The sequence below is a fragment of the Crassostrea angulata genome, chromosome 4 (genome assembly GCF_025612915.1).
Source record: "Crassostrea angulata isolate pt1a10 chromosome 4, ASM2561291v2, whole genome shotgun sequence".
Taxonomy (NCBI): Eukaryota; Metazoa; Mollusca; class Bivalvia; order Ostreida; family Ostreidae; genus Magallana; species Magallana angulata.
The window spans coordinates 41,766,313-42,054,670 of NC_069114.1; the positions used below are offsets into that span (position 1 = coordinate 41,766,313).

General features: G+C 32.9%; 20 protein-coding genes, 1 long non-coding RNA gene and 1 pseudogene across 35 annotated transcripts in view; 9 read left to right on the forward strand and 13 right to left on the reverse strand.

Moving 5' to 3' along the window:
- Window positions 1-1,749: 1,749 nt before the first annotated feature.
- Window positions 1,750-7,934, reverse strand: LOC128179422 (solute carrier family 23 member 1-like). Its single transcript, XM_052846832.1, has 11 exons — window positions 7,549-7,934; window positions 6,185-6,342; window positions 5,829-5,941; window positions 5,500-5,576; window positions 5,020-5,201; window positions 4,312-4,432; window positions 4,063-4,219; window positions 3,322-3,575; window positions 2,748-3,024; window positions 2,459-2,554; window positions 1,750-2,030 (listed from the first exon to the last, which is right to left on the reverse strand). Exons 1-11 carry the CDS (start codon window positions 7,888-7,890, stop codon window positions 1,831-1,833), a joined length of 1,977 nt encoding a protein of 658 aa, XP_052702792.1. The 5' UTR covers window positions 7,891-7,934; the 3' UTR covers window positions 1,750-1,830.
- Window positions 7,935-20,586: 12,652 nt separating this feature from the next.
- LOC128182534 (solute carrier family 23 member 1-like) lies at window positions 20,587-26,992 on the reverse strand. The gene is made up of 11 exons (XM_052851212.1): window positions 26,568-26,992; window positions 25,969-26,126; window positions 25,607-25,719; window positions 25,344-25,420; window positions 24,882-25,063; window positions 24,163-24,283; window positions 23,914-24,070; window positions 23,182-23,435; window positions 22,602-22,878; window positions 22,323-22,418; window positions 20,587-21,870 (listed from the first exon to the last, which is right to left on the reverse strand). Exons 1-11 carry the CDS (start codon window positions 26,922-26,924, stop codon window positions 21,671-21,673), a joined length of 1,992 nt encoding a protein of 663 aa, XP_052707172.1. The 5' UTR covers window positions 26,925-26,992; the 3' UTR covers window positions 20,587-21,670.
- A 12,491-nt stretch (window positions 26,993-39,483) lies between these two features.
- On the reverse strand, window positions 39,484-40,559 carry LOC128181176 (uncharacterized). Its single transcript, XM_052849478.1, has 2 exons — window positions 40,399-40,559; window positions 39,484-40,082 (listed from the first exon to the last, which is right to left on the reverse strand). The coding sequence occupies exons 1-2, from the start codon at window positions 40,534-40,536 to the stop codon at window positions 39,750-39,752; spliced, it is 471 nt and encodes a 156-aa protein (XP_052705438.1). The 5' UTR covers window positions 40,537-40,559; the 3' UTR covers window positions 39,484-39,749.
- A 2,973-nt stretch (window positions 40,560-43,532) lies between these two features.
- Window positions 43,533-57,427, reverse strand: LOC128181175 (uncharacterized). 3 transcript variants are annotated; one of them, XM_052849477.1, is made up of 4 exons: window positions 57,313-57,427; window positions 55,306-55,685; window positions 44,807-44,980; window positions 43,533-44,488 (listed from the first exon to the last, which is right to left on the reverse strand). In XM_052849477.1, the coding sequence occupies exons 2-4, from the start codon at window positions 55,630-55,632 to the stop codon at window positions 44,153-44,155; spliced, it is 837 nt and encodes a 278-aa protein (XP_052705437.1). In that variant the 5' UTR covers window positions 55,633-55,685; window positions 57,313-57,427; the 3' UTR covers window positions 43,533-44,152. The 3 variants fall into 3 exon arrangements, with proteins under 3 accessions (XP_052705437.1, XP_052705436.1, XP_052705435.1); XM_052849476.1 differs by lacking the exon at window positions 57,313-57,427 and adding an exon at window positions 56,526-56,696; XM_052849475.1 differs by lacking the exon at window positions 57,313-57,427 and adding an exon at window positions 55,820-56,034.
- Window positions 57,428-60,732: 3,305 nt separating this feature from the next.
- On the reverse strand, window positions 60,733-79,973 carry LOC128181477 (rho-related BTB domain-containing protein 1-like). Of its 2 annotated transcripts, none has more exons than XM_052849883.1 (9): window positions 79,888-79,973; window positions 75,401-75,664; window positions 74,975-75,078; window positions 74,350-74,541; window positions 73,186-74,108; window positions 72,953-73,071; window positions 72,549-72,788; window positions 67,337-67,485; window positions 60,733-65,970 (listed from the first exon to the last, which is right to left on the reverse strand). In XM_052849883.1, the coding sequence occupies exons 2-9, from the start codon at window positions 75,590-75,592 to the stop codon at window positions 65,799-65,801; spliced, it is 2,091 nt and encodes a 696-aa protein (XP_052705843.1). In that variant the 5' UTR covers window positions 75,593-75,664; window positions 79,888-79,973; the 3' UTR covers window positions 60,733-65,798. The 2 variants fall into 2 exon arrangements, with proteins under 2 accessions (XP_052705843.1, XP_052705844.1); XM_052849884.1 differs by lacking the exon at window positions 79,888-79,973 and adding an exon at window positions 79,590-79,693.
- On the forward strand, window positions 67,503-72,112 carry LOC128181479 (uncharacterized). The gene is made up of 2 exons (XM_052849893.1): window positions 67,503-69,603; window positions 70,149-72,112. The coding sequence occupies exon 2, from the start codon at window positions 70,216-70,218 to the stop codon at window positions 71,881-71,883; it is 1,668 nt and encodes a 555-aa protein (XP_052705853.1). The 5' UTR covers window positions 67,503-69,603; window positions 70,149-70,215; the 3' UTR covers window positions 71,884-72,112.
- On the forward strand, window positions 79,972-93,875 carry LOC128181478 (drebrin-like protein B). 7 transcript variants are annotated; one of them, XM_052849885.1, is made up of 15 exons: window positions 79,972-80,120; window positions 80,774-80,829; window positions 81,396-81,508; window positions 81,759-81,833; window positions 82,176-82,349; window positions 82,822-82,899; window positions 83,379-83,465; window positions 85,850-85,969; window positions 86,440-86,454; window positions 87,613-87,693; window positions 87,956-88,065; window positions 88,235-88,620; window positions 89,342-89,356; window positions 90,652-90,837; window positions 92,458-93,875. In XM_052849885.1, the coding sequence occupies exons 1-15, from the start codon at window positions 80,038-80,040 to the stop codon at window positions 92,598-92,600; spliced, it is 1,722 nt and encodes a 573-aa protein (XP_052705845.1). In that variant the 5' UTR covers window positions 79,972-80,037; the 3' UTR covers window positions 92,601-93,875. The 7 variants fall into 7 exon arrangements, with proteins under 7 accessions (XP_052705845.1, XP_052705847.1, XP_052705846.1 ...); XM_052849887.1 differs by lacking the exon at window positions 89,342-89,356; XM_052849886.1 differs by lacking the exon at window positions 86,440-86,454.
- A 2,011-nt stretch (window positions 93,876-95,886) lies between these two features.
- Window positions 95,887-103,677, reverse strand: LOC128181480 (RING finger protein 24-like). Its single transcript, XM_052849894.1, has 6 exons — window positions 103,579-103,677; window positions 101,494-101,617; window positions 100,993-101,032; window positions 100,145-100,180; window positions 98,257-98,336; window positions 95,887-97,824 (listed from the first exon to the last, which is right to left on the reverse strand). The coding sequence occupies exons 2-6, from the start codon at window positions 101,592-101,594 to the stop codon at window positions 97,680-97,682; spliced, it is 402 nt and encodes a 133-aa protein (XP_052705854.1). The 5' UTR covers window positions 101,595-101,617; window positions 103,579-103,677; the 3' UTR covers window positions 95,887-97,679.
- A 215-nt stretch (window positions 103,678-103,892) lies between these two features.
- Window positions 103,893-113,305, forward strand: LOC128179798 (uracil-DNA glycosylase 2-like). Its single transcript, XM_052847405.1, has 8 exons — window positions 103,893-104,042; window positions 108,966-109,247; window positions 109,506-109,601; window positions 109,870-109,924; window positions 110,098-110,140; window positions 110,579-110,667; window positions 111,141-111,319; window positions 111,899-113,305. Exons 1-8 carry the CDS (start codon window positions 103,929-103,931, stop codon window positions 112,049-112,051), a joined length of 1,011 nt encoding a protein of 336 aa, XP_052703365.1. The 5' UTR covers window positions 103,893-103,928; the 3' UTR covers window positions 112,052-113,305.
- Window positions 113,306-113,376: 71 nt separating this feature from the next.
- Window positions 113,377-123,407, reverse strand: LOC128179801 (uncharacterized). The gene is made up of 8 exons (XM_052847410.1): window positions 122,866-123,407; window positions 121,456-121,710; window positions 120,595-121,101; window positions 120,293-120,502; window positions 119,421-119,667; window positions 117,134-117,271; window positions 115,746-115,856; window positions 113,377-115,618 (listed from the first exon to the last, which is right to left on the reverse strand). Exons 1-8 carry the CDS (start codon window positions 123,329-123,331, stop codon window positions 113,698-113,700), a joined length of 3,855 nt encoding a protein of 1,284 aa, XP_052703370.1. The 5' UTR covers window positions 123,332-123,407; the 3' UTR covers window positions 113,377-113,697.
- Window positions 123,408-123,415: 8 nt separating this feature from the next.
- LOC128179800 (uncharacterized) lies at window positions 123,416-155,298 on the forward strand. 2 transcript variants are annotated; one of them, XM_052847409.1, is made up of 2 exons: window positions 123,416-123,704; window positions 155,158-155,298. In XM_052847409.1, exons 1-2 carry the CDS (start codon window positions 123,486-123,488, stop codon window positions 155,266-155,268), a joined length of 330 nt encoding a protein of 109 aa, XP_052703369.1. In that variant the 5' UTR covers window positions 123,416-123,485; the 3' UTR covers window positions 155,269-155,298. The 2 variants fall into 2 exon arrangements, with proteins under 2 accessions (XP_052703369.1, XP_052703368.1); XM_052847408.1 differs by lacking the exon at window positions 155,158-155,298 and adding an exon at window positions 124,786-125,016.
- Window positions 125,646-127,854, forward strand: LOC128179799 (uncharacterized). The gene is made up of 2 exons (XM_052847406.1): window positions 125,646-126,157; window positions 127,178-127,854. The coding sequence occupies exons 1-2, from the start codon at window positions 125,768-125,770 to the stop codon at window positions 127,562-127,564; spliced, it is 777 nt and encodes a 258-aa protein (XP_052703366.1). The 5' UTR covers window positions 125,646-125,767; the 3' UTR covers window positions 127,565-127,854.
- On the reverse strand, window positions 136,161-143,420 carry LOC128179797 (protein hunchback-like). Its single transcript, XM_052847404.1, has 3 exons — window positions 143,324-143,420; window positions 141,866-142,472; window positions 136,161-141,634 (listed from the first exon to the last, which is right to left on the reverse strand). Exons 2-3 carry the CDS (start codon window positions 142,467-142,469, stop codon window positions 140,379-140,381), a joined length of 1,860 nt encoding a protein of 619 aa, XP_052703364.1. The 5' UTR covers window positions 142,470-142,472; window positions 143,324-143,420; the 3' UTR covers window positions 136,161-140,378.
- An 18,805-nt stretch (window positions 155,299-174,103) lies between the features above and the next one.
- On the forward strand, window positions 174,104-177,724 carry LOC128181253 (cytochrome P450 26A1-like). Its single transcript, XM_052849587.1, has 4 exons — window positions 174,104-174,289; window positions 174,452-174,946; window positions 175,653-176,087; window positions 176,295-177,724. Exons 1-4 carry the CDS (start codon window positions 174,140-174,142, stop codon window positions 176,619-176,621), a joined length of 1,407 nt encoding a protein of 468 aa, XP_052705547.1. The 5' UTR covers window positions 174,104-174,139; the 3' UTR covers window positions 176,622-177,724.
- A 17,042-nt stretch (window positions 177,725-194,766) lies between these two features.
- LOC128179283 (monocarboxylate transporter 14-like) lies at window positions 194,767-202,036 on the reverse strand. 3 transcript variants are annotated; one of them, XM_052846670.1, is made up of 7 exons: window positions 201,494-202,036; window positions 200,582-200,657; window positions 199,842-200,034; window positions 199,333-199,476; window positions 198,744-198,887; window positions 197,502-198,599; window positions 194,767-197,173 (listed from the first exon to the last, which is right to left on the reverse strand). In XM_052846670.1, the coding sequence occupies exons 3-7, from the start codon at window positions 199,972-199,974 to the stop codon at window positions 197,007-197,009; spliced, it is 1,686 nt and encodes a 561-aa protein (XP_052702630.1). In that variant the 5' UTR covers window positions 199,975-200,034; window positions 200,582-200,657; window positions 201,494-202,036; the 3' UTR covers window positions 194,767-197,006. The 3 variants fall into 3 exon arrangements, with proteins under 3 accessions (XP_052702630.1, XP_052702632.1, XP_052702631.1); XM_052846672.1 differs by having other exon boundaries at window positions 200,428-200,657; XM_052846671.1 differs by lacking the exon at window positions 200,582-200,657.
- Window positions 202,037-206,439: 4,403 nt separating this feature from the next.
- Window positions 206,440-210,206, reverse strand: LOC128180796 (uncharacterized). The gene is made up of 2 exons (XR_008243254.1): window positions 209,056-210,206; window positions 206,440-208,559 (listed from the first exon to the last, which is right to left on the reverse strand). It is a non-coding gene; the product is annotated as an uncharacterized LOC128180796 (long non-coding RNA).
- A 577-nt stretch (window positions 210,207-210,783) lies between these two features.
- Window positions 210,784-224,854, reverse strand: LOC128180795 (monocarboxylate transporter 12-like; annotated as a pseudogene).
- Window positions 224,855-228,913: 4,059 nt separating this feature from the next.
- Window positions 228,914-231,981, forward strand: LOC128180847 (ER membrane protein complex subunit 5-like). The gene is made up of 4 exons (XM_052849005.1): window positions 228,914-229,038; window positions 229,875-229,927; window positions 230,674-230,777; window positions 231,082-231,981. Exons 1-4 carry the CDS (start codon window positions 228,966-228,968, stop codon window positions 231,182-231,184), a joined length of 333 nt encoding a protein of 110 aa, XP_052704965.1. The 5' UTR covers window positions 228,914-228,965; the 3' UTR covers window positions 231,185-231,981.
- A 5,398-nt stretch (window positions 231,982-237,379) lies between these two features.
- LOC128180396 (transcription factor Dp-1-like) lies at window positions 237,380-254,489 on the forward strand. 2 transcript variants are annotated; one of them, XM_052848483.1, is made up of 12 exons: window positions 237,380-237,784; window positions 238,592-238,719; window positions 244,702-244,765; window positions 245,766-245,851; window positions 246,157-246,290; window positions 246,632-246,797; window positions 250,498-250,641; window positions 250,909-250,977; window positions 251,263-251,411; window positions 251,565-251,731; window positions 252,068-252,143; window positions 252,459-254,489. In XM_052848483.1, exons 1-12 carry the CDS (start codon window positions 237,739-237,741, stop codon window positions 252,658-252,660), a joined length of 1,431 nt encoding a protein of 476 aa, XP_052704443.1. In that variant the 5' UTR covers window positions 237,380-237,738; the 3' UTR covers window positions 252,661-254,489. The 2 variants fall into 2 exon arrangements, with proteins under 2 accessions (XP_052704443.1, XP_052704444.1); XM_052848484.1 differs by lacking the exons at window positions 237,380-237,784; window positions 238,592-238,719 and adding an exon at window positions 242,790-243,336.
- Window positions 254,490-260,003: 5,514 nt separating this feature from the next.
- Window positions 260,004-260,788, reverse strand: LOC128181748 (histone H2A-like). The gene has a single exon (XM_052850264.1). The coding sequence runs from the start codon at window positions 260,710-260,712 to the stop codon at window positions 260,311-260,313; it is 402 nt and encodes a 133-aa protein (XP_052706224.1). The 5' UTR covers window positions 260,713-260,788; the 3' UTR covers window positions 260,004-260,310.
- A 2,688-nt stretch (window positions 260,789-263,476) lies between these two features.
- On the reverse strand, window positions 263,477-266,561 carry LOC128180937 (RING-box protein 2-like). Of its 2 annotated transcripts, none has more exons than XM_052849142.1 (4): window positions 266,510-266,561; window positions 266,187-266,340; window positions 264,459-264,506; window positions 263,477-263,870 (listed from the first exon to the last, which is right to left on the reverse strand). In XM_052849142.1, exons 2-4 carry the CDS (start codon window positions 266,338-266,340, stop codon window positions 263,752-263,754), a joined length of 321 nt encoding a protein of 106 aa, XP_052705102.1. In that variant the 5' UTR covers window positions 266,510-266,561; the 3' UTR covers window positions 263,477-263,751. The 2 variants fall into 2 exon arrangements, with proteins under 2 accessions (XP_052705102.1, XP_052705103.1); XM_052849143.1 differs by having other exon boundaries at window positions 266,494-266,521.
- A 1,286-nt stretch (window positions 266,562-267,847) lies between these two features.
- LOC128180652 (tyrosine-protein kinase HTK16-like) overlaps window positions 267,848-288,358 on the forward strand; it is a 20,948-nt gene continuing 437 nt past the window's right edge. Inside the window, exons 1-19 of the mRNA XM_052848789.1 lie at window positions 267,848-268,167; window positions 274,987-275,166; window positions 275,531-275,674; window positions 277,078-277,149; window positions 277,526-277,641; window positions 279,351-279,491; window positions 280,044-280,149; window positions 280,518-280,585; window positions 280,938-281,075; window positions 281,217-281,346; window positions 281,484-281,564; window positions 282,061-282,158; window positions 282,455-282,557; window positions 282,970-283,052; window positions 283,337-283,480; window positions 283,736-283,924; window positions 284,520-284,611; window positions 284,857-284,983; window positions 286,157-288,358. The exon at window positions 286,157-288,358 is cut by the window's right edge and continues 437 nt beyond it. Coding sequence (XP_052704749.1) covers window positions 267,957-268,167; window positions 274,987-275,166; window positions 275,531-275,674; window positions 277,078-277,149; window positions 277,526-277,641; window positions 279,351-279,491; window positions 280,044-280,149; window positions 280,518-280,585; window positions 280,938-281,075; window positions 281,217-281,346; window positions 281,484-281,564; window positions 282,061-282,158; window positions 282,455-282,557; window positions 282,970-283,052; window positions 283,337-283,480; window positions 283,736-283,924; window positions 284,520-284,611; window positions 284,857-284,983; window positions 286,157-286,357 — 2,424 coding nt within the window. The 5' untranslated portion in view covers window positions 267,848-267,956 and the 3' untranslated portion in view covers window positions 286,358-288,358. The remainder of the gene's footprint in view (window positions 268,168-274,986; window positions 275,167-275,530; window positions 275,675-277,077; window positions 277,150-277,525; window positions 277,642-279,350; window positions 279,492-280,043; window positions 280,150-280,517; window positions 280,586-280,937; window positions 281,076-281,216; window positions 281,347-281,483; window positions 281,565-282,060; window positions 282,159-282,454; window positions 282,558-282,969; window positions 283,053-283,336; window positions 283,481-283,735; window positions 283,925-284,519; window positions 284,612-284,856; window positions 284,984-286,156) is intronic.

Genomic DNA, 288,358 nt, shown 5'->3' on the forward strand with positions numbered 1-288,358 from the left:
CAATTTATCTTCAAGTTGGCTATTTTCCCCCGAAACTTCTATGGAAAAAATCCGTAAAAGAAGCAGTAACGAACTCTCATATTGACTCAAGACGCCATTGGATGTTTTCTGACCCCGATTTTTACCTTTTCAGTAAGATAAACGCAGGAAGACCACCCTCTGCTATATGGAAAATCCCATCCAATGTTTTCGAAATAGAACTCTGTAAATTATTGTTAAATTATGGACACTTCCTGAAATTTCACCGGAAATTTGTCTTATGTGCAGCAACCATTTTACCAACGTCTTTGAGCTCATCTCCACCGTTTGTCCAGGGACGTCTGCATGTTGAGAGGCTTGGTGGGATACAGTTATCGATAACTTCGACATCTCTCTTAGTTCTGAACTCAGTGGTCTCTGTACACGTGACCTCTACCTCTTTTTGCTCGGGTCGAGACTTATCTCCAACATTACAGCTAACTTTGATTTACGCAGCTTGCACATCCTCAACTTCCGCTTCTTGAGGGACACTGCAGCATGGTACAACTGATACCTGTGTTCTATTCAAAACACGACGTAAAATACCTGTACAATAGTCAAGATACTTTTCTACACTGTGCACATTGTTATAGCTGTAGGTTACATCAGGTCATACTCAAATGAAATGGACATCCCCATGTATTTATGTTTCTGTTTCTGTTTTCTTTGTCACTTTTTTTTTCTTCGATGCCAAGTGGCAATAGGGTAATATAGTTTTTCTTGTGTGTGTGTGGGGGGGGGGGGGTGTAATGATGTTTGTATATTGTTTGTAAAATTTCATGCCACAATCTCCTAAGGGAGGAAATAAAGAAAGAATGAATTTCACAAATGACAACTAAAATTATTTTAATTATATGATTGTATAATTGCATTATTAATATTACAATGGTGTTGTGGTTCTGTATAAACTACGTTTTGGTAGAGGGTGATCTATCTGAAACTATTTTAACAGTAAGTAAAGTATCCCAACATTTCTAATGGCGTTGATAATTTTAGTATTAAATAAATTATTTCTCAAAGAATACTTTTTCCTAATTCCTATAGCAGATGTTCTAAAGTTGTATTTGGTTTAATTTACGGGGTATAACAAAGGTTATTTATATCAGATTCTTCCAATTCATTTAGTATGAGCACAAACAATTTAAACGATGTAAGGGACCATGGAATGTTGAGAAATTCAAACAGCATTATGTTAAGTTTTTGCGGGTTAAAGTGAAAATATCATTTACCTGCATAAAGATAACTGATATGTTTATCGTTTATAAGGGTAGCAACTTGTTTTAAAAGTGAATCAGATGCAAACGATTGCTAATGAGGCAAACATTAAAGATTTGAATTTTGAACTTCACTTTTTGCGTACAGATAAACCGGACAGTTTCAGGATGAAGGATATTGCATATTAATATTAATGGTGACTAGTTTCATCCATGCAATGATATATCAGGAAAACGTATTTCATTTGAGGTTGATAAAACAAAACAGTAGGTTTTAAAATAAGTAGAATTGTGTTCGGGAACGGGAGAAAAATTATTCAATTATGATTCTACTGGTAACATACATATTCAGCTGTCCTATATATAATATATTACCTCTTTGGACGGGGGAAGGGGTTGCAAGGGTAACTCCAGTTTTATTTTTATTGATACAAAAATAAATATTCAAAGATTTTTTTCTAATTTTTGATGCATATACATCTCTTGTGTCAATTTTGATGTGCAAATGACGGATTCGTACAAGAAGGTTTCTGTTTAATTCTTCATATTGTCATATATTAAATTAAATCGTATTTATTTTGAATGAATTGACATTGACCTAGTTAGCTTTCTTAGTTTGATTTAGGTTGTAAGTGGGTAGAAATGGAATGTATGACGAAATTCGGTATCTCTTTAGGATCCTGGTCAGACATGGGATGTCATACACCTCCCGCCCCTCCTCCAAATTCTCGTCTTGATCCGCCCCTTCTTCATCGTTCTCTCCCTGCCATATTAACATACCACGTTCCTTCAGAGTTCCTATCAAAACGCGATACAGAACTTTAGTACCCAAATTCAACAACAGAAGTGTTACTTATTTTTTTCGTTTCAATTTCCAGTAAATCAAATTTTTCCACAAGGGACGTTTAAAAATTATCTAAGGCTGTGACATGTAAAGTTTTTTAAATGATATCAATGTTTTTTAAAACAGTTTTGAATTTGTCTTAAAAATCATAGTTTTGCTACATGTAACTTAGTTCATGATAAATTTTACTCAGAAAAACTTGACCCCCTTTAACTTTAAGATCAATAATCAAGTTAACAAGTAATGTTTCTTTTTTATAAATGGCATTCCACCTAAATTTCTCTTTTACCTAATTAAACATCATGTTCATTAAAAAACGGGAAGGAAAATCTATACAATTTAAGCAAGAGCTTAACATCATAAAAAAGGAATGTTCACAAACCTGGCACAGTATTGTCCAAAATAAGGGCAATAAGAAAACCAGAAAAATTCGGATTTCTTGTCAACATCTTCAAAAAGTTGTCAGCATGATCACTCCCTAATGGGGAAAAAATCAAAATATTTTCATTTTTTAAAACAAAAAAAAGATGCAATCAAATTATTATCAACTTCACAATATATCCGTCCGATTTGTTATGCAATGGTTTGGCACTGACCAATTTACAGATAGTATCATAAAAAAACCCAACAGTAGCTGTAACACTAAAATCAAAACAAATATAAGAACATACCTGTCTGGATGACGTCATCACCATTTAATTTTGACCAATAAGGAATGATAAGACCCCATAGAATTGATAAGCCTATGATTGCAAGGTTTCTGGTAGAGTTCATGTCAATGTACTGCAGGTTTCCAAACACAAGTCCAAGGAATATACCGAAACCAATGACCTGCAGTCCTCCGACCACTGGGTAGGGGATGGTTATGAGGACACTGGTGAATTTACCAAATACAGCAAGTACCATTAGCATGATACCGAGCAGCTGGAAAATGATTCTGCTTGCCACCTAAAAACAAAAGTAAATCCCACGTTCAATCTAATTGGGATTTTTTTCTTTCAAGAGATCCGGATCTTTTTTCTTGTACATTTGAGATTTGTATTTTGAGACAAAGCTTCAACATAATTGTGCAAGATTTCACATTTTCCTCAACAAATGGTTGTAGAGTGAACACCAATGATCCCCTAGCCTTTCGGGTTAAGGCTAACCAGCGAAAGCAACGTACATGGGTACCCCACAAACAATGATGATTTCACAGTACCCTTGATATTTCATGTAAATAATATTTGCAATGAATAATCGAACCTTTGTTAGACCGATGACTCCAATGTTTCCAGCATATGTCGTTGTCCCGTGAGCTGCGCCCCAGAAACCCGCCATCATGCTCATGAACCCCTCTACTAGAATCCCCCTGTTCATTGCATGGACCGGGGGCGAGGGAACACGCACCACTCTAGCAACGGCGTAATAGTCCGCGATAGAATCCAGTATAGAACCAATGGTGGCTGTCAGAAAGGCCGAAAAAACGCCGACATCAAAGCCAGGGGTCCCGTACATGCCTAGAATACAATGCATGTATGTATAAGAGATAACAGTGGTATCGGACACATGTTGATATTAATGTGGATAGAAGTATATTATTATCATGGAATAAAAATACTTTCACCGGTTTAGAATTTTTTATTGTATAATATTTGGCAATTATATGAATTTGTCGCAACACTTTCTCTTTTTATTATGAAATGTATTTGAAGATATATAAGATAGAAGGTTTGGTTTACACATGAATACTAGTAACTTAAACTAGTTATTGTTTAAGGGCAAATATTTTACAAGGTGCTAATAGTTACATTGTATGACTTTTTGTTTAATATGCAACATAGATTATGCTTATAAAGTGTAAGAAACATATTATCTTATTTTTCTCTAACCGAGATTTACTAATAAATCAATCTGTTAAATCATGAGAGAAGAAGTAAAAAATAACAAATTTGGCTGATTATTCACTTTGGAATAAAAAATGCAAAGAACATCGAGAAATCCTACCAGGGTAAGGGAAAATAAACCAGGGTGTTTTGTGGATAACATCATTTCTGGTGTCAGTCCGGGCAAAAAACTCCGGACTGTTCGGATCGTCACTGAACACGCCCATATTTGTCAAAATAACACACGTTGTCCATCCAACAGTTGCGGCAATTAACATCTAAAGATGAAGGATACTGACGGTTACGTATACCTTACCAAGAAATACTTCATTTCAAATATTTCAGAATCTAGATTTATACAATACGTAACCGAAAAGACTTGATGGAGTGGAAATCGAATAATGTGAAATTTTTTCTTAGGCGTCCAAAGAGGTATTGGCATATTCCATCGGTCCATGTACAGAGATAAGATGAGAACGATGCCTGCAGTGCTATTGTAAAAAAATATACGGTGAAGTCTTTAAAAATCTTAAGTTTCTTTTACACAATTACGGAAAACCATTTTTAAATCAAGGCAAACAATGCGTTTGAATACAAAAATAAGGAATCGTTTTTTGATTTTCTATTAGAATAACAAAACGGTTGGGATAAAATCTGAAAGGGCTTCCTAGAAAATTTGGACGTTCCGACCGTAATGATCTACTCATAAACGTCAACGAGGGATTCCTTGTTAATTTTTTTCCGTTTTTTTTTTTATTTTAGAGTATTGTATGTGCAGTTAAATTTATTGATATCAATTATTCTAATTATGCAAAATACTAATAATTATTAGCCTTTCTTAGAGCCTACGTTATTTCTAAAAAAACGTGCATTTTTTAAAAATTCACACTGAATTACTACGCGTCATCGAGCAACCAATGATGCTGCTGAACACACCCATTTAAGACTTTCTGCCAAATATTTATTTTATCGAATTACAGAAACAAAATTTTATTTGAAGTTCTATCACAGACAAAGGCACTGGAAAATTTAAAACTAAGAAAATAACTATTACACAGAATGCTTTTTAGAACCTTACAAAAGGGAAACACCCCAATGGGTACTGCAGAACTTGTACGTGATGGTATAAACGTTGATTCCGATCAGAAGAATTGTGGGAATGACCGTGATAGGGCCAATGAATCTCAGCAAAAACCCCACGGTTCCTGTTAAACCAACAAACATGTGTAGGAAACCCGCCAGAATTAACGCACCAGACATCTGTTAAAAAGGAAAAGGTGTTTACGCTAATAGTTCAGTTAATAAAAGTATCTTGTTTTTTACACACAAAAATATTTAATAATATCAATAATGACGTCATTCAAGTATGGGCCAACTTAATAAAAATTAACGCTGGGTTTTGTAATTGTTTGTTCCTATTATCATTTGTCTAGGGACCCATTTATGGGAAAATTTAGGGCAAAAGAAATTAAAAGAATGTTTGTTGCAAATAACCAAATAAGTACTTTTCAATACAAATGCAATGTACATAATGTAAAATACTCTATATAAAATACACCTGCAAAAATCTGGGAATGATGACTTCTTGGAAGTACAGATCCTTTATCACCACCTCACTGACTTCAGAAACGTTACCTTAATTGAAAAGCACTTGCCCTTTGATATATAAACTGTCAAGCTTTAATGATACATGTATTGAAATCATTCTCACAACACTAAACTGTCAAAGAAAGGTAATTAAAAAGAAAAAAAAAGAAAGTTAAACGGATAGAACGGTAGAACGATAGAACGATAGAACGATAGATAGATAGAACGATAGATAGATAGATAGATAGATAGATAGATAGATAGATAGATAGATAGATAGATAGATAGATAGATAGATACCGATTGTTTGATTATAATACGTATGGATGTCTGGGCATGCATATTGTGGCACATCAAGAAGAACCACAAGGGGGAGCACATAGGATGAAACAGGGCCCTGATAGACGGGCAATCTGAATATTGATATGAAAATATTAATATTAATTTAGTATTAATTAATTTTTAATGAATTATTTCAATAAGACTTTGAAAATGTATTCATCGTATTGAAACATTGATTTATCTATTTAAAAATGGTTTATTTAATTTCATTTAGTGCTCAAATTTTTGTTTGAAACTTTGATATTCTCTCAATAAAAGACTATAAATTAACACATTATAAATCGCATAATTTATCAATTGTTCATCAATCGTACCTGAATCCCACTGTATTCTGCAGAAAGGTGCACATTCCAGACATGAGGAGACTCATTGACATGATAAGTGACTTAAATTCCCCGTGGTTTCTGGCGCACATAACTTCAGAAACCAGCATGGTGGATTTTATACTCGATTTCAGGCAAAGAAGGCATTGCTGCAATAAGTTTGAGTTCCAAGAAAAAATACACACTTCTATTTAAAAAGCTGTTATACAGAATAGTTTACCCAGTTGTATGCATTTGCAGTCCATGATACATGAAAAGTTTCATCCAGAATCATAATTTTCACTTTAGATGTTAGTGACAGATGAGTACGACAATAAATGATAAGCATATTTTTGTAGTTAACAATTAAGATGTCGTCTTTTATTGTATTAGATCCTGGTGTTATTTTGAAAATTATTTCAGGTACAATAAACATTATATCATAAATCTAACTGATTTAGAATAGAAACAAATTCAACTTAGTAAAACATATAACTTTTGTTTTCAGAACACAAAGAAAATGGGGGAATAAGATGGCGCAAATGCCCATTCGGTTTAGTGGTGAAATACAATTTTGAATTCATTTTTCCCAATTAAATCTATTCAAATATATTATAATACAGGTTTGCAAAAGCACAATTTCTAACTATATTCAGTTTTTAATATATTTAACAAAAGATGAGAGAAAAAATATTGCCAGAAATTTTTGCGGTATCGAACCCATAACAAAAAAAAAACCCTTAGATATTAAATGTTAGCTTATGTCGGGTACTCTAACCACTGAGCCATTTCAGACATAACAAAGTAGGCTGTTTAAATATTATGTGTGACTTTGACCACGTGTTTGCGGACTTGTATTATTTTTTTCAAAACGTTCAATTGTTTGGATACAAAATGATATTTTTATGTGTAGTGGGTCATCTCTCCACGTTTTTGTTGATTGAAATCGGTTTGTTTTCCTATAGACCTTATTTAGACTATGAGAAAAATATGGAGCAAAGACCCACTTTATGATAGAAAATGTCTTGAAGTTCTAAAACATGACAGTATTTGCAGGTTTTAAAATGTATACGCCTGTTTATGTCAACATATTCCAAGTATTGAACATGTTTATAGTTTAAAAATCAATGATATGTTAAATGTATATTGTTTTAAATGAGTTTTTAAAAATATATCAGATTTATTGATATTTTAATTTTTCAGTAGCTTGTCCGACCGTGTATGGGCATTTCACACGCCTTATCCACCCTTCTCTAAATTTTAAGAATATATAAGGAGGTAGTTCATTTTGGCATTGTTGGAGATTTTTATAGTCCTCATTTTGAATTATACATGCAATTAATTGTTTAAAAATCCTCAAAAGAAAAATGTGTTACCTGAAAACAAAAGAAAAATAAAAGATGAACAGGAGGGCTTTCGCTGACTTTATAAATCAGTCCCTGGCGCTCGACTTTCAAAGTCGGTGCATCCGTTCCTTCGTTTAACATAGGATCTTTTTCTGAATCGTCCATGGCAAGAATACTGCCATTTTTTACAGTCTCTTCCTTTACGTTGATGACCGTTGCATTGTTTTCGTATTTACAGTTGAATCCATCGACATAGGGTGGAGGAGGAGTCGGGGGCTGGGAGTCCGAGGAATTCCTATCACTGTTTGTATCCATATCTTTTTGGTCGACGAGGTTCTCATCGAAACTATTAGATTTGTTACTTGCATCCATTGCTGATATTAGCTCGGTAAAAGTTGATCAACTCAAACCTTCTGATCCAGGATGACAGTTGTATTTTTATTCAATGAATAAAGAATGAATTTAGAAGTCATGACTTTCAATAAATGTTGTTTTTTTCAGCCGTAAATATTCGTGACTTCCAATACTGAGGTAGATTTTATCATTACATTTTGTAAAGATCAGCTTTAAAAGGGTGACAATGAAACTATGTTTATTTGTCCACGTACTGAAAAACAAAATACATGTGCAAACGTAATAACAAGAAAAGAATCATGACGCAAGCGTCAAAAATATCAGGCCGCAAAACCTTAAGATCTGTTTGAACACTGATGAGGAATATCTTTTTAAACTTTGCGAAATATATTTTTTTTTGTTATTTTTTTGTCAATGCTTATTTTTGTTAAATTACTACATGTATATATTATTTCTAAATAAAAAATATGGCAAGAATTGAGGTGTCTTTCGCACGTCCAATCGGTTTCAAATCTTTGACCATATTCTCTTATGCATTTGTCCATGGGTTGAGGTGATTGATATTTATATTTTGAGACCACTGGCATTTTACAATCAGCTGGAAGCTGGCCTAGCCTCTGAAAAAAATTATTCTTTATGTATAACATCAGGAATGAAATAAATTACTTTTTAAGAAAAAAAATTAAATAATAAACAGACGGATACATGATTTTCTATTGAATCATAACCCGAAACAAACTCCGTTCAATTTCACTAGTTCCTCAGGTCACCTTGTTTACTTTAGAACTATCTGCGTAGTCCAGTTATAGAAGAGACAAACTATCTTAAAACCCGTATCAAGACAGACCGTGCTCTTGAATAGTTCGTAATTAAACTAAGATCAGTATCACAAGTAGCTTTCCTGTCTAAATGTTTAATGAAAACATTATCAATGACTAGCTTCTACGCGACTAATACTCTTCAAATATGTCTACTAGATATGTAAAAATTATTTCAAGAGTTTTTTCATAAGCCTTCAAGTAATTTTTATAGCGCATTTATTTAAAAAGAAATAATATTGTAAAAATTTTTGGATGTTTCTTTATATAGCCGGTGTAACGACGAAAAGTGACCGAGGGTCATTTTTCTACGTTGAAAAATGACCCACTCAGTTGTAGAATACTTGGATTACATCTTAGAAATTATGGTCTTATGGTGATGGTGGTGATGGTGGAGGGGGGGGGGGGGAATTACATTGCCTGCTCGATACTAAGATTTTTTTTATCGTATAACCTTGTACAAATAACCTTGATAACCTTCATAAGAGTGAGTTCGCTTTTCTGATCACTTGTCATTTCTTATCATCATTGTTTCAGTCTTTTTTTTATTTTTCAAATAAGAAAAGAAAAGAAATTTATTTCTTTTTACTAAAGTACATCGTTCAGCCATGACTGGATAGGAACGATATCAATCTGAATTTTAAAAATAATCGTACAAATTGTAAAAAGGAACTGATACCATTAAATTTTCTGGAGAAGAGAAACTTATTCATCATGGTCTCTATCACAATGAGAAATTAATTATTAACCATCGGTCTGAAATAGGCACATGATCATCTCATCAAATGCGTGAATTCAGAAATTTCATCCCGGGGTATTTATGGGAAGGGGGTCGAGGCCTATAGTAGGTAAATTTAATAAGTTACCTTAATAAGTGTGAATTCATAATCCCTTAGATCGGCGATCGATTACATGCGTCATCCCATTTGGATATTTTTTTCTCAATCAATTCTTTATTATTATGTTACAATTTTAAAAAAATAAACGCTTGATTTTAAAACCATGTAAACATAAGTAATCCCAAAACTTCGAATTAGAATAGAACACAAGAAACAGAATACTTAACAAACGATTTTGCATGAATTTGAAATAGATATCTGTTTTAATTAAATTGACATTAAGAATGTACTTGCAAACATCGGTATATAACAGCTAGTACAAATTGCAAAGAAACAATGACACTAAAAAGGACTTTGGCATTGACTTTGACTCCATTTGAGTATATTTACATTCTACTATGTTTTTCCATTAAATTCTGTGATGTTTAAATGCCTCTAAATGCAACACCTATTCACTGCGTATGAATTTAAAAGTAATTTACATAAGTAGTTCTCAAACAGTGATTTCTATGTTATCGGTGGAAAAAATATATTTTATAAATGTTGTCAAAACACCATGTTTTACAGCTAGTCAACAAAAAAGATGATTTTATCATTAAAAAAAAATTTGAAGAGTTATTTTTCATGGATTATATTTTCATGCTCGTCGATCGCATCTCAACAGTCTATTAGATAACCAGTTTAAACCGGTTTAATAAAATAGCTGCTCTTGCTGTTACTGATTTACTAGTACTCCCTCCGTTATATGCAATTTATATCGATTGAATTAAGTAAATGATTGATTTCATCAGTAAGGGAATGTAATTATAAGCATTAAATGATTTATTTTTGACGTCGTCGTGTCAATAACTGCCGTCAGGTGAGCAGACAAACTGAATAACGGCAGTTATTGACCCGACGACGTCAAAAATAAATCATTCAATGCTATAATAACTCTGGTATGTAAAAACGACATTTGAATCTAGTAAATAATACAGGCATTTAAACTTCACTTGGATTTACCATATAAGTTTCCGAGACAATCATACTCATTTTTAGCAGTTTCTAAAAGTAGAAACTACAGCTGCTTTGTGTTACTTTTCTCGAAAAAACTTAACTGAGTGTCAATAAAGTATAACATCTATTAAGATATATTTGTTGATAAGTAAAAAAACGTGGTATAGGAACTGCTGTAAGGACCAGATTTCATACACACAGATTTATTACCTGTTATCCCTAATCATTTCCTACTAGTAATTGTAAAGGCTGGAAAGGTTTGTACAACTTAATATTAGACAAAAAGAGAGAAACATGTACATCTATATCAAAATGGAGAGAAAAGGGTCATAATAACGCACTAGAAACCTGGAACAAAATTTTTGAACTCCATTTTAAATCTACACAAGAATCTAAATTACATTGATTACAGTTCCAAATTCTTCATAGTATTTAAAAAAAAACAACAACAACAACAACAAAAAACAGAGTCACCTGTGTGAACATTCTGTAAAAGAGATGAAGAGAGTATTTAACAATTATTTTAATCATGAATGTACTGTAGTATCAGATTCATGGACTGATGTTGGAGAATAGATTTTGAGACAGTTTGATTTATTAATAACATTGGATAAACAATAATTATTAGTTCTTTATAGAAAATATAAAAATAGAGAAATTGAAAAAAAAAATTAACTTGGTAATTCTTTTTGTGAAGCAATATATTTTTTTCTTGTGAATACAAAAGTAACGCTAATCCAAATATTAATGAATTTAAAAACTGTTATAATATAAAGGTTTTTGACCGAAAAATATATGCAGGGTAATGAAAAATTGTAGATATAAGGAATATGAAATCTATAGCAAAAATGAGCTTTAGTGCTGAAATATACATATGTATAAGGATAAATGGCGCGAAGAGAGAACCGTATCTAACTATTCAAGGACGGAGGTGTCCAGATAGACGACGACCTCAACAGTAAGCCTAATTAAACAAGAGATGTTTTTGAAACACTTATGCCCCCTCCCTTGGAAACACTCCACAAAGAAAATGATCAGAAACTGCAAATAATTGGAATTTCTCTTATTCAAAGGGGCACAACTCTGTCGAAAATTGCTGAAACATACCCAAAATCAAACTTGACCTAGATATCATTATAATCGATGTGTACATACCAAAGAACAAGTGCACTTAAGATATAGATAATGGGCCCTTTTTCAGTGCAGTTTTTATGTAGAAAATATCAACAAATTGCTTTTTCTCGTAATATGGATACCTCTGATTTATATGCACGCTTAAATGCACCAAAATTAGCATAGGGTTTAAAATATTGAGGATTTTTAAATGCCTATAAATAATCTAAATCCGGAAAAATCGAACCGATCCTACTTGAATTGTGTCTATTCAAATCAGAGGGAGTGTTGATCAACACTGTTGGTGGATCGATTGGCGCGTTTGCTGAATTATACTTTATGCATTATTTTAGTCTGAAAAAAAAATCGAATAAAGCTTTGCTTATATATTACCATAGCGGTCAAACAAACACTCCTGACTATACAAAGTTGAAGGAAAGCGATTTAAAATGTGTCAATGTTTTACAGTGAGCATATTTGACAAACGTCTACCTGGATAGAACCTACGTGATTGTTTGAAAAAATTCATTCCATGCATGGGTTCAAACATGGGTCACACAGGTAATAGCTTTCGCTTGCTATAGGAAAAACCTTGAAATTTTCATACGTTTTTCATTTTTTAGGTACCGGCCTTATTTTGTTCAAACTTCTTATTTTCACAGGCGTTTTCTAAATGTATAATGCGTATTTTGTCTTTTCCAAAAGTTTGTACTCGGTGAGGCTGACAGTAAACAAAGGCTTTGAAATGAATACCCGTCCTCGATTTACTATACAAAATCACGATTGTCGACTGACCCCTACTATGTTGTAAAGCTTCGTGCTTTTAATATACAATAAATTCAGAGCTAAATCTTGTCAATTCTTATGGAATAGATATCAATAGGTGATGTTAGGGAAAAAAATATGCTTAATTCGAATCTTCATTTTTTCACTTTTTACCGAGGCCCATAAGTGCACTCGTCCTTTCATTTCAATATGTGCAACCCCTGTGAAGAAAATAAACGGAAACTGCAAATAACTGGAATTTTTCTAAGTCCAAGGGTTATAACTCTGTCAAAAATTGCTCTATCATACCCAATATCAAACTTGACCTAGATATTATTTAGATACACCTGTATACCAAATTTCATATCAATATATGCATCCTCTGCGAAGAAAATGAGCAGAAACATATTTAAGTTCTTTCTTTTAAAAATTCTTTCCAAATTTAGTATGATACATCTTTAGGTTAAGAAGAACATAAATTGAAAATTAACAATGTATAGTTCATGATTCTTGCCTCACAGTGGCCATACCGGTGTAATGAAGAATAATGACCCCCGTAGAATAATGACCGTGGGTCATTTTTCGACTTAGAATTATGACCCCCTGGTCATTATTCTACGCAGAAAAATGACCCGAGTCGTTATTCTACGTAGAAAATGACCCTTTTACCTGAAGAATAAGTGTCATTTTCATAAAAATGAGCACACTCCACATGAAGAAAAGTGACCCCTGTAGAATTATGACCCCTTTGTAGATTAAAGTTTTTCAGTATTTCTTTTTATTATTTGTGAAATAGCCATTACCTGTTGTAATTTTTACTGCTGCAGTTAACAGAAAGTAACAGAAATTATAATTTATATTCAAATAAACTTAAAGTGAAAGAAGGGGTATATATATCTTAGAAAATAAAAATCCTTCCGTTATAACAAAATATTGACGTATTGCATCGGGGTATGGTTGTCATCTTCAAGGGGATGGTCACGAGTTTAGTCAAAAATTATTTTTCCGATTCTAATGTTCACAATGCTTCAGTAAGACATTTTAAATAGACAACCAAAATTTGAGTGTCATTCGTTGAGTTATAAGCAAGTTACAGAGCTTGCAATTCTTTGCTATGTAAACAAAGCTTTTGTTTACATTTATAATGTTGAAAAGAAAATTCCAATTTTAGACCTAATGAATGTGTTAAACGTAAGGAACTGTTTATTTATGCTTAAAATGAATAAGAAGATAGACAAATCAGCTTGAAAATGATTTTTTACTGGTATATTGAACCTATGTAAACAACAACAGGACACGAGCCTTGCTTAGATGACAAAGAATTGTGAGCCCTGTATCTTCCTTATAACTTTACACTGACCCTCAAATTTCATTTGATCAGTAGAAATGCTTTCCTAAAGCATTATAAATAATGAAATCAGAAAAATAGAATTTAACCAAAATCGTGACCATGCCCCTTTAACAATTACATTTACATATATCTATGGTGTTCCGATAGGGCCACTTCGACCTAAGGGCGAAGATGCGAAGTTGCAAAGGCGATAGTGCGAAGGCGAAGAAGCAAAAGTGCGAAGATGCGACGACGTAGCGCTAAGATATGATGCCTAAAGTGCAAAGGTGCGAAGGCGAAGGAGCGATACTACTATCACTCCTCCTCAACTTCGCACTCTGGCCTTCGGATCTTCGCACTTTCGCCTTTTTTGATTGCATTCAGCAAGTCTCGGTCGATTACATAGAATTTAATGCAAGCACCGTACTCGCCAAGGTTTTCGGTTTAATCCATCGGTACGCATGCGCTAGGCCATCGCGCTTACTATGAATGTTTATAAATATTTTAATGTGTACATGTGACATATATGTTTACCACTGCTGGTTATGCATAATCATTATCTGCTCCACACAAAATTTAATGTCCGCCATAATGCGTACATATGCACTTCCAGACTCCTGTCACTTACCAGCTGTCTGTTTGTCGTGGACCAAACACAGTAACATTCTCATTTCATTATGCGACACTCCTTGCTCATGCATGGATCTAGAGGGGGAAAGAGGGTCCGCCCCCCCCCCCCCCCCCCGGGAAATTCAATATTAATAATTCACGCAGTAAAAGGGGAAAGAGGGTCCGGGCCTATCCTTGATAATTTAATTTAATTAATTTTATAAAAATAAAATTTCCAAAATATGCCTCGGAACTCTTTAAACGATAGAGAGCTCCGCAATTATAAAACATAGGTAATCACAGATTACAAAGCTTACCGAGACGAGGCATCACCTTTCTGAGGCATTACCTGTATGAAACCACCTTTATCATATTATATGAAAACCATCCTTTATGATCTTCGATATTCATGGATTCTGTTTTGACACAATATCGTATATCATCTGTTAAAAAATTGTATGAGAATCATGTTTTCATATGTTAATCAATACAATAATATAAAATGAAAATTGCATCCTATCATACTTACAATATATATCATATAATACCATAAAATACCATAAAAAATTGTAAGATATGATATTGTAAACAATGATATGACATTGAATTGTGTTATACATCATTGTATTTCATCAAATAATACAATATCATTAAACATAATACAATATAGTATTATATGAAACAATATAACATTGCAATAAAACATCATAACATTGAAACATATGATATTATATTGTATAATATAGTATGATATTGTATTGTATGATACTGTTTCATATTCTATACATAATATGATATTGTATTATATGATTCAATATAATTTGATAAAACATTGTATCATATCAAATGATACAATATCATGGGATAAAGTAAAATATTATATAATACAATTATATTATACATATTGTATCATATGATACAATTAAATTTCTATTACAACATCATAAAATACAATTTTATGTGATATATGTGACATGATAAGATACATGTACCATATAAACCATTATCATATTTTACAATATCGTATGATATGATATTTTAAAATATTACAATATCATATATAAAATTTCATGTGATATAAATCTATATTACAGAAACCAATATTATAATATACAATGCTGTATGTTACATTATCATAGAATATACAATATTATATCATGGGTGCAATGTCATATAATGAAATATCATATGTTATAGTATAATAATTAATTTAATAATACAATATAATATTATACAATATTATATCATAATATACAATACTTTTCCTAAAAATATCATGATACAATATCATTTCATAAAATATAAAAAAAAACCTGATACAATTTTATATCGTATCATATAACGTGTTACAATATAACATATGGTATTATATTGTATTCTATTCAAATTGTTTCATATCATACAATACTATATCATAGGAATCATATTATATCATTTAACAACAACCACATCTATCTATCAAGTAGGTTTGAGTGAGGTAGGAGATTTCTTTAGCATCCTTGATAATGGAGATCAGGCTCTGCATCTGAAGTAAGTTCTGCGTTTCATTTATAATAAAGTTAAATCAACTATGCAAACTACCATCTATAAAACATGTGACCTGTTCCAAAAAACTAAACCTCATCAAGCATCATAAACCTATGGCTCAGATTTAGCATTCAAGCCTGTCAGGTGCATCAGTATCATAAGACGCACCATTAATGCAAGTTTGGTTATGTTAGGACCAGTAATAGCAAAGATATCATCATAAGAGGGCACCAGCAATTAAAACCTTTACCTCCTCCACCATCCCCAACCTATGGCTCTGATTCAGCATCCATGCCTGTCAGGTGCATCTGTATCATAAGACACACCATCCATTCAGGTTAGGTGAAGTTAGGACCTGCAATAACTAAGATATATTTTTTTGCATCCTTGATAATATAATATAATATATAGGTAATAACTAAGATATCATTATCAGAGGGAACCTGTTTCAAAAACTTTAACCAGCGCTTAAAACCTTAACCTCCTCCAGGTGCATCAGTATCATAAGACGCACCATCCATACAAGTTTAATGAAGTTAGGACCAGTAGTAACTAAGAAATAATCATCAGAGGGCACCTGGAACAAAAGCTTTAACCAGCTCTTAAAACCTTAACCTTCTCCAGCATCGAAAACCTATAGGTAAGATTAAGCACTCAAGCTGTCTGGTGCATCAGTATCATAAGACACACCATCCATGCAAGTTTGGTGAAGTACGGACCAGCAGTTACTTAGATATTGCTATCAAATGGCACCTGCAACAAAAACTTTAACCTGCTCCAAAAACCTTAACCTCCTCCAGCATCAAAAAGGAACCAGATTCAGTAGGTTCAGATGCATCATCCATGCAAGTTTGGTGAAGATAGGACAAGTAATAGCTGAGATACGGGACCTGCAACAAAAACTTTAACCAGCTCCGGACGCCGACGCCGGGGTGTATAGCATAAGCTCCCCTTGACTTCGTCTCGGTGAGCTAACAAGGCAAAAGCGCGAAGATTCGAAGGCGAGAGTGCGAAATTGCAAAGGCGAAGAGGCGATAGTAGTATCACTTCTTCGCCTTCGCAACTAAGCACTTTCGTCTTAGCATCTTCGCGCCTCGCCGTCGCATCTTCTATATTCTTCATATTGTTCATTAATTATACTTGCATTGAGGATTTCCACTATTACAAACTGCTGGGTATGCAAGTGCATCACACAGAATTAATGATGAAACCAAAATTATGAAAAGTTTACTCCACTGTTAGGCATTATTACCAAGCTGAAGTAAGCATGTACTGATAACAGCCATTACGCCAGTGGAGGTTAAAGGCCAATAAGGAAAATCGTCAAAGTACTGAGAGTACTTGTACAGAAAATATATTTTACTTTATCGTCGGCATACTTAATTAGTAAGTTTAGTTAATATCAAGATGTTTAATGCATCAATAGTTTGTATGAGCATTGGTAACTTTGGATACAATAAAGATCGTGTGATCAAAATCAAGGGGGATATAAACCCCTAACACGGGCCCTTACCCCTTATGAACGCTTTAAGAAACAATCTTTTCTTATTATACTTATTATAATCAATCATTGTTTATTATCTATTAAGATTTGATATAGTCAGGTATTCTTCACACATTTGCTCTAAAAGAATAAAGTCTATTCATGATCACAAATACAACATAACAACAAATGTTTAGAATATTTCATGTATTACGTAGAAGAAAACAAATCTGGCGCAAAATGATTTTTTAAAAATCACTTTCCCCAGGAAATGTAAATAAGAAGGATTCATATTCCTTCGTCACATGCCCCCTTAGTCTTTTTCCATTAAGATATATACATGTATCATTCTACGATTGACAATTCATTCAACAATGAATATTGCTTATATTATTACAACAATTATTCTTTCATGATTATTGTTCGTTAATTATGACACAATATCCTCATTGTGTATGAATTTTTCTTTATTTGCGTCATTTCCCGCCGTATGTCGACGAGAGAAGTGACTTAACAGTTAACAATCAATTTGTGGCAATGTAAAAGTGTTTTGTGTGTGCTTGCCACGGATATGAAAAACTATATACAGCGATTTATTTACAAGTTCGGTGTTTATAACATCAAAATCAGAGTTGTAAAACGATTGTAAAAAATACTATATTGTCGTCGGGTGGCTTTGTGGCCTAAAAATAATAATTGACAATAATATTTTCAACTTTTCCATAGACTTCAAATAAAAGGTACAAAAAGGGACCTGAAATGAGATGTTTCGGACACGTAGCACAGTTTTTGAATCCTAGTCCGCGTGTGTGTGTGTGGGGGGGGGGGGGTGGTTTGTAAAATTTTACTCTTAATTCTCATTAATACTCTTACTCTTACTCCCGAAAAAGTGGGGGGGGGGGGGGCAAATGTCTATTTGCTTTTCCAATATTATACCCCATTTAAAATACTGACACCTTTCTCTTCTGGAAAACAAATGAACACTTACATCCTACTTAGCAAATATTATGAAACAATATCTTTCAGTCCAAGCTTCCTGAGACTGCTCTTGTAGAAATTATATATTTAGTATATATGGGAAGATTTTCAAACCATAACAATAAAGAAGTAAGTCTTGAGTGCATTGTTTACCATAATAACCAATAGATTTCTTATTGAAAAATATTTACTTTTAAAAAATTGTAATTTCACTCAGTATGAAAAACACTTGAAACAGATTTGTGATCTACTCTGACTGATGAAATTTTCAATGAAAAATCGACTTTGATAAATTTATGTATGTCAATAGATTGACAATTTTACTTTTCTAAGTGCTCCAATACAATGTTTCTGTACATAATACTATCAGTCTTTCTTTCTGAACTTTCTCCCCTATAACTTTCACTAATTGTATATTTATATGCATATATATTGCTATATATATATACTGTGGTTTCATCAATATTCGTTGAATACCAATTTTCGTGGATTTCGTTGTTTAGTTGATCCACGAAATTAAATGTTCATTGAAGTGCAATTTTTATTAACTTTTTGTATTGATAGGGTCACTGGCCACGAATTTACGTATCCTTGAAACTGTGATTTTCACTTTATCCACGAAAATTGATGCCCTTGAATATTAATGAAACCACAGTATAAGACACTAGCTAATGAGAATTTTTTTTTGAAACTGTAATTTCACTTGCTATTATACCAATGACATGTTTATATGCAATTGTGAATTGAAAATGTCAAAATAAAAAAATAAAAAAAAAAAAATAAAGAAGTAAGTCAATGTCCTCCCAGGGCTTCCAAAAGAAAGTACCAAAAGTACTACTTACAAATAATTTGATCTTAAATCTAATATTCATTTAAGAAAAAATTAGTTTCAAGTGTATGGTATGAATCACTTTGCTAAAGAGGAACTTTTCAGTAAAAAGAATTATTGATAAATGTGGGTGGTTAACATATAACAGTTTGAATGTTAAAAATCAAATTGTCAGTTTTGCAGATTTTTTAAAGTGTTACAGGGTAAAGTATAAAATTTACAGTTAAGTACGAATTATACAGATTAAAGTGTCTCTGTGGCCGTTATATGACCCTGTTGGTTGTCATTTACAACTTACATTAAAGAGGTAATCATTACGTCGATGCCTTAAAACATTCGTAATGATAAAACCCAAACGTTTGTGTAGTCTAAAATCAATTATTACAAAATTGATTTTTTGCTATGTCAAAAGACAATATTTAACAATATTTAAAGGTTAGAATTTTTCCATCACGAGGGAAATGTGGGGTTGTTTTATCCTGCACTCTGGATTTTTCTGATGAGTATGGAGGTCACAAGTTTAGCTGACACTTCTTGTTGTGACCCTGATAATATACACCTGTAGGTATTCCCTCTGAAGTCCTGAAAAAAGTCCAGTAAACCCTACCTCTGAATAAAGTGAAAAACTGAGAGATTTATAGTGCACTTGAGAGACAAAATCGATGAAACATTTTGTATTGTGCCAATAAATATGGATTAAAATGCATTGGAAAAATAAATATTTAGGATTATGAACAACTTTAAGCAATAAACTGGTATTTTTGGAATGAAATATTTTTTGTCGCTGGTCGATTTCTTTTTGTCAAATTGAAAGAGAGCTAAAGTTTGATTGTTTGTATGTAGCATCATTAGCGTTCATCCTTATTTTGGATGGAAACGTTGGAAGATAAGGTATTGAATTTGTTATTTTAACTCAATTGTTTATTTTCTAGAACTCAGATGTGCAAAGTCTGGTAGACCCGTCGTGAGAATGAAAATGTATTTGGTGTATTCAGTCATCTACAAGTACGTGACACAAAATATATCTATGTAGGTAATGCAGACTACTTTTTATGAAAAGTTGAAAAAATGGGAGAATAACCTACATGGACTTATGTTTTTTTAAGTTTAAGAGACACACAACAAAATCGCAATAGGTGAAACAGAAAAATAAATTTTAATAGAAGTTACGGTAAATTACTTATAACTACATGTTGGACGAATAATGAAAAGAGCAAAAGAATGAAGATAAAAGAGGTTAATTGTAAATTAATGGATTTATTTTTTATCTTCTTTTTTTTTTGGGGGGGGGGGGGGGTGGGTAAAAAATTAAATCGAGGTACTCTAAGTTTACTGTATTTATATATATGTTTTGTTTTATTGTCTTGCTTCTATAGCTTAAGTCATATTAAGTAATAGTGTCTTAACATCAGCACAACGCTACAATATAAAGTGGCATTTCTTTATTTTACCATTCATTTTCATAATTTTAGTGTACATGTAAGTTAAATCAAATAAACAAGGAGATACCTTTCATTTCACAAATGACAACTAAAATTATTTTTAATTACATGATTTTATAATTGCATAATTACAATGATGTTGTGTTTCTGTATAAACCACGTTTTGATATAGCGTGATACTTCTGCGGTTCTTATAAAGATTGAACATCTTCAACTATTTTAACAGTGAGTAAAAGTACCCCAACATTTCTAATGGTGTTGATAATAATCTACATGGTATGACAAGGAATATAAATCGATGTTTATATCAGACTCTTTCAGTTCTATTTTATGAACACAAACAATTTAAACGATGCAAGGGACCGTCATATTGTAAATTTTGAATTTACTGGGTGGGTGTAAATACAAAATTTACAACATGACAGGACCATGGAATGTTGAGATATGTTAAGTTTTTGCGGGTTATAGTGAAAATATCATTTACATGCATAAAGATAACTGACATGTGTATCGTTTATAAGGATAGCAACTAGTTTTAAAAGTGAATCAGATGCAAACGATTGCTAATGAGGAGAACATAAAAGATCTGTTGTCCTTATTTTGAATTTTGAACTTTACTTTTCGCGAACAGTTTCAGGATGAAGGATATTGAATGTTAATATTAATGGTGACTAGTTTCATCCATGCAATGATATATCAGAAAAAGTGATTTCATTTGAGGTTGATAAAACAAAACAGTAGGTTTTAAAATAAGTAGAATTGTGTTCGGGAACGGGAGAAAAAAATATTCAATTATGATTCTACTGGTAACATACATATTCTGCTGTCCTTTATATATATAACATATATTACCTCATTGGACGGGGTAAGGGGTTGCATGGGTAATTTCAGTTTTATTCTTATTGACACAAAAATAAATATTCAAAAAATTGATGCATTTAAATATACATCTCTTGTGTCAGTTTGGATGTGCAAATGACAATTTCGTAAGTGAAAGTTTCTGTTTATTTCTTTATATTTTCATATAATAAATTAAATAGTATTCATTTTTGAATGAATTGACATTGACCTAGTTAGCTTTCTTGGTTTGATTTGGGTTGTAAGTGGGTAAAAATGGAATGTATGACGAAATTCGGTATTTCTTCAGGATTCTGGTCAGACATGGGATGTCATAAACCTCCCGCCCCTCCTCCAAATTTTCGTCTTGATCCGCCCCATCTTCATCGTTCCCTCCCTGCCATATCAACATACCACGTTCCTTCAGAGTCCCTATCAAAACGCGATACAGAATTTTAATACCAAAATTAAACAATAGAAGAGTTGCAGATTATTTCGTTTTAGTTTCCAGTTAATCATATTTTACCAGAAAGGTTAAAACATTATTTCAGGCAATGACATGTAAAGTTTATAAAAATGATTTCAACGTCATATCGACGATTGTAAATATGTCATAAAAATAATAGTTTTGCTACATTTGTACTTCTAGAAGTTGAATGCGTTTATCAAGTACTTCATAATAAATTTTCCTCAGAAAAACTTGACCATCTTTTACTTTTAGATCAATAATCAAGTTAACAAGTAATGTCTCTTTTTTATATGGTATTCCCCCTGAATTTCCTTCGCACTAAATTAAACATCATGTTCATTAAAAATAGGGAAGGAAACTCTTTACAATTCAAGCAAGAGCTTAACATCATAAAAAAAAAAGAATGTTCACAAACCTGGCACAGTATTGTCCAAAATAAGGGCAATAAGAAAACCAGAAAAATTCGGATTTCTTGTCAACATCTTCAAAAAGTTGTCAGCATGATCACTCCCTAATGGGGAAAACATCAAAACATTTTCGTATTTTAAACAAAACAAACAAAATCAAATTATTATCAACTTCACAAATATATCAGTCCTATTATTTATGCAATGGTTTGGCGCTGACCAATTTACAGATAGTATCATAAAAAAACAATAGTAACACTAAAATCAAAACAAATATAAGAACTTACCTGTATGGATGACGTCATCGCCATTTAATTTTGACCAGTAAGGAATGATAAGACCCCATAAAATTGATAAGCCTATGATTGCAAGGTTTCTGGTAGAGTTCATGTCAATGTACTGCAGGTTTCCAAACACAAGTCCAAGGAATATACCGAAACCAATGACCTGCAGTCCTCCGACCACTGGGTAGGGGATGGTTATGAGGACACTGGTGAATTTACCAAAAACAGCAAGTACCATTAGCATGATACCAAGCATCTGGAAAATGATTCTGCTTGCCACCTAAAAACAAAGGTAAATCCCCTGTTCAATCTAATTGGGATTTTTTCTTTCAAGAGATCCAGATCTTTTTTCTTGTACATTTGAGATTTGTATTTTGAGACAAAGCTACAACATAAATGTGCACGATTTCACATTTTCCTCAACAAATGGTTGTAGAGTGGACACGAATTATCCCCTAGCCTTTCAGGATAAGGGTTACCAAAGAAAGCAAAGTACATGGGTCCCCACGAACAATGATGATTCCACAGTACCCTTGATATTTCATGTAAATATTATTTGCAATGAATAAATAATAAATCGAACCTTTGTTAGACCGATGACTCCAATGTTTCCAGCATATGTCGTTGTCCCGTGAGCTGCGCCCCAGAAACCCGCCATCATGCTCATGAACCCCTCTACTAGAATCCCCCTGTTCATTGCATGGACCGGGGGCGAGGGAACACGCACCACTCTAGCAACGGCGTAATAGTCCGCGATAGAATCCAGTATAGAACCAATGGTGGCTGTCAGAAAGGCCGAGAAAACGCCGACATCAAAGCCAGGGGTCCCGTACATGCCTAGAATACAGTATGTATGGAAGATAAAGGTAGTATGGGACACATGTCGATATTAATGTGGATAAAAGTATATTATTATCATCTAATCAAAATATTTTCACCGGTTTAGAATTTTTTAATGTATAATATTTGGCAAATATGTGAATTTGCCGCTACACTATCTCTTTTTATTATGAAAAGTGTTTGAAGATATAAGATAGATGATTTGGTTAACATATGAATACTAGCAACTTAAACTACTTATCGTTTAAGGGCAAATGTTTGTTTATATCTGTTACATAAGATGCTTATAGTTACATTGTATGACTTTTTGTTTTATATGCAACATAGATTTTGCTTATAGAGTGCGAGAAACATGTAATCTTATTTTTCACTAAACGAGATTTACTAACAAACCAATTTGTTAAATCATGAGAGAAGAAGTTTGGCCGGTTATTAACTTACGAATAAAAATGCAAAGAACATCGATAAATCTAACCAGGGTAAGGAAATATAAACCAGGGTGTTTTGTGGATAACATCATTTCTGGTGTCAGTCCGGGCAAAAAACTCCGGACTGTTCGGATCGTCACTGAACACGCCCATATTTGTCAAAATTACACACGTTGTCCATCCAACAGTTGCGGCAATTAACATCTAAAGATAAAGGATACTGACGGTTACGTACACCTTACCAAGAAATACTTCAGTTCGAATATTTCAGAATCTAGATTTATACAATACGTAACCGAGAAGACTTGATGTAGTGGAAATCGAATGATGTGAATTTTTTTCTTAGGCGTCCAAAGAGGTATTGGCATATTCCATCGGTCCATGTACAGAGATAAGATGAGAACGATGCCTGCAGTGCTATTGTAAAAAAATATACGGTTAAGTCTTTAAAATTCTTAAGTTTCTTTTACACAATAACGGAAAACCATTTTAAAATCAAGGCAAGCAATGCGTTTGAATACAGAAATAAGGAGTCGTTTTTTTTTTTATTTTTATGAGAATATCAGGTTGGGATAAAATCTGAAAGGGCTTCCTAGCAAATTTGGACGTTCCGACCGTAATGATCTTATCATAAACGTCAACGAGGGATTCCTTGTTAATTTTTTTTTTTCTTTTTTTTTTTTTTTTTTTTTTTAAAGTATTGTATTTGCAGTTAAATTATTGATATCAATTATTTTAATTATGAAAAATACTAATAATTATTTGCCTTTCTAAGAGCCTACGTTATTTAAAATGACATGTGCATTTTTTTTAAAATCCACACTGTATTACTACGCGTCATCGAGCAACCAATGATGCTGCTGAACACACCCATTTAAGACTTTGTGCCAAATATTTATTTTATCGAATTACAGAAACAAAATTTTATTTGAAGTTCTATCACAGACAAAGGCACTGGAAAATTTATATCTATTACGAAGATAACTATTACAGAGAATGCTTTTTAGAACCTTACAAAAGGGAAACACCCCAATGGGTACTGCAGAACTTGTACGTGATGGTATAAACGTTGATTCCGATCAGAAGAATTGTGGGAATGACTGTGATAGGGCCAATGAATCTCAGCAAAAACCCCACGGTTCCTGTTAAACCAACAAACATGTGTAGGAAACCCGCCAGAATTAACGCACCAGACATCTGTTAAAAAGGAAAAGGTGTTTACGCAAATAGTTCAGTTAATAAAAGTATCTTCAAGTTGTTTTTTACACAAACAAATATTAAATAATATCAATAATGACGTCATTCAAGTATAGCCCAACTTAATGAAAATTAACGCTGGGTTTTGTAATTGTTTGTTCCTATTATCATTGGTCTAGGGCAAAAGAAATTAAAAGAATGTTTGTTGCAAATAACCAAATAAGTACTTTTCAATACAAATGCAATGTACATAATGTAAAATACTCTATATAAAATACACCTGCAAAAATCTGGGAATGATGACTTCTTGGAAGTACAGATCCTTTATCACCACCTCACTGACTTCAGAAACGTTACCTTAAATGAAAAGCACTTGCCTTTTGATATATAAACTGTCAAGCTTTTAATGATATTGAAATCATTCTCGCAACACTAAACTGTCAAAGAAAGGTAATTAAAAAAAGAAAAAAGAAAGAAAGTTAAACGGATAGAACGATAGATAGATAGATAGATAGATAGATAGATAGATAGATAGATAGATACCGATTGTTTGATTATAATACGTATGGATGTCTGGGCATGCGTATTGTGGCACATCAAGCAGAACCACAAGGGGGAGCACATAGGATGCAATAGGGCCCTGATAGACGGGCAATCTGAATTTTGATATGAAAATATCAATATTAATTTATTAGTACATGTAATTAATATTTAATGAATTATTTCAATAAGACATGGAAAATGTATTCATCGTATTGAAACATTGATGTATCTAGTTAAAAATGGTTTATGTAATTTCATTAAGTGCTCAAATCTTTATATAAAACTTTGGTATTCTCTCAATAAAAAACTATAAATTTACACATTATTAATCGCATAATTTATCAATTGTTCATCAGTCGTACCTGAATCCCACGGTATTCTGCAGAAAGGTGCACATTCCAGACATGAGGAGACTCATTGACATGATAAGTGACTTAAATTCCCCGTGGTTTCTGGCGCACATAACTTCAGAAACCAGCATGGTGGATTTTATACTCGATTTCAGGCATAGAAGGCATTGCTACAATAAGTTTGAGCTCAAAAAGAAAACTTACACACTTCTATCAAAAAGCTGTTATACAGAATAGTTTACCCAGTTGTATGCATTTAAAGTCCAAGATACATGTAGGTTTTCCTCCAGAATCATAAATTTTAGTGCAGATGTTAGTGACGGATGAGTACGACAGAAATTGATTAGCAATTAACAATTAAGTTTTCGTCTTTTATTGTATTAGAGCCTGGTGTTATTTTGAAAATTATTTCAGGTACAATAAATATTTTATCATAAATCTAACTGATTTAGAAAACAAACAACATTCAACTTAGTAAAACATATAACACAAAATTTAAGAATATATACGAAGGCAGTACATTTTGGCATTGTTGGACATTTTTAAAGTCCTAATTTTGAATTATGCATGCAATTTATTGTTTAAAAATCTTCAAAAGTGAAATGTGTTACCTGAAAACAAAAGAAAAGTAAAAGATGAACAGGGGGGCTTTCGCTGACTTTATATATCAGTCCCTGGCGTTCGACTTTTAAAGTCGGTGCATCCGTTTCTTCGTTTAACATAGGATCTTTTTCTGAATTGTCCATGGCAAGGATACTGTCCGTGGATGCACTGCCATTTTTTACAGTCTCTTCCTTTACGTTGATGACCGTTGCATTGTTTTCGTATTTGCAATTGAATCCATCGACATAGGGTGGAGGAGGAGTCGGGGGCTGGGAGTCCGAAGAATTCCTATTACTTTTTGTATCCATATCTTTTTGGTCGACGAGGTTCTCAGTGAAACTATTAGATTTGTTACTTGCATCCATTGGTGATATTTGCTCGGTAAAAGTTGATCAACTAAAACCTTGTCATCCAGGTTGACAGTTTTACTTTTATTCAAATGAATTCAGAAGTCATGACTTTAAATAAATGTCTTTTTTTCGGCCATAGATATTCGTGACTTTCAATAGTGAGGTAAAATTTATTTTTACATTTTGAAAAGGTCAGCTTTAAAAGGGTGACAATGAAACTATATATGTTTAGAACTGAGGAGTCTTTCGCACGTCCAATCTGTTTAAAATCTTTGACCATGTTCTCTAATGCATTTGTCCATTGGTTGAGGTGATTTGTATTTATATTTTGAGACCACTGGCATTTTACAATCAGCTGGAAGCTGGCCTAGCCTCTGAAAATCAGGAATAAAATAAATTACTTTTTAAGAAAAAAAAATTAAATAATAAACAGACGGATACATGATTTTCTATTGAATCATAGCCCGAAACAAACTCCGTTCAATTTCACTAGTTCCTCGGGTCACGTTGTTTACTTTACAACTATCTGTGTAGTCTATTTATAGAAGAGATAAACTATAGAAAACTCCAGCTTATTTTTCTTGAATTGTTATATTATATTGTAATTTTCATAATTAAAAAAATATTCTAAAAACTAATATGTTCATATTTTATGAAGACAATCGTTATCTGTTTATCCCGCAGAAATGCAAGTGCACGCTTATCCCGCAGAAACGCATGTACAATCTTAAAACCCGTATCAAGACAGACAGCGCTCTTGAACCGTTTGTAATTAAACTGAGATCAGTATCACAAGTAGATTTCCTGTCTAAATGTTTGATGAAAACATTACCGATGACTAGCTTCTACACGATAAATACGCTGCAAATATGGCTACTTATTATGTAAAAATTATTTCACCAGGCTGAAGCTAGCAGCCACTAACAGCAGTCACTAAGCCCGTAGAAGCTAGCAGCCAATAAGGAAATTCATCAAAGTACTTAGAGTACTCGAACAGAAAATAATATTTTACTTAATTATCGACATTATAATTAATATCAAAATGATTAATGCTCAATAATTTGTACGAGCATTGACGACTTCCGAGGCAGTAAAGCTCGCCTGGATAAGAGTTATAAACGCGTCTTTGTTGGAAAGAAATGAAATACGTCTATACGGGTCATAAGTTATGCAAATAATGTTATCCTAAGTGTAGTCTTATTGATACAAATAGGAAAACTATAAGCATCGTATAAAGTGATATGCAAACGTATTATGATATAAAAGACATGATAAATTAAAGTAAATTAAAAAGCATAAAACGATACAAGTACAACAAGCATTCTGAGAGTATTGCATAAGCAATACACGTCCCCTACCGGTCTGTATTATTCTATGAAAGCTTCGAAGCATACATCTATTTCAAAACTATTATAAACGAGATGCTATGCTTTAATCAGAGATAAAAGAACAGAGGAAATTCAACTACATTGTTGATATGGAAATGAAATAAAAAATGGGTAAAATGCTCTTTATTTTATCTCCTGTAATTTCGCCAAATCCATTTAGTATTTACTGGTAGAAATTTGTGAAAACAATGCACTGCTATGCAGAATATTATTTCTTGCTGTCGTCTGTACCCCGAATAAACAGACCAACCCAATTACGAACCCGATTGTAATAATACAAAAAAACCTGTCGATTAAATTTACAACACAATGCTTGACACTATTTTACAGAACTTATTTGATTGTTAGAAACAATAAAAGGAATGGTACAAGTAGTGCACGATATTATTACTGACTACAGGCTTGGGGTAATGCTTAATGTAAGGTAATGCATTGCAATGCATTACATGTTTTCAAAGTAATGCTAGTAATGTGTAATGCCACAAAATTAGCCTTACAACACAATTTTATAACACTTTAAGGGTGTTGTTATTAAGGGTTAACAATTTACTCTTTTGCACTTCAATAAAGAATGTGTCAACAATACACTATGCCCCCAGGATTATATAAGTATCAAAACAATCTATTGTTATAAGAAGTGCTAGACACCCCAATCCCCTTCCCTTCACTATGTCCCAATAGAGTAGAGGACAGACATGCATCTTTAAAAGCGAAAGAATGCACTGTCCATCCATGATGAAAATTAAAACCACTTCCAATATTATAACCCATTTAAAAATAATTTCTCTCTCTCTCTCTCTCTCTCTCTCTCTCTCTCTCTCTCTCTCTCTCTCTCTGTATTTTATATTAATTATATTAGTTTGGACTGATAGAAAATACAAGATTCATGTATTTTTTCAATTATAGCACTTAATATATCCTAATATAAAGATTGCCAAACAATCTTTCAGTCCCAGCTTCCAATGCTCCTGTAAAAGGTTTATTTAGTATAGCTGGGAAAATTTTCAAACTAACAGGAAGCAGTTAAAAGATTAACCCTTTGAAACTTTGATCATAAAGTGCAAAAGCAATCATTTTTCTTAAAGTGTCCTCAGTATAAAGAAATCCGATTAAAATATATTAAGAAATATAACTGGCAAAAACCCTCTGTTTATGAATTAATACAATTAAGTATCCAAAATAATAAAGATTTGTGTAATCTGGGGACATTTATATTTAGCTTTTAATAACCACAACATTATTCCATAAATTGTTTACTGTTTTGCATGTAATTCTGTGTCTGTATTTCATACTTGACACTGTTTTATGCCAAATGTCTATAAATATCTATTTACTTATGTAATATGTTGTTCATAATGCCACAAGATGATTATATATTGAGCAAATAAAGAATGACTTATATAGTCATTGAATTTGAACCTGATACTAAACATGAACCTATAGATATGTTAAAGAGTTTTTTATATTTGAAACATTTGTAAAAACTCCTTACTAGCTTATTTTTTTAAAAAAAAAAGTAATGGTAATGGTAATGCATTACTCTACTCATGTAATGGTAATGTTATGCATTACTTCAAAAAAATCAAGTAATGGTAATGGTAATTTAATGCCCAAATTCATGAAGTAATGGTAATGTAATGCATTACTTTACAATGTAATTCGCCCCAAGCCTGACTGACTACATACTTTCCTCGTTTATTCAATACACGCCGAACCCGATAACGAACCCGAACATTAAAAAATTGAAAACGCATAAAGAAAATAAGTGTGGAAAACTGAAGTGGGACAGACAGACAGACAGACGGACTGACGGACGCAGAGGAAAGCTTTAGTCCCCTCCGGTGAAACCGGTAGGGGACTAATAAAAAACCCCAGCCAATCCAGTGTGGCAAGATAATTCGTTTACATCGAAGCTGAACATGTGCGTGTTTAATAATTTATCCTATCCTCTTGCCTTTTCACTCCCCCCAGAAACAACATCAATCGAAAATAAAAAAGACATCGTATTATTACGTATATGAGACAATAGAACACCCAGCATTGTGATTTTATTCTCATAGAAAATAATCATATGTCGCAGTCAAAAACAGCAAAAATCATCACGTGAAATTGGAATTATTTTGTCTCAGCCATGTTTTGACGTGAACCTTCGAAAATAGAGCAATGACAATGAAAAGGGACGGTTTAGCTCATCCGAACTTTGTCATATTTTAGCATTTCACAATGATATAGGAGTGAAAGGCGGGCCATTATCTCTTTTATCTTTGAAGTGTGCATCAAACGGATATCTGGGCAGTGTAGGGGACCTATGGGACAATTATGTACCAGTCCCAAATTTGGGCCGTAGGGGTACCACCAAGTGGCTCCCAGGGGTTCTGGCTCATTTCAGGGGTTTATATCTCACTTGAGATTGACCACAAGAACTTGGAAACACTAGGATTAGGTAGAGGACCTCAGGAGGTATTCATAATAAGCGTAAGAGGGCACCTATGACCCCTACAAGGGTTCAGTTAGCTCACCCGAACTTTGTCATATTTTAGCATTTCACAATAATATAGGGGCGAAAGGCGGGCCATTATCTCTTTTATCTTTGAAGTGTGCATCAAACGGATATCAGGGCAGTGTAGGGGACCTATGGGGCTATTATGTACCGGTCTCAAATCTGGGCTGTAGGGGTACCACCAAAATGCAAAGTTCGGGTTAGCTAAATAATCTCGTGTAATTTTTCTGCAAGGTTCATGTCAAAACATGGCTGACACAAAATAATCCAAATTCATCTTTGGATTTCTTACGTTTTGGTTTTCGATTGAGGGTAATTTTTTTATGAGAATAAAATCACAATGTACGAAGTCTGACCGTCCCATTTTTGTAATAATACGAGGATTTTTATGATTTTCGATCATGTTATTTTTGAGAGAAGTAAACAGACTTCGGGATCAATTTTTATGCATAAGAATAGACAAATACCAATATTCAATGAATTCATTAGACACAAACGCATTAATACTTTTTCCAGGTGAGCTTTACTGCCTCCGAGGTTGTCCATGCTCAGAGAAATTATTCATGCATTAAATCTTCTTGATATCAATTAAAATATGCAGATAATAAAGAAAATATAATTTTCTGTCCGAGTATTCGCAGTACTTTGATGAATTTCCTTATTGGCTGCTAGCTTCTACGGGCTTAGTGGCTGCTGTTAGTGGCTGCTAGCCTCAGCCTTGTTAAATAAAATTTGGAAGTTCCTTTCTATGGCCGGAAAAAAGATAAAAATTTCATAGTTTAAATTATCAATGCTATAATATTTAGTATTTTTATTGTTAAATCGTACACAAGATTTACTTAAACATAAATACTTCGGATGTTCAATCTATACTACTATATTAAGATAATAGACTCGAATTTTTGGTCTTTAATACCGAGAAATTGGAAGAATACTGTCTTTTCTTTTATATGTTTTAAACATTATTGGTACTTGATTTGTTTTTATTTGTTTACCAATTTGTTTTTTTTTTCTCAGTTAAGCTTTGCTAATTAATAAATAACGAAAATTCCTCGAAAAATCCCGGAAATCACATTTTACAATCTTGCGCTTGCGCAATACATTCACGCTAACGGGATCTTTGGTTTATGTTTCCACACACACACACAATATTACATCTGCATGAATAAACTCAGAAATGATAATTCAAATACGGGTAAATTTTCACTGGACTTTTGCTATATATTCTGTTCATATATATATATATGAATGATTTCTTATGAGAGAAAGTATAAATTAATAACAAATATACGTTTCAACTAAGTACTTACAATGTACTTTTGTCTTCGTGATGACAAAAAATATTTGATTGCATGCAAAAAAGTTACATTTAATTTGTTAGGATAGTGAAGATAGAATATGATTTATCGTAAACATAAATAATGTCCAACGGACCCAGTTTTACAAAGAAAATACGTGTACGTTGGTGAAAAGGTGTTGAATTCTTTCATTTTATGGATTAAAATTTTTAGTTTAAAGGTATTTGCAGTCTCAGAAGGGTTTGTTGTGATGAATTTGAATGTTATTTTCAAGGCGACTTCATTAACTTTCTCCAAAATCGTTCCGGGGCGATTCCGCAATTTTCTGCTACATTACGGGTATAAGGAGGCATTCTAACTGTGGTGAGGGCCTTTCCCAAGACACAGATTTTTCAAACTAAGGAAAGTGTAGTGAAATTAATAGCATTATTGTAGACTTATAGCTTTGTTATGTAAATGTCAATAATAAGGTGAAAAAAAATTATTTAGCTAAATTGTAGCTGTAGAATAAGACCATAAAACCCTGAACAAAGTATTCAAAGATGCTGTATTCACACTGTATGCGTCTTGTCTTGCCCTATCATTTAAATGGTGAATATATATATTATAGCAAACGTCTTCTAATGTCATGAATGCCCTCGCTGGCATTTTACCAAAGACCAACGCATATCTTTTTAGGAACTAATTCATTAAAGTTGGCAGGCGATATCCGCAGTGGTCAAAAAGTGAAGACAACAAGTTGCTGTCCTTTAAAAAGGACTGCAATACGTGGACCATATGCATGTGTTTCCAACGAAAACGTGAAAGTCTTAAGATTATCTGAGATTCCTCCGACTCTATCCCCCTACTTTTAACCACTAAATTTGTATGTTGTATTATAATGAGATGGAAAGTCAGGTCTATACATACATATATATATATATATATATATATATATATATATATATATATATATATATATATATATATATATATATATATATATATATATATATATATATATATATATATATGTGTGTGTGTGTGTGTGTGTGTGTGTGTGTATAGACCTGACTTTTCATCTCAGAGTTTAGGTTCATACCCCTAAAATAATTATGATCTTTATTAATGAAGACTGCATGTATAGTATCAGGCATTCGGCGAATTCTACTATTTGCGCAAACATTACGCTTTGCACTACTTTGTTAACTATGCAGTGACAGCTTTGTGTAAATTAATTTCATAATTTGATGTAATTTTCTTGAGATTTTAACTTTTATACAGTGACAGAATTATTCAGTCATCTATCATATACAGTCACATAATAATTCAATCATACTTAAATGCTTAAAAGTTCTTAATCGGGAAGTTTTCGGAAAACAACAAAACATTGCCAATTATGCTATTTGACGCCTGTTGTTGTTTCGGCATACCATTAACTTATTTCATAACACTGACAGTTCATATCACATGCCGATCATTTCTTTAAAAGAAATTCTTTGTTTCTGTACTGCTTACCGACAATTTTACAATTACAGCGCCTTTGAACTTATGTTTGCATATAGCATAGAATCCTGATCCCGATCCATGTGCTAGCCTGGTGGTTCCCAGAGCAACCCGTTACGCACAGGAACCAGACTAGCTCATGCGCAGGCTGAATTCTCCCCATAGCATCCGGTTTAACCTCGCTGATATATTTTCTGCGTGGACCTCGGGGTCCACACAATGAAGAGAGAGAGAGAGAGAGAGAGAGAGAGAGAGAGAGAGAGAGAGAGAGAGAGAGGAGGGTGCGATTTCTCTTGATACCGCTATCACCGGGGAAATTAAGGTGTTTCTATATATCCGGCGACAATAAGACTCAAATGCTCTAGATGGTAAAAAGCACTTTATTTGAACTTTTAGGTCGGTATGGGTGATTTCTGGGAATCCAAAAACTACACCCGGACAATCCGAAACCTAATTCCTCTCTCCGACAATGGTGTATAACACAATATAAATAAGAATTGAAAACAATAGAAATAAGCACTTAAGCACGAGTGACATATGTCATAGAGTAAAACTTCAATATGAGTGAGTCAATTAAATCAAAGGTGAGGTGTAAGAGTTAATAAAATAATTAAGCAATTATAAATGAAGTGAATTATTGTCTTGTACAAAGAGAAAGGTATATTTATGAATAGATAACAGTTACTCAAATTTCACTCCATGATAATTCCCTCGCGCTTCGAAAAATGAGACGTCCTCGTCTAGAAGATCACCGGAATGATTTGTAGGGAATGTGCGGTCTGTATCTCAGCGTCGTTTGTTTAGGTCTTGGCCGGAATATGCAAAATGTGTTCTACATTGCGGAGGTCCACAACTGCAACACGGCATTCTGGGCTGAACCATATTTAAAACGAACCTTTGTCGTCGGTCACCACACCAGGAAAATTTTCCTAGGATTCGAATGCAATAAATCGGTCGCTTAAAAGAACATATTAGCATAATGGCATAGAAATCCACACACGAAACACACAGAACGAGAACAAGTGTTCACAGGATGACGTCATCCCGCTCTTGTTACATGCTGGATGGAATCCAGGCGTATAGTATGTCCGTGAAAGTCCTGGATGTCCAAAACTCGAAAAGCAGCGACGTTGGTATATGGTCGTAAAAGGTGGTCGAATCTTCTGCTCTTGGGTTGTATTATCGTCGTTTGTTGATGCTCTTGGAAACTCGCTCGGTTGCTGGTACGCAGGATCTAACTGCTACAAAGTATATGTAGCAGTCCTGGGTAAAATACCCTTTGGATATCTCCACCAAACTATCACCGGGGAAATTAAGGTGTTTCTATATATCCGGCGACAATAAGACTCAAATGCTCTAGATGGTAAAAAGCACTTTATTTGAACTTTAGGTCGGTATGGGTGATTTCTGGGAATCCAAAAACTACACCCGGACAATCCGAAACCTAATTCCTCTCTCCCGACAATGGTGTATAACACAATATAAATAAGAATTGAAAACAATAGAAATTAGCACTTAAGCACGAGTGACATATGTCATAGAGTAAAACTTCAATATGAGTGAGTCAATTAAATCAAAGGTGAGGGTAAGAGTTAATAAAATAATTAAGCAATTATAACTGAAGTGAATTATTGTCTTGTACAAAGGGAAAGGCATATTTATGAATAGATAACAGTTACTCAAATTTCACTCCATGATACCGCTTTGAACACCATCAAGCGTTAAATCAGTGCAGGACTGTTGGTTTTACACCTGTGATCATTTTGTTTTACATCGGTGTCTGTTGATTTTCAAAAGAGGCTTTTAATTTTGTTTTAAGCTGTTTGTTTCGTATTTTAGCATGTTTATATAAATAAGTTGTTTTGCAATAACGTCTTTTTTTAACCCTTTCCGTCGCCCATACAAATGTTCATAATTCATAGACTATGACTCTTTATTCACTAATATTTACAATTTCGACTGTCTTTGTCTGTGATAACAATGCGAATCAATTTTAAAGCCTATAGCCCAATAACTTCATCAAAATGAGCGTGTCCTATAGCATAACCGAAAAACGGTATTGGCTGAGCCGCGTAGTAATACTCAGCATGTGCTACATCAAAAATAGTTTTAAATTTTTTTTTAAGTGTACAAATTGGAAATAATATAAATATAAGTAATAAGGAATCATTCTTTGAATATTATGAGGTGATAATTTCGGTCGGAGTGTTGTCAAATCTACCATTCGGGCTTTATTGGATTTGACCACGCCCCGACCGAAGTTATCATATCATAATACTCAAAGAATGATTCCTTATTCCTTAACTAACTAAATTCAAATCATTTTCAATTCTAATATGCACTGTACTAAGATTAAGGTCTATCTTTTTAAACAATTCTGAATAAAAAAGTATTTATTTGATTTTTGGACATAGATATTTACTGGTATTTATAAATGAATTTCAATTTACCAATTTCAGTTTAATCTGCTAAAAAAATGCGTATATAATGCTAAGCATATTTTCAGGTATTGATGAGTATCATTTTCCTGGTTAGGAATGGCCGAATGTAAGTGAGAGTTCAACCTTAGATACAAAGCTCACTCCTCCATATCTAGAGCAGGAGCCACAACTGCAGTATTTCAGCGAGAATGTCGCAAAGAAATAATACACCCCTGCGAATGTTATTGTCATTTAAATTTTAGACCACGTGCTTTTATTTGACCCTTTCTGTTTCGCACTAAAAATCGTGCCTCGTGTTTATAAACTTTAAACTTTATTTTCATTAATTGGTGGATAAATGTGTTTTAGAAATAAACGAGACAATACAAGAAATAGGTTTTTTTCTGCTGTTGCGACAATTAACATGCGTAGTAGAGATCCCCTCTAAGAATAAATTTTCGATCCGCACCTGACCTAGTAATAACATCAATAGGGAAACAGACTATACTATTTTATGCAGAATGTTCCTTGAAAACGGCTCGACACAGTTTTTATGCAAAACATTCACCCATTAATTCTTTAAAAACATGGTATTGCACACCACAAGCATCAAACATGGCTATGATTTTATTAAGCAACCCAATGTTTATATTATCAATTAACCAATCTACACGTGGTTGAACACGAACGATAACTCTGTTCTGAATATCATCGTTTAATTTAAAAAACCGCTAGATAGTGAAATAAGACATACATCTTAAAAGATGTTGATGTTTCAACATAAATCAAAGTAGAATATGATATGAAAATCGACCAGTACTTACGTATTTTGAGAATATTATCCGAACACTTATACTTCCGCTCGAAATTTCACAGGAACTGAACAAATCTCAGTGAAGTCTCGTGAACTTTCATTCGAGCACCTCTGGATTTATTACATACTTAACAACGATAAAGAAAACATTCCGAACACATTCGCAGGGTGAATAGTATCAGGTGAGTTTTCTCAAGCGTATAAGACCTATATTCGTTGCCCTTTAAATATATGGATGTTTTATTCTAAATCATTTGTGGAGTTTGAAAGTGAGATTCTAAATCATTTGTGGAGTTTGAAGGTGAGATAATGGTTAGGAGTTATCAGAACATTACATATGATAATTTTTCTTATTCAACTTAAGGAAGTTATGCATTCATTTGATAAGAAAAGACAGCATGTTAATTTTAGCAAACCCAAAAACATGTTAGAATTTTACTGGTGGGTGTAACGTTGCACCCCTTCTAAATTTGAAGATTGCTTTTATTTCGACTTGGTGCAAATGAATTGCTATTCAGGTCACAAGATCATACATCCGACTGAACTGGGCGATATCTTTCTGTCTAATGACTTATAGAGCGTAGTAACTTATATTTTGCTGACAACAAAGCTGTACTGCGAGTTATTACATGTAGTAAGTATATGCAGATATGTTCGGTTTTCATATTGTATCTATAATTTTCGTATATAAGTACTGAAAAGTCAGACAGTTGTGGGCCTGCAGTTACCATAAGCACAACCAATATTAGTCAATTAAGGTTTTATTTACCTGAATACTGATACATTTGTTCGTTTATTTTACCAGATATATTGTGTATGTGTTACGTAACTAAGGACTATAAGGTCCAGAGAGGTTTGTAATCTTATGTTACTCAATGATTTATAACAATTTGGTAAGAAAACCCACAAAAATGCACTCATCACAAATCAGTACCAAAAGTCATATTAAGAAATATGAATCATCCCTGAAAAATTACTTTTTGAAGCCTTCATTTATTAAAATGTTTACCCAAAGTAAAAAAACATAACATTCATTATGCAAAACTTAAATGTGTAAGTCAATTAATGACACAATGCATACTGACAAACGAATAATACAGTGTAGTTTCACAGTTAGTTTGCTAGCAAGGAGAACAAGTATTCCTTTTCAAGGAATGATCGGCAATAATGCTAGAAGCAATCAACATGATCAGTTTGATGTAAAAAAATTAAAATAGTACTGTATTTTTACAAAATATAGAATATTTTGAATCTGTACACCATAATTTCATCATTATAAACCGTCAACAAATTCAATTCTGAAATAAATTTGGGGAAATTCGTTTGTAAACTCCTTGTCTAGTTTTTATTTTTAACGTAATTATTAAATGTTAATTGACTTCTTCTTCCTCAGAATACTGAGTAGGGCTCTTCAAAGAGCATTAACACGTATACAAAGAAAGAGTTGTATTAAAATAATTTAATGCGACTGAAAAACACTGAATGCCATCATAACTTGCTATTGAGGTCACATTATAACGTAACCTTGTTTATAAATCAAGCCGTCTTCCTAGCTACTATTATGCATGCAACATCTTCTTATGATTGAGGTCAGTTCATCGAAGTCAACTGCATTACTGAATGAATCTTTCTATCGAAATTCTTACGCGTGAGACAAAATGTGCATTCTTGAACTAACAGGTCGAACTGTATTTTATGTATGTTTACATCTTTTAAGGTAAATGAATTGAAATAAAACTGAATAAAATGTTATATAAATACTAAACCAAACTTCAAGTTTTTATAAGAACTACTTAATATGCAAGCGGAATGTGTGCGCACGTGGAAGCATTTGCCGGAAGCCTCATATGGGCACAACAGTGATCGGCCGGAGCCGATCACAAAAACTTTCACATTACATCTCAATTACGTACAGCAATGATGTGCCGAAAATGGGAATCTGGTCGTTGTTTCATATTAAAATCAGAAAAAAGATATATAGGTATATAAATTCGTGAACTCAGATAACGCAAGCCAAGAAAGGCTTTTATTTCATATATCAATAAAATATAAACAATGTTGAACCGATGTCATGATTTAAATATGGACAAATGCTAACCAAGACGTTTAATATACAATATTTGTCGTTGGAAAACGTAGTAGATTTTAAGAAAAGTATGATTCTTTATTCTTACTCTTAATTCAACTTTCAATCAAATGAAAACTATTATCTCTACATGTATATTATATAATTATATTCAAAAGACTACGATTTACTATTGAAATATTAATTGTATGTACATTGTATTCTTCACTCTTAATACAATTTATACACTATATTTTTATACAACACATACGTGTACATCTATTAACATAATAGATTTTTTTTCGAAGCAAAATTGGTACAAACGGGGAAGATATTGTATGAAATACAATATGCATTGAAATGTTCATATCAGATATGACATATTTACATCTTAGCTAGCCATGGTTCCTGGTCTGCACCGCTCCTCACGATTCGTTTTATGTATGTTTGCATCTTTTAAGGTAAATGAATTGAAATAAAACTGAGTAAAATGTTATATAAATACTAAAACAAACCTCAAGTTTTTATAAGAACTACTTAATATGCAAGCGGAATGTGTGCGCACGTGGAAGCATTTGCCGGAAGCCTCATATGGGCACAACAGTATTCAAAACACACGTGTACATCTATTAACATAATAGATTTTTTTCGGAGCAAAATTGGTACAAACGGGGAAGACATTGTATGAAATAGGATGCATTGAAATGTTCCTATCAGATATGACATATTTACATCTTAGCTAGCCAGGGTTTCTGATCCACACCGCTCCTCACGATTCGTTCGTGAGGAGCGGTTCGGATCAGAAAACCTTGGCTAGCGAAGATGGACAAAGTTATTGTAATTAAAATTATTTGAGACAAAAGGTGATCTCTAGACTTGTTTTTCTTTGGTGAACACCATATCGTTTCTGTGTAACGGGTGGTTCACAAATTGGTGATTGGCGTGGTAGCCATGGTTCATTAAAAATTTCATCACGTTCATATCACTGTCTGACCCCTCAACGAATTCAACGGTGATCACATGTATCGAATAGTTTGAGTGAATGGCCTGCAGAATGTCCATTTCCTGACCCTTCGCATCCAAACTCAGCAGATCGACGGTCTTTTTACCCATAGCTTCTAATATGGATTCCATCCATAAGCAGGGGGTGATCATGTGACCTTCTATCTCGTCGACAAAGGCTTTACTGGCACTTGAATTGCTCTAAACAAATTTTTTAAAAATAAATATTTGTAATAGTCATACGTTCAAGCATATTTATTAGCGTCGTGATGGGTAGATTTCTTTATCATTAACTCAGACGTTTTTGTTGAATTTCAATAAAGAGAAAATTGAACAAAAATGTATTACATAATCCCCAAGGATGCCTTATACACCAGCTTAGAAGTCAAATTTTCTCTCCTATCGATTTCTTACATTAGAATTTCAATGAAGGATCGTAGATGAAGAAATTAAAATGTCTGAAATGCTTGCGTATTGTCAAAGCTTTAAGGTATACGAGGCGATCCAGAGCCCTTACCCTGATGCATGCTCTGAGAGTCGAAGCTTTCCTGTGTCTGTGACGTAATTGTCTGTAATGACCAGGGTGGGGCTCTATCAGAAGCCCGTCCCAGCCTATTCCTCTCAAAGAAAAGGGACACCGACCCGGTCTCACCATCGGACGCACCAATTTCGATAAAGAAACCATTTTTTTTAAATTGAGAAAGCATCTGTTAACTTGGAGTACTAGTACTAGTGGACACCATGATCCCCTAGCCTTTCAGATGTTTTCAGATTTTCAAATCTTTAGTTTAGGTCTTCAGTTGTGCAGTACTAAGTGATCAAAAAATACTTTGGTAAGTTTTTTAGTATTAAAAAAGTCAATTATGTGTACATTTTGAGCTACATTTCGAACGATGCTGCTTTGATTAATAGTGATCGCTTGAAAACTTGAAAGGGTACCAAAACGACGACATCGATCGAGAAAATACTTAAAAGATTTGAAACTTCGAGGAAAGTAATTTCTACTCCAGGTTGGTGATTCAAGACGAGATTCTAAGCAATCAGTTTAAACACTGATTAGCCGTCTCAAAGGAGTCTAAGAATGCTTCTTTTTGGCAAAGTGTTGGCGTCTGTTCATTGGATACTAGTACTAAGATAGTGTAAGAAAATTCCTTGCGCATCGAGTGGGGGAAATGTCAATAGATAATAGTTAAAGCGTGGTGAAAAGCGGGAGGCGGGCGAGGTCTAGCTCCTAAATAACACGCCAGCTCATTTTGCTCAGGGCAGTCAAATGTGACTTTGAATCCCTCTTTCATCTACTGGTACTTTATATCACTGTAAATCTTTTATATTTGTAAGAGCTTTCAAAAAAAAAGGAGAAAGGTTCAAGGGAGGCATATTCCTTTTTTTTTTTTATCTTATTTAATTCTTCCTCTTTCCTAAAATGTCCAACTGAAAAGATGCTTATTTGGAAATCACTAAAGCAGTCTTATACATTCGTGATGGATATATTTCTAAGTTTTGGGGGTCATAAACGTTAGATGAGCTCACTTTTGATCTGTCTCACTTTTAGAAATGGAATATATAGTGGAAAAGTGAGACTGAGATCAAAAGTGAGCTCGTCTTACTTTTATGCCCCGTGGCCAGAGTCCCAATACAACGTCTGCTGTGACGAGATGCCAATACATGAAAGTCCTTCAAGGGACTTGGACACGATTTGAGATCAAAAATTTTATTTTTATTTTTTATGTATAAAATGGTTTATTGGTGTATTTTAAATGATTGACCAAAATATTAAATGTTAAAGTCAAGTTACAAGCGAGATGCAGAGGTAAGAATTGATAGTTATGTTAACAAAGCCCGAGTCATATTGTTGTTTACAAAAAATGTAATGAAGAGTATTACCATTTCAAAAAACAATTTAAACTAATTCAATATTTTCTTAAATACTATTATCAACAAAAGAAAGCTACAAAAAATGTAATGAAGAGTATTACCATTTCAAAAAACAATTTAAACTAATTCAATATTTTCTTAAATACTATTATCAACAAAAGAAAGCTACAAAAAATGTAATGAAGAGTATTACCATTTCAAAAAACAATTTAAACTAATTCAATATTTTCTTAAATACTATTATCAACAAAAGAAAGTTATATTTGATTGAAATTTACAATGTAAAGAAATATAAACTCTGTATCTTGCTTATAACTATTTGATATTTGAGTTTCAAATTTTGACAGAGCATCATGAATTTCTATATTTATCAGTATAAACATAGAAAATGGAAAAATAAGATTTTAAAATTTAAAGTCATATCGTGTTCAAGTCCCTTTAAATAAATGAAAAATGTCATGGGAGACCATAGTAGAATACACGTTATGTAAAATGTGTTTTATTTTTATTCTCTGGATGAACTAGGATTTGAACGATCCTTGCTGTGAAAGTCTATGCTGTATTGTTTGCTTCAGTCAACCTCAAATTTCTTTATTTCGTGTGTATACATGTACTTTTCACGGAGGTTTCTTATTTTACTAAAAACTGTCATTTCGTTTAAGACTTTCCTGTAGTATAGCTATAAAATTTCTAAACATGGCATCATGCACACTATTTGTATGCGAAATGTCCATATCATTTTATTGTAATGTGTGGTATATCGTTTTCATAGCTTCGATGTGTGTAAATGATATTATATTATCTCCTTCACTTGCGTTCTAACATTTACTTTCGTTAGTGACATGCCGTATGGGGTTAATAATTTAACTATACTATATTCCTATATACTATACTGTAAGGATAAGAACTTGTAAGTTGTTCGAACTTGTTTCTAATCTTTTTTGTATGTGTTGAATGCAATAAAATATGGTCAATTCAATTCAAAATTTAACAATCATAAAATCTTCTACATCCGGGTTTGTAAAGTTGTAGTCACCTTTCTGTGGTTTCTCTACCATTTGTTTGATCTTCGAAAGCAGACGTTTATCCCTTGGCAGGAGATTTCGAAAGTCAACAGAAGTCTCGTCACTGACGTCACCAAACAGTCGTCTGCCATCCCTCACGGAAACGTCAGATGCAAAGAATGTAAGTGAGCTCGAGAGTTCAACCTTAGATGCAAAGCTCACTCCTCCATGTCTAGAACAGGAGCCACAGCTGCAGTATTTCAGCAAGAAAAACGCAATGAAATAGTATCAGGAGAATTTTCCCAAGCGTATAAGACCTATATTTGTTGCCCTTTAAATACAAGGATGTTTTATTCTATTCTAAATCATTTGTTGAGTTTGAAGGTGGATAATGGTTAGGAGTTATTCAGAACATTACATATGATAATTTTTCTTATTCAACTTAAGGAAGTTATGCATTTATTTGATAAGAAAAGACAGCATGTTAATTTTAGCAAACCCAAAAACATGTGTTAGAATTTTACTGGTGGGTGTAATGTTGCAGCCCTTCTAAATTTAAAGATTGCTTTTATTTCGACTTGGTGCAAATGAATTGCTATTCAGGTCACAAGATCATTCAAAACTTTCACATTTCATCTCAATTACGTTCAACAAGGATGTGCCGAAAATGGGAATCTGGTCGTTGTTTCATATTAAAATCAGAAAAAAGGTATATAGGTCCCAAATGACTACTAGTATTTATATGGCGAAAATAAATTCGTGAAATCAGATAACGCAAGCCAAGAAAGACTTTATTTCATATATCAATAAAATATAAACAATGCTGAACCGATGTCATGATTTAAATATTGACAAATGCTAACCAAGACGTTTAATATACAATATTTGTCGTTGGAAAACGTAGTAGATTTTAAGAAAATTATGATTCTTTATTCTTAACCTTCATTCAACTTTCAATCAAATGAAAACTATTATTTGTACATGTATATTATATAATTATATTCAAAAGACTACGATTTACTATTGATATATTAAATGTATGTACATTTTATTTTTCACTCTTAATACAATTTATACACTATATTTTTATACAACACATACGTGAACATCTATTAACATAATAGATTTTTTTCGAAGCAAAATTGGTACAAACGGGGAAGATATTGTATGAAATACAATATGCATTGAAATGTTCATATCAGATATGACATATTAACATCTTAGCTAGCCATAGTTCCTGATCTGCACCGCTTCTCACGAATCCGTTCCTCACGAATCCACTTCTCACGAATCCGTTCGTGAGGAGCGGTTCGGATCAGAAAACCTTGGCTAGCGAAGATGGACATAGTTATTGTAATTAAATGTATTTTGAGACAAAAAAGGAGGAGATCTCTAGACTTGTTTTTCTTTGGTGAACACCATATCGTTTCTGTGTAACGGGTGGTTCACAAATTGATGATTGGCGTGGTAGCCATGGTTCATTAAAAATTTCATCACGTTCATATCACTGTCTGATCCCTCGACGAATTCAACGGTGATCACATTTATCGAATAGTTCGATAAAGGAATGGCCTGCAGAATGTCCATTTCCTGATCCTTGGCATCCAAACTCAGCAGATCAACGGTCTTTTTACCCAAGGCTTCCAATATAGACTCCATCCATAAGCAGGGGGTGATCACGTGACCTTCTATCTCGTCGACAAAGGCTTTACTGGCACTTGAATTGCTCTAAACAAATTTTTCAAAAATAAATATTTGTAATAGTCATATGTTCAAGCATATTTATTAGCGTCGTTATGGGTAGATTTCTTTATCATTAACTCAGATGTTTTGTTGAATTTCAATAAAGAGAAAATTGAACAAAAATGTATTACATAATCCCCAAGGATGAGTTATACACCAGCTGAGAAGTTAAATTTTCTCTCCTATCGATTCTTACATTAGAATTAATTTCAATGAAGGATCTTAGATGAAGAAATTAAAATGTCTGAAATGTTTGCGTATTGTGAAAGCTTTAAGGTATACGAGGCGATCCAGAGCCATTACCCTGATGCATGCTCTAAGAGTCGAAGCTTTCCTGTGTCTGTGACGTAACTGTCTGTAATGACCAGGGTGGGGCTCTATCAGAAGCCCGTCCCAGCCCCTATTCCTCTCAAAGAAGAGGGACACCGACCCGGTCTCTCCATCGGACGCACCAATTTCGATAAAGAAGCCATTTTTCTAAAATTAAGAAAGCATCTGTTAACTTGGAGTACTAGTACTAGTGGACACCATGATCCCCTAGCCTTTCAGATTTTATCAGATTTTAGCTGCGCAATACTACTTGTTTTGTACTTGCAAACGCAATGTGCGTAAAATGACATAAAACCCAATCTTTGGACAACAATTTTGGTCAGTGTTTGGTATTTAAAAAGTCAGTTCAAGATATGATTATATTTTGATCTACATTTCGAACGATGCTGCTTTGATTAACAGTGATCGCTTGAAAACTTGAAAGGGTTCCAAAACGATGATATCGATCGAGAAGATACTAAAAGGATTTGAAACTTCGAGGAAACTAATTTCTACTCCAGGTTGGTGATTCAAGACGAGATTCTACGCAATCAGTGAAAACACTGATTAGCCGCCTCAAAGGTTCCTTTTGGCAAAGTGTTGGCGTCTGTTCATTGGATACTAAGATAGTGTAAGAAAATTCCTTGCGGATCGAGTGGAGAAAAATGTCAATGGATAATAGTTAAAGCAAGGAGGAAAGCGGGTAGCGGGCGAGGTCTTGCTCTTAAATAACACGCTAGCTTATTTTGCTCAGGGCAGACAAATGTGACTTTGAATCCCTCTTTCATCTACCGGTGCTTTATACCCCTGTAACTTTCTCATATTTGTAAAAGCTTTCAGAAAAAGGAGAAAGGTTCAAGGGAGGCATATTCCTTTCTTCTTTATCTTATTCAATTCATCCTCTTTCCTAAAATGACCATCTGAAAAGATGCTTATTTGGAATCACTGAGTGAGTCTTATACATTCGTGATGGATATATTTCTAAATGTTGGAGGGCATCAACGTTAGGTGAGCTCACTTTTGATCTGTCTCACTTTTACAAATGGAACATACAGTGGAAAAGTGAGGCTGAGATCAAAAGTGAGCTCGTCTAATTTTTATGGCCCCGTGGTCAGTCCCAATACAACGTCTTCTGACAAGATGCCAATACATGACAGTCTTTAAATAAATGAAAAATGTCATGGGAGACCATAGAAGAATACACGTTATGTAAAAATTTGTCTTCTTTTTCCTATTCTCTCTGGATGAACCAAACTTTGAACGATCCTTGTTCTATAGGGGTATTGTTTTCTTCAGTCAACCTCAATTTTTTTAATTTCGTGTCTATACCTTACACGGAGGTTTCTTATTTCACTAAAAATTGTCATTTCGTTTAAGACTTTCTTGTAATATAGCTTTCAAATTTCTAAACATGGCATCATGCACACTATACATGTATTTGTATCCGAAATGTTCATATCATTTTACTGTGACGGGTGGTATATCGTTTTCATAGCTTCAATGTGTGCAAATGATATTATACTTCCTCCTTCACTTGCGTCCTAACATCGACTTTCGTTAGTGACATATGGGGTTGATAATTTAACTATACTATATTCCTATATATTGTAAAGAGAAGAATTTGTTAGTTGTTCGAACTTGTTTCTAATCTTTTTTGTATATGTTGAATGCAATAAAATATATTCAATTCAATTCAAAATTTAACTAGATGCTGTCATTAGACAGTAATACCCGCACCATGTGTTTGCCCCTAAATAACACTGTTTTGTACCAGTTTAATTAAAAATGAAGGCTACATGCAAACTCCGGTAATACATTTAAAAATTATAATTTTCATAACTGAAGAATGAGATCCCTGCCCATATGATAATACACATCGCGACATAAGCAGCACTTTATGTGCAATTTGGGGTAGAACTGTTTGCAGTGAATTTTCAGTTAATCAATAATCTTAACATTTTATGTCATAGGAAGTATAATGGTCTATATAATTATTACAAACAAAATTAAAAATTAAATTATGCCCCCTCCCCGTGGCGGTTGCCGGTTTTAGATTTGCTTCTGTGTGCCTATATGAACATCATCGTGTGCACAGATTTAGAGAAGGGGTGGGAGTGAGGGGTCCAGACCCCCCCCCCCCCCCTCCCCATGAAAATTCGTAAATTACCAAAAATACACCTTGGACCCCAATGCTCTTACAGACATGTAAACGGCGCTCTAACCCATTGCGCTTCAATGTTAGGTAACATTATTTGGGCGGTAAATATTTAATCAATATTCAACATACTTTATTGTTTATCTCAATAGGAAGTATACATGTACATCACAATATGCAGGTGTCCTGCACCACCTTAAAGCTGTTATTTACCTAATAAAATAGTGCAAGTGGATTTGAAGAATAGGTCATAAAAATACATGCATGTTACAAATGACTGATCTTTGTCTGAAGTTACGTACACAACACAGGTTTGCATGTCTCATTAGCGGGTACTAGTTTTACCCAGCTCTTCGATTAACATACATGGGTGTTGCTAAAACGCGGAACGGAAAACGGAACGGAAGGAAAACGGAAAATCTTATCTAATGTTATTTACCTCATAGATTTGTTAAGTATGCTAAAACGATATACTTTATGTACCTTTTTAATTTTTTTTGAAAGATTAGCAATATTAGATTACTAGTATTTATTCAAGAATATCTATTTCCTCAAAATTAACAGTACATGCATTGACCACTATATTCTGTCCCAAAATATCCTCGATTCACTTTTTGCTGTATATTTATATATACCTCAGGGTTCAAGCGATTCTCTTTTAGAAGCATTAAACATTCTCATTATTCTTTCTTTAAAACGTCCTCTCTAGCTTATCAGCTGGTATAAATACACGGCTAAAAATAAAGAAGTCTACGGGGTTTTGCATTTTAACAGACCAGGATGATAGTGTTGAAAAATTGTGCAAGGTCTTCTGAGTGACTTCCAAATGGAGAAAAGATGTCAACATTTTCCATTATAAATCGTCCAAATGTGCTGCATGAATATTTTTGGATCGACAGACTATAGTCCCAATATATAATCGGAAAATCAAACCAGGCAACATCTAGAGCTCTCTATTCGGATCATATGTATATAGCTGCTGGAATAAATCAAAGGCCGGAACGGCCACATAGGCGTCGAGCTGACATTTTCTTTTATATAGAACATATATGATATCAATAATCTGAATTTCTCCAGGGCCAGTTCTCTACTAATAGTCGTATATCAAATAATACTAGAATAAAAAAAAAATTAATTATGTTTTGTGCTGCTTTAAAAACAAAAATCAGTATATTTCCTTATAAAATAGGTAGTGATGCGCTTATAATACAATAACACATGGATACAAAAAACGAAGAAATAACAAAGTTCAAAAAAAAATATTTTCTTCCTGCTTTAAACAGTCTTTAAACAATTTTCGCAGGTTCATAATTTTTTGAATAATTAACAGTGTGTCCCCATTTATAATGATAAAACATACTTTTATTTATATCAATTCCCGTTTGAAACAAGATTACCTATGGTATGATTGTTTACAAACAAATCCACAACACGTGCTATCTAAAATGCTCGACACAATCAACTGCATTATCGTGTTTTCTTATTGCAACAAAATCACTAGATACGTTTATCGCTTACATTCATTTTGGAGACCGTGCCCGACAAAAAATAAATTTACATATCAAATTTTATTTCTATCGGGCACGGTCTCTAATTAAAATGTAAGCGATAAACTCAATTACTATTTAGTAAATGTTTACACCTTATTGTATTCATCCTCCATTTCTCGAATAAGCAAATTTATACTTATGCAATCATTTATCAATAACCAGGGAGGCAAAGATGGGTTTTTTGTACACAATTTAGTTGAATAAATGGAATAAAAATCTCGTTATACGTTTAATACTTAAAGGAACGTATTTCTTATGCGCATTTAAAAGGCGGTGCAGAGCATGAATATTTGGACGACTGCCAATCCAGACGATCGCTAGAAGGCTGCCGAGCATTAGCTCGACGCCTTAACAACTGCATGCTTTGTAATGCAAACATAAACAAAATTGCATTGCTAAAAATACTAGTTTCACAAATTACTAGTTTCACAAATTACCGGGTATTTTAATGTTTACTGTATTTTAATTTTTTAATGTAGTCAGTCCTACAGTTTTTTTCTTCCATCTCAATGATACTGTATCGTCTGTATGATAAAAGATCGTCTAGAACACCGAAAATTCAATTTTGATGTAAGTATATACATGTACATCATATTTGAAAATAATATAAAAATACTCAAAACACGCATAAAACGCTTTCACTAACTGCGTACGTTACGCTAATATGCCAGCAATACCATATAAGAGAAATAAGTAAAAAGTTATAGCTAATTTGCTCGTTTAATCATGTTAATGTTTCACAATTCGTATACATTTGATTTTTCCGTTTCGTACTCAACTAAAGCCGAATGAATACAATGCTATAATTGATAGACATTCATATGAATATTAATAAGATAGCAACATGTTGATAATCATTCATTAGATATAAATAAGAGATACAAAGTAAATCGTTTCTGGCCAGTCTATACCCTTTTTAAGCGATAAACGTGATGATATTTTCCATTCCGTTCCGTTTTCCGTACCGCGTTTTAGCAACACCCATACATACATGTCTGTGTTTTCCGTATGCAGAAAAGGATTACGGTAGTTAAGATCAGCTAAAGGAATTCATTATTGTGTTTTAATTGGATTATCATTATGATGTTGACCAATTTAGGTAAGCATAATACATGTAGTAGCAGTAGCACAATATAATAAGATGCCAGCATGGGATTCCTGCCAGCATACATACACATGTATATAAGTTCTACTTTCACTTTCTAAATGTAATCTCCCTTTGACAGCATACTGTATCATCATCTTTTAATATTTAAATAAGCTTATCATCGTTACCTATCCTATCGCATTTGTAAAGTTTCTGTCATTTTAGTTGCAAAAGTTATTTTTTTCATTTGTCAGACTGCATGCACTGTTGAGTTGACCCCATATTGACCCTGTATAAACAATTTCTTATTAAATTTGTGTATTACATATGTAAGTAAGTGTAGACACTTATATTTTTTATATGAGTAATAATAGGAAGGAAGGAGTATTTCTTTCTTAATGTATTATAATGCATCAAATACAATGTAGGTCATGACCTTATGGGACTGTTCTGACCCCACGAAACAGGAAAATACAAAATATCTTCTAAATGCAGGTATCACAACACTATTTTTTCGAAGGTTCACGTCAAAACATGGCTGAGTGAAAATAATTCCCGAATTCCCCTTCGTTTTTAGGAGTTTTCCGCCAGCGACAGGGACTGTACTTTTTTATGAGATAAAAAACAACATGTAAAATGCCTGATTTTCCTACCTATGTAAAAATACGAGGTCACTTGAGTTTTTGATGCCAGTTGTTTAGGCAGGGGGGTGAAAGGGCTCGGACATGATTTTCAAGCACATGTGTAACTTTGATGTAAACAAACTCTCGTGCCTTTGTGGATGGCTGTGTGTTTTTTGCTACTAAATTGGTTAGGAACAATTGTTTTAAAAGTTGTAAAGAGGAATTTTCCCACAAGTTTGTTTTAAACTTGCTACCCGTATCTAAAGTTGCGTAATTTTGGTAAGAATATATAGTAAAAATTAATAGTGTTGTGCAACCTGAAGGAAAATGTTTATGATGTGTTTTAAGTCATAAAGTGGAGTTTTTTGGCGTTCTATCGATGTGTGTAGATTAGAAATCACCAACAATGAGCCTTTGTGGCCGGCACCTCTCTTATTTTGCTGTCAATGGCGCATACAAAATTAGCCCAGATTTCCTCTGAAATTTCGTAGAACATCAAACAGCGACCCGATTATAGTGTATCGGACCGTCCAAACTGCCCCAAAAATATACAGCAGCTTATCCAGAAAGTTGGTTTTATCGTCGTAAACCAAAAAAGCTTCTATGTAATACGAATTTTGTGTAAAATGAGTTATTTAGACGCTTGTATGGTATACAGAATCTATAAAATTATGCCCCTAAAACGCCAATATTAAAGTGAAATATGAAGTTAGCTATGATTCAGCACCCGCATTAGTTTTATTAGAACCTGTCAATGCTAATTTAGATGAAAATGCACGCCAATTCTTTAAAATTGAATAATATAACGGCAGTTTTTCAACCCCTCCCCCAAAAGGCAGGGTTCCCTAAACTTGTACATGTATATATTCTCGGGTCGTCATGATTTAAACAAGTTTGCATTGTCTTGTGAATAGACATGCGTATTTGCACAAATTAGAACCAAGAAAATCATTCAAAATTAACACGCCGTGAAATTACATACAGTATAACTTTTAACATATTTTCATAAATCAGAGGCCACCGCGAGCACCATGGTTTTAATAATCGCTCATAACTTTTTGATATAGCTACAGAATTCAGTAAAACCTTCCACATGTGTTCCACAATAAATGTTTTTGTGTTTTCAGATTTTATTTTTGCGAGTGTAAAATAATAGATTACTTGCAGGTATCACAACACTATTTTTTCGAAGGTTCACGTCAAAACATGGCTGAGTGAAAATAATTCCCGAATTCCCCTTCGTTTTTAGGAGTTTTCCGCCAGCAACAGGGACTGTACTTTTTTATGAGATAAAAAACAACATGTAAAATGCCTGATTTTCCTACCTATGTAAAAATACGAGGTCACTTGAGTTTTTGATGCCAGTTGTTTAGGCAGGGGGGTGAAAGGGCTCGGACATGATTTTCAAGCACATGTGTAACTTTGATGTAAACAAACTCTCGTGCCTTTGTGGATGGCTGTGTGTTTTTTGCTACTAAATTGGTTAGGAACAATTGTTTTAAAAGTTGTAAAGAGGAATTTTCCCACAAGTTTGTTTTAAACTTGCTACCCGTATCTAAAGTTGCGTAATTTTGGTAAGAATATATAGTAAAAATTAATAGTGTTGTGCAACCTGAAGTCATTATGATGCATCAACTGGTGTAAAGTACATTAATGACCCCCAGGTGTTGTCTTTAACCCCCCCCCCCCCATCCCCCCCGCCTTTATGAAATAGGAAATGATATAATACACTGTATATTTTGTTAACTTCTGAGATCTGAGATCCTCATCCCAAAACCGTTTAATTTATTTTTGCTCTTTGTGTCATTGCGCGTAAAATTGTATTGTAAGATAATGCCCCCTTGGAGACACCCTGACATTTTAGAACTAGAAATAATAATGTATTTTATCTTATTCATATGTTATACAGTAGTGTTTGATCCATGTGGGTAATTCCTAGCCTAATGATGTCACTGCTTTGTTTAGGAGACTTTACAATTGCCCCAAATAGGTGAATACACATGGCAGTGATGCATATAACATTTTGTTTATAAATCTTAAAAATTGAATTAAGCAATTTCCAAAATGTTAATGTGAATCACGAGAGAAAAAGCAATCAAGAAATGATTTAAAATTTGCTACTGTACACATGTAAGAATGTATTAAGAAGACTGAATCTTTATAAGCAGGTGAGATTGGGGGGGGGGGATGAAAGTGGAGTATAAACATTTATAATTTGAATCATTTATTGTTATTAATTAATTTTAACTTGTCAATGAATACTACTTATTGATCCCAAGGTAGAAATATGACCTCTGATCGTATCTCAATAGATCATTTGTCAATTATGCAAGGTGTAATGTAATTTTTTTTAAGAATAACATTTTTTACCAGTTTATAAAAGTTTTTAGACACCCAAATTATATTTTGATTTTAATAGATTATTCGACAAGGAAGGGGGGGGGGGGGAGAGAGAGAACAGTTTATATTTGAGTTTGTTTGGGAGTGGGGGTTCCAATTCATATATTTGACAATATTTTAATGTAATTTAGAATAAGACTAAGCCATACTACAGTCATGAACATGAATAGTATAGAACAAAACACAAACTAATACATGTACATGTATATATACATAGGAAGTATTACAAAACAGATGATTGATCTATATCTTGGTTCTTAAATTGAATCATATATCATGTACATATCATATTATTGTTTCTTTGTTCAAGGCATTTAAGATGGTATGTAGGTCATGATCCCAAGTGCTCTTCCTGAAATTATCAAATATCATAAAAACCATTGAGATCCCCACCTTAATCCAAAGATATTATTCCTCCTTAGGTCATGCAGGCGCATCAGATCATTATGGCATGTAAGTCATGACCCTAAGGGGTCATCCTGACCCCCTTAGAATCAGAAATTGTCAATTATCTTTAAATTATTGATGTTTCATGATCCTATCTCTATTTAATCTTTATTAATTATTAAGTCTCCTGAATGAAGTTTGGAGACTTATTGTTTTTGTATGGTTCTTAATACATGTATATATTCTTCATCTTCTTTTTCTTCTTTCCCACTCTGAACTTGTTTCTCAGAGATGGCTGAACATAATTGTACAAAACTCAAGGATATGATAGGCCTGCAAATCTAGTTGTGCACCCTGGTTTGATTTTTCTCATTTTGGGTTAGACAACCACTTTTCGGGGCAGGGGGGGGGGGGGGGGGAGGGGGGTGTCAAAAGGGTGTGGGGTCTAACATTGAACCTTGTAGGAAGAATCATAGACTCTATTGTAAATGGTAACTTAAAAACGGACAAAGATAATAATATAGGGTTTTCATAATCATATATTGGCTGTTACTGGCAATATATAGGGTTTATTAGATCTGACCCCTGGGGTCATCCCCACCCCCCAGGAATTTGAAATTACCATATATCTCAGAAACTGTTATAATCATGACCCCTAAACCATATATATTCATGTTTCTGATGTCAAGGGGCATCAAATGTTATGTAGGTCATGGGCCCTGTGGGTGGTCCTGACGTCCTCAAACAGCAAGTCCCTTAATATCTTCAAAACAGTTGAGATCCCCACCCTTAAACCATATATATTCTTGTTCCTTGTGTCAAGGGGCATCAAACGGTATGTAGGTCATGGGCCCCGGGGGTGGTCATGACCCCCATTGAACAGGAAGTGCACGAATATCTCGAAAACAGTTGAGATGCCCACCCCTTAACCATATATATTCTTGATCCTTAAAGGGCATCAAAAGGTATGTACCGGTAGGTAATGGGCCTCAGGGTTAAATTTAATTTTTCAAAACCGTAATGCACATCTATGGAACAGTTCCTTTCATATCCCAAGATATGATGTGTCTATCCATTAAATCATAAAAGGAGTTCTAGGATCTATGTTTTTTTTTAAGTGATAAACGTCAATTTTCTGCTACATTTTGACTCCCTGGATGAAATTTAAATTTTGAAAACCTTACTGCACATCTATAGAACAGTCCCTATCATATCCCAAGATATGATTGTCTATCCATTAAATCATAAGAGGAGCTCTTGGATCAATGTTTGTTTTTTTAGTGATAAAAGTCAATTTTCTGCTACTATTTGACTCCCAGGATGAAATTTAAATTTTTAAAACCTTATTGCACGTCTCTAGGACAGCCCCAATTATATCCCAAGAGATGACGTAGCTACTCCAAAAGTTGTAAGAGGAGTTCTGGGAACCATATTTTTTTGGCCAAAAAACGTCATTTTTTGTTGCCCACTGATCCCCTTAATTAAAAAAAAAATTCTGGAACCTGATCATGCCTCAATATGACACCCCCAATCATATTCTAGAAGATCATTTGGCTACTGCTTAAAAAAAATGACGTTTTTTAAACCAGTTTTTTTGTAAAAAAACGTCATTTTTTAGCCATTAAATGAACCCCAGGACAAAATTGAAAATTCCGAAACCTTATTGCGCATCTATAGGATACCCTAAAACATATTCCAAAAGATGATTTGTCTACTTTTGAAAATGTAGGAGGAGTTCGAGGAAGAAGGTTTTTTGTGAAAAAACGTCATTTTTTACCAATTATTTGACCCCCAGGACTAACAGAGAATTTTTGAAACCTTTTTACAAAACAACATGATACCCCAAATCAAACTCCAAGAGTTCAGTTTGCTGGTTTATAAGATGTAAGAGCAGTTTGAGAAAGTAAAACGTGACAGACGGACGGACGGACGGACGGACGGACGGACAGACGGACAGACGGACGGACGGACGGAACAGGGTAACAACAATATACCCGAACTTTCTTTAGAAAGTGCGGGTATAACAATCATCTTAGATTTTACTAAATTAACTTTTCTGACGTATTATTCTAGAAAATCACTTGCATTTCATTTCTTTTGTTGTTGTTGATTTTTTTCCCAACAGTATAAATATATAATATTATAGCTAAAATTCACGTACATCTTTATGTACTATAGAATAGTATGGTCATGACCACTGCATAAGCTTTAAAAAGATTTTGAAAAGTACATGTACATGCATTTTATGTTTGATTAAATCGCGTAAAAAATTGTCTCTAACACATGCATACCTTTTGCTTGAGAAGAATATCTATTATGCTGCTCTGACCTCTCGAAAAATCTTCTATATCTGGGTTTGTAAGGTTGTAGTCACCTTTCTCTGGTTTCTCTATCATTTGTTTGACCTTCGAAAGCAGACGTTTATCCATTGGCAGGAGATTCCGAAAGTCAACAGAAGTCTCGTCACTGACGTCACCAAACAGTCGTCTGCCGTCCCTCACTGAAACGTCAGATGCAAAGTTCTCTTTGCTTGAGGATTTGAAGTGAAACGCAAAGATAACAAAAAGTCCCACAAAAACGAAGTAACGGAGAAATCGTTGACTCCTGCACCTCATCATGGTCACATCACGTCGAGCCAACGCCCCATTCAGAACAGGTGAGGCCGGTAAACCTGTAAAAGAGGAACTGATTTGTATCAAAGGAAGGTATTAGAGAGATTTAAATTAACAAAAATTTGTCATAACACGCGTACAATGACCATGTGTTATTCATTCTTCTCTGTTCCTGTTATGCAATTTAAAATACCTTATGAATGACAACGGTATATCTAAATAACTCGAAGTAGCGATTACTGGATCAGTGTGAAAGAGGACGGATTTTCCTCCAGCTGGGTCAGCTTTACTCCAGCGATCGAGTGTGTATTGAATGGACAGTGCCTATTGAAATACTGGTTCTCTTTCGTGGACAAACAAAAAAGTGAAGTACACAAAGATATGGAACACGAGAGGGAACAGAATGAAAAGAAATCTAAACTACCCACAAATCAATGTTGATTAAGTATGTCAAGCATATAGATTGATGTTTTGGTTGGCAATTCTTGATTATAATTTCCTTTTGAGTGAACGTGTATAATAATAGACATCACAGTAAACAAAATTGGTTTGCGATAATTTTGTACAGGGCCAAAGGTTTTTTTTCGAAGGATTCTTGTGTTTATAAACTCTAAGTAGAATAGGTTTGGTACTCCACGCGTAGACAAAGTAAACAGGTTAAAGCGGGTCAAACAGACAAGACTTGAAGGGTAGATACACCCCGCGTGCATCAATGCCCGTGTACTTTAAATTTCTGAAATAAGTGGTTACCTGAATGGGAGCTTACAATTCCTTTTAATAAAATAAAAAATACTCTTGTAAGATTACAAATAAAAAAATTCTCTCTCTCCTCTCTCTCTCTCTCTCTCTCTCTCTCTCTCTCTCTTATTTTATACGAGTTCATAAATGCAAAACCTTACCTTCCGAGGCTTAGAAGATATCTTGTTGTACCTGACTTATGAGTGTGCTTATTTTGATCTTTGGTGTTAATTAAAGTATTATGTAAATGATGCATTCGTCGCAAGTCAGCTAGAAAGAGTGTCCTTTTCCATTAAGTATAAATTTGAATTCATACTCGTAGGTGGGAAATCACTTCCTCGATTTGATTTATATATTAAAAAGTTTTAGGCGTCGTCAAAATATGCAGGTAATATTCAAAATTTATCGAATGAAAGGAAAGTTTTATGAATAAAGAATTCGAAATTCAATGTTACCATCAAAGTTTTCCGATTGGTTGAAGATGATAAGGAGTTCGTCCAACTATTTTTACATCACAAAGCAAGTTTTAGCTTCAAATAAGAATTTGTGAATTTTTAGAAATACTCTCACATTCATTTTAAAAGTGCTATCATCGAAAAGATGGCTGCGCCTGGCAAACAAGATATGTACATTTCTGTTATTTGAACCCAGAGTACAAACAAAGGAACTCCCCGTCCAAATCAGTTATTAATCTAAAAACCTGTTAGGGCACTTATGGCACATCTGTTTTTACACGGATAATATACAAATTACTCTTTATGTATTATTTAACTTTGGATAAGTTTCTATATGTTTCATGTAAAAAAAAAATTCAGGCACATAAAATTAATATACATAAATCAAAACGTACATATCTCTGTGATGCTTTTTTTTCTTTAAAGCAGCGTATGAAACCGGTTCTGATTCAAAGCATTGTATACATATACTTTAAATTAGCGTATATCTTACCTTAAAATAAAACACCCTTGAATTCAATTTTCTACATTGGGGCTCAATTTGGAAATGTTTACTCATAAACGATCTATAAATATGCAATTGTAAATAATGCATGAAATGTTCACTGGAATTGACACTTGACAGGTATGTGCATGCTGATCAATGAACTATAACTATAACCCCGCGGCCAATGATTTGTCAAACGGGCAACCATCCACTTAGTCAAGATTTGAACTCCGTTATACTCGATGAATATAAAGTAAATAACACTGAAGACCCTGACAGAGACAGAATAGAGATCTAATCTCTATCTCCCATCAAAAATAAGGTTAATCCGAATCAAAAGCTTTAACCAGGTAGTTCAACAGACGTCGATTTTTTCCCTGCCTCATTACAGCCAATAGGAATGCATAATTTTAACGTACACAGTCCCTAATGTGATTGTGCTCCTATTTTCTTGCATTAATTCATACAGTATAGTTGAATATTTAGACTGAGTCATTTGTTGTACGTGTAATACGCCTTCCATTATCCTCCATTCATAAATATTCCTCATTAAAATGTTACAAATAAGTGGAAAGACAAGATATTTAAAAAAATCTTCATAATGTTACGGAATATCCTTTTCTTAAACGATCAAAATATAGAATGATAAATTTTTCTTTTACTTTAGTGGAGAAGTGACTCATTTTCCTCTTGTATACGTCAAGTTTAAGTTCGTACATCCGACTAATATTCATTACTTTTAGATAGAAAAGTGACAATGCTAGACGCAACCCCAACATATATGAGAGAGAGAGAGAGAGAGAGAGAGAGAGAGAGAGAGAGAGAGAGAGAGAGAGAGAGAGAGAGAGAGAGAGAGAGAGAGAGTTTATTATTGTAACTAGGTGGGGATTTAATTCAGTTTTTCAATGGTCAGACTCTTCACAAAATCCGCAGGTGACATGAAATCTGCTCCTAATTAAACGCACCAATTCAAGACTCCCCCTTCACCGTAAGATTTAAAGTACACGAACAGCGGCGTTCGGATGTACCCGCCCATCAAGGACCCGTCTCCGTGACCCAGTTTTACCTGCATTTCGTTTGCTTTTATGGCGAATACCGATATATAGACGCCCACATGCATAGCCATTGAATATATAATATATATATATACTTAACATAGTGGCGTCTAATACCACAGGCACCTGAATTTTTATCAATCAGTCGCTTAATAAGTCATATATAAAAAAAATTCTACCCCTACTATATATAAATATGTATTTATATATAGTAGGGGTAGAATTTTTTTATATATGACTTATTAAGCGACTGATTGATAAAAATTCAGGTGCCTGTGCTAATACATTCGCGAATTGGCCCGGTAAGAAAAAGAATGGGGGGGGGGGGGGGAGGGGGGCTTAATCTACTTGTGTTTTCGATGTCTTTTTAAAGATGCAGTTTGATCTGAATAAGGTACTAGAATTATACTTTCCTATTTGTCATTGTGAATCGTTTGGACTCATTTGAAAAGATGTAATTGTTCAAATGAAAAGAAGCCGCACAGAAAAATACTCCTGTAAAAATATTAAATCAGATTTTATTTTTATTTGTTCTGAAATTGAAATGAATTTTTCCATAAAAAAAGCTATCATCCTATCCAATTTCTAAGATCCAATTTACCTTCCTTGCTATAAAATTGAAACAAGAGGCCCATGGGCCACATCGCTCACCTCAGGAACAAAAGGTATGATAAAATCATCTTAATTGAGTCATAATACAAACTATCTGGTGAGTACAATAATACATGTAGAACCTGTATAAGTAAAACTCTGTTTTTCCCCCTAAATATCCTTATGTTTATTATCATTAGTCCCTTTTCTAACAGGATGACTCGATAGTCATATCACATGTTGAGCATTGCAGTTCTCAAAAAGATCCTAAACAATTGTTTATATATAGGATATAAACCTATATCAAACTCTAAACCCCGTGTGAGGTCCAAGAATCGTGATGGGGCCAAAGTCTAAGCAATCTTAAAGAATCACCTGGCTGATTAGTTTCTGAAAAGAAGATTTTTAAAGATTTACTCTTTATTTTCCTATGTAAAAATTCGACCCCCACATTGGCCCCACCCTTCCCCCGGGGTCATGATTATCACAACTTTGAATCTACAGAACATGAGGATGCTTACACACAAGTTTCCAATTTCCGGCTGATCAGTTTCAGAGAACAATATTTTCACAAATTTACTCTATATATTCCTATGTAATATGTTGCCCCCCCCCCCCGCTATTGTGGCCCCACCCAACCCCCGGGGGTCATAATTTTGAATCTTCACTACCTGAGGATGCATCCACACAAGTTTCAACTTTTCTGGCTGATTAGTCTCTGAGAAGACGATTTTTAAAGATATACTCTATATATTCCAATGTAATTTTGACTTCCCCCTTATGGCCCCACCCTACCCCCGGGGGTCATGATTATCACAACTTTGAATGTACACTACTTGAGGATGCTTTCACACAGGTTTCAGTTTTCCTGGCTGATTAGTTTCTGAGGAAAAGATTTTTTAAGATTTACTCTATATATTCCTATGTAAAATCTTGACCCCCCCCCCCCCCCCACCATTGTGGCCCCATCCTACCTCCGGGGTTCATGAATTTCACAGCTTTGAATATTCACTACCTGAGGATGCTTTCACTAAAGTTTCAGCTTTTCTGGCTGATTAGTTTCTAAGAAAAAGATTTTTAAAGATTTACTCAATATATTCCTATGTAAAATCTTGACCCCCCCCCCCCCCCCTTGTGGCCCCACCCTACCCCCAGGGGTCATGATTTTCACATCTTTGAATGTACACTACTTGAGGATGCTTTCACACAAGTTTCAGCTTTCCTGGCCAAATGGTTCTTGAGAGGAAGATTTTTGAATACCTGTATTTCTATAAAATGATTAATAATTCCTAATTATCTCCCCTTTGAAACGGGTGTTGTCCCTTATTTTCACAACTTTGAATCCCCTTTGCCTAAGGCTGCTTTGGTTAAAATTGGTCCAGTAGTTTTTGAGGAGAGGTTGAAAATGTGAAAAGTTTACTGACAGATGGACAGAGAAAATGTGATCAGAAAAGCTCATTTGAGCTTTCAGCTCAGGTGAGCTAAAACGCCAACAATCTATGGCATGTACAACATTTACCTAGCTGAGCACAACAATCTTTTGGACAACAGTTCTTATGCACACACACACACATATATATATTCATTTACATACGTAATAAACCGACATTTATTCGTGTGCGAGAAATTTTCACAAGGTTCGCGAGAGCCTCAATGTCGTGAATATTTCTCATCGAGACCGGTATTTGCCATTAAAAATCGCAAACCAGTTTATCTAAGTTAAACCGCAAAACAAACTTGTCATGAATAAAGTTGGTTCAAATAAAAACAAAGATAAACATTAAAATAATAGTTTGTTTATTATAATTTATACACGTCAGTACAATACCATAACTTCCATAAGCGGTGATATATAGGACACAATAATACAGTAAATGTTGTTTATTCTACATCATATCACCAAGACTCACTAAATATAGTAACAATATAAATGTGTATCGCCAAACTAATTGTTATCCATTGTACACAGGCCTTGCCGCCTTAGAATTTTCTCTCATAATCAAAAAAAATATGTAATAAAAAACTTTACTTATTAAAAATTGGATGATATTTTATGTGTAATATAAATTCACAAGCTTAATCTTCTGTCATTCAAAATTCACAGTACATGTATAAGTGTGTGTAAAAATTAATATTTCAAAGACAATATAACAACTGTACTATTGTACTAATGTTGATCGTTGATCACTCAAGGAATCTCATTTTAGGAGAGGGTTTATATAGGCTTTGCCTGTTGCCTAATCCATTTGATTACTCAATAAAATATTTTTAAATTAGGAATCTCATTGCTATTTTTGATTTACCATATTTGGCCTTCGTTTGTGCTTATATATCACATGTGAAACTTTCCTAATCTAGAAGGAATATAAACTCTACTTATCTAATAAGATAATATATAAAAGAATCCTTATGTATAATAACACAACTATTTTGCTTATAGGCAAAAATATATTAAAAAGTATAGGTGTATATATACAGTTGAATTTCAATATCTCGAACACTGATATATCAAATACAATGAATATGTCAAAGAGATTTGCAAGTCACAACCACTTATTATTTAAGTATTTGACCCTTGATATATCAAAAACTTGGATATCTTGAAGTCTTTAAACAGTCCCATCTAGTTCGAGATAACGAAGTTTGACTGTAAATGGGTACTCTTTCATATATTAAAAACTAACTAACAATGTTGCATTGAACTTCACCAAACGCTCTTTCATAACTAAGTCTTCATAACTAAGACTTGTTACCATGGTTTACTAACATTAATTTTATTTTTTTTTAATTGTTACACCTAAAAAGTATTATTTACAAATTCTTCTTAATTTAAATACAAAATATATCCAAAAATTTACCAAACCTAGTAGTAGAGAATAAAAATTAATGCATTTTGATATCTTAATTTAAAATGTGTAAATGTGAATTGAGGAAGTTTAATTCTATGAAAATTAGTTAGTTTAACAATGTAACTATAAACAAAGTTATTTCTAAAATCAGCATGGAATGGATGGACATGGCATCTAATCATTTCATGAAATTTAATTAATTATATTGCTGTAAGAAAATAGATTACACTGCAAAACTGAGGACAATATAAATATAACCAACAAAACGGAACGATTATATAAACACAAAAATATTAATTATAATAAAAAAAATCACCCATAGAGTACATGTACTATAAACAGAACAAAAAAGAAAAGGAAAAAACACAACAGGGCATACCCTAGTATTTCAAGATCAACAATAAACATTGTATGTAAGTCATAACAAAGAATGTTAATTAAATACACAGTCATCTTACTAGCTCTCCAAACCAGCTACTTGAGATGTACATAGCTTTCAAAACAAGATTTACCCACAGCTTTTAATTAATATAAGTACAAAATCAAACAGAAAGGAAAGGTAATGAAAATAGCATGTTAGCCTATTATTAAAGAATGCTTCTTCATTATTTTTGGAAAATTTGTCTCGTAAATATTAAGAAACAAATGCACAAATCTACATTGTAAACTTCATTGGTGGAATGGTGGTAATTTTGATGTAAATGTAACTTTTTATTATTCATTTTGGAAACTACCAACCATGCAAACATTTCTATATTTATGTTTATTACATAATACTTAATATGAACTGAAATCATCGACAACTATGTACTATTTTTCTTTATAATTATATATATATACGACAAGTTAAGAAATCAAAAGCAAATCTATGACTCATAACAGAGAAAATAAAAACAACATTCATCAAATTGTAAATGAACACATGCTGCATAAATGTGTACAACAAAAGTTTGCGTGTGAATTTGCATTTATTTCTAAATGCTTGCACACCTGATGCACTGTCACAGTCTATCGATAAACCTTACAACCTCCAGTTGTGATCATAATTCAACACATGCAACTGCTCTGATTCAAAGTAAAAATTTCAATGCAGGTATATGTGGTGAAAAAAATATTTCAGAGGATTTGGTGTTAAAATCTGTATTAAATTCTCTTGTATCTTTTACCATTATGTTCCAATATACATTACAGAATGTGCCTGGAAAAAACCAAATTCTAAACACCTACTTTATCAAAAAACAATGTTATTTCTTAATTGATTTAATTAATTTAATTAAATCTACCTACAATTGCATTTTAAAATAATGCTTTTGGCAACAATGGGATGAAAAAACATCAAGGAAAGCAACACTTGAAAAAAAGATACTGTTATAAAAAACAGTCTCAGGCAACCATGCAACTACCAGCCCTTAGTAAATAATTGTGCTTAAAATATAAGCTACTATTTCATTGTACACATGATGTACAAGCAATACAAATTATCAAAAGCAAAAGAAGAATTAAGAAAAACATGTAAAGTAAATATATATATCAAGTAAGATAGCACTGTGTTTCCATCAGGAATAAAACAAGAAGGTGTGAGGAGCACTATGTTTTCATCAGCAAAAAGTCGCTTAAAAAAGTGTAATAAAAATGCTTGAGGAAGATATTCCTTTTTTGAAGGAAATTATAAAGCACTTTATTATTTGTAAATTAAATGAAGCACTATTTATATGTGTGTGAGCAATAATAGAAGTATATCTTCATTATAAAAGCCTTGAATTAAATTTATCATAGTGTAAGTTTAATATTTATATGAGTCACCTTAGAAAAAAGTATGCCTTGTTAAAAAAGAACCTTTGGTTGTTTTACTATTTGCAGCGTGACATTACTGTGGAATCATTAAATTTCGTGGGGGCCAATTTTCGTGGATTGCTTCAATTTTACAGGTTCATTTGGGCGTAATTTCGTGTATTCTCGGATACTTACAAAAGAAAACATGACTTCATAGTCCTGATTTATTTATTCGTGGAGGATGTTAGTTCGTGGATGAGCGGTGCCCACAAATTCCACGAAAACTGAGCCACCGCGAAATCTAATGATTCCACAGTATTAAGACACTGTCATGGCAATACTTAAAAGAAGTCCTAGCTCAGAGTAATAAGATACATTGTAAAACATTTCTTTTTCCTTCTCTGTTAATGTTTATCAAACATATATGCAGGTTCACACAGAAAAAAACCCACAAAACAATTAGAACTACAGTAAAACACGCTTATAACAAAGTCCCAGGGACGGCCAATTTAACTTCGTTATAAGCGTAGTTCGTTATATCCGTCAAGTTTACAACATGAAATAGAGACTTGGGGAATGAAATTCACTTCGCTGTAAGCGTTAATTCATTATAAGCGTGTTTGCTATAACCGTGTTTTACTGTATTACCGAGTAAAATATATATTAAGTTTTTTAAAGTTGAGAATCAATTTCAAATCAATCATGGTTTTAGAAAATTGGTTTCACTTCTGCAGACTGCTAAAAAAAAGGAAATTACAGAATCTTAAAATAAAAACATGACAAATGTTTCTGAAAGACTTGCTCAAACACGAAGAAAATAGGTATTAAAGATGTCTTAGTAAAGAGGAAAAGAGAAGTGAGAAATGAAGACACATATTATGAAGAATCCTGAATGTTTAGAAAAGAGTGGTATGTCTCAAGACCCGCTGTCTCTTTCACTGGTTCCTCACAAACAACTAATGGTCAGACATCTTACTGTGTGATACACGCAGTGCTTATAATTCCAACAATCACAATAATATGACTACATGTATTTCTACTACCGGTGCAAATAACAATTACCCTTAGAATATTAAATTACAAGATCACATACTTATTGGAAAGGATAAATAATAACATGTATTATATGTATATATATATATATAAAGCCATAACATTGTTACATGGATCATTGAAATGCTGTTGATATTTTAGAAAAAATTTGGCAAGAATCTGCTAAACTTTTCTGTTGCGTTAAAAGATTCTGACAAATATTTCAGAATTATACAATGGATGCATGCATCCTATGAAAAATGTTTCTTTATACTTTAAACACAAGAACTATCACAGAAAAAAAGGAAAGACCCATAATATCAATGGTAAATTTTAAAAAAAAATCAGACACTTCCTATGGACCATATTCTGAAATTATCATACCTGTTCTATAAACAGGTATTTTTCTAAAACTTCGAAGGAACAATTTTTACTCTGACAATATTTAAAGTGCACAGTCACATTGTTATTGTGATGGGTGTCTGTTAATTTGAAAATTTTCACAGCATTAAGCACTTGCAAAATATATAAATAGACTTAAACATGAGATTATACTAAAATGTCCCATACAGTTGTAGTGTGGGTGCATGTGTATCATGTCTATGCATAAATGGTATCAAACACATATCCATTACTTTCAACTAGTACCGGTAACGTTTCCATTAGGTATCACAGTTGTCAAACAGATTTTGATCATGAATAAAAATAAAATATCTTAATTATATAAACTATGCTCTACAATAATGTGATGTCTGGGATATTTGAATGGCAGGTTACATTTAGTGTTTCTAGTTTTACTATTATCAAATTTAAGTATTGGTTAATTCTATTTTTAATGTCCATTATTTGTTACCTATTCGTTATTCAAAATAATTAATCAAGAATATTGTCTCATGCAATCTTGCCTAAAAAATAAAAGTGAGACATCAAAAATAAGAAGAATTATTGCCTGTATAAGAACTATAGGGTTCTACATACAACACCGGCAGTATATAATCAGGCCGATTATTTCTCAAATTAAGCAAGAAATAAATAACAGACTTCACAATAAAAAGCATGTTACATATTACAATCGTACAGACACAGAATACTGCAAGAATTGACTGAAATTTCCCATACAATGACTGACTGACTAGCTCTGTTGCTGACCAAGATCCCACTTTGATTGACATGCTCCTCACTGACAATTCCCCTAGTCTGCATCATCCTCGTTTTCCATGTTGATCATTCGACTGCGCCGACCAAAACACAGACAGCTTGACTTGCAGCGCTGCCAACGGGAGAACTGGTGCCTCTGCTGGATCATCTGTTTGGGGGTCATGTCTCTCAGGGCCATGGTGTAGTACTCTTTCTCTTGGGTGTACCTGGAAAAGACTTATATTTGTTATAGTGATCCTCCCCAGTACTCAGGATAGTTTATCCAGAGTTTTGAGATATACAAGAAAAGTCCTTCTTTATGGTAAACCCTAAATTTGGCAGCCCCCAATTCAGATTGTGACATTGAAAGTTTACCATAATCCCATACCATTGTAAATTACATGAATCGTTTGAATGAATTGTTTGCAAGCTACTTGCTTGCCAGTTTTTGTTGTTGTCTATAGCTAGTACACACAGAGAGAGAGAGAGAGAGAGAGAGAGAGAGAGAGCGCTTACATCAATACCACACAAGGTTAAATTTCCTGTTTATAATAGTATTTATTTAGCTTTTTTTTTTATTACTGATGTCATCGAAATTCTCTATATTTTTTTTAAAAAACTAATTCAGTGTGTACTCCTAAAGTGTCATTCACTTATAATTCACTTTATAGAAAATTGTGTATGAAGTGTCACTTTAGACTAAAGCTAGCTTCAATCTGTACAAATTTCCTCATTCTTTCAGATATTTGGTGTATGTTCTCATATGAAGCAACTACATGTAGTGCACATGACTGCCAATATTGCACACACTTTAGACTTAAGTTAATATCTATAGATTCAGAGATATATAAAGAAAACTTCTTGTATTATTGCACTTAAACATATATAAATTTCCTGAAAGACTATTTTGGTAAACCCATTGAATCTTTGTTTAATAATATACCATTTTCAAAATTGTAAAGACAGTTAGGAAATACATTTGTATCACACAACTTGTAAACAAATATGTAGTATTACATGAAGCCTGATCCAACTTTAAGCTGTACGGTAAATCACGGTTACAGCTAGGGAACACACAAAAAATATCATGCTTATAGTGAAGACAGTTTCATTTCTTTAATCTTAAAACATAATATAACCTAAATTGATATAATGATTTACATGTTTATAATGCTTATACACACCCTTATAAAAATTCATGCTTACAACAAAGTCAGTTTCACTATTTTTACAATCTGATTAAATCTTTGATCAGCTCTGACAACTTTTTGTCACCACACAGAGCTGAGTTTAATCAGATTGACCACATAGATATATAACAAATCAAAATACTGTATACAGGGAAGTTACTCACCCCCATTTTATTTTAGCCCCTTTTACCCTCATTGTCAGTGGGCAAATTTTTAAATTACTATGTTAAATATATTTAAAAAAGTATCATATTTTAACACAACTGGGTTTGGGTGAATTCAAGATGGGCGAAACCATTTGCAAGTGTAGAAGGGCAATAAAAATGGGGGGTGAAATAACCCTGTATATAGTAGTGCTTTGTTATGACAGTGTTTTACTGTATGTAGAGTTTAGGGGACTCACCAGTCTGGGGGCCACTTGTTCTGGGCAATGTGTCTCTGGTTGTCGGGTTGCAGCTTGTACAGGAGGCTGAAGTACTTCCTGTGGACCATGGTGTAGTTCACGCACACGTAATCCAGACACCACCCGGCCAGCTCTACCGCATTGTGGAACTGTGGACAATGACACGTAACTCATTAATATGATAAATTCACATTCAAATTTGTTTATGTGCCTGTATGTTAAACACAAAAAGTGTTTTACACTGACATTTAGATGTAATGAACAAATGACTTTACTCCGAGATTTCTCTAAATGTAACAGGGACACCTGTTTTCATATTATGACATGCGCACGGTACAAATCAAAATATAAAATCTAGAGTAACAGTCAGGGAAATCTCAGATCAAAAGAATAAATTGACATCAACAACATATTCAAACTTGCATTAAAAAAAAATATGTTGGCAATTTGATTCTTGCATGTATACATAACGACTATGTCTATTCTCACACAGTCTAATTTTCGACCAATTACAAGTAAGCACCCTTTCAAAACATACATGTAGTTAAAGATTACAGAGCTCACCAAGACAAGACATTAACCTTTTACATGATACCACCATTATGATTTTATTTGAAAATCGTAGTTCAATATGATTATTCCATTATAAATTGTACTGTATAGTATGATACAATATTGTATTAATGTGTCCGATTTTCAATATCATTTTTTATCATATGATATGATATTGTATCATGTAGTAAATTAAAATTTTACAATAAAATATTTTGAAATGAAAAGTCACCTGACTTTTTAAAAAGTCAATCTACTTATCGCAAAACAAACATTTAAGCATCAAGAACTTGCTTGCACAAATGATACATCATACATTTAATAACTGCTTATCAAAGTCCTTTAATGATCAATTGCTCACAAAACTTAACATCTATATTAATGTTCAAAATATTGATTAAGAACCTGTCTATAAGCTTTGTACAGGTCTTATTCCATGCAGGCTTATATAAAACACTTTTCTTCAATGATTTTGGAGTGCTCTTAATTGATAAGTAAAATGATTGCATTAAGTCAAACCAACAAAATATGCACCACTTTAAAACATTCATTAGGCCACTTTTACATTCAGCTTTTACAAAATCTATTTGATCATTGAAAGTCCTTAAAAATAGATGTACTTTTATTGAGCTTATCTCATGGAATATCTGGAAATGACATTTATCATGTTTAAATAACATGTACCAAAACATGTATATCTAAAAAAGAGATGCTAAAATATAGAACTTTTATGCCTATTAAATAAATCCAGTTATGTCATTCGATCTGACAACATACCGCACTATACATGATGAATTATAAATATTGTTGAATATTTCAAATGAAAAATCGTGGTGTTTTATGTTTTACTATTGTTTTTTTTTAAATTAAGTAATGATTAAACATGCTATAAACTATATTGTAAGGTAAAATTTCCTTGGACTTTAGGAAGATTTTCATTCTAATACAACTGCAAAATTGTAGGCACAATTACATGGTTTGAAATCATAATTTTCATATGTATAAACTGGTACTATGAATCATTTTAATTAAAGCATTGGAGTAGTCTGGATTGATGTCAATACATGTATTGCATTAAGACTTTATATGAATGCCATATCAAATGAGGAAATTTTATTTAGAGAATGAGCGCCCTGGTACATACTGAATCTAATTTTTGAAAAAACTCTAATCAATATTATTTGAGGAGAATTTATTGTAAAATTATGTGAATCTATAAAACCATCAAAATAATATTTGATAACATTTTTTATGAAAAAGCAACACAAAAAAATTGATGTAATTCAGTGAGCTTACACCCCGTAAATTTACTAATACTATACTTTTTGAACCTTACACGCCTACTGCTAAAGCTTAGAGTGGTGAGCAAAGGTCTAAATGTGTAATACTTCCCCATAAACAGTACATGTATATACAGTAACATGTACATAGCTTTACTTTTTTCAATTTTTTAACATTTCTTTAAAAACACATTTCATAAATGAACATGAAAAATTTTCAAATCTTCCAACAAACTAACAATCCTCCACTGATATGGCTTATTTTGTATAGATCAATTTATTTTTCAATTATGCCTCTTCCTTTTTAAGAGTATAGACAAATAAGTCTATATACTGAGCAATAAGGAAGTGGACCCTAATTTCAGGAATTTATCATCAGGTTCAGAGAGTGAGCAAAATGTGTCAATCTTCATCACGACAAAGATAGCTACACAGGTAACAAACATTTTAATCTTTTTTTTTCCTAATGTATACTGCATATAATGTTTATATTATGGAAACCAATTTCATTACATATGTAGCTATTAATTTATTTTACCATTCTCTAGTGTAAAAGTGGTAAGGGATGAAAAACTAATTTGTAACATGTTTTGCAATGCATGTTTACCTGTGATGGATCACAAAAAAAAATATTTGTGATAAAGTGGTTCTCCAGCCAACAGATCAAAATAAATTTCTCATGCATGGATAAAAGCAGCAAATAGTGTCGACTATTTCATACCTAATATTAAATCAAATATCTGTGTATCTTTGCAATACATCTTTTAAATTGTCCTTTTTTGGACTTTTTCAGAGATCAGTAGATTTTACATATTCTTTGTCATGTATTCAACTGAAAATAAAATGATAATTGTTTCCTTCCTTATATTAATCTATTATACTTTAGGGTAGAATAAGATCACTGATCAGCCAAAAGATGAAGTTTAATACAATGGCTAAAAAAAAGTTATACAATTTATCACTTTGCTTTCTCTTTGTAGAATTCTTCAGTGCAGTTTTAACCAAATAAAACAGTGGCTAGAAATGTTGCTGTGACAAAGTAATATAATGGCACTCATTGCAGAAAAAATTGACTGTGGAAAGTGTGCGAAGCCGGCTGAATGTGTGTGCAAGACCTGCGGAGAAAACTTCTGTGAAAAATGTAAACGACAACATTTGAAATCCAAATCCACCAAGAATCACCAGTTGTCTCCCCTAGCTTTCTCTGATAGGGATGAATGTGTACTGCACACAACACACACGTATGACATGTGTTGTAAAGACTGTGATGTCCCAGTGTGTGTTAAGTGTGTTACCGAAAACCATGTGGGGCATGTGTTTGTGGAAAAAGAGATGTTGTATCAACAGAAAAAGGACACGGTTCTCTCCATTATCTCTACCCTGAAGAATAAACTAGTTCCCAAGTGTAAGGATACACATAACCAGGTCCTCGAAAACATTACCAACTGTAAGCAGGTCATGGCCAACATAAGGGGCCGAATTAGAGACACTGCTCAAGAAATTAAGTCACTAGTAGATGCAGTGCTTGAAAAGAACATGGCCACACTTGAGAGAATGGAGATTTCCTTGTTGCAGAAACTTTTGTCAGAGGAGAGTACAATTAGTGACCAGTTGACATTATTGACGGATAAGTTGGATGATTTAGAGTATAGATATCAGAACTGTACTCCTGCTCAACTGATGCTCACAGCCGATACCAAACTGCCACTAAAAGAGGAAAATATTCCATATCCCAAACAGCTGACTTTGCCCGAATATCACAGCAAATCTATACCTGAGGACAAGATTTCTCGACTCTTTGGAGAAATCATTGAATCCCCCGATGCAATGGAAGTCCCTATTACTCCTGTGCATGATCTTGGAAACCTTTACAATAACATGACATTCCCTGTCCAAAAAGTCATTGGTTTTGCGCCCTCTGACATCCAATACGGGCGTCACATCAGCTGCATGAGGAACAGTTGTGCATGGGTTAGTGACCGTCTGAGTAACATGACTTTGGTGAACATTCAAGGGACAACTCTGGACACTTTCTCCATCAAAAGTAAAGGGGATGGGTACCACTGTGCCACAATGACCAATAATCTACTCTACATTGACAAAGCCATGAAAAGGATCAGCAAACTCCTTCCAAAAGAGAAGAAAGTAGAGAGCCTTTTCTCTATTCCTAAAACCTGGGCCGCAATAAGCATTCATTCCTCTTGGATCAATGAAGACATTTTGATAGGCATGCACAACAAACAGGAGGCCAAAATAGTTCGCTTTGAAAGCACTGGAAAAGAACTAGAAACTATTCAGAGAAACAGCAAGACTGGGGAAGACCTGTACTGCTACCCCCACTACATCACAGAAGGACCAACAGGGGATGTCTGTGCATCCGACTTTGAAAAATTCTCCGTCATAACTGTCAACAGGAAAGGGGAATACAAATTCACCTATAAAGGGCCCAAGAAGGCACAGTTTTTTCCACATGGAATTTGCACTGACAAAGTAGGAAATATCCTGGTTTGTGACAATCAGTGCAAGTACAGAATCCACATGTTGGATCCCGATGGAGTTTTTCTACGCTTCCTCTTGTCTAAGGATGATGGCATCCTAGAACCACTTGGATTATGCATCGATGATTGTAATAATCTCTGGCTTGGTCAAAGAGGAAAAGAGTTTGTGTCAGTCTTCAAGTATAACACCCATGTCAATGAAAATTTGTACATGTAATTGATAATGAAACTGTCACATCCTTACCAAATAATACCCATATCAGGACATGCATAACTAGTCAAAATTATGTTGAACTTATAACATGCCAAAGGGAAATTTGTCACTGGTACATGTATTTACATGTATTTCCTTTTCCCTGATTACTTTGATTTTCAAAGTATGTCTGTTTACCATCATGTTGATTTTTTGTTTATCTATACTCTCAATAAATGATTTACAAAAGAAGTATTGTTATTTAACATACAATGCATTTATTTCTTTAAGTGTAAAGGATAATTAGGATCTTATGCATGTCATTTCAATGAATGTTGAGTTTTTCAACAATAATATTTAAGACTGAAGAATATTTATGTACCAATTTTACATGAACAATTTCTAAATCAAAACAAAAACCTACCCCTCTTGCAAATGAACAATCAAGCATCGAAAACCTTTAGAACAATTTCCTATGAAAACATTTATGTAAATAAAATTAACATAAAATATTCATGTGATTTCTCACCCAAAATACATGGAAAGCACACACTGAATGTGTAAATTTTCACAGATACATGAAAAAAAATATTAATCTTTTTAAATCTTTGGAAATATCGCAAATTTATTAAATTAAAAAAACCCACTTAACCAGAACTAAGCCAAGATAATTTAAACCCAATATTCACCTGAGCTGGTTCGATAAGTTTTAAAGTCTCCTCTACAATTTTGTCTCCGTTTGCTTCTGCCTGCAAAAGTTCCGAGACAATCTCATATTCCAGAGCTTTGATCATGTGCTTCAGGCACAGCCTATCAGCAGCCTCAAAAAGTCCCACAATGTCCGACCCGTCCAGCGAGGGTAACCGCCCTAAGTACAAATAGGTCATCAACACTCTAAAAGTCTGCACATCCATCCCTGGGAATGGTATCTACAAATGATAGATTTATAAACTGGAATTGAGTTTGTGATTATGGCAAATGGTGAAGTATCAACTTTCAATTCACATACAAAATGTATAAATTGCCCAAAAGTAGGACACCAAGTATAAATTGAATGCTAAGGGAAGAGAATTCAACATATCTGGAAACATACAATTTCAGCAGAAGACTCCATGAAATTGGCACTAAACATGGCAAACATCATTTCACATCTAGCCATTAGAATTGGTTTATGAAGGGCAATAACTCCATCTTCCAACTGGAATTCAATGTCTACAAGAAAATATCTTGAAAGAATCAGAGTCAATTTGTAATCAAGATGTATTTTATGGCTCTCTTTAAAGAAAATGAATGGTTGAAAAACTGATTATCCAGACTAAAACATACCAGTGAATCTTCCAGACTCCAGCCCAATGGATTGCAACTTATTTCTGCGTGATGTGTAGAAATTGGATTCTAGTGGGTGATTTAGGTAAGATTCCCCTGTCTGAAGATTGGAAACCATTAGGATCAATGTTGGAAGCATCAGAATTTCAGCCGCTCTGCGTAACTCTGCGAGACAGTCACATGACCCAGGAACTTGTCCCGAGTACCAAAACCGGAGAACATACTGAAAGGCAAGTGGATTCAGTTCAGAATCCATGGTGATCACAGTCTTTTTTTCTTCTACCAAACTGAGTGGATCCATCCACAATTTTTCTTCCACTTTAACAAACCCAGGAACATTCAGCAGACGACAATTTCCATTGGTCATTGCTTCGGTACCATGGAGACAGATATCTGGCAGAGGAGGAGCTCCACCTATAAGGTTTTCTTTGTCCTCTTTCCCACCATTTTTCTCAGATTTTCTGCCGCTATCCGACCCACTGCTACCTTGTCTTGATAAAGACTTTCTACCATTGGCTTTTGGGGAATGAACAAAAATACCCTCAAAAACACTTTCAGCAATGATCAAACAGATTTTATGAGCTCTAAAATGTGTTCCTTGTACATCGAAAATAACGTCCCCATCCTCCTGTAGAAGTTTAGACAAGTCTTCATGAGGCGCCGTCCCTGGGTCTTTTATGATTGGCAGCTCAGGTTTGGGGATATCCATAGGGGCCTGAATTAAAGGATACTGTACACGTCGTAGTTGAGGATTCCAAAATTTCAATGCCCGCCGTTCGATTAATGTGGCCCTAATCACATTAAAGAACAACTCCTCAATACCATATTTAGTCAGCACACTTGTTTCATAGTATGGAGCTCCTATGCTAGCTGCCATATCCCTTCCACTCATTGGCGGCAAAATGTCTTCATCACTGACAGCTCTGAAAAAAGGATTGTTTATTGTAAAGCATAATATCTATTGAGTGTAAATTCATTTAAAAATCTATACATATGAGGAAATTATACTATCAAAAAGACTTACACAAATTTTAAAAATGCCATATTTCAAACACATTTCAACATGACTATCAAAGTTACCTCCCTTTTCACACTATTTTGTGTGTGTGTGTGAGAGAAAGAGAGACAGACAGAGAAACAGAGAGAGATAACACTTGAGTTTACTTGTAAAGCAATCCTTTGTTCATTTTCTTGTACTTTTCATTCTTATACAGGTAGCGTAGGTCTGCATGAGTCCCCACCAGTACGATGGGTGTGGCAGGGCACCGACTCTTGATCTCCGGGAGCCAGAACCTCTCCACGTTCTTCAGAGAGCTTGGTTTGACCACACTGAAGCACAGCAGAATCACGTCCGACCTGCAACCCAAAAACCATTATCTGATTAAATTTAATATTTAACTATTATCTTTAGTAACATTTTGTGTATTCTTAAGAATAATCAAATTTTGGGATCAAATGATGGCACTCTCGGGGATCAGTGAATGACTTTATATTGTATACGGTAAGTTAACATTAAAAGGGGTAAAAATCAATTTTTTTAACAATATAGCTAATTACAGAAATGGAAGATAAACAGTACAATTTTTTCATAGACTTTGGAGAGGACATGTTGGTGTGTATTCATATCAAATTATCTGTAAAACATTTTTATTTCCCGTTCCTGGTGGAAATAAAATCCTAAATTGTATTCAGTCATAAATGATCACATTTACAGATCAACTCTTACTAGAAGATGAAATATTTATTGGACATCGAGTTATTTCCTTGTATGTACTGTACACAGCCTTACCCTCTATATGCAAACTTCCTGTTCTTGTCATGGTAACCAAAAGTATCCCATAGTTTCAGGGAACATCGAACTCCATCTACATTACACCATGACCTGTCCATCACCTAAATACACAAATCGTTCCAATATTTGAAATCTGAATAACTTATGTGTATTCAATCTATTGAAGATCAATTATAAAGCAAGAATAATGCCATAAAAAATTTAACACACAAAAAAACTTTCAATGAAATGACAATAAACTGGAATCTTTTAATACATAGGATAATAAGCTGTATTAAATGTCTCTATTGAAATAGGAATAATCTTAAATACATGTATATATATATGTTAGTATAATGTTACTTCAAAGTCATTTCAAGTTGCAATGTCCCTTTAAAATTGTAAAAATCTAAAACATATAGACTTTATCAAAATCTTTGTTACCTCTTGATCGTTTCTGTAGTGATCAATGGCCCACACCGAGGATGCAGGGGTCTTGACGAGGCGTTCCAGGGTGTAATTTGTCCCACAGGCCCAGGCACAGGTCAGGCAGGTCTTCCCCACCCCCGCATCCCCCACCACCACACACTTGATGTATTCATACTGACTCCCCTCCTCCAGAGACCGGTTCACCATGGCCGACCAATTTAAGACACTGACCTCTTGTTGTAATGGTTCCAATGAGGTCCAAAGATGCTCAGCATGGCCCTGAGAATACAGCGGAGAAAAATATAAATGCATGTACATCTTGTAGTCAACAGAACAGTTTTACTGCTGATTGCTGAATAAAATTTTACAATATTTTTTAAACAATGGTAGCATCTGTTGCATAGCCAGGTTATTTTTAATTTTAAAAACCTGGTACTGCATTTGTAAGAAACAAAGAGTACTTCATCTGTTGGCAACGGTTTTCATCGATTATCATATTTTGCCAAAATGAATGCACTTGTGTATAAAACGGTCCCCGCCCCCTCAAAACACAGTGCACTTTCCCTGTCCTCATCAAATAAATGGATTGATTCATTACCAAGATGTTGGTGCTTTTTATGTGTGTAATATCTTACTTTCTATCATTAATCTTCTTAGTCTTATTTAGATTGATTCAAAATCAAAGGGTTGTAACATATCTATCACAATATACATATAATAGCTGTACTTATAAACTCAACATCAGCATGATTACATAATTACCTGTGATGATCAGTTCAAGGGTGAGAGTTAATTACTTTCACATAAGCATATAGAGTTGTTTTATAGCTAGGGTAACTATTTGTGTGTGTCAAAAAGTTAAATATGCAATATCATATGAACTGTCACTTACACATTATTATTATAATTATCAAGTCTTGTATCTGGAAAACAACGTTTCTGGGACAAACCCTATAAATCTTTTTTGAGATTCAACAAATAAATTTCCATAAGTAAATAAACCATATAATTTTAAACTATCAAAAACATTTTGATTGACATAATTAGATTCCAGGAATAATGTCCAGATCACTTGAATGCAAATACTATGTCATTATATGAATAATTCAGAAGAAAATAACAAATACATTAAGAATTCCAAGTAACCCCATGCACATTAAATCAGCCCCTAAGCATTCACGGCCTGTTTGTTTTTGAAAGCATTGTGGCAAGCACATCTATATATACTGATCCGTGAGCTAATGAATAAATCAATCCAATAAGATATACAGGAGCTACATGTGTGATTCTCCAAACCAGTAATTGATTGTACATTGGGAGCCATTGAGGGGGCAGTCAATGATATTAGCAGCTAGTTCAAGCTAGCTTAAGGTCCTAGTCTTTATCAAGCCTCTCTCCTCAATGTAATTACTCTTCATTGATTCCAAATAAAAAAGAGATATGAAATACAAATTATCTGTTGAAGAGAAATAACCGCTTGATATATGGGGGCTATTAATGGAAATACATAATGGCTTTAGGTAACAACTGTATGAAATCAACATTCACAGGTCAACGTCAATTTCTCTTATTATTATAAACAGCCATACCTAAAAATGCCATCAATATACTCAAGCATAGGCACATATCCTCTGGGTGACTTACCATCGTAATTATACTGAATAAAGCTCTGTCGTAATATATTCAAGTGTAAATTATGAAAACATGACTCCCTTAAGACAAAGAAATGTGCAAAAGGCACTCCTATAGAGTAAAAAAATTACCTTGCTTTAATAGCTACGAAAAAGGAATTTCTTCCCAGGAGTTAAAAATTCCAAAGTTGTGTTGTGTGTAAACAGAACTGCATGTTTTAACCTAGGGTCATACAACAATGTGTATGCATCTCTTAAATTATAACTGCATGAACATGCTACTCATAATTAAGAATTAGCAAGAGAAAAAAAACATAAATAGTACTATTCAATCTATTTATTATTAAACCTTTTTTAAATTTCGACTACCTTTTCAATCTCTTTAGTGAACAGATAAAATGCAGTTAATTAAGTAATAAACTGATGATAACCCATTATTCTAGATATATATATTTACATTTATATTATAAACTAATCATGCCACTCATACTGGACGAGAGAAAAAAATAATGTACTAACCATATATTCAATATGCATACATCTTAACCTTTAAAAAAATATAAATTAATATAATTGACAAGCCATTTTAAAAATGATGATGATTAGTGATAAAGTGCATTTATGTACCGTAATAAAGCATCAGATTTTAAATCCTATCTCACCTACATGTATTACCAGATAATACTCATAAATCTAACTATGCAAGGTTAAAATGAATGTCTGGTTTAAATCAAAGATTTTATCTTATTCCTTATACATGTATTTCTAAGCTACTAAAATATCCATGTTGTTTGGTTGACTTTAAAATCTCAAGATCCGATTTAAAAAGCCACACTTTACGCACTGAGTTCTCGTGTAAGGTCAATAAGTATACGGCAGTTTAAATTCCAAACATGTGCATGTAATGACCAGTGGACATGCCTTTACATACTTTTAATCATAGTACTGGAATGCTCAAAATGACAAGTAAAAATTAAACAACAATTCTTTCCGCAGTCAACGTTCTAAATCTAATCTTTTAAAAAACAAACATGAATATTTCACTTCCAGAAGTCTTATTCTAATTACATTTATCACCATAATATTTGTCAAAGATCAAGGCCTTTTGGGCAAGTTGCTAATAGATTTTCCATAAACAGTTGATTTATAATCCTAAATGATCTTTCTGCTTCAGGGAATATCAGCTTAATTTAACTTGATATCTTTTTTAAATGCAATAGATTATGTACAGTACCTTATATACATATGATATCCTAGACAGAATATTTTTAAAACTCTATGCAGCTCTTGTAGAGTACATTTTGAGTTGCATGTTTCTGTCTTTTTTTTTTAGCTACTGAAGACTATGGTAAATCAATGACCTTCACAATGTGTTCTTATCTGACCTTAAGTGCCTTGATAGGACGAAACAAACAAAGGCTTTAACCTTCAAAGTTCAGACACTGTTCTCCCAAGGTTTCCTTGCTTTATTATTATCTTTCATTTAATACTCTGTCTATAGAAAGCTTTTTGACTGACACTCTCTGACAGATCTGAATTGAGCACCTGTTGGTCAGAGTGGGGTCAATATACAGTCAATGAAAGAGGATAATCATAAACCAAAAATGCTCAATATATTATTTAAAATGTTCTCTCTCTCTCTCTCTCTCGCTCTCACACACACACATATCAGTAACATACATTACATTTCCCTGGGTGAGTACCCAAAATTAAAACTGATGGCCCATTTTAAGTGAGGACCTTAATAAGGAATTACCAACTGACTTTTAAAGGACATTGATGTATTCACTTCATATCAGCCCATTACACAGCATTACTTCATTGTTTTGTGAAGCATGTTTAAATAACCATAGGGCTCCCATGCTTAGGACAACTACCTGCTCAGTGCTGTTAACCATTATGACAACAAGCCCTATTCAATCTTTCTATGACATGGTGGGGTTATTCATTCATTCTTTCCATCTCCAAAACTTACCTGTTTTTACAAGTAAAAACAAGTTATATATAGCTGATATTTAGATGGGGGAGGGAATATTATCTTATTAAATATGTACACTTAAGGGTGTTTTTCAAACATTTGATTTTCTTTTTACATAATCTACCTCAGGTTCTCTAACATTTGTACAAAGAGTAAAAAGATCATTGAAAAAAAACAAACAAACAATGGTATCATGTACGTACATGTACATGTAATTAATAAATCTCAAATTAAAAACACATTAAGCTTAAGTAAAGTAATTTTGCAAACTCTCAGAATAAAAATTGTATGAAGTATATAAGCTCATCATTATTTCTACATTCTAATATACATTTAATAGAGAACTTCACAATATCAATTTCTGAGGACATTTTCTTTTTTATTGCATAACTGTTAGAGGAATCATTTTGTAATTGAAATTCAATAATAATCACAAGTCAAGCCATGTGAAATATGAAATCCAGTGAATGTCATTTAACTAGTAATAAAACTACGGCAAAAGAATTGTTAATTGGTTGATGCTGAATAAATTTCACGACAGCTGCAACAGAAAACCAAGTGGGACTCATAAAAGAAAAAAGAAAATTATACTGACAAAATCGCCGAAGGCTTTGTTAATATAAGTATTTCAAATATGCCATTCAAACAGAATCATCGCAACATTTAGCTCGCTTAGTTTCTGACGAATGACAGGCATGAGTACATAATATTTACGCGCGCTTGCGGGCACATTACTGGCTGACATGACATGATTTTTTTTTTTTGATTGAAAACTGTGTCGCAAAATGATGTCATTCCATGTATTCATTTCTAAAGAAAAGATCAAATACAGAAAACAATAATAAAATGAAATATTATGAAAGTATCAATCAAAACTAAAACAAAATCAGTACCTGTCAGATAATTTTTGAAGAATGTCTGCTTCTTGGAAGTTCTTTGTTGACGTTCTGGACAACTTCCTTCCGTCGTAAACAAAATGAGTCATGTGATCATGTGCACAGAAAACAGTGACGTAGTTCTCAAGCACATGCGGAAAAAGGAGGATGGCGATAGATATCCGAAAGAATAAAGACGCCCTTTTAAAGGCATACAACGATGTTGTGGACGATAATTCATCAACGGATTGGTAATTTATTTTAACTGTTCATTGCAAAAATAACTAGCATGTTGGAAAAAGTGAATATATGTTTGAATAAGCCATTAGTCATACTTTGACCAAGCTTCCGCTTTTGTTTGATTTGTTGACACTGACTGTCAGGTGTGTCCAAAGCTCAAATCACAGCGGAATAATGAAGTTTAATTTCAAAGTCATTTAGCTATCACTCAAATGGCATAAATAATGTTGTAGTATACTTAACACGATTTCATTTTTTTTTGTTTCAAGCTGGAAATGTTAAAAGGGGGGGGGGTGGAATTATGTTTCTCTTCAAATAAAGAGGAAGGAAATGAAATTGTCATTCACTAATTTTTGAATACTATATGTAATCAAGATGCTAACACGTTAGCATTGAAATCATGTCAAGATTCTTTTTAAGACTTCTCATCTTTTTTTTTAAACTTTATTTGATTTTGCAGTTGCATGAGTTTTCCCCCTTTTATCTTTTTCATGAGAGAGAGAGAGAGAGAGAGAGAGAGAGAGAGAGAGAGAGAGAGAGAGAGAGAGAGAGAGATATTTCTAAGCTCTGATTTGATTTTGAAAGTCTCTTGATACAGGAATGCATAGTTCAACATTAAACTTGAGATGCTAGGTGATTAATTCTGTAATGTCTTCTTTTTTAGGATGGTCATGGGATATGAAGGTCAGACTCCAGTTCTTAAGCTGGTTGGAAGTGGCGGTAAACATTTTTCTTTCATATCAAAAGGATTTTCATGTACCTTAAAAGTGGTTATTTAGTATTTACACATGGGGGGAATTTACACTAGTTAATGTAGTAAGCTTAAAAACCACATTAACATATCCTCGCGGATATGGTAAAAATAACGAAAACTTTAGAGTGGTAAATCATGCATCAGCGCATTTAACATCAACATGTATTGTTTGACTACAGAAAACATGTGCTTAACCACCAGCATAAATAACCACTTTTACAGTTTATAGTTATATTATACATATATTCTTGTGGTTAAATTCTACTTAAAGTCTATTGAATTTGAGTGACTTCCATGGTAATTTTGGTGTTTTCTCTAAGAAATTTTTATGCAATTTGTTTCAAGTAAAACAAATATTCTTTTTGATATGAGTATAAGTCATTTCAAAAAAGGAAAATATACATGTTCATGATTTATTATTCGATCATGAAATGGAGAAAGCAAAGTCAAAAATTGATATACAAGTCTAGCTAGTTTTATTATTTTGTTTGATACATGTTAAGATTGAATCATTACATGTATTGTGTTACAGAGGGTGGAATTGAGGAGATGGCAGAGGACCTGAACAGTTCCAAGATTCAATATGCATACTGCCGAGTACTGGACTCCAACACTAATCTTCCAAAATATGTGCTGATAAATTGGGTAAGAAGGCAACTAACCCTGGCAGCTCAATGTTGATCATTTATCTGTACTGAGATTTACTCTCTATTATTGTTTGAGTATTTTTCAATGACTGTTTAACCAAACATTAATTGCAATAACATAAACATAAGATAGTAAATGGATATAAGAAACTGCATGTAAGTTCATCATCAGAATATCTCTCTTTTTATTAGTTTGCATGAGTAACATTTTAGAAGCAGATTTTGATTATTTTTTTTGCATTATATAGCAAGGAGAGGCGGCCCCAGAATCCATGAAGTTTAAATGTACAAGTCATCTCCGTGATGTGGCTGCATTTGTGAGAGTAAGTGTTTCTATTTGTCATTTTCTTACCAACTGAATTATTGTGCTCTTTTTGCATCTTTCCAACTATGAACAGAACATTACGGTAGATTCCTAATTAAACGTGAGGAATTAATATCCGCGTAAAATCGCGAGAAGCACATTCAAGAATTTTAAAATCTTGCTTTTATTTTTCGGACATATGTAAACTACCGGTACATGAAACTATGATTAAAAAAAATCTGCATTTGCGATTTTATGTTCTCGCGATTTGATGGAAAACGATTGAATCGCGAAATTAAGCACTTGCATAAAATATGGAATGTACAGTATGTGTTTTACGCAATATTTACTTGACTTTTAGGGTGTGCATGTGACAGTAAATGCTCGCACAGAGGATGATGTAGACCCTGATGACATCGCACAGAAAGTGGCAAAAGCTTCAGGGGCAAACTACAGCATACACCAGGAGAAACCCAAAGCTCCACCCCCCAAACCAACAAAGAATGCCAAAAAGGAGGATTCACCTGGGCCTGTGGTAAATTCACTGATTTCCTTAAACACTGCATATCTTGTCCTGGCCCAAATGTCCCAAGTACTATGTTTACACAATTATAGTTCCTTGCAAGCTTACAAACTGGCTATACCTTATTTTTCCTTGTTCATTGTCTCTAAACCTCTCCAAATATAAAATGAGTTTTCCTCCAAAAATGATCCTTACTTTTTAAGAACAGTTTTAAAGTGTTTTTATGGTAGTTTGAGTACCAAGATAAGGTTGATAAATGCTGTCTCAGTTTAAGACAATGTGTCCATGATATGTGTGATACATTAGAATTGATGTACAAGATTATAACATTTGTTATAGATTCCGTTTATGTTAAGGATTTGAATTGATATTCAGGATCATAACATATTTAATGGGGTTTTGTTTATGATACATGTGTTATGGTTTATGATATGTGTTATGTATTTGAGTTGTTATACAGGATCATCATGACATTTTGTTTTAGGGCTCGGTTTATCAGAGAACAATTGCAGCCAAGGACATCAACAATAGAGAGCGAGACAAATTCTGGGCCCAAACTGAGGTAGCATTCAATGATTCTTACTGTCCAGTTGTAGGGATATGTGAATAGCAAATGCTTCCTGTTGGCAGTTCCATGGAGTCGTATTGTTAACCATGATACAATCTGCCAATTTATCTATCTATTGTTCAACTCATCAGTTTTCTATGACCTTTTTAGACCATGCTTTATTAAATAGCTAGAAACCATGCGAAGATTTGATAATAAGCTGACTACTAAACACCTTGAAAATAAACATTCATTTGGTTAGGGTTTTCTAATGAAACCATTATGTAAACATTTCAGGTTCTGGTTTTGTGAACATGAAAGGGAATCAGTATTTAGAAAGTCATTCCTATTGCTGGATGGTTTTTCTGTTTGTCAATAATATATCTGTTGATAGATATTAAAACTATTAACAAATTAGATAGCAACAAGGAAGTTTAATTAGAAATGCATTGAAACTAAAGTGCTTTGCATGTGATTATTGCCTGCATTACTAGAAAGAGGAACAAAGGCGAATTGAGGAAGAAAGACAGAGGCGAATGAAAGAACAACAGGAACTGGACAGAGAGAGGCGGGAACGAGAGGTATCCATAGCAACAGCATGTTTGTGTATCAGGGTGATGTGGTGTACTTGTAGTTAGAGTGTTGTGTGATGTGTATCTTTATAGATTTAAAGATTGTACTTGGAAAACATTTTGGAAAAAAACATAATTATTTGAAATCTTTAAGGATACACCAATCTGTAGACAACGCAGCACAGTTAAGGCTGTCAATAAACTCCGTTCAGACAAAAAGTACGGGAAATGTGCATTATGACATCACAGTATATTACAAACATCGAAAGTACTTATTAATCTATTTATTAGTAAAATTAACTTATACTAATCTTTTAATTAAAAACAACAAATGCTATTACTTACAATTTTGATGTCCATTATATCGTACACACTGAAAAATAAGCGAGATGTCGTTCTCGCTGTACTACAAAATATGACGTCATATGTTTCAAAATGACGCATTAAGTTAAATCATTGAAGGCTATCGTGCAATTTTATAGCGAAGAAAAATAAATGTCATACATTAACGGAAAAGTATAAATGAATATTTTGTTTAAAATTATTATCAGTAGAATGCTACCTATATAGTCTTATTTTCATTTTGTTAAAAGTATGCATCGTATAAAGAAGCCACCTCGGTTTTGTATAAAATATCGTATATCTAAAATCTGAGTACCTAAATAAATCACTTAATTGCAAAGGCATACACTTACCTGATCCCGACAAACTTTTACTTATGAATTTGAAATATGCTATGTAACTTAAAAACTTCTACGATCCTTGTAAAATCTTACAAATTAATTATTTTTTAATGAAATTAACCCTGTGACCTTCAAAATTATTCAACATATGCATTATAAATTACGGTTTCTACTAACAAATATTCTTATCTTAAAAAGTTCGCACCGTTTTTCAAAATCTACGATATAACATCAAGTTATTTCATAATTCAGTTGTGAATTTTGACATGATTATGCCCTTGCAATATTGAATTTTTTAAATGACCTCAAAACCACAAATACATCTGCTTGTACCATGCGACTGCCATATCACGTGACCACTATGAACATAAAATATTGTACTGTTATATATATATTTTAGAAATATATTGCATTTGAGTGACTGTTATTGTTTTTAAAAAGGACATGCCAGTTTAACTAAAGTATACGTGTTTTCATCACAAAAATTTGCCCATATTTTTATTGACCGCCTTAACTGTACTGCGAAGATGTTATTGTAAATTTATTTGGCGCAGATTGATATTTGGATGTATGCTTTCATATTATTAGCATGTTACATATGAATTTTTTTTTTTTTCAATATTCAAGAGAACACAAAAGAACTTGATAATAACTATATAACTTTGTACCACTTTCTACATGTAGATGTTAAATCGGACAGTTTTTCTTTTAACATTGTAGCACATTAGAATAAGCATTTTTCATACTAATTCCAATTTACATTCAGTTGATTATTTTACTCTGTGTGTTATTTTCATATAGTATGCAGATGCTTCTATTGTTGAATACTAAAAATATTCATATAGCTATTCATATGTTTGCATTAATAGAATATATCCAGTGAAATCACAGGAATGTTATCCATGGAATGAAATATAACATGGCATTCTTGCAGTGTGGCTTGACATGAACCAAATTCTTTATATTATGTTTCTTAACCCAGTTCCAAGGATTTGTAGTACATTTTTTTTTATGTTCACTTTCAGCATCACTTTCTCTCCTTGTTTCATGTTTAAAGCTCATTCAGTACATGTGTACTAATTTTTAGGTCCATTCTAAGACTTGCATGACACGACACAGATGCTGGTGGTATGGATTATCTATTGAAATGATCGAAGAATACACATCTTGTGACCATTTGAAAAATGTCTTGTTTTTAACCATCTCAGGTTTCCAATTAAACATTTGATTTAAGTAACAACTTCCACCCAGTTTGTATCTACCAAGACCTTTTGATACCCTTCAAAAACCATCCCATCTCTTTCCTTCATTTTTGCATTCAAAATGGTCCAAAGTGATTTATACACAAAAAGCATGCACCATTGGAATATTCCATCAACTTCATATTTGCTTCTTGAATGATGCTTGATATACCTTGTATATATACACATGTATTTACTTGTACTTTAGAGCTAGAACTGCATGTATTTATACATGTATTACCTTTTATTCTGTAATTAGTTTTAGTACTGAAATTCAAACCATTTTACATGATAGATACAGGAAAATAAAATCTGTTATAAAATTGAAATACATATACCTTCTATTGAAAAATGTTATATTGATGTTTCAGACGACCACATTTCTGTACTGACTATAATTGTACACATTTCATAATATAATATACAAGTATGAATTGAGGCACTTACTAATGAAAAATTAATATTACAGACTAAAGAAGCTCAGGAGAGAGAAAAATTTATGAATGAAAAGTTGAAAGCAGCTCGAGAACAGAAAGTCCGAGAGAGGAGAGCGAGTGAAATAGAAAGAGAAGAACAGAAGAAAAGATGGGTAGGCGTTTATTCATAGTCTGGAGTTATCTTTCATTAATCTGCATATTCCTTGATGTTGTAAGTAATATGTGTGCTGTGAATTCAGTCTTATCTCTGTTGGGAGTGGAATTAATCTATTTGTCTACAATTTTATTTCATTTTGATCTTTTTTTAGTAGCCTTTGTTTTGATCTAACAAATCATTATTTATAGAAACTATGTGTTTAAACTTTTTGCTGCCAATTGAACCTCAAGATTTTCATTCAGTTACAATATGCTTAGCCATTAATTTGAAAAAATAAGGTGATTTTAGATAACAGCAAGAACCATTTTTTAAAAAGTAAACTAATTTAAGCGTTATTTCATGCACTTGTACTTGTATGTTAGAAAAAATATTAATTGCATAAAAAGTTGTAGCTGAATCAGTGATATTTATAGAAGATTTTTTTTCATTCATTTATTTATAAGAATGAAATTTATACTGTAATAGAATGAAGAAAGCAGTGTAAGTACCCATGCCAAGTTTTATGTTTCTTTATTTTACACATCTGTCACATCCATGCTCTACTGCATCCTACACAGACTGCATGATCAAAGATAATGGATGCTTGTAATCTGCAGCCATGAATTAACCATTTTTGGCGGGGGGAGGGGGGTAAATATTTTATATTCTTAGAGTAAGGGAAATGAAATGCATTGTTTTATTGCTGAAGTACATTATGTAATTCAAATTTCAGTTGCAGGTAAAAAAAAAATTATGAAAGGAGAAATCTATGATTGATTTGAAATATGTTTAATCCACCAGCTCTTTCTATCCTTTATTATAATAATCCTTCAAGTTCTTCTTAACAGCATTATTGATCATTGAAAGTCAAAAGCACTTTTTCATTATAATTATATGTAATCATCATGATGTTTCAAAATTTTGCAAAAAATACATGTACCGGTATGAAATTTAAAGCTATATGCTATGAATGACCATATGCATGTGAATTAAGAGAGATTCTGTGGCACTGGGAAATAAACATGCATGAGTTTTTAAAAGAGCAACATGTACTCAAGATAAAATGGTGTTCAGTAGCATCAAGCACGACATGACAGAGAAATGTCTGCCAAAGAAATGATGTCGAAGCAACAATAATGCTATACATGTATCTACATATTGCACTATTGTCCCCTGTAATTGTTTACTTTCCTGGACCATCCACTGGACTATGACATATTACAACTTGTCCATGTATTTATCTATTGCACCCAGATGAAATCTACGACTACAAATCTTTCTTACCAGTATTGAAAACAACAATTATTTTGCCATCAACACAATGTCTTTGTATGTACATATACACTATATAAAGGCCAAATTGCAGCAATTGTTAAATGCACAGGAAACATTTAAGTATAATTTTAAATAAAAAAAGTTTTTCTTCAAGTACATATGAAACATAAGCATAGCATGAAAATCATAAAAGGAAATCACAAAATATTAGATTTTGAGAAATTTTACCAGAATTTCAATTTACAAAAAATCAGAATCTGAAGACAATATTAATAACTATTGTGTAAAACTGTTGTAATGTAGAGTTTAATTGTAAGGATTTTTCCATGTAGAAAGAATTGAAATCATAAATCTAAAATTATATATTATCCCCTGTTTCTGCAGGAACAAGAACAACAGGAGGCGTTTAAGGAGGAGGAAGAAAGAGGTCGCCGCAGTGAAGCGATCAGGAAGGAGAGAGCAGCGGTAAGGTCACACCTCAAAGGGTCACACCTCAAAAGTCACCATGCCCTCAAAGGGTCACCCCTCAGAAGGTTGCATCACAACTCACTGATTCAGAGTGTAGATTTGATTCAGAGTGTAGATAATATTTTCATATTTTAATCATTAGCTATTAAAAGGAAGATCCATCAAGTGTTTACTGTTTATGAAACAACAACAGCTTCAGTCTTATCACATAAGTACACGTAACTTAGTTGTTTCTTATCTGCCAATTATGTTTTGACAGGAAGCTGTCCGTCTGGCCAGCAGTTCTACAGCCAATGCCAGGGCTCTGTTCAAGAGACGAGAATCGGAGGCTGATGATCAACCGGTGTCTAGAGCTCCTCCTCCCCCTAAGTAAGGCAAAATGTGATAAGTAGCAGAATACTTGTATTTAAAGCAAAAATAATCTCTCTTTCTAACTGAAAGGCATTTTACTGTCAGAAATAATAGTTTTGTGAGACATTATATTTTGTTTATCTACTAAATCAAAATAAATCAGAAATTGTTATATTAAATTGTACAGAAAAATCCAGCATGGCTTCCTTAATCAGCAACAACAGGAGGAGCCAGTAGAAAGAAAGGAACCAATCCAAATCCCCCGCGGAAATCCACCCAAACCAGAACGCAGTTTTGCAGAACCGGAGCCCTCGGGACCAGTCTTCTCAACCCCTCCAAGACCACCTTCCCCTCCACGGAGAGAGCCATCCCCTCCCCCTAGGGAACCATCTCCACCCCCTAGAGAACCATCCCCTCCCCCTAGAGAGCCTTCCCCTCCTCGACAGTTGCCTAGGGTTCCGCCCAGTGAACCGGAACCTCAACTTCCACGGGCCAGGAATCTGTTATCTGAGGGACTTCCCCCTCGCCAGGATTCAGACGAAGAGAATAACAATGATGAAGAATGGGGAGAAGGTAAAATTTACTTGATTTTTGTATTCTTATTCAAGTTCATCATCTTTATGTTCACAAAAGTAAAATGTTGTTCAAAGGTCGTGTGATCAATAACTGTTTCCAAAGTGTTAATTTTCCTAAGCTAAACATGTTTTCTTTACTTCATATTTTATATGTAATTGAGGGCCTGTGAACCTTAAGAATGTATGTACAATTGAACTTCAGTATCTTATACAATGATATCTTGAATACAATGGATATAGGTCGAAGTGATTTGTAAGTCGTAACCACCTCATGTTTTTTAAGCACTTTACCCTAAATATCTCGAATACTCAGATATCTCAAAGTTTTTAAACAGTCCCATTTAGTTCGAGATAATTAAGTTTGAATGCAGTTCATAGATGCTGGTGATTATAATAAAACTTGAAGCCATTATTGCCCTTATGTAATAAATCAGAATACAAATTATTACATTTAATTTACAGTGCAATAACATTATCCAATTACAAGCAATTAGACTCTGGGAAGTTTTTATTAGATATTTTTAGGGATTCATTGAACTGAATTATGGGAGTTTTGTACATTACTGAACTGTCCAAGTTTAAACTACTGGCACCTAAATGGCAAACATTTAGCCTAAACTTTCATTAAATTATCTTGTATTCATTGGTCATTCTTGTTTAAATAAAAGTATTTGAATTAAGGTTTAATTTAATGTATGTATAATTAATTTTTCTGTTAGAAACCTATGCAAATTGTAAGTTACATACATTAAGACAATATCTGATGTTTAAAATTGCATGCAGACTGTTCGTACAATTCTTTTATTTATTAAAGATGGATTTACATTTTTAACTATATGTATTGTCTGAATTCTGCAGAATATAAAGAAAATATAAATTTAAGTACTTTCTTCTGCTCAAATGACTAGTACATGTACATTCTCTATTTAACTCTTGCCTTGACGATTACAATTGATATGCATGTAGGTTGCTTTGCATGTAATAAATATGTATTATTACACCCCGAGCAACAAAGTTGAGATGTATATAATTTTGACCTGTCTATCAGTGAGTCTGTCAGTTGGTCAGTCAGTCCATCAGTCCTTTTTTTTTCGTAAGTGCAACTCCTCTTCAACTATTGCAAGGAATTTTGTTGGTATTTAAGACACAATGTATAGATGTGAATATGATCAGGAAATTCCAATTCCTGAACTCTTCCAGGAATTTTAGCCCTTTAGGACTTAAAACTTTGGTCCTTTATTGAATATATAGTATTGAACAGTTTGTAGCACAGCTTCTCTTTAACCACTGCAAGGATTTTGTGTAAACTTTGTAGGTATATAGGACACACTGGTTATAGATCGAGGTGTATAATACGAGAAAAAAGGAATTCTATCATTTTTCTGGAAATTCTGGCTTGTTACTGTGCATATTTGCAGGATTTTTTTTATCCGCGATCATGATGTTTTGCGAGTTATGCTCTTTATCAAATTATTATTTGTATTTAATGTGTACCATGCCATTCAATATGAGAAGTGTTTCCAAGTAATGAGGGAGTGTGGGGTATGTGAGCTTGCTCACTTTTTCTGCCATGATTGTGCATGTGTATCTACTAAAACATGTATTGTAATTCTTACTCCAGGACTTATAAAAAAAAATGCTTTTAACTATTATTTGATCATTTATGTCATTGTACATTCATTTTCTACTAAAAAGGATAAAATATCTACAGAAATGGTAAAGACTCAATGCAGTGTTTAATAAATGTACCAATCACTGAGAGCATAGATTGAATGGTATCGCGACTATGACAAATTTACATTTTTCATAAGATTTAACTTTTTACACATTGTTGTACCCGAGTATCTACAACACCAGGTTTAACTGTTATTTTAAAAAAATCAAATTCTTTTGTATCAGATGCAGTTTAAAGGTTGAATTCTTCACATGTATTTTTTGTGTCAGTTGACACACCATAAAGTTTATTAAGCCTTGATGTTTTCACGTAATTAATAAATGATTAATAAATGATGTATTTCTGTTGTGTTAGATGATAACGCTGAAACATATATCCCGGCAGTCCAGTCCCATCACCCCCCAGAGGAGGAACAGCACACCCAGGAGATGCAGAACGGCCACGAAGAGTACGACCAGCAACAGACCCAGGACTTGAGTGGCTACGGAATCCTCCCTGAGCATGGACTGTGTGCCAGAGCCGTCTACGATTATCAAGCTTGTAAGTATGGGGTTACGATTATCAAGCTACTGTGGTTTCATCAATATTCGCTCAATACCAATTTTTGGTGGATTTCGTTGTTAAGTTGATCCACGAAATTAAATGTTCATTGAAGTTCAATTTCAACTCACACTTTGTATTGATAGGATCATTGGCCACGAAATTACGTGTCCTTGAACTGTGGTTTTCAGAAAATCCACGAAAATTGATACCCACGAAAATTAATGAAACCACAGTATATGTAGTATGTATTGAGCTGCAATTGTCAACTGATGCTAGTAGTTTATCTTGTACTAACCTATAAGTGTGTGAAAAAATTGCTTTAAGGTGGGAATATTTGTCAGTATTATAATTCAATATGTGCTATTCCAACGACAACCTTGCTCAGTTGTATTGACTGAATAAAAGTAACTTATTATTAATAAAGAAAGCTATATGTTGGACATGTTTTTAAAGATACACGTACCTACTCATATTACTTGATTTTCATTTTATATTTATATCTATTATAAATTATTCAATAATGTTTTTTTTAATTATAATTAAACCTACTTGAGAGTATTTATTTGTTGAATACATGTATCAATTTAAATTACATGTAAGATATAGGTGACTGTACAATTTTTACTGGATAGAGAAACTGGGCGCACAAGATAGTGAGTTTGCAGGAACCATCGACACGAACCAATTGGGGTTTAAATGTCTATATCCTCAAAATGCTATGTACAGGTTTGAACAAAAATTGATTACTCAAACTATATTGTGTTGAGAGAGTTTAAGTACAAGTCTATTCTGGCTATTGAATAAAACTCACAAGCTTTCTGAAAAGGGAAATGAGGGGTAAACCGATAAAACTTTATATTGGAAATTTTAATACACATGCATATATATTTTAATTGAATTATACTGTATATCATAATAAACTAGTAATAAGAACAGAAAATAGTGTTCATATGGCAGAAATCAATAACAACTAATCAAAATATACCGGTATCCTAGTATAATTCAACATAATGTTATATCAACATACATTTTAAAAAAAAGTTTTTAAAAAAGTTAATTTGAGTCTCGAGCAGGATTTGAACCCAAAACACTGCGTGAATGTCTTCAAAATCCAGACCGAAACCAGTGAGCCATGCGAGACTTTGAAAATTGCGGTATTAAGTAGTGTTGGAGACAATATTGTCATATCTTTGGACTTTGTTTTATTATCTTCCAAAAATATTTTGAAAAGGTATATAATTAGTCATCTCTCCATCTTTTTTTAAAAAGCGACGTTGTTAATGTTGAATTAAGTCATCTTTACAAGTTTAAAATTTGTGGAGAGAAGACCCAGAGACATCAGAATCATTTAAAAACAGCTGTAGATAAGTACGATTTTGCATCAATTCCACCGTGTTGCTATATTTAGGCCCATATTATGACAAAACCTTTTGCATTTCAAACATTTTTCTGCCCATTCTACGTCCAACAGAAACCAAATAACGGTTATTATTCGAAAAATGTCCAAAATTAATCAATGAAATTTTCACTCTTCTTGTGCGCCCAGATTCCTGCCGAATCCACATCTTAAGCGCCCACTTTCTTAGGATAAAGATTTCTTCAATTTTGTTTTTACAGCTGATGAATCAGAAATTTCCTTTGATCCGGATCAAATCATTACAAACATTGAGCAAATCGACGAGGGATGGTGGACAGGGATGGGACCAGATGGAAATCACGGAATGTTTCCCGCTAATTATGTGGAATTAATTAATGGCTGATTGATTAGCTAGTTGCACAAATTATCACAGATTCTAGCAACAAATTTATATTAATCCAACGGAATAAGAAGCTTAGAGAAGAAAAAATGTGTACCATATTCTGATTTGTATGAAGATATTTTTTTTTTATTAAATTTTGCAAATTGTATTTTTATGGGAAAATTACTAATATATGGAGTACATGTACATATGTATAATCTGAGCTTGCAACATTGGTTTGTACCCAACAGAACTACAATGACTTAATCAGCAAGTACCCATGCTTATTGAATTATCAAAGTTTACTGGTAAATTGCCTCCGATCATATCCGGTAAAAATCTTTTTTGTGAAAGCATTTTTATTTGGTTAATAATGATCGAGCTAGGGTAAAAAAAACAAGCAGAAAATTTGCATTTATAATTACATGTACTATGTCGTATTTTTTAGATTAACTTTGCATCTGTATGAGAATTTAAGTACATGTATTGTTCGAAGCTAGTCCTCCATGTCTCTATAGAAAATCCAGGACTACTGAAGAAGGTCCACATATTTAAACATTAGAAATACCAAGTTATTGTATAAATAATTGTGATATGTTTTGTATGATTCTTGTTTATACTTGAAAACGTTTGTTTGTAACACGATGCATTTCGTCAAGTGCTTTGATTTGTTCAAAATAATTTTGAAGATTATATTTACTTTTGAGTGTCTATTTTTACAAGCATATTCTGTATAAGTGATGGAAAATATTGGTGCATTCTAGCTGAAATATCTTAATTCTTTTTGCTCTCATTCCCTCCCTAAATGATGATAGTATAAATTTGATTTCAAAGATTAAATTTCAGACATTTGCATTTACATATCATATAGTGAATAACTGGTACTTACTATGGAATATCCAGGAATTTCTTTTATTATGTGACAGTATTATTGTGTTAGTGATGCATCAAGTGAATACATTTTTTTATTCTAAAAAATCCGGATATATTTTATATTACTAGTATTTGAATAGTATAAATATGTTTCACCTTAGCCAAGATAGCACTAAGCCTCTGTCATCCTTATACATATATTAAGGAATGCTATTCATCTATATTAACCAGTATTTTAGTACATGTACTGGTACCAACATATCTAATTTTTGCTTAGGAAATATGGGAGAAATTGAGAAACGTACTATGCAACTGTATGACTGTAATCTAGTTTTGTTTCTGGGGTAATCTTGCGGACGCGGACTGGATGTCTGGCTTGTATATCTGATAATGATATTGATAATAAATTATAAAAACATGCAATGTCTTGTGTCTTTGTTTAAAATCTTTACAGTCAGTCTGAAAAAGTCCAGTTACAATTTAAGGCTCTGTGAATCAGTTTATCTCTGGTAAATTGCAAAATAAAATGTTGCAAATAAAAGTTAGTTTAGAGTATGTGTCCATTGAATTTGAGAAGTGTTGTGAAGTACTGCCATACTGTCATATTCGCGGTCAATTTTCAGAAGACAATGAAGTGTTATAACATATTAAATGCTTTCTCTACCTCCAAAGTAACCTTTGTCAGACTAGAGGGAAATACTTTTTAACTATCTAGGTCCTTAGCTTGATGATGACAAATTTCAATTCAACTTTAATGCATTCAAATGAACAATTCTTTGAGTATTATGGGGTGGTAATTTTGGTTGGGGTGTGATCAAATCCACCCATAGACTTAATGATAGATTTGATCTTGCCCCAAGTGAAATTATCATTTCATAATATTCAAAGAATTATTCCTTATTACTTAGGGTATTTTCATGTAATTTTTTAAAATTGTATGATTAAATATTTGAAAATATTAAATAAGCAAATCCCGCTTGCACCCCAATTATACTTCATTTAAATTTCTTGGACTCATGTTTAGCACAAAATCAATACGTAGTATGTGATACAACAGGCAAAGACACTGAAAAATGTAAATATAACAGTTTATTTTTCATGACTGCAACAAGTAAACAAGGGTTTCATTTTCACAGACCTATAGAGAGTACAAATTATAAAAAGTGCCAATACAATAAAGTTTACTTCTGTAAATCCTAACCAAGTAAATATGTTTTCAGGTGCATGCATAGATTCAACACAATTAATTTTAGGACATTTCCTGGGTACTAATCCTTCTCAACATATTTTGATTTCCAACAAAATACAAATATAATGAAAAAAAAAAACAATCTTTGGTTGACAAAAATGAAATACAAGTGATTTCACTAGTTCTCTATAATAAAAAAAAATATACCCATTTTTTTATTCTAGTACATGCATCTAAATTGAAGCAATATATATAAATACACAGTTATAGTTATATATATTGTTCAATGAAAATTATACATTAATCATAAAATAGAAATATATACTGATATTTATATGGGTGCACATATATATCAATAACATGGGTGTTTTTGATTACCATTTTAAATGTGCATATATATATGACAGTATATGAAGACTTAATAAATATGTGATAAACACTTACAATATAGTTAGATCATTATTTTATAAAATCTAATTTTAATTTCTACTTTAAATCCTTAAGAATTAAGTAACATAGACCCATCAAACTTAATGAAAAACCTGCAGTGAATCTTAGTTTGATTTAAAAATAAAAACTTGTAAAAATACAACCATCACTGAAGCAATGCCCTTAAAATGAAATTCAACATTCACACAGCTGTTAAATTCATTCCAACCTTGAAAAAAGTGTTCTAGTCTTGAGAAATTAATTTTGTAATAATCACTGTCAGACTTCTATCTGCATGATCTTTAATAAGAAATAATTTTGAAGTGGTTAACAAAATTAAGCTTTAATTTACATCCATCAAGAATTAAAAATGTAATGCATTTCTTAAGATTTGTTCAGACTTGGTGATATGGAACATGAATGAACATGAGGAAAACTGAACTAGATAATATCAGCCAAGTGGTTTAAGGTACTTCACTACCCCGAGACTTATACTTTTTAAGACACTACGTCACAAGATGGCGATTTAAATGTTTTGTTAAACTGTTTGTATCAATCGATTCAGATGTGTATCGTCATAGCTCAGTGGTTAAAGTATCAGGCTTGTGAACCGCAGGTCATGAGTTCGAATCCACCTGGGGCTTTTGTTTATGTTTACTGAATGAAATTTTTTAAAACATCATTTTTTATCTAAAATTGCACATTTTTTCGCCTAATTGACATAGATACTTCTAATCCATCATGCTTTCTATCATAATCAAGTAATTTTCTGCTGATTTGAGAAACTATTTCACGGTGTAGTGAGGCACCTTAAAATTGACGTGAGTAGATAAATTATAATATTAGATTAAATAAATGAAAACACTTTTTCAAAATATATGAATCCATTGTACATGTAAAATACATTTATATTGTATCATAACTTTATATATGTGAACAATTAAAAGAAAAAAGTCCATGTACGGTACCTGGTACTCATAGTGAATTGTCAAACAGCAAACCATGGTTAATAGTTATTATACATACCGGTAAACACATTATACATGTACATTTATGGCAGAAGATTAAAATACATTACATTACACGTATGCCCTATATTTAATGCTTCGACAAACAACTCCAGTTTTACAGGAATGTAGCCTTACAGCACCACACACATCAAAACCAAAACACCTGTCTAGTACTTGTTCCTAATTAAACACGAGAAATTAATATCCTCCTTAAATCGCGAGAATCACATCTCGCTGATCTTTTTCAAACTTGCTTTTATTTTTCTGACTGTTTTAACAATATAAATTTTAACTAAGATACAAATTCTGCAGCAATTTTATGTTCTTGCAATTTAATGCAAAACAGTGGAATTGTGGAATTCAGTACTCACATTTAAATGGGATCAAAAGTACCTGTACATATACTTCTGGTACAGGGCTTTAAACAAAAAATATCTTAAAAGACTCTTTTCAACAATAAGCACCTAGCTAGCACTTACAGGTATTAACAACAATTACTGGTATTGGCTCTGAGCTCAACAACTCTTCTTGTCAAGAGCTTAGTCTAATTTTCGGGCCCACATATGCATGTAATAATCAGTTATTGTATTGCTAATTCATATAAAGATCATTACAATAAACACACGATAGGACTATCACCCGCATCATATAAAAACACAAAATACAAACCCAAGTACACTTAAACAATCAAATGTAAACAAAGAAAACAAATACATCTTAAATTGCAGAACATGTGATTACACAGTAGATATATCATGTTACGTACATGTATATTGAATATATGGCAACATTAATTGAAATGGCTAAAACAGAGAAAGATTGGTAGAAATAGCACTGCAAAGCACTTCATAACAATGTATAAATATACTATGACAATACACTTGTGTAAGAGCACCTTCTTCAAAGAATATTGCAGTACTGCAAAATTATTGTTGCAGGAAAGGATTCTATAGCTTTGTTTGTATGTGAAATCGTAAGTCAAAGCTACAAAACCATGCATTTATCTGATAATCAAGACATGCATATGAAACTGCATGTGCATACTTTAATGCATATTTATACTGTTTGCCTGTACATATTTTGATTTTAAGACATGGTTTATGAATTATCAGATGCATTGCATGATAAAAAGCATTAATGAACTCCAAAATTGACATTTCACATGTTCATTTTCATCGACTATCACTGAAATAACTTTTTAGAAGATTTCAACAAAGGCAAAGAATCAAGTAGTCTCAGGTGATACATAGAAACATATTACGGTGCTTTTCACTAGCTATAGTGAAGTTTAAAACTACACTATTCAATTACATGGGGTTTTCCCTCTTAAGATTTTGATTAATCAGCAAGTATGAACTTGTTGCAGATTTTTAAAAAAATGTCTTTGTACTGTTTGAAGAATGCTCACATATAAAACAATCCAATTCTATTTCAACCAGGAAAAAAAACCTGAACAAAGATGGAAGCACGCTATAATTGCATTATAATCAAAATGAAAAATCCACTCTATAAAAACAAATAAAAGTGCATGAAACTATGAAAATAAAAGAGTTATAAACACATGTACCAATACAGGAAATAGAGGTACATGTATTCTTATCACACATGGTTGACTTGGGTAGGCAGATTCCTTGTGGGTATGGGCATTGACACTAGCCCGGTCCTCTCACTGACACAGCCAGACTGCACCGGTGCCTTACACATTGGACACATGTTCTTATGACGTAGCCATTCTAAAAGACATCTGTAATACAAGATGCGAATCTTGGTAAATAAAACATTAAAGATGGTGTGATGGAAAAATTTACATGTACATTTATATATCACTATGGCAATCTACATTTAATATGATTTTAGCTATATATCTATATCTAAAAAAAAAAAAAAAAACAATTAATTTATTGCATCTGCTTTTTCCAACATGGCAGAAGCAATACATGAATAAAGTAATTATTTTTATACAATAAAGTTGTCAAAGAATTCTACCCCCCTCCCCCCCAAAAAAAAAAAAACAAAAAAAAACAACAACTTTTATGCCTTCATTCTCATCAAATTTATAATGAATGTTTTTAAATATATTTTTCAAAAATATGAAAGAAGAAAAATGGTTCACGCATGTGTTTGGGTGGATGTATATAATTTGGAAAATGCATGATCCCAGCATGTCTAAACTTACTTCATGTGGAAGCAGTGTGTACAATGGCATATAGCTATGTATTCCTTCAGTTCAAAGTCTTCTAGACAGACAGGACAGGTCTGTAAGAGATCAAGCAAGTTAATGCTATTACATGTATTACCATTACAAAAAAATACATACTTCTCTAATTAATCTCAATCTGTAACATCCTGCAGTCCCAATATAATTAGCTGAAGGGTCTGATTAAGCTTAAAATTGTTCATGATTGAAGTATAATATCCCAGTTGTTCATAGTTCCTAAATTTTAGATGTCTTAGGTTACCTACTGGCTATTACATAACTGTATATATTAATAAACACTTCTACACCTGATGTACTGATTTATCTATACAACTAAACATCACGATATCATGTGATTATGTAATCAGTCTGGGCTTAAAACAAGAGGCCCATGGGCCATATCACTCACCTTGGAGACACCCTAAAGTAGCTCTTCATCAAATTAAAATCATCATATATTACCAGTATTTAAGGTATCCATTGTACATAGACATGTAGGTATATAAAAATTCAAGCTTGGTAACTCTGTGATTTCATGTTTTCAAAGTACAACATGGGTCAGGACATATTTTTTTGTCCTCATTTGAAGAGATAGCTCTTGACTAGAACTTGAAAAAGTCATTTAAATTAATGATTAACTGGAGACTTTCCCAAATCCTATAATGACTTTGCACCCTTCAAATGAATCTTATATTAAGTTATGTATCACAATTGAAACTTAAATAAACAGTTTATCCGGATGTTTCCATAGTAATTAAACAAATCACAGAGTTGTTACAGTAGTTCTTCACTAAACTTTGCACTCCTCATTGGGCATTGAGCTAGAGTTAATGGTTTGAACTTCAATCCTACATTATCTCATGATGCTTAAAATAAAAGCACCACAAATTGTTTTTAAAAGATTTTAATTTTTGAGAAAAAGATATTTAAAGACTTTCCCTTATTTTCCAGTGTTGAACTGTTAACCCCTCATTGAGACCTCTATTGAACTGGAGGCCATGAGCATGTTTGAATCTACAGGTTGCTAGCAAAATGAATTCAAAACATTAAGAATCTTAAACATGTCATTAATATTTCTCCTATAAGTGCCTTTTTAAAATTATCCTCCCCTCATGGAATCCTTGAATTAATCCAGGCCATGGGGTCATAGCTTGAACAAAGTGCATTTCTATACATGTATCACAAACCATACCTTTTTAAATCTTCAGAGGAAGATTTCCTAATTTTTTTTAAATGTTTGAAATTTGAATCTACACTAAAGGAATGATTTTCAATGGCTATCGAATTTATATGAATATAAAATGGGTTGAGGCAGTTTACACTTTATCAAGAGCGAAGCAGTCTATAATAAAGCGTAACTGTTCCAACCAATTTTTTATAATTATAAATTGGGTAGCTTATAATTGAATTCATACCTTTTAACTTTTATTTTTTGGTATTAATTGTAAATTAAAATGGTCATTTGACCTTTAAAATGACATTGAATTATACTGAATTCAAATGTAGAATTGAAGAGAAGAAATCCCCCCCCCCCCAAAAAAAAACCCACCTAATTTCCAGTTTTCCATAATCATACCACACATTTCATTTCCCCTTAACTGAACAAATCTCTTACCAAAGGATACTTTGTACTTTTTGTAATTTGATTGCAATTTTTCTAATGGTTCCAGAGGAGAGGATAAAATATTAAAAGTTGACAGCTCTGAACATGACAATAACAAGGATAACATACAACAGACTTTTTCAATCAGTTAAAGCTCAGGTGAGCTAATAAGAATTGATTTCTCATGAATAAATTTTGCATTTCTGAGAAAGTTATAATTTATATGTAATAAGCAAAAAAACTAAAACAATCAGTCAAACTCACCTCATTTGCTGCCTTTTTTCTACACACAAATTTCACCTGCACAAAATAATTTGTTTTACGTATTTTACTATAGTACATGTATCTGTGATAACAGTTAAGATAATAATTGGTTGTACAATATATCGTTCACTGTAAAAAATATCAAACTCTGCTTTGACAAATTGCCAAAAATATGAGACTTGCGTAATGTGTTATGTCATGCCACATTTATACAATTTATAAGACCGCATTCAGCTGACTCTCTAGTTCCAATGCACAGTTGATTGGCCAATCAAATGCACACAAGACCTTGGAGCTTGATTAACATTCACACAGAAGTTTTCCAACCTGTATTTGGCACGCAACATTGCAGTCACATATTGTAAAACTAATGCATACAGAATTGCATCTGCTTTAAAGTTTTTGCACTTTAGTACAATTACAGCTATCTCAAAAAGACTTTTTTGAGTTAAAAAAAACTTACAAATTTTAAAAATCATGTACCGTTATTGATTACTATTAATATCTTAAAATTTATCAAAATCAACTTCATTCATAATTGATGTTCATTAATGTTACTCCATTTTTGGGCCCACATAGCTGATAATTAAGAGCTTTTATATTTAACTTCAGATAATATTAAAGTTCTCACATTGTCAATTTTTATAAGTTTAAACTTCAATTATATTGTTATATTTTTCAAAAATCAACCATTACAATGAGACACATTATATCCTGTACTTTTTTCATAGAAGAATAAAATAGACTATGATATTTTTTCTTATGAATTTTGTAAATTTTGACATCCTTATCTCCATTAATATGAGACAGAACTTTTTTCCAATAATTTGAAACATTTGGATAGTTACCCTCCTGTATCCTCTCTCTCTCTTTGCTTTCCATTTCAATCTATAAAACAGAAAATTGATTTGTAAGGGGGAAAAAAATTAAATCCACCAGCTAGTTCAAACAAGAGGCCCAAGGACTTTAACAGTCGCCTGAGTTGTTACGAGTACAAATCCATAGAATGGCAGTTATATAATGATTAAGAATAAATAGGGGATAACATAATACAGTGAGTTTTCAGGGGAAAAATAGCTATGGATTTAGTAATCTGAAAGGTTTTTAAAATAAACAGATTCTGGGCATTGGAGGGGGAGAATTATGTCCATAATGTGCATATTTCACCTAAATACTTCACCAGAAAGAATTTTCAAGGGTCTCATTTAAAAGACACACAGTCACACAGATATTTCCTTCTCCTGTCAAGCATTTGGCAAAAAGAAAAATCATGTTATAACAACCATGGTATGTTGGGGCAAGGGTGCAACTTGGTTTCAGAAACAAAAACTAGGGTTTCTTTCACTTACCTCCACATGTAGCAACAGAAAATAAGACTAAGGATAAGAGACAGGGCCCCAATACCAAGCAATGGCAAGGAGATATTGGCTGGGAGGTTGTCCACCATCATGTGTCACAAGTCACATGGTCACTCTGTCAACAAACAGGTTAATCAACAATTAATCAATCCTTAAAATGGAAAAAAATCAAAAAGGCCTATGGGCCACTTTGTTCACCAGGGTAGCACATTCTCAAATTAATTTCATACTTCCTTTTTTTCACAATATTAAATGATTTATTAATACAACTCTTAATCTATATTGATATTCTATAAAAATTGAATTTACGGCATTTCTATGAAAAAAGGTTTTGAATGTTTTTCAATAGACCCTACTGAAAATAAATTTGGAACACTAGTATTGATCAGCTTGGTTAATGTACCATAAAACTGGAATCTGATTGGTATCAGGATGGTTGCATAATGTACTGGATGTGTCACTGTATGTAGCAATGAGCTGTTTATTTACATTTTCTGATTTTACCTATACCAGGTATTTTCCAATTGTAAAATTTTTACCTCTCTTGATCGAAGTCTAATTACTGGGACTGTTACAAGGGTCAAGCTTTTAAAAAATTAAATCTTCACTATATCACTATTTAGAAGCCTCCTTTCATATATTGGTACCTTCGGAGTCATCATTCTATAGAAATAGATTTTCAAGACACTCACCCTATTATCAGAAAGTTCCCGTTCAAAAGAGCATGCCCCTTCATAAGAACAAACCTGATTCCCCTTAACTTAAGCTACCTTGTGCCAAGATTGAAATTGGATCATTATTCCAGTCCAGAAGTTGAAAATGAGGGGTAAAAATACCATAGATAACAATGACTAAAGACCCTAGACAAGGACTCTGTGCCACACATCTCCCAGTCACAGTCACCCGAGATGACCTGCATTGCTTTATTCATTAAGGGTGCAACGATAAACCATGAGACGGTATATCACAGTAAAAATATGCTACGGTTCAATGTCACGATACTGTAGGCTATACCGCGGTTCGGTATTTCGATCCGGAAAAATTTTATCCGTCCGATTTGGTTTGAAAATTATATTTTTAAAATGGCTTCCGGTGTTGAAATACGTGCTTCGCATTATTTAATTTTGCCCCCTGCTACAGTGCATCCCATTAATCTTTGATATGGTAAAATTTTGGGTTAACGAATTTGGTTAACAAGGTTCCCATTTTCAGTGTTTCTCCATGTAAGCACTATTTTGCAGACGTTATCCTACAATCAAATGACATGCGTATTGCACCTCATATAAAACGGCATTATATATTGTTGCTTATATAATCTGGAATTATTTTATAGTGCTGTCACAACAGCCGGATTTTGTGCCTATAGGGTAGTTTATTTTGTGATCATTTTTTACTTTCTTTCAGTCTTTCAGCATTGTTGCACCACCCTGGTCTTAGTTAGTAACTGCGACAAAACGACACATTGTATTTAGCATCGAATCTTTTTGACTTCTCTATATCTATGTTTCAAGAATGTGACAAATGGCTAAAGGAGTACAAACCTATAAAAAATAACTTACTCAAGCTCTGAAAAGACATCGAAGGAAATAGTATTTAAACAACTTTGATTAATTTTACAACTAACACATTGGCAGATAATCAATTCTTGTCAAATACAAATTCTCCTCATATTACATCAAAAAATCACAATTTATCACCATAAACTATAAGGTGGCGAGAATTGGTTCTTGGCAAGAATTGGTCTCATGCCATAATTAAGTAATCAAGTGGACAGCTGATCTCATGGATCGACCTCTGTTGCATAAGAGTTTAAAGGGTGATGAAGATTCGGGGTACACCAAAGTATTTCCTGCTTGTAGCTTACACAAGATTCGACATTTTGATTGTAAATTGCTACTGTCGTTATAAATAGAACAATACCATTTCCCCCTGTCACAATCTGTAATTTGTTCTACGCATATTCCTTCTCTCAATAGTCAGCTGATTTCACAATTGTCATAAGACGAATTTGTTTGATTGCACGCATGCATTTACATTGTATGTGATCTAATTAAAGACCCAACAATATATTCTTACCAATTTGGATCTAAAAACACAAAGCTCCAACATCATATTCCATCCACGTCTGCCCCAGCTTCTTCTGAGTTCAGAAGTAACAAAAACTAGGTCAGGAAATCGTTGTCGTAAAAGCAGCGATCCTGTTGTAAATTCAGAAATTCTGAAGCACATTTATTCCTTCTTGATTAATACATAATATCTTTCTCTGTAAAAACACACTTATTATTAAAAATTAATGCTGGATACTTCACACACAAAAATCACAACGACATTGATGTTGACATAGACCAATGTTCGATAATTGACCTAATTCATTCACAAATAACGCGGGAAAAAGATACTGTATCCTGATATTGGCGAAAAAGTTTATGTTTAGTTTCAGACTAGCCATCGGATGTAGAAATATGAGTGGACAAGCTAAAATATCCTCATTTTTCACACAATCAACCAACAAGCGAGTGATCAGTAATGGAGATACTGTGGTAATCAGTTTATTTATTTCCAAAAACAAATGCAAAAAGTATACAATGCCTATATATGGGTTTGGTAACGGGTGGTTTCGCTCCGATCACTTGTTCGCGCTGAGAGGTTTCGCGCCGAGTGGTTTCGCCCCTTTTCAATATATTATATAAATATTATTAACGATCAAGGATTACCTGTATTTATCGATCTAAGCAAACCCCAAATAATTGCTAACGTTGTGTTTTATGGAAACTTATCGTGATTTCACTTAATCGAGCTGTCTTAATTAATGCCTTTTATATACATTTGTGTAGTGAAGGCATTTTTAGCCAATTTTCCTTGAGCCATTATACATGTATATCCGTGATTTCACTTAGTTATGTAAAATTTTAACATTACTTACATTGCTTTCTTAATGCTTTTATGAACATTTGTCATGTCATTGTCATGGGAGTGAAATCATTTTTTGCCAATTTTCCGTGATTTCACTTAATGTTAACATTTACGAGTGTATATACATAATTTAGATAATCATAGTTTTAACATACTGAGTAGGCACAAGAACAAACCAAATGTTATATTGTAGTACGCACCAAAAATATATTCAATGAACAAAGTCACAATTTCAATTCACAGCTATAGTCTGTCCCAAGTTATTGCTTCCATCACTTTTTGAATAGTATTTCAGAATACTGGTTCCAAAAAAAACGCGCTTCCGAATTCTTGAGATTGTATTGTTTATTAGTCAACAGCTGTACAGCTCATAGACATATACAATTGATATACACATGTTATAATACATATACTGGTCACTTGAAAAAGGCAAGTTTATACATGAAGTTTTCTGATTACAAAAGCATTCTTAATATATTTACCTAAATTGCACAAATCCTTTACATTTTGTGTTGACAATAATAGAATTAATTTAAAGATACTCATCATTTAGTTCCTCAAATTAGATCGCAATCAAAGCTATTTAATTAACGGTTTTATTGATGATGGATTAATTGCCGACTAATTAAACTGCTCAGGCGATGTTTGTGCATGTGTATAAAATTATTGTCTATTACTTTCTAAAACATTTAATTTACCACTTACGTATAGATAGAAATAATTTAAAAATACATATTTAAAAACAAAAGCAACAAGCAGTGTGTATTGTAGTGTTTATTAATACAATCCGGGCGAATCCACTCGGGGCGATCATGTATTCGGAGCGAAACCACTCAGCGCGAACAAGAGATCGGAGCGAAACCACCCGGATTCGCTACGCTCCCAAATAAACATGCTCAATGCGTGTAAAACAGAACTTATATGAAAAAAGAGAATGAATATACAGTCGTGTATTTTATTGTAGAGAGCAAACATAGTCGATCTTTGTTTATAATTGTATTTAAACCACAGATGAGGGATTTTAGAATACGTACATATCCTTCTAGCATGCATGATCACATAATCATATGAAATTGTGTCAAATCTTAGGATTTCATGATCGGGTGTAAAGAATCAAATGAAAAAAATTTCGTTCAAGAGACAAAGTTTATGATGATTGAAAAAAATTACAATTTTAATTTAGATTAATTAAATCTTAAGGGCTCCCAGCATAGTCAATGCATAAGGATTTCCTTGCTCCAGCATCACAAACTTTTGTGGGTTCTTTGTTGCACATTAAGAACCAATAGATCTCAATAAATTTATCGAAGACAAATGCAAGTTTCTTTGGATTCAAGTGTATTAAAAGAACAAGTTGTACATCAAATGCCAATCCGCTCTCGCTTCTAGTTCTCTCTCTCTCCTCTCACATTCTCTCTATCTCCCCTTATATATACTTTGCCCAGAGACCTAATGCTGTTAGGTCATTATACTAGAACAGCAGGCTCTGGTATCGAGGCTGCTACCCCATTAGGGCAGCAGGTTCCAGTATTTAGGCCTTCTACACCATAAGGGCAGCAGGCTCCAGTATCAGGGCCTGCTGCACTATATTAGGGCACAAAGATTAAGGCTCCTACCCAGATAGCATGACTATGTTGGGCCAACGTTGGTAATTGGTTGTACCGTTGGTCGATGGTTGGCGTTGGGCACACAATGTTGGGCCAACATTATAACACATCTTTCATAGTACATTGATTGCTTTGTTGGCATGACAACGTCGGGCCAACGTTGGGCCAACATAAGTCAAACATGTGATCTCTATTTGTTGGTAATGCACAGTTGGCCCAACGATGGGCCAACATCTTACCATGCCATGAATTTCGACTCAGTGTTTGTTGGTGTAACAATGTTGAGCCAACGTTGGGCCAACATAAATAAAACATATGATCTATATTTGTTGGTAATGCACAGTTGGCCCAACGTTGGGCCAACATAATAACATGCCATGAATTTCGACTAAGTGTTTGTTGGTGTAACAATGTTGAGCCAACGTTGGGCCAACAAAAGTAAAACATATGATCTATATTTGTTGGTAATGTGCAGTTTGCCCGACGTTGGGCCAACATCTTAACATGCCATGAATTCTAACTAAGTGTTTGTTGGCGTAACATTGTTGGGCCATGGGTGGGCCAACGTAGGTAAAACATGTGATCTCATTTAATTGTTGGTAATGCGAAGTTGGGCCAACTTTTAGTTATGTTTTAACACATGAAAATGTTAATTAAAAAGTTTGTATGTATAACTAGTTGAGTTTAATCTATTTCTCTTACTTTGGAATACATAACATCATCATGATACATTGTATGCATATAGATCTCAGTAATTTGGGTTGAAAAATAGTAAATATATGTTATTAATATAAAAGTTTTAAACTGTCAAACGTTGGCCCAACGTTGGTTCGTTGTTAGATTTTAAACCCGACAATGATTTTTTTATTTTTTGAGAAATTTAGCGGAGCATTGTAAATTGTATTGGGCTTAATTATTTAAAACTGTTGGGCCATATATGTTGGCCATTGTTGCTCTGTTGAGGGATGTTTATTGTTTATATAAATCTGATTAGCTGTATGTACACGTGTAGCTGGAGCGCCTATTGCATAACGAATCTTAAAGTGTCGAAATTAAGAGGCAGACGGAGCTCCTTTACTGCCCAAGTATCTAGGTCAGTGCTACTCACAGCATGGGACTGGCCAGTTTCCTTGGAGATCGGTCATCTGATATAACCAGGATGGTCAAAACTGCCACGTTTTATTTCTAATATATTGCAAACGTTGTGCGTGTACACCTATAGTAAATAGTGTTTTTTCTACTCTACGAATTATACATTAGAAGATTGGGGATATATATGCTACAAAAAGTAAGTACATGATAATTTATTATATTAACTTATGTAAGTAATAGTTTTCATTCAAGAAATCGAATGCTTGTGCAATGTTTCTTTATATTATATAATGTTTGAATTGTCAATGAGTTGAATTAAAAAAATATAGAAGCATTCATAATCATATTATACATTCCTTTACAGTATAATAGATAACGTTAATTCATATTGCACAATAAAAATTACAACTAAAATTTACATTTTCAGCCGCAGTAAGAAAAAAACAGACAGTGTGCCTCTGCAACAAATGCAGAGATAGGGAAGGACAGGTTCCGTTTTTCAAAGACCGTGAAGGTGAAGGGAAAAAAGGGAAGAAAGAAAAAAAGCAAGGAGGTAACCCAAGCCACTGAACATGCTGAAGCCAGTGACCCGGACAGTGATCAGACCCTACAGTTCGATTGTTACTAAGGAATTTACATAGACAAAGAAATATGCTAGCGATTCTTTTTAATTCTAAAAAGTGTTTAAATGTATTGTAAATTTTTACTAAGAAAAAATAAAATCTGTATACTATGTTTTCGTTGCATAGAATATTTGAACTCCTGCATCTTAATAGCCAAACAGGAATTAATTGAACAAGAGTGTTGAATTTAAATTGGGATTACATTGAATAAGTGCCGACATGCTACGTTTAGCCATTGAAAGTTTGATTGTTGTCACTACGTTAGCCCTCACCTGTTTACTAGGATGGACCAACGTTGACAGAGGACGTTGGGCCGATGTAATTTTCCTCGTAATCTTTACGTTGGGCCAACGTTGGTCCTCAGTTGTTCATTAAGTTGGACCAATGTTGGCAGGCTACGTTGGGCCAATGTAATTTTGCTCATCGGCCCTACGTTGGTACAACATGTTGGACCAACGTAGGCCCAACATGTTGGACGAGCGTAGGGCCGATGAGCAAAATTACATTGGCCTAACGTAGTCTGCCAACGTTGGTACAACGTAATGAAAAACTAAGGGCCAACGTTGGCCCAACGTAGTCATGCTATCTGGGTAATGATAGGGCTCAAATATAAAACAAATTTACCGGTACTAAAACAGTAGTTATGATTTATAAAACAGGAATTTATAAAACAAAAATGCTACAAATTGATTTAATGCCTAAAACTTTTGATTTGAACATTAACTTTTTCACAGTAACTGCATGTGGTACTGCTCACCTAGACCTACAGGGAGACTTATGAAACCAGTGGTAAAAAGTCAATTGAATTTTAGTCTCAACCAGGACTCAATCCCTATGTATGCACTAACTGACCAAGTTCAGAGCTAAGGAGACCTTATATTCTGACCGACCGACATTGACACACCTGTTAACCTATTGATATAGTTTTACTAAGTTTATGTATAAATTATTCAAACAATTGCCGATAGGTTATATTTAGCCAAAACATGAAAGAGCTCATAATGCATTTACCAAGAAAGGGTTTAATTATTCCCATGGCTGCATGGGTTCTAATTCTTGGATGGGAGTAGTCTTTTACACATATTATTCTGTAAAAAGTTGAATTAAATTATTTTATCATGTCATGATAGGATGATAATGAAATTAATTACTGAGTCAGAGACAATGTCAAAAGTTGTTAAAAGAACAGCTTTTGAAGTCTTCAATTTAATGATTTTTTTTTCCTCAGTCTAAAACACCAAGTCCCAAGAAACGTAAAATTGATGAGAAGGGTGAAGATACAACATCAGTAAAGGAGAACATAGAACTCAGTCCAAATGCCCAGACCCCTCCCTCACCACCCCCAACCCCCACGGCATTGTCACCAGAGCAGAAATCTAAAATAGAACAGAACAAGTTAGCAGCCAGGATAAAACTTGCATCCAAGACATCTAACGGTCTCTTGGTGGATGTTGGTTCATCATGGTTTAAAGCTCTAGAGCCCGAGTTCTCCAAGCAATACTTTACAGAGGTGAGTACCTGATGGATTACCTGTATATGATTTGTCATGTTGTGAGAGATAGAAAGTTTTCTACATACTGTAAACCAACTTTTATTTGCAATAACTTTATTACTGGAATTATTGGAGATAAACTCAACAACAGACTTTCGCTCGACAATCAGGCTTTAGAGACCCATTGCATTTTGTAGGTGTCCTACACATGTATGATATGATGTGCAAAGTGTATCATATTTGTACTTTTCAAATAAAGTAAATTTGATGTTTTAGCTATCAAAGTTTGTGATGTCGGAGAGGAGCAAAAATACAATCTACCCCCCTGCACTTGATGTCTTTAGCTGGACAAACTACTGCACCATTGACAAAGTGAGGCTCCATAACTTACCTAATGCTTGTTATTTAGTCACAATATATCCAACTTACGGATTGTTACAATAAATGAATCTAACTTTAACAAATGACATTGTGAAACATTCTCCTTTAACTTTGCATACAAATAAGCATCGTGTACTGTACCTGATACATGGATAGTTGCATTTAGAAAAAATGTTATTGTTTGTTAACAATTTGCATTGAGCAATGCAAGGCTTTCAAATTTCATTTTTTGCATGAAGACATATTTTTTATAATTCAGGTTAAAGTTGTAATTCTTGGACAAGACCCATATCATGGACCCAAACAAGCACATGGTAGAGTCCTTAGTTCTTAATTAAACTACTGTAACAGTAGTTTGACTTGTTAAACAAATCTAAAATGCCTGCACATAAATAAATGGCATGTACATGTACTCTCATGAATGAAGTCTGTGTAAAATGTTTAAATCTATCACTGTACCAATGCAATCATTTACTTATAATTTCAGGTTTATGTTTTAGTGTTCAAAAGGGAGTCCCCCCTCCACCAAGGTACTGTTAAATTATCTTGATTGTCTTCAATATGTTAAGGTGATTTGAAGCCCCAACCTCTTCACTATTTACTTGTAAGGAATTCTATGAGGGGGATTGATAAATATATTTTTCTTAGTACAATGAAGTACCACACCTTTTGATACTGATTTTTTATTTTACTCCGTCACTACATGTATATTATAAAGAATTTGGCACTAAATTTTTTGTCCACAAGATTACTTTGAGAAAAGATTCTACTTGTATAAAAAATAACTAGATGTATTGTAATTGTCCTCTCCAATCTCCTTTTATGTGCACCTTTCAAGTGCATGTATTCATGGGTCTTAAATCACTACAGTTTAAATATCTATATCAAAATTTTTAGTGCAAATTCTTTCTTTTTAAACCTATTTCAGCATTAATTGTTGTTTACGTTGACCATTTTATATTGTCCAGTTTACAGAATATGTACAAGGAACTGACCGAGGACATCCCTGGGTTCTCTCATCCTGGACATGGTACACTGATAGGCTGGGCAAATCAGGGTAAGTGACCCGCATATGGCAGAGCTGTGCCCCTTTAGCATGTTTAGATAATTAAGACAACAGTAGTCAAATTTACTGAATTGTGTAATATGCTGTACAACCATTTGCACAACCATGGTCACTGAAGGTTTAGACAAAGATTTTTTCTCTTTTTTTTTTTTAACCTTAAGGAGTTGGAATTTTTGGCTTGTTGGTTAATAAATCATTTAAGCTGTTAGATATTAAAATGATATAATCTATTTGTCTTATGTTTTTTCTTTTCATAAATTTAATTTGATTGACGACTAAATCATAATAGTGTCTACAATTGACAAATCTGAAGACCTGGAGTCTGCCATTCATGATTGTAGATAAAATAAGCCACAAAACAGACTCTGCATATTCATGTACAGCAAAGTGGATGTAACCTGTACCGTTTTAATGATGTGATCTGTGTCTGTATTGTACAGCACTATGACCTCTGCCTGTTGTAGGGGTATTACTACTGAACGCCTGTCTGACCGTGAGATCCGGGCAAGCCAACTCCCACAAGGACAAGGGCTGGGAGAAATTCACCGATGCTGTCATCTCATGGCTCAACAAAAATAAGAAGGGACTGGTATTCATGTTATGGGGGTCGTATGCCCAGAAGAAAGGTGCACACATTGACAAGGTAACAACTTGATTCAGAACACTGCCTGTTGGATAAGAATTGTTAGCTCCGATATAGGTAATGGTTTTTAAGATCATCCATTGCCCTTGAAATACATCAGCTGACCTTTGCTCTTGAGTATGGAACATAGTTACATAAAATGTCATTGGTCTTTAATGGTAGGTCTTTTGTATATACCATTATCTTTTGTATATACCATTATCCTTTGTATATACCATTATCCTCTGATTTAAGTAATTTTTGATTTAGTTTTATTTGTGAATATCTACATTTTCTAGTGTATTTGCCTGTGATAACACTTCGTATCGATTTTGTACTATAAAACCCATAACTTCAAATGCAGCCAAATTGAGGCGCCAGCGGGGTTTGCTTATATTGCTTTAAATATTTACATTTTGTAATCGTACGATGGCTTAAAATTATATTAATATAAGTAATAAGGAATCATTCTTTAAACATTTTGGCTTTATTGGATTTGATCACGCCACGACCAAAATTATCACCTCAGAATACTCAAAGACTGATTCCTTATTTACTGTAACTCAAATTGAATATAACTTTTGGAATTTTGAATTGCAGAAGAAGCACCATGTGTTAACAGGAGTTCATCCATCACCATTGTCTGCACATCGGGGATATTTTGGCTGTAAGCATTTCTCCAAGTGTAATGAACTCTTAAAAAAGGAGGGGAAGTCCATCATTGACTGGAAGCATCTCCCACCACAAGAGTAAATATAAAACATCCCAACCAATTAAATTAGTGTAAATATAAAACATCCCAACCAATTAAATTAGTGCTTGTGCTCATTTGATACCCTTGTGTTCATTGTTCATTTTTTTTTTTAAGGAATTGTCATTTTTGACAGGAATTACCCAAATTTATAAAAACTAACCAATGAAAAGCATGTTTGTGTTCATATCCCCATGTGTTCAAATTTTTTTACCTGTATAATGACTTGTCATTTTTGACAGCAGCAATTATCCAGATTTATAAAAACTGAATTAATGAAAAGAGTGCATGTGTTCAAATGATGCCCTTGTGTTCAATTTTATTTTTAGAATTGTCATTTTTGACAGCAATTATAATTATTCAGATTTATAAAAACAAACCAATGAAAAGAGTGTTTGTATTCATAAGCCCATGTGTTCGAAATGAATTGTCATTTTTGACAGCAGTTACAATTATAATTATCCAGATTTAAAAAAAAGAAAAAAAAAAACAATGAAAAAAGTGTTTGTATTCATTTGCCCATGTGTTCAAAATGAATTGTCATTTTTGACAGCAATTACATGTATAATTACCCAGATTTATAAAAACCAAAACCAATGAAAAGCATGTTTGTGTTCATATCCCCATGTGTTCAAATTTTTTTAACCTGCATATGACTTGTCATTTATAAAAACTGAATTAATGAAAAGAGTGAATGTGTTCAAATGATGCCCTTGTGTTCCAATTTTATTTTTAGAATTGTTATTTTTGACAGCAATTATAATTATCCAGATTTATAAAAAAAAAAAAAAATAAAAAAATAAACAATGAAAAGAGTGTTTGTATTCATAAGCCCATGTGTTCGAAATGAATTGTCATTTTTGACAGCAATTACATGTATAATTACCCAGATTTATAAAAACCGAAACCAATGAAAAGCATGTTTGTGTTCATATGCCCACATATTCAATTTTCTTAACCAGTATATGACTTGTCATTTTTAACAGCAGCAATTATCCAGATTTATGAAAACCGAAATAATGAAAAGAGTGCTTGTGTTCATGTGATGCGCATGTTTAAATATTTTTTTTTGAATTGGCATTTTTGACAGCAAAGCTTTTCTGATTTTAGAGTCCTTTGTAATGGTTTTTTTTATCGATATATGTGAAAATTGTTAATTTTTTATATATATTTTTTCTGTTACTGTGTCTAAATAATGACATGATAAAAATTTATTGTTCAGCATATTATAAATAAAGGCAAAAATAAGTTTTCAATTTTTGTTGAGTTGTGTTTTTAAGTGGGAATGATTTAAAAAAAATGTGTCATCATTAAGGAATATTCATAGCTAATTAGATAACTTTATTTAACACATTAAAAATATTCATTCTATTTTACATATTTGCATGTAATCTCTGTGTACAAAACAATGGCTTGGTTGTTACTTATTACACAAACAGTCAAAACAAAGAAGAATTGTTATCTTTTACGTAAAATGTCTTCGTATTTTCATGCTAGTAAATCTTCAATTGCAATACTGTTAATTTCATTCTAGTTTATCCATTTAAAGTTACACTTGGTGGTGTAAAAAAAACAAATACCAATGTATTCAAATAAATGATTGTAAATTTCAACTAAATGACGTGCAACTATTTAGGGTAATTTGCAGTCAATGCCTGAGTCGCTTTGATGCCCTGACGGGGGAATCGTACGGCTGCCGTCTCTTGTTTCTGGACTTTACAAAGCTAGGCAGTGGTTCCTCCTCTTCAAGAGCAACTCTCTTCACACTTGCTGTGGCATCGCCAGATTCTAAGTTGGGATAGTCTAGATGATGCTTGGTTTCCTCACAGCTTTTTTCAGAATCCAGAATTGTATATTTTGTTTTGTTCTTTTTCACAAGTTGAACCGATTTGAAGATTTCCTCGTATTGATGATTAGACTCGGATGTGTTTTGTTTATCTATCTCTGAAGAACTCTCATCCTCCAAGATTTCAGATAATTGAGGCTTGCTCAGTTGATGTAACTGATTTTCCATTTCACCAGAAATTTCTGCAGAAGTGTCATTTGAAATAAGATATTGTTCCTCACAATTAGAAGGGGACATAACTTCTGCATTATCAATCACCAGCTCAATTTTGGAAAGCTCTTCTTTTGATTCAGCAACTTCACTATAACCAGAAGTTCCTTTATCAGTCTCATCATCTGCTTCGGTTTTTACAACAATTTCAGGAGATTTATTCTCAAAGTTTTCTTCACATGTTACAGTTTCTGTATTTACCTTGGAAACTTCAGTTTCATCATTATTGCCCGACAGAAACTCATCTACTGATTCATTTTCTTGATTGTTTTCTTCCACAGTGTCCTCCCCAGAATTATCTCCCTTTTTCTCCTGATCAAATTTCTGTAGATCAACTTCCTTTCTTATTGGAGGACTTTCATTGTTATCTTCATTGGCTGCAGTTGAATTTTTCTGTTCATGAATGTTTGTATTATTTGTTTCAGTCTCAGAATTAGTCTCCAGCAACTCATTTATATGACAATGAATCATGTCATTTCTTTCTACCATTGGCTCTTGTGCATTTGTGTTATCTTCTTCCTCTTCCATACCCTGCACCTGTTCTTGATCTTTTGTAATCTTTCCTTTCCTCAGTAGTTCATCATCACTTTTTGAGGCTTTTGCATCATCTTTGAATTCCAGATCACTGAATGATTGCTCAGTTGCTGAGACTGCCTTCATGGGTCTATTTTGTGTCATCCACACTTCATTTTCCAACAGCCCCTCGATAATCTTATATGACCTCTTTTTGATAGGTCTGTTGTTTTCATCTTGATATTTTGAAATCATCTGAAAATTTTCACTGGATGTGGAAGGCTGCACATATTGTGGAACATCATGCTGTGGATAGACACATGACACAGTTTCATTATACCCAGGTAATGGATACTTTTCCAAGTTGTTCTCAAAAGTTTCCAAGTCCCCATTAATGGCGTGAAATGCAGAGGACATAATGGAGCCAAATTCTACACCCTTTCCTTGACTTCTTGGGCATGCACCAGGTGCTGGTTGGGGTATACATTGGTACATATTTTCACCACCATAATGCACAGGATTGATTGACACTTCATTGTTTCCAAAGTTTTGAACCATGGTGCCAATATGATGCCCCGACGGAGTCTGCAGTGGAGTAATATGAATCTCATTCTCTTCAGCTACCCTTTGGTTGTTACCAGTTGTTTGAATAACCACCATCTGATTTTGTTTCTCTAGATTTTCTGACAACATAGATTCTTGAGAGGTGGACGGACAACTTAATTTTTCAATTGACGATGGTGAGCTCCCGTGTTGCTTATTGGTATTAACTTCCTGAAGCACTGCCGTGTTTGATGTGTTGATGAGCCTATCAGAACTTGTAGATGTGGACAATTCAGTCCCCGAAGAGGTCGGCTTGATTTGGTTTCTGCTGAGGGTGTGGGAGGCCGGGGAGGGACAGATTTCAATGTCACTGGGACACTGCTTCACTGTGGGGAAATAGCTGGCTGTTTGTTTGATGGGAGCATTTGTATGGTCGTCATTGAGGTATTGTTGCCATCTGTCAAAGGGGGAAAAAAACATCTCTATAATTAAAACCATAGAACAGAATAAAGAATTTTTTTGATCAAATTGAAAACAATTATATTTTACATGTATTGTATATATCCAAACTAAAAATAACATACCCATTAACATCAACCTGCAGCTCCGTCGGTCTGACTGGATTGATGTAATTATCAAAGTAGAACGGAGCGTATGGATCAGATAAAACACTCTTGGTATGAGTTTCGGGAATACTACCTAATAAAGAAAGGGGGAAACTTAGAGCTGATGCGGATACTGTGTTTTTCAAATAAATTAAAAATTCTAGACAAGTAGAAAGTTGTCAATGTGACAGCAAATCAGGCTTTCTTTTATGTGAACTGTATCCATAATCCATGCAAAGTCTGAAATGCTAAACACTACCTAATAGTACCTATCCAGAGAAATGGAGTACCCTATATGCAGTATTCTGTGAGAAAATGACTAAGCTCAACAGCTGGTATTTTTTTCATAAATTATCAAAAATCAAAATCTTAACAATATGCACACCTCTGATATATGTATGATTGATCTGCAAAAGAACAACTTCCTATCTTGAAAACTGTAGGAGGAGTTATCCGTACAATAAGGGTACCCTTTTGTCAGCCACCCACTCACCATTTTCACCATTTCAATAATCAGATTTTTCTTTTGGAAAACCCGGTTAAAAACTTTTACAAATCTTACAAGTTAAATATTATAGTTAGTTCTATTAAACATTACTAATAATAATATGCACATCTATAATATATGTACAATTGATATGCAAAACAACAACTTCCTATCTTGAAAACTGTAGGAGGAGTTATCTGTACAATAGGAGTACCCTATATGCAGTATTCTGCGAGAAAATGACTAAGTTCAACAGCTGGTATTTTTTTCATAAATTATCAGAAATCAAAATCTTAACAATATGCACACCTCTGATATATGTATGATTGATCTACAAAAGAACAACTTCCTATCTTGAAAACTGTAGGAGGAGTTATCCGTACAATAAGGGTACCCTTTTGTCAGCCGCCCACTCACCATTTCAATAATCAGATTTTTCTTTTGGAAAACCCGGTTAAAAACTTTTACAAATCTTACAAGTTAAATATTATAGTTAGTTCTATTAAACATTACTAAAAAGAACACATCATGATCAATGTTCCAATGTTTATCATGGAATCAAATGAGGGGTTAATTTTTGTGTTTTACTTTAAAGTAATTGGAAATGAAATTAAATTCAAATTGATAGACAATTTCTTCAAGTATAGAGTTTATTTATGAAATATGTACATAAATGTACTTGACTTAATTTTAGTGGTAACCTTTTGCTTTGCTTCATTTACAATAAAGTGTTATTAAAACAGTTATACATAGGTCTAAATAAATCCAAATGTGCTAATAAATGGAAACACTTATGGGTTGAGCCTGCCTTTAAGTTGATTATATCAGCTACCCATAAGTCCACTTTGGATGATTCTACATTAAAATGCTGTATAAGTACTTGCCTTGGTACAAGAGATGGGTCTGTGGCCCTTGTTCCACCCCAGGGAAGGGGAATGGCCACAGGGGGTCAGCCTTGTCTGGAAGGTTAGGAAGTGTGGGTATGGCTATTGGCTGCTGTAGGTCGTCAGGGGAATGGCTGTAATCATGACCGATATATGAGAATGCCATCATTCAACATATTTCTATTACATTGATTTCGTATACACAAGTTGAACCAAAAGAATATAATTTTATACAGCATCTTGAATTCCATTCTACAAAGTACTGGAGATTTGATATAAAGTATAACAAATTTTTGAGTGTCAACTCTCCCTGGCCAGGTGATTATATTTTTCTTCAGTTCGTACATGGTTCATAACGCATTCTCATTTCAAAATATTGGAGATTATAGATGAATTAAACTTTATTTAATTTTGATTAAGGCCTGTGAACCAGGTCACAATACATGTTATCCTTTTATTATACCCCCGCAAACGAAGTTTAGGGGGGTATATTGCTTTCACCCTGTCCGTCTGTCTGTCCGTCCGTCTGTCTGTAGACGCAACTTTGTCCCCCCTGTAGAATTTTTTATTACTGCATGGAACAGTTTGAAAATTTGTACATATGTTGAACACCATCTGAAGATGTGCACCTGCAATTTTTTTTAAGATCAGACAACATTTAATGATTTTATGACAGTTTTTATTTTCCTTATTCTATATATTGTACACTAATGTTGAAAAGTAAGGGAGGTAATCCTTACAGATTTTATTAATTAATTAATAGAAAACACTCTAAAATATATTTATATAAATACATCCAGATGGAGTTTTTTGTCTTTATGTCTTAATTAATTAAAAAAAAATTATTTTTTTTAGTATTCTATCAACTGACAATGCAAAGTTTTTGTTTGTCAATGGTAAATTCTTAGGAGCTAATAAGAACATCAAAGACAAGTGTGGCTGAATTCATTTGTCCCAAGGGAGCCATTATCTGAGCCATGGCCAGATGGAGCATGTGTTTAGGAGAAATTGATAATCTGTAATATGGGTGATGGTTTTGGGGCTATTTTAAAACTGTTTCTTGTAAACCAAAAGGTCTATCATTATAAGGAAATAAATAATATAATTATTAATAAAGAAGTTAAACTATTTTTAGAGGTTGTTTAAATTTATTTGTCAAGTAAATTGATGAAGAGACCCTATTGGGCATTAATTTAAATGAAATTTAAAATTACTGATATGATTGTAGTGTTTTGGCAATTTTAAAATTGTTTGTAATATTAAATTTTCTTTTTTTATTACATATTTTTACATAGTATGGTAATTATGGTAATGTTTTGCGAGTTTATTAAATTTAACAAGTTAATCAAAGAAAATCATAGTCCTATGGGATCAATTTTCTGATATGGAGTTCCATTGTGTCATAGGAGAAAGTGAGGAAAATTTGAAACGACTAATTGCATCTGTCAAGACTCTTATTAGAAAGATATTGAAAGTTTTATCAACAGAAGAGCATTGCTTGGCTACCGGTATTTCTATTCACTGCAAAGGGAGGGATTATTGTCATTTTGTTGGTTTTTCTTTAAATCAATTAAATTTAAAAAATAAATCATCAAATACATACATTTGTAAATGTATTACTGTTATAGATATGTATTTACAGTGAAATTCTGACAATTTTGATTCTAATTTTTCTTTGTTAACTAATTTTTATTTTTTTTTACAATTCTAGAAATTTTTTTTTGTATGTGTTCCAAACCTTTATTATTCAATTCAATTATTTGTCCCATTTGAAATTAGCCTAGTGGGGGTATTAGTCCCATTGGGACAGTTCTAGTTTGCTAATTGCTTTTGTTATTTGTCAAAAGAAAACTTAAAACATTCTATCAATGCAGGTTATATAAAAATTAAGAGCAGTTTTATTCTTTAGGGACTAAATTTTATTCAAGAATTATCATTTTAGATTAAAAATCAAGCAAAATTTAATTAAGGCAGCTATTAAAATATCGATCTGCTTCTACAGTATTCACTGTATACATGTATATATACTAGATATGATATCCTGCACAAGTGCGCAAAATAACACTTTACACATTGAGCTTTTTATTTTTTGTATACATTTATTGTACATGTACTATGTCCAATTAAATCTTTTCTCTTAATGGCTTTTTTTTCACCTATTTTTTAAGAATTGAAATCATGAAGCAGCAGGTTAGATATATGGAGGAGTGCACAGGAATGACTGAAAAAAAATTACCAACTTTTTGTAGCAATTGAAAATAATTTCATTTTATATATATGTACCTTTCATTAGCTGTCATTTGGTGCACTGCTTGTTTTGTTTTCTGCTGTGTTTCATTCCCTTGATGTGGGGCAAACTGATTCAGCATTGTCTGATTTACTGGTAAATGTGCTCCCAATGTCTCCTGAGTGAGGAGTTTTTGTGGATGTTGTTGATTGACTTGTCCTGTCGATGGTGTAACAACTGTGGATGAAACCCTTGGTCTTGTCATGGGAACAAATGAACTGATCTTGGACAGTGGTGTGTAATCTATAGAAATATAATGTATAGGAAACACATTTACATTTATCAAAAAATGTTGTTAAATGCGGGTAGTGTAGAAGGATCCATTCCCAATTGAAATCTGGCTGTTTTTCCTCAAAATCTAATTGAAAAATTCCCAAAATAACTGTTTAGTATTGTGTTATAAAAGATAGGATGCCGACTTTGCAGCTATGCTGAATGAGGCATCCTTATATATGTCAATCAAAATGTCAGAGTTAATGTTCTGTTAAGTATGGTTTTATGATGAAAACATTAATTTAATGATTTAACACATATTAATATGCAAATGAAAATAAAGAAAACTGTATAAACTATTTGTTTTTTGCTAACTTGCATTGAGCCATATTTGTAAAACGATTTTTTCCAAAAGAGCAATGTTTTGATAAAAAATTCCCAGTTGAAAGAATACAGGACCCTGTACCATAAAGGGTTGTAATGTCATATTGGCCTTAACAGCTGAAAAGGAGCAAATTTGGTTATCTAACAAGTTTAAATACATTGTACCTATTTCCAGTATGTTTATGAAAAAGCTCTTTTTTAAAATTACATATTAAACAATAATTTAGACTGTTTCCTCAAAGTAATGGCTATATGAGTAATATATGCATACCATATTTCAAGCCATAAGAACTGGGTCGTCCAGGTCTAGCGGTTTGGTATCCAGGGACTGGTATTGGTTGTTTGCTGAACCCCCTTGTGTAGTCAACCTGTGTTCCAGTTGCTGCCATTGCTACTGGGTCTCTGTACATCATGTGAGAGCGAGATACAGGAGCAGGCTGGGTATGAGTAGACATAATCGGAGCTACATCTTTTCTGATACCTTTAAGGATGTATTAACAAAATAAAGGTTATTCGCAAATTCTGATCAATTTCATATGTAAAATCGGATTATATACAAGTAAATTTGCTGACCTGTTTGTAACTGGGGTCCATTATGGACACATGTTGCAGTGTTCTTCAACTGTTCAGATGACATCACATCCTGCTTAAATTCTTTGAATGTTGAGACTGGGAGTGGATGGTTATAAACCCTTTGCTGAGAACTTGATGAAACAATTACTTGTTTCACAGTAGACTGTATGGTCTGGGCATCAATCTTAGAGTCTTGTTGATGTTTTTGTTCATCTAATGTCATTGTGTTAGATTTTACTTCGCTACTCATTTGGGAGTCTCCTATTTTGACAGATGATTTGGGAGGGGACAATTTATCATCATCCGTACCTGTAGAGTAGGCCTTTGTGCTGATGTTACCAGAAGACTGGCTGTCTGGAGGTGCTGGAGCAATTGGTCGAAATTTTGTCTCCATGCCTTGTTCTTTGCCGTCTGCTTCCTTGTTGGTTACAAACCTTTGCCACATGCGAGCGTGCTGAGAGTCTTTCGAGTTCTGACGTTTTGTGATGTTTGGTTGATATATCCAACCTGATAATTCAAAATTGATCAGTGTTGTAAAGGCTAAGCTCATTTTACCTTTTTAATCCCCATGCATCACCATTTTAATATAACATATTTGTCTCAACATTCATTAAAGATTTTTTGGTTTTTCTTGATGTTAATTTTCTTTTTTTTAAATCTTGATTCTAATTGAAATTTAGACTGTTTTAGCATATATTTTAATTTAGTGGGGTGAATCTTAATCGGACTGAAATAACATGGTACTCTCACCATTTGAGAGTTATCTCCCATACCAGGGAGACAGTGAGCTTAAAATTCAACAAAGTATGGCATTCAATAATGTACAGTAGGCCTATTCAACCATTTGTCAACCACCAGTACCTGGAAAGTCTCTCCTGTGCTGGTTTTTCACTCGCTCTGCCTCAAGGTAGAAATGTTGTTTCTCAGGTGTGGGAAGATTAGCCCACACTTGTCCAAGCCCCACACTGATCTCAGCATTGGAAGCATTGGGCATCTGCTCTGCCAATCTGCCTCGAAATTCTCTTGCCCACAGCATAAAAGCATTCATCGGCCTCTTTATTTTTCCATTTCTGTTCAGATGGTTTGTTCCACGGTTGCGGTATTCTATGTTAGTTCCTGCAAAGAGTATTAACAGAGGGAATAAATAAACTTAGTATGATTATTATTGCAATGAATCATGATTTTTTGAAAAATACAGCGGTGTGTGCATATACAAATTGAGTAACGTGCGTAAACGTTATGAAAATTTGTATGCATAACATCGCTGTATGCAGTTTTTTTATAGATGATAGATCTGCAAATGGCTTGCATTAGGCAATGGAAATAAATTATAGTTTTTTTTTTCAAAACGTTTGGCAAAAAATGTTGATCTATGGCAATAAAAATATACATATTGTATTAAATCATTGATAAATTTTATTTCAAAGCTAATAATTCATTTTGGTAATTTTCATATATTAAGAAAATACTTCACATTCTACTACAGTTATTGCCGAGAATAAAGAGATGCCGCGGACATTATTCTGCAATATACCACGAACGTCATCAGTAAATTATCAGATCAGAAATACCTATTTGTCTCGCACTGATCATGGAAGTACAACTTCAAACCGTAAAAAGTTTTAAAACCATGTCAATTTCACCTGTTAGTTCCAGTCAAAACAATGTGTATTGCCTCAAATCTTTATTTTTAAGAGATCAATGCGGCTGGTCATAGGACCTCCCTAGCACATTTTCACTGCGTGTTTTTACATAAAATATAAAATGTGTAGTAGTAATAATCGTATTAAATTGCCCTTAAAATATTAGGAATGTGATTCAAAGATATTTTATGAATAAGTGAAGATTATTAAAATCCTTAGAAAATGTCTGTCGTCTGCATGGATACACATGTAAACATTACTAACAAAACCGTTGGGGTTACACGGAACAGCCGTCAAAATGACCTTATAGATCATCTCTCAACGATCTGTAGAAATACTGGGCTGTTAGTAGAATAGAAATAAAGTTCTTGTTTTCGTGAATGTTGCAGGATAACCTCCTCAGTCTCGAAATGTTGTTTGAAATATAAAAGCCTCGGCTTTTATATTTCAAAACAACATTTCTCGACCTCGGAGGTTATTCTGCAACATTCACGAAAACTCGTATTTTATTTCTTAAATAAAAAAGTTTGGCCTAGATTGAAAATAAGGATTTTTTAAAATATTTTTTAAAAGCACTTTTTGGAATAATAGAAAAATTCACGTTTCAAACCATAAATTAAGATCAAACCTGGCATAACTTTCTCCGTAGTATTTTTCTTCTCTTGGTCATCAGGTTCGGTTTTTATTTCAGAACTTTCTTCAGCAGGTCTTAATCCGCCATCTGGGGTAACAAGGTAAATCTGCCCATTATGACTTGCCTGGAAGTTTGGAATGACAGACCTCTGTCTAACAGGTTCGGTTTTTATAACAGAAGTTTGCTGGGGTGTTGTTTTCTGGGTACCATTTTCAAAGGAGTTTCCTTGCGAGTCTAAGAAATTTCCATCGATGGGTGCTCCTGCAAGGCCCGAAGAAAGCACAACGTTGCCTTTCACATTTATCTTTAGCTTCTGTACATCCTCCTCTGATAATTGTCGCCCGTCTTTATCAAAGTAAAAATATTTTACCATAGTAGGTTTTTGTGTATTGTCATTATTGTACACAGAAAACCCATTTTTGATCCCCTGTTCCATTTTTTCTTTGCTTTCAGATTGCATCTCGTCAGAAAAAAATCGGTAAATTATGACATCATAATATATAGTAAATGACGTAACAAATGAAAGAACGACGTCATTTAGCGCGATTCTATCACGCTGCAATGTTTGGTTGCCACGCATGGAATTTGTTTACAATATTTACAGCTGAGTGAACATGGAAGAAGGAACTGTTATTTACAGTAGAGAGCTGTTTGATCCTACAGATGTCAATGACTTCAGAAATCGACGGGTTCTCATAGATTTACAGGAGAAGACACCATCGATATCTTTTTACATCGCCAAAGAAGATGCATATATTGCAAGTCTTACCGGTATTATAAAGTCCAATCGAACAAAGTTTCTTTTAATTGTTCCAAACAAGAGAGTTATGAAGGTAAGTAAATTGTTTTTGTATAGAATTCTTTAATTGGTGTTGTTTATAAGGTTTTGAAAACTTTCTGAATTTGCGTTGTGTGTCGCATCTCCAAAATATCATTAACAATAAATCATCTGCCCGTGCATAAAATATTTTTTATGCATTCATACATTTAAATCTGATATATAAATCACAAACCACATTTATAAATTAGTATTGCTGCACATGCGCGGATCTAGAAGGGTTCGGACCTGTACCAAAAACCTCACTGAACAACCTCCCAAATCCCCCCTAAAAAGAACCCAGATTATTCCTACCAACCCTCCCCCTTCTGTACGTAAAACTCTAGTGTCGCGCATGGTAAAGTCATTCAATCTTACCATGGTAAGTTTCTTTAAAAAAAAATTCTGCCAGTGTGAGCTCAAATAATCATCATACAAAGGCAGAATACCGGTGATTTTCTAATGTAAAACCCACCTTTTTAAAATATATAGCTAGTTTTACTGTGGGAAAACTACTATGGGGGAAAAGGTGCTGTAAAACACCGATAACCCCCCCCCCCCCCCATGTCAAACCCACCGTTTTTATACTGATGAACTTTACAAACGTACATCTCGTGATCTTGTTGAGATTGATCGTTAGAATTATAGCAACGGAATGAATGGTTAAATCTATTTTCCTCACTCAGACTCTTACGTAAATGTCTTACCGGTAATACAGAATTACAGGTACTCACTTTATATGAATTACAGAGATGTAATTATGAACAGTGGAAAGCTTTTAAGTGGTTCAAACAGTTATAAAAGTAAAGCGGTCGATCATTGTTTATTCTATTGTTTCGATAATATTCTTTTTTTATTTAGAATTTTTTTTAATTATTTAAATACGGTATAACTTTTAGGTAATTGATTCTGAATTTCCCGGTGAAATGTTACTTAGAACGAATTAAGCTATTTTTCTGATTTATGCAAATGATTTCCCGGTATAATATTACTTAGAACGAATTAAGCTATTTTTCTGATTTATGCAAATGATTTCCCGGTATAATATCACTTAGTATTAATGAATTAAGGTGTTTTTTTTCATTTCATTTATGTAGGAGATTTTGAAACATATTTTCAAACTGACTGGTCAGCTGTACGAGGATATTCCCATCGTGTTTCGTCAGTCCCACGTGACTTTAGCGCTATACTTAAAACATTGTCTGATGAGCGGTAGCTGTAGCGATACAGCCCTTAGTCAAACACGCCCTTATATTCATTATGATGGTTTACTTAAAGAGAAAAAAGAAAACGAAGTTCTAAGAAGCATTGGATTGTAGGAGAGTGAATAAAAGTACATTTTGTTTGATTTCTTTAAGAGTTTTTGTATTTAAAATATCCAAAAGGCCGACGCATTTAACAAAATGCATACTATTATAGAGATTGGAAGCGATTACAATATCATTACTTATAGGGGTAGTTATTGACTGTCTACAGTATTGTTAAAGTGCATAGAAGACGAGGCGTTGCGTCCGAGTCCCAAAAAGTAAAAGAGGTGTTCGATTCGGAGAGATGTTGCATTGATTGTCACATGTATACAGATTACACGTGACCTCTCTACCTTCCACACAATGATGACCACTAACATATAAATGTTCAAACCTTAGAAAATAACTATCATACATTTAGCATTATATTCTTGCTCGATTTGTGCTTTTCGTTGTCTATATATATAGTAAATAGACTTATCTATCTCATGCGCCTGAAGGCCCCTTAAGCTAACGTTTATGTATCCGTCGAATTTAAGATTTTATGGCTTTCTAGCCGGTTGATCAGAAGACTTAATGACTGGCTATTTTCTACTAAATGAGCAAAGTGTAACAAATAATGCTGTATACGTTGCAAACCAGACATCGATTCAAGGTGTACAATATAAGGTAACTGAGCGCTTCCTGCGATGAAGATGCTTTCGACATATGAAGTAATCTCTCAGCTGGCGCTGATCAAACAATCAATACCGCCGACTACACAGTTTATCAGAGTCTGCAACAATAGGAGGCGGATTGATCTGTGAGAAAGCTTATACACGCCAAACATCGCATGAACCGGACGGCCCTGTCTCTTACCCCCGGGATGAGTGACAAGGGAGACTCCGGCCACGAGGAAAGTGACGAGGGGGAGGACATATTGGATTATAATTCCATTCTACGGTGCCGTATTTGCTGCCAATATTACCGGAAGCCCCGGATCTTACCTTGCGGCCACACGTTTTGCGAGGAATGCCTGATTCAGCTGAGGGACAAGACGTCCCGGGAGTGGCGCATCAAGTTCCCCCTGAGGAACAAGCACGGGGACGGGGGGACCCTCCACTGTCAGGCCCCGGGGTGCCGGTACTCCATGAAGCTGATGAACCTGACCCGCTGGGCTCCGCGTAATAGAGTGGCATCGGCGGCCTTGAAAGTGTTCCAGAGAAATGGTGCTGCTAAAACGGTACGTATACCGACGCTTTGCGAATTCTTATTTTTTTAATATAAAATTTCAGTAAAAAAAAATAAAAATCGTGTACATAAATGTATATATCTATGCAAAGCAATGAAGATGGTGATCAAGAGACAACATGCTAGTACATGTAAGACGCAAAAACTCGTAATCAAGCTATAGGTAACGCCAGATACTGGGAATCAAACAAATGTCTAAATTATGCATGGTGAAGGTGTCTCTTCAACTGCATAATATACAAAGTTTTCACGCAGGGGATCTAGGTAGAAAAAATCGAGCTATTTTCCTTATAACAGTTCAACAATATTGATAATCAATAACTTAATATATGTATAAACCTACATTATCTAATTAACAAAACGATACACTGATATGGGTCATTGTATTTGTAACATGTTTTACCATTGTATGAGGCAGTAACAACAATATGTCAGTTATTTCAGTGGGTACATGTAGTATACAATTTTAAATATTCGAATAGTTTTTTCTTCATATTGAGTTATTAGAAAATAGAGAGCCCTAAGTAGTTTGAACGTAGCCTGCTCTTGTAAAATTTTGACTGCTCTTTTGCACAAGTTCAAAGTCAACATCAAATAGATGTGCACGTGACAAAGGGTTTTGGTCTGTTAAAAAAACAAACATACATGCATATTTTTTTGAATTCTTTCTATCCTGAACAAAAAAGGTGATGATTTTTTTTACGACATATAAAGTGCTTCTAAATCAATACTTTAATAGAAAACAACTATACAGTTCATTTTTTATTGAGACAAGATGTCAATTTTAATTATTGAAGTATATTTAGATGTATTGTAAACTTAAAGATTACTATGTGGGCCATGCATTCTGTAATAAAGTATATAAATATTAACTAAGGCACATCCTTTAGACAAACTGATTAATCCGCACAAGTTTCTGTGTACTGATACATGTATTTTCATTACAACAAGTAATAAAACCTTCACTGGTCTCTCTCTTCTTTTTTTTAAATTTTTAATTTTATTTGACCAGACTGCTACCCCTAAAACATCCGATGAGTCCTTGGATGCTTTAGACTCTCGTCCACATCAGATGAATAACAAGATCTCCATCACAACAGCGAACGTCACAAATGGGCAAATCATGAGCAAAGTGGAGTACAAAAATCATAACAATAACCAAATTGCCATTGCAATGCAGTTACATCACAGCACTAGGCATGGTGCCGCTGCCCCAGGATACTGTGATAAGGAAGAAGGAAACTCCATCTACTCTACAATTATTTATGAAGCTATTGTTCAGAGCGGTTTTGGAGCGACAAAGATCATTCACGTCCCGCCTAAGATTGTCCAGAATTGGCGGTCATTTGCGTTTGTGGTTGGATTGCAAGCTATAGGTGAATGTTTTTCGTTCCAATAAAAGTGAAACTTTCGTGCATTGGTATTATGTGATAATGCTGCGTAGATTTTTCACTTTGTGAGTTTCTTTTCATTGTGGATTTTCGATGTTGTGGCGTATGATGCCACACATGCATTTCGTCTCATAATGAAAATGATGTTGATATGTGGTGAGATTTTGATATTGGAGACCTGTGATAAAACATGTTGATGTGGTGTCTCGTATACTTTAGCATGACATGCTGTGTCCTTGATTATTTCAAAATATTTACATATGCCTATTGATGTATATTCATAAATAAATTGGTGAACGGTTGATCTTTCGTTTCTTGTTTTGAATCTGTGTGCTCAGAAACAAAACTAAGACGCTTTCATTTCTAATGCATTTGACGGTTGGTTTTTCATCATTAGACGTTTTTCGGGGGACAGGTGCTTTATAAGCTTTGTAAAACATCTTTGTGATAGCAGACTTTCATAACCATAAGCTTTTAAAGAGGCTGGATGGTAAAAAAAAAATAACCATCCAGATCTACCTAATAAAAAGCTTTGATTTGATAAGCTATGAACTATTATTTAGTTTTTTAAAAATCATATATTTTGCCTTTAAAATTTTGGGATTTTTCTTGATTTTTATATTTAGCTCTTTTTCTAAAGGTCAATATGTACAGTTTAAAAAACAACACGGGTATGGGGGAAGGTTGTATTTTGTTTACTTCTTTTCACATGTACTTGGATAAGAATTTTAAATAGCCATGAATTCTGAAGACTTTAAAGTCAAGATTCGTGCATATACAAGCACATTTATTTTAAATACTTGTAGCCAGGAAATCTCATATAACATTTGTAGTCAAACACCCCACTTATTCACACCCCCCCCCTTTTCCAAAATAAAAGTCCAGAAACAGTGTTGTAAAATTTAAGTTTTTTTGGATCGATTTTCTTTCTTGTTTGTTTGAAAACCTCCCTCACCTGAAAGAAACAAATTTAACATTATTTACTGATATTTGACTGTATATTTTTCCCCCCTAATCATTAACAAGAGGCCCATGGGCCACATCGCTCACCTGAGGAACAAAAGGTATGATAAAATCAGCTTAATGGAGTCATAATACAAACTATCTGGACAATGTACTATAATACATGTAGATCCTGTATAAATAAAATCCACCCCCCCCCCCCCCCCCGGATATTCTTATGTTTATAATCATTAGTCCCTTTTCTAACAGGATGATTTTATAGTCATATCACATGTTGAGTATTGCAGTTCTCAAAAAGATCCTTAACAATTGTTTATATATGTGATATAAACCTACATCAAGTTCTGAACCTTCTTGTGAGGCTGAAGAATTGTTCTGGGGCCAAAGTCTAAACAATTATAAAGAATCATCTGGCTGATTAGTTTCTGAAAAGAAGATTTTTAAAGATTTACTCTACATATTCCTAGGTAAAACTTCGACCCCCCTCCCCATTGTGGCCCCACCCTACCCCTATTTTCACAATCTTGAATCTATACTACCTGAGGATGCTTCCACACAAGTTTCAGCTTTCCTGGCTGATTAAATTTTTAAAAGATTTACTCTATATGTTCCTATGTTAAACTTTGACCCCCCCCCCCCCATTGTGGCCCCACCCTACCCCGGGGATCATGATTTTCACACTTTGAATTTATACTACCTGAGGATGCTTCAACACAAGTTTCAGCTTTCCTGGTCTTATGGTTCGTTAGAAGATTTTTGAACATTTCTCGAAATTTTCATAAATTCCTAATTATCTCCCTATGCAAAAAGGTGTGATCCTTGATTTTCACAACTTTGAATCCCCTTAAGCTAAGGATGCTTTGTGCCAAGTTTGGTTGAAATTGGCCCATGGTTCTTGACAAGATGTTAAAAATATGAAAAGTTTTCAGACAGACAGACGAACCACAGACAAAAAGTGATCAGAGTAGCAGAGGAGCTTTCAGCTCAGGTGAGCTAAAAACAAAATACAATGTAATTAATATTGAATCAATTTTATTTTCCAGCAGTTATATAACAAAGATTACAACATGCTGCCATAGTAACCAATATAGCGATAAAAAAATCTAAAATACAACAGCCAAGCACGTATACATAGTGATTACAGACAGCTCAAACATTTCTTTTTGTGTTACTCTGTAACATTTAAGTACAATCAATTAACAAATCTCCTCCCTTCAAAAGACTGTCAAAACCAAAGAAGATCTTAAATAGTACAACATGTGCTTATGTAAGTTTGAAAAAAAAATTTTGTATGCAACATTTTGTTCACAGTTGGTTTCAATCTTAAAACAATAGCAGATTCATGAAATTTATTTTACATATTCATAAAAATTCTAAAAATGCAAGTTTAATCAATGTAATTTTTTTTTAATGTAGAAATTTTAATATCATAATTAAAAATGTCAAAAAAAAAGACAAATTATTCTTGTGAGAAATCTCTTTCAAAATCAGTATCAAATAATTGACATGAGGTTTTCCCTCCATAAAACCTTTTTTAAGTCCCCAAAAACACAACCCTTAATTGTAACCCTTGATTTAACATTAAGATGTGTAAGACTTGTATTTGAAAACTGTGTTAAAGATCAAAATATTATTTTGATACACTAAAAATGAAATACATGTAGCTGATTTAGCTTTCTTAATGGACCTAGTGAAAATAAAGAAATATCCATGCAAAAAAGGAAAGGGAAAAATACATTTAAAGCACCAAAGCTGAAGGGTGTAATATTCATTTCACAATTGATAAAAAATAAAAGAAATATAAAAAAGGAAAATGCAATAACTACACCGTCCTAAGCATTTCATGCTCCATTCATACACAAGTTGGTAAACTTCAAATGAGGATAAATCTATTTGGTAAACAAAGTAGCACATATAAACAAAATAATAAAACAAATTGTCAATTCAAAGTGAATACAAGCACCTGCAACTTTGCTATGAATTTCATAGAAACACAGCTATATAAACACATAGGTATGTACAAAAAAAGTTGTTTTAGTTTACCATGCTTAAACAACAATAATTTGTAAATAGAATGAATGATACATGTAGAATATAAAATAATGGTAAATATTTGTTCATATGATATGTAGTTTATTTCTTTTGAAGAAAATGTTTCAGATACTTCTAATTGTGAACAGAACAATTATTATATTATTGCTATAAGTTCCTTAGAGCACTTCAACAGTTTCACAGAATCCCAGAATGTGAGTAACTATAGATAAAAAGATCAATGTCAGATAACTTAATCATACATTAGACATTATATACTTGTTGTTATGAGCCAACGTCATGGACTCCACAAGTTTATGATACTTATTTCATAAATTAATGATAGTTATATTATTGGGGTTTTTTTTACAAACCAAAAAAAAAAAATATCTTAACAGCAGTGTAATATATACAAAGTTCTGTTAATAACATTTCCCATACCAAAAAAAGTTACAAAAAAGTCATGACTTTTGAAGGCTTAAATAGTTACAAAAAAGTCATAACTAAGTCATGCAACTTTGGAACCACTACTTCTATTCGGTTCCAAAGTTGCATCATTTAGTTATGACTTTTTTGTAACTCTGTAATTAGGTACAAAAAAGTCATGACTAAAATATAACTATCAACAATTTATTTCATAAAAGAAATCAAGATCAGGCACAAAATAGTTATAAAAAAGTTACAAAATAGTTATGTTTTTAAATAAGAACAAATAAAGGTATACTTAAGTTATACATTTAGGCACATATTAGTTATATTTTTAGGTACATCAGAGTTATACAATGAGTTACATTTTAGTTATAGATATAGGCACATTTGAGTTACATTTTAAGGTACATTAGAGTTATACTTTGAGTTACATTATAGTTATAGATTTAGGCACATTTGAGTTACATTTTAAGGTACATTATAGTTATACTTTGAGTTACATTATAGTTATAGATATAGGCACATTTGAGTTACATTTTAAGGTACATTATAGTTATACTTTGAGTTACATTATAGTTATAGATATAGGCACATTTGAGTTACACTTTAGGTACATCAGAGTTATACTTTGAGTTACATTATAGTTATAGATATAGGCACATTTGAGTTACATTTTAAGGTACATTAGAGTTATACTTTGAGTTACATTATAGTTATAGATTTAGGCACATTTGAGTTACATTTTAAGGTACATTAGAGTTATACTTTGAGTTACATTATAGTTATAGATATAGGCACATTTGAGTTACATTTTAAGGTACATTAGAGTTATACTTTGAGTTACATTATAGTTATAGATTTAGGCACATTTGAGTTACATTTTAAGGTACATTATAGTTATACTTTGAGTTACATTATAGTTATAGATATAGGCACATTTGAGTTACACTTTAGGTACATCAGAGTTATACAATGAGTTACATTTTAGTTATAGATATAGGCACATTTGAGTTACACTTTAGGTACATCAGAGTTATACTTTGAGTTACATTATAGTTATAGATATAGGCACATTTGAGTTACATTTTAAGGTACATTAGAGTTATACTTTGAGTTACATTATAGTTATAGATTTAGGCACATTTGAGTTACATTTTAAGGTACATTAGAGTTATACTTTGAGTTACATTATAGTTATAGATATAGGCACATTTGAGTTACATTTTAAGGTACATTAGAGTTATACTTTGAGTTACATTATAGTTATAGATTTAGGCACATTTGAGTTACATTTTAAGGTACATTATAGTTATACTTTGAGTTACATTATAGTTATAGATTTAGGCACATTTGAGTTACATTTTAAGGTACATTATAGTTATACTTTGAGTTACATTATAGTTATAGATTAAGGCACATATTAGTTATATTTTTAGGTACATCAGAGTTATACTTTGAGTTACATTATAGTTATAGATATAGGCACATTTGAGTTACATTTTAAGGTACATTAGAGTTATACTTTGAGTTACATTATAGTTATAGATTTAGGCACATTTGAGTTACATTTTAAGGTACATTATAGTTATACTTTGAGTTACATTATAGTTATAGATTTAGATACATTTAAGGTAAACTAAAAATACCATTATACTACATCTATAGGTAAAAAATGCATTATTTCAGGTATAAATAAGGTATCACTTGCATTTTAGCATTGAAGTTCTTCATTTACATATTATAATCTTATAATTATTGCAAATTGATTATTTTTTTATGAAAAATTAAGATTTTAAGATAAGAATTGATGCCATCAAAATATAATTCTTATATTAGATAATCATATGACACATAATTGTAACATCTTTTAGCATAGTAACACTAATAATTCAGCATCATGATGTATATGCTAACATGAAAACCTTTTTTTCTGAATTGATTTTACCGATAAACTTATTTTCTTTTTCATTACATAGCAGCACAATAAAATGATAGGCACATAGCATTGTTGTTGAGGGGGGGGGGGGGGGGGGGGGGGGGGGGGGGCGATTCATCCAAAAATCTTAAAAAGCAAAAAGAAAAATGACAAGAAAGGACAACTTCTCATAATAATGAAAATCCTAATCTCTGTGGGTGTGGGTTGTACGTTGTAGCATAGTGTTTTCATAACTTAGATTTCATGAAAATCCTAATCTGTGTTGTTTGGTGGTGTGTGGGGGGGGGGGGGGGGGGCATTCCCCTCTTATGCTTTTTGTAACGTGGTCACAAAAAGTTTGGGGGGGGGGGATACATATTTATTCAATTTTTTAAATGTAAATTTAAATCCCCCCATACTTCATACCTGAATGTCTTGTACATTACAATTGATATAATTTATAATTTTAGTTATTTAATAGTGTGGTTACTAGGGAGATTATTATGAGAAACAAAATACCAGGTATGCAGTATGCAAACAGCTTATTTGACACTTTTCGAAGGTACATATTTACCAAATTAAGAATTAAAAACAACTGAAAAATAGTGGTTTATGAAAGAAACCCTTTTGAACATTTGTTTGGTTTAAGATAAAATGAAACATAATTTTATCAAATTCTTAATTTTAAATACATTATTTAAGTGCTGACAGTTTTTTATATCATTTCACCAAGACTGAAAAAAATCTACCATCAATAAATAAAATTCCAGCTAGGTTCATTCGTTAATCATGGTAGTTAACATGGCTTTGTCTACTATACATCATGTATAAATTAGAAAAATTCAGTTTGTGAAAGAAAAACTACAAAATACAAAACTAATGTGATCGATATATGAATTTAAAAAAAAAATATGGCATAAGATAAGTCATTGTTCCCAGCTCTGGTCCTAAGTTGTTTGTGGGATAATCTATGGATAAGTTGGGTGTTGGTTGTTCTGAATAGTGCATGCACGAAAATCACATATCATCACACATGGACTGAGCATATTACTATATATTGAATAATATTCAATGAATATGCCCTGGTGTTGCTGGTAGAAATGAGTCCAGAGATTTTTTCCAGGGATGGGGGTGGTATCAGTAGATCAAGGCAGGTGATGACAGGAGGTTAACAGGATGTGTAGTCAAGTTGCTGCATATGCCATTGCATGTCTTTCTTGTCTTCTTTGTAAATTGGACAGTCTGTAATTATATCAAAAATATATAACAGTTATCACAGCAGTTTATATTTCGCTATAAAGATCATTAAGTTCTGAATTTTTAATCTGTGTAAAACAAAATGATCTAATTACTTTAGTTAAACTGATAGCTGCATGAGCAGTGCTTCACCTCTGTTATATTGATGTATATTTATAATCTTGTCAGTATAGATAGTTTACATACAAAAATAGAAGACAGTCTTGAGACATTGAACATTATCTTTACACTTATCACACTATGCCCAGTAAGTTCCGCCATTTTGTTTGTTGTCATCTTGGGAATTTAAATTTACTGGTAAAAATCCCTGTGTTACAGTTGATTTACTAAAATATTTATATCAGCTGATAGCAATCCAATAAAATTATCTTGTTCCTATAGATATATATTCAGTAAATTATCAAAAACTTACCATGGTATTCCTCACAATGATTTCCTCCAGCAAATCTGGGCAGCCATCATTTAAAAATACGAACATATATCCGAGCCCATCACTCAGGACTTTCTCTGTATGTAATTATCATTGATGCAGATCATTCTTAACATGGAAATCTAACTAAACTTTACACAAAAACTCTGATAATCCAGGAATGAAGACCCTCAGTGCTGTTGTCCTTCTTCATGTTTAAAATGAGTGAAAATGATATCAACCAATCAAATTCCGCTATTGATCAAGTTTGAAATCTGACCAATCATATCACAGCTACCAAGTAGAGTGAAAAATACTTTTAAAAACTGTATTCAGTAATTACAGGATGAATTTACTAGTGTTTCATTGTGTAAAAAACCAATTTAATTAAATAAAGGATATTATTTCACTGATCTTGCAGTATGTAATAAAATATTAGTACTAATAATAATACGAAACTATCACTATAGGTCGCCATTTTGAATCATGGTGGATTCAAAAACAAGCGGGAATATACATAATTTCTCTTTTTATATCATATGCTTTGCACCAAAAACAAACATTATGATAACTCAAAAGACAAACTAATTACCCAAGTCAATTTAGTTTTATCTATAAAGATTGAATCAACCCAGCCCATCACATTTACTGAGAGGAAATGCATATCAGTTTTTTTCTTCAATTGAATGTTTATCATGTTTATTAACTGTTCTTAAAATGAAAAGCAAGCATTTAATCAAGTCCATTGTTTAATTGCATAATAGTAAAAGAGCTTGCTGGACTTTACGCATGATTAAATAGAGACAATCACACAGGTGTGAATTAAGGCTTACACAGCCTGAGGGCTTGGTGGGGTATATACACATCTGATATCACACCTGTCTTTCTATAAAAAAAGGTCTGCAATTAACTTCACTGATAACTGAACAACATATGAATGGACATACACTTTTCTCAGAGTGTACTAGCTGTTAAAGAATTAGCTGAAAATTATCAGAAACACAATAGCTAGTTTTTGTTGCTGTAATGTGAATTATAAGAGAAGAGGAGCTGATGAAAAACACAAACTTGCAGGAAACTGCAATAGTTTTTAAAATGAAGTTATTATTAAAAAAGGGTATTAATAATAGCATTGAAATTCAGGCAGTAAAATTTATAAATACCCAGGGTCAAGTGTGTGAGAGTGTGTCAGACAGACTCACTGTGTGTGCATATATGCATGTTGTTTTTTTAAATCTATAATATACTCATGTACAAAAAAAGTTTAAGTCTGTTGTATTTAAAGTGAAACAAACATTTAAAAATGACAAAGTCCAAATTAGTTACAAAAAAGTTATACTGAACAATTCTAAGTCTGAATAAGGCACAGTTTAGTTATACTAAGAAATGACAAAGTCCAAATAGGTACAAAAAAGTTATAGTGAAAATTTTCTAAGTGTGATATAGGTACATTTTAGTTATACTTCAAAATGACAAAGACAAATATAGTTACAAATCAGTCATAACTTTTTTGTACCTCAAATTTGAGGCACTAAAAAGTTACCAGTTTAGTTACAAAATAGTTATGACTCTGTATAACTTTTTTTGGTATGGGTTGGATCAGCACTTAAAACAATTTTTTTAATAAATCAAAGTGATTTTAGTTTTTTGTTGGATATTGAACTTTTGATCTCTACCATAAACAAATTCATAACATTCACAGTAAATAAGGCCCCAATGACTATTTGTTAAAGGGACTTTGACAGGATTTGAGCTCGGAATTAAAAATTTTGTTTTTCCAATTTTGATGTTTAGAATTGTTAATATGCATAGTTACTTTTATGCTTTTTCAAAATTTGAAAGTCAAATATTGAGTTATAACCAAGATACAGATCGAGTTTGAAAACCTTTGTTTCGAAAACAAAGCTCGAACTTTGTTTGGTTTACATATGTGTTTTATTGATATATAAGTCTCTATCAAATGTTGCTTTTTTCTGTTTATCATATTATCTATGAACACTTTGAATCAGTTTACCTGGTTTGCCACCAGTCATTTGGTCAAAGAAATGGTAATTCCATACTTTACATTATTTGTAAACAAATATAAGACTCGAGCTTTGTTTAAATAACAATGACTTTTTACCTATCTCTCTCAAGACTTGACTTCTAATATTCAAATTTTGGTCAATTATTAAAAATGAGCAAGTAAACCATTTTATACATAAAATAAGAAAAAGAAAATTTTGATACAAAATCGTGTCCAAGTCCCTTTAAATGTTACATCAAACTATCATGTTGCAAAAAAACTGAATGAATCATTAACAAACACATATGCATGGTTTTAGTAGTTGAATATTGCACAGACATAAGAACAGTAACACCAAATATTTCACAGTTAATTAACAGCATCACAAAATTACTATTGGTACACATCAATTCAGCATAAGAAACTTTATTAGTGACTCAATCATGGCTGCTCAACACACAGATAAAAGACTTGAAAATAATATTCCATGTACAAAATGAACTGACAATAATTAACAAAACAAATCACAATACGGGCCTAACCACACCTTATCCCCCCATACAATCACTTAATGGTTCCAGAAAAACATTCCTAATCAATAGATACATATATCCCATGAGGTCCCTTTGTGTTGTGATCAGCAGACTTTTTAAAAAATGTTCATAAACATTTAGTGAGATAACCTTACAAGAAACAAGGGAAACAATTCCTACACAAGTTTTGCTCTTACCTAATAAATGTATTGCTTAGCATTAAAAAGACATATTTCTAATTCTTGCAAGATGAAAAGATGAGGAGCAAAGTATAACCATTTCTGAAGTACATGTATAAGCGAATAAGAATAGTCACGTCTATCCTTAAACTATGACTGCACCAAAACTGCAGACTTGCAGTGCCTTTTTTTTTATTTTAAGCAACACCAACTGGTGCTATATTTAAGCTGACAGGATTTTTTCTATTCTTTTTTCCTTTATGTAAAATTAAAATGTTGCTGTTTTAAGTCATGATGATTGATGAATGCTGCAAATATGGACAAACCTTTGAAACTGAAAGATAATAACAATCTTTAATTCCTGTTGAATCCTTTGATTGATGCATTTAAATTTTGAATGACATTCAATAAATTTTACCCTTTCTCTTTCTTATCATGTACTGCAGTTAATATCATATGAAAGTACATATATCTAAATATAATGAGTTTGAGGTGATTTTCATATTTATAATTTAATCATTTTCACCATCTCCATCAAATAGTGTATTTTCAAATTATCATGGCATAGTTCTCCCATTCTCACTCCAAAGGCACCACTCATATGGCTGTTGTGTTTGCACAAATGATACAACAGAAGTAAAGTTTGGGAGGGTGTTTAAAACATTTCTCAAGAAGATGATAATCAATTTCTGCAGCTGCCACAATGTCAAAAAATGCTGAATTAGAATAATGGATGAATGTTAATTTATAACCGGGATTGTACATTTTAAAACTCATTGAACTCTGCCATTTCAAATCAGTGTGTATACGTAAATCCTATCGTTGAAAGTACACATGCTCAATGTTGAAGTTCAAAAGATAAACATGATATGTACCTATACTGTTTTCTCATAATTATCATTGGTGAACAACATGTTTATTTACTGGGAAAAGTATGGGAAAGGATGGCTATTCTGTAATGATTGTTCCTTTGAATTTCTAAAACTGCAATCCTAGTCAAAGAACTATTCGTCAATAGAATTTTCAATAATACAGCAAATATTCTGACAAGCAACTATAACAGCACAAAATATTTTCAATCTGAACTACACTTTGACTATACTGTGCGAGATAAATTTTTGGTAGAAGAGCACTAATATAATAAAAAAAAAATTGGGAAAAAACCACTTACCCTTTCTGAACTTTTTAGGAATAAAATAACAATGTTTTGACAAACAAAATAAAAATTAAATCATGATAAAAATTACCCTTCCTAGCAGTGGGGTTTTTCACTAGGTATAAATAGATACATGTATACATTTTTGTGATTGGCCAATTTAAATCTCTTACTACTTAAAAATCAATACAATTATAATCTTCACTTCTGACAATGACAAACAAAGAGATCAAAATAAGCACTGAATTTCTTTTTTTCCCAAGAGAACAGCAAGACTGTTTTGCACATATTGAAATGCAGATTGCTAAAACTTTTTAAAGTTTTAAGTACAGGTGATTTTGTAAAACATTAAATGTACAGCTGATATTGAAAACAAATGGTAGACTTTGGTAAATAAAGAGAATGACAACAAAAACATTGGTAACATAAATATAAACTTATAAAAACAAATATTGAATACAATTAACCAAACACAACATTCAATTAAAAAAAAAAAAGGATGTTTTTATGAGGAGAATAATGTACTCCTCATAGGCTACATTCATGCAGTAACAACAAGCAAACACAACGGTATAAGCACACACACAAAAACATCCAAACACATATTTAATTTTTAAATAAATTTGAAAAAATCAAATCGTACAATAGATATAAGAATCTTTTTTTCTCCAACGATGTAAGTTGTGGCCAAAGTTAGAAAATACCGGTAAAAAGGATGATATTAATGTTTTGGTAAAAAAAACTAAGTGACAATTTGGCCGACTTTGGTAAGGTACATTACCAAACACAACATGTCTCTGTTTCTTCATTTTTACCATGCATATAGAATTCTGAGCAAAAGTACTCATACATTTTGGGGAAAAAGCAAACATAGACAATTTTTGTACATAAAGCAAAAAGATCTATTTTTCCAAATGAAAAAGAAACTTATAACTGCGTTCAAAGGTGATCAATCAATTAGTATGTGGAGACAACATTATGGCAATTTCAATAATTAAATATCTAAGCAGAGATCTCTCTATTTAAAAAAAAAAAATTAAAAAACAAAAATACCGACGTATAAAATAGAGCTACCGTAATCTTGCAAATATGTGCATCGAGATCAAGACAAAATAATTTTACATACTTTACAATTTGATATGGGATTCAAAGGAAACTAGAGTCCTATGAGATAATGTAGTAATCTTAATGATAAAGAAGAATTACTGTTTACTGAAAATGAATTTCTGTTTCTGGTTTCTAAGACATGCATTTTGTTTCTTATCTCCTCAAACATGAAAAAAGAATATTTTTAATGTTTAAAATATGAAAATAATACACTTATTTTGTAAAACAGAGCGTTAATTTTCACAGTTTTGGTCCAAGAACAAAAATTGCCATGTGAAGGATTCAAAGGCTTTGAAATTCATAATTTGGTGTTCCTGGCACAAATAAATATTACATGCCAAAATTTAGCAACACTGGCGAAAAGTCTAGACATTGTGTCTACAATCAATACAATATAAGGAGATTGGGCGTCAACAAATTAACCATCAGATCTACCTAAATTTTATAATCTTTTTTCAAAGTTTTAAACTATTATTTAGTAAAGAAAAATTCCACATAATTTAGCTTTAAATTTTTATTGTTTTACTATATTTTTATAGAGAGCTCTTCTTCTACAGAAGGTCTATAAGGTCTAAAAATGGTCTTGAACATCCAGCCCTCTTTAACAATTAAAGCATAAGCACAAATGAAAATGACTTACGGACAAAATTATTTTTTTAGACATGGGGGGGGGGGGGGGGTGAAGGGGGGTCCTCTGGGAGTTATTGAAAGAGAGTCTCTACTGCAATGGTTCCATTGCAATTAACAAAATATCATTAAAGTACAATTATTTTTATTAACTTTCTAGAAGTTAATAAAAAAGTTAACCTTCAAAACATAATTTCAACACTTTGAATGCTTAGCACTGATGACCTCTCATTATATGAGAATAAAAGCCATATTTGTTGCCACACTGCTTGCCACAAACATTACAAACAAAAGGGTCAGTGTGGCTATGGCAACCAACATGGATGTAATACAAAACCTCATCCTCAAATGAAATGCCGCAATGGTTGCAGCGACTGCAATGTTGTATATTTGACCCCATTTCATTGCTTGCAGACCTTTGGTGCTGAGACAACTGCCCTCTGTTGGCAAGAAGTTCACACTGCACGCCCTGATCTGACACAGAAACAAAAGAGTCAAAGCAGGCTTCGGCTTTGATGTGCTGGAGATTACACTGAATTCCTCGATTTTGAATTTCAATTTTAACAGTAGTGTTGACACTGTTTGATCGCTCCTCAGCCTGAGAGGAATTTGAGGACTCAGCAGAATTTGCCCTCATGGAAGTAGATGCCTCATTGCTGTCGACTGTCACTAGCTTTTTCTGATGTTGGAGATGAAATGCGCTCAGATTTCCGAGGTCGTTTTGAAATCCTTGCTGACGGTTTGGAATCACTGAGCTGGATACGTCTGGGGTGTCGTCGCGCTCCGGGGGTTCGACTTTCACTTTGATTTGGTGATCCCTGCCATCTGACATGACGGCAACCTGTGAGACATGAGGATGATCCCGCCCTGAGGGACTGAGATAATACCCCGAGGATGTAATGGTGCTGCTTGGGGGAACTCTGTGAGAGGGATGAGTATTCATAATGGATGACACTATTGAGCGTAGGTAATTAGAGGCCATGTGATTCTCCTCATTGGCCTGTTGTTGGATCGGTGCCACGTAGCCACCAAACTGAGGCTGGATTCCCTGTGTCTGGGTGGAGAAGGGCTGGTGTTGGTAGTTGACTGTTGGGACCTGGTGGTGTATACCGGTCAGCAAAGAGTGAAGGGCATTGGATGCCGAGAAATTCCCACTCCCAGATGTATGACGGAGACCTTGAGCTCCCAAGTCTGACTGATTGATTCCAAAGTGAGTGTCTGGATAATTGGTGGGAGGGTAGGTGTTGATTGGGGGCATGGTGTAGGGCATGTTAGGACCAGGGTGTTCATTGTGGACTTGGACAAAATGTTCTCGGAATTTACGAGGCAGTATGGTTGAGAATGAGCATTTGCCACACTTCAGGACGTTGACAGGATTACTTCCAATGTGAAGTCTGCGATGGCGACGGAAGTTACTCTTGTCATTGGTGGTGTAATCACACAAATGGCACTTTAATGCTTTAACACCTGTATTAAAGATCAAAATAAATCTATGATTAAATCTGACTATTTATAATGCCAAAGCAACACTGAAACCGATGGAAATTACATGTTCATTCATACCTTTCAGTTTTAAGAAAGTTCTTACATTTTACCAAGTAATAGAATTCACTTCTTATAGAAATTGCTGTAGCAAAAGTTTTATCAATCAATAAAATAAAGGGAGGGAAAAAAAGAAGAGTTTCTTGGAGTTCTTACTTCCATGCTTTGGCATGTGTAATTGCAGCTGAGTATAGGTGGATGTGCAGAAGCTACAAAGTCTACATTTGTATACATTGGCCATCATTGAGTCCATTGGTGAAGACTCGGGTGAGGAGTCAGGCAGCATGTAAGTAGCATCTTTTCCAAAATCCACCTGGATTCCATCTCCATGGGAATTTCCCTGTCCACTTGAGGGAGTTCCACAGCTCCTCTGAATGTCTGACGTTGGCGGTGACTGACTGTGATGTGACGATCCAACACTTCTCACATCTCTCCTCATCTCCGAATTCCGGCAGGGAGAGTAGGAGAGTTTACGTCCATGATCTGGAACCGACAGATTCAGGGCACTTGTAGGTGTATCGTGATCATTTACTGCCATGTCTCGCTGAGCCATCGAACTAGCCAGCAGAAGGCGAGCCATGGCGCTATCATTACTGCAGCGCTCATCCAGCCTTGATCTCAGAACGAGGTTTGGGGTTTCTTGACTTGGCTGTCGTTCTTCTGGGGACTCAACATCACCTCTGTCTTCTTCTGTTTGACTGTCTTCATTCTTTACCTCTCTCTGGCTGTCAATTTTACCAGTGTCTAAATCATCTGCCATAACCTACTCACAATATAAAAGGAGCATAGTTTTATGTTTGTATTATGGAAAGTAGAATCAAAACTGATATGTTTTTGTAATGATAAAAAGGAAACTGTATGCTATTGTAAGAAAAATATATAAGATAGAACACACTCTGGGGCACTCTTAAAGACAGGATGGCATAGTGGTCTGTTCCCCAACAGCTAAATAAGGAGTTTTAAACATGTGAAAATAATAATTGACATAGGATGATATCATAATAATTAGAAACTTTATCCAATGTTATCTGGTTAGTAGCCACAGCTCAACTTCCTTCTCCTGTTTAATGCTTTTCTGTATTTAACTGCTAAGTAAACTATTCTATATCACTGCTGGAGTCAAGTTGTTTTTTCTTTTCTTTTTTCATTTTTTTTTTTGGGGGGGGGGGGGTAAATGCTCTTTGCTTCTTTACACAACCAATTTTTCAAAAATTCAATACATACAATATCAAAGTTTTTATTCTTCTTAACTACAAGAAGCGCTGAATGACTTTGAATATAAAAAATCAAAGTTGTAGATCTACATCAATTACCTTGATAACTCAAATATTGCATAAAGTAACAATATGACATTTGGCGCCAAGTATATAAAGAATATTTAGATGATACATTTTTGAATTATTGATGTGATGTACGTCTTATATCATTTCATCAAATTTGCAGGATATGAAAGCATTTTATAAAAAATCAACACGTCAAACATTCCACACGTCGCCCGAGATTCCTCGGTACCTGCATCACGAGAGCCCCTATTTCAAATCTCAGCATCATAATGGAAGATGTAAAACATTTACATGAAAGCAAAAATATGGCTTATCTTTTTAAAATATGTACCTTGATGAAAAATGAGGATTAATTGATGTACCGTTACGTGATATTAAACATTAAAAAATCTTCCTCCATATCTAAAAACGCCATTTTAATTTCTAATCTCCAATCACAGAAGAGTTTTTAAAGGGGCGCCAATGGGGAAATCCAAATACTTATTTTTTATAAACAGATTGAAATACTTAAAAAAAAACAAAACAAAAAATCCAGGGGTTGGTTGGGGATCGCGATTTTTTCTTTTAGTTGCAATTTATATGTTTTTGTCCAAAAGCTTTTTTTTTGGGGGGGGGGGGGGAGTTATAAAAAAAAAAAACCACATGCAAACTTTACATTACAATTTCATTCATTCATTCATTCAAATTTATTCGTTCATTTATTGAATATTTACAATATAATTATTTATTGAATATTTATTCCTCTTTCCACAGTAACTAGGGTACATGAAATGTATATTATGTAACAACAATAATGATAAATGTCTATATTATACAACAAACATGACATACAAAAATCTACATGTAAGCAAACGTGAAAATGTGAATATCATAAATGAAATGTGAAATGAAATTTAACGTGCTAATCAAATTTAATGAAATGGTTACGAAAGAAAAAAATGTATTTAAAGCAACACTAGTAAAGAAAGCGTATACATGTACACACACATGACTACTGCATATTATGTACAATTTAATTGTGGTTTGCAAAAACTTGAATAATATTGAACCATTTTAACAATACCTTGGACTTTCGGTAGGAGGTGATATCTATTTCTTGCATCATACCAAGTTAAAAATGACGCTGGTTTTAAGTGAAATATACATGTATATGGATTTCTAAGTTTTAGCTCAAAAGCCAGCCAGGTTGTGTTGATTTCAAAGAGCCATGACTGAGTGGCCAGTAATGAAATACACAGGCAGACGTCACATTGTTGTTTGACACAACTTTCCAAAGTCCAAGCTCTTGTTAAAATAGTTCTATTTTTCACAGAAGTGTGTAAGTTCTTTTTGTTTTGTTCAGATGATGAGGAAGGGGTTGGAGTTTTACCTAATAGGTATGTGTAAAATTCCTCCTCGCCAAGAGCGTAAATTTCGGCACAAATGCCATGATCAAAGTTATTTATATCACCACAGATCTAGTCCCTGCATGGTTGGGGGGAAATACGAATACCTACAACCAACGTCTTTGTATTAAGTGTTGCATAGTTGGCAGGTGCTTACATTTTTTGTTGGGCTAATTGTCTAAAATGATGTTGAAACTTTGATAATATTAGTTTGTCAAGCTGACCAAGTAAATTTTCAATAGAGCATTATGCCAAGTAATATTTCTTTAACATTTTTCATTATGGAGTTTAATCAATCTTGTAAAGGCCGAATCATGAAGTGTTCGATTAGTCCATTAATAAATTAGTTGCTTTCGTAACGCGAGATTTCAGACTTTATGGCTTTTTTTCATGCAGGTTTTTTTTCCGGAAAGATACCAGTTTCCATGTGAAAAGTGGGATATTTTTCTAGAGAGTATGTGTGAAGAATTGAGATAAATGTCTTTAAAAATATATATATACATGTATATACACACACTCATATCTAAAGGAGTTATCTCGCTTGTCGTACAAAGAAAAGGAATATTTTTTAAATAAATAAGTAATGGGAAAAGTTGCACAGTTTTTCAAAAAACAGTAATATCTTTTTATTAATGACTGACGTGATGGGTCTTAGACCTGCTAGACTTTCGCACATATCTGACCGCGTTAATGTTTTTAGCTAGGCCTTGCATATCTTTGACTATAAAATGTTGAAATATATTTATATTGTAACTGATTATCATGAAGTTTGATTTAATTCCAGATTTCACAGCCATTCACAGTGTAGAGGGTAATAACACTTTTCTTTTTTTTTTTTTTTTTTTTTACAAACGACGATAATTTTGGTTGGTTCTGGTTGAAAGTTGACTTGGGGGTCATTTTTCAACGTTGGATATTAAACCGGGGGTCATTTTTCAACAATGAAAATTGAGACCAAAGAGTTGTGAAATTTATACCCGGGGTCATTTTTCAAAAGCTTGAAAAAGATTTTTAAACACTGATGACCTCGACACGTTGAAAATTGATTCCAACTGGTTTGATCTGTCTTTGAATTGAACTGGAACTTACTCTATACGGTTTAAATGTACATGTTTGTGTAGTAAAAATTTTAGTTTTAAAACTTTTATTCTGTCCGATACATACGCGGGCGTTGCTGTTTTATTTTAGGTTGATTTGTCCGATTATAATTATTAAATATTAAGACTGAAAACTTGATAATGTATCCATTAGTTGTGCTTCTGGTATGTAAATAAAGCTAAGAGGATGGCCTTTTGCTTCTAAATGGGACAGGCGAGTCGGGCTAGCAATTTGTTGGTCATAGAATTCAGTTTTATTCCCTCTTGGGGCAGCTAGAATCTAAATACTATATAGTATTAATCTTTAATGTCAGAAAATTTGTAACTTTAAGAAAATAGGTTATTTGTGTTCAAGTGTACAAGAACATAATACAATTTATTGTCTCTATTTAAATTTTCAAAAACTGACTTCTACCCCCACCCCCCCCCCCCTCTATTTTTCCTTTTATCGGGATATAATGATTGTTCCCTAATTGACTTATCAAAATCTTTGTTAGATATGTCAAACAAATACCGATCGTTAGCGTTACTTTTAAGACAAATCGACGTAGCTTAATTAAATCAACGGAGACACCTGGCGTTCTATATTTTTCTCATTATAAAAATATATACCCAATATAATACTGTATTATTAGGTTAAGATTACACGTATATATTTTTATTATGAGAAAAATATATAGCGTCCGGTGCATGTGCTTAATTCTGAGAGGACATGGTATTTTCCTGACAAATAATAAATGAACAGTCGTCATATTTTTATCTGACAAGCCGCGTCAACAGTTTTTATCTATTTTTTTCGACTTAACAATATTTTTAGTAAGTTTGCTATGCAGATGAACTATTTTTGATGCACCAGCTATATATAAACTGTTTACCTTTGCATATACCGTAGTTCTTTTTTTTTTTTGGAATGCAATTGATCTCTATCATCATTGACTATGTGTAGTTTAGAAACATGTGCATCTAACGTCATATATTTTTCTCATCATAAAAATATATACCCTCTACATTAATAATGTAGGTGCCTGAGACAGGAAGGTCCACCACCTTCTCTGACACCATCGCATGATCCTCTACTTCATTACCCTGTACGATTTGTTTTATTAATAAAAAAAAAAAAGCAATTTATCATTCAATTGAAATAATTAATTAAAAACATCTGTTCAGTTTTGGTGATCAAAGCTATTTAGAAACTTCCGTCATATTGTCATCCTGTACAAAAATTAGGTCGCTAACTTGCTATTTCATTATTTCATTAAGCAGACGGATGTATGCCTAGGTAAAAAATTGCATCAAACATGTTCAAGTTATTTAGTTACATCCTGATTTATCATAAGAGCACTTTTTTACAGCAAAAATAAAACACTGAAAAAGAGTATGTAGGAATAAATACCCGTACAACATGTTTCAAATGTCTAACAATTCCGAAAATACTAATATTACAAATGTTAAGGGAAATGAATTTAAAATCAAAAAGATGATTGCTGGGTTTTTCTTACTTACAATGAATGATATCAAAATTCCCACTTACTGGGTAAGTGTAAAACCAATATTAAACAATATGACGTATTTCAAATTTTTATTAGTTAGTTATATTTGTACACCTGTCCAGAAAGTATTTGTTAAAATAACCTGTTTTACTGATCGAATTGAAGAGGTTATCATGTCACCACGTGCTCGTAAACAAATACTCTTATAAAAAAATCATAATATTTGAAATATAGATATCACACAAACCAGAAATTATAGTCGAACATTTCGCTGTGAATAAAATGATCTAAATTTGAAGTGTTAGTATGTAAATTCGAAAAATAATCTTTGAAATGTTTAATTTTTTCGTCCGATCTTTAAATCTAAAGAAGAAATATGAATAAAACTGTATTTGCAATTGGGGTTAAATAAAATCCAAGTTGTAAATATCAATTCGTTAATTTGTGCTCACTTGTTGTTGAATTTGTGCTTATTTGCTGTTGAATTTGTGCTAATTTGCTGTTGATTTTTGAACCGGTTTCATGATCAAAATTCCACGACGCGGGTCAATTTTCAAACGGAGAGGGGTCTTTATTCAACACATTTAGTCTCAATATTCAACGTTTAAAAAATACTATGGGTTATTTTTCAACCCGGATCAAAATTCTTCGTTACACCGGCCTTTGTCGCTTGCTTCTTTTGTTCTAGTAATAGACTAAATTTGCAGTTTTGAATTATGCCAAGATGACTATAATCATATCGAATGGGTATAATTTCGTCCCCAATTAACCAATGGTGCTATAAGTCAGATTTTGTTAATTTTACGTGATTTTCCAGCGTTGAAAGAGAAGCTCCATCTGCAAGCTGTGTGCTGTATATTGAGCATGCTGTGAAGTACTTGGGTTTGAAAATTAACAAGCAATATCGTCCGTAATGCTGAAGTTGATGATATAATTCTATGAATTCCGAAGTTCTCATTTGTGCGTTCCAGCAGGCATGTTCACGAAACTTTCCTAAGATATGACCTAAGTGTGTTCCTAAGATATAACTTAAGAAAAAAGTTAGGAACATCCTTAGATCAACTTAGGACACGTCTTAAGATGTAGCTCGACGGTTACTTAGGAACATCTTAAGTTAGGATATCCTAACCTTCTACAACCATTCTTATTTTTCACAATTATTCATTCAGATCGAATTTGAGAGACTTATGTAGGGATGAATCATTAAACATTTTGCCATGCAGAGAAAATTGTACGTCTCGGTAGTTAACACAAAAGGCCTAAAACCAGTAATTTTAATGTATGCATTTTGATAATTTTACATTTACCTAAATATATATCAGTTACCAATAACAATTTAGTTTGTTTTTCTTTAAATGAACCCCGCCCCCCCCCCAAAAAAAAATGTTAAAATAAAAAATATTACAAGCCCCTAAAAATTCAAATAACTGTTCTTTTTTAAACAAAGAAAATATGTATCAGGACAGACTTGGCTTCAAGCAGATAATTATGTAAATAACACGTGTGTATTGTCATTTCATAATTAAAATTTGAGAATCTTGTCATTCAAGTATATATAATACATAAACACGCGATTTTCATGGAATTTGAAACGTTACATGAGGAAACACATGTACTCGTACAAACATATCAATTTCCCTTTAATCTGCAATATATAGAATACACGAAAATGTAAAATAAGGAATAAGTTGTAATATATCTCGATAATGTATAAATACAGTTCATTCAACATTACACATTTTTTAAAAATTATTTTTTTCAAAATAAAGTGATCAAAATTAGGAATGATCACGCATGGTATATGTAACCCGATGTAAATTTACTTTTTATAGCAAATGACATTTAAATAATTGTTATAAAAAATTATTAGAATCAAAACAATGAATGTAACTCATTTAGTGTACAATGTAGATTAAAAAAAATAAGTGAATAAATTTCATTTGTCAAACAGACATAGTATTTGCGAAAAAAAATCTTAATTTGTCAACTCCAAGGCAAGCATGTAGCAAAGGGGAAGTGGTGAGAGTTCGGGGTCCCCCTTCACATCATTTTGTTAAAATGAACATACATGATAGAATAATTGACTATCCCCCCCCCCCCTGCTTTATTCTACCGGTCTTAAGAAAAGGCTTCACAACATCCCAATATCCCTAAAAACGTGATCTTATAGCTTTAGGATGGTCTTAGGACAAGGTAGGTGATGTCTTAAAGTTAGGACAAAGTTATGGCGGTTCCTAAATTTAGGAGAGCTTCGAGAAACAGACTTAAGACTAAGACGTATCATAAGACGTACTTAGGACACGCCATAGTCCTAAGATAGCTTCGTGAACATGCCTGCAGCTCGTTAAGTAAGTAATTAATGAAAACTAAATATAGAAACCCAGATAGCACGCCCCCTTGACGGATTCCTTGTTCTACAGGAAACCACTTAAATTTGACTGATGATACATATAGTTTACAATTATTGTACTCTTAGTAGTAATATGACAGATCTGTGTGGTATTAATTAAAAGGAAAGAATAAAAAAAACAATTAAAAACAAGATCTCAGATCTCGTGAATGAAAGTATTTGATGCAAGTGTCTGTGGTTCGGAACATGTCAATTATGATTTATTATTTTTCCAAGTTAATGACAAGAGACAAACTTTCCTGCAATTAATCATACATATCTATGGAACGCCAAATTAACATATATTCAAATATTTGTACCTATCTTCAAATAATTGTACCTATCTTCAATTCAATTGTACCTATCTTCAATTCAATTGTACCTATCTTCAAATTGAATGAGAGATAGGTACAATTCAATTATACCTATCTTTAATTCATTTGAAGATAGGTACAATTGATTTGAAGATAGGTACAAATGCAATGAATTGAAGATAGGTACAACTGAATTAAAGATAGGTACAATTGAATTGAACCTATCTTCAATTACTAAAATATTGGCAATAATGAATACTCCCTGTATAGTACGTCATTTTCGTTACGTCACAATAAAATCGGGATCGGGATAATAAAATAGACAATATAATTTTGTCAACTTTTCGAAAGATTGAGCCTAAAAACAAACAAAAACTCATAATAATTGTTACTGCGTTAATAAATAGAGTGATTATCAACTGAATTATACATTCTTTGATAAAATTATGGAAAAAAATAAAGCCAGTTTTTTTTATTTAGGTATATAACGTTAGTGACCCTAACTACGTCACTACCCTAACTCCGTCACTTTTGGGGTATTCGGGTAAACATGTTTTTGGCTTACTTATTGATATACATGTATATTTTAATAAGTAAATGATGCCTTTTGCAAATATATTGCACACACACTCGTTTCCCTCCATGTTGAAATGTCTTCAAGGGAGCGTTCATTATTTTCAACAATACACAAAACGAATTGAACCTAGGTATAATTGAATTGTACCTATCTTCAAATCCTTTGTAGATATGTCTGAATTGAACCTATCTTCAAATCAATTGTACCTATCTTTAAAAGAATTTTACCTATCTTCAAATGAATTAGAGATAGGTATAATTCAATTGAACCTATCTTTAATTGAATTGAAGATAGGTATAATTCATTTGTACCTAGGTATAATTCATTTGTACCTAGGTATAATTCATTTGTACCTAGGTATAATTATTTAGAGATAGGTATAATTATTTACACCTATCTTCAATTCAATTGTACCTATCTTTAATTCAATTGTACCTATCTTCAAATGATTTGAAGATAGGTACAATTAATTGAAGATAGGTACAATTATTTGAAGATAGGTACAAATATTTGAATATATGTTAATTTGGCGTTCCATACATATCTGTACATGGCATTGTGAATATGTGTAAGTGACCGGGAGACCTGGGGTTTGTTAATTTTTAGTAATATGGGACTCTGTAAAAAAAAATTTGAAAAATGTTTTCATTTTTTTCTTTGTACATTGCATTTTGTGTATTTTTGTCCAAAGGCTTTTTTTGCCTGAGAGAGTTATACAATTACATCACAATCACATCACAATCTGATCTCTTTCAACGACACAAAGCGCAGGTAGTAGATATCTGTATTTTAATTGAATTGAGTAAACCCAGTGCAAAGATCGTATATATTTATGCACCATTATATAAATTAAAGTACTGAGGGGAGTTGATTTTATCGATTATCATTTATTTTAAAATCAGCGATATGTGATTTTGCATGGCAAGTAGTATCAGTAATCGAAATATTTCTGAGAAATTGTATGGATTCAGGCAAGATTGAACTCTAAGACTAGTACATTGAAGTCTATCGCATGAATACATACGACTTCAAAAATATCTAAACTGTTTGTACCATTTAAAATCTTACTATTTTCATGGTATTAATAAATAGGTTTTCTTGAAAAACAATGCTTAAGAATACATTGCATCTGAATTTATCGATTATTTTCAGGAAATAAGTGTTGTCAGCGGTATTGATTTGTGCTTCTAAAGGTCCAAACAATGTTTCACTTTCGGTTTGCCCGAGTAAGTGCGGAGGAGAGTTGATTAAAATCAACTCCCAAAAACTATTTAAGATTTATGCCATATATGATAGATAATTGTCTGTAATCAATAGTAACTTTTGTTTTTAGGGTGTGTATCGACAGATGGGATATTTACCTTTAAGGAGATTGAATGGATATCAAATTACCCATCACATCTATCGTTGATTTTATAAAGTAAAAAGTTGTGTTTTTTTAATCTCTACCAGTAAAAACTAATCTTAATATTTCTAAAATTTTACAATTTTGTTTCGATTTCTTTTAAATAATGATTGCCTAACATAATTGACATAATATTATACACATTTTTTTGAAGATTTTATTCATCAGTTTGAAAAATATGAACTGATACGAAAACCATTGAGCGCAATTTCGTACTTGGTAAAAAGAAAATATTCATCGCGAATGAACATGAAAATTTCGTGATATAACGCGAAACTTTTGCAAATATGCGCGAAACTGTTGCGTACATACACATCATTGTCGCAAAAATTACGCGACACGGCGCGAAATTTTGGCGAACAAACGCAAATAAATGCGTAACTTTAGCGTTAAATCGCGAAACTTTTGTTCCATGTAAAGGTATTTCTAGCCAAATGAATATCAGTCCAATATTATATTATTTGGTAAAACTGGCAATGGATAATAAATATCCTAATAAACCCCACCCCAACCCCCCTCCGGAAAATTTATTTTTCTGGATCCACGCATGTATACATACCGGTGTGTGATATCGTCACAACCCAAATCAATTAACAATTAACGCATTTCTTTCGCGAATACAATATTTTTCTGATGCAAAGCCGTCAATATAGACCCTAATTGTGAAAAAAGTTTATTTTGCAAAACTTTCGCAAAAGCCTACGCGTTTATTTGGGAACGTTTCACGTTTATTCGTGAACGTTTTGCTTTATATCGAACAAAGTAGCCGTTTTACATGTATCGCGAAAGTCTCGCCTTTATTCGCAAAAATTACGCGTTGAATTACATTTTTGCGAAAGTTTTGCTTTATATAGCTTTAAAGATATGCTCTTTTCGCGAAAATTTGAATTCGCGTTTTTCCCTTACGAATATGAACTCAATTGACTTTCGTAAACAAAAGATTTTTTTTTGATGGTATTTAAAAAAAATAAAAACGTCTTTAATATTACAGGATATTATATATTAGATAATATAGATTATTCTCAACAAATTTTAAATTCTGCAGTGTCTTTTTTGCAACCGAAACTGATTTTCTACTTTCTCTTAAAGATACCACAACAAAATCGTTAAAATAATTATGTAGACCATTGATTCTTCTTTGAACAACGACATCATGCTTTAGAAATGATACTTTAACGATCAATAAAAGAAAAGTTTGGTGTAACATTCCACCTTAAAAATTAATATCTTAAAGGTAAAAACAATTTTTTTTCTTTGATTAGATTAATGCCTAGCATACCGAAATACCACAACCGCTCTGTTCTTAATTATATATGAAATCCATGTTTATTGATACTTTTTGATATCGATTCTGTTGGCTCCAACATTAATTGGTGAATCCTTTTAATTTGCTTCCATATCAATCAATCATTTAACGGATGACGCTTACGCACACGTGCACATTATTCCCTTAATTAAAACAAAAAAATACAAATCCACAAAAAATGAGACAAGTATATTTTCAAAATCAAACTCTATTTTCCGCATCTGTGAAATTGGTTTTTTTTTTTTTTTACAAAATCTTTGTCTTGTTATCAGTATGAATTATTCATCATTTGACAGGATGAATTTGTAAGAAACACACTTTTCTCATTTCTATAAAAACAGCAGTTTAAAATAATGATGCACAGCTGTGCGACCTTAATGACCTATTTATACACGTATATAATGTATCTGATTCAGTAATAGCTATTTCAAAGAACTCCATTTTGTCTTTCGAAGAAATGAAATTTAAAAAAAAGTTATTATATTTGACAGCCTTTTTATGTTCATAATTATGTATATAACCTAAAATCGTGCTTATTTTTGTAAAGTTCAAACTTAATTCGTATCAACCGATCTCTCCAGCTCATTGATTTGTTGTTTTTTTTAAAGTAATTGAACAAAAATTTCCGTCAGAAATCACGGTTGAAAAGAACTTCTATCTTTGACTCGTGAATGTAATTAGTGGATACAGCTATTTCTCGCATTATATCGCCTGTGTGGGATCGGTTTGTCCAGTGTAAGGCAGCTGTGTGAGATATGTGCATTACTACACCGCTTTAAAACATAACCAAATTTGTGTGCTGTAGAGAAATGCAAAATGATTGATTGAGAGTATCTATTATGTAATTGTTATGCTTAATTAATTACAATTCATAAAATTTTTATTGAAAAATCTGTCGTATGGCGTATGCTATTATTTTGACTTCCACTATTTGAAGCACGTGGAGGGATAAAAATGAAAAAGTAATCTTTTGAACGTCATAACAGAAAGTTGTCAGACATCGTTTTTTAATGTAAAATAATAGGAGGAAAAATAATCATTCATTATATACTGTGGTTTCATCAATATTCGTTGAATACCAATTTTCGTGGATTTCGTTGTTAAGTTGATCCACGAAATTAAATGTTCATTGAAGTTCAATTTTAACTAACATTTTGTATTGATAGGATCATTGGCCACGAAATAACGTATCCTTGAAACTGTGGTTTTCAGAAAATCAACGAAAATTGATACCCACGAAAATTAATGAAACCACAGTACTCGCATGGGATGGTGAAATTCCACCTCGGGGCCAAGACTCACGGTCTAGGACTCGGCAGAACCTCCTCCTTATCCCCTCAGGTAAATGTTGTCCCCTCGGTAGAATTTCATTATCCCACACTGGTAATAATTAATGATTCTATTAATCTTATTTTGTACTTATTTGTCCCCGAAATGAATTTTGAAGCAATTCATTACTTGTAATCTGGTGCAATCGTATTTCAAGCGAATACATAATATTATGATTATGCAATGTTTGTAGATCTATATGTTACCCTAAAAAAAGCGGCCGGGGGGGGGGGGGGTAAAAAAAAATAAACAACAGCAATTTAATCAATTTTGATAAAACTCTTTTCATCATCGTACACTCAGTTTTATCTGTTTCCCCCTTTTCTTAAAAACCATATATCTATACTGACAAGACCGAATCTAGATCTGACTAGTTTATCTATACATGTATCCCTTCAAAAAATTTATACATGTACATGTATCCTTCCAAAAAATAGAGGACATTTCCGGTAAGAGGAACCTTTTAACATGATATGTGCATGATAACTTTAAATGATAATTCAGAATTTAAAAGATATAGATAACCATGCGTGGATCTAAGACCGGACGCCCCCCCCCCCCCCCCCCCCATCTAAAAATGTCAGGGTTATATTTTTTGACATGGGAATATCACGAGAAAATTATTATACATGTATGCAGGTTGAAAAGGAAATGCATTTTGCAATTAGGAATAACCACCAAAGAACGAATTATATATATTATTCAAATAGCGATTTGAAAAATGAAAATGTATTTTTTGCAATAATAATGGATGTTTTACGTGTAAAATCTCATATCTGCTAGAACAATTTCGTGTACCATGAAATATATAGGATTGTTTTTCTGTGTTAGATGATTGAGATTTTGTTCATTAATTGTACACGTTCACGATAGGTTCTGCTGATGGTAGAGCCAGGTACAGCTACAGATGAAGACGGATCACCCCCCTACAGATCCATTAGTAACGTCTCAAGTATACATGGTACTGGTTCAACGACTGCATGATCATGTAATCACCTAATTATTCTTGCATTCTTTTCCGTCACATGTGAATAGTACTTTTGTTTACTTTGCTTCTGATTTTAAAAGAAATTGAGGCTGATTTTTGTTCTACTTGTAAATTCTTTGTTCTATCTTTCATAAAAATAATTTAAATAAAAAATTACAAATTGTATCAATTCAATTCTATCCAATACCCTAAAACTGCAAAGACGTTTACTGTTAACATTTTTTCTAATTATATTTTGAAAATGTTGATTAAAAAAGGAGGAATATTGGGTATTTTAGGGTGATCAGGAACTGTATAAAAAATCCAAACACTGTCCCAATTATTTGTTCACCTTTTGTGGTTTGAATTCGTTAACCGAGATACATCTGTAAAGAAGATAGCTCATTTAGCTGAGTAGAGTCAAGGTAATAGAGGATCAACTGCCACCGGTAAATTATAAAAAAGCAGGTCTGCCCCACAACGTCATAAATCAGGTGCGTTAATCACCCCCAGCTTCATGTTTTCTACTATAGAGTGTTGTGAGTCATATATTTATAATTAATGAAGCTACATGTTTGAAATTTTAAATAGAGTTCTTAGAAATCCTGAGTTTCATTAAAGGACCTTGTGCATGTATTTTGAAAATATAAATATTATCACATATTATGAATGCGAATTACAAGTAGGTTGTGATAGAAACCAGCTGGTGTTCTAGAGTGACCTCCTGTAGAGACAAACTTATGCTTCTGAAATCGTATTGATGTATATTGATCGATTTAAAAAAATATATATATATTGTTTATAAAATACCCATGTTGACAAACATTGATTTTAAATATAATAAGTATATGAGAACTCTTACTTAGTCAGTTACTTTCTTTACATTGAGTTCCCACCCCCCCCCCCCACCCCCCCACCCCCCCAAAAAAAAATTCAGCACACGGAGATATGATATAAAAACACCAAAACATGAAAAAATGTTAGGTTATCAAAAAGTTATCATAAAAGTATTTACAATTTTTCCATAAAAATCGAACATGAATAAACCGACATTCAGAATGTACACAGCTTTTAAGTTATAAACACATCGCTATATGTTTGAAGAATCTGAATGATTAATAAGCTATATTTGCTTATCAGAAAAGTTTGGAGGACTCCAAATTGCGATCATATGACATCCTGATCAGTGCAGTGGTCGAACGGTGTGACACGCCAAAATGTCCTGTCGGTCAAAACATTTTTAAAAGGGGGGGGGGGGGGGGTAAGAGAAACGGTACTTAACTACACCAGTGATTAACTTGAATATGTCCAAAACAAACCAAGTCTAGGGCTCTATGAGTAGATGATGGATCCCATATGGCTAAATCTATTGAAGTCATTGCAAGATTTTGCGGCCCAAATGCTAGCGTTAAAAAATGATGACATGGATAATTAAATATACATAACTGTTGCTCCGTTTTTAATAAACATACCAGACGAAAAACAAAATCTCAGTACTTAGCAGAGGTGCATACAAAATTGTTATCATGAAAAGACAACTAAATGATAAAGTAAATACCAACTTAACTGTCAACCATTGGCGACAATTTGTTTGCCTAGAGTTGATGTAATGGCACATAAATTATATAAAATTGGGGGGAGGAGGGGGGGGGGTATTATTCAAATTGGCCTGTTTTAAAAGAAAGAAAAAAACGAGTCTCCATAAAAATAACTGATAAATATTTACATTCTATATGAGGTGATGGGTTGACACGAAAATGACACTTTTTTTCAAACACAGGAAATTACACTGCACGCATACTATTTAATGAAAGTAAAACAGATAGACAATAAAAATGCTTTCTAAATAATGTGGTTTAGATCACCAAAATTTTATTCTCAAAAAATGAACGATACAGTTGTATATATTGAAGTGTCAAATCCACATAAATTGTATTCCGCTTAAAATAACGGTAAGACGGGCAGTATACAGTACACCAAACATACAAACAATATGGAGGTTTAGAAACTCCAAACATACCACTAAATTGGTCTCTATTAAAAAAAAAAGGACAATGCCAATTCTTGAAATTAAATCTAGAAGTTCCTACAATTTCGAATAAGTTAATTGTTTAAAAAAAAAAGTCATTCGATCGTTTGATCCTGTTATTACAGCTATTTTTTTTTTCGAATTCCAGTGAATATTTTTAGCTCATCTGAGCTGAGCTCGTGAGCTTTTCTGATAACATTTTGTCTGTCGTCCGTCTGTCTGTCTGTAAACTTTTCACATTTTCATAATCTTCTCCATAACTACTGGGCCAATTTAAACCAAACTTGGCACAAAACACCCTTGAGCAAAGCTGATTCAAAGTTGTGAAAAGTGAGCACCACGCCCTTTTTCAAAGGGAGATAATTAGGAATTATTGAAAATTGAAAATTTTGAGGTATTTTCAAAAATCTTCTTCTCGAGAACCATTTGACCAGGAAAGCTGCATTTTTACAGAGAAATATATATAGAAGAAATTTAACAAAAAACAAATCAGCCATAAAAGCCGAAACTTGTGTAGAAGCATCCTTAGGTAGTGCAGATTCAAGTTTCTTCAAATCATGATCCCCAAGGGTACGATGGGGCCACAATGGGGGTTGAATTTTTAAATAGGTATATATCGATAAAAATCTTTTATTTTATTTATATAAAATATACATATATTATACTACATTGTCTAGATAGTTTGTATTATGACTCTATTAAGCTGATTTTAGTATACCTATTGTTCTCCAGGTGAGCGACGTGGGTCATGGGCCTCTTGTTTGTATATCCTGTAATGTATGGAATATAGACTGAATCCTTTCTTACAACATTGATCAACAGTTTCAGTCATAAATCATGAATAATATATAGCATACCAAGCCTTGATGGAGAATTACACTCGGTGCATAATCTTTTTTTAAAGGTGAATGGTCTTCACTTGTCTGTCATACAAATTCACAGAATCCATGAATTCATTACAAATGCAGTTGCAAATAATCTATTTTCGGTCCTCGTAAATTTTGCTCAAAAGACGTGTTAAGGTCAAGATCCAGTAAATAAAAGGTGCCTACAGGTTTATGAAACTCAAGATATAAATTCTTTTAATAATGCTTCATAACAATATTTTTGTTTCATAGGGCGTACCGGGACTTAATTTTTGGTAGACGCAATGAAAAATCATGTTTTAAACAACCATTTTCCTTAAAATATGAAAGAATAATTTAATTCGGGTTATAACGCGCTCTCTGATTGGCTAAAACATTATTTAATATCGTGTAAAAAAATGTTGCCTACGTCATAGTAAGACTAACGCCAAAAACGTATCAATACGCCTGACGTAACGTTTAATTTTGTACAATTTTACGTCATTTCAAAGGTCAAATGACCGTTTTTATCTACAATGCAGATAAAAAAAAATCATAAGCAATGAATTCAATATTTATTTGTTTTTATACAATATAAAATGGTTTGGGGCAGTTTACGGTTTATTAACTGCGAAACAGTTTATAAAAAAGCGTAAACTGTTTCAAACCATTTTATGTCGTATAAAACTAATAAATAATGAATTCATTGCTTAAAATTTAATTTTTTTACTCTTCATTGTAGATCAAAACGGTCATTTGACCCGTAAAATGACGTAAAATTGTACAAAATTCAAACGTAACGTCAGGCGTATTGATACGTTTTTGACGTTAGTCTTACTATGACGTAGGCAACATTCTTTATACGATATAAAATATTTTTTCAGCCAATCAGAAAGCGCGTTACAACCAGAATTAAATTATTAGATCTTGGGATCTATTCACAAAAAAACATACGTTTAATCGTATACGTAGGTTTGACAAGATTTTTTCGTAAGATTTTGCTTATTCACAAAATATCGTAGGTGTGACGTTACGTCAAAAAACAGTCGTTAGTTTAAGTCTACTACTGGGTTGACGTAAGTCTATAATTGACCTTAACTGCTATTATTGCATGGTCTTTAATTGTTTAAAAGAGGTCTTGAAATTTTGTATCATTTTTTTTTGTTTGCTGTTCTTCTTTCACATAGCATTGGCATTGTAAATCCGAGTGGTCTGTCTCTAGTCAGGTAGTTTAAAGATGGCGGCGAAAAGCGAAACCTCCAAATTTTGCTTATTTTAATCAGCACAACTTGCAATTTTAGCGCACACACATATGATTCAATGTGCTTACAAGTAATTTTCCTTCTTTTTTTCATGAACAATAAAATTATGAGTAGCAATCAACTTATTTCTCATTTTTTTAACCAGACATCGACCGATGTGCGTTCGAACACAGACATGCTCACCATAAGTTTTCCTTAATACCGTGGTTGAACTCTAGTTAATGATCGAACTCGCCCATTATTGAACTCTGGCGTAGGAATACATAAAATGTGCGACTTCAAAAAATATCCAAATTGTTCGTACCATTTAAAATCTGACTATTTACAAGGTATCTATAAATTAGTTTCCTTAAAAAACAATGCTTAAGAACTCATTACATCGAATTTATTGATTAGAACTAAATGTTGTCAGCGGTGTTGATTTGTGCTTAGGTCCAAACACTGTTTTACTGTCGGTTTGCCTGAGTAACTATTAGTTGATTATCATCTTCAAAAAAGAGCAAGGTTTTTGAGGAATTCAGAAATGTTATCTTATTAATTTTTTGATCATCAAACATTTTTACAATTTAATTTAGTAATAGATAAACAGAGAGAAAGAATGACCCAGGCAATGTATTAGGCCTATAGTTTTTTAAAAACAAATCTAAATCTGTCGATGACCACTTTTAAATGAAAATTGACAATGATTTATTTGTTTATTTCTAAAAAATTTTAAATCTTTCTTTAAATATTTAAATGAATTGAGTATAAAAATATACATTAAAATACTGTATTTACAATCACAAACTCAAACGGACAGATATATAATATTAAATTCGTACAGTAAGTATTCAGGCACGTAGCATTGTTTTTGAAAGTGGGGGGGAGGGGCAGACTCATCCAAAAAATCTTGACAAGCAAAAAAAAAAAAAAAAAAAAAAGAAATAGGAAAAAGGTTACTCTAAAACTCTATTCCAAAACTCTGAAAATCCTAATCCGGGGGGGGGGGGGGGGAAGTAGTAGTATACCTTTAACTTTTATTTCACTGATTATTTCCTTATTTTCAATTAAATTTTTCACATGGTCCCATAAAAGTGTGTGTGTGGGGGGGGGGGGGGGGGTCAGCTCCATGTTAATTCTCTTTTTTGTATGTAAATTTAAGAATAATCTTTGCTGCACAAAAATGGGGGGGGGGGGGGGGGGCTGCCCCCCTGATGCTACGTGCCTGGTATTCTCTTTTAATTGTTTTCAGTCTTGCTTAAACTACTAGTTTATCGACCGGTCTTGATATAGTCAACAATCAGTAAATTTTTTAAAGTAAGAAACTGATTACCAGCATCAACATTTTAACATACATTTACATGCTTATTTTATCATCGGAGGTTTATTTTTCTTGTTAGTGATTTGGTCTGTCGTTCATAAGCGGGCAAATTGCATCTGATATTGTCAGATTCAGCTGCTTACATCCGGTCTGTAGCTCAGGCTGGATTAAAAGCAAAGCTGAGGATGAAATACTCAGTGGATATTAAAAAAAACTCACATACACGCCTAAACATGCGTGTTAAATTACATTTTTATATGATTCCCCTTTGAAAATTCTATTTTAAAAATAAATGTGAAGGAATGGCCTCCCAGATAATTTCCAGTGGCCTAATAATACCTGCTGTGTGTACAACTCTCAGTTTGTCGGTTGACAGTAATTAAAACTACAACAGTTAATTTTGAATTTCCTGCCATCTTTTAAATTTAAATAACAAACTTGACATTTCTTTCTATGTGTAACAAATACAAGAGTTTATACAAAAGTAATGTCACGCAATGCATCTCACTTCTCATGGGCGATGTTTATGGTATATCTTGGTATATTTTGCGCAACAAGTTGCTGTCTTTTTTTTTTTAAGATAAAGGGCTGCAATACCAGGAGCAAATGCATGTGTGTCTAATGGAAATATGAAAGCTGAAAATCAAATGAAATCAAAAACAGAATGATTTGTTTTAGCTTAAAACACGTAAACATTTGACTGAATTCAACATGACGTCTTGACTCTTTAACCTAGGAACTATTGGTCTATATCAAATACAGAGACCTGATTGGTCTTCACTGTCCTGAAAGATTTTGGGCTAAGAATCGGAAGAGGCTAGGTTAAGTTGTAGAAGTGTAATCATTATAATGAATAATAAAAACAAGCCTGGACTGCGTTTTTCAAATATACTTAAGACACAGTCGTAAATATTTTAAGTCTCATGGAATGTAGAATCATTAGATTTCGTGGTGGTTCAATTTTCGTGGAATTCGAGGGTACCTCTCATTCACGAATTAACATCCTCCACGAATTAATAAATTAGGGTTAAATGTCATATTACCTTTTGTAGGTATTAGAAAATACACGAAATTAAGTCCCCATGAACCTATGAAATTTAAGCAATCCACGAAAATTGGCCCCCATGAATTTTAATGATTCCACAGTATTTAATGAACAAAATTTATATAACACAATTTATTTATAATTATTTCGATTTCCATAGTTATACCGAGCGCAGCGAGTTCTAAGAACCAGTGCGCGGGAAAAAAAACGAGCTAAGCAGATTCATCAAGAAAACATTTTGGCAGCATCCCATACTGCTTTACAAAAGAGAACAGTATAGCTCCCATAGTGCTATGCCAAAAACTGGCTGACATTTTACTCGTAATTTACGGTTCCTTGAGGTTTGAAGACACGTTTTGCGTATTGAACAAGCTTTGGTGAGACCCAATAGATTTGACTTTTTACATGGCTTCTATTCCTTCGTAATGAGTCGAGATACGTTAACAAATTTTTATAGATTTTAACGTATGACATCACAGTGATGTCACTGGACCAAACATCTGTAATGCGTGTACTAGCTAGCGTTTTATACGATATAAAACGGTTTGAGGCAGTTTACGCTTTATGAAAAGCGTAAAGTGTCCGAAACCATTTATATCCTTTAAAACAAATAGATATTGCAGTAATTTGTTAAGGACGTTGTTTACTCAGTGTTTGAGTTCTCAAATTTAGATTGTTATAAAGTTCAGTGCCATGAGTAAAATTTGTTCTAAACACTAAAAGTATTCATGAAATGAATTATTATTGACAAACCATTTGATAGTTTTACTATATTATGGAATTAGGCTCAAACAAAGTTGGACTTTTAGCAAAACAGAGGAAAATCTGACTAAAATTTTTAGATTTTGTTTTTCACTGAAATATTTTTGGTAGTACTGTAATATTCAAAGTTAAGATTTTATTTGATAGTCAACATAATTTTGCATATTTTCTGTTGGTTTTATCTCACTTTTTCGTTCAGATATTCGAATGGCATACACTACAAAAATATTGAAAAATGCTTGAAAGCCATAAAAGACACCATATCTCAAAATTTTGATCATTGACCTCATATAACTTTTATGCCTGCTGAGTAAGGTCAATATACCTAGTTGATTAAATAGTATTATCATCATTCAGTTTTTTTTGTAAAATTAAATCAAAAAAGGTTAGGAATTTGAAAACTGATAGAGAAAATTCGGACTGAAATATTCATAAAAATTGTGAATAAAAACTTAATGCAGTTGACCTCGATGAACTGACCTCAATCATAAGAAGATGATCGAACTATTGATGTTGCATATATATATAGCTAGGAAGACGGCTTGATTTATAAACAAGGTTACGTTAGAATGCGACCTCGATAGTAAGTTATGATGGCATTCAATGTTTTTCAGTCGCATTAAATTATTTTAATACAACTCTTTCTTTGTATACGTGTTAATGCTCTTTGAAGAGCCCTACTCGGTATTCTGAAGAAGAAGAAGATACATTAACGTTTAATAATTACGTTAAAAATATAAAACTAGACAAGGAATTTACGAACGGCTTTCCCCAAATTTATTTCAAAATTAAATTTGTTGACAGTTTATAATGATGAAATTATGGTGTACAGATTCAAAATATTCTATATTTTGTAAAAATGCAGTACTTTTTTAATTAATTTACATCAAACTGATCATGTTGATTGCTTCTAGATATCAATATATCATTATTGCCGATCATTCCTTTAAAAGGAATACTTGTTTTTACATTCTGAGTAAACGTATACCTTAAATAATTTAGTAACGCGATTTCTGATTGGGTAAAATTTGTTTTATATCGGATAAAAATGTTGCCTACGTCACAGTTAAACTAACGTCATAAATAAACGTACCAATCCGCCTGACTTTACGTTTGAATTTTGTACAATTTGATGTCATTTTAAAGGTCAAATGACTGTTTTTACGTACAACTAATTACAAAAAAATCAAATTAAAAGCAATGATTGCAATATTTTTCGTTTTATACGATATAACATGGATTGGGACAGTTTACGCTTTTTTTATAAACCGCTTTACTTCTCTATCAAAGAGCAAAAAAGCCGCAAATGCGAAAAAGACGCGATACATACTTTTATTTTCTACATCAATGATCAATACAAATCACTAAAAAGGGTACTGAAATTTTTCCTGTTTTTTTTCCACTTAATTTTTTGCGTTCATGTGACAAAAATTTCAAACAAAACTAAAGTGAAAACTAAAATGTTAATTTGAAAATCAAAAAATAGAAGTGCATATTTTGGAATCAAACTGCAAATCACACACTCGCAAAAAGAAAAGATATATGCTGCAAAGTCTTATGTGAAATGCACTCATTTGAATAAATTTCTTTTGTAGTTGTCCTGTTTGCGCGTAAAATAACAAATGAAAGTTATGAATAGATGGCATCACAATGCACCGGATGATGTATGACTATCACCTCTGTCTTTATTAAATCTCTGTAAAGTCACTTGTTTTTGGAAAACCTTACATTAACTCTATCTATAAGAAAAACGTTAACGTAGGCATGATTGTTACCTCGATCTTGTGACGTTTTGATTTAAACCGGTTTTTGTAATTTTGAAAATACGTACGAGGGTTGTTAGAAAAGTTCGCAGACAAAGTTATTTACGGAAAAATTACTGTGTACTAGATGGCGTATGTCTTATTTAATGACTGTCAATTGAAAATTAGTATGCAAAATATCATTTGATTTTGATAATTCGTTCAAAATATACAGCGATTTTTACTATGTATGAATTAGATATACGGAGGGCCATTTTATATTTCCATGACGTAATGTTACGTCAAACAACTGAAAGGTAAACCTGTCACGCTTATTCAAAGTGAACACCTTTCAGTTCCACGCACTTTTTATGTCATTTAACCCATTCATAAAATAATGAACTTTCATACCATTATTTGTCAAGATTTTTGAGTCTTTTGTGGTATATCGTAGATCATTTAATTAGGTCCGAAAATCAAACTTCGTCTGTGACGTTGCAGTTTACAACGTTCAACGTTTGTGATGTCATAATAAAACTCGTTATTTTAACCTTTGACATCCCTGTTTGTATTACAGTGTTATAACTGCAGTAGCTTTCAACACACTTTACAAGCAAAAAATATGTGGAATGTAAATATTTGTTTGCATTTGGTTAATACATTATATATTTCCATTGAGGTTTAGTTTTTAGTTCAACCCAAGTATTTTAAAGTGATATACTACTTTCTCTTTTAAACGCCGTGCACATTACAAAACAGATTGACACATCCTTTGTGTTCCTGGGGTCCTCTCTTAAGCCAACACCTCTCTCAAATATGGCTTATATAGTCAGCTCTCCTCGGAGACAACTGACTTAAATAGCGCAGTGTTTTCCTCTTTCAGGGCCCTTGCGGGAATTCTATTACATTGTAATCACACCCCCCCCCCCTCCCCCGCCTCCTGATTCTGACGATTTGAAGTAAGTATTGAACCATAACCCTCCCTTTTACTTCTTACACAAAAGTGAGCATTAGAAAATTCTATTGTCCAAATGATGCTCTCGTGAGTTAAACTTTTAGAACACGTGTGAAAAATTAAACTGAATGAAACCGCGCGTGTAAGGGTTTTTTTTCTATACAACGCTAATCACATACATCATGGTTGAGAAATTATACTTTAATTATGTACATGTCTAAATACATTGGTGAAGTTAAATATTTCAATATATATTTTAAAATGTCGCATTCGATCTAAAATGGATTTTGTTTTATTTTTGTTAATACGACACAGATTTGATGAAATGTAAGCAGTTTCGAATGGCATATGGACATGGGTTGATCCAAAAGTAACGTCACATGATGCATGGCGCTTCTCATGGGCGCTCTATTATAGAAAATGATGTATAAAAAATTGCACAATCATAATTCAAATTCGATTGGAAACAAAATATTTAAATCCTGTTTAATATTCAAAATGGTATAAATGCTCGAACCATTTTGCATAAATGATATTGCCGCACCAATCGCGCAATTGCCATATAATTTAAAGGGGCATGGTCATGATTTTGGTCAAAAATTATTTTTCTGAGTTTAATGTTTACAATGCTTTAGTAAGGCATTTTGAATAGGCAACCAAAATTCGAGTGTCAATATTTGAGTTATACGCAAGATACATATCTTGCAATTCTTTGCTCTGTGAACAAGGCTTTTATTTACATTCTGAATGTTGAAGTAAAAATTCCAGTTTTAGATTTAAAATGAAAGTGTTAAACGATAGAAACTGTGTAATTATCCTTATATAAAACGAATCAGAAGATAGACAAATCATCCTGGAAAATATTTTTTACTGGTATATTGAACCTATATAAACAAAAACAGGGCACTAGCCTTGTTTACATGACAAAGAATAGCGAGCTCTGTATCTTGCTTATAATTCTACGACTGACTCTCAAATTTCATTTGGTCATTAGAAATGCATACCTAAATCATTGTAAAAAATAAAAACAGAAAAATAGAGTCAGTCCAAAATCGTGACCATGCCACCTTAATTTATATAAAAAAAAATAAAAACTTTCAATTATATATCATGATTTTTTTTTAATTGTTAAAAATTTGGGAAAGTCGTTGTCGATTTGATTATCCTTGTAGTGTTTTTCATCTCTCTATCAAAAAGCAGAAAGGCCACAAATGCGAAAAAAAGATGTGATGCATAATTGCTTTGACTAATACAAATCGATAAGAACAGGTTTAGAATTGAAATATCCAACTAAAAGTGGGTGAAAGTGATCAGGATCGATGCCTTTTAGGTGGCTCTAACCACGTGAAGTTTTAATTAACATTACGATCTATTCCCTGTAAAGGACTGTCCCAGATTACGGATAAATACAGATATGTAGCGTGTCAGGCTTGCGGCGACTATCCTTGTCTTACCTTCTATCTAAATATATCTCATGAAGTAATTATAATTTTTTTGCATTAAAATTTTCAGATCTGAATTAAATTATGCAATTATTTCAAGCTGCAAATTGTGCCGCCCCACGCCGAGTTTTCATGGTTTTTGGCATATGTGACACTACTTGTGGATTACCCCTCGAATATATATTGAACTCAATGAACTAACAAAGCTTGCATTTCTAACACTTCTAAACTGAATGCAAAGTCCTATTTTCTCCCTGTTTATCACGAGAACTTGCGACCCCCCCCCCCCCCTTTTTTAAAATTAACCCCACAAAACCAATGTGCCTTTGTCGCAATACAGACATTTCGTTCATTCGCAGCGGTGTGTACAACTATCAAGAATGAAGAAACAACGAGCAAAAATAAAGTAACATGAATGTAAACCCCCTACCCCAAAATTTTTTATATTTTTTGCTCAACAATATAGGTCAGCATGTTTAATTGTTTACACATACATCCTGCTACATGAATTCGGAGCCATTTTTCCGTTTCCATGTTTGTAGTATAAACTTGCATGATTTTAAAAGGTAAACAGGGTATTTGCTATTTATCATTTTTGCCATGGGAATCTGTCTACAGATTATTTTAAAACACTCGCTTTGTACATGTTTGACTGTTGATTTTATCATGGTTTTAAAGTTTTACTAGAAAAGATGTTTTTTCTTCAATATTTCAATTTTATATTCCTACAAAGAATTCATATCATCGATGGTCCTTCATAAAATAGTTCGACAAAAATGTTTCCTAACTTTTGAAAGTATTGGTATATATAATTAGAGTAGTAAGAAAAGTTATATTATCTGATCTAAAGCAACAAATAATATTTTATTTTATAACTAAACATCTAAATTGCCATGAAAGACAATTTTGGAGTTGTGTTTGAACTTGACACTCTATAGATGGCGAAAGCCATTATTTTTATCAAACACATTTTGATTATTTTCTCAACGAATATGGGGGGGGGGGGGGGTCTACCTTTACTTTTTAAAAGAAATACTGTATTTCATATCATCTTTTGTTTTATATTGCTTTGTTTTCTGTGTGATTTATTCAGGGCTGGAATAAAGTCGAGTGAATTTATAAATTCCTTATATCCTTGGGACCTTCTTGACGATACTTTAACCTTTTATAATATTCCTAAATTAATACCTGTTTGCTTAACCCTAGCTGTGTTCAAGGAGAAAATATAATTACAAACATTTTAGAGTATGCCGGTTTCACAATCCTGAGCATTAAATCCATTTTATAAAATTTCACTAAAATTTGATAAAATTTGTTGAAGATTGACAACCCACCTACCAGTAATATTTGATAAATGTAGTCCAAGGCATGTTTAAGGAACCAATTTTGACACCAGCAATTATGCCATTTATAACAACTTGAATAATATCGTTAAGTGGTATTATCATTTAAGTATATGCCATCTATTCAAAAATATTGCAATATACACGTAGATTAATGATTTTTCCATTAACAATGTAAATATTCAGTTAACTTGAAAATTCTCTATGCGGGCCTACGATTGTCCTTAAAGCGTTTGAATGATGAAATGATGGACAAAAGTATTAATATTTATGTATTTATGTATATTTTTTTTTTAAAGTTAAAAGGTGATGTAAGAGCAATGATCGACCTTGGAAAGGTTCCCAGGGATTATTAGTTAGCTCCAGTATACAATACAAACTTTATCTTTTACTGTGAAGTTGAATGAATCAGGAAAATATTGAACCGAACATAACATTGAACTATGCTTGAACCGAGTTTTTATGTTTTCACGGTTTTTTTTATCCCTCAACACCTCTTTCTCATATTTGGTCATGAAATTCTGAAATAAAGACTTTGTTTACATAATTATGATTGGATGAATACGCGAGCCGCTGTGATCAGTGCCCTCACATATCCCTCCGCGAGTTAACCACACACAAAAACAACAGCAGTCAAGAAGTCACCAGCATGTTACAGGCCGTTTGTTGACAAACATCGGGTTCACACCAGACATCGCCCTTTCACCCTGGGACCCCTCGAAGACCCCTCTTGGCCTTTATCCGGAACAATCAGTGTTTTGCTTACATCAGCTAAGTAGCAACGAACAGATTCAAGTACCAATCTTAGGTGAATCTTGATGTAAACTCCATGAATTTTTATCTTATTGTTAGAAGTAAAAAAAAAATCAGTTTGGGGAAATATGAATTTATGCTTAATTTGCTTGCAGTACTCCTTTGTTTGTTTTTGTACGGATTTTTAAGGTCATCACCGGTCAGTTTTTAGTTGCTTTGTGCTTCGTATATAGAAATGTCTGGATACTTAATTTTGCTTCACATCTCCCATCCCCCCCCCCCCCCCAAAAAAAAAAAAAAATAAATTAAGTACACAAATGAAGAGCTCGATGAACATTAATTATAAATCTTTATAAAGCATTCAGCATTTCATTATAGGTTATTGAAATCAATTTAACATTAACAAAAACCAGATGGCGCATAATTGTATGCTTTAATTTCAATATTTCATTAAACTTACTGCAATTTAAATGCATTTTTTTCTTCTACAAAGATATTTTGGTTTTTGGTTTTTGTTTTTTGTAATTTTGTAGTAAAGATTCTTTTGTCGTCACACTATACAAACATGTACACGTGCACTTTAAAAAGATTGTAAATTTAGCATTTTATGTCTTAATTGTGCTTGCTGCAAATGGTATGCTCTTGAATGTACATGCCTTTAACCTCTTTATAAGCATTTTGAACTTAAAAGGCTATATGTAGTCGTCTTATGATGTTGAGGTGTCTATCGGAACACGAATCAATGGAATAGCATGTATAATAGATCTGCCGCGAGCGAGAGACTTGCACTTTTGTCCTGATGCACGCTCTGGTTTCGTACACTGACTCCAGGCTACTTTTTGTCAAATCTTAAGTCCAGTCTGTAACAGCAGACAGCTAAAATATAGGTTAAATTTGCCGAAAATAGCTTTCATATGGATAATTGCACACGTTAGTTGTTTTGTAAAAAGTTCCTTGGATTATGGTTCAAAAATGTTTAAAATTAGGAATACTACTGAGATTTGGAGGGGGGTCTGGCCCTTCTACTTTTGTTGGGAAAATATGCACATATTTTTCTTTAAAAAATTATGAATTTATTTAAGTAAAAATAAACATACAAACCAATTGCCCCATTAATTTCATGTCTGGTCCCTCCTCATTAAAGGGTAAAACCAACGATGCTATGTGTCTACAGTTAACAAGCTACCATCTGTACACAGCGCCATGCATCATTGGCCAGTCTACCCGTATATGGAATAAAAAATCAGCATGACGATCTTTAAGTAATTACGCATCTGGGATAGTTTCTCTTTGACACGGGGGTCATTTTATGTAGGACACAATCTATACTGAGTTTTTTCATCTTCAAACAGCAGGAATATACGTCATTGATTACCCGTGGGAGCACACAAAGCCATCGCTGAATACGATCGCCTTGACAGACGCGGTCTAGGAAGTTCAGCAGACGACTGATCACCATTCAAAGTTGACGTCATACAATTTCCCTGTGTCAATAACTATAATTCCATCCTGTATCGGAATTTATCTAAAGATATTCTACTCAATGTATTATTATTTAAATCAATTCCATATAACCTTAAGAGTGTTACTGTGTCTTTGTGGTAATATTCTCTCTCTCTCTCTCTCTCTCTCAATGAAACATATAATTATTTTAAAAAAAAAAAACTATTCTATTTTGTCTGGGAGCTGTTTGTAAAAAAATATATGCATATCTATAAAAAAGCTTGACATTGCTATCATTAACCGCTAATAAAACAGTCTAGGTTTTTATTTTTAAACATGTCTTGGATAGTAAATCTTTGTAATTAACCGCTAAAAATTATTTTCAGAGGAGGGGGCAGCCTTCAGGGAGGTCCAATGTCTTTCACTTATAACTTTTAATGTGCGAGTACCTGTGTAGATGATACGAGTGAAAAAGAAGAAAAGTAGCAGCATATTAATCATAACGGGAGGGGTAGTGCAAATTTATTTAAATTGGGTAGGGGTATTCTTTATCTTGAAACGATGGGACCATTCATCCAGAACAGAGGCTGGGGTCAGATTTAAATGTGACAAGCCCCCATATCTCTTCTCTACGTCCATGATTACTCATGACTAAGTTTTAGTTAGGTTTTTCGCTATTACAGTACTGCCATCGCTGAGTGCAGAGGTTCTTTGGGTCTTTTAAAGCATTCTTATAACAATTCTAGGGTGACGTAGATCTGCAATGCACTGTCAAGGTGTCTTCCGGGTACCAGTAATCTACAGCATCGTTATGAAAGTGGGGGACTAGCCTTATCCGAATTCTTAAATTCATGAAAATCCTAATCCATGGGGGGGGGGGGGGTAGTATTCCTTTAGCTTCACTTTCGTTGTTGATATTACCTTGTTTTCACTCCCAATTATTTCATGTTCCTAAAATAGTGGAGGGGCAACTCAATAATAGTTCAATTTTTATATGTATATTCAAGAAAAATGCTGCGCGAAAATATGCTGGGTGGGGGGGGGGGCTGTCCACCTGGCCCCCTGATGCTACGTATCTGTTCTGTTATTTTAGATGATTTCGCAAACAAAATTTCTCTCTATATAAAGCTTAATCTAAGTTTTCTCTATATAGTTTAATCTAAGTTTTCTCTATAAAGCTTAATCTAAGTTTTTTTCTATTTAGTTTACTCTAAGTTATCGATAAGAAGGTATGTAATAAGAAATTTTGCTTATTTTGGAGAGAAAAATGTTTGCGCGATTTACCATTACACTAACCTGAACCAAAGATGTAAATTCTTTTTGTATGGATTAAAACATATACTCTCGTGAACTAAAAGTAATGCCGCTTTAACGTTTTGAAAAAATTTTCACGTGTTTCAGATAGGCTAGTAGTATTCAGTACTCACTCGAAAACTCTAATCAATCAATAATTGGATTTATAGATCAATCAATCAATCAATGAAATTAATACAAGACTTAAGATTGGTTTTCTCTACACTAGAAATTTGTGTTCTTTGTGTAATCGTATATAATCAATTTAGATCACGCCCTCCACATATTGTTTAAAAACAAAAAAAACTTTTCAATTTCTAATGCTAAATAAACGCATTTCCTAACCGGAACAATTCACAAGTAGTTTCGCTCCTCCGTATCGATTTTTCAGAAAAACGGAAGACTCAGAATGCAAACATGCTAAATTTGTAGGCATGCCGAATAGGCTGCATTAAACTAATATTTGAATGATCTAATTTTCGATTTCTTTTGAAGAGAAAAAATCCGTAAATTTTAGAGCTCTTTTCTCAAAAGATAAAAGCTAGACATTATTTTCAATAATTTTTTACCTAAAACTAATTTCCGTCATTTTTGAAAAAGATATACAATTTAAAAAAAAATAGGCCAAAGGCTATAAATGACATCCAAGCAATATGTCCCCCATTTCTGGGGTTTTATAACAATCTTCGCAAAAATGCTGTTGAGTCATAACGCCATATATGATCAAACTAGATTGCATACAGACACGCATGGAGATCAATAAGGGGATATATTTACTGACCTAGTCCTGCTCTCAAGGCAATGAAATCAAACAACTCTGACCTCATTCCCTACATTTCTTCACCTTATATCGAGAACTTGTCTTGGCAGAGTTCTATAGGCCAACAATACCATCCAACAGGTTTCCAAATTTGGTGAGTCAAAATCCAGCGTAAAGCTGATTAGGTGGCATTTCTTTTCTTTGTACTTTCATTCAAAATACAGGTTTTTCCCTGAAAACTCGCTGAAGCAATATATCTCACGTTGCACCTGAATTGTCACGACAAGTTCATTCAAACTAACCTGCAGCTAATTCGAACTATAACCTAAGCGCCTTAAGCATCTGGTGCGATTAGGGTTTTTTTGTTTTGTTTGGTAGAACATTAAATAATTATCTGTTTCTTATTTCTGGAAAATCGTATTTGAATTGTTGAATAAGAGAGAGAGAGAGAGAGAGAGAGAGAGAGAGAGAGAGAGAGAGAGAGAGTTGGTATGCGCAGTTGCCATATTCTTGTTTGCACTCACCAAGAAGTATTCATGTATTACACTAAAAAAATGTAGAAATGGCTCTTTAAGTATACTAACAATTTATACAAAAAACACGGGAAAAGTGATGTTAAGTATTTATCATATGCAAACTTTTTTTTGCATATATCAATAAATGTCATACTATAGAACATATGTGTCACTTACATTGCTGTTGAACGGTCTAAAATGATAATAAATATTTATGGAAGTATTTAATCATTTTTTTTTTGTACAATTGGAGTGTTTATAAACAAATACCTTATACCGAAGGTTTGCTAGTAAATGTGGATAAAAACTATGTTCGCGAACAAAAAGCACCTAAACGTCACCTGTACGACCTTAATTTTTTTCATAATTTTTTTTTTCTAGTATATATATACATCCTGTAAGCATTTTTCATTTTTAAATGCTCTTATTTTGTTAGAAAAATGACATTCTATTTTCAGAATAAGATGATACATGTGATTCAAAGCTCACTGAATAAAATAGAAGAAAAACAAATTTGAGTGGAGTACGTGCGTTTCATTTTGATCTTCTACCAGCTGTTTTGAAAGTATGCATAAACAAGGTTTGAGTGACGAAGCTGTCACTCAAAATATATGTCAAGCTTGTTGTAATTCAATTTACTTAAAATCATATTCTTGTCTTGATTAAGAAAAAAAGCCACAACAAAAATTTTGAAACCTAATGCTGTGAATAATATAAAAAAATATATATAATATATAAAATAAATTAAAAGGGCAAATCCATTAAATGATAAAAAAAAATTAATGAATTATAAAAAAAAATAAGTTGATTATTTTAAAAAAATCCCGTTTTAAAATGCAGCATGCAACATGAACGCCTCGAAGAAAGCAGCAGTATGGCAAAAATGGTAAGAAACATGTAACCTGTCCTTTGTCTTTTTGTGAAGCGCGCGGGTGTTGAAGGTGGGTAAATGGATATGCATGTGTGTGTGAAATTATGATTAAAAACATTCAGAATATTGTGAGAACAAAATGTCAATTTTAATTTTGTTCATGTCATTTTTCCATTATCTCAGTTTTCACTTTTATATCATACGTAGTTATTTGTCAATTACAACGATGAAATTCACGGTTAAAAAACCCCTTGTATCGAACCGGATGCACTGATCGAACATCTACCAAGGGGTACAATTCAAAACACGCCCGCTTTACCTATATTTCAGTAACCCCTGTCAAAAATTGATTGGTATTTGAAGCGATAAGCATAGACTGCTATTACATCCCGTCCGTTGCCTTCGCTAGTCACGTGCTCATCCTCGTAATACGGTGGTATGCTATAAGAGTCGCGCGCTTCAACCCTCCACTTTCAATACATTCAACCAAAAAATAAACGTCGTTTCGGTACACAAATAGAAAAAAAAATGTTAGAATTTGTTTTGATTTTGGTCGTTGGTGTACTTTTGTACAAGATGATAAAACAAAACTCAGGTAGAGACTGTACGGAAAACCTACCCCCGGGACAGATGGGACTACCTATATTGGGAGAATCTCTGCAGTTCATTTACAAAAAGGTATAATGTAACACATTTGAATTATATGCTATTGTGATTAATCAAGGTTAATTTTTCCTCTTTCCACGGTTTTTGTTTGATTGTTTTTAAAAAAAAAATTATGTTTTTGTTTGTTTTCAAATATGCTACAATTCTTTAATTATTGTTGTTTTATCTTTCTAGGCGAAGTTTTTCGACGAAAGGCGTAATAAGCATGGACATATATACAAAACTCACCTGTTTGGGAACCCCACGATACGTATATCTGGAAAGAAAAATCTGGAGAAACTGTTCGCCGCAGAAAATAAACTTTTGCAGAGTGCTTATCCAACCTCAGTTAAGACAATCATAGGTAAAAATACCTTGGCGACCTCCGCTGGAAAAGTCCATGCGGACATGAAAGTGCAAATATTGAGATGTTTTTCTCCGGAATTCTTTGAGCAAAAATTCCCGGAGATATCCCATTTCTTAACAGATCGCATTTACGACTGGTGTCGCAGTTCCCAAGTTACAATATTTTCCGAACTCCATTCCACGTTTTTGGAACTTGCGTCAGTATCCTTAGTCAGCATGGATATGCCAAAAAGTGAAAAAACGCGGATCCAAACTCTTTATCATGAGATCACGGATAATCTATTCACACTTCCAATAAATCTACCTGGATTCGGTTTCCATAAGGTATGACCTTAAAATCAGCCTTATTTTTATTATTTCTCCACCTTTTACATATTCAAAGAATGTTTTTTTTTTCTTTCTTGCCTGCTGCATGAAAACTATTTGAACCAATCATAAATTATTATTTTTAATTAATTAAAAATAGTTTTAAAGTGCACATCTGATAAAAGTAGTATGATCTGAAAAAATCATTTTTATTTAAACCATTTAACGAGAAATATTTTAATGTAAACGACAAACTCTCTAATGATTTAAAATTATACAGTAATTCCTGTTTGGCCTACATAGGCAACAGAACGTACGCGGAAATGAACAGAGTTGATGCTTTGACCCCCCAGTCACTGGGCCAGATTCAGGTTATTGACCCCAGTCGCCTATCATTGCCCCTTCTCTCTGACGTAAAGTTAAGAGGTCTTCAAACGGACAAGAGTTGAACTAAAGTTCAACTTCTTCTCCCCGGTGAAATTATGAATGAAATGACGTCATTGGCAATGTTACTCACGCATGGCTATGTAGTAATGATTTCATTGTCATTGAAATTGGCACGTTCGGTTAATGACCCAGACGTTGAAGGGCTAAGAACTCTTTCTTGTAAAATCATGTCTTATAGATATGCGATAAATGTTCGCGATATTAAGGAGTTGTCTCTATATGATTGCTCATTTGTTTTGTGCTCCTTTTATTAATGAATTTTATTTTAATTTCATAGGCACTGAAGGCCAAGGAAGAACTGAATAACTTATTCCGGAACAGAATAAAGAGAGACGGAAAGACCTCTTGCGAACAGTTTCCGGCAATTCTGGAGACATTTTACAAAGCCCAGAATTCTGACTTTGAGGAGGATGATCTAGTTAATGGCATATTCGAGCTGATCTTTAACGCAGGAGAGACAATTAGCGCCTCTGCGATCTGTGTCCTTTGTCATCTCTCGCAATATCCACGTGTCGTTGAAAAACTTCGAGACGAGCTGTCGAGCGTTGACCTCCTGACTCCCCCAGAAGAAAACAACAACGATGTTGTTAATCTCAAGCCAGAGGTCCTAAACAAATTGTCTTATCTCGATTGCGTTTATAAGGAGATATTAAGAATTAGTCCTGCCATAGGCGGATCCTACAGAAAAGTTCTTCAGACGTTTGAGTTGGAGGTAGGCAAGTTAAAAAAAATCATAAACTGATACAATAATCGTTAACTAGTACCTTAGTTGCACAATATTTTGCTAAAGAGCGTTTCTCTTTTTTTTTTCTTTTTTTTAACTATCGTCATTTCCCCGGCCCAGGAAACAGTTTTATTGCATTAAGTATATTATATTATATTGGTATGTCGCTAACGACCATTTTGTGTTTTATTTCAGGGGTACACGATTCCGAAAGACTGGACTGTAGTGCTAGGGATTCGAGACACCCACCAGACAGAAACACAACTATCTGATCCCTCCGTGTTCTATCCGGAAAGATGGCTGGATGACGACTCTTCAAAACTATCTTTCTTCACCTTCGCAAGCGGGCCCAGAAGATGTCCTGGTAAAGGATACGCCAGCCTCGTTTTGAAACTCTTTATTGTCAAACTTTGCCAGCAATGTGATTTTACATTGTCCGAAAAGAACCCTGAAATGGTTGCCTTGCCAACACCAAGACCAAAAAATAATCTTACGGGGAAATTTATATCCCGTAAAGTATGAGGACATCCCATGATCTCTATTTTTGAACTTGGGTGAAATTGTAGTTTTGCTTTATAACACAAAATGTAAGTTGGGTATAACGTTTTGATCAACTGATGACGTCATCCTAACAAGCAGACTTGGCAACATTTGCCGGCCATTTTGTAACTCGAGTGAAATTGGGCACTGCCATAAAAAACGAGAAACTAGCTCTGATGAGAGTTGTATATATAGAGTCCCGGTGATAATTTTATATGTTTTTGACCTTTTTTTACCACAGACTTTCGTTTTTTATGCTTTCTGACATACGCACCGTCAGATACGAAATGCAAGAGTTTTATATTAGCCTTATCAATCTGTCTGTAACCATGTTGGTGACTACTTCTGATGTCCATTTATTGTTTACCTTATGAGTATTTTGTCATCTTATTTTTTTGAAAGAAATCCTAATGGTTTTGTTTTAAAGCTACTGAGGAATTTGAAGCACAATATGAAGCAATATGTCCATGAATTTACACATTCCTTGAACTTTTAAAAAAAATTTATTTGCAAAAACTGCCTTTTGGTTCAAATGCATTTGGTGGTTTATACGGCCTACAAGTGTATTGACTATTATACGAAATGGATCACTTTTGTTTGTACAAATTGATTTTCTTTGCCTTTAACGTTCATTGAGCGTTTAGGAATTAAGTGTAAGCATGTTTTTTTTTTTCATTGATTTTGATCTGCCTTGAAGTTTTATTGTGAAATAAATTTGTCGTACTATCATGCGACCTCTCCGATGCAGATCGTACAAAGCATGTTCGGGTGCGAAGAGGCATTTAAGCGAATCACAGATTCATCAGGCGTATCAATACAGTCTGTGTAGAGCAGTTCAAATCTACAAAACAACAACACGGGATTTATCTAATAAATCTATACAAACTTGTTTTGATTTCATGTAGTCTTATACCTTCCAAAACAAATACTGTAAAGCCATATGATGTTCTTCCAATTCCCAAACTAGTGAAACACCGAACAACAAAGAAAATCAAGATTATTTACCGTTTAGATGTATGTATTATTTATTTTTTGTCAATCAATATGTATTGTGTTTAGAATGTGAATAAATTTTGAACAATTAATCGGTCAATTTCAAGTCTTTATTTAATTTTTTTTACCCCCCCCCTTTTTTGCTAACGAGAAAAAAATCTATGGCGCCATGGGGTTTAATGACTTGGTTGTTTGTGACATTTATGATTTCTATGCTGAAGAAAAACTATTAAGGCACAGCAACATCAATTTAACAGGTACATTTCGAAAATATTTTAATCAGCCATTAAAACGCCATAATATCATAATATTCATGCAGTAAAAATTCTATAAAATGAATAATCATACATTTCGTGTAAATATACATAAACTTCTCTTTCCGCATGTGTCCATTGTGTAGGCATGTACACACTTCAATAAATCATATCAATTGTGTAAAGAACATGTTAGCATGCCATACGGTTTTTTCACGCCTACTGAAAACTTAAAAAAATGACACTTGTGTTAAAGCAATTAATTTTAAGCTTTAGTTTGCAGAGAAGCTGCATGGGCTCTTGGTATCAAGAGCACAAAATTAATGAATCAATTTGCATGATTTCGGGGAAAATGGCCCCCCTTGCCAACATTTGTTTTTGAATTGCATATGTCATTAAGTTATGATGGTATTTATGTTACTGTATTTCCGTATTTTACGCGAGTACTCAATTCCGCCGCGATGCAAAATTTTTTTGTCAAATCGCGGGAATATATAAAATCGCGAGTACCGAACTTTTGTCGTAATTTTACAAGTATTGGCAACATGACAAGGTTAATAATAGCCTTATGTTTGATCGGCCTTAATAAATTGCCGATTTTTTCTTGTCCTTCCGTTCGCACTTTGATAAAAAATAAATTTATCTGTGACGTGACGTCACTTCTGTCCATACCATGTCCCAGGATATCCTCGATTCACATTTTGCTTAATAACTCAATATTTATAATTACATCTGGGTTCAAACGATGTTCATTCAGAAGTATGAAAAAATTTCCGAGAGTTCTACTTTGACACCCCCCTCTAGCTTATCAGGTAAGATTTCAATACACGGCTAAAATGTGATGTCTACTGGGATTTTGTATTGCAACATCCGGCATGATAACGTTGAAAAATTGTGCGAGGTATTCCGAGTGACTTCCGAATAAAGAGAAAAGATGTCAGCATTCCCCACTATAAATCTCCGTAAGAAATCATTTTTCGTTCCAGTGAGTTTTTCTGAGTGAAAAATGATTATACATGATTGAAATTATCTTAGATGTTTTCCCTTTCATCTATTCTAATTGTACTTCTTTCGCAGGTATGTGTATTTTTATTAAATTTTGTCCAAATGTGATGCATAAATATCTTTAGACAAACTACAACAGGCGTGTGCACGGGGTAGTATATCAACAATAGTAACCAACAAAGACATGAACCAAACTAGTTCAAGGAATTATGAGAATCTTTCTTTTTCTTTTTTGTAATTCAATTGCTGTCTTCTTCTTCGTAACATATAATGTCTTCAGGGAAAACATCTGCTATTGATGCAATCGCAACTTCTCGGGCCTTTCCGGCAGGCTCAGAAAAACACCTCGAATGTATAACCTAGGCGTCTATGACAACCACCCCCCCCTTTTTTTTTTTTTTATAAAACTTGATATAAATACAACACATTTTACGAACTGTTGAGATGTAAGCTAGACTTTATTAAAGTAAATGATATATCCTAAAATATAACACAGAAGCGACTTATAAGGCTGTCTAGCCGATACATATTTTAATGGGAAGCGACTCCATTTTGTATAAAATTCTAACATCCGGTAATGTTAATACATTCGAGGTGTTTTTCCGAGCTTGCCGGAAGGGCCCGAGAAGTTGCGATTGCTATTGTTGAAGTCGATTGACATTTTTAATTATTGTGACTATCAAAATAATTCATTACCGAAGTATTATTCGTTGAAACTGTGAATATCCTATATTACAGAAACATTATCATTCTTTGTTTGACTCTCAAAAGAGAACTATTTCCTTTTTTGGGGGTTTTTTTTTGGTTTGGTTTGGGTTTTTGTTACTTATTGTGATCAATGAAAATCGTTGTATTAATTATTTTCTCCTCTAATATGTCAATTTTACACTACAGGAATGACATAGGAACATTTTAGAAAACATACTGTGTCCTACAGTACTTTAGAAAGTTTTACAATAGGTTCATCTATCATTTATACCAAAAAAGAATTCGAGTGTATTTACTTGTCAAAAGGCTATAAAAAAATGAGAAACGATACATCATAAATAAGGTGTTCATGTGGTACAGTTTTCCTGTTGTCCTTCTAATTAAAACCATCCTATATAATTGAATTATGTTGATATAACGATTCTCTAATAATTTAAAACACGACTGCATAATTTTAACCTGTTCTAAATACATGTCGTTAAGAAATATGTAACATTTTTTTAAAGAGGACTAAATGGTTGTTGATATATTCAGACTACTAGTATATTAATTGTCTTGAGAATGACAAAAGTCAAAACTGAAATATTTGGGGAGGGTTTTTTTTGTTTGTGTGTGTTGGGGTTTTATTTGGGTTTTTTTTTTGGGGGGGTGTTTTTTGTGTTTGTTTGTTTAATTTTTTTTTGTTATTTTTTTTTGTTAAATGATAGTAAATGGCCAAAAATATCGTAGTAACGATTATAAGGTAGAACTGGTGGGTAACTTGTTGATCATCACGCCTCCTTACAGAGAAGATGCTTATTGAATTTTTAAGAGTGCAAAGTGTCTATGATCCAATGATCCAGATGCATTTTTACCCAACCCCAACCCCCAGATATTTAAGTAGCATTCCCTTTTTTATTAACATTAAAATGAAGTACAACAGTCAAACACCTATGAACTATCTTTTAAAATCATTTTTTCATGAAAAAGTAATGGCACTTTAGTTAATTTCAGTTCTTTACCTTTGTGAAAAAAATTAGATCACACCCTTCATTTACTCAAGACAGAAAAACTGAGGTAATGTGTATTGTATATTCCAAAACCTGCATTAAAACAGTGTTCATTTTATCTTTTCAATCTAGCCTTTTATCATTAAAATATGTATTTCTTTTAAAGTAGAGACCTCAAATTTGGACATGATCATCACTAGTGATCTGACTTTATATATTTAAATTGAATTCCAATGTCATATCAAAATGACAAAGTTCAAATATGATGACATCATCTAGGACTTTTATAAATTTTTCACTTCTCTCAAATATTTTAAAACCTTTATTTATCTAAATCAAATTTTGATTTCTTTAGTGTACATTTTATGTTTATAAGACCTATTAGAATTTTTATAAGCAAGAGGTAAGATTTCATTCATACTTTGAATATAGAGAGGTGTCACTCCATGAAACAAAATAACTTTCGGAAAACTGAATTATAGGAAAATGTAAGCTTTTCTGCTGTATACTACGACAACCTTAGTTTTGAAAAAAAAACAGTTAGTATGGACGACTTACAAAGGCCCAATATCTAACAGAGGGCGATTACGCAATAATGAAAACGTTTTAAAAACATTCTCCCATCCCAAAATGTAAAAAAACTTTTAATAAGAAACTAAAATCGAGAAAAATGTATCATTTTATGGTAATGCCAGTAATTTTTCAAATTTGTTCTCCATTTCAGACTAACTACCTTTTTAAAAATACATAACCTTAACAAAGAATGTGGGACTCGTGAACTTGTTTTTGCACAGGTTAACAAGTTCTCCTCGCACAAGAAAAAAGAAACTAGTACTAAAAAAAGGTGGAAAGTACATTCAATTCATGCCTAGGAAAAATGTCTGCGTGATAACTTTACTCATTAGGAAACTGCATTTAATTTTAAAAACATATGTCTTAAAACTATTTGTGATGAGTCAGATCGGTGTTCTTTCATCCAAGTAAGGAAAGTGCATAGAGATAACCAAGGGCAAATCCGCTTATGCTTGATTATAGAAAACCGATACTCAATTTTTGTATTTATGTAGGCAGAAAGAAAACTCATTAAACCATTACAATCTATAATTCATATCTTTGGTGCAACAGCATTCGTTGGACATTCATGACAACGGAATAATTTTTTACATGTACATAAGCAATAAAGCAAAATAAACTCAATGTAAAATAAAACATTAAGGTAATGAGAAGTCTTGAAATATGCAGATTTAATGGCTATATCATTTACTGAAGATTGAATGTGTATTTGTTTTAATTTGTATAACCTGGTTTGCACGTCACAAGACACGTCACAATACACCACCGTCAAAAACTTACAAATCCGCTTGACGTTACGTTTGAATTTTGGACAGAATATTTACATTTGCAAATATGTTGCCTTATTTGAACCTAAAGAATAGCGAAAACGTTCAATTAAGGAATGAATTCAATATTTATTTGTTTTATACGATATAAAATGGTTTGGGGCCGTTTACGCTTTATTAACCGCGAAGCAGTTTATAAAAAAGCGTAAACGGTTTCAAACCATTTTATATCGTATAAAACTAATAAATACTGAATTCATTGCTTATAATTTAATTTTTTTTACTCTTCATTGTAGATAAAAACGGTAATTTGACCTTTAAAATGACGTAAAATTGTACAAAATTCAAACATAAAGCCAGGCCTATTGATAAGTTTTTGACGATAGTTTTACTAAGACGTAGGCAATCTTCTTTATACGATATAAAATAATTTTTTAGCCAATCAGAAAGGGCGTAACAACCATAATTAAATTATTTCTGTATAATTTAATTTTGGTTGTAATTGTAACGCGGGATCCAATTGGATAGAAAAATCTAGTTAAATTTGGATAACCTGGATATTAACTTGGTTGGTACGTGATCAGATCTATTGAGAAGGCCTTCGGGCTTCACATGATTTGATCACGTGACAAACCCGGTGAACTTTTTAAATTGCCGTTTATTTCTTAATTAATATCATTTCTAAAAATGAAAAGCACTCAATTTTTAAAGTAAATTACCGAAAATCAAATCACACGAAATGGACCAAATTTTTACCCACAGCCTTAGGAACAATTTACGCTTTTTTATAATCCAATTCAATTCAATTCAATTTATTATCCTTGAGCTTTACAACTCATCGGAATACAAATTATAATACATATAAAATTATATACAAATGTGCAATGTGCAGTAAGTGAGTGCACATATTAAGACAATATAATCATGTACATATCTTAAGATATGAATAGACATAAATGTATGAAAAGTAGCTTAGACTGTAGTACATGTATTATTACAATGCTGCGCTCTCATTTTGGAAGCACTACACAAATATTTTCCTAAATTATTGAGTTCCTTTGTATTGTTAACACTTAAAAGTTTAGCTAGCTTAAAAACACTTGTTTTTTTGTAATAAAAACTATTTATATATTTCTTTCGTAATTCGGCGTAAAAAGGACATATGAGTATAAAGTGGAACTCATCTTCTAAATCTTTTTTATTACAATGATTGCAAAATCTTTCATTTCTTGGCACCTTGTGGTGTCGACCTTTTTCAATATTTAAAGAGTGTGATGAAGTTCGAAAAATACTGATAAATTTTTTTGAAGTATAATTAATCGGTCTTCTAAGATAAGTTTGCAAACAAAAATTATCCACAAGATGTTGATATAACCTACTCTTCGAAGATGTCGAAAAAGATGACATCAAACTTTCAAACTAATATTCTACACTCAATTATCTTGTAGGTTTTGCATTGATTCGAACAAGTTTCGTCAAACAAATATTTTAGACCCATGCTAGATAACTCGCTTTGTATGGAAACCATCCAGTTATCGTTATTGACAAGCATGCTTTCGTATGCCTCCTTCAAGATAATGTTATTTGTATTCTTAATTTTTAACCAGTATTTGAAAATTCGTAGTTTTCTTCTAATATACAAAGGAAATCTACCCAGTTCATAATACACTAAATTATTTGTAGTTTTTTTGTTGACCCCAAGAATTCTCTTACAAAAATTAAGATGTACCTTTTCTATATCGGGTGCTTTGTGGAAACCCCAAATTTCACAGGCATATGAAAGAATACTATGTACATACGTATCAAATACAGAACATTGAGTTTCAACATTAAAAGAATAATTTTTCATGGTGTTTGATATTGCAAAAAGTGCTTTCCGTCCTTGATCTGCTACATATTTTTGTGTTTGTAAAAATTTTCCATTGAAGTTAAATAACATACCAAGATACTTAAAAGTATTCACAACTTCTAGTTTTTGTTCATTGTATGACCAGCTTTCAAGATCTGACATTTTCCCACCATTTCTAAAAATGACAACCTTTGTTTTAGACACATTTACATTCAGATCCCATTCTATAGTATATTCATTAAGTGTATTTAACATACTCTGTAACCCAGCAGGGGTTTCAGCAATCAATACCATGTCATCTGCAAACATTAGCAGGAAAATGTTTATCATTTGTAGTTCAATGGATGGACAATTGTTTTTTATAAAGTTTATCTCAAAATCGTTAACATAAAAAGCAAAAAGTAGTGGTGATGGCACTTCACCTTGCATAAGACCCGTGTCATTACTAAAGTAATCACTTAAAACACCACCATATTTGACACATGACTTCACATTATTATAAAGTGATTGTATAACTTGTAATAAAATCCCTCGTATACCAACTTTATATATTTTATTCCATAACTTGCATCTGTTAATAGAGTCAAATGCCTTTTGAAAATCCACAAAACAACAATATAGACTTTTTTTGTTACATAGGGTTTTGTTAATAAGTGATTGTAAAACAAATATACATGTAGCATCTTCTGTACTAAGTCCTGGTCGAAACCCAAACTGAGCATCAGTCAAAATATCGTATTTGTTATCCCATTCTAGGATTCTATTATTTAAAACACTTGTAAATAGTTTTCCAAAACAACTGACAATAGAGATACCCCTGTAGTTGTTTACATCATCAATGTCACCTTTTTTGTGTACTGGTACAATACAACTTTTTGTCCACAGATCAGTGAATAAACCTGACATCAGTATTTTGTTAAAAAGTTTATGTAACACAGGCATCAAAATATCATTACATCTTATAAATAACTCATTTACAATGTAGTCCTCACTACAACTTTTGTTACATTTTAGTTTTTTAATAGCCTTACTAATTTCATCATAGGTAATTTCTTTATCTAACTCTTCATATACAGCATTATAATTCACAGAGTCACAAGTACTTTCTGTGTGGTCAACGCTGTTACTTTCAATAAGTCTTTTAAAATATGCTTGGAAGTCGTCATTCTTTAGGCTACATTTACCAGACTTGCTTTTCCCCTTAGAGAATAAACTGTAAAAGTGTTTTGGGTTGTGTTTTCTCAAAAAATCAAACATGTCCCCCTCATAACGTTTGTATTTATATTTTGATTTTTCATGTATTTTTGATATTTTTTCTTGGCAACTAAAAGTGTTTCTTTGTTTTCATATGATTTTTCATTATTGTATGTATGGAGTAGCCCTTTGTATTCTTTCAATAGTTTTTTACAAGTTTCGTCAAACCAGGGTTTGTCCTGTTTCATATTCCCACATGCGTTATTTTTATGTATGGTATGTTGTGCTTTGGATACTTTAACATCCATGTAAGGTAAGACACAGTCATTCAATATACTGCAAATATTGTTGATACAAGTATTGAGATCTTGCGAATTTTTGAAATCAATATCTAATTCACCGAGTAGAAAATTCGCATAAACTGCCCCAACCCATGTTATATTCCTTTAACTGGGGTTAACATTGAGAACATTTCTGAAATTGACCGGCTAGGAATAATATCTAGAGAATATTCCCTCTATTTCAATTTTTCGCTTCTGATTTGTTGATTCGTAAATGGTGACGTAGATAAATATTTGCGACTCTAATAAAAGGCAATCATTTTTGCAAGTAGGCTGACCAACGGATGTGCAATGGACCGGTTTGCTATCATATCGGATATACGGATTTGCGAAAAATAAGTGCCCTATTTGCAAACTACTAGTATTTTGCTGAAGAGCGTTTTTATTTGGAAAATATTGTCACCCCCCCCCCCCCCCAAAAAAAACCCAAACAATTATATTGAATTGAGTATAATATATAATATGATATTTTAGATAATAGCCTGCGCAAGCACGGGAATTAACAATGTACACATTAATATGATACGAAGCTTGATATGTTGAACCATAGTTTCTGTTAATTTTTGAATAAATACTGTGTCCGAATTTTTTCTTAATTGCTTTCTTAACCTGTTACTTGAAATGTGATTACGTTGTGCGAAGGGGGAAGGGGCCCCTGCAATGGTTGCCATGCCAACGCCAAGACAAAAAAAAATAACTTCACAAAGAACTGTACAACCTTAAACTTAACCATGACTGATTTTTCAAGAAGAGGCCCGAATCACACGACCCCCTTCTCGGTCCGTGCATGAACATTCTTCCAGTGACAACATTTAATAATGTTTGCGTTTGTAACGGTTTAATGTAAATAAACATCATTCAAAACTATTTCTTAAACACAGATTATTTGTAGCTTTCAGATGCAGTTTACACATTCAATTGTAAAATAACAATAGGATACAGCTATTTTTAACGATGTTGGGATTTACTAATGAAACAAAAACCACAAAAGAAAACAAACAGGAAAACCTTTGATACATTTCTATTAAAATAGATTAAGCGTGACATATAACTACAACGTACATTTAATTGTGATAAATTGCAAAACCACACACGCAATTGCTTAACTGCTAAATTTGTTTCTTGTGTACGTGTATTTAGATTTACCTTTCACGATTTTATAGGGTCAGTCCACGTTCCTTAGAAATCTTACCTTCACTGTACACGCATGATTTTTTTTATAAACACAGACTCTTTGTATCTTTCAGATGCAGTTAACACAATTATAAAATAATTTGAGGCTATTTTTTAAATGGGGGGGGGGAATCTAATACAGAAACAAAAACACAAAAAATCCAAAAAGGAAAGCACAAAACATCACACCTTTAATACATCTCCATTAACATAAATTAAGCATTACATGTACATACATTGAATGAATAAACTAATTGTTGATACATTGTGATACAAACGCAATTGCCAAACGTTGTTATTATGAATACTGAAGGTTTCTCGATAACAATGTACCAGTAAGAGCTGAAATTTTTTCGTGTGGTGAATAATAAGGGAGTTATACAACTTTCCTTTTGTATAGTCGTGTCCTATTTCTTTAAAATATACATGTATATTTAAATCGAGATGTTTCGTTTATAGACTTTATGCAGATTAAAGATGATGTGAAATTGGCGTCATTACATTTGATCCTTACTTTTACATGACTCCATGGTTTTTGCATTATAATTCACTTAAAACTAGGATATGTGTTAAGTCTAATTCATGTACATGTATATATATATATTGTCAACAAATGGTATTGATTTTGGTTTGGAGCGTTTTGAGATTTATAGACCAAAGTCTTCATTTTTGAATTTTTAAGTACATCTTCAATATATACGAGAAATTAATCAAAAGAAGGACAATTGATTGTTTATACATACCGATTAATTAGGTAATTGATATTACCATTCATAAATCATTCAAAAGGTTTCATTTCTTGAAAATGGACATCCATTTTGACAATTAAGTTGATTTTTTTTAGTTTATAGCTGACTTATTTTGCATGCAGTTTTGCATAGTAGAGTTTAATTAACTGTCAGCTGGTATCCGGTAAGATGCCAGCGTTGAATAATTAAATGTTTACATGTACATGAGAAAACAGCCTTAGACTGTATAACCTGTACAAGACAGGTATTCAAGGAAAACTGAACTTGTCAGTTAGCCCTATTTTTCGTTGAAGCTTTTGAACCCTAAGTCAAAAGTAATGACACTAGAGACAAGTGTGAACCAAAGTAGATAATTCTGCTTAGTGCATGTGTAACCAAGTCATGTATTGAGTTAAGGCAGATATATATGGTTATGTCTGTCGCCCGTCTTTTAGCTTTGGCCGTCTTCTGTACGCTCGTTTCAAATTCCATTAATTAGGAGTTTAGCTTCTAGTTTGTAAAGGTTTTTTTTTAAAACTTTTAATTAGTCAGACAGACAGGGTACTACTTTCTCACAGACTCTCACACACAGCAAGTTGGTGTCATGTATTGAAACGTATATAGATACATACAGTACAACACATATTCCCAACAAAAAGAAAAAAAACTATGTAATTTTTGTGTAAATTAAATATTTATACAGGAAAGAGACAACGCCGGTCGTGATTTTTTAATCTGTTTACTTTGAAGAAAGCACGGCTGGTACTATGGGTTCAATTGCGACATAGTTTGCTTCCCCTGGGATTTTGAATTCACTTTTTTGTTATCTTGAGTTAGCTGAGTTAGAAAGACAATTTTTAGAGTGACTTTATGGTATTTTAAAATATTATACAGAGATACAGAGTTTCAGAGTAAAGGCAATTAAACTGAATCGTAATTTTCTGGCCTTGACTATTCCAAGGAAGCATTAAATCTTCCACATTATCCATTTGAATTTTATTTTATTGGGAGTTGATTTTAATCAACTCTCCTATGCAGTTACTCTGACAAACTGAACGTGAAACAGTGTTTAGACCTAAGCAGAAATCATCACCGCCGATAAGACTTAGTTCTTGAAAATAATAGAAAAATTCAAAGTAATGTATGCTGAAGCATTGTTTTTCAGGAAAACTTATCAATAAACACTTTGAAAATAGTCAGATTTTATATGATACGAACAACTAAAATATTTTCATAGTCTCATGTATTCCTACTCCAGAGTTTAATATAGCCTCATTTAACCAAACGCTCGGCTGTCTCCGTAAATCTCCGACAAGCAGAAAGGCTGGGTGAACGAGACTAGAGTTCGATATCAATAGTGCTTGGATCCATAAAATTTTTAGAGATGCTTCGATTACTTACATATGGTTGGAAATCTATCTTTAAATATTACATAACATGATTCATATGGGGTTTCTCGAAATTCTTGTCGGAAAAGTCTAAAATTCATATAATAAAAAAGTGCGTAATTCAAATGCAGACTAGAAAGTTATTGCCATGGAAGATAAGTTGATTTTAAAATAAATGATAATCGATCAAATCAACTCCCGTCAGTACTTCAGTACTTTGATTGAATAAAGTCATATCTTAAAAGATAATGAAATATTATACAACACTAATATATTAGTACATGTATCAACACACATTAATTGATAACACGCTTACTTCTTATGAACGACACTCTAATAGCATTCGCAAAACAACTTTTTTTTATATGTTGGGAAATAAAATATGATAATTCACTCAATTATATGATCACTTCAATTATAAAGTATACTGTATATCAGTTACCGGTATGTATTTTTATACGTTGTGTTTATATCAATACATTTACTTTAATGCAAACAGAAATTCTCCAGGCAAAAACTGTGAATACAACACTAAACCATCAAAATGTGTGAATTGTTTTGGAATAAACGGATGATTTTGTGAAACCAGCTGTGTTAAATAATTGAATTAAATATTCAACATTGGGGACGTTCCTGTACATATTGCATTTCCATCCTTCACATATAAGTAAAACATTCAACATGGCACAATGAAATTAAGGGGGATGTGCGGCCATCTTGTACATTTGAGGATAAGAATATAAAAATATCGAAAACTGGCTTGTTTCTGTCTGAAACTGACCAAACATGTTGCCAAAAATGTAAAAGCAATAATATGAAGTCCTACATGTAATTTAATTTCAAAAGTAAGCATTCAAGAACAAGACAATGCCTTTTTGATCAAGTAGAACAGCTGTTGAACTGCACAACTACAGACTTATTTTAAAGATTTAATGCAAAATGCAAAAAAAAAAAATGCAAAAAAATATGAAGGGGGGTCATTGGTGTCCTTTCTACAATTTGTTGAGAAAAAAAAGGCTAAGCTTGCTTACCAGTATTTAAGTTGTAACTTTGTCTCAAAGTAGGGTACACTATTCTTAAAATGGGGCTCACAAACAACAAGATATATTTGTCAGAAGGTACTAAAAGATAGATTTTCATAGAAATATAACGTAAAAGATTACTTTAATTTTTACTTATCGAAAAAAATCCCCATAAAACTAACATGGGACAGTTATACAGATGCACATCAGATTGTTTTGAATTGACATTTTTTTTCTATGAAAATATAACGTCAATGTGTCTCCATAGACACATGAGTTCTAAGTAAAGACTGGCTTTTTCTTGTTCTAAAAATAGATCCTATGCCGACTGATAAAAATAGTCTACCATATTTAGACGCAAAGTTACAACTTAATGCAATGTGCAAGACTCAAACTTTTTCTCTACAAATGGTTGTAGAGAGGACACAAATAATCCCCTTCATATTTGTTCAGATATGTAAATCTTCAAAATAAGTATGTAGCTGCGCAGTTCGGCAGCAGCTGTTTTAAGTGATTAAAAAGGCATTGTCCATACTTTTTATACAAAACAACAGGTACATATGTAGAATCTCAAATTTATTGCTTTTATATCTTTTTGCAACAGTTTTTGGTCAGTTTCGGGCAGAAAAAGCCAGTTCAAGATATCTTAACATTCGTATCCTCAAATGTACAAGATGGCCTCACATCCTCCTTATATAGATACGACCATATGAATTTTGATTATTGAACAATAAGACTAAAATCATCTTACTACATGCTGTACATATATTACAAACTTTGAAAGGACATTGTAATTTAAAACTTCAAGAACAAAAATATGTAAATTGTGATTAATAAAAAATCAAATTTTACCACGTAATGTTGTAATTAAAATTCTAATACAAAAACAAACACTTCATACGTATGAATGACTAAGTCTATTTCATGACATCTTCTAAAACGAAGAATTCAAGAGACGTTTCATCATTTAGTAGCCTTCTTTTTCACCAAACTAGACTTCTCTTGCTATCACATTAAAGTAGGGGTAGAATTTTTCGATATTTGACTTATTAAGCGATTGAACATGATTGAAAAAAATTCGAGTGCCTGCGTTCATTTTCACGAGGGCAGCGTATCATTACTTATGTGACACTTGCTATTTATAGAAAAGCTTAATTTTCTTCTTGCATACATCTAAAACTTTGATGTGAAATGGCTCATGCAACAAATAGCCTAATTTTAGAAATTGCCTCCATTTTTAACCGTTCGTATTAGTTATTAGAAATGGTTCTCAACTTCCACGAGCAGTAATTTACAGGTACAAATATTATTAGAAATGTAAAATAAATATAAATTATATGTAAACATTAAAAATCGGGTTAAACCGCGCCATCGAATAAGAATAAGATGCATTGATTAATTATTATTGAAAGCTAAAATTATGGATGAATTAGGAGATCAACGAATATAGGGCACTAACTTCTGTTTAATCAGTTAAACCTTTCATATTTTTATAGGGTCAGTCCACGTTATTTTAGAAACTCCCACTCTCGTTGTACGATGTTATTTCTTAAACACAGATTATTTGTTCACACCTTCAATTATAAAATAACAATAGGATGAAGTTTTTTTTTAACAATATGGGGATCTACTACAGAAACAAAAAAACAAAAACAAAAAAAACAAAAAACAGGAAAACTTATACATTTCTATTAAAATGAATTAAGCATTGCATATAAATAAAACGTACATTTAGTACATAACCGAATTGTGATAAATTGCAAAACCACACGCAATTGTTTAACTGCTAAATTTGTTTCTTGTGTATTTAGATTTACCTTTCAGATTTTATAGGATCAGTCAACGTACAATTAAAAACCTTACCTTCACCGTGCATGCATGATTTTATTTTATAAACACAGACTCTGTGTAGCTTTCAGATGCAGTTAACACAATTATAAAATAATTTGAGGATACATCTATTTTTAAAAATGAGGGGAAATCTAATACAGAAACAAAAACGCAAAAACTCCAAAGAGGAAAACACAAAAACATCACACCATTAATACATCTCTATTAAAATAAATTAATTAGCATTACATATACATACATTGAATGAATAACCTAATTGTTGATTCATTGTGAAACAGACACAGTTGCTAAACGTTGTTATTATAAACACTGAAGATTTCTCAATAACAGTGTAACAGTTAGAGCTGTAATTTTTTCTGTGGTGAATATTAAGGGACGAATAAAACTTTCGCATTGTAGAGTCAAGTCCTATCAATTTATATTATACATGTATATTAAAATCGAGATGTTTCGTTTATAGACTTAATGCAGATTAAAGAAAATGGCGTAATAGTATTTGATCCTTACTTTTACTTGACTCCATGGTTTTTACATTATAATTCACTTAAAACAAGGATATGTGTTAAGTCTAATTCATGTACATGTATATATATTGTCAACAAATGGTATTGTTTTGGTTTTGGGCGTTTTTGCAGATTTATAGACCAAAGTCTTCATTTTTGAAAATTTCAAGTACATCTGCAATATATACGCGAAATACATCACAAGAAGGACAATTTATTAAACATACCGATTAATTGAGCAATTGATAAAACCGTTCATAAATCATTCAAAAAGTTTCATTTCTTGAAAATAGACATTCACTTTGAAAATTAAGTTGATTTTTATAGTTTATAGCATTCTTATTTTGCGTGTAATTTTGCAGATATATATGCATAGTAGAGTTTAATCAAGTGTCAGCTTGTTTCCGATAAGATGCCAACGTTGAATTATATAATGTTTACACGTACATAAGAAAACAGTCCTAGTTTGCATAACCTGTATAGGACAGGTTTTCAAGGAAAACTGAACTATTGTCAATTAGCCCTATTTTTCGTTGAAACCTTTGAACCCAAAGTCAAAAGTAATGACACTGGAGACAAGTGTGAACCAAAGTATATAGGTAATTCTGCTTAGTGCAAGTGTATCCAAGTCATGTATAGGGTTAAGGCAGATAGATATGGTTATGTCTGTCCCCCGTCCTTTAGCTTTGACCGTCTTCTGTACGCCCGTTTCAAATTCCATTAATTAGGAGTTTAACTTAGTTTAAAAAAAAAAATCAAAATTTGTATTAGTCAGACAGACAGGGTACCACTTTCTCACAGACTCTCACACACAGCAAGTTGGTGCCATGCATTGAAACATATATAGATACATACAGTATACCACATATTCCCAACAAAAAGAAGAAAACCTATGTAATTATTGTGTAAATTAAATATTTATTCAGGAAAGAGACAACGCCGGTCGAGATTATTTTAAATCTATTTAATTTAAACAAAGCACACCTGGTATAATGGATTGAATTGTGATATAGTTTGGTTCCCCTGGGATATTTACTTCACTATTTGTTATTTGAGTTAGCTGAGTTAAAAAGACAATTTTTAGAGTGACTTCATAGTATTTTCAAAAAAATATACAGAGACGCAGAGTTTCAGAGTTAAGGCAATTGAACCGAATCGTCGTTTTCTAGCCTTAAATATTCCAAGGAAATATTAAGTCTTCTACATTCTTCATTTGAATTTTATTTTATTGTATAAAGTCATAATCTAAAAGATAATGAAATATTATACAACACTAATATATTAGTAGATGTATCAACACACATTAATTGATACCACGCTTACTTTGTATGAACGACACTCTAATAGCATTTGCAAAACAACTGAGGAACATTATATCACATGAAGAGTGTTGTTCGCATGTCATAAGCATGGTAGTGTCAATGTTAAATGTCACTTATAAAAAAAATGCACAGAAGCTTTTAAAGGTTGTACCTCAATAAAGTATCTCTCTCTCTCTCTCTCTCTCTCTCTCTCTCTCTCTCTCTCTCTCTCTCTCTCTCTCTCTCAAATTTTTCTATAATAAACAATGATAAAGTATAACTAGTTTTTTTTAACGAAAATTGACAAAAAATGTTTGCGTTAAATCAGTTTTTTTTTCATCTGAAAAAAGGTAATTGCATCTTCGCTAGCCAAGGGTTTTCGGTCCACTTTGCTCCCCGTTTATGGGGAGCAAAGTGGACCGAAAACCCTTGGCTAGCGAAGATAAGGTAATTGGTCACAGTATTGGACAAATGTATTAATTTAAGATATAGTCATATAAATTCTATAGTATTGATCATATGTATATAAAAAATCTTATAAAAATGAATATGTAAAGGCTATAGAATTGCATCATTCTTTTAAAAGTAACCATAATTTTTGCCTTGTTGGTTGAATGTGTATCGCACCCTTATAGTATATAACGGTGGCCTCATTTTTGTGGAAATCAAAACATGTCGTAATATCACTCTTGCACGAGGCGAAAGTATTTTAAACAATTTACGTGTTGTACAGTTCAAACCCCCATTCCCATCCCTACCCCAATCCCCATTAAAAATCTTTAAAAACTTAAGCCGTCAACATTTAAAATTAGACTCAGCAAACTGTCCAATCCTCAGCAAGGTTCGATAACTCTAGTTTGTCATTGTCTAACATCGATGGCCTGAGCCTACGAAAATCACAAACAAAGTCATGTTTCGAATCGGTAAAATTTTGCAAATCTTTTTGGTCGTTTAATTTAATCAGAATTTTCATTACTACGCTAAAATGTGCTATAAATTGTAAACCACATTGGTATGTACAGTCTGCACAAAATATAACTTGCATGTCATATAATTTTTTTTTAAAACTTAAGATATCAGCCATGTTCAATAATATCTATATATGAAAATGTGTGGTAATAATATACGTTTATCTATGTATGGAAATGTGTGGTAATTATATACATAATACATCTGCAAATACCGAAATTGTGAAATGGAAGCTAATTAGGACTACCATATATCATTTCTTTTTAATTTCACTTGATCAACAAATAATGTTATTTGTTAGATAATGATAATTCAATCTGGGGGCCGTAGCATCCTAATCTTGAAAACTTATAAGCAATATTCTTTTAATAATAAATATTTTTAAACATTGACGTATAACTTGCAGACATCACCAACTAAATATTTATTCTTTCTAATTAAACAATATCCATTTTATTTGTGTTTTATATTTCATTTTTAATAACACATTTTTAAAAACATTGAAATTAATATTTCATGTATACTTACGCATTTTAAGACAGAAAGAAAACAAATTAATTCTAAAAGTAATGAATAAAGAAAAAGGTTCAAAACAGCAGGACCTAGAAAACAAGCTTCATTTATATACTATTAATGAATTGCTTTCAGGCTAACTTGTGTTACCTAAAAGTGTACATGTATGTTAAGAAATATAAATGAGAGATTCATCTAGTTTATATATTCAATTTTCTTATTCAATATTTATGAAATCTTCACAATAATGTTAAAATATAAACAAAGTTTCATTCTTTGCTAATGGATAGAATTGCAGCACTTAATACAATCTGCTTTTTTTTTTACATTTCTGGACACCAGCTAAGGGTGATTTTATTTCTTCCTCTTGATACAGTTTTTCTAATTTTGCATGTAAACATTTGTTTTGTTAGACTGTGTTAGAATATTCTAAGCACATATAAACAGTAGAATACATGTATATATACCAGTTTATTAATCTATTCCATACCCAAAATTTCTACCTGTGTATTTAGGGAATACAACAGTATAGTTAATTCACATTTTTCATGGTCTGTTGAATGTTTGGAAATAAAATATGATAATTCACTCAATTATATTGATCACTTCAATAATAAAGTATATTGGAAATCAGTTATTCATTTTGATACTTTGTGTTTATATCAATACATTTACTTTAATACAAACAGAAATTCTGCAGGCAAAAACTGTGAAAAAGATGATTCTGAATATACAACAGTAAACCACCACAATGTGTGAATTGTTTTAGAATAACGGATGATTTTGTGAAACAAGCTGTGTTAAATGATTGAATTAACTATTCAACATTGGGGGACGTTCCTGTACATATTGCATTTCCATCCTTCACATATAAGTAAAACACTCAACATGGCACAATGAAATTAAGTGGGATGTGCGGCCATCTTGTACATTTGAGGATAAGAATATAAAAATATCGAAAACTGGCTTGTTTCTGTCTGAAACTGACCAAAAATGTTACCAAAAATGTAAAAGCAATAATATGAAGTCCAACATGTAATTTAATTTCAAAAGTAAGCATACTAGAACAAGACAATGCCTTTTTAATTAAATAGAACAGCTGTTGAACTGCACAACTACAGACTTTTTTTAAAGATTTAAAAATGCAAAAAAAAAATATGAAGGGGGGTCATTGGTGTCCTCTCTACAATTTGTTGAGAAAAAAGGGCTAAGCCTGCTTACCAATATCTAAATTCTAACTTTGTCTCAAAGAAGGGTACACTATTCTTAAAATGGGGCTCAAAAACCACAAGATATATTTCTCAGTGTTTATGGAGCTACTAAAAGATAGATTTTCATAGAAATATAACGTAAAAGATTACTTTAATTTTTACTTATCGAAAAAAATCCCCATAAAACAAAAATGGGACAGTTATACAGATGCACATCAGATTGTTTTGAATTGACATTTATTTTTTTTTTATTTTTTTGAAAATATAACATCAATGTGTCTCCAAAGACATATGAGTTCTAAGTGAAGACTGGCTTTTTCTTGTTCTAAAAATAGATCCCATGCCGACTGATAAAAATAGTCTACCATATTAAGACGCAAAGTTACAACTTAAATCAATGTGCAAGACTCAAACTTTTTCTCAACAAACGGTCGTCGAGAGGACACAAACGAACCCCTACATATTTGTTCAGAAATTTAAATCTTCAAATTAAGTATGTAGCTGCGCAGTTGGGCAGCTGTTTTAAGTGATTATAAAGGTATCGTCCTATTCTTGTATGCATAATTTTCATACAAAACAACAGGTACATATGTAGAATCTCAAATTTATTGCTTTTATATCTTTTGGCAACAGTTTTGGTCAGTTTCGGGTAGAAAAGGCCAGTTCAAGATATCTTTACATTCGTATCCTCAAATGTACAAGATGGCCTCACATCCCCCTTAAATAGATACTACCATGTGAAGTTTGATTATTGAACAATAAGACTAAGATCACCTTACTAAATGCTGCTCATATATCAAAATTTTGAAAGGACATTGTAATTTAAAACTTCAAAGTAACTGAAAACAACAAGAACAAAAATATGTAAATTGTGATTAATAAAAAATCAAATTTAGGCAAGTAATATTGTAATTAAATGTCTGACCCAAAACAAACACTTCATATGTATGAATGACTAAGTCTATTTCATGGCATCTTCTAAAACCAAGAATTCAAGAGACGTTTCATCATATATTAGCCTTCCTTTTCACCAAACTAGACTTCTTTTTCCTCACGCTGGGCTTCTTTTTCGATATTTCCTTTCCTCCTCTGGTCCCTCGATATGACGTTCTCTATCACCAGAAGACAGACTGCTATAATGGCAAAAGAACCAGCCACCCTCATGGAGGCTGACCAAGATCCAGTAATGTCTTTGAGTCCACCTATCCAAAAACGAAAACATCGATATCTCAATCTGTTAAAACTCATCTCAAAACATTTCTATTAATCAACCTGCTGAACTTCTGGGAACTAATGAAGATTTCAAATCCCTGTAACATAATCATTTATAGAGATTTTGTCTAGCTGTAATTAACATGCATATTGTTAAAGATGGTGTGGTTAAAAATAACTTTATTTGATTACTGTATCATAAGAAGGACCTGAATAAGTTAAAAGTATAGACTTATGATGGAGAAAGGCTAATATTTACATTTTAGAAATAATTTGTAGCGATGAAATTCTTTCTTAATTTACAAATCAACAAATTACCTGAGAGCACTGGATTTATCAGCATGGAGATTGAAACAACAAGACAGGTGAAGCTCCATGCACTTGACAATTGTTCTATCCCAACACAATCCACAAGTATGATCACAAATGTCCCATTGAACCCTCCAGTAAAAATTCCAAATGCCATACACCAAGACAAAATGCTGATAAAATCCTGGAAAATTGGAACAAGGAGGTATCCAACACCGTGAATTAAGATGTACAGGATGAAAATCTCTCTCCTCCGTAGGACACATTTGTCATTGATAAACCCAGCGATTAAACGACCCATGACATCAACACCGCCAAACGCAGGAATCAGAAACATGCTCTGATGGATCATAAGGCCTTGTTCTCGCCCATAAGACGGGAGAATAATGAAAATTGAGTGGTAACTGTACATCAAAAAGAAAATACTTAACATTATCAAAGAAAAACTTACACTTTTGAAGAGACTGAAGTTTAAGTATTGAAGAAATTCACAGCACGTAACTATTTCATTTTTGCCTTTTTTGAAGTTATGATGCGAGATATCATCTACTAGCAGAATCTCATTTGGAATGTTTTGACTGGACAGTGAAATATGTGCTGTTGTTGTAATACTAGTCCCCCATGACCCGCTCTCAGATGATTTGTGATGTCGTGTAGTTGTCAGAGAAGACTGGCTATTGTACTCTGAATCCCTTAACAATTGTAACTTAACTTCATGATCTCCCCTTTGAGCATCCTTTGTGTTTGAATCTTTATCTTCTGGTAATCCTTGTTCTGTCATTTCATGAGAGCCGTGATGATTATCCAGATTTTTCTCAAAGTTTTCATCTGAAAGCAGTTGCTCAGTCTCTTTCTGTACTAGTGGGTACTTATGTGCTGGTCTAAGCAATAAAGCACATGGACATATATGTCCCATGATTGATCCTAAAATCAGCATACAACCCTTTAAACCATAGCTATCAATCAGAACCTGCATCAGAATCGGCACACATATGCTCCCCATTGCAGACCCTGCCATGTTAATTCCGTTTGCCATTCCTCTTCTTTTGTTAAAGTGGCGTGTACTAATGACAACACTTGGTGGATAGCTGAGTCCAAAGCCAAAACCTACAACACAAGTGTCATCGGGATACTCGTGATGTGCTATTTAATACTGGTGAACATAACCTAAGTTTTGATTAATATTTTGAGGGGAGAAAATCATTGATAGTTAAGTATGGAATGGTAAATTATGTGTAAACATAAGTATACCTGTAAGTATCCCATAAGTAATATACATTACTTCTATGGAAGGTGCAAAAGAACTGAGAATTAATCCTGTGCTTGAAAACAGACCTCCAACAAAAATAACTTTTTGGTGAGTATAACGATCACATAACCAAATGGAAAATGGACCTGAAATAAAAGTATATAGTTTTAAGATACAATACAAAGCCTATCCAGGACAGAACCTAAATCAGCTTAATCAAATATGGATCATACTCTTTATAAAATCAAATTCCTTCCTTCAACACCATGTACCTTTAAAATTTACATACAATCGTGGGTTATTAAAAAATTAACTCTAATACACAATAGCTAAAGAAAACACCAGCTTTTAAACTGTTAGTATTGTGCATGCCATGAGATTGAACCCACTTTAGCTTTGATAAAATGCTCAAATAACATAGTTTTAGCACTCAAATCATTTGCAAGATCAAGTTCCATTGACTAGGTCAATGGCACTTTATATACTTTTTTCCTTCTTCTAATTCCTTCTACTAATATGAACAAGAATTTGTAGGTTGTGTTTGGTGTACTTTTCATCCTGACAAAATAGATGATTTATTTGACAGCTTACTTAGTAAATAAAAGGAGAATCCAGTGATTGATTGAACAAGGGTCAGCTGACTCTTGGAAATCTGGTAAACTTGACCAAACTCCATCAGAAGGATCCCGAAGGATTTAATCCCTCCAATCACAAAAATGCCAATGGTGGTAGTACCTGAAAATAGGAAAGAAATCAAACCTATGTATGTGATATTATGAATGAGAGATAATGGAGAGTGACAACGCTGCTAAACCTACTATCTAATCTATTCTGCTGGTTGATTAAAAAAATACATGTTTTGTTCGAATAGGATGTTTATAAAAAATGAATTGGGCACAATTAGAACTTCTGACTACAAACAGGTTTTAAAAGCTGTCTGAATCAGTACCAGGAAACAAGACAGACAACCGAGATTTTACAGCTAGAGGCCATTAGGAGTGTCCTGTTCAATCAAACCGTGGGTTCAACAGAGCCAATGACAGAAAAACTGAATAAATACAGAGTGAAATTGTCAGAGATACAAACAATATTGTACTTACTGAACAAAATGACCCAGGCCCAGTCTCGGTCCACTGGAACATCGTAAACTGGTGGGCTGTCCTTGACCCCTGACCCTCTACACCTGTCCAGTTCTTCATGGTCGCCATGAACACGGTTTTCTTTGTTTTGCATACTTTTATTTACGTATGTTTCCTAATTAACCATACGAACTCTTGGAGGTAATTACTCATCCTTGTAATAACAAAATAAATGATTGGTATATGATATACAGTGTATACATACATGTACATGTACTTGTATGTGCTGATAGCGAAACTTAAGCTGGTACAGATCATTTACCATACCCAGTGTTTAATCACAAAATATAGATAACCATTGGCAAAAAATATATTAATACACTAGTATCTGGTGTGTGTGTGTGTGTGTGTGTGTGTGTGTGTGTGTGTGTGTGTGTGTGTGTGTGTGTGTGTATATATCATTGAAATGAATAGAGTGACAAAAGACACCTCAATCATTACGTTTTGTCGTTGTCCTGTAAGGCAGTAGTCATAAATCTGTTTTTATTGGACACACATAGGGGTACAAGAAAATTTTACCTACAGTAAATTGCACTGATGATCATACCTCCATACAGCTGTTAAATTCGACCTCACTGATTCTAGCGTTATCTAAGCTCGTCGAAATATTGTCTAGACCGTTGTTACTTTTTTAGTTGGCAAAAAGAGGTAGCAAACTAATGATAACGTCGCTTTGTCAAATAGAATACGTTGTCAAATACCTCCTTGATCTCTGAAAGGACGCCTTACGCGATGCAGCATAAGTGTGTCGCCGGTCTAGGACAACTAAGTCATGCTCTACAAAACAGTTGCATTTGCTACAGATGTATGTTTACTGAGATTTTGACACCAATGAGGATTTATTAAACAAGATGTTGTGGCCATTTCATATCTAATAACCAAACGATTATATAAAAATTTCACCAAAACATCTAAATTCGACTGTTTATCAAAACTTACAAATAGTTATTAAGTATTCCAAATTGTCTCTCTATCTTTAATAAATGCGCTTGAACTGTATAACAAAATTGCTTCAATCTTTGCACAATAGCCCAGAAGCAAAAATGCATTTATTCTACTCTCTAGTATATCGATAACAAATGGACGCCTGTAAGTAAATAACAGAAAATACTTACAGTTTATATAATACATTGTTTTTTGTTTTGTTTGTGTTTTGTTTATCTTATAATTATTATTATTAATTTTTTTATATTTAAATATTAATCATCTTTTTTAGATTTCATAGAGACACATGAAAAGAATATTGATGCTTCGTGAGTTCCTCTATTTTCAGTGACACATGTTAAAAAGGATGAAACTAATCCCATCTCAAATTCTTCGCAGAGAGCATGAATTGCTAATTAACAGGCTTATCATCATAGGAAAACCATAAGAGAAATTACTTAATTGCTGTACTTATTTAACAAAATGCGGAACAAACCAAACTTCTGACAATAAACAAATTTCAACAGCTTTCTGAATAAGTAGGAGGGGGCTAAACATATAGATAGCTGAGAGATTCCAGCTTGGACATTAAATGTGTTCTGTTCAATCAAAACCATTAGTTCAACGAAGTCTGTCAATCAATGGATGCTGAGTGATATTGTCAAAGATACAAACATTTATGTACTTACTAAACAAAATGACCCAGGCCCAGTCTCGATCCACTGGAACGTTGTGAACTGGTGGGATGTCCTTGACCCCTGTCTGTCAACCTCTGTTCAGCTCTTCATGGCTGTAATGGACACGATTCTTTTCTTTTTGCATCCTTCTATCTACACAAGTTCCATCAACCATACAGACTCTAGGAATATGTATAATTCAAGCAAGCAGTTAAGTATGCAGGTTATAATTACATATTTATAGTATGTATGCATGTACATGCACGTGCTTACAGACACAGGGCAAAATATGTGGGACAGAACACTTGCCATATACAGTGTTTAGGTCACAAAATATAAGTGCCAGATCTTAATACCAATGGTAAGGACATATGTTTATACATTATGATTGCTCAAGTTGGTTAAGCCATTATTATCACAGAAAGACAAATGTAAAACAGTTGGAAATCAGATATAACACACAAATATTAACCAGTGAAAAAACAAAGAATAAAACTTACGCGAACTATAGTTCTGTTACCATGATGGGTTAATTTTAAACATTCGATTTTTATGATAAGCTTATGATTTTTAAAATTGCAAAAAGCATGACAATCGATGCATGACTTGTGACCAGATTTGCCTCTATCAAGTAAGTAGTCATTGGGAGAGGGTGTTATTATTCTGCTCTTTCTGACACTTAAAGACGTAAAATGATTTAATTTTATTATTAAATTTGAATTATACTGTGTCATATTATGGAGGTACCTCGACGACCTAAACTCTCTCTCTCTCTCTCTCTCTCTCTCTCTCTCTCTCTCTCTCTCTCTCTCTCTCTCTTTCTCTCTCTCTCTCTCAACATTGCTGGATATCTAAATGCATATGACCCACTGTTTTTTGAAAATGACCATGATTCCAACCATTTTAATAGAAAATTGTATCGCACTCAAATAGTGTGTCACGGTGGCCTCATCTATTGGAATTTAAAACGTGTCAAAATAGCACCTCTTGCACAAGGCTTAGGAACATCAAATCGGATCTTCTAAAGGATGTTAAAGGAACTTGGACACGATTTGACTTCAAATTTTCAAATTTTATATTTCTATTTTCAATGTTTATACTGATAAATATAGAAGTTTTTAATGCTATGTCAAAATTTGAAAGTCAAATATCAAGTTATTAGCAAGATACAGAGTTCGTAATTCTTTGTTTTGTAAACAAAGCTCGAATATTGTCATTTTTTACATATGTGTTGTATTGGTGTAAGTTTCAATAGAAAGTATCTTTCTTTTGTTGATACTTGTATTTATGAAAATATTGAGTTAGTTTAAATTGTTTTTTACATGTCATTTTTGTCTATGAAATGGTAAATCTCTACATTACATATTTTGTAAACAACTATAAGACTCGAGCTTTGTTTACATAACAACCAATTATTACCTCTGTATCTTGCTTGTAACTTGACTTTAACATTCAATACTTTGGTCAATCATTTAAAATTTACCAATTAACCATTTTATACATGAAAAATAGAAATATATTTTTGATCTCAAATCATGTCCAAGTCCCTTTAATTTAAAGCTACAATGTCGAAATCCCTAAAAATGTTATAATGACATGCTTTTAGAATCCTTTGGCTATCTGTAAACAAGATTTTCTAATTTCACGTAAGCTTGTGACTAAAAGCATACAAGACAGTGATCATCTTGACGTGTGAATGAAATCGCCGTAAAAACAGTTTTAAAACAAAAACAATTTTTAAACCAAAGCCTTCCTCACATTTAAAATTTGCTTCCATCCTCAGCAATGTTTGAAAGCTCTTTTCTATCATGAAATATTAAAACATTTTGCTTACGTATAGGAAAATTCATTGTAATAATATTATTACATATATGTATTAATTTTCATTGGCAGACATTGATGGTCTTGGTCAGGTAAAATCACAAAACTGAACGATGCATATAGTGCAGGTCTGACATTACGATTCGCTTATAAAATTTACACAAATCTATTCACTTCATATAAATAAAACTTTTGTTGTTTTTTTTTGTTGTTTTTTTTTTTTTGTTTTTTTTTTATTTCACACATTCTGCAGACATACAATGCATGATTATGATGCTTTAAATATAATAATTCAGAGGTGCAAAATATTTTTTTTTGAGAGAGAGAGCGGAAAGAGAGAGAGAGAGAGAGAGAGAGAGAGAGAATTCAAGTAAAAATTGGATTCCGATGTTCCAATGAGTATCAAAAATCTCATTTTCACCATTTTTATAAGAAATAAAGGACTAAGTGCGGTTTTATGCAATTTTTGCCCCCCTAAATCAGAGTTTTAGAAAGAGCTTTAAAAGAAGGTGAAAGATAGTTAAAATCATATTGGAAATAAAGGTGTAAAAGGTTATCACCACAGTGACGTCATAATGTAGAAATGACGTCATGAATATTGCATTATTTTGATAAATTGATGTTTTGAAGCAAAATATGGGTGTTTTCCGATGGTTTTTCGACTGGGAAACATCGAGCGCAGGCTTGCTCAAGTACCATATTTTAGTATAATGTGTATAAATATCTGAAGAAAAACATATGTTAAAATCGCACTTGAGCAGACCTGCGCTCTATACTTCCGAATGCAAAATATAGAGCAAAAATGAGAATATTTTCATTTGTTTGCAAATTTGCGGGAATTGGGCCATTTAGGTGACGTCATAGATACACAGCGAATGAGCAATGATGACTAAAATCATTATTAAAGTTATAGACATCCTCTATACAATGATTTGTGAAGATTTTATTTTCATACGATACTATTTAAAAATTGGTTGAAATCGGGGGCAGATATTTGACCATACCGCACATAGTCCTTTCTGTGTTTCATAGAAGAGCTTTAAAGACGACATTGCATAAGAAACACTCAACTGTTTCTCGGTACACCTTGCTGTGTAAATATAGTACTTTAACCAAAGAAAAATGATATTAAGGATATCTTTGCTTTTACCAAGAATGCCTAGAATGAAAGTTTTCTTGGTAAATGTAACCTGAAAATTGATTTTTTCATCTAAATAATGTTAAAAATTTTCTAAAAAAGATTGAACACATTCACAATCCCACAGTATATGTTCTATAGTTTCCTCTTCTTTGTGACAAAAGGTACACATTTTAGAGTTTACTTTCTTAATTTTGAATAAAAAGGGTTTGTTGCTAAAATTTTGTTTATTATTCTGTATTGGAACCATTGAAGTTTACAGATTTTTGTTATTATGAAAGGTAGTTTATGGATTAATTTCCATTCCATGTCCTCTATATATAATAATTCATTCCACCTTCTTTTACCTGTTGTCACAGAGGTATTATTGTTTAAAATATTATAGAAAAACTTGGACTTTTTACATTTCATAACTTTATGTATGTTTTCTCTAATAAGCGGGTTTGCTAATTTTCTTAAAGTCTGGTTTTCACCCAATTTTCTGATGTATGTCTTCACAGCATGGATTAAACTTGCATATTCTAAAAAGTTGACCTTTACATTCGTATACATATCACAAAACTTATCAAAACTAAGAAAAGTACTATCTTCCTCAATGATATCATTGATGTATCTAATATTATTATCAAATAGTTGTTTATTAAAAAAAGATTTCCCTCCAATATGGATCAAAGGGTTATAAAATAAAGGTGAGTCTGCAATTGCGCCAGACTCTAATATATTATGCAAATCAACCCATGCTTTAAACACATCTATCCAGAACTTGTTTTTTAATGATTTCAAAAGTATATTAATGTATTCAATACCACATGATGTAAATTTATTTTGATTAAAATTAAGTATGAATTGACTCAACCCCCTGTTTGCAACAATAAGTTGTCTCACCCAGAATAATTTCATGGAAGATATAAATGCTTTGATATTTATCATCTTAAAGATTAGCTTTTCTAATTCTTTACAATAAAAGACAGATGGGTTTGGGATAGACATTAGTATATGATTCAACAAAGGTAGCACTAATGTCTTGATAACTGTAATCTTGCCAATGGGAGTTAAATGTCTTTTCTCCCACTGTTTAAGGATAGACTTAATTTTAACCAATTTTGGATCATAGTTAATACTAGGCATATTTAGCAAATCAACATCAAAATTTATTCCAAGCAAGGTGAATTTAGTAGATCCCCAATTCAAGTTGCTATTAGGAATAAGTATATCATTACTATATTTTTTGGAACCTATCCATACAGTATGAGTTTTTGAATAATTTATACACAAGCCGGACATTTCCGAGAATCTATGTAATGTAGAAATGGTTTCTAATAAACTTTCTTCACTTCCATCCAGGATAATCGAGGTGTCATCTGCAAGTTGCGAAATCTTTTTTTCTATATTACCCACTGTTATACCTTTAATTTTTTCTAATTTGTATTGCCAAAATTTCTGCACAAATCAGGAATATATAAGGGGATAATGGATCTCCTTGTCTACACCCCCTCTGAATATTAAAAATTTCAGAGAGATTGCCACCTTGATTAACCGCAGATGTTATGTTTGTATAAAAAAATAAATAAAACTTTTATTACAACGCATGCGTTGTAAACAAAAAAAGGAAGAAATTATATATGTAAAACGTCTTGATTTCTGTAGCCCCAACAAGATATATCTGACTATCTGCTACGACTAATTTTAAGATGGTAAAAAAGCCTGTAAAACGTCATTTAGTTGGGACAGTTCAATTATTTTTTTCACTTCAACTGATGAGGAAATAACATTTCTTAAGAAAAATAATAATACTTCGAGCTAAAGACTGGGGTACTGTCCTTACCGATATATTTCATTTTATCAAATAAAATATACAACATGACTAATGTTGTATATTTTATTTGATAAAATGAAATATATCGGAAAGGACAGTACCTTATTTATATAAACGTATGAGCACACATATTGCACGCACTATTAACCTTTACATGAATTTGCTGACATCACCAACTGAAAAAACTGATACATGAAATTTTATTAATCAACATTTAAAGTATAAACAACTACCATATTTATTTTGTTTTTCCTTTTCCAAATAATACATTTCTAATAACATTCAAATCTACATTTTATTTATTCTAGCACCTTTGAAGACTTGAAAAAACATCATTAAAGTAAATCTAATAGTCATGAATAAAAAATAAAATTAAAAAAAAAAACATCAGCACATAAATACAAGCACCACTCTATTCCATTGAAATGGATCGCCTATCATGCTAACTTGTGTCATTTTATAGAGTATGCTATGCTAAGAAACAAAATGAGAGATTCATATAGTAAAAAAAATGTTCTATCCTATCAAAGCGGAGCAGCTAGGCACAAAATAAAGTGCATGCTGCAAATGGCAAGTGTCCTTTCCGATATATTTCATTTTATCAAAATAATTTTATACAACATGGGATCTGAGAGCCGCTGAGGTTCATCCCCGGATTTTGACTATTTAAACACAAAAAAAATCATAAAAGCAACTGACGAAGATATTTGACACATTTTTTGTCATTTAAACTAGACCAACCAGACGGCACTAATAAAAGTTAAACATTAAACCATTAAAATAATATGGATTGTAGTAGAAAGAAAGCAGGTATAAATATAAATGTAATTTTTTTGGCTAATACAAAAGGTTGAGGCAATTCTTTGTGTTTTGGTAAAAGTATAGGAAAATCACAAAACTGTAATAAAAAAATAAATTGTGACATGTGTTTTAGATTCACATTATGAGACAATATATATATATAGTTGCTATTTAATGCTTTTTTGTTTGTTTTGCCTGAGTATACAAGAACATGTATATATAGTAGCTACACTAAGGTTACATTTAATATTTGTTTAATATAAAAAAAAAATATATCAATATTTGTTAAAATATAAACAAAGATCCACATCAAACTATAAAATCAAAACAAATATTGATAACAATATTGGTAAAAAATATAAAAAGAGATTCTTATCAATATTTATTACTTAACAGAGATTCAACAAGAGGCCCATGGGCCACATCGCTCACCTGAGGAACAATAGGTATGATAAAATCAGCTTAATGGAGTCATAATACAAACTATCTGGACAATGTACAATAATACATGTAGATCCTGTATAAATAAAATCCATTTTCCCCTGGATATTCTTATGTTTATAATCATTAGTCCCTTTTCTAACAAGATGATTTTATAGTCTTATCATATGTTGAGTATTGCAGTTCTCAAAATGATCCTTAACAATAGTTTATATATTAGATATAAACGTACATCAAACTATGAACCTTCTCGGGAGGCCAAAGAATTGTCCTGGGGCCAAAGTCTTAACAATTATAAAGAAACATCTGGCTGATTAGTTTCTGAGAAGATTTTTAAAGATTTACCCTATATATTCCTTTGTTAAATTTTGACCCCCCCCCCCCATTGTGGCCCCACCCTACCCCTGGGGATCATGATTTTCACAACCATGAATCTACACTACCTGAGGATGCTTTCACACACGTTTCAGCTTTCCTGGCTGATTAGTTTCTGAGAAGAAGATTTTTAAAGATTTACTCTGTTTATTCCTATCTAAAACATCGACCTCCCATTGTGGCCCAAACCTACCCCCAGGGTTATGATTTTCACAAATTTGAATCTACACTACCTGAGGATGCTTCCACACAAGTTTCAGCTTTCCTGGCTAATTAGTTTCTGAGAAGAAGATTTTTAAAGATTTACTCTATTTAATCATATGTTAAACTTCGACCCCCCATTGTGGCCCCATTCTACCCCCAGGGGTTATTATTTTCACAACTTTGAATCAACACTACCTGAGGATGCTTCCAAAGAAGTTTCAGCATTGCCGGCTGATTAGTTTCTGAGAAGAAGATTTTTAAAGATTTACTCTATATATTCCTATGTTTAACTTCGATCCCCGATTGTGGCCCCACCCTTCCCCCGGGGGTCATGATTTTCACAACTATGAATTTACACTACCTGAGGATGCATCCACAAAAGTGTCAGCTTTCCTGGCTGATTAGTTTCTAAGAAGAAGATTTTTAAAGATTTACTCTATATATTCCTATTTTAAACTTCGATCCCCCATTGTGGCCCCACCCTACCCCCGGGGGCCATGATTTTCACAACTATGAATCTACACTACCTGAGGATGCTTTCACACAAGTTTCAGCTTTCCTGGCTGATTAGTTTCTGAGAAGAAGATTTTTAAAGATTTACTCTATATATTCCTATGTTAAACTTCGATCCCCCATTGTGGCCTCACCGTACCCCGGGGGTCATGATTTTCACAACTTTGAATCTACACTACCTGAGGATCCTTCCACACAAGTGTCAGCTTTCCTGGCCGATTAGTTTCTGAGAAGAAGATTTTTAAAGATTTATTCTATATATTCCTATGTAAAACTTCGATCCTTCATTGTGGCCCAACCCTACCTCCGGGGATCATGATTTTCACAAATTTGTATCTACATTAACTGATGATGCTTTCACACAAGTTTCAGCTTTCCTGGCTGATTAGTTTCTGAGGAGAAGATTTTTAAAGATTTACTCTATATATTCATTTGTTAAACTTCGACCCCCCATTGTGGCCCCACCTCAGGTGAGCTAAAAAGGTTAAGTTTACAATACAATAAGTTGTTAAAGTTGGTTTCTGGAAGAACAGACTTTGAAAATTTTCTTAATAAATATTGACAAATATTTTACTTTTTTAAGCTTTAGTTTTTAAGATCTGTGTACAAACATAGAATTGTGAGCAAATCGCTGTATCTTGCTTATAATTCGAAGCTTAACACTCAAATATGGTTAGTAAATAGAAATTGTAAACAATTAAACACAAGAAACATGCACTACATGTATAACAAATAAAGAACACAATTTATTTTTTCGAAATGAATCATATATATATACATGTATATACCTACATATTTCCGTCAGCGATATCAAACTCTATTTAAACTGAATAAACTCGAAAAAATGCCGAGCATCTCAACAAAACCTATTGCATTAATCTACATGTACCATTACGCAAAAGATAATGCCGAATTACCGATAGAATGAATTGTATTTCAGTACCCGTCCCCTACATCCGATTTTGCTTAATTTGCGCAGGTAAACAGTTAACTGTTTGATTTACCGAAGTCTCTGTTTGATTTGATACGTAAAAATCACGAAATACAGACGATAGTTTCCAGGTTACAAAGCATAATGAGAACGAAACGAAAATCAGAACAAGCTAACACCAACGTCATGTGTGAAAACTGTCAACGCATTGAAATATTTAGCCTCAATTTACTTCACAAAATCGGCACCAATATATTTTGTATGTTTCAAAATTTCCCTTCATACGCGAACTGTTGCACAACAAGCAAATTCATCATAGTCAGATCGACCCTTTTTCGTATAATGTCATGGCTGCTTTAAACAAAGAACCTCGTTTTAGAAGTATGGAATCATTTTACCGGATGCCTAACCCGAAGCTATTAAACTGATTGAAACACGCATTTCCTTTATTATTATTTTCGTAATAACTCAGATTTGAAACAAAATTTCCACTTAATTTTTGCAATTTATATTTTCCTTCCCATAAGGATAATTTATGCTAAACTATGTTGAATTTGCCTCGGTAGTTCTTGAGAAGAAGATTTTTAAAAATGCACCCCCCTTTTTCTACAGTTTCAAGGTTTTCTCCGCTTTGAATACAGATCAAACTTTTATTTCTGCAATTTATATTCGCCCTCCCATAAGGATGATTGGAATCATTTTACCGGATGCCGAACCCGAAGCTATTAAACTGATTGAAACACGCATTTCCTTTATTATTATTTTCGTAATAACTCAGATTTGAAACAAAATTTCCACTTAATTTTTGCAATTTATATTTTCCTTCCCATAAGGATAATTTATGCTAAACTATGTTGAATTTGCCTCGGTAGTTCTTGAGAAGAAGATTTTTAAAAATGCACCCCCCTTTTTCTACAGTTTCAAGGTTTTCTCCGCTTTGAATACAGATCAAACTTTTATTTCTGCAATTTATATTCGCCCTCCCATAAGGATGATTTGTGCCAAATTTGGTTGAAATTGGATAAGCGGTTTTAGAGAAGAAGTTCAAAATGTAAAAAGTTTACAGACGGACAGACGGACGGACGGACAGACGGACGGACAGACGGACGACGGACAAAATGTGATCAGAATAGCTCACTTGAGCTTTCAGCTCAGGTGAGCTAATAAAAAGTTATTACTCAAGACATTATGTTTTGGTAAAGAATATTTTTAAACTAGTATTTGTGAGATTCAACAGTTTTGTATTATGCAAAAACAAGTGATCAAACTTCATGGTGTATTTTCGAGTACTAGATAACAATATGTATTCCTATTGTCATAATAAAAATTTAACATATACATGTTAAGAAAAAGCAGCTATGTAATGGTCATGAGAGTGCATTCAATTGTTTATAGATAGAGATAGCATTCATAGAAGAAGACTAATTTGAATATCATATATCTCCTTTTTGCTTATACAGTAAAACACGGTTATAACGAACACGCCTATAATGAATTAACGCTTATAGCGAAGTGATTTTTATTCCCCGTGACCTTATTAACATGATGTACATTTGACGGATATAATGAATTATGTTTATAACGAAGCGAAATCGCCAGTTCCTGGCACTTCGTTATAAGCGTGTTTTACTGTATAGTGCTCCAAGAATTTCTACTGGTTCATCTAGAAGCATACATAAGTAGAGTTTATTTACACATTAATAAGACATATTTTGTTCGAATCTTGGAAAATCAACTTAATCACTCACTGAGTAATTTCAATGGCAGACTCAAAAAATAAAATAAAAAAATTCTTTTGAACTGGAATATTTCTGTTGTTGTCAATGAAAATTATGATACCCAGACTGATATTCTATTAGCAAAAACTGTGAATGAAGCGATTTTAACAAATAGTACTAAAAATACCGCAATGTTATATGATTTTGGAATTGTGAAATGATAAAAAATTGGAGTGTACATAATACATGCACTACTTTTACTTAAAAATAAACATCTTAAGTGGTGCAATGAAATATAAAAAAAATATTTACCCGTGCGAGCATTGATTTATGAAAAATTAGACTCAAACAATCTTACTGCATGCTTAACAAATAACAAATTGCAATTTTGTTTTCTAAATTGCAATTGGATACAAAAAATACTCATAGAATATAGTGATTCAAAAACTTGAAGACAACAACAGCAACAACAACAACAAGATTGTGTTAATTTTGATTAATACATTAATATTGTGATTCCAAAAAATCTCATGCACAAAAACATCATCAACAACAAAAAACGTCAGTTTTATAATAAACTAAAAGTCTATTTCATGGCACCTTGCAAAAAAAAAGAATTCAGGAAACATTTTCATCACATTGGACTTCTTTTTCACTGTTGCTTTTCCTCCACTGGCCTCTTGCTATGACGTTTTCTATAGCCAAAAGAGAGGCTGCAATGATGGCAAAGGAGCCAGCCACTCTAATGGATGCTGACCAGGAGCCAGTAATGTCTTTGAGTACACCTATCAAGGACAAGAAAAATGCCATTAAAATTCATCTCAAAACATTTAAAATAGTCAAATTTCTGCGAACTTCTGAGGAAAATATCTCGTTCCTTCAGTTACTAGTATTAGGCATGGCAATGTTTATACATTTTCCCTGCTGGTTTAAAATTTAAATTGTGCTTTGTTATAACTTGTGACTTAATAACAACACTCAGAGTGTTATATATAACAACACAATTTCATAATTAACATTTTAAGAGTGACTCTTAAAATGTTAGTTGTTATATAGCTAGTTATATTGACAATTTAAGAATGGATTTTTAGGTTTTTTCTTAATCATGCAACTAAAATATTTTTATCTCAAGAATTATTTTCCTCCTTTAAAACAATTTTTAATAAAATACAATTTCAGTTATTCATCACAATTTTTTGAAAATATAAATGCAAACAAAACATAGTAATGCAAAGTAATGCCATGTAATGCCAGCATTACACTAGATTTTGGAAAGTAATGCATTACATTACCATTACTTGTAATGCTAATTTTGTGGCATTGCAATGCATTACCATTATATTTAGCATTACCCCAAGCCTGATTGTGAGTTACAAAGTTTGAATATTTCTTTCATTCATGTTAACTGTTGTAGAATTTAACTGTAGTCCTTTAACCCCCCAAAAAGGTCAAAATAAGCTTAATAAACATTTTAACACAATCAGAATCTGATAATCTGTCATAAACCTGCCATTTTTCATAGAGAAAATTTTTAAATTGTAATCTAGAGATGAATTAGTAATTTTTTTCAAAAAATACAAAAAATCTTACCTGAAAGCACTGGATTCATTAGCAAGGAGATTGAAACAACTAAACAATCGAAGCCCCAGGCACTTGACAATTGTTCTATCCCAACACAATCCACAAGTATGATCACAAATGTCCCGTTGAACCCTCCAGTGAAAATTCCAAATGCCATACACCAAGACAAAATGCTGATAAAATCCTTAAACATTGGAATAAGGAGGTATCCTACACCGTGAATTAAGATGTACAGGGTGAAAATCTCTTTTCTCCGTATGACGCATTTGTCATTGATAAACCCAGCGATTAAACGACCCACGACATCAACGCTGCCAAACGCAGGAATCAGAAACATGCTCTGATGGATTGTAAGGCCTTGCTCTCGCCCATAAGATGGGAGAATAATAAAAATAGAGTGATAGCTGTATATCAGAAAGAAAAAGCACAACATTAGCAAATTAAAATTTACACTTCTGAACAGGCTGAAATCTAAGTTTTGGAAAAATTTACAGCAAGTGACGAGCTTGTTTTTTTGTGCCTTGGGACTTGAGGGAGAAATCTCTTCTACAAGCATAACCTCCTTTGGAATATTTTGACTGGATAGAGAAATAGATGATATTGCAGTGATACTAGCCCCCAATGAACCACTCTCAGATGCTTTGTGGTGTCGTCTGTATGTAGGAGAAGACTGGCTATTGTACTCTGAATTAAAAAAAACTAAACTTTATTTATTTTACAACGATTGATAAACAAGTTCTACAACTTATATTAATATCTCTCGTTGGCACGGATGTTAGCGCGAGGGGGTCATTGGTGTGGGAAGAAGCCGGAGTGCCCGGAGAGAACCCACGTGTCCAAGCGGGCGACCACCATACCCTATCACATACCACCACTGTCGATCACGGGAATCGAACTCGGGTCGCAGCGGTGACAAGCGAGTGCATTGACCACTACGCTACTTGGACACTCTGAATTCTTTATCAGTTGTACTCTAACTTCATGGTCTACATTTAAGCCTCCAATCTGAGCATCCTTTGTATTTGAATCTTTATCTTCTGGTAATCCTTTTTCTGTCATTTCATGAGACCTGTGATGATTATCCATATTGTTCTCAAAGTTTTCATCTGGAAGCAGTTGCTCAGCCTCTTTCTGTACTAGTGGATACTTATGCGCTGGTCTAAGCAATAAAGCACATGGGCATATATGTCCCATGATTGCTCCTAAAATCAGCATACAACCCTTTAAACCATAGTTATCAATCAGAACCTGCATCAGAATCGGCACACATATACCACCCATTGCAGCCCCTGCCATGTTAATTCCATTTGCCATTCCTCTTCTTTTGTTGAATTGACGTGTACTGATGACAACACTTGGTGGAAAGCTGAGTCCAAAGCCAAAACCTACAACACAAGAGAGCCACCATGACACTCAAGCTATACAGACAATGCAGTAAAAATATTACATTCCACTGCTATGATAAGCTATACAACAGTGTATTGTAGAGGAGCAATTTCACAAATAGGATAATTATTCTAATTGCTGTAGATTGGGACCATGGTAAGATATAATGACCTACTTTTGGGTTTAAAGGGGCATGGTCACAATTTTGGTCAAAAAAGATTTTTTTGATTTTAATATTTAGAATGCTTCAGTAAGTCATTTTAAATAGGCAACCAAAATTTAAGTGTCCTTCGCTGAGTTATAAGCGAGTTACATTGCTATATAAACAAAGCATTTGTTTACATTTTGAATGCTAAAGTATAAATTCCAATTTTAGATGTAAAATGCATGTGTTAAACATTAGGATCTGTTTATTTATGCTTTTAAATGAATAAGAAAATAGACAAATCCGCTTGAAAAAGATTGTTACTGGTATATTGAACCTATTAAAACAAAAACAGGGCACAAGCCTTGTTTACATGATAAAGAATTGTGAGCTCTGTAGCTTGCTTGTAACTTAACAAACGACTCTCAAATTTCATTTGATCATTAGAAATGCATTCCTAAGGCATTGTAAATAATTAAAACAGAAAAATAGAATTTGACCAATATCGTGACCATGCCCCTTTAATCAGTGCGAGAAAGCAATTAAAAAATTAAAGTAAGTTTCTCTGAACAGCAGACACTGTCATGACATTTTTTTTCGAGGAACTGTTTGCTTAGCTAAATTTCGAACCCGATGTAATTAATATGCAAAATGATTGCACACGAGGGTGATATAACAGTTTTGGGAGGGCAATATAACCATTTTCTGTGAAATATAACTTTTTTCGGGAGGGCAATATAACTATTTCCGGTGGGATTCAGCAATTTTCAGGGCATAATAATAAAATTATCTTATTCGTGACATAACAAGATAACTTATTCATAAATGTTATATAATGACCTACTTTCGGGTTTAATCAATGCAAGAAGGCAATTGTTGATTTTTTAGGATATACTAGACATTAATATACATTACATACCTGGAAATTTTGTACCTTTAAGTAACTGAAAACTGATTAAACAAATATTCTAATATTTTTGAATTTTTTTAACTGTAACAGAATTTATCTCTCTTATCAGAGGTTTACTACCCTTAAAACACTAGCTTACCTGTGAGTACCCCATAAGTAAAGTACATGACTTCTATGGAAGGTGCAAAGGAACTGAGAACTAATCCTGAGCTTGTCAACAGACCTCCAACAAAAATAACTCTCTGGTGAGTATACCGATCGCATAACCAATTGGAAAAGGGACCTGAAGTGAAATATGTATATTTGTCAGATACATGTACAAATCTGGGGCTCTACAGAATTTGAATTAAAATCAAAATCTCGTTGTTGATTCCTGTGTATAGTGTCGACACCTACACTGGAGTCATTGAAATATTCATTAGGGACCCGGATTATTTTTCTTGGATTTTGTGGGTGATCATTTATTTAAGAGAGCTCTACAGGACTTCACTGATCAAAATCAACTAACACCCTGTGGACAACAAAACTGAATAGAATAAAATCTCTTTATCAAATTGTGCATCTAGTCTGGAATCATTAATATTTGTTTTGGCCCTTTTTCTTGGATTATGTTGGTACCTTTTATCACAAACAAATGTCCACAACAAATCAATAAACACAGTCTTTATTCATTCTATAAAGAAGCAATTTCATGAATTTATTAAAAAATTGGCAATCCACAAAAAATTTGACCACATAAATTTGATTGATTCAACTGTGTCTGTTAAGATTAATGATTTTGAATACTGTATAGCTGAAGAAGTGCCAGCTTTAAACAGCAACCAAATCATTTCTAGGTTTAGATCTTGAACTTACTGAGTGAGAGAAAGAAGAAGCCAGTGATGGACTGAATAACAGTCAGCTGACTTTTGGGAATCTGGTAAACCTTGCCAAACTCCAACAATAGGACCCCAAAGGATTTAATCCCTCCAATCACAAAAAGGGAGATAGTGGCAGTACCTGAAAACAGTGAACAAATGGAAGCAGTTTGTGTGACAATATTAATTAGAGATAATGTAGAGGGCCAAAAGAGCAATCAAATCTAATGTATTGAAGTTTTATTGAATAAAGTACTACAAGTTTGTTTAATATATGATGTATATATTAAATTACAAAAGAATTGTGGAACAAATTTAACTTCAGACTACATACAAGTTTCAACAGCTGTCTGAATCAGTAGGAGGGGGCCAGACATATAGATATCTGAGAGATTCCAGCTTTGGGCCATTAGATGTGACCTGTTCAATCAAAACTGTGGGTTCAACAAAGCCAATGATAGAAATACTGAATGAACGCTGAGTGATATTGTCAGAGATACAAACATTTATGTACTTACTGAATAAAATGACCCAGGCCCAGCCATGGTCCACTGGAACATCATAAACTAGGGGAGTGTCCTTGACCCCTGACTCTTGACCTTTGTCCAGGTTTTCATTGACTCCATGGACATGATTTTTCTCCTTTTGCATCCTACTATCAACAAGAGTTTCATAAATTACCAGACATAAATTCTAAACATACATAATCACAGATTATAAAGCTCACCAAGACGAGGCATCACCCTTATGAGGCATCACCTGTATGAGACCACCTTTATCATATTATATGAAAATCATACTTTATGATCTTGGATAGTCATGGATACTGTTTTGACACAATATCGTTTGTCATCTGCTAAAAAATTGTACGATAAACATATGTTCATTTCTTACGGTATTTTAAGATACAATGTTTATCAATACAATACATGTAATACAAAATACATTATTGCATCCTATCATACACACAATATATTATATAATACAATAAAATACTTTAATAAATAATGATGAAATATGATACTGTAACACATGATATGACATTGTATTGTGTTTTACATTATTGTATTTGATCGCATAATACAATATCATAATACATAATATATGATACAATATATTATTATATGATACAATATCATATCACATAATACATCACAATATTGTACATCATGAATTCATATTGTATAGTATATTAAATGATACTGTATTATATTTGATACATAATATGATATTGGATCATATGATACAATATAATTTGATTTTGTTTGTCATTTTCGCTCACACAATTATAAACCATTTGACCTGTAATATGCATGAATGCATCAAATAATTTAAACTTAATAAATTCTTAGAAGTAAACTACGTATCATTTATATTATTGTTAAATCAACTGTGCAAGCTATTATCTATAATGTGACCTGTTCTAAAAAACTAAACCTCCTCCAGCATCCGAAGCCTATGAGTCAGACTCAGCATCCATGCCTGTCAGGTGCATCAGTATCATAAGACACACCATCCATGCAAGTTTGGTGAAGTTAGGACCTGTAATAACTAAGATATATTTTTTAGCATCCTTGATAATGGAGATCCGAAGCTACCTCTGCGATTCATTTATATTATAGTTTAATCAACTATGCAAGTTTAAAATAGTACTGCTATTTATTAAAAATGTGACCTGTTCCAAAATACTTAACCTTATCCATCATCTGAAACCTATGACTCAGATTTAGCATTCAAGCCTGTCTGGTGAATCAATATCAAAAGATGCACCGTCGATGCAAGTTTGGTGAAGTTAAGACCAGTAGAAACTATGATATAATCATCAGAGGGCACCTGCTCCAAAAACTTTAACCAGATCTAAAAACTTTAACCTTCTTCAGCATCTGAAACCTATGACTCAGATTCAGCACTCAAGCCTGTCTGGTGAATCAATATCATAAGATGCACCGTCCATGCAAGTTTGGTGAAGTTAAGACCAGTAGAAACTATGATATAATCATCAGAGGGCACCTGCTCCAAAAACTTTAACCAGATCTAAAAACTTTAACCTTCTTCAGCATCTGAAACCTATGGCTCAGATTCAGCACTCAAGCCTGTCTGGTGCATCAGTATCATAAGACCCACCATCCATGCAAGTTTGGTGAAGTTAGGACCTGTAATAACTAAGATATATTTTTTAGCATCCTTGATAATGGAGATCCGAAGCTACCTCTGCGATTCATTTATATTATAGTTTAATCAACTATGCAAGTTTAAAATAGTACTGCTATTTATTAAAAATGTGACCTGTTCCAAAATACTTAACCTTATCCATCATCTGAAACCTATGACTCAGATTTAGCATTCAAGCCTGTCTGGTGAATCAATATCAAAAGATGCACCGTCGATGCAAGTTTGGTGAAGTTAAGACCAGTAGAAACTATGATATAATCATCAGAGGGCACCTGCTCCAAAAACTTTAACCAGATCTAAAAACTTTAACCTTCTTCAGCATCTGAAACCTATGACTCAGATTCAGCACTCAAGCCTGTCTGGTGAATCAATATCATAAGATGCACCGTCCATGCAAGTTTGGTGAAGTTAAGACCAGTAGAAACTATGATATAATCATCAGAGGGCACCTGCTCCAAAAACTTTAACCAGATCTAAAAACTTTAACCTTCTTCAGCATCTGAAACCTATGGCTCGGATTCAGCACTCAAGCCTGTCTGGTGCATCAGTATCATAAGACCCACCATCCATGCAAGTTTGGTGACGTTAGGACCAGTAACTTAGATATTGCTATCAAAGGGCACCTGCACCAAAAACTTTAACCTGCTCCAAAATCTGAAATTCAGGATTCAGGTTCAGATTCCAAGTCTTTCAAGTCCATAAGTAGGTCCAGATGCATCATCCATGCACGTTTGGTGAAGATAGGACAAGTAATAACTTAAATACAGGACCTGCAACAAAAACTATCACCAGGTCCAGACGCCGACGCCGGGGGTATAGCATAAGCTTCCCCTGACTTCGTCTCGGTGAGCTAAAAACCATACAGACTCCTGTGTAATCTATTAAGTTAAAAGTTAAGTATGCAGGTTATTACAAATAAACAAGAAGCACACAAACCTTCACAGTCATCTGAGTACCATAGCCTGTAGATAAACCTCAAATTTCAAAAACTTTGCAATTAAAGCTTCATTTTGGATGGTTGCAAACATTAAATCATAAAAGGGGGCAAGAGTTAAAGGAATCTTGGATTATCTATACCCAAGCTCCAGAGGCCAAAAATTGTAAACTTTTGGTAAAAAGGGACCTGCAGGCCTTTAAAAGTTTGTATCTGAAAATGTTGTGAGATTTGTTCACTATATGGCCATATTGGCCCCACCCAAGGGCCTGAAACTCTTACCCACAGGCCAGGAATATAACAATTCCGTTTTTGATAGAAGGCGGCATTTATATTATAATCATGCAATAGTTTTTCTTGAATTGAAGAAGATTTCTAAGATTCAATACATGTTCATAATATGGCCATATTGGACCCCCTAGGGTCTGAGCCCCTTACCCAGGGGCCATGAAATTCATAAATTTGGTAGTCAGAGGATTTCATAAACATTATAATCATGCATTTAGATGCTTTTTTTCAAATGTGTGGGAGTAGAGAAGATTTTTTTTTTAATTTGGCCATTTCTTCTGCATATTTGACCTACCCATAGGGCCCCAAGGTAAGGTCATAAATTTCAAAATTTAAATTCCTCTTAACCTTTCGATGCTTCAAACCAAAAATCATAACAAATGACCTTGTATTTTTCAAAAAGAAGTTAAAAATGTAAAATTGTTAACTGACGATGCACAACAACGGACAAAGATCAATGGCAATAGGTCACCTGAGGTGGCACGGGACAGTTTTTTTTATACAATTCATTGTAGCCAAGGGATGCATGTCTTCGGAACTTTGTAACTATAGACTTTCCTCAGTTCCCATTCAGCACAAATACCTTTAATTCACTCTTTCTAAGGCCAATCACCAATTTCCGAAGAAAATTATTAGTCAAAACCTGACATTTTGACCCTTTCATATTTTGTTAATTTTTCATGATTTTTCAGCTTTTTAGACCTCCCCCAGCTAATTCCTTGCAGAGGGTTGACCTTCCGTACCAAGTGCATGTTGCACTATCACATGTCAGAAACTTACCGGTGTATAGTTTACAATGTCCCATCCACCTACTTTTGTGTTATTTTACCTCCCGTCTGTAACTTGCAATTTCACTGTGTAAAGTCAACACAACAGTCATAGCCGCAGGTTTCGCATTTTACTTCTGATTCTCATGTACATGTACCTAACATATGGGGCCTACATATATTGCATATCAATTTCAACAAGAGACACCCCTCTAACTAATGATAATCATTAAAAATCATTTCATGAATTTTAGCAACACCCATAAGCCATCAAGTACAGTGCATGCGCAACTCTCAATTTTACAAAAATATTGACAGGTACGTGTACTTTATCCGAAACTGTCCCTTGCTACCTGAGTGACTCATGTGATTTTTTTTTTTTAAACTGAACTTTATTTATTTTACAACGATTGATGAGCAATTTTAAGTTCTACAACTTATATTAATATCTTTCGTTGGCACGGATGTTAGCGCGAAGGGGTCATTGGTGTGGGATTGGTGTGATTTAAAGAGTGTAACATAATATATATATGCACTTGCTTACAGACACAGGGCACAATCACTAATTCCAATACACAGTGTTTACTTAAAGGTCACAAAATATAGGTGACAAAGACATTTTAATGCATTTATGATTTATTTTTGTTGGTTCAGCTTTTGTCATCCCAGAAAGACACATGTAAAACAGTTGAAAATCAGATATCTTCATTTTTGACACAAAGAGGAGTGAAAGTAAATGTAACCTTTGAATTTTAATTGATGATTAAACCGCAATACAAATTTTATGAAAACTTTGGTTCAAATACATATTGCATCAAAGTTCAAAAATAAAACATGGTCTTTAAATTCTTTAACTTACCTGTCAAGATCTATCGCCTCTTTTGGGAGACAAGCAATCTGTTTACTTAAGAGAAAAATTACAGCAGGTAAGAATATTTCATGATCAATGACATTTAAAAAGATAATAATAAATAATCTTTTTATAAACATTTTATCATGGGACTTTCCGAAAAAATATCAGTGTTAAAAAGTATGGATTTCAAGCATAGATCATCCAAAGCAATAACATTTTACCCTGTATCACGTATTTTCAGATTCAATTTCCTCCTAGACTTTCAATCCATGGCATTCTTGGTTTGAACAAACTCTTCTGAATATCTAACCCTGTAAAATTGGAAAGTACATTTTAGTGTTTAAGGTCAAGATCTAGAAAATGAACTAAGGCTAAATACATAATGACACTATTATTGATTTGATACATCTTTTTACCTGTACATTTCAGATTTTAAGGAATTTTATGTAGAGTATGTAACATTTTCTTCAAAGCCTCTATAAAATGTTTATGTCTTATTTCACAATTAAAACTCTTTTATAATGTGCATAAACCAAATGTACTTCTTATAAGAAAAGAAAAGTTTGATACCTAATGAAATAAAAAACACTTCCTCTTCTGTCTGTCTGTCAGTCTCTCTCTCTCTCTCTCTCTCTCTCTCTCTCTCTCTCTCTCTCTCTCTCTTATTCAAAGATCAAATTATGATGTTTGTAATTATTATAATCCTTATGTTGATATCTCCAATCTACAGCATTTCTGTTTAATGAATATTTACCCAAGATAACAGAAATGCTCATTTGAACTTGACATATGACCTTGAAATTCAAATGACCTTGAAATTGAATGTTACCATACATATAAAGTCTATCTTGAAAGAAATTTTCAACCCTCAGCAATAACATGCCTTTGTGAGTTTCAATTGTTTACAAAATAAAAATAAATGCATTAGAGAACTCCAGTAACTCAAAAGGTCAAGGCCAAATATTTACCAAATCACTTCACTGTTAACACAAAATATTGATTATATTGTGTATATTATACTTGTGAAATCAATGCTATGCTGTAATCACAAATTTCTGGATACTGAGACTGTCAAGCTTCTGATTGTATGACACTTGTACATGTATGGGTTAACTTAATTCTAAATGGCTTTTCATTCACCTCAAGAGGAATAGAATAGGTAAAAGATAACCAGGGAAGTGAGGAGGAAATCCCAACTTAACACATGAAATTGCACACAAAACAAAATGTATCCACTTAAAGGGGCATATTCACGATTTTAGTCAACATATATTTCCTGTTTTTTATGTTTATGTGCAATGCTTTAATTAAGCATTCATGATAGCCAACCAAAATGTGGGTGTCAGTCATCAAGTTGTAGGCCAGATCCAGAGCTCACAATTCTTTGTTATGTAAACAAAGCTAAGGTCATGTTTTTGTTTTAAAATTTTGAATATTAGAAGAAAATTCCAGGTTTAGACTTAAAATGAATGTGATAAATGCTAGAGGAAATATTCATAAATATTCAAAATGAATAAGCAGATACAAAAATAAGCTTAAAAAAACTTTTACATGTAAATTGAACCAATGTAAACAAAAACATGGCACGAGCCTTGTCTAAAAACCAGTGAGCTGTAAGCTCTGTATCTTGGTTTTAACTTTACAACCAACCCTGACAAACTTTGGTTGATCATCAGAAATGCATCAATACTAAAGCATTGTAAACAATAAAAATAGAAAAATAAAATCTGACCAAAATCATGACCATGCGCCTTTAAAAGCGAGTGAAGCGAGCTCTTAAAACCTGTGTGGGTGGGAAAAATATCAAGCTAAACCTACAGATTCATCAAGAACATTTTTTTGTCTACATCCCATAATGCTCTCTAATGTTTTCTCCTGTGGTGCTATGCCAAAAATGGCTAACATTTAACTTGTAATTTATGGTGCCTTGAGGTTTTAATACAGTCACGTTTTGCAGACCGCACAAGCTTTGGTGAGACCCAAAAGACTTTTCACATGTTTACATTCCTTCGGCTTCGTATACTGAGTTAATTAAGATACGTAAACAAATGATTCTATATTTTAACGTATGAAATCACCGTGATCTCGCACTCAATTTCCCGCAATAAATTTAGAGATGATTCAAATATTTATAATGCGTGTACTAGCAATTTAAGTATAGACTGCGATACCTGCCTCAGATGATGTTTTTAATTTTTTTTTTTTTTTTTGATAGAGAGATTATATATATACTAGCAAGAGGCATACTTTACTGTCATATCGATCCAATTTTAAGCTAATTTTGCATGCATGAACAGTAAGTATATTAAGTAGGGAACATAAAAAAATAGGTCATTTTGAATTAAATAAAAGAACTAAGAGAAAAAACAGACAGTTGAAAAATCTATACAGATATTGCATATTGTCAAACCATTATGATTTATTTATTGAAATGTTCTCTCTCTCTCTCTCTCTCTCTCTCTCTCTCTCTCTCTCTCTCTCTCTCTCAAATTCTTTGATATTATTTGATAACTATTAAATATAAATAATAAGTTGACAATGATGCAAGGCATGTGTAATTCTTGCTGTGCTCACCACAATGGCAGCACTGTAAAACATAAATACATATATGCTATTTCAAATTCATTGTAATTTCTTAGAAAACCAATTCTCGTGCATGTGTTCAGACCCAGACTGATCTGGGGAGGGGGTGGGGGTCAGTTAAGAATAATCATGAGTATCCTGGCACTGTATTGGGGGGGGGGGGGGGGGGGCTTGGGGTTCCATTATTCTATTTTCAGTCACTTTACTGGAATTTGAATTGTTGAATTTTCCAGGAAGGAGAATTCAAACTATTCTTGTTCCTTAGCTGAGAAACAAATCAGCTTGGTATTAGAACTTTTATCTTCACCTGTGAAGGTATTTACATTTGCAAATATCTTTCCTGATATGAACCTATAGAAGAGCAAAACATTCATTAATCTGAGTGATTTATTTAACAGGTGAAGAGGTAAGATTTTTTTATGTCACAATGATCATCACACTTTCTTATGAACTACAGGTTGTAAATTAATGACTGCATGTTGCATGAATTATTACAGACATAGAAATATGTTTACGTTTATAATTCTGAAAAATTTGCTTTTATATTCTTAAATTGTTTGCTCAAGATATACATCTTATTGCATTAGAAGTGATTTAAAAATTGGGACAGACTATTACTCTACTGGTGTGTGATCAATTCTCCCCAAGTAACATTTCTCTTTGAACAGTGCATTAATTAAATTTTTCATATATACTTTTATGTGTTGATAAATTGAGGTAACAGTGCACTGCCAAGAAATGGCACTTGGTGAGAATTGGTTGTATGCTAGTTACCGGGTAGATCTCTATATATTATAACCAGGGCATCAATTAAAAAGCCTGTCTGATAGACCCGTGACAATATTCTAGAAACTGTTTGCATGGTGTTTATAAGCATCTTTACCTTTATAATAAACAAAACCAACATGTTCTGTTTCTTGAATCAACTGCCATCCTATAAAACAGTAGCCTAGCACAAATTGATCATCGATCGAATTCAAGTAAGATTTCGTCAGCTGTTTCAGACGCACCGACATGAGGTTGTCGCAAAATAGTTGCCACTTTACCATGGACTTCTCTTGAAGACTTTACAATAAAAAATTTATTACTTAAAATAATTCATATAAAGTGCATATTATCTAACGTTATAGCCATTAAATAATTCAATAAATAATTTATTAATATTTGGCATTTAACCGTAAACGTGATTCTAAACACGGTAAAACTAGGAGCCGATATCGGTTTTGGTTCCATGCAGGCCTATGGGCTACATTGCTCATATGAGTACCAACTTTGCTCAAGCTGTTAACTAGTTTTAATAAATAATTAACAACATATAACTGTATAAATCATCTAAAGCAAATTAATTTCACACCACTTAACTTAGCCTAAAATTTTCCCTCATATTACTAGTATACATTCAATCTTTTTTTAAAGAATTGTTCTAAAGTCACTCTTGATCGATTTTGAAAAGATCTAATAAATACTGACTTTGTTTTGTTTCTCAAGTTTGAAAAGTATTTTATTCATAATACATGTATATACATATATATTAAAGTATATACAGTGAACATGGATTCACTAAACAGCAGACAGTGTAGCCCATATTAGTTCTTCCTTAGAGATCAAGGTACAGATATAACAATAGTATTATATATATATTTGTAGTTTTACAAAGACCTTTTAAATAATCTATAAAGACATTACAGAATGTAAAAGTGTTATATAAAAAATGAAATATAGAATAACAATCAGTTACAGTTAGAAAATCAAAGGAGGAAATATCGGGGGGGGGGGGGTATATAACATGCTCAAAATTATGTATACCTGTACGTTAAAGTTACATACAAGAACATACTGTATACAGGGAAATATTCGCCCCCGTTTTATTTTCGCCCCTGTCGCCCTTCTTGTAAGTAGGCGCGAATTTAAGAATGGGCGAATTCCAGTGTTTCAAAATATATCTCTCTAAACACAACTGTATCTGGGTGAATTCGTGACGGGGCAAAACTGTCTGCAAGTGCAGATGGGCGAAAATTACACGAAGCGAAAATAACCCTGCATACAGTATATTATTAAACTATACGATTGTACATTCTAAAATCTTTTTGTGTGTTTCATAAAATAAGGAATTTGGTTTTAAAAAATAATAACACATTTTCATCAAGGGATAGACAATTATTGCCAAATTATTCAATATTAACATCTATTGATATGTCATGATTATTCATATATCCAATCAGATACTTTCTGGTAAAACTGTAACATGGACATTGAAGAAAGAGACGAATACAATCTTTATTAGAGTAACAACATTTACAACATTTAGATGAATCGGTTAAATTATGTTTGAACAAATCTGCAATAAGATTACTTGAAAACTTCTAAGCTGATAATGGAATATGTTTAGCTGTCTTTGTCCATATCTATAATTTGGCTTTTGTTTTATCTTTTGAACTTCTGTCTTTCGTTCTTTGCTTAAAATTTGATGGACTTGTAGCAGATTTCAGGCTATCTGAAAAATTGATCCCAAACTTACAAATGTTATTGTTGTTAGTAAAAAGCTATTACAGCTAGTATGTATATGCAAATGGTACATGATACAAATTAGTATTGCGTAAGGCATAATTATGCGCAACTGATAAACACGTACTGGTTAATGATATCATTAAAAATAATCAATGGCGTTTTCAGTAGAGCGAGTGTTCGCGAGCCCTCTCCCTAAAGCCTACCAGCAACACAAATTTTGGCGAGCGCTCGCGGGCTCTCTTTGTTGACCACGCCTCATGCAGGTATATACAGGGAATTAGGCGATCGCGCTCACGCGAGGACCAACTCTGCTCAACACGTACACTTCGGGGACGTGTTTAACAGAGCGAGCGTCGCCAAAATTCCCTATAGGCTAGCTACCCGCAACACAACTTTTGGCGAGCGCTCGGGAGCGCTCTCTCCAGTCTGCTGAACACGCAGGAGTATACCTATTAACATGTTTTGTGTTGATGAGGTACAACTTAATCCTGCAATGATACTCCCAGCTTCAGTTTGTATGTACATGTATATATATAGTTTGTATGGAAAATTATTTGAAACTGTAACAACCAAAAAATCGGACCAAGCAGCGTTAAAGTGACTATAGTTAGAGATTTGGCTTTTTTACAACTGGATCATTTATTTAAAAAAGAAACAAATAAATTTGAAATTGTATTCAGAGATTAAAGAAATTTGCCTTTTTTTAAGACTTATAAATGTAACTTCAGCCAGGTAACTTACCTCTGAGCTCTAGTTTTATGTAAAACTTGAGAAAAAAAATATGCAAAGATGTCATCCTCATATGCGACAGAAACTGAATTTGGTTGTACTGCATTTAGTAAATATGAAAGCCCATTGAGCTCATTTTCGTAGGTAAAAAAATATTTTTATCGCGAATAAACGCGAAACTTTCGCGAATAAACGCGAAACTTTCGCGAATAAACGCGTAACTTTCGCAATATAACGCGTTAGTTTCGCGAATAAACGCGAAACTTTCGCGATATAACGCGTAACCTTCGCGAATAAACGCGTTAGTTTCGCGAATAAATGCGAAACCATTATATAAATATTGTCATTTCAAACAGAACCCTTATGATAAAAAACGATTGAAAACAAACACATTTTAAGTTTCATACCATAAAATACTTATTATTCAATATTATTCTAATATCCGTGTTTGGTTGATTTATGAAGACAAAATTATCTTTTTTGCATATAGGTATTAATAAATCTGAATAAACTTTATAACATTTTTATATGTTATATGTCCAAAGTAGATAATAAATTTGGGCATCATATTTACGATTTTCAGTTGTTCGCCGACTCTGTGTTCGAACAGGCATTCATTGATGATCTTTTTCTTATTAAATTGATATAAATTCAACCTTTAAAATTTTAGTATTAATTTTCAAATGACATATGTGATAAGTTTGGAGGACGAATTTACGTCATCTAGATTTGAACAAAAGCTTGAAAATTTCTATTCACAGCTTGACTTATCTTTCTGATATTAAACTAGACATAAAACTTAAACATAAAAATTAAGTTATGTCGCAGCGATATACAATATATTGTAACGTTTTAAACAATTATATCCTTTAAATTCTAAAATGATACTTAATAAAACGTTTAATTCGAATTAAAATTGTTACATGTATAATTGAAATAAGTTGCTGCCTCATTTTCAATAATACAGCGCCCATAAGAATGTGAGAAGCGCGATGCATTATGTCCTTTGAAAATCAATACTAAGATTTTAAAGATTTCCTACGTTTGAATTGATGTTAATTTGTATAAGGTTAAATCTAATTCATTTACATCTTTATAAAATATCATTTTGTTTTATTTAACTTGATATATTTGTTTTCAGTAATAATTCTTCATAGGGTTCTTCTATGAAATAACAATATTTATATTTAAGTTTCGCGCGCGTTTATTCGCGAAAGTAACGCGTTTATTCGCGAAAGTTTCGCGTTTATTCGCGAAAGTAACGCGTTATATCGCGAAAGTTTCGCGTTTATTCGCGAAAGAAATATTTTTTTTACCTACGAAAATGAGCTCAATGGGCTTTCGTAAGTAAATGATTCTAGAGTGTGTTTTTGTGCTAGAACCATTATGACGTCATAATTGATTTAATGAATCTTTTAACGTAGTTTACAGAATTATGTACAAAATAAAACAATATTTAGACATTCTATATTTAATCACGGGAAAAGTAATCCCGGTACCTATATTCAATTTGAGATCATTTTAAAGAGGAAGTCAAAAGCTTGTTTAATGCCATTTTTGGAGAGACAGTAAGCCATCTTGACATATTTCATTAGTCAAAAATAACCAAAACTCCGATATTTGTTCCTTTAATCCTTCATATTTCATAAAAATGGTTGTTTGAAATATGATTTTTCATTGTGTTTACCAAAAACTTAAGCCCCGGTACACCCTATGATATAGAGCATTACTAAAAAAAAGTTATGTCTTGAATTTCATAAACCTGTTTGTACCTTTCATTTACTAGATCTTGACCTTAAAACCGTGCATTCATTTATAGCCAGAGACATTATTACGTTATTTATGTCTCTATTTATTGCCAGGGTATATCCTATTACTAAAGGTATCTTGGAACTTGCGTAATAGTGGTAATACATACATACATAAAGCTAAAAGTAACCTGGGTCACTGTGTTTACGCTTTTTACCCAACCCCTATTCCGGCACATGTTCAACTTCCGGTAAAATCAACGTTATGGATTTCTCCAAATTATGTGTATTTTTCGGCCTCGCAGCTATGTTACATGCCGCATATTCTGCCACACAACGTAAGACAAATCTGAATGGTTGCTATATGTGTGATCAAAGTGTTATAAACGTGGAAATTGTGTAATTTATTTTATAGAACTGAATAATTTACTAATGACAATTATTATACTGTTAGACTATACTGCCTTGTCAAAATTGGCAGAATTTTATTCTCAGTAGAAAAGTTGACATTTTCAATGGGTTGATATGTTTTCCGTAGAGGGCCATTTGCAGTAAAAAAAAAAAAAAAAGAGGGGGAAATGGAGTAGCGTTGTCAGTATGTCACACAGCACGTCGTGGTACCTTGTCACAAGATATTGGCAGTTAATGAAGCATATTTTCTTGAATTATACGATATCCATTAATAGCTCAGAATTCTAATGAATAAATAATGTTTTGATCCTCGGGCATAAGCCGCATTTATGAATTGTACAGATTTTAAAACAACTTCACATAACATTTATTTGCTCTGACACAACTATTACTCAAATGCTCTTGTGAGGTCATTCAACAGAGTGTAAATTTCACCTAACTTCAATCAACTAAAGTTGTCAGCTAACACAACTTCACACATGAGTTGTTGCGCCTATTCAATTAAAACAAAGCTCTTTTCTGCTAACATCACCTCACACAATTTGCTGATGCACTCCATCACGCTAGCATGATTTTACAAAATGTGTTAATGCGTGAACCCATGAAATTTAACTAAACAAGTCATAGCACAACAGAGCTATTTTGAAATCATGACAGGGCAACGTCATGTTATGTGAATTGAGCTAGGACAACAAAATACCATGGTAAATAGTATAAGGGCAATGTCATGTTGAATTATTGAGTGTTTCCTTTATGATTTCAGATAGAACATATCTTCGGTTGACGGAGCAGGAGTTCACCATATTACCAATTGATGTAAGAGGAGCACAAATTTGATTTTTAGTTAGCTATGCAATGGATAGGTATTGTATGACAAATATTATGCTGAGAGTTACTGGTACCTCTGTTTTTCCAGCATGACAAGTTAAAATTGCCATGTAGCCTTGTTTATGAGAACATGCATTACTAAAACATATAGTAAAGGTAATGTCAGCAGAAGTTAGTATTATACAACTATTGCTGTTTTTGAGGTCAGTATAATGATTTAGCCTCTCTTGAAATACAATATTCACCTCGCCTTTGGCTAGGTGAATATTGTACTTCTTGGCAGCTAAAAATCATCGTATTGACCTCAAAAACAGCAATAATTGTTTTAGTATGATTCAGAGATGAATTGATTTAGACATTTCAAATTGAGTGTTATCAAGCAAAGAAACTTCATCATAGCCATAGCTCAATAAATTGAGAAACAAGATATTTCATTGTAAATCATGAATAATGATAACCAATTGTAACATTTGGAAAATCACAATCTAGTTTTAGTCCAATGTAGAAAAAACTTAAATATTATATTGACCCCCTAGGTTATGTGCAGGTTAATACTATGTTCCATTTTTTTCTAGATTTTGCTGAATATTTGTCAATCAGAGAGTTAGGAATGAATTAATCATATTATAACAGAAGTTTGTATTTCTACCTTAAACCCTTTATTATATAATGTACCGGTAAGTCATATGTAATGGTATTTAACATGCACTAACGGTGAATTTCTGTTCCATTAGATTATAGTTCAGTGTTTCTTTGGACTGATTTTAACCTGTTATGGTGTGGTCCATGTGGCAGGATCCTTCAGAGAAATCTGTGCCAGTGCAGAGCTGGAGTCCAAGTAAGTTCAGGCACCTTACGTGTAAATGATGTTGGAGGTGATTTTACAGAACTCTCAGATACATGTATTTCAGTTCAGTGGTGTGATATGATAAATGTGATACTGTATACAGGATTATTTTTGCCCTTCTACATTTGCAAATGGTTTTGCTTCATCTTGAATTTGCCCAAACAAAGTCATATAATAGGGAAATATTTTAAGACATCAGAATTTGCCCACTGACAACGAGGGCTAAAGGGGCAAAAATTAAACAGGGGCAAATTTTTCCCCGAATACAGTAAGATAATCATGTTTATCTTTGTAGGACTTGGGACATGTTGGGTAACAGACAAGCTTTCTACTCGTTCTGCCACAGAGGGATGGCCATTAACTACAGAAAGGAGGAGGAGGAGGAGGAGGACAGCTGATGGAAGAGACTCTAAACAATCAAATGTCAATTATCCCAAAGAATGTTAAACTGAAAGACCAGTAAGATGGGCATGCATCCAATTTCTTTGAGACATCTGTATTACATATGTTTGTACACATACATGTACAACAGTGTATTGGAAGGTCATAGGTATTTTTTTAACCATTTTTATCAATGACCATATAAATTGCATTGTTAAATAAGAGGAAGATGGACCATGCATGATGTTTAACTTTCATCTTTTTGTTGCATTAAATTTTGACATAGGATCTTTTAGGTGATCATTGTTGTGTCATTCAGGTATTATCAGAATACTGGCATGTAGACTTATTGGATGTGTCATAGGTATTTGATGATATGTTTGAAAAGAAAATTAAATGTATTAAGATGTATTTTTTAACATGTTTCAATATTTAAGAATAAATTTGATAGCTACCAACACAGTTTATGCTTTATAAACTGAAGAACGGTTTATTTAGAATGATAAATAGTTCCAACCTAGTTTATAGTTGTATAAATTTGGTAGCTATCAAATTTATTTCTTATAGAAAACAAAAACATCATGAAGATTGGTACTAAAAATCATTGTGATGTAGAATTTATGTTTATAAATGAAACAAATATCTTAGTTAGGCAAATAGCTTGTTATGAAAGAAATTGCATTATTTGTTGATATACAACTGTATGCCTGTTTGAATATGTGTACAAGCTAGTGATTCATATGAGAGAGAGAGAGAGAGAGAGAGAGAGAGAAACTGTAAAATGTCAATGCACGAATAAAATTGTTGAAAACAATTTTGGGTTTTTATTGTTATTTTTGGCCCATTGGGGCACAAAATGGTACCCCTTTAGTATGTTATTCAATCCTGCCAACATGTGAAATTTCCTGACTTTTGAGTTTTGAAATACTGGTTGATTTTTAGGCGGGCTTAGCTGAAAGCAGGATTCTGGCTTTAGGCAGGCTAATTCCCAATGTTACTACAAGTAACACAACTTAAAAAGTAAACGAGAAACCAAACGGCATCAAAGTAAAAGCTTTCGCCACACCAAATAGTCACCCAAAGAGTTATCTCACCTTTGTCAAGTCTTTTTAGATTTTTGTTTTTGAATTAAATAAATTTAGCAAGGAAATTTATTTGTTGTTTTATTCAATACATACATGTATTTTAAAGACATATACGTGCTGCATTTTGGGAACATACACCGTGTAAATGGAAGTCCATTAACTACTTTAGTATATATTATGATACCATTCCACACCTTTTTACATTATTTCAATGTTTACCAATCTTATTATATACAGTATGCACAGCTGGACATCAAAAAGCCCGGCTTCCAGTACATCAGTACTTTTGTTTATGATTGGCGTTAATTGTTATGTTGGAATTAATAGGTAGTTAATCTAATTTAAATAGATCTACATGTATGTGTTATTGAATATATTCGGTGGATTGCATTGGGTAATAGACAAACCCTATACAGTGTATAAACCCTCTTATACTTATAAACAGTTCTACAGTATTATATATATAGCTGACCGTTGAAGATGTATGCCATACTGACGCAGCTTGTTAACATGATTATAACAGTACTGTTGTCATTTTCTGATTTAGGATATAATTTTTCAGAACTGGGCCAGATTAAAGACAGCTGTTATTATACTCTTAATTACATGTAGCAATAATGCATCTTTCCCTGGGATCAGGAAGAAGTTAGGCCTGAATGGAACTAGAACTGCGTGTAAGTCATGCATCTCTTCAGTTTCATGAGAAGATTATCAATGCGCAAAATTTCTATTACTCCCTTAATTCCAAACTATCCAATATCTGTTTTTTCGCAATTGTCTTTTTTTTCGCGATCATATTTTTAATATATATCTCATTAAGGATCCTCGACCCCGTGACTTCTACTTTTTATGACTACGTAACAACGTAGCGATTTTAATCCATAATGAAACAGTTTATATCACCAAATTTTGGTGTCTATCGCTGTAGCGCAATGGGTGAAGCTTCGATCTCTAACCCGCAGGTTCCGAGTTCAAATACTCAGGGACTTTTGTTTTTCATGAACAGCAGTACAATTTTAAAAGTTGATGGTCGAACGCATACTAGAAATCCATGTCTTTAAGTACTTTAGAAGTTCGGGCTTGTACGCAGAACTTTTCCCAAAGGTCTGGAGAACCTTAACATGCCAAAAATTATGAGAATTTTGTGAACTATGAAATTTTTTTAGAAATCACAAAAAAGACTTCTGCAAATTACATAAAAGAGGTAATTGTTATAGCTGATGAAGAATTATCATAAGGATTTTCTTGTATAAAACACAGCCTGTTCCCCCATTATCTGTGTGGTTAGTAATGTCCAGTCAGCTACGCTATATTTAAATCATCGCGACCGAAAGGCAGGAACCTGTTCCATCTGGGGAACCTGCAAACGCCAAATCTGCATGTCCTTTTGTCAGTTTTTTAAATGTGGTATAAAATAGTTGTTTACCTTTTTTAATTAAAATGGTAATTTACACACCAACAACAGTTATGAAGACCAATCCAATAAAGAAATACGAGGGTTGGTGCAAATATGGCACGCCAAATTCACAAAAATGAGCTTAACATAGTTTCACAGTCGATAAACTAGGTTTATCAGCTGTTAACTATAGTTTACGGATCCTAAACTATAGTTAACGATTCAATAACTATAGTTTACATCTGTGAAACTATATTTCACGAATGTAAACTATAATTTACGAATAATAATCATATTTTATCTATCTGTAAAAAACGTTAACAATAGATTTTGCTGATAAATATAGATTCACAATTTTTAATAATAATTTGCAATCGTAAACTATAGTTAAGAGTTGTTAATTATAGTTTCACAAATCGTGAAACTGCATTTATCAGACAAATTCATAAAAATGAGCTAAACATAGTTTCACAGTCGATAAACTAGGTTTATCGACTGTTAACTTTAGTTTACGGATCGAAAATTATAGTTAACGACGTTAATCTATATTTCACGTATGTAAACTATAGTTAACGCGATAATCTATGTTTAACATCTGTTAACTATAGTTAACACTGAAAACAATCATTTACGATTGTAAAACATAGTTTATCTGATAAATATAGTTTCACCATTGTGAAACTATGATTAACAACTCTAAACTATAGTTCACGAATGCAAATTAACGATTGTAAAACATAGTTTATCTGATAAATATAGTTTCACAATCGTGAAACTATATCCACTCTAAACTATAGTTACCGATTGTAAACTATAGTTTACATATGTGAATCTCTATTTATCAGCAAAATCTATTGTTAACGTGTATTTCCAGACAGAAAAACATAGATTTGCATTTGTAAACTATAGTTTACAGATGTGAAATATAGATTAACGTCGGTAACTATAATTTAGGATCCGTAAACTATAGTTAACAGCCTATAAACATAGTTTATCGACTGTGAAACTATGATTTGCTAATTTATGTGCATTTGGCGTGCTTTAGATTTGTAAACCGTAATTTACTGATTATAAAACCCTATTTATCATATAAACTATGTTTAACAACCGCAAATGATTGTATTCAGTGTTAACTATAGTTTACAGATGTGAAACATAGATTATCGCGTTAACTATAGTTTACAGATGTGAAATACAGATTAACGTCGGTAACTATAGTTTACGATCCGTAAACTATAGTTAACAGCCGATAAACCTAGTGTATCGACTGAATTTGGCGTGTCATATGCAAAAGCCCCAGTAATATCACAGAAACGATAAAATCGTAAAAAATATTTAATTGGCGTAAAGTGACAAAAATTCGTGCTCTGGGATATCTACCTATATCAGTTCAAATCTGAAAATTTTAATGTAATGTCATAATTATTTCTGAAGATAATATATTTTGTGTAGAGCATGAGGTAAGGCTAGTCGCCGCACGCTAGCGAGGTAGATTATTAGCCTTCTTGTAGAATATCATAATTTATACTCTAAACAATTTGGCCACGATGCTCTTTTTATATTTTTTTTTGGGGGGGGGGGGTATTAAAATTTAATTCTGGTTGTAACGCGCTTTCTGATTGGCAAAAAAAAATATTTTATATCGTAAAAAGAATGTTGCCTACGTCATATTAAGACTAACGTCAAAGATGTATCAATACGCCTGACGTTACGTTAGAATTTTGTACAATTTTACGCCATTTTAAAGGTCAAATGACCGTTTTTATCTACAATGAAGAGAAAAAAAATTAAATTATAAGCAATGAATTCAATATTTATTAGTTTTATACGATATAAAATGGTTTGAAACAGTTTACGCTTTTTTATAAACCGCTTTGCGGTTTATAAAGCGTAAACTGCCCCAAACCATTTTATATCGTATAAAACAAATAAATATTGAATTCATTCCTTGTTCAATCAGTTTGTCGAGGTCTCTTCAAGAAGTCATAAACGTAGCTTTATAATATAGCTCATTATGCAAGAAACTAGCCTTAACTCTCCTTCAGAGCGGATGTCTTCTTTCTATCTAATTTATTTATTAATATGATATATATGCTTTTAAGGGTGCCCTGTTCACTAGCTCTCAATATTTAAGGTTGATATATCAATTCCAGTTCATTTTCCTGTGATTTCTATCCATCGAAGCAAAGGTGCATCGTATCACTATTCGCATGTCCAGCCTTTTTATTCCTTGATCTAAAGACAAAATAGCAGCAGAACTGTAGCTCTCCGGGAAAAAAAATATTGACAATATTTTTTTTTCCCGGAGAGCTACAGTTCTGCAGCTAAAGACAAAAGGCATTGCGTAGATATATCTGAAATGCACGGTAGCGTTCCCCAATTTTTAAAACAGATAGAAAAAGTATATTATATCTGTTTCAAAACATTTTGTTGTTTGGAGCTTTTTCAAATTTCGAAGTTTGTATATAATGTATTCAAATATACAAACCTTTAAAAAGACGTAAATTCATGACGCGGCGATGTCACGTATTTATCATGCTAAAAACATCAATATGTTGTTAGGTGTTCAACGAAAATTAATCAAAATGTTAATTCAAATTAGAATTTTGATAAAGATATACAATACAGCGCCAGTAAGAATCGCGGTGCATAGCATATGACATTACTTGTATTTCCTCTTAGTACGTAACGGCCCTAAAATTACATTTACCCTTTCATAAGCATATTTGTTTTTAAATGTTATGCATACATACAGACGATACGTGTAATTAAGCCGACAGAATAGTCAAACAATTTCTAACTTGCATTGCTCATGTACCTGTAATATAACGAATATTCCGTAAATACTTTTTGATTAATTATTTTTGATCTACGTGTAGTATTTAAAAACAATGGAAAGAAAAACGACCCACCGTATTTTTCTTTCTTTTTTTTAAATATTCGGCGTTCGTAAATAACATTTTTTTTTAAATTGTACTAAGTTAGGTCTGACGGGGAATTTTTTAATAAAATTCTGTTGTGTTATGTGCTTAAAAATGTGCATGTTTAAAAAAAATTGTTATTATTCATTAAATATTTTGAAGTTAATAACTTTTACTAAACATGGAATTGTAGAATAAAGTAAGACAGGGTATGGAACGGGGCATCATATATTAAAAGGAATATTTTAGCACACACATTCTGAATCTCATCGATCATTCATGCATCGTACCTATACATGTATATATGGGCTTTCTTGCTGGACCTGTTCGTGTGCAAAAATATAAAAAATCTATATTTTTGAATTATAATAGTTTAAAGAATTAATTAGTTTTTATACTTTTAATTTTACCTTTGCACTGTGAATAACTTGATCGTTTTTTTTATAAATCTGCCCCACAATAAACATATATTTCACTTAACAATATTATCTCAGTTAACGTAGTTTGGAAATGGTAAACGTGGATTAATTGATAGTTTTTAATAGGGCCTAGATATAAATATTTTGTACATTCAGATATATTAAAAAAATAATGATGAACACTCCTTTACACTTCTCTAACGCGTTAGAATATCCAGCATCAAAATGATTAAAAAAACTATTTAATAAATAAGGACCATGGAAATGTTATTGCTAAAACTCTTTGAAATTTCAGTAACTTTGTCCAATATTATCTCTAAAGGTTGTCAATAGTATGCCATTGCGCAGTCGCATTGTAACGCCACGTGTGTACTTCAACCAATCATTTCATTTCGGTCTTCATCGCCGCCAAGCTCGTTTTGCTAGAATAGCCGATTTAATTGAAAGTACGGTATTGTTTCAAAATTTATTAATCATCAGTGTGTATGTAGCAACAAGCATGTATGACTCTTATCAATACCATCGACAATGGCTTTGAACTACGGACAATCAAGGGATTCAAATACTGTTTATTTGTTTACAACTTCGGAATAGGGTTCCGATATTTCAATGGACGCCATTTTGTCATTGGGATTTTAAAGAAGTTGAGAACTTCGGGAAAACTAGCCACGGACACAGCGATCCACTCTAACCGCCGAGACAGCGGTGGAGTATTCTACCGATTCGGATTGAGATTTTTGGCGTTTTACGATGGCGAATTCCAACACGACCCTCGCTAGTTTGTGGGTTGACGATGGTAATGCTCCCCTAGTGTATCCCACTTCCGTTTTAGCACCACCTGTCATGACATAGAGTAGCATAGCAAGCCCTCAACATACTTCTATTATCTCTCCTTATTTCAACATGTGATTGTCACTTGATTATATGTTATTGTGCTCTTTAGTTTTTACATGCCCAGTATTGTGTATTGTTCAGTCAGTAAGTTGGGTAAAAAAATTATATATGTTGGTGATGTTTTTATGCTAACTTTTAAGAGTTTTCATCCTTGTTTATATAAAATTATATTTCTTAAGCTATGTTAATTTATGTTGGCATATAAAGCAACGCAAGGATGTATAATGGTTATTGTATTTATCATCAGTCGTGGAGAAAACAATTTGATAGGGCAGCTATACTTGCTTGCGACACTTCTTGCCAGTACATTGTGATGTCATTTTTTGTCTATAATTTTATGTGTTGGTAGAAGGACGTCACAATGTACTGGCGAGAAATGGTACTCGGCGAGAACTGGTCGCACTTCAGTAGAATTCTGTAAACAAAACATGAGACAATTTTAGGTATCACAATGTGCTTAGACTATAATGTACATGCAGCCAATAAAAGTGAACTTGATTTGAGAACTTGTATCTAAACAATGGATATCCTTTGAAATTTGTCAAAGACTGTTTTGGCATTTCTATGCTGTCAGATTAAGCAAAAATTAAGTGTGTTCTATGACGAAAATTAAACAGAAAGCTGTGTGACATCAATAATCATTCCTTAGACTACATTAAACTGGCTGTATAAAAGTGTATCCGGCTATAATAAATAGTTTATGTTGCAGTTCAAGGTGGGAGCCCAGTGAAGATAATGCCTGGTACTCCAGGAAAGTCAGCAGGGAATGGAACGGAGATCAGGCAGGATATTGTACGCTTCTACAAAGACAGCGGGCTGGAACCAGTCGCAAAAGAGGTAATGTGTGTGTGTGTGCTTTGGCAACACCAGTTACATCTCCAAAAATCACCACAACCATACCCTTTTCCCTAGGTTTAAAAAAAAAAAGTTGTGTGTTTCGGGTAACCTGACCTAACCTGCAAAAATGGCCCGATCCTACCATTTTTAGATGCCTGATTCTATTCGACTGTGAATTTTAACTTATTTCCAATAAAAAATACATTTTTAAATATGAAACAAACAAACATTCTTAGGATTCAGGCAAAAAAATAGATAAAATAAAAAAAAATCCCCACCTACCTAACCTAATTTTTTCATCAGTGTTACCCTAAACACACTATTTTTTTTTTTAGGCCCAACTAAAGTAGACAAGACAGATACAGCTTGTTTTGCAAGGCATCTTTTAATATTGATGCAATAGTAGGCTGTCCTGATTGTTTTAATTAGCTCAGATGATTTGAAGGCCCAAATGAGCTATTCTAATCATTGACAAAGTTTTCCTGCCTCTGTTTTGGCAGTGTCATACTTTTCACATTTTCATCTTCTTTTCTTGAACCACTTGGCCCATTTCAAGCAAACTTTACTCATAGCATCATTTGGCTGTCTTTGTGTTAAAGATGTGTAATGCACTTAAAAAATCAAAGTTAACATAAATATCTCCATTTATCCTGATTTTCGTCAATTGACCAGGTGTTTCTTTATTTTGGGTACCATGCGTAAAATTTAATGTATATGTCTGCTTAAACTTTACCCACCTGGGTATGGGCTGAGCCATGCTGTTTGAAATTTTCGTGACTCCTTTCATCTCTAGTTCTGTTTCTTCACTACCATCCTCATTTGTAGGTATAGGTGAAGATATCTGACTTGTTAATCCTAAATTCTTAAAATGTTCGTTGCTCATAAAGGACCATCTCTCTCTCTGGTGGCATTATTTTCAGTTATTACTCTTTGAAGATGTCGCTAGATATCGTCTAAACAGTAAGAGAAGATCAAGAATAAATACGCAAATTACATTGGCTGTCTAAAAATGAGCTGCAAAAGTCGACAAACATAATTAACGGATATAAATGGTCAAACCGCAACTGGCTGTTACAAAGTGAATATGACCGTTCATTATTTCTGATCATTATTTAATTAAAATATAAGCAATTTTGGCTGCTTTAGTGTATTTTTTCTGCAATTTTTATTGGGAAATGGCTGATGGTCTGGCGGATGACCATCTGCAGTCTAGAACCCTGCATTATTTTCAATCCCAAATAAAGCCAAATTATTTGGATTTTTAACCGGGTTTTCCAACGGAAAAATCCGGTTATTAAAATGGTGAAAATGGTGGGCGGGTGGGCAGGCGGGCGGGCGGCTGCCAAAAGGGTACCCTCATTGTACGGATAACTCCTCCTAAAGTTTTCAAGATAGGAAGTTGTTCTTTTGCAGATCAATTGTACATATATCAGAGGTGTGCATATTGCAAGGATTTTGATTTCCGATAATTTATCGAAAAAATACCAGATTTTGAACTTAGTCATTTTTTGGCAAAATTTTGGATATAGGGTACCCTCATTGTACGGATAACTCCTCCTACAGTTTTTAAGATAGGAAGTTGTTCTTTTGCAGATCAATTGTACATATATCAGAGGTGTGCATATTGCTAGGATTTTGATTTCTGATAATTTATGAAAAAAATACCAGCTTTTGAACATAGTCAATTTTTGGCAAAATATTGCATATAGGGTACCCTCATTGTACGGATAACTCCTCCTACAGTTTTCAAGATAGGAAGTTGTTCTTTTGCAGATCAATTGTTCATATATCAGAGGTGTGCATATTGCTAGGATTTTGATTTCTGATAATTTATGAAAAAAATACCAGCTTTTGAACTTAGTCATTTTTTGGCAAAATATTGCATATAGGGTACCCTCATTGTACGGATAACTCCTCCTACAGTTCTCAAGATTGGAAGTTGTTCTTTTGCAGATCAATTGTACATATATCAGAGGTGTGCATATTGCTAGGATTTTGATTTCTGATAATTTATGAAAAAAATACCAGCTTTTGAACTTAGTCATTTTTTGGCAAAATGATGCATATAGGGTACTCCATTTCACTGGATACGTGTTGATAGGATTATGGATACAGTTCACATAAAAGAAAACCCGGTTTGCTGTCACATTGACAGCTTTTCTCTTGTTGTGATTTCAAACATGTTAAACTCTGGTAGTGGAAAAGGAAAAGACACACCCCAAAGAGATAGCATTGTACGTGTTGTGTTTTATGCTTTGGTTTGACAACAAATATAACTTGCAAATGCAGCCTTTAATATTTTCCAGTTAATTAAGGATACCAACTGCTCATATCAAACAAAAACAATATGAACACATGGAAAGAAATATTTGTTTATTTTTACCCAAGTAGCTATAGTGGCTGCTTAATTAGTTTAACCTTTTGAAAACTGAGTTTTGTGTGCATTCTACAGTGTAGTCTTACTGTCTAGAAGCTACTAATGCCATGATAGTTGTAAAAACAGATGTACCCGGTAATCAAATTATTTTTCTTTCTTTAAAACAAAACATAAAAAGATGCATTTACCCACTTTAACACCGTAAGCCTCACTGGCCAACAGAAATCATGAAGTTAACACTACAGGGCTCGACATTAACGCTTGTCCTGTGCCAGTTGAAAAAAGATATGGACAGGTGAATATTGAGCAATGGCCACTTGTCCGACTGGGCAAGTGCATTTTTATGTAAAGAAGTCTCCAGAATTAAAAAAAGTTTTGTGATTAGTTTATCCGTAGTTTTGTTATAAGTTTATTGATTAGCTATTTTGAATTTCGATCCAAACATCAAATATCAATGAAATTGAGATACTCTTGATCGGGATTGAAGTTCACTAATTTCAAACAACTTTCATTATTGAAATGTAAAGGTGTGGATCTTATTTCTTACAAAGTTTTGATTCACCGGACCAAACACACGTTTAGAAGGACAAAGTAACAAAAGGTAGTAAAGATAAAGGATTATGGAAAGAAAAATAATTTTTGGAGGAATCATTGATAGACTTTGATGACTTTACATGTTTAGCTTAAAAAACAGCTTAGAATGCAATAGCAGATAACAAACAGTTAAATCTGATGCTAAAATGTCTTGTAAAATTTGCCATGACAAAGCTACAGCTGACAAATCATGTTTAATCTTACATGCAACAAATATATTTATTAACGATACTTTAAATTTCCATTTGAAAAGTCAGGTTATTAATTATAGCAAGAATAATCAATAATAAAGGACTTTATTTTAGTAATACAGAACTGTAGTTTTCAAGTTGACAATATTTGATCTTAAATATAGAAAAATTTTCAGACAAGTAAAGGTTCGGACAAGTAAATGTCTCAGCCACTTGTCCAAATGGACAATTGGGAAAAAGTTAATGTAGAGCCCTGCACTAGTACATTGTATTCTATTTTCTTGGTTAGAATGTAGATGTTTCTCTTGACCAATGTTTTGTTAAGAACAAGTACCATAAATACAGATTTGAAAATGTTATTTTGTGCATGTTTGCAAGTACATGTGTAAGTACAGATTTTATGGTACCATAAGAAAAAATCCACAGACAAGATGTCCAAAAAAAGTGGCTGTGGATATGTTTAGGTGTATAAGATAAGGACCAAATATGCTTCTAGTGATTGCTGATGTATTTAGACACCAGTCATCTCTGATAAATTTTGGTCAAAAGAGTACATGTTTGAAACTTTGTGGACTGTGAAAGAGTTTAAGCCAAAAATTGAGGAAGATCTAAGATATTGATCTTGTCACTTGTGCATGCTTCGTTTTATTGCTGGTGGTTTGATTCTTTTACATTGATGTGACACAGTATTCTCGAAATGCCTGAATAGGACAGTGGAATATGAAATATGAGCTGAATTATGAATATTTTAAGTGGATCAGAATAATGAACCAATTAATGGCACTGGCCTTCATTGAACTAGTCTTATCTGAAAAGGTACATGTGCATGCTGATGACGTCAAGTTCATTGCTCAATCACCAACAAAAACTATATAACAGTTAAATTATATATGTTGATGGCAATACAATTCATTTATTATTTAATAATTTAAGATACTTTTAAAATATCTTAAATTTAGGTGTGATATAATTATCACTCATGGTTTTTTTTTCATTCTAGTAACAATGCTTAGCTAAGCCATTCTCATAGAGATTCAGTCAACCTTGCTTTATTTACATACAGCTGTTTTGAATCATTACAACCCATGCCTGGCTTCCTTTGTCATTAGTCCATATCTTCTTATAAGGAACAAGAAATGAAACAAAAAATATGAATAGAAGTAGTTTGTTAAAACTCATTTTGTTTGTTAATTAGAAAGACAGGCCTTAATGGCAGGGTGGCAAAATTTTTTAAAAGAAGCAATAAACTTGCTCCTAACGGTAATGTGTGTGTTGGATAGTTGACCTAGATAGGAAGTGTTATGGATCAGGGGGCAAACTGAAACAGACTATAGGTGACACTGCTGGTCGCCTCTGAAGTTGAGGCTTCTTTGTTGTTTGTGGAAGCACATGCCTTCACATGGGAATTCATTTGGATTGACATAAGGAGGGAAAGAAATGCTTGTGCAAGAAGAGGTACAACTTCTGTAACATGCCTTGTTTTCATGTTCCTTTTGTTTTGAATTAGGTTGTTTATGAACTGGGTCATGTTGACATCCTTTCTTCTGAAATTTACAGTTTTGCCATAATACTGATTAAAGATTAGAGAACTGTTGGAATTCTAGTTAAGCAGGAAACCCATTTTCTTAAAGGGGAATTAAAGTTTTTGTCACAACATTTTGGTTTGTTCTTACCTTGGATTTCATATTTTTAAAGTGGATATCATTAAGTTATTGACTTATATTGGAATTAGATTTTAAAACTTTCTATTATTGGCAAAGTTTGCATTAATTGTAAAACTTTATACTGAATAAGATTGCACCCTAATATTATAAGATGTCCAATAATATGTGGGTTCCTGTTGAATAGGTGTAGGAGTAGTTTATTATGGACAGGATCTATACAAGTAGCTTAATCTATGATAAGTATACCATTAAAACTAGCCGGTAAATATACAGACCATGCATGCACAAACAGTTGAGACTGTTTGGTTTGACTTTGTTTGTTTGGATGAATGAATTTGCATAAGATTGTTAGATTTTAACTTCATTTTGTAAACACTGGTATTAGTTGGCATTGTAAATGAATGTGTACTAGTTTAGATAATACCGTTTTATCAAGTATTTACTATTTTGCTCTGCTGTTAAAGATTTTTTGTGTGGGTTGTTGAATTTAGGTTTTTCCAGAGTGATATGTAATTTCTGAAAATAATTTGTAACTTGAAGATATGCAATGACAGGAAAACTAAAGAAAAGATACAGTACTTGAGAAGTTTAGCACACTCAAGGATCAAAAGATATACAAAACCATAATGTCCTCAAATGAATGAGTGTAATCTTAAATCATCTTTTGGAATAAAAACTTGCATAATATTTAAAGACCAGAGGTGTGTGCTCCCCACAGGAACTGTAGATTATGAGAAATGGTTCAATTGATTGAATTTTCCAGTCATTGGCTGTTACAGTTGGGTGTGTTGGTGCTTGTATAATGTTTTGAATAATAAACCTAGCTTCTCAGTGTATTTCGAGTGTCTATTGAAGGCTTACTGTCACAGTGAAAATATGCAGGTGGTACCTGTGCTCAATTTGCAAACGCATGCATTTTGTCAAGCAGGTGTTTTAACAGAATAATAAGCACAAGGTGGAGTAAATTTAAATACCATTGACAAATGAAAAAAGTGAAAGTTAATGGGTCATAAAGGTTACGGCATGAACAGATGCTGCTCCATTAGGTGAAATTACAAAACGGCATTCAATACGTCATTGAATACTAAAAATTTATTTCAGATGACAAGAGATGGTGTTAGTCTTCAATCTTACTTTTTACCTTCTTTGTTTGCAGGCTGGGTTGCTTGACGCTAATGGAGAAATTGCAGGCTTTCAGACTGTCCAAGCTGGTGGGAAAGGTAAATTTTGAAGTTCTTAAATTTTACAAGCCATAAGAGGGGGAACATATTTTCTTCAAGTAGAAAGTTTTTATAATTTTTTTTTTTTGGGAGGGGGCGTCTGTTGTAGTGATGGCTTTTAAGGTCACATGAGTAGAGCTACTCATGACCTATTGCAATTGGTCTTCGTATGTCATCACTTGACATACACTAACAATTTAACATTTTTGACTTCTTGAAAACTATAAGGCCAATTGTTACCAATTTTAAGCATTTCTAGGATAAGAGAAATCTTAATTGTGAAACTTATGACCTTACCAACCCCAGGGCCTCATGCTTATGGGTCGGTGCTTAATATGAAAAAAATATATAAAAAAAATTCAAAAATCTTCTTATCTACTCCCACACATATTGGAAAAAAACCTAAATGCATAGTTATAATGTCCATGAAGCCCTCTATCAAAATTGTGAATTCATGGGTCAGGGGTTCAGGCCCTAGAAGGGGGCTAACGTAACCATTTATAAAAATTGATTAAATCTGAGAAAATATTCCTCTCTACTCCCATATGTGTTTGTATAAAACTAAAAGCATGGTTATAATGTCAATGAAGCCCTCTACCTAAATTGTGAAATTCATGGCCCCTAGGTCAGGTGTTCTAGCCTTAAATCGGGGCAAATAATAATATGGCCATATAGGGAAATTGATTAAATAATACAAAATCTTCTTTACCTCCATATATATATATATATATATATATATATATATATATATATATATATATATATATATATATATATATATATATATATATATATATATATATATATATATATATATATTTGAGATATATTTAGACTTCAGAATGAATTTCAAAATGAAAACATGGGACTCCCTGACAGGTCCATCTAAGGGCTATGGTACTCAAGAGGTCGTCAAGGCCTGTCGGCCTCTTGTTGAATGAAAACGGTGTATCTTGGGACTAGCTGTTTAATAGATTATGTGGTTTTTTTTCATGTGCAGCAGTGCAGTTGGTTGCTGTGCCAATATCAACTACATCTCCAGCAAAAATGTCTCCACTGAAAGAGCACACAATTCTTCCAAAACAGGTACCATATTTGTTAGATGGAAAAAATAGACAGATAATAAAGTTTTACAGATATCCCCATTGAATATATCATGTTCACTATTAATTTGTTAATTTAAATTTAATTTACTGCATACCATTTGAAATATGTCATCTCAAGAAGAATTTAAGAATTGATAAAATTTTTTAAGAGATAATTTATAAATATATGAAGATTTGATAGTTGATTGAGTAAGTGTTAACCAAATATTGGTCTTATAAAAAAATAACATGTAGATGTATTGTTGATGATTGACAAGTGACCAATGAATATGTCCACTATTCCAGCTCACAGCCCAACAGGTTATACAGACTATTAGTAGTCCCAGACAACCAATGATCCCTATAGACATCTCCTGGAGGAGTGGAGCAGCACAGAAGAGGGCATCAGATTTCACAATAGAAGCTGATGATGGGTTTGGGTCAGTATCTATCTGTTCTGGTACTTAAAATAATGTTAAGCTTCGGTGTTCTGAATTCCTTATTTTAAGTGAATACATCATTTCACAATTTGGCCATTTTGTGTTCAGTTGCAAAAATATGAAATCACAAAGGTCAAACTCTTATTATGATTTCATTATTGTTTAATAGAAAATTAATGAAGAGACTTTAAGATCTGTGAGAGGTGCTTCACGCAATTTATGCGGATATTCATTTCTTGTGTTAAATTAGCAATTTACTGACATTATTTTACTTTTTCACAAAAATGTTTAATAAAAAGCATTTGTACATGTCGACTCATTTTCATGTTTTGTTTCTCCAGGAAAAGGGGAAAGAAAGGTGAAAAGGGTGGTAAGGGGCTGCGGCATTTCTCCATGAAAGTGTGTGAAAAGGTTCAAAGGAAAGGAGTGACGTCCTACAATGAAGTGGCCGATGAACTAGTGGCAGAATTCAGTGACCCACGAAACTTGACTTCCCCCTCTGATCAGGTATGAATTAATTGGATCCTTTGAAAACTTAAGATTTGGTGTAAACTATAAAAGTTATTGCTGAAAATTTATTTATGAATAATAATAAATTGCTATTTTATGATGCTGATTAAGTAAAAAACCAGTGATGTGCGTGTGTACATCTGCTACAAAACAAATTGTTTGAAATTATATGAAGTTTGATCAAATGAAATTATTTATTAATCTATAAACTGAAAACTGCTTGAACTGATTTTCTGGCATCAAAAAAGCGAAATAATTTTTCATCCACTTGAAAGTTACAAACTTTCACCAAATTACACACCTGCGGAATCAGTTTCATTTCAAGGATGTAGATGTTTGAACTAAATTAAAACATGTGGTGGGTTTCACAATAATACAAAACAGGTGTCATTTAAATATTTACTTCATTTTTCCATAGAAAACAAATACCATATTTTTCCGACGATTAGTCGGTATTTTTTTTGCTCTGAAGCAGAGCACTCGACTTATCGTCTTGATCGACTTGTCGTAGGCTCGAGGTCAGAAAATTGTTAAAGGGTACCTGCAGTGCCCGTCAATTTTTGATATAATGGAGATCTATGTGTAAAAATATCATCCTGAAAATCTTACAGCGATCGCATAAGTAGTTTTCGAGATATTTGGGGAAAACCCGATTTCACACCTGAACGAGTTTTGAATCAAGCCGATTTGGCGCGAGATGAACTGTGACGTCACGGGGTCAACGCCGCTGTATGAGAAACAGGAATATCGGTTCGTTTTCTTGTACTGTTTTATCGAAATATGAACATTTTTTTCTGTTGTTTTATTTCCTTATCAACACTGGATGACTAATTATACTGTTGTTTGAGTTTAACCCGTATTTTATCGAACAAAAATGACGAATTCGGACAATTGCTTGCTTCATGAATTTCGTCAAATGTGTAACGTTTTACATATAAATGCACACCATATGTAGCAAAATGACAATTAATAAAAGCATTATTGTTATAAGAAACATATTTTGTTAATAATGTCATTCTTTCGAATGCTTTCTCAATGACATTATTAACTGATTAATAATATTGATAATACATATAATGATATTCCGTAAAAGGTAACTCGGGGTCTATTCCTCGTATAAGGCATAAAATTACAAATTATGTCGCCCGATTATTCAATAATATTGATTTCGGACCAATAAAAATCAAAATAGTATGCATTCTTTAACAAACAAACACGGGATTATAAACGGATCAATGCGAAAGTCCAAGATGGCTGCATGATTAAGTCTGTCTCGTGTTCTTTTAAAAATACGATAATGGAATTTTTACATTTATTTACATCCTTTGTCAAAATGTTCCAGTTTATTCAGATTTCAAAATAATTCGTTGTCAGTATTACAATTTAAGCTATACGGAGTTATTTAAAGCGTTTAATTACTGACCATAGCGCTTGAAAGAAAGTTGCACTTTATTAAATAAGAAATTGTAAAGACCAACGTAATAACTTCCGAAATAATTACTTGATCTTATAAAAAAAGGTTTCAATTGCTGAATTGTAAATTTGGTCATTATTTAAGTGATTAAATAAGTAACAGTAAAGTCATTTACTTCGAACATTAGTTTAATATTTAATAGTATCATGCACTGATTGACGGACTATACACATGTTTTAGCTGACGAATGCTTGATTTTACACAGTCTAATTTATTTTTCTGTTTTATCTTTTAACAATTGAGTAGCTAATTATACACAAATCAATTTACCAGTCTAGAGGTGTGAAACTCTCTCTTTGTTCACCAGACTCGTGTACCTTGTGTATACATACCCCAGATACACGTGTGTCTGGTGCAGTGGCTTCGTTTACCTGTTTACCTGTGTCATTGTCTCGAATCACTCGTGTGTGAAAGGAAATTATGTAATCAAAAAATGAATAATGAACATAATCAGCCCATGTAAGCGTTTTAAGATATCGTATTCATCGATAAAAAGGCGACGAGAATAACAAATTTTAAAATCCTTTAAAAAGAAATCTGATTGTAATAAAATAATAACGGATACAAATTTCTATACCTACAATACTTAAAATAACAAGATACGTCAAAACATCAGACCTATATCAATCATTTTGGCTGAAAAATTTAATTTAATTTGTATAGCTTTGTAAGGAAATTTCCCTCCTGTTGACCCCGTGACGTCACTTCCGCTGAAGCCTCGTTATCGCCTAATTCTGTTTTCTCTTGATTAGATTTCCCAAAGCAGGTAAAAATAGCCACTTTGAGGAGGCGTAACTCCGTTATTATTGCACCGATTTCGATGCGGTTTTTTGCATTAAATTTTGGTAAATAAACTCTTTAACATATGTTTCACATCGGCTGGGCTGCAGGTACCCTTTAAAAATAGCATTAAAAATCTTGGTTTTAATCATCTTGAGTTGGCTGTGTGATTGAAAATTACGTTGTTGAATTCACTGTTCATCTTTAATAATTATCATTTTCACTCATCTGTTAACCCTTAAATACATAATAATAACAACAGTTATTAAAAAATGTTACATTGTCTTTAATCAATTAAAAGTTTTACCGTTCCGTTTTTATAAACACATCGTCACATGGTTCTATGTATCACTAGTAGGAAGATAACTGCGCAGTAAAATTGAAACCAAATTTGAATGGAAGAAAATATTGCAGTAGGTCAGGGAGATGTTTTTTAAATTTAATTATTTTATTAGTAAAGAGTTGTTAGTGGAAAGTATAAATCAGAAATATTTTATGGTCAAATTCAATCTTAAAATACGTAATCGGCAATTATCAATACTATACTGTTTATACAATAGGCTGACACCGGTTGTGTTAATAATCTTGCCCTTTGGCTGAGATCTTTACGGCAATTTCACTCCCTGTGTATATAAGGACTACCGTTATAAGAGTGATTATTGTTCATTGATTAATTATTGTCCAATTCCTTGATTATTGTTAGATAAATTTTTTAGGAAATGTATGTATGTCGTATATCGTCATTATCAAGTCGTACAAATGATCGATATATTTCTAACAGTGTCTATGTAAAACAATAGCGTGTAACTGTATTACTGGATACAAAGTAAACAAGTTTCATCAAATCATAGAAATTGCTAAGCTTTCTGCACTTGAGATCCCCCTTTGAAGTCTGACACGAGACAGGTGCATGCCTATGACACCGTAAATTGTTAAACAAACATTGACCACGCGCCGAGTCAACAGGTGGCTGGTTACGTAATGGTGAATACACTGGCGATAGTCAGAGTTGATAATTATTTTAATGCTTGGGAATAAAATATTTCTGACAAAGTAAGTTCAGTTTTGCATAACACGCGATATCGGGAATTGTTTAAAATGCAAGCAACTTTGTAGATGTTGCCGGTATTTGAAAATATGATGCATAAGTATAAAGCGTAATTGTTTAAATGTTAATCATTAATAATAATTGGTAGCAATATCGGGGACATCGTGGCATCATACACTGATAATGTTACTGCAGTTTTATACGTCATTTTGAAGTGATAAGATCGACGTATGGTCTGAATCGACGAATCGTAGGATTTTGTTAAAATTTTGGCTAAAAGTGAGCAATTCGACGAGTCGTCGGGAAAATACGGTACCAGACATGATATCTTATGTTGCTTATCATTTTATGCTTATTTTATGCATTTTTATATTTTTTTTCATTTAAACTTTCAGGCTTATGACCAGAAGAACATAAGGAGAAGAGTATACGATGCCTTAAATGTATTGATGGCAATGAATATCATTTCTAAAGAAAAAAAAGAAATCAAATGGATAGGATTGCCTACAAACTCAGCTCAAGAGTGCCAAAACTTGGAGGTAGGGTTTTGTTAAGAATAAAAAAATCACAAGAAAATATTGAAGATTAGTGGAAAATGCTGAATATGAACAACATAATTTGTAGAAAAACTGATAAGTACTATTTATGTATGAAGTATGAATTAATTAAAACAAGTTTATAACTAATAAAATGTTATTGAAAAAATTGTGTATTAATATTTAATAATTATTTTGAAACTCGTTAATGTTTTGAAATTAAGAGTCAAGTTATGAATAAAGCTTGAAAATTGAAATATTTTTTTACAGATTGAAAAACAAAAAAGGCTAGAGAGAATCAAACACAAAACCCAACAGCTGCAGGAGCTTATTCTACAGGTAATTGATATATATAGACATAATCAATTCATTCTCTTCATAATGCTCCTGAATCTTAACTACTGTAATTGTATTGTAGTTAGTGAGGAAATTAATTTTTCACTGAATAAACCTGGATTTGATTTGGCAAATTTCTGAATGTTCCTATTTATATACATAATGCATGGCATTAGCTGTATGCTTGATTAAGTGAAGCTGCCATCCACCTAAAAATGCTAAATAGAATACATTACCAAATGTAATATGTTTACAACTTTACAGTCTGTGTTTTGCTTTTATTAACAGCAAATTGCATTCAAGAACCTTGTGATAAGAAACCGAGAACTGGAAACCACACAGGGACCCCCTCCACAGAACTCAGCAATACAACTGCCTTTCATTATTGTCAACACCAGCAAAAAGACAGTCATTGACTGTTCCATATCCAATGACAAGTATGAGTTTTGACTTTGTAATGTATTATTTTAATAGTTGAATTTTTTGATTTGTTCAAACTTAAAATTACATATCTAATCCTGAAATGCTAGTAGTATTTGGATTCTGTTCAGTAGCAAGTGAATTTGATTTTTATATAAATGTGCTTGTAGATATGAATATTTATTCAACTTTGACAACACCTTTGAAATTCATGATGATATTGAGGTGTTGAAGAGAATGGGGATGGCCCTTGGTCTAGAGAAGGGTCAGTGTAATCCTAAGGATGTCACCCGAGCTATTAAAATGGTCCCCAGAGCTTTAGAACCATATGTGATAGGTGAGTCAACTACTATTGTATTTCAGACAAGAATAAATTAAGAACGCAGATTTTTTTTTGTACTTAGAAATATTTATGATGCCTAAAAATTGACTCTGAACAACTTTCAGATGTATATTTGTCTTTGCCTGAATTACATGCACTAAAAACTATTATTTGACAATATACATTCTTCCAATTTGGGGGGTTGAAAAAGATGTATGTAAAAACATTAAAGAAATATACTAGTAGCATGAACAAGCTGCAGAAATCTCCCTAATCAGTAAAATAAGGTTTAGAATTCTGATTTTTTGTTTATACTATGTGTTGTGTATAATCTATTATTTGTTATTGTAGACTTAGCCAATGGTGGAATGGCAAACTCTGGTCCAAGTGGTATCAGACCTATGTCAGCAGAAGAAGGGTCTTCCAGGTAACAGATTTAATACTTTATATTGAGTGCAAATAAACAAATTTTTAGTTGTTTAACAATTTAAATTGTTGTTACTTGTGCTTAATTGCATTTCCCCAAAATGTCCCCACCATTTTAAAAATGTAAAATAAAATTGCTTCTGTAATGTTAGAATACTTCCTTCTATAATGTATCCCTGTTTGAAATGCACCAAATCTTAAGATTTTATAAATGGATTCAAATTAATCTTTGGTGTATTATCATGTATACAGAAGTGTTAAATATGTTTGTGCTAGTGACTTGAAGGGGAAAATAATAATCAATTTATTTTTCCAGGTATAAAGTCCCAGCCCAACCTTCCGTCCAATCTTCAGGGAGTAGTAGCAACGACATGGACATTGAGGTGGCCAATATATATTCACAAGACTCTAATATGGGCTCTCACTCGGACATACACTCGCGGGCCACAGAAACCCCGTCTGAGGACTTTTCAGATGACAGTGACACAGACAGGTCTAGTCCGGTAGACATGAGTTAATCAACCCTGTGAATATGTCGGAGATAATGGATTCTGTTCAAATCGGAAGTTCCGAGAGGCAGATATCTGGACTCTGCGGTGCACAAGAGTTTTATTCTAGGAGAGAAACAATATCTCTGCAAGCCTGTCAAGGCAGAACTTGGTAAACGGAAGCTACTTTAGTGCTGGCCAAGAGATACAGTCAAAGAGAAGAAGTGGCAGCAGACAAATGTAAAGCAGCATTGTGGATCTTTCAGACATGAAGATGCTTTATGATTCCAGCCTCACATCATGATATAATTATCAAATGTATCTTGCATTTATTTACTGCACTTTCCAGTGTATTTCTTCTCTTGAATCAAGATGATTTTTTTCCTTCCAGCTTTTGATGTAATGTTACATTTCATTTTTTTTTTTCATTTATATATATATATATTTTGATTCTTGAGTTGTTGTTTTGCATGGAACCTGTGTGGATATAATTGAATACGTATATGATGTCATAGTCTCTCAATTCTCATGGAAATCCCAGGTGTTAGATATTATAACCTAGTGTGTTCGTTACACCATGTACAGTAGCCAGACTTGTCATTTCCCGTTGTGGCCTGGAAGATTTTACTTGTACTTGGTTATTGTTATATGTTTGAATGGCAGGGGTTGATAATCATTGTGTGGTATCTGACTGTGATAAACTTGGAGTATTTGGAGGCAACATGATTCGTGGAGCTTGTGTTTGTTTCAAATCCATAACTCATTACATTATGCTTATAGATTCCAGGTTGCAAAATTATCTGCGCCTTAAGATTAGTAGAATATTCTTTAACTGTAATATTCACAGCAAATACATGCACTATACACTGATTAATCATTCTTCACATAAAAAACCCTTTCCTGATTATGTAAAATGGTGCCATTGTAAAATGCTTTGAAATATTTTACATCATAAAGTAGGAAGATCTACACAAAACATTGAAGTTTGTGTTCATGACTTTACATTCACTTGTCTCACTATTCAGCAGAAACACAAGAAACTGCCAGGTTGTATTAAACTACAAACACAAAAGTATTGCATACCAATAATGAAACATAACACAAAGATGTACAGAGTGTAGAAGTGCTGATTTTATACACAATGTGGTTAAGTGTTCCCTTAAAAGTGTTCCAGATTTCATGTCAGTCACATAATCGTCATATCATCCAATTTAATTCAAGTTATTATTTATGTTGTGTGTCTTTTTTAGTCCCTATATAACTACACTGTATTTAGTTTATGCGAACTGTGTGCATGATTTTCTACTTTTTGGTATGTGTATATGCATAGTGTATATATTATGTGGGTATTTACATCTTGTTTTGTACATAGTCAACTAGTTGTAATGTCTGTTTGGTTACTATTCGTCTTGTGTACAGTAACCCTTTAATTACATAGGTTATCAGTAGTGCTGTGCGATTATTTTATCCTTAATTTCTGTAGTGAAAGAGCAGTGGATTTATACTAATCTTTTTGAGTTTCAGTTTTTCATATTTTTAGAATGAAAGTAGATAGTTGGAAGCCTAGAACATGTGATTCTTTGATTTTTCTTTCCCTCTTCTTCTTATTGAACAAGTTCAGTTTTTCCTCAGATATGACAATATTTGTTGAAATTTACCTGAAAAAGTAACTAACAAATACCGTATTTGGGAGGACAGGAAAGAAAAAAAAAAATTGTTCAAAATCTGTAATTACTTGAAGTGAGTGTTATCTATCTGTGATCAAGTAGATATTATGAAGTAAGTGTATTTTTAAAACTATTTTTAAGTTGCTGGTTGATTCTGAGTACACATTTAGTGTACAAATCTTTGTTGCTACATTTTTAGGTCACCTGAGTCACTCAGGTGACCTATTGCAATTGGTCTTCGTCCGTCGTCGTGCGTCTGTGCGTCGTGCGTCGTGCGTTAACAATTTTACATTTTTAACTTCTTCTTGAAAACTACCAGGCCAATCGTTACCATTTTTGGTGTGAATCATCTCTATGGTAAGAAGAATCTAAATTGTGAAATTCATGGCTCTACCACCCCTGGGGTGCCACGGGCGGGGCCAAATATGCAAAAAAAGCCAATTTTTCAAAAATCTTCTTCTCTACTCCCACGCATGTGAGGAAAAAACTGGTTGGATGGTTATGTTGTCCATGAAGCCCTCTACCAAAATTGTGAAATTTATGGCCCCTGAGTCAGGGGTTCTGGCTCTAGGGTGGGGCCAATATGGCCATATAGTAAAACTGTATTAAACCTTAGAAAATCTTCTTCTCTACTACCATATATATTTTTAAAAAACTAAATGCATGATTATGATGTCCATGAAGCCCTCTACCAAAATTGTGAAATTTAAGACCCCTGGGTCAGGGGTTCAGGATCTAGGGTGGGGCCAATGTGGCCAAATAGTAAAAATGTATTAAATCTTAGAAAATCTTCTTCTCTACTATCATATATATTTGTCAAAAACTAAATGCATTATAATGATGTCCATGAAGCCCTCAACCTAAATTGTGAAATTCATGACCCCTTGGTCAGGGGTTCAGGCTCTAGGGTGGGGCCAGTATGGCCATATAGTACAAATGTATTAAATCTTAGAAAATCTTCTTCTCTACTCCCATATATATTTGTTAAAAACTAAATGCATGATTATGATGTCCATGAGGCCCTCTATCAAAATTGTGAAATTCATGACCCCTGGGTCAGGGGTTCAGGCTCTAGGGTGGGGCCAATATGGACAAATAATAAAAATGTATTAAATCTTAGAAAAACTTCTTCTCTACTCCCATATATATTTGTCAAAAACTAAATGCATTGTTATGATGTCCATGAGACCCTCTACCAAAATTGTGAAATTCATGACCCCTTTGTTAGGTGTTCAGGCTTTAGGGTGGGGCCAATATGGCCATATAGTAAAACTTTTTTAAATCTTAAAAAATCTTCTCTACTCCCAAACATGTGAGCAAAAAACTGAATACATGGTTATGATGTTCATGAGGGCCTCTACTAAAATTGTGAAATTCATGACCCCTTTATTAGGTGTTCAGGCTCTAGGGTGGGGCCAATATGGCCATATAGTAAAACTGTTTTAAATCTTCTTCTCTACTCCCACACATGTGGGCAAAAAACTGAATACATGGTTATGATATCCACAATCTCCTTTACCTAAATTGTGAAATTCATGGCCCCTGGGTCAGGGGTTCAGGACATGAAGGGGGGGGGGGGGGGGGGGCGCAATATGGCAATATAGTGTTAATGCATATAATGTTTAAAAATTTTCTTCTCTATTCTCACACATATGTATAAAAAAACTGACTAATAATTATGTTTACCAGGAAGTCCTCTAATTTTAATTTTCATGTCCCCCTCAAGGATGGGTTATGACTCTAGGGCAGGGCCAAAATGGATGTAGAGATGTTAATGCATATAACGCTAAAAAATTATTTTCTTTACTCCCACACACCTGAAATGAAAACTGAATTCATGATTTTGTAGACCAGATCTTTTAGTTTTTCACCAAAATAATAGGTTTCACAGTTCTTTTTAGCTCACCGAGACGAAGTCAAGGAGAGCTTATGCTATACCCTCGGCGTCGGCGTCGGCGTCCGGACCTGGTTAAAGTTTTTGTTGCAGGTCCTGTATCTAAGCTATTATTTGTCCTATCTTCACCAAACTTGCATGGATGATGCATCTGGACCTACTTATGGACTTGAAAGACTTGGATGCTGAATCTGGGTCCTAAATTTCAGATGCTGGAGGAGGTTAAGGTTGTTGGACCAGGTTAAAGTTTTTGTTGCAGGTGCCCTTTGATAGCAATATCTTAGTTACTGCTGGTCCGTACTTCACCAAACTTGCATGGATGGTGTGCCTTATGATACTGATGCACCAGACAGGCTTGAGTGCTGAATCTGAGCTATAGGTTTCGGATGCTGGAGGAGGTTAAGGTTTTTTGAGCAGGTTAAAGTTTTTGTTGCGGGTGCCCATTGATAGCAATATCTAAGTTACTACTGGTCCTAACTTCACCAAACTTGTATGGATGATGCGTCTTATGATACTGATGCACCTGACAAGCTTGAATGCTGAATCTGAGCAATAGGTATCGGATGCTGGAAGAGGTTAAGGTTTTTAGAGCTGGTTAAAGTTTTTGTTGCAGGTGCCCTCTGATGATTATATCTTAGTTACTACTGGTCCTAACTTCACCAAACTTGTATGGATGGTGCGTCTTATGATACTGATGCACCTGACAAGCTTGAATGCTGAATCTGAGCAATAGGTTTCGGATGCTGGAGGAGGTTAAGGTTTTAAGAGCTGGTTAAATAAAGTTTTTGAAACAGGTGCCCTCTGATGATGATATCTTAGTTATTACTTGTCCTTACTTCACCAGACTTCCATGGATGGTGTGTCTTATGATACTGATGCACCTGACAGGCTTGAATGCTGAGTCTGGTTTCGGATGCTGGATAAAGTTAAGTTTTTAGGAACAGGTCACATGTTTAATAGATGATAGTACTATTTCAAACTTGCATAGTTGATTTAACTGTAATATGAATGAATCGCAGAGGTAGCTTCAGATGCAGAGCTTGATCTCCATTATCAAGGATGCTAAAAAATAAATCTTAGTTATTACAGGTCCTAACTTCACTAAACTTTAATGGATGGTGTGTCTTATGATACAGATGCACCTGACAGGCATTGATGCTGAATCTGAGCCATAGGTTGCGGATGCTGGAGGAAGTTAAGGTTTTAATTGCTAGTGCCCTCTGATGATGATATCTTAGTTATTACTGGTCCAAACTTCACCAAACTTGCATGGATGATGCGTCTTATGATACCAATGCACCTGATGGGCTTGAATGCTGAATCTGAGCCATAGGTTTCGGATGCTGGATGATGTTTAGTTTTTTGGAACAGGTCACATGTTTTATAGATGATAGCTTGCATATTTGATTTAACTTTATTAAAAATTAAATGCAGAGGTTGCTTCAGATGCAGAGCCTGATCTCCATTATCAAGGATGCTAAAGAAATCTCCTACCTCACTCAAACCAGCTCGATAGATAGATGTGTTTGTTGATAAATGATATAACATGATTCCTATGATATAGTATTGTATGATATGAAACAATATTGTTTGATATGATACAATATGATATCTTATGTTATATTATAAAAAGTTATATGATAAGATATGAAATTGTATCAATTTTTTTATATTTTATATGATATTGTATCATGATATTGTTATGTATAGTATTGTATATTATGATACAATATTGTAATATTATATTGTATTTTTAATTTATTATTTTATCACATGATACAATTACATAAGATATTGCAAAATATTATATTGTATCCTATGATACAATATTGTATATTCTATAATATTGTATCATACAATATTGTATAATATGATATTGGTTTCAGTAATATAGAATTATATCACATGAAATTGTATAATATGATATTGTTATATTATATAATATTGTATCATACGATATTGTATGATATGATATTGGTTTATATGATATATTGTCATATCACTTGAAATTGTATTATATGATATTATAATATATATTATTGTGTCATATGATACAATATGTATAATATAATAATGTATTTTATAATATTTTACTTTATCACATAATATTGTATCATTTGATAAGATACAATGTTGGAATCAAATTATATTGTATTATATGATATAATATCATATAATGTATCAAATATGTTTCAGTGTCATTTAATACAATATCATACTATATTATACAATATAATATCATGTTTCAATGTTATGTTGTATTATGTAATATGATATTGTAATATAATACTATATTGTTTTATATTTTATGATATTGTATTATGTGATCAAATACAATAAGGTATAACACAATACAATGTCATATCATAAGTTACAATATCATATCTCATTATTGTTTATTACGGTATTTTATTGTATTATATGATATATATTATAAATATGACATGATGCAATATTTCATTTTATATCATTGTATTGATTAACATATGAACATATGATTATCATAAAAAATTTTATCAGATGATATACGATATTTTGTCAAAACAGAATCCATGAATATCCAAGATCATAAAGTATGATTTTCATATAAAATGATAAAGGTGGTCTTATAAAGGTGATGTCTCATAAGGGTGATGCTCCGTCTCGGTGAGCTTAGTAATCTATGATTACCTATGTTTGAAATGTGGTCATCATTACAAATTTATAAATTTTTTACTCCAGTATGAAACCTAATTAATTAGATGCATATATGAGACTCCAAGACAAGTTTGTGTATGGGATATATGCTACTCAGGTGACCGTTAAGGCCAATTGGCCTCTTGTTAACCAAAGTGAACAAATATACACAAAACACCGAATTACAATGGTGGCAATTTTCAGATTGCAGATACTTCTTTTGTTTGTTGGAAAATAGATGGTACAAATATAAAAGCCTAGAAAACTAACACATTCCTACCAATATTCATTGGCACTTCAAGGAGATCATAAATATTGATTATCAGTATACTGTTCCATGTACATCAAGGATAAACTCTTGCAACTACAATACATTATATATGGGGCAGCTACAGCGAAGTAAAACATTTTTCTATAATTCATTTCCAAAATGCATATAGAAAAATAATTAAAGATATCCATGCTAAGTACAGACTGGCAACTGACACCTCACGTAATGCTATCTGTTCAGTGTGTACCTCCGGCATGATTTGATAAATAGATGCAAATGTTCGTGTATGTGGTTTTGCAGTCTGAAGAAATGAATCTGTTCAAGACTCGGATGTAACTGTTTGATAATTTGTCTGATTTAAGCATGAACATCATCCAAATTATAATGGAACAAATCATGAGAAAATGTCTAGTTTGCTTTGTTGTCGATTTTGTAGGGGAAAAATCTATGCACTTTTAATTAAGAATATAATGTCCAATGTTCGATGTCATTTTTTTCACCATAATCACTTGAGACTTCAAAATAAAAATGGAAGTAGACATGCGTCAACTAGTTATATTTTTTGTTCGCCAATAAGAATCATATATATATATATATATATATATATATATATATATATATATATATACACACATACATACATAAGAAGTAGAAACTGCGACATGTATTAGATCTATCATTAAGGTGGTGTAGGGCACCTGTCGATATCAATGTGGATAAATATTATAAAAGGCCAAATGGAACTCTTTCACGACATTACATATTCGTAATAAATGACCTACTATAGTAACCCATTGCGCTATGCCACTAGGTAACTACTGTTTTGGCAAAGAAAGAAATTAACAAAATTATACTTCATTTTATTGTTTACTTAGGTAGGAAGCACGTCATATAAAGGAGGTGTCCCATACCACCTTAAAAGAAAAGGTTGCTTAAAATAAGCACTTTAGCTGTTTAGATTTGCAGAATCTGCTGGTCATCGAATTATTTTAAATCTAACGTTTCAACCCTCTGGTTTACCAAAACATTTTAGAAGTGACCCACAAAAACCTTAAATATTCTCCCTATGAATAAATAAACATGTACACGATTTTCTATATTGAATGATGGCATCTTTTCGAACGATTTGGTGGCCCTGAAAAGGGCCGTTGGTTGAAAATAGACTGGGTCGTCTAATATTCTTGACTTTGGCTGGACTTTCCTTTACCAGTTCCGGATTTCTTTGGTAGGAGAACAGCCTGAATGTTAGGAAGAACTCCTCCCTGGGCAATGGTGACACCGGACAGAAGCTTGTTCAGTTCCTCGTCGTTTCTGATGGCCAGTTGCAAGTGACGAGGGATGATTCTGCTCTTCTTGTTGTCTCTGGCAGCATTGCCCGCCAACTCCAAAACTTCAGCGGCGAGGTATTCCAATACTGCGGCCAAGTAGACTGGGGCTCCAGCGCCAACACGCTCAGCATAATTGCCTTTCCTCAGCAGACGATGAATCCTTCCTACTGGAAACTGCAATCCTGCCCTTGATGATCGGGACTTTGCCTTGGCCTTTGATTTTCCACCCTTTCCACGTCCAGACATGATGCTTTTGATCGGTTTGGTATCAGAGAATGATGTGCCGATCTCGCGCCGATTCCGGGGTATTTACACGTTTCGTGTTTGCCTCCAAAATCGACCATTGGCTGTCCCGCACCGGAACGCGATCCTCATTGGACGAACAGCTGCCCTTACGATTGGTTGAAAATCTTACCATTTGATTAGTCAAGAAAAGGCGCACATAAACACATGCTGCCCGCGGATCCAAAATTTCTACTGGCGTAAAATTTTTGTTTGCTAAAGGGCACACGTGTATATACATTCTGCTTCCTTTTTATCTACTGATAGTATAATAAGTTTTACCTTATGACCAAAGTCGACGAGAGCTACAATGTTTAAATTAAGCTTATTGCAAAATAAAAACTTCACTAAATAATCATACAAATAATGGTATTTTATTACGTGATGCCGAAATGTACATATAGTTAGGCCCTATTGGGTAAATTAAAAAATCGAACTATTTAAGTAAAAAAAAAAAAAAAAAAAAAGCTTTTTACAAAAATGAAAATATAAATAATTTTTTTTCCTTTGAATTTTTTCTTTTATGATTAGTATCTAAGATTTCGGATGTCAACGGTTAAAATTATATATACATGTACATGACGTAGAACTTTTCAATATTTCAAAGAGGCAACATTAAGTGCATCGATGTTGAGACTATCGGGAACCCATGAGAGCAAAATATACAGTCGTATATATTATATAATTACTTAATAATATCCATTCATCAATGCAAAAAATAAACTAGGGTTTATATATACATTTTCATACAAATACATAATAAATTAAAAGCAACACTTTAAAGCGTAAATATTATGTGAATTATATTGATGCTCACTTTCAGATGTCATAAGTGTGAATTTAAAAAACAACATAAATTGACATTATCGTCTTGCATACATTAATCTTTGATTCGAAACGGCAAGACAAGGGAAATACACGTATATATGTAGATTAAATAATTTTTAATATTGTCTGTCATGCAGTATTAAAATTGTTGACTCAGATCTGTACTTTTTACCGGGTTTTGTCTGATATTCTTTTTTTTATTTCTGTGCACAAAACCTGATCATGAGTGTATATTCAATCAACTACACGTATGTAGAATGGGCAGCTTGCACAATCATTCATATTGAATTAAAATTTAATGCACAGAGTTTCAAAATAGGTCCAGGGTTAAGAAAATATTGAGTTCAGATTTTTAACTTTTTTAAATTCTAGGGATAACTTTAATACAAAAAAAAAATGCTTTACATGTACGTCTCAATCGTTTAGCTAAAAGACCAAAGTACACATATTAAAACTGTACTTTTTCTGATTTAGAATTGGTGGATATGCACGATCAAAATGATATCAAGTACTTATTACACTTTGGTCCAGAGTTTGTAAAATTTTTATTTAATTTTCCATAATTTATGTCGACTTATTGATCTGTAATTAAACACATATTTAAATTAAACGTCCTCGTGATTTCGCCTAAAGCTGCCATGAAAATAATAAAACAATTAAAAAAACCCATCCAAATAACTGTTGGTGACATCCGGCATTGTATCATTATATTGTTGTATACACATGTATTGCGTAACTAATATCTCATGGCACCACATGTTGGGAGATAATAGCCCACCCATGGCCTTTATGTAAACCAGAGTCTCTGCCCAGCGGGGAGGCTTATAACTATTGCATTGTTTCCTGACAATTTCAAAGCCCGTGTATTATTCTTATAACTTTGGAGACATTATTAAGATATATGTATTTTTTGTCTATATTTTATTATGAATTAAATTGTCATATTTAAACTACATCTGTATTGGGTAAATAAATCAATAAAATTATTCATGATATTATACAATAAGAGATTCCAAAATATTTACATATTAAATTCTATATATTAAATCATATATGCTTAATTTTTCCGGATACACGTGGGAAAACGTATTACTGGAAATGTTTGCCATGTCTCTATCTAGTAATTTACATGTAATATTTCAATCTAAGGAGTGACATTTCTAAGTAGTTTTTTAAAGATAAAATCACAGTTCTTTTTTAGAATATAAAATCACAGACACCTGACATTATATATTTTTCTCTATAAATATATAACCCCCCCCCCCTACCAAAAATACATATAATGTATTTATTGGGTAGGGGTTTATTTTTTAAAAAGAGGAAATTATATGAAGTTTAATTTGGTGCCTGTCAGTGTGTATAAAACATCTAAAATAATGGTGGTTGGGCACACCTACCCTTTAAAAATCCCTTACATTTGCAAGAAAAAAAATTTCATTGACCTTCAGGTTTGTGTGCGTGTTGGATGGTCGTCCCAGTTCATTTTGTATACTCAAGAGATATGTTTGCTTTTAATAAAATGGCCGCCCTTTCTTTCAATGTTATGTGCCTGCTTAATACATCTATAAGGGAACGGACAATTCAATAAGCATTTCTAATTTCACATTATATAGCATTGTAGCTCTTACTTAAACCTTGCATTTTTTTCAACCAATATTGAATGTAATTGTTTATTACTTTTAAAACATATCAGACCCCGATTCACACACACTTGTTTCTGTAATAAAAGTTAACCTTAAATATATTATATGCAATAACAGTATTATACCATGTACTAATAGGGTGAACTTTTATTTGTTAAACAAGTGTCTGTGTCCAATGGGCAGGGTGTTCGGATTTACATGGGTATTGTTTTAAATACAAAATATTTCATTGCTTATAGAACAACAACACATGTCACTATAATAAATGATTTACTTACACACACAAAATCATAAATTAATCATTACATTATGTTTTATTTCATTAATCAATCACCTATAAAATGCTGGTTGCTTGTCCTTTTTCCATAAAATTATATCTTTTTATCACACATAAAGTCTGTATAGAAACATGTTTGTTTTCAGTGTTCAAAACAATCTCCTCCCAGCCATGATTTAAATGTTATTCTAAAGACTATCCATATCCAGACTGCCATGATTTAAATGTTATCCTAAAGACTATCCAGACTGGGTGTCATTTGCCTATCCTCTGGACTTCCCAGTCCTGTTGACACAGGGGACATCTCTTGTTCTGTTTGACCCACAACGTCATACAGCACAGGTGAAACGAGTGGTTACACTCTCCCCACACAACTGAAAAAGACAATTAGTACAATTAGCACAAGTTACACATTTTATTTTTTTCATTTGTTGGTGCAGTGCATAGACAAATCATAGAATATTCCACAGTTGTTGCAAGTCATTTAAGCAATAAACAGCTTTTTTTGTTGGTTCATGCAGGCATTTGGTTTACCAGCATTAAAAGAAAATAATTACACAATCGGCAGAAGTGGGTGAAAACATGACTTTTTTTGCAATGATCTCACTCCTAAGTCCTAATATCTTATATAAACCAATGAAAGTACAGATAATTTATTTATCATTTACTTATTGATTTTAATCACATGCATGTCCTTTGCATGTGATTATCTGTAGCTCAACTTTTTGTAGTGCTATAATTCTGCAACTACCTACATGTATGACTTTATTCCAAACAATAACTTTGTAGGAAATAAATTAGGATTTCACATTCTAAATATCAAACCTTATCTATATGCAAAATATTGTGTTTCAATTCGTGACCTCTTTAAATGTATATCTACAGCTAGGTTTTATTTATATGGGGATGTACATTTGAGAAGCTAATCATTTTTATTCAGACCAAGTCCTGAAAAGACTTACCAACACAGTCATCCTGCTTGTTCTCCGACTGACATCTCAAGCATGCATCTGAAATGATTGAAATCCATAAATTTTAACATGTTATATCATACAAATAATGAATGCAAGCCTATTATCTGTAGAAAATCACTGCTGACTGACGCAAAGCTAAATCAGCAATGGTTCTTCTAATCTCAATCAAGTACATGTATCTCTGCTTCTCTGTCAAAATCATAATTTTTAAAGGGGAAGGAAAGTCAAAAACATTTTATATTTGAACTAATAAAGAGATTTACATGATTACATTAAGTCATACTCTATTGAAGAAACACATTAATTTGTTTTCAAATACACTCAAAATTTTCTAAATTGCAAATTATCATGTCAACATAATAAAAGCAGACATTTTCTATGATGTTTGACATCTGTTGACAATTCCCACAACTTTGCTTTTAGATTATGCATACCCTTAATGGCCTTATATATAAGGGACATATATATACATCCCTTTGCATATGTATTCGTCAACATTGGTCTAAAAACATGCTCTTTGTCACCGGTTTTCTCATTCAGCAGAAAGTCAAAAGCAAAAGAACAGTCTCAAATGAATATTGTTCCATGTTTGCCAGGACCTGTCAGTTCAGAGCAAAACAAACTGAAAAGGATGGTGTGACGTCATAGATTAAATTAAAATGGCAGCTCTCATGGTAGCGCAAAGTTTCAATAAATTTATTTAATCTCTATATCTTGATTTATTCATTATTCTGAGGGTTTTATTTAAAAATTTTTGATTTACAATCACAAGTGATATGTATCAATCATCGATTCTAATCATAAATTAGTTGATTGTTACCGCATTCTAAGCACCCAATCATTAAAGGTTTTATTATGATTAATCTGTTGAGGTTCTTTTTACTTTCAATGAGCGCATATCATAAACAGAATATTCTAGACACGTACTATCAATACACCAAAAAAGCGCGTGGTCTGAAAATGGCTGACATGTCAGACAAGCTATATCCTTACCTGGGAAATAAAGCAGATTCTCGGGTTTGGACATATTTGGTTTCAAGAAAACTAACATTGGACCGCCTACTAAAGAAAATCTTTTGAATGCAACATTTTTATGGCAAGAAATACTACGTTAATTAAGATACAAAAGGCCTAGTAACAAGTCAGTTTATAATTGTTTTTTGTTTATTTACATTTATTTAGCACTAAAACAATAAAATATTAAAACTTCCGATTATGATTGATCATTAGTTAGTTGCAGGAAATTGATTATCGATTATAGTTTCCTTCCCCTTTAAAGGAGTGACAATTTTGTAGTTTTAATGTTATCCTAATCCTCACTAGCACTTCATGTTCAAAATGTTGAACTGTTAGTGTTTTACCAGCTAGATAACAATAAGGCTGAATGCTCCCTGACAAATGAAGTCTAGTTCAGTATGATACATGTACGTGCTAACTTGCCAAATATGTTTATATAAGAATTACGAAGGACTATCCTGTGATTAAATTGGAAAAGGCATCGTATCAGTCACATAGATATGTGCAGTCACTGTCAGCTGAGCCGAATCTTCACTGAAATTAAAATTATCACACAAGCCCATGTTTCAAACAGTAGACTTATTTACTATAAACAATGTCTATAGTTAATAAGCCTGTTGTACGTGAATGAAACAAGTTTTGTGGATAATCTAATGTAATCTGATTGTTGAACACTGAAACAATGGAGACGTCTCTTACCCATCACTTGTACCCGGCAAATAGCACATGTATCACATTCAACATCCCAACTCCACATTGCAACAAGATTCCATTTCTTAAGGGTGAACATTTTATCTGCCTTTTTAGCACTTTCTCTGTCTGGTTCTCTTTCAACTTCCATTTCATCCGCCATCTTGAATCAAAGAAAACTCCAAATTATTCAATTATGAAAAATTTACTCAACCCAGCTGCATTTACATGAACACCAACTTCATAAAGTTAAATGAATTAAAATCCAATAAGTTATTCATTTGATATGTTTATAAACAGAAACGATATGACAGACCTATGGGTTTGTTTACCTTGTTAGATAATGAAAGTAGTTTTATTTTTTTTTAGAATGACGATCCCGATTTCGATGCGATTTTTTTTAGCTCACCCGTGCAGGAAGCTTCTTGCATTTTGAGGTGAATGGCTTTCGATTTTTTTCACCTGAATATCCACACTCTCTTTTGAGATGAAATAATGAAGAAATATTGAAAGTTTGTTAATTAAAAAATCTTCTACCACTAAACTATAAAGCCAGAAGACTTTTTTTTTGTAAAATCATCTTTAGGTAGTGTAAATCGATTTTTCAATCATTTCATTGATCATGGCGATTTTATTTTCATTTTTATTTGCTGGGGAAGAGAGTTCAAGGAACTTTCCTGTATTTTGTTTGATTTTTTAATAAATAGATAATATGTACTACTGAATCTCAGAAAAAGGTGAACTTGTAAGCAGGGACGTATAGTATATATATACGTCCTTGATGTAAGTACGTAAGTACAAATGTAGGTAGGTATCAAAGTACGTAAGTAAGTACTAAGGAAGTAAGTTAGTAAGTAGGTAAGAAAGTAAGAAATTAGGTAAGTAAATGATATAGTAATTAAGTGTATATAACTTCAATTTCAATCCTCATTTCCTTATTTTCATATCAATTTTTTACAAACTTCCAAAAAAGTGGGGGGGGGGGGGGGGGGGCCAACTTCATGGTAATTCAATTTTCTATATGTAAATTTTAAAAAATTTGTTGCTGCGAGAAAAAGTGGGGGGGGGGGGGCTGGCCCCCCCTGATGCTACGTGCCTGACTTGTTCAACTTATTTTTAAAATCATTTATATATACCGCATAGGATGTGAACCAATAATATCATCAAGGATTCTTCGTTTACATTTTTGCCAACAAGGTTTTTTTTTCCATTTCCTGCAAGTTTTTTTTTTATCCTAGAAGCAAATTTCGGTGCTCTTGATCTGAAACAATTTTTTGCAATAATACCTATATAGTATATAATAATATAATCATATGACATACTGATGTACATTTGCCCGGCTGTGTATGGACTTTTATTATGTGTAAAATCTCTCTTTCAGGCATTTCTATCTAATATCTGTAATCTTGTTATATATTTGTATGCCTTCTGGACCCAAAATTGGAAATAAACTATTATTATATTATATTATAATCTGTATAAGAATCATACCCAATCATGCGGTATTTTGTTTGTTTGGTGGTTTTTTTTAGATATATCAATTATGAATAAAGTTTATATGAATTAGGAATATCATATTTATGACAGAAAAAAAAATCATCTAAATAATACACGCACTTTATAACCTCAGTAACAACAATCGGGATCAAGATACAGAGTGATCCGACCAGCCTATTTAAATCACGTGATACAACAAAACGGCATGGAACCAGGAAGTGGAAACGAAAATTGAAAACCAGCTTGGTTCTGTGCCATTTTAATGAGAGCATCTAATGCACGATGGATGATTCGTTTGACGAGGAACGATATGATTCTGTCTACGCTAACGACCCGGTGAGTGAATTCCTGAATGTCACCGAAAGCCTAAGAGTTCAGAGCTTGGATCAACTTCTTGAGGAAGATAAAAGATCAAATGCAATAAAAGACGACCCAATTGCATGGTATCATGGAAAAATACCAAGAGAAGCTGCAGAGAGTATTCTCAAAGAGGGTAAATAAACATGTTACTCATTGATTTTGCTACAATCACAATGTGCATATGTATATTAAAGTTTTCGGGGGGGGGGGGGGGGGGAGAAGGATGTTATTTCCTTTTGCATGCTTGTTATATATATGTTCATCTTCATCCAGAAAAAGGACTTTGGCATTAAATCAAAGCTCTCTACCGTAACTTCAAATCAAATTGAATAAATTAAATTTATTAATGATCTGTTCTAAGTTGTACATTATACATGGGATAGATGGTGTCACTATTTAGTTTTCACAATTATAATGTGATTTTAATGACTTTGTCTTTTAACCCGCTTGAAACTCAGAAATACTGCAGGCTGTTAAGATTTGATTGAGTGACGAAGTATTATACCTGAAACACATGCAGGAGATAAAATTGCTAAACTGGCATAAGCAAAGCAATTGAGATTACTTTAATATCATAACATTTGTTAAAGATATGAAGTGCACTTCAGCATATGCTGTGTTCCTGGATGTAAGATCTTAAATCTTCTTTTTTTTGTTTCGTATATGTAAAATGTGTATGCTGTAAAGTTACTAATTGTTGACAAGATACATATTCCAGCAGTATCGATCCAACCAAACCTTTATATATCCTTCTCTTTTGACTTTCAGTTTTGACACTATTAAGCAGAATTTATAAAAAAAAAAAATAAATAGTAGATTGACCTACAATACTCATAAAGAGTCAGCAGGCTGCTAGGTCAGTTATCAGGTTCTTGCTGCAATCTCCTTGCTCTGTGATAGATGTTTGCTTTAATATTTTCATTCACTGCCTCCATGGCATCTACAATTTTGTTTATGGTTGTTAAAACTTTGTTAACATACTTTGTATATAGTTTTAAATTTGAAGATACCACTACACCAGTTTTGAAACGCATACAGAACATTCATAAATTGTACACTTATATATTATATGTATATAGAAGAAATTGTACACATTAAGTTACTGCATTCTCAGCATTTTAACAATTTTCATTAGAGACATGTGAAAATGGGAGTATAATTGCAAAGCATTCATTTTCCAAACGGCCGTGTACCGGTACATATTTCTTTAAGACATCCCATACAGGTAATGGCACATCATTTGTACATAATGTAAACATATCTGCTGTAGCCTGATATTTCTCCTGATGCCCAACAATTCAGCTGAAAAACTGTAAACAAATCAATTGCTCAGGGCCCATGGCAAATGTAAACCAAGTTTATTGTATTTGGCAACAATCATTGCTATGTGAAATTTAAGTATCACTTGGGCATTAAAGAAGAATTGTACATGTTATTGGATGGCCCTAAGTTTAGCTGCATCAAAAGGCAATCAACTTCTTAAAATGTTAATGAATTAATCAGGAACCTTTTCAATAAGACAACTGCATGAGTATAATCATATTGCCATAATAACTTTCAATAGGTTATGGATTGAAATGACTAAGTAAGGATAAGCCAGTGATTATAATTTTGGTTTGCAAAGACAAAGTGTAAAAGAAATCATCTTTTTTTTGTATGCACCGCTCAGTGATTTGAACACAGTGTAACAATATCAAATGTTAATATTTTAAATATTCCTGAACTCCCTTGACACCTTATACTTTTTATGAGAAATCCATTCTACTTTTTTCCCCAAATTGCCACTGTTCTAAAATGCATCATTCATATATTTTGTTCTTATGAGAGCTCATTTTTAACAAAGAATTGCAATTTCTCTGCACCCCTTGATTTACATTTTTTTGTAACAGTTTATCATATCATATCCTAAAGATTTAGACATCTTGTCTTGACCTGACATTATCTGTATCAACAAACTTGTTTGTTTTGCCTCGGACTAGAATGTCGCGACGTCATTGGATGAAACGCGTCACGTGGCTGCCTTACAAATTTCTTTAAAAGGCAAGCGTCATAATTTATAGCGCAACATGGCGGACGTAACGTTATTTGAACTGATTTTCTACACAAACGTTTGTTTACTTATCAAACTTTAGGTCCTCGACAAAACAAAACACTTATTAGGTTTGTTACAGTCAGTAACAAACCTAATAAGTAATATTGTGTAACTTAATTTGTACAATGTAGGTCAGAGGATAAAACATCAGACCACTGATCCCCAGCTCCCAAGTTCAAAACTTGTTTAATTAAATTTAATTGTGTATTTTTAATCCATAACTCAGTACCCCAGCCCCCAGCCCCCCCCCCCCCCCCCCCCCAATATTGTTGAAAAGTTTAACCAGTTGAGACTGCAGATTTGATGCATGTTTATCATTTCAGCATATTGTAAGGTATATGTGTATAAGTGATAAAATCATAGATAAATTTAAGATATGGCTAAAAGCATGTAACATTTATCTCTATAAAACTGTGATTATATATTACTTTTAAGGTACAATATCAATATATTATGGGAAATAACTCTCACTTATGATTAATTACAGTAGTACTTAATTACTGATTTCTATCAATTTTAACTGTGTCAGTTGGTTATAAATATTGTCAAAATTAAGGGTCAATACTTTGTTAATTGTAACATTTATTTTTCTGATAGCAAATTGATATAAGTAAAATTTTACCAATGTTTACATAGGGTTGTACCACTTGCAGGGATATCAACTTGGAACATAAGACATCTGATTCCTCTATCATTGATCTAATCTGTAATCGGTTTCTAAAATTGGAGACCATGGGAGACATTGAGGAAACGGTTAGAACCATTTTAACAAGGGCTTGGACTTTAGGTACGGTAGTTGAGTCAAACGGCAATGTTAGGTAGGCCTGTCTATTTCATTGTAGGCCACTCAGCTATGGCTCTTTGAAATCAACAGGATTTGTCTGGCTTTTGAACGCAATTTGTATATAATTCGCTTGAAACCAATGTCATTTTAATTTGTTTTGATGCAAAATATAGATTGTTACATCCCACTGAAAGTCCAAGGTCTTGTTAAAATGGTTCTATGAGAGTAAGGGTCCTTTGAATTTTATGGCTATACCTGTTTAATAGTATCGGTACATTACTACAATTGTACTTTGTCTACTGTTAAAGCTGTCAATTCCCTCAGCTCTGAGATTTAAAAACTTAATTATGTATGTACAGTAAAACACGCTTATAACGAAGTCCCAGGGACGGCCAATTTAACTTCGTTATAAGCGTAATTCGTTATATCCGCCAAGTTTACAATTTGAAATAGAGACTTGGGGAATGAAATTCACTTCGCTGTAAGCGTCAATTCATTATATGCGTGTTCGCTATAACCGTGTTTTACTGTATAAATAAAATAAATTTTAAAAATCAGTTATTTTGCATTGTATGGTTGATAAAACAAGAGCTTAGTTGATATTATTAGATGTTTCCAATACAGGTATATATTGTTCAGGGGATTTTTTTTTTTATAATTTTCATCTGTTGGAATCTGTATATTAATGTCCTGGTTTATTTACTTTCCATTATATTATTATTCAATTTGTCCTTTTGTTAGCAGATAAATTACTGGTAATTCAAAAATAGAGTTTGATGTAATTCTCTGTACAGTCAGTGCATAACTGTGTCTGTGCGTAGTTGCGTAGGAGGTGCAGTACTGTAATGTGTAAAAATAATGTAGATGAACTGGTAGTACCGTACAAGCACTTTATAAATAGAGCAACATTAAATTTCAACAGCAAAAAATCATTGAGATTGGAGAAACACATAACTAATACGAACAAAAACGAAGAACATGTCCATTAACCAGATAACGGCAGGTTGCTGTAACTGTATGGGGTTCAAGAAGTGTTTGATTCTGGCTTCAGAATATCATAGCAAGGTCATATCATCAGATTGATGCAAAGAATTAAACAAGTGAAAAGCTGTCAATGTGACAGCAAATCAGTTTGTTTTTTTTTTTATGTGAACTGTATCCATAATCCATGTCAACCCTGAATTGATAAACACTACCTAACGTATCCAGTGAAATGGAATACCCTATTTGCAATATTTTGCCAAAAAATGACCAAGTTAAAAAGCTGGTATTTTTTTTCAATAATTATCAGAAATCAAAATCCTAGTAACATGCATACCTCTGATATATGTACAATTGATCTGCAAAAGAACAACTTCCTATCTTGAAAACTGTAGGATGAGTTATCCGTACAATGAGGGTACCCTATATGCAATATTTTGCCAAAAAATGACTAAGTTCAAAAGCTGGTATTTTTCAAAAAAATTATCAGAAATCAAAATCCTTGCAATATGCACACCTCTGATATATTTACAATTGATCTGCAAAAGAACAACTTCCCATCTTGAAAACTGTAGGAGGAGTTATCCGTACAATGAGGATACCCTTTTGGCAGCCGCCTGCCCACCTACCCGCTCGCCATTTTAATAACCAGATCTTTCCGTTGGAAAACCCTGTTAATAACCAATCACAGAAATTTTTATGCTGAAGTTCAACATTGAATGGAGATAGAATCTAGAAAAAATTATTTATTGCGTTTTAAAACTATTTTGTTGACCCCTTGAAAAATATACATTTTTTATATGTCCAAATATAGACTTTATTTAGCCTGTGAAGCAGATTGAGTCTATTTGATACTTGAGGGGCTGAAATACACTTGAACACAGGACAGGAACTCCAATATTATTAATGAGACCTATCATGAATGATGTGTTTTTTTTCAAAGTGTACTTGATGTTCCAATAAGTTGAGAGAACTTGTGCCCTGTAACAGACTACTTATATGATTGGATAAGGCTTCGAGACAAAGATGGTCATTTATAACGCACTTAATTAGAACCTGAATAACCATTACAGGCTCTTGTAGTTGTGTAAACAAGTCTGGAATGATCAATCTGAAACATCCATGTAAATGTACATATTCGGAGAAAACTTCTCTCTCTCTCTCTCTCTCTCTCTCTCTCTCTCTCTCTCTCTCTCTCTCTCTCTCTCTCTCTCTCTCTCAATCTGTTTTTCTTCCTGAAACCATTTGCATGCGTGATGTTGTTCAGATTTATTTGGTTTTCCAGTTCATATGTTTTATATGTTTTTTTTTCTACAGTTTAACCCAGATGTAAAATAAAAATCCCCTCGTAGTTCCTACTCAGAGTGTTCTCCATTTATAGATTTATTCTTTGCTCTATCAATGGCTGAATCTGATGGAAAGCCAAGGGTTCACCGTTGTGATAGAATATGACCGCCTCAGGATAGCTACCGGGTATTTAATTCTGCACAATGAAATGTTTTCATGTTCAGGTGTATACCAACAGATAAATATTTAAGGGCTTATTTTTATTAAAAGAAGTTGTTAGGTATGGTGAAGGTCAATTTTGCATATTTTGATTTCTTAAATGAATTCATGTATCAGTTACCCTTTATTGTAATTAGTAAATGTACATAACTGTCATTTTTATGGCTACTCAAAACTGCATGGAAGTTCATTTTTGGTCTCTTTCTCTCTCTCTCTGTTAATTTATGATAAATACATAAAAACATCCCTGTATTTCAATTGACCCAGTTTATTCCCATAAAAGAAGCATATCTAAATTAAACACTTCTGCATTGTTGATTACAGGGACTTTCTTCTGTTTTTAGTAACAGGAAGTCACGATCATCTCAACGCAATGCGATTGTTAACGTATATATGTGTACTTTAATGTTTGTAAATTCATAAAAATTTCCTCAACATTGGACAGGTTGTTTATTTTCCAATACAAGTAAAAAGTATATCTAATCTACAGATTAATTTCTGAAGTTTTGAAGCCATGAAAGTCTTACTTTATATCGAATACCATAAATTCAGTGTTTGTACATTTATTAGTTTTTAAATATCAGGTAATATGAGGATATTTTTTCTTCAAAACACTTTTAGGAAATTTATTTGGATGGTCTTGCTTGAAAATGTCGTTTTAATTTTTTTTTTAACAATAGAATGAAATTAAAAATTGTTTATTTGTAATTATATAATAATTTTTATTCCACACAAATTACAGCAATATTTTTTTTTAGAAACTAGTCAAGATTTCCATGAGGAGGTCTTCCTTCCAAATTTGAAAACGATGAGATAATAGAACTTGACTGATATGTTCGACAATAAGATATGGTTAAATGAAGGAAGGAGGGGAGGGGGGCTCAGATAAAGAGCCAGTCCCCATTTCTTGATATCGAACAAGAGTTTTGTTGATTTTAAACCCTTTTTGTTCATTTTAAATTTTAAAATTTTTTTAAAATTTCTTGCTGTTTTTGAGATATTTAGAAGTGGTATGTTGAGGGATCAGCCATTCAACTCCTTTTAGGGCTGTTGGGGTAAATGGAATGGTCACATAGTGTGTTAAGAAATTCATTCTGTGCATCCTTTGATCAGTAAACATGTAAGATCAATTTACATATATTAAAAATCTTAAATTTCATTGGAATTGGCCAAGTCTTTTCCAAAATTTGTATGCACAAAATTAGAAGAAAAAAAGAAAAAGAATGGAGACTTGTTACACGATAGGGGTTGTCTGTTGAAAAAGAGAGACCCTCATCATTTAGTAAGTGTGAATAATTTCTCTAGATGCCATTTTTTTAATTTTTTTTAAATAAAAGCTCATCTTGTTTAGGATTACTATAAAGTTAGGTTAAACGCTCATTCATGATGCAATTTATGATTTTACAGGGCTAGTGGGTCTGCAGATAACTATATACGAATTCTAGCTGCCATTACTTATGTAAATGTCCTTCATTCTTAGAGTAATGTCCAATTTTACAGTTTAAGTGAGTCTGTAGGGAAATGTGTAGGAATACTAGAAACTGAAGTTATACGTCCATCATTCATGATATGATTGTTTGATTTTACAGGTTTAGCGAGTTTGCAAGGAACAGGAGCAGACAGCAATGGCCTCTATCTGATTCGTGACAGCACCAGCTCCGACAAAGATTTCGTTGTTTCTGTTACCCATGATGCCAAAGTGTTCCATTTTCAGATCAAAGAAGTGTTCGATGGGCATTACAAGTTGGATGAAGGCCCAACTACACAAGGTAGGTTTGTGGTGGGATTTTAGGCCCCCCTCCCCTTATTCATGTTTGAAATACTTCAGTCTGTATTATTAATTGACACAATTAATCTTTAAACTTCAATTATGTTACCAATAAAAAGATCTGTACAAGATATATTTACCTCATGATTGGCTCCAATAAACTTTAAGTGATTCAATTTATAATTCATGATAAAAGTCTGATTAAAGAAATTGACAGAATTGAAAATATAAAATAATGGTGTTGATAAATGCATTCATTGTATATCAAAATCAAAAGGCCAGACAGCACACTTTTGAATCAAACTGATAATTATTTCTGTCAAATCTCTACTTAATATTACCAGTTTTATCTGTTTGTCTTGCAGGGTTGGAAAAACTTGTCGCCTTTTACGAGAATGGAGCGAATGGTCTGATCACAAAGCTGACCCGGCATTGTAAAGGTTCCCCTCCCCCTGACCGGGCGAGGCTGAACGGTCCCACTAACTTACTGCACCGGGCCGTCATGGAAGGTAGCTGACCCATAAACCGACTGCATGGTTTACTGTGGTTTCATCAATATTTGTTGAATACTAATTTTAGAGGATTTTGTTTTCAGTTGAACCGATAAATAAACTCAATATGGTTACTGTTATTTCATCAATAGGGCTTATTAGTTTGAATATCAAATTCAGTGGGATTTGTTTTAGAGAGGATCAACGAAATTAGATCTTTATTGAAGTTCAATATTTATTTCCATATTGTATTGCCAGGATCACTGGCCACAAATTTGTATCCTTGAAAGTATGATTTTTACTAAATCCATGAAAATTTACGCCCTCAATTATCAATCGAACCACAATATTACAGCTAAAAATCCAATAATAGAAGAGATATATTTGTCTGCAACTCAAGTATGGAAGCAAGCACATACAATTCGTACTCTCTGACAGGAAATAATACAATCACATTTAGGAGTGTGTATTGTAAAACCTTGACACATTATAAGCATGAACTTAATTTGGTGCAATGCATTATTTTTTCCCCCCAGATTTATGTGTTTTAATGTTTACAAAGCTGTCAGTTGTATTACCTTATTTTCTGCCTCTAAAATGAAGGCTGAGATCAGAGTTGCATATGAGCGTAAACATGCATTTTCTATAAAAAAAAATTTAACCTGACTTTTAACCGGACTCGTGTTTGGTCCTTAAGTTTCTAGATTTAGCCGCTTGTGCTGTTTATAAATGGAATGGTGTGTGTATATCAAGGACAAAGTTCAAAGCTGGATTTTCCATTAAGTATAACATTATCACATCATTAGACAGGTTTATCAAAGATTTTTATCAACATATCAACCTGAATGAAATTCACATCTAGTTTTGTCTGTTGCAATATTTTGTCCATTAAGGAAAATAAAACCACATGAAATACTTAGTAGATAATAATTGATTAACGCTGTGATAGGAGTGGGATTCATAGTCAGTGCTAAATATCAAATAATGGGGAATTACTTCCTGCTACATTTCTTCTCAGAGATGTTTCTTTAGATGATATGAAATAAAAGAAGTTGCACTGTCTGACATCATATTTGTTTATAACTTTTGTACAGCTTAACATGGTGAAGTTTGATTTTCAATCTACTGGTATTCTAAATGCCCTCAATTTAGAACTTTAGAATCTTTAACTATGTTAACTTATCCTTTTCCAGCCTTTTTAAAATATTGTCTGTGTAGAATTGCTGAATTTCAAGTACTGCTTGCTTTTTTCATCTAAGCACTGGGCAATGAGGATTTATTTTGGCAAAACTCAAATTAGTAATAATACATTTGGTTTGTAGGTCAGGAAATTATCAGTGAAAAAGTCTTATTAAATCTTTGATTTTAATTTGAAGACTTTAGATACGTTTATTTGTTTGTATTGTATTTGCCTTTTTTAGGAAATGAAGATACAGTGGCCAATATATTACAACATAGACTTTGTCCTCCTGTAAATGCCAAAAATGAATTAGGTAAGCTTCTATCATGTTCAATAAATGCATATTTATTAGAAACTTTTAGCAAGTAGACTATGTTCAGATAATAAAACATGGATATCTTTTCATATCTTTGAGATGAATTCTTTGTAATGTATGCAATTAAAGTTTATGTAAGTTTGAGTTTGTGATAGCACACCATATTCCAAAATTTTTTCCCAGACTTTGAGCTACTTAATTAAAGCTGTCTCTCTGGAGATAAACAGATTGGTACTGTAAATATAGATAGTCATCAGTGTATGAGATATGATTGTGAAGTGAATTTGTAGAGATAATTTAATTCTGAGTGAACTTAACAAAGAGGAATGTACCAAAAGATTTATGGAATACAATTTTATTTCCAAACTCTCAGGAACTACAGCTCTGCATGATGCCTCAAAGTATGGGAAAGCAGTTATTGCTAGATTGTTAATTGACAAGGGAGCAGATGTTCACGCCAAAGATAGAGCTGGCTTCACTCCATTACATGTAAGTGAGAGCTAGATGAACCAAAATATATTACATGTAAATAATGTAACACATGTAATTGTTTATTAAACAAGCAAGGAAACAAGTTACATTTAACTCAGGCATGGGGGTAATCGTAATCGAGTAATCGTAATTGATTGTAATGATTACTCTTTTTCAAGAAATCGACAGTAATTGGTAATCGAAGAGATTTTCGATTACTTGTAACATTGAAATATGGACAGTCCATATGTGGTGTAAGGTCTGCTTCATTATATATGGTACAGACCATGAAACATGTACATGTGGATGTTAGCTTTATTACGCCAAAGTTCTGAATTTTGAATGAACTTGTTTACTTATATAGAATGCAATGTTGTTGAAAGGAAAGATAGTCCACTTTTAATTCAGTGTTGAATTTTTAGTTGATACCACAAGGGTCAAAGCAGAGTTGAGTAATATCCTAATTTTGCAGTTATTTGTAATGACCATTTATAAGGAAGGGATATTACTGACAAAGACATAGTTGAGACTGCTACATGTATCAACATTGCAATGGCCAAGGACAGAGAAAGTTTTTATTGCACAGCTTCAATTTACAACAAAGAAGAAAGCTTGAACACTATTACGTGTAATAAATCACCACACAATGGCAGGGTTTTATAGCGCCACATTACATGTAAATTATGACTAAGGATAAGGAAGTTAAATCATGTCAATAACATGTACATATATAGTAATTACTGACAACAATGGAGGATAGGTCACATGACGGGGCCTTCTGTTGATCAAGGTGTACATCAGGAAACATATGTGAATGAAGTTACATGTTAGATTTATCAAAATTGTTTGTCCAAGTATAATACAATCACATTGAAGACAGTATTTTGCAAAAAAAAAGTTAATTAGTGAATAGTCTTTATAAATACATGGAGTTATATATCCTTAACACACAAACTTTTGATGAAACAATTTATTATCTCAGTTATTATACTCTATCAATATACAGGCATTTTGTTAAAAATTAATAATCATGTCATGAAAAACTAGTATTTTATTCTAATTCAGTTGTACCTGTAAGCAGGGACATACATACTAACGGGATAGGCAACTTCTACATTCGCCATGTTTACTTCCCAAACTATCACGCGAGCCTTGACAAGTTTTTAAAACCCTGTTTAATCTTAGTAAAATGTTTTATTTTTTAATTACATTATTTATTTTCTCTTGTTAAAAGAAATAGCTTTTTCATACATTTTTATTCATATGTTGTTAACTAATTTAGATAAAAAGAAAATAAACATCGATTTTCATGTACTCTCGGAAATGGGGCAAAAAAGGGTCTCGGGGTTTTGAGAATTCCGTAGTAATTATGGTCAGATCAGGGTTATAAATTACAAATAACAATTTGAGAATAATTTCAAGATAGTTTTTAAAAGGTTTTATAACGATATATCAAGTACAACATAGATATGTCAAGTTAAAAATGACCTACGAAGTCACGTACCACGTGTTTTCGGCAAGACTTGCGAGAGTTGCCTATCCCCTTAGTATATACGTTCCTGCTTTAAGTGGTAGAGCTTTTGTCAGACGGCCTCCAGACCCTTAGATTCTCTTAGACGTGCAGATCATTCTAGCTTAGATCATTCTTCTTCTGTAGAGAAAAATTGTATGAATGAGTTTTCTTTTAATTAAATTGATTTAAATGAACCAGAGAATTGTTTTAACAGAGGGCTTGCTCAGCGAATTATGCAGATGTTGTGACGTTGCTGATCAAACACGGAAAAGCTGATCCTCAAATTCGATCTCCAAAAACTGGCTGGGTGGCCCTCCACGAGGCAGCCATGAAAGGAAATGCTGATTGTATTAAGGTAGCTATTACACGCACTTTAGTCTTTCACAATAAACTTGTAAACAACATATTTCAGTTGATCTTCCAAACTATGCATAAAATGTAGCCTTAGAAAATAAGGTTTAACATGAAAGTTCTTGATAATACAATATCATGTTGGTTATTTTGATGTAATGTCAGGAAGTAATTGCTAATTAATGTTAGAAAAAAGTGGTTTGAATTTTGGCATATGTTCAGATTTCAAACAACTGATTTTTTTTCCAAAGGGTGGGGATATTTTCACAAAAAAGCGTATTTGCAGCTTAATAGAATTACCTGATATACAATTTAATATTCCCATAATTGATGAGTCATAAATTTTGTATGTACAATTTTACCAGCAACCAATTACAAGTATATTGTTAAAGTTTATAATCTACAGAATGATAGTTCTTGCTTGGAAGCTTTGCTTTCTTATACGTTATGGAAAGAGTGTGACAAATTGTTAAAAAGATACATTATATGAATATAATACTATGTGCTGTCCCTATACTAGACCAGTATTAATGTAACAAGGACATTCCACTTGCAGAAACTCCTACAGTTCTTTGCTCCCATGATGCCGAGAGCAGATGACGGCCAAACACCATTAGATTTAGCATCGAGGTACAACCGCCAAGACTGCATTCCTCTGCTAAGTATGTAGCTTTCAGTAGTTTTATCAAGTTCTGATTTTTTTGTTCTGTTCTAATTTAATTTGTTGGAGCCTTCAAAATTATTTTTCACATTGAATATATTTGAACACAGTATTCTATTTGTCTGAGTTGGAGTTATCAGTGAATAAATGTCAAATAGTATCATGATATTATTTCAATGTTTCAAAATGTTCTCAAAAGATCACATATTAGATGATATTATTTTAATTAAAACTTGTTATGAAAGTGCAAAAGGATTATATGAAATGCTGTGATACTAAATATCTCAGGTTTTTGTTCTGTTTACCAGTGTTATTTGTTTCATGATTTTTGTTCTGTCTTAAAGAGCTGTAATTTTGTTCTGTTTACAGGGTTTCCTGACAAGAGACAGGTTAGAACAAAGAAAGAGTATTGGTTTCACTCAGGCTTGGACAGGAAGGTAACTGAAAATGTTAAGAAAAAATGCACTTTTATCAATACCGGTAGGTATAATCAATTTGAAACAGAGATTCCTTGATCATATTGAGGAGGTCACCCATAAAGTTTTTTGTACATGTAATTGGATTTCCATAACTCATGTTAAAAAAGACATTTCTTAAAACAATTTTTGGATTTTAAAAAAGGTTAGATAGTTAAATAATGTGTTCAAGAAGCCACAGGTAGGAGAGAGCTATGCAGACACTGGACCGGCTTGAGACAATGTTGTGTAACCATTATTGTTTACAATGGAATATTTTTGTTGCATAGGATTGTGTGACCATGTTTATTTATAACTGGTTAATATTGTACAGGGAGCGACTCAGCTTCTGGAGGAGTACCGAAAGGAAGAGGGTCTGTTCCTGGTGCGGAAAAGTACCCGCAACGAGCATTACAACGTTATCTCACTTTGTCATAAAAAGAGCATATTTAATTTCGAAATCAAAGTAACGGTAAGCATGCATATTTTAAAAAAAAATTACTGTGTGGTTTCTATTTAAAGATTTTTCAGAAATGTTGTCAAAGGGTATTTTTTTAGTTTTCTTTTCTTTTATGCAAATGTCTCAAATTCTGTTTTTTATTGTTCATTACAGGATTACCAAAATTGTACAGTACATTATATAGATGATGGTCCATACTTTGAAAACCTTTTACAATTGATTGAACATTACAGTCGATATTGTGATGGTCTGTCCACAAAACTTAGAGCTTCTATAACTACAGGTATTTTTTTGTTGTTGTAATATGCTTACCAGCTATATGTTAATATGTTTAAAAAGTGGATTTTTTTTAAATTTGTTTGAAATTTTATTTTCTAAATTTTGAGAATGGAAATATGCCTTGTTTTTTCTGTTTTGTAGATAAACGTAAAATGGAAATAGATGAAGAATATTACAATGTTCAAGATGTTAATAATACTTCAAAGCGTCTGTCTTCACCAGGTATATGTGTGAAAATGGAGTGGAAAGGGGGGGGGGGGTATCAATCATGTTATTGAAAATGCAATAATACACGTACTTTAAAATGTTCCCTTTCTCTTGATTCTGTGTTAAATGATTGAATTGTGGTATGGAACAACTTTTTCTAAAGTTTAAGGATTATCGTCTACCCCCCCACCTTACTTCTCTTTCATTTTACATGGATTGTCACCTAACTTGACTATTTTGATTCACAACTCAGCCTCTATGGTTTTATTTTATGTCATGATGACCAATGAAATGGAAAATGCTGCTTGGATGTGTTTTTTTATTTATTCAGTTACCAGAGTCATGAAAAAATGAAATGCTGTTCATTCTTAAGATTTTAAGATGTTAATTACCAAAAAGTATTTACTTATTTTTTTTTTTTGTATGGAATTTGCCACTTGACTGTGACTGTTCAGTGCATATTTAGCCAGTTTTCCAATTTGTAATGCCTGTGTTACATGTTTATTTTTAGCACCACCAGTTCCCCAGTCTCGACCTGTTCTCCCTACCCATCCAAACCATCTCCATGGCGACCCAAAGAATGAGCCACCCCCTCTCCCCCCAAGTCACGTGAGTAAACAAATGTCCTTTGTCTTTACAAAAAAAATAAATTGGTAGATAAGTCAAAAGATTATTCATTAGGTACTGAAACCATGAAGTGGGAATTTTTATTGCAGGTTAAAAAGAGATAACAATAAAAATATTAAAATATTTGTTATGATAAAATTTAAGTTATTATAAAATATAATAATTTTTTGTTGCAATGAAATATCAAAAAGTATTGTAAAGATAAAAATTAATATGAAAATGTTTTGCTGTGCTAATATATGATTTGTACATAGAAATTTGCTTTATCTCCTTTTTAGCCCCCAACCAAGCAACCATCTGCCAGTTTAAAGAAGGATTTAGGAGACAGGCAAAGTAGCCTAGACGAGTTTAAAAAGATTGACAAAAGGGACATTAAGATTGGTAAGAAACCTTTTCTCATGTCTTGCTGTGAATGTTCTATCAATGTCAAACAGGAAGGATTATTCACACTTTACAGTGTTTATGTACTGCCACTCATATATTTAAAACAATCTTAGCAAAACAGTTGACTTATTAATTGTTATGTAATTAAGTTCAGTTCTGTCTATCTTCTTGTTCTTTCTCTTTCATTGCAAGTTCTTACATACATGTACTTTTCACTTTCTCACTTTTATCTTTTTAAGGGATAAAAACATTTTAGTGTTAAGTGTCTATATAGTGTGGAGTGTCAAATCATTTATTAGGGTCAAATTTAATGCAGTTTTTTTGGTTTCTATATTTCCTGAATAAATAAACTGATAATGTCTTTTCATCATACAAATGATGGATAATATCTATTTTTTTAACATTACAGGGTGTGAATTAGGTCAAGGAGAATTTGGAGCTGTTAAAAAAGGATTCTATACTCAAAGAAAGGCCAAGTTCAGGAGCACTCAGGTAAGATGGAACATTTTATATTTGGGTATATGCGACTATCGTTGATAGATTCTCAACAATGCATTGAGATAATGTAATATTTGTGTTGTGTGGCTTGTATCATAGGATATAGATACATGTATACTTGTTATTGAAAAAAGTTATTTTTAATACATTTATTGCAATGTTATTCTATGAATATACTCTTGAATTAGAAGAAAATATTCAATTGTTTAAATTCAAAGCGGTTTGAGCTTCCTTGAATGAACAAATTTTAGGAAAAGGTCATTTTTTTATGTTTGTAGACTGAGGTTGCGTTGAAAACTTTTCATGATGACTCAATGTCTGGTGCGATGACTAGTATAATGGAGGAGGCCCGACTAATGCAGAGGTTGGACCACGAGTGTATTGTCAAGCTGTATGGGATCTGTGAGAAGCCATTTATGCTGGTAAGAGCACCCCTATATCTCTCTTACAACTCGCACAAAATAGTGTTAATGATTTCAGTAAGTACTGATTAAAAGGAAAATTTACAACATCTCTCAGTAAAATATGCATCCTTATTAGGAGGTTCATTTGAGATAAAACTTTTAATTATTTACATATTTCATTCTTGATATCTATTTCCTAGTTTCAAAAGGGCAACAAACACAATTATGCTCAAGATATTTGATCAAAGTTCCTGTCCTTTGGTTTGTCTGTAGGTGGAAGAATTCATTCCTTTAGGCTCTATGTTGGATTACCTGTATGAGCACAAAAACCAAATCCAAGCCAACCCCACCATGTACCTGTGGGCCTCACAGGTAGCCCACGGCATGTGTTACCTGGAGACTATGAAAATAGTCCACAGGGATCTGGCAGCCAGGAACATCCTAGTCCAGAGTATGCAACAGGTAGGATATAGTATGATGTATGTATAATATACCGGTAATTAAGAAGTAGGAAGGATATTGTATAGCATATGGATAGTATACGGGAAGGTATGATATTGTATAACATATGGATAGTGTTAGGGTAGGTAGGATATTGTATAACATATGGATAGTGTAAGGGTAGGTAGGATATTGTATAACATATGGATAGTGTAAGGGTAGGTAGGATATTGTATAATATATAGATAGTATAAGGGTAGGTAGGATATAGTACATGTATGACCAATAGATAGGTAAGGAGTAAATAGGATATTGAATGATGTATGGATAGTGTAATGAGTAGGTAGGATATTTTCTGATGTATGAATAGATATTGTATGATGTATGGATAGTAAAAGGAGTAGGAGGGATATTTTTGGTAAATGGATATGATGCATAGTGCAGGAACTATTACATTTCTTAATATTGATGTTGATATAAGTGCATTTTAGTTCAAAATACAAAATATTTAATTTTTAAATTATGACTGATTATGATAATTTTGATTTACTCATGGTTGAAATGTTCTTAAATTCTGTTGGAATTATTTTGATTCATGACTTTGATTGACACACAGGTGAAGATTAGTGATTTCGGGTTGTCCAGGGCTTTTGTTGAAGAGAAGAACTACTACCAAGCCTCCAAGGGAGGCCGCTGGCCAATCAAATGGTACCGTTAATTTGTTTCTTGTTAATACTAATGAACCTTGGTTCTATAGAGCTTACTAATTTTTCTCAAAACCATTTTACCTGTAAGACAAAATTATTAAACCTTCACATTAATTTAATTTTGATTTTACGGTTTACCTTTTACCTAATGCATTCACATGATTTAGGAAAACAAAATTGAATGATTAGTTGATAGTTGATCCATTAATTTCAGTATTTTTCAAGTTTTTGTAATCTCTGTTATAGGTATGCACCAGAATGTGTCAATTATGGGAAGTTCAACCATAAGACAGATGTGTGGAGTTTTGGTATCACATTGTGGGAGATGTTTTCCTATGGAGAGCAGCCGTATGGTGACAAAAAAGGAGTAGAGGTAATGGCTTCTTCCGGTGTGTTAGGATAGACTCCAAGGAACACATGTACAGGTTTCTGTTTGATTTCCATGTACATGTGTCTTTCTCACATCCCATTGTATCTAATATGGACTTAATTAAAGGTCTATTATTTTTGCCAAATTTTTTATGATACAAGACAGTATTTTCAAACTTAGTGGCTGGGAGAATGATCGTCTGAATTACAGTTATACTAAGTGTGTTGAATATTTGGCAGAAAAGTGTTTTGATTGTAAAATATCTCTGAATGTACCTATTTAAATGGTATTTTTAATTTAGCATAAAATTGCTTTCACAAAAAAACACTTATTGGTAATAGAATACACAAGCAAACTAATTGTGTTTAATAGCTGTATATATTATAGGGTAAATCAACAGCTGCCTTGGAATTCACATTAAATCATGATATATTGTAAATACAGGTAATCATGCAGCAATCTTACTTAGGATTCACTAAATTTTCTTTACATTCACTAGAAAAGAAATCAAAGTACTGAAGTACTGAAAGCCGGGCTCTTTTGGTGTGTCTTTATGCATATTGTGTAGTAAAGACTGAAAAAATCTCTCTCTCTCTCTCTCTCTCTCTCTCTCTCTCTCTCTCTCTCATGCTTTTAATGTCGGCAAAGCATTAAAGAGCGACCAAATTTTGTAAGCGGCTATAAACAAAAATATGTCTGTCTAGAAGAAGTTAAAAAATTCAACAGTTTCTGCCTGAATTTTGAAACAAGCATTATATATTCAATCCCCATTTCTTCATCGCGCAGCAAAGTAGTTCATGGAAATTCATGCGCATTGTATGTGTCCAAAATGCATAGTAATGTTTTAAAAACACGTTATTAATAAGAAAACTAAAAAAGATAGACAATTCATTCGAAATTTAAAAAAAAAGAAACAAAATGCCAACACTTTTGACAAAACATGGCTCTTTGTGTAACTATTTGGTATAGCGGAAGCTTTACCTTGACGCTGTTTGGTTTTTTGTTTACTTGTGCTATTTATAGTAACATTGGCGATTTGCCTGCCTATAGCCAGGACTCTGCTTTCAGCAGAGCCCGGCTAAAAACACAAAAACTTGAGTTGCAATAAGTTGAATGAACACATTGCCAGATATTAAAGCTGTTTAATTAGGAATTTGATGTCTGTGTTTTGAACAGGTGATGCAGTTCATTGAGTCTGGTGAACGTCTAGAAAAACCGGATGACTGTCCCAAAACCTGTTACTTAAAGATGTTGGAATGCTGGAACAAGGAACCAGCCAAACGACCCGATTTTAATGACCTTTATAGACATTTCCAGGTGGACCAAGAATATGCATCAGTGAGCGAGATTCAGAGAAGCAGGACAAAGAAATATTAGATATATTTCAAGTGCGGACATTTGATGTTTTCCCCCATCTAAAGGCTGTCAGTTGACCTGACATAGCTATAATCATACTGTCATAGCTTTACAAAAAACTTACTTTTGAATTTTTTTATCTGCTTGCATACATCTATTTTAATCCCAGATGATAAGTATGAATCATACATATAAATGTTTCAACATTTTCCATGCAAACATTATAATGCCCATGAAAACTATTTTGGTGCATTAATTATTTGCTCTGCATTTGCATTTTCACAATTTTTTTTTTTATTTGAATGAGGGAAAAGTGTTCAGAGAGATTGGTACTGATAGTCAAGAATTCAAAGGTTTTCAAGATGAAATTTTTATTTTCAATTTCTGTTTGTTTATTTATGTGTAAATTATTTTTTTTTTAGAGTTTCAAAATGTTCAACCACATTCCTGTAAGAATATATACCAGCTAATAAGTCTTTAAATTAATTTGTTAACCTGCTCAAATGCTAGACATACTGTTATTCATGATGAAATGTTATTTTATACCACAAATGTTTGTGTAATTATTCAGGAAAAAATGTTGTTGTTCTCACATTCCTTGAACGTTGTTGCATTCCTAGGTCTAACACAATTGAAATGTTTTACTGCATACAGGGAATTAGTCGCCCCCGTTTTATTTTTGCCCCTTTCGCCCTGGTTGTCAGTGGGCGAATTTTAGACTTGCCAAATTCCAATGTCAAAATTACCGAGTAACTCTCTTTAAACACACTTTGTCTGGGCGAATTCAAGAAGGGGCAAACCATTTACAACCCAAGAAGGGCGAAAATAACATGGGGCAAAAATTACTATTTTTGTTATTTTTAAAATTTGATTAGCTTGCCTTCCAACACCTGACTGCAACCCCTATAGCAATACATAAAATCATGTTATATTCCTACCCAGCCATATACTAAATTAACTCCCTTTGGTTGCTAGTCATAAATGTAGTCATAAATGATGATGGCTAAACCATTACGAATTAAAAAGATTTTAATTTGATCTCACATTTACTGTAACAGCTATATTGAAGCTTGCCTTATACAATGTACATTATGCAAGTATGAAAAGCAATACAGAGGTTTCTATTTTGCAATTAAATCATTTCTCGATTGAAACAACTAGAAACCCATGTTAAATATACTAAAATAAATAAAACATGAAATTTCCTGTGTGTGAAATATTAATGATGTTTACAGCATACAATTTAATGAAGGAACTTAACAAAATTACATGAAAAATGAGAAGAATTTTATCTATTTTTTTTTAATGTATGCTTATAGTATTTATATCTTTGTTAATGAAGACCTACAATTTTGAAAAATACAAATTTAAAAATGTACGATTTAAATTTTGTTGATGCGAAATTTTTTTGACATTCGTTATTTTATGTGGTTCATCTTATTCTTTGTTCTAATCTTGATTCGTTTTTAGATTGTTAATTTTACACCTGCATAATACCTCTGCAAATTCAAGTTCAGCTAGATTAATACTACTTTTGCATTCTATATGATGGATACAGCTATGGTCTTTTCACACTTGAAAGACCCAAAGACATTGCATAATCATTTTTTTATCTTACTAGATATGATGATGCTTTAAATTTTAAATGGTAGCTAACAACTAGAGATGTCCAATTCAGTTTTTATGACATGAATTATTGGATTTTCATGAAACCCCCCCCCCCCCCCCCCCCCATTTTTTGTTGTTAAAGAGATGATCTAGGTACCGGTACTAATTTCATCTTAAAGGTGCTGATAAATTTAATTCTTAGTTATTTTTTTTCTCAAATTTCTCACAAATGCTTTTGCAGGAAACTTCTCTTGACATGCTTAGAAAAATAGAAAGGAAAGATTTTTTCTGCACTATGTTCATATTCCCACTTAATAGAACGAGTTTAGAACAAGTGACAGCACTTAAAAGAAACTAATGTAGAAAAGCCAAATCTTGCTCGTAATGAATGAATTCAAATTTATCTAATGCCAG

Excerpts from the sequence above, each read along its gene's own strand:
- LOC128179422 (XM_052846832.1), bottom strand. The coding sequence starts at position 7,890 with ATGGATGCAAGTAACAAATCTAATAGTTTCGATGAGAACCTCGTCGAC. Across the intron at positions 5,942-6,184 it reads CAGAATACAGTGGGATTCAG|ATTGCCCGTCTATCAGGGCC; the intron begins GTACGATTGATG and ends ATCAATATTCAG. Across the intron at positions 3,576-4,062 it reads GTTTATTTTCCCTTACCCTG|GCATGTACGGGACCCCTGGC; the intron begins GTAGGATTTCTC and ends ATTGTATTCTAG.
- LOC128182534 (XM_052851212.1), bottom strand. The coding sequence starts at position 26,924 with ATGGATGCAAGTAACAAATCTAATAGTTTCACTGAGAACCTCGTCGAC. Across the intron at positions 25,421-25,606 it reads GTATTATAATCAAACAATCG|GTAACGTTTCTGAAGTCAGT; the intron begins GTATCTATCTAT and ends TTTTCATTTAAG. Across the intron at positions 22,419-22,601 it reads CGATGACGTCATCCATACAG|GGAGTGATCATGCTGACAAC; the intron begins GTAAGTTCTTAT and ends TTTCCCCATTAG.
- LOC128181176 (XM_052849478.1), bottom strand. The coding sequence starts at position 40,536 with ATGGTGAGACCGGGTCGGTGTCCCTTTTCTTTGAGAGGAATAGGCTGG. Across the intron at positions 40,083-40,398 it reads CTCTCAGAGCATGCATCAGG|AGCAATTCAAGTGCCAGTAA; the intron begins GTAAGGGCTCTG and ends AAATTTGTTTAG.
- LOC128181175 (XM_052849477.1), bottom strand. The coding sequence starts at position 55,632 with ATGATGAGGTGCAGGAGTCAACGATTTCTCCGTTACTTCGTTTTTGTG. Across the intron at positions 44,981-55,305 it reads ATATTCTTCTCAAGCAAAAG|AAAAATGGCTTCTTTATCGA; the intron begins GTATGCATGTGT and ends TCTTAATTTTAG. Across the intron at positions 44,489-44,806 it reads CTCTTAGAGCATGCATCAGG|AGCAATTCAAGTGCCAGTAA; the intron begins GTAATGGCTCTG and ends AAATTTGTTTAG.
- LOC128181479 (XM_052849893.1), top strand. The coding sequence starts at position 70,216 with ATGGCACTCATTGCAGAAAAAATTGACTGTGGAAAGTGTGCGAAGCCG.
- LOC128181477 (XM_052849883.1), bottom strand. The coding sequence starts at position 75,592 with ATGGTGAACCGGTCTCTGGAGGAGGGGAGTCAGTATGAATACATCAAG. Across the intron at positions 75,079-75,400 it reads ACTACAGAAACGATCAAGAG|GTGATGGACAGGTCATGGTG; the intron begins GTAACAAAGATT and ends TTGTGTATTTAG. Across the intron at positions 65,971-67,336 it reads AACAAGTGGCCCCCAGACTG|GTACACCCAAGAGAAAGAGT; the intron begins GTGAGTCCCCTA and ends AGTCTTTTCCAG.
- LOC128181478 (XM_052849885.1), top strand. The coding sequence starts at position 80,038 with ATGGCGATAGATATCCGAAAGAATAAAGACGCCCTTTTAAAGGCATAC. Across the intron at positions 81,509-81,758 it reads AATATGTGCTGATAAATTGG|CAAGGAGAGGCGGCCCCAGA; the intron begins GTAAGAAGGCAA and ends TGCATTATATAG. Across the intron at positions 82,900-83,378 it reads AATTCTGGGCCCAAACTGAG|AAAGAGGAACAAAGGCGAAT; the intron begins GTAGCATTCAAT and ends CTGCATTACTAG.
- LOC128181480 (XM_052849894.1), bottom strand. The coding sequence starts at position 101,594 with ATGATGGTGGACAACCTCCCAGCCAATATCTCCTTGCCATTGCTTGGT. Across the intron at positions 100,181-100,992 it reads GAGAGAGAGGATACAGGAGG|GTGAAATTTGTGTGTAGAAA; the intron begins GTAACTATCCAA and ends TATTTTGTGCAG. Across the intron at positions 97,825-98,256 it reads ACACACTGCTTCCACATGAA|ATGTCTTTTAGAATGGCTAC; the intron begins GTAAGTTTAGAC and ends CTTGTATTACAG.
- LOC128179798 (XM_052847405.1), top strand. The coding sequence starts at position 103,929 with ATGTTTAGTTTCAGACTAGCCATCGGATGTAGAAATATGAGTGGACAA. Across the intron at positions 110,141-110,578 it reads GGAGTCCCCCCTCCACCAAG|TTTACAGAATATGTACAAGG; the intron begins GTACTGTTAAAT and ends TATATTGTCCAG. Across the intron at positions 110,668-111,140 it reads GATAGGCTGGGCAAATCAGG|GGGTATTACTACTGAACGCC; the intron begins GTAAGTGACCCG and ends TGCCTGTTGTAG.
- LOC128179801 (XM_052847410.1), bottom strand. The coding sequence starts at position 123,331 with ATGCAATCTGAAAGCAAAGAAAAAATGGAACAGGGGATCAAAAATGGG. Across the intron at positions 121,711-122,865 it reads TACGGAGAAAGTTATGCCAG|GAACTAACATAGAATACCGC; the intron begins GTTTGATCTTAA and ends TACTCTTTGCAG. Across the intron at positions 115,619-115,745 it reads CTGCAGGTTGATGTTAATGG|ATGGCAACAATACCTCAATG; the intron begins GTATGTTATTTT and ends CCCCTTTGACAG.
- LOC128179800 (XM_052847408.1), top strand. The coding sequence starts at position 123,486 with ATGGAAGAAGGAACTGTTATTTACAGTAGAGAGCTGTTTGATCCTACA. Across the intron at positions 123,705-124,785 it reads CAAACAAGAGAGTTATGAAG|GAGATTTTGAAACATATTTT; the intron begins GTAAGTAAATTG and ends TCATTTATGTAG.
- LOC128179799 (XM_052847406.1), top strand. The coding sequence starts at position 125,768 with ATGAACCGGACGGCCCTGTCTCTTACCCCCGGGATGAGTGACAAGGGA. Across the intron at positions 126,158-127,177 it reads GAAATGGTGCTGCTAAAACG|ACTGCTACCCCTAAAACATC; the intron begins GTACGTATACCG and ends TTATTTGACCAG.
- LOC128179797 (XM_052847404.1), bottom strand. The coding sequence starts at position 142,469 with ATGGCAGATGATTTAGACACTGGTAAAATTGACAGCCAGAGAGAGGTA. Across the intron at positions 141,635-141,865 it reads ACACATGCCAAAGCATGGAA|GTGTTAAAGCATTAAAGTGC; the intron begins GTAAGAACTCCA and ends TCTTTAATACAG.
- LOC128181253 (XM_052849587.1), top strand. The coding sequence starts at position 174,140 with ATGTTAGAATTTGTTTTGATTTTGGTCGTTGGTGTACTTTTGTACAAG. Across the intron at positions 174,290-174,451 it reads TGCAGTTCATTTACAAAAAG|GCGAAGTTTTTCGACGAAAG; the intron begins GTATAATGTAAC and ends TTATCTTTCTAG. Across the intron at positions 174,947-175,652 it reads CTGGATTCGGTTTCCATAAG|GCACTGAAGGCCAAGGAAGA; the intron begins GTATGACCTTAA and ends TTAATTTCATAG.
- LOC128179283 (XM_052846671.1), bottom strand. The coding sequence starts at position 199,974 with ATGCAAAACAAAGAAAACCGTGTTCATGGCGACCATGAAGAACTGGAC. Across the intron at positions 198,600-198,743 it reads TACTTATGGGATACTTACAG|GTTTTGGCTTTGGACTCAGC; the intron begins GTATACTTATGT and ends CTTGTGTTGTAG. Across the intron at positions 197,174-197,501 it reads GATAAATCCAGTGCTCTCAG|GTGGACTCAAAGACATTACT; the intron begins GTAATTTGTTGA and ends GTTTTTGGATAG.
- LOC128180847 (XM_052849005.1), top strand. The coding sequence starts at position 228,966 with ATGGATTTCTCCAAATTATGTGTATTTTTCGGCCTCGCAGCTATGTTA. Across the intron at positions 229,039-229,874 it reads CGCATATTCTGCCACACAAC|ATAGAACATATCTTCGGTTG; the intron begins GTAAGACAAATC and ends TTATGATTTCAG. Across the intron at positions 229,928-230,673 it reads TCACCATATTACCAATTGAT|ATTATAGTTCAGTGTTTCTT; the intron begins GTAAGAGGAGCA and ends CTGTTCCATTAG.
- LOC128180396 (XM_052848483.1), top strand. The coding sequence starts at position 237,739 with ATGGCGAATTCCAACACGACCCTCGCTAGTTTGTGGGTTGACGATG. Across the intron at positions 251,412-251,564 it reads TGTTCCATATCCAATGACAA|ATATGAATATTTATTCAACT; the intron begins GTATGAGTTTTG and ends ATGTGCTTGTAG. Across the intron at positions 252,144-252,458 it reads GCAGAAGAAGGGTCTTCCAG|GTATAAAGTCCCAGCCCAAC; the intron begins GTAACAGATTTA and ends TTATTTTTCCAG.
- LOC128181748 (XM_052850264.1), bottom strand. The coding sequence starts at position 260,712 with ATGTCTGGACGTGGAAAGGGTGGAAAATCAAAGGCCAAGGCAAAGTCC.
- LOC128180937 (XM_052849142.1), bottom strand. The coding sequence starts at position 266,340 with ATGGCGGATGAAATGGAAGTTGAAAGAGAACCAGACAGAGAAAGTGCT. Across the intron at positions 264,507-266,186 it reads TTGCCGGGTACAAGTGATGG|ATGCATGCTTGAGATGTCAG; the intron begins GTAAGAGACGTC and ends CAATCATTTCAG. Across the intron at positions 263,871-264,458 it reads CAAGCAGGATGACTGTGTTG|TTGTGTGGGGAGAGTGTAAC; the intron begins GTAAGTCTTTTC and ends TGTCTTTTTCAG.